Below are 288,358 nucleotides of genomic sequence, written 5' to 3'. Positions count from 1 at the left end.
CCTTCCTCCCACCCCTCCCTTCTTCCTGGGATCAACTTTATTCCTGAACTCTCTGCCTCCTTCCCACGGTGGTGGAGGGGGACGGGAATGGGGCCGTGGTCAGTTCATCATACGCTGTCTCTGCTGCTCCTTCCTCCTCAGGGGGAAGCTCCCCACACTCTTCCCCTGCTCTGGTGTGGGGTCCTTCATATGGGAAGTCCTCCATGAACTTCTCCAATGTCACTGCTTCCCGTGGGCTGCAGTTCTTCATGAACTGTTCCAGCGTGGGTCCCTTCCACAGGGTGCAGTCTGGCCAGCAAACCTGCTCCAGCCTGGGCTCCTCTCTCCATGGGGCCACAGGTCCTGCCAGGAGCCTGCTCCAGCATGGGCTTCTGACAGGGTCACAGTCACCTCCTTTGGGCATCCACCTGCTCTGGTGTGGAGTTCTTCACAGGCTGCAGGTGGATATCTGCTCCACTGTGGACCTCCATGGGCTGAGGGGCACAGCCTGACTCACCATGGTCTTTGCCACGGGCTGCAGGGAGATCTCTGCTCCAGCTCCTGGAGCCCCTCCTGCCTCCTTCTGCACTGACCCTGGTGTCTGCAGACAGTTGCTGCTCTCACATAGTCTCACGTCCCTCGCCAGCTGCAGTTGGTCATGCAGTCTTTTTCCCCTTCTTAAATATGCTATCCCAGAGGTGCTGCCACTGCTGCTGATGGGCTCGGCCTTGGCCAGTGGTGGGTCCATCTGGGAGCCGGCTGGCATTGGCTCTATCAAACACAAGGGAAGCTTCTGGAAGCTTCTCACAGAAGCCACCCCTGTAGCCCCCCACTACCAAGACCTTTCCATGCAAACCCAGTACCTGAATGAGAAACTGATGATAGTCTTTTTATACTTAAGTATCTAAAAATCTTTAAAAATCTGATTACTTCTTTAAAGCATAAAAACTAGGTGACAGCATCACAAACCACCCTAGAGTAGAGAGAGAGAAATACAGTGGGAAAATCCTGCTAAATTGTTACCGGATTGTTGTCACAGCAATGATGGACCAAGGATAAAGTGAGGCACAATATTAGATCAAATTTTATTGTTGGGAAGAACCAAACTAAATTTCAGGTACACGAGCTCTCCCACAGATGACCCGAAAGCTTGTCAAAAATCTTCTAGATAAATCTTCTCATTTCATAAAGCTTGTTGTTACATCTGCCTTCAAGTCTGCTTCTCCTCTCCAACTTCACAGTCAAAGTGTTAACCAACGTGTCAAAGAAGTCAGCAAAGCACGAGGTATTAGCCCAGACAGCAGTAGCCACCTGTTCTTTTATCAGGCTCACGCTGCTGAACACTGCAGTAAATATGTATAATTCTGTAGATGGTTTAGTGATGGCCTTGGAAGTCTTGGGTTAACAGCTGGACTTGACGATCTCAAAGGTCTTTCAGACCCTAATTGATTCTATGAGATTCTATGACATCAATTAGCACCCTTGTAAATTAAGGCCTTTTACTGTTAAAGAACAAAGCAAGCAAGCAAGCTGACTGGGTAACAGTCTTCTACCCCTTTCGCACTCGCATATTCCTCTGCCTCACACAACCAGATGACAACAGATGTTGACATCTTTGAAAAAGCAGTTTCAGACAACTACCATTGACACATTTGATTTTGCACCTAGATTTTTACTTTACACAGTTGTATTTTAAGCTATGCGTAGGCTTTTGGTTGAACTTTTACATTTGCATCACTGCAATATTAAATATAAAAGCACATAAACTTAAACTTTTTGTGATTAATCTAACCTGCTCTAGTAAGCCTTCTGTCAAGTCTCAACTAAAACAATCCCAGGACTTCTACACACCTCTCAATTTAACAAGCAATCACATCTTTTCTCCCCAGTGAACTCAGAGTTGCATTTACCCTGGGTAAAAAGCAGATCATTACATGTATAATCACCTAGTTCACTTAGTTATGCAAGTAGCAAATCTCCTAATCTGTGCCCCTCAGGAGGTCTGATTCTCTCCTGCTCACAATATTGTGCTACCATCTAACTTCACACAGCCAGGAGAGCTTTGTATCTTCAATTAGTTGGAGAGAACTGTTCGTTGGTCAAAACCTTTCTTTCTTAAACGTTGTTTAAAGATGATGCTTCCGATAGTGGTACCCTTGTCGGTCTGTATACACAAGTCTGGCAATAATAACGATGTCAGCAGTAAGACAGCATACACAGATGTAACTCTAAATTGGAAACCTGCTTTATACTCCACTATAAACTAGCACTGACCAAACTTTGTAAAAGATGTCATATTATGCTCCCAAGACTAAACACAGGGAAAGTACATTAGCCAGCCAGAAGCCTTAGAAGTAAATGTTTTGGTTGTTCAAAATTTTGGATGCTTATTCAATTTCTCAAACCTTGAGACTCAACCAAGGCATATTATTAGACAGGTATGTTAACAGAAGTTCAAGTTCTTCCAGGTAGTGCCTGCATTGGAATTATGCTGAGGAGTTTTCTTTTATGTTTACAAGCTTCCTTCCACTCCTTTTGGAATAAACTAATTAAAATCCTGGGTAGGACAGATGAATGAGTAGCAAGCACATCCAGCAGAGGAAAAGATATTAAGCATTTCCCAGCCTGAGGCTGGCACTAGCAGAAGCAGAATCTGGCACAGGCTCTTATGAACCAGCAGGGATAATAACTGGATGGACAGAGCAGTGATGCAGCAAGTTCCAGCCATTAGAGAGAAAAAAAGAGGTGCTGTCACTTCTTTCTGCTGAATCTGTGCCACTCCAGAGAATAGGGTTCAAGACTTAGTTGGCCAAAACCAGAAAGCAAGGCAGGTCTTTAAGCTATTTATTATGGCACTGGTTTAGCAAACAGGAGCCCTGTGCTCTGGCTCCTTCGCCAACCACTGTTTCTGTCTTTTGTTCAATAACTACTTAAACCACATAGTCTGAAGGCCTGGGCTCAGGTGCTCTCCCTGCCTCCCAAGGAACCTCCCGTTGCCTCACCTACAGAAGCATATATTTGTTGTTTCTCCAACATAGGACCAGTGGGGTGGTTTTGCAGATTGCCATTGTTCGGACAGCAACCAACACTGGCCCTGAGAACTCATTTTAATCTTGTTGAGTGGGCAGGCCCCAAAAGAGAGGGGGCCTGGCCACCTCTGAAACTCAGGAGGAAATTGGCCACACATCCTTAAATCCCAGGGGAGTTGCTCTGGAAAACAGATTATTATTCAGCACAGGAGGGAGGCACACTACATGGTAACACAGGACCATAGATGCTGCTGGTGCTGCATATTGCATGGAGCTGCACCCAGCAAGGTCATCCAGAGCATGCTCACCTGAGCCCCTGCGCTGGGGAGACCCTGGTACAGGGTCCTGGCTGGGCTTAGGTAAGAAAGGGTTGCCAAATTTGAGACCTTGACAAACACAGAAACGGTTTGAGGACCATGGGAAGGATGGATGTGCTGCAGCACAAACAAACTATCAGGCTGCAACAAGGCTTTTACTTTTTACAGTCATATCCTACTGTCCATACTGTTACTCCTTCCTCCAGAAGTCTGACCACACTACTCCTCCTCCACCATCATCCTGTAACCCTCAGGGCTATTTAACCACTTCTTGGGAACGAGCTGCAGCTGCACATGGTCCATGTCAATCAACCCACTGCCTTCGCAGCAAGGCCACAGCTGTATGTTATCAATGCTGATCAAGGCACTGCCTTCATTCCTCTACATGGATGTTGCGTTCAGGGGGTGGGGGTGGGGAAGCTTAAGCTACCCAGGGGTGAGTCTACTTACGTGAGTCCCCAAAAACAGGGGATCCAGTTCAATCTAGCTGATTAGAAACAATGAGCTGATGGTAGCAACTAATCCCCACTCCAGCACCTACACATCAGGAATAGGATCATCCAAACATAGAGAGCTGAGCCATTTGGGCCAAGCTCTTCTTTAAGGTTCATGACGAGAAAGCAGCAATACGGACAGGGGATTCACCTGATCTGCTAAGGATAACTGAAAAGCACCCGTTTATTCTGCTGATTATAAAAGGAGTCTGTGGTGAGTAGCTCACATAGAGGCATTAACAGTTTGCTAAACCGATACTGTGCAGCTGCTTAGATGAGCACGGGTCACCTATTTTAGAACAAGGACTGTGGTGCTGCATTTGCATGATGTCCCACCACTCAAGTAGGGCACGTATCTACTTTCCTACCTACTATCAAAGAGGACCCAGATCAGGCCACCCAGGGTGGCCCAGGCACTGTGCTGCCTGGTTTCTGGTCTCATGTGGGAATACAGCCCCAGCAAATTCAGAGCAGGGTGCCTGTGTGGAAGTTTGAGGAAGCTTCCAGCAAAAAAAAGGCCAATAGGAAGGTGAACACAACACCCATATAGGATAGGAGACATTTGTGGGTGTCATGGGAGCACTTGTTGGTTTGAGAGCCATCTATTGGCACACACTCATTAGATGCACATTGGAGGCACCCACGGCAGTGTGTAGGTGGGTTCAGAACTGAATCACACCAGCATTTGGAGTAGATCTTCAGCTTTATTTCCTCCAAAAGTAAATGAGGTCTGGTGCGCAACAATTGCTGTGGGAAACCAATTACATGTAGTAAATGGAGATGGTTTGCTTCAAAACCGCACTATTTCTCCAAATTGCTATTTTAGATTTAGACAATGAGGAGCATGATCCAAAGGTAGTAAAAGTGATACTCAAACTAAAAGGCACCTAAGGTCATGTTTTTATTTCCCAGATTGACTCTGTGAAAACATGAGCTTATTGAAGCTGTTATTGGGTGAGTTTATGTTAGGCAGAAGCTCGGAGCAGACCACCCTAACTATTCCTTTAAATACGGGGAAATTTGGATTATGCTTTACTCCAAGACTTGAGTCAGGTTATCCAGACTATGCTACTGTTAACTTCAGTAGCAGCTTCTGACTGTTAAATTTCTTAAATTATTAACAGAGAGCCCACAGAGGTGGAAGAGAGAGACTAGCTTTCCAGGAGCACTCCTGAAACATGGAATGTTGTCTACACCGCAGGCAAAGCTGGTTTTCTAGGCTCTGATCCAAATCTGTGAGAGCATCTTACCAGGAGTCCTATAAGGTGACCAATTTCCTCAGCTAAACTAGGATGTTACAAGCAGAGAAAATATTTCATATACAAACAAATCATCAAAGTGTAAAGATTCAAGTACACAGTTTTAGCAAGATGAAAGTTTAACAGACATTATTCTAGCAGTAGGCCAGCAAGGTCAAACCAGGATGTTAGATCCCGCAATCCATAAGGAATTTTAAGGAACAAGGAACCAGACAGTCCTGAAGATGGCTCCCGAAGATAGGAATAAAGAACAACAGAACTGGTCCACCTCTGTGGTCCATGAAAAGTTAATTCACATTAAAAAACATACATAGCTTAAAAATAAAAACTAAAAATTAAAAAAAAAAAAAAAGAAGCTTACATTTAAAAGCAAGAGGATCAACCAGAGATTGGAAAATCAGCATTTCTGGAATTGCTATTCAGAATGAACTTGCAACTGAAGCAACATAGACATTTTCTTTGGACATCTAATAGATGCTTAAGTAAATATTCTGAGTCATTTTAGGGAAATTACACAAATATGAACCTCCTACACAGTAGAAAATACATAGATTCTTTTCGTATCTTATTTTAGATGAGTCCTTAATTCATTTCATCGTGTCAGCACATGGTAGTTAACAATTCAGATACAGCTGAATACCTGAAAAATCTACAGTACTGAGAACCCGTTATAGAAAGAAATATCTGAGACATGAAGTTAATTGCCATCAAAAATATAAAGGCTGCTAAATGGGAAAATGAGTGATTTCCTTGAACAAAGCACTGATCACGTCAGCCATGAACTGACGAAGTTCATGGGACAGGGTGAACTGGCAAGAGGAAGGGTTTGTCTGGACCAGTTACACAGAGCTAACAGCTACCAATTCACTATGCTAGCAGGGAAAAACTAAGCACTATGTAGGATAAAATACTGAGGCACAGAAATACGACCTTCATGCAGATGCCCAAGTGAAGGGGTCTCCTCCTGCTTGTGTGCAAGGATAAGGTGTTATTCAGTCCTAGGTACAGAAAGGATTATATTGTTTGTTTGCTTGTCGGTACATTTAGATCAGCTATTAGGAAGGAATTCTTTACTGTGAGGGTGGTGAGGCACTAGAACAGGTTGCCCGGAGAAGCTGTGGATGCCCCATCCCTGGAAGTGTTCAACGTCAGGTTAGATGGGGCTTGGAGCAACCTGGTCCAGTGGAAGGTGCCCCTGCCCATGGCGGGGGTGTTGGAACTAGGTGATCTTTTAAGGTCCCTTCCAACCCAAACCACGCTGTGATTCTATGAGTCCCTGGCATGTTGCAGTGAGTGAGTTTCCCCAGGATGCTGGAGGAGGCCACGTGCTATCCCAAGGGCAGTATTATTCTGATTCCCTCCTTGATCCACCTTACTCCCTTTCTCAGCAAATTTTAGTCACGTCACATATACAGACAGTGAATGTGGGGGGAAATGAGCTTCAGACAGCCCCTGTTCACTTCCACGCTGATCTGGCTTCACTGCCAGCTGTAGCCAAGCTGACTCAGAAGTCATCTGTGCTGTAATTACATTCCTTACTGTCCCTAAGACACACATAGAGTTTGGGGAGAACCTTTCATTTGCATTGCTATGGCAACTGCAACATAGCTCCCATGAGGAGGTTAGCTCAGGTTGGTAAGTCATCTGTTGCTTGATCCTCCCGTAACCTCTTCCGCACCCATCTGGGCAGCCAGCCCATGCCATTGCGGTCATTGCCAATCTGCCTTTTCTTTACTGAACACTTCCTTTCGCTCGGGGCTGCAGTTCCTCCTAACGCAGGTTCTTGCAGAGAACTCAGCCTCTGCTTTCAGGCTGTTGTCAAAACCTCCAGTGTCTTCCTGGCAAGCTAGGGCTTAGATGCATGCAGAGGAATTTAGGAGAACCATGCCTGAGTTCCATGAATCCCAGGTGACAGTAAGACCTTTGGCACCACCCTATAACCAACAAAGTCACATTTTATGTGACACAAATGTGGCATCACCTCAGTGGCGTCAGAAAAACAGCAAGCTAGTGCAGGACATGGCCCACCCTTCCACAAGTACTCCCTAATGAGAGTCTGGTAAGCCAAGCAAACCCTCCTCAGTGTCTCAGGAAAACTTAAGATACATGACTCAGAATGTGGCCCCCTTCTTTGGAGGTGAGTTTCACAGAATCACAGAATAATTAAGGTTGGCAGGGACCTCTGGAGATTGTCCAGTTCCACCAGTGGCTGAGAGCAGGGCCAGCTACAGCAATTTTTTCAGGGCTGTGCACGGTTGGGTTTTCAGCATCTCCAGTGAAGAGACTCCATCACTTTTCTGGGCAACCTCTTCCAGTGTTCAAGCACCTGCACCATAAAAAAGTTCTCTCTTACCTTTAAGTAGAATTTCCTGTGTTTCAGTTCCTTCCCAGTGCCCCTTCTGTCAGTAGGCACCGCTGAGAAGAGTCTGGCTCTGTCTTCTTTAATCCTCTCACATCAGCTATTAATAAACATCGATAAGAGCCCCCTTGAGCCGTTTCTTCTCCAGACTAAACACCACTACGTCTCTCAGCCTTTCACCATATGATGGATGCTCTATCTCCATGGTCCTTCACTGGACTCACTCCAGTATACCCATGAAAGCTTAGCTGTACGGAAGCAACTCAACCACTGTAGCTGGGTTCAAAAGAGACTACTGCCCCTGCCCTAATTTACTATTACAAACACAGTCCTTGAACCTAAGCAACAGCCATCTGAGCTAACGCAGGATGGAAAATACAGATTTCATATCTTGCTGTGCTCCAAATATATGCTATGCTAAAGAGGAGTTGTAACCAGTGGTACTGTCCTAGACAGTTTAATACGTTAGGCTACCCGCTCAGCAGTTCACGCTTCCCACGGAGGACAAATGAGTCCAAGTCTACCACGACATGATCATTCAACATATAGATGCAGATCAATGATGTGAGAGTAAACACATCTTTCTTTCTGTATCTTTTTCACTACATACCCAGTTTTTGAATGGAAACCCACAACTGCTTTATTTCATTGTTATCCCTCACAAGAATCCAAATTCCATTATTCACACGCGAATGAAAAACATACAAGCAAGCTCACTTTGTTTAAAATTTGGCGTGTATTTCTGTATTAGCAGGCAGCCTTTCTTGTCCTGCCACAGCCCCAACAAAATACTGCTCTCTGCTAGATTGCTGTGTCAGGTGTAAATATAAAAATGGAAATGAATAGATTTCCACTGAAGGTCCTTACTCGAACAGGATGAGAGGTCCGAAATAATGCAAAAGCATGCTTCCAAACATTTTGTTTCAGAAGGCTGAGTCAACCTTGCAACTTTGCCCTCTGTCCATGCTTAGGAATTATGTCTTCAGATTTTAGACAGTGTATGTAAGTTTGGCTTTTTCACATCCTCCTCTCTCGTCAGTGAGACAAGCCTAGCCACAAGCCAAGGTTGCTTGTGCCAATCATGCTTTGTTTCACAGAATGGTTGAGGTTGGAATGGACCTCTGTATGTCACCTGGTCCAGCCCCTGCTGCTCAAGCAGGCCCACTTAGAGCCAGTTGCCCAGGACCATTATTCAGGCAGCTTTTGAGTATCTCCAAGGACGGAGACTCCACAGCTTCCCTGAGCAAGCTGTGCTAGTGCACGGCCACCCTCACAGCGGGAAAAGATTTTCCTGGTGTTCAGATGGAGCCTCCTGTGTTTCAGTTTGTGCCCACTACCTCTGCTCCAGTCACTGGGCACCTCTGAGAAGAGCCTGGCTCCATCCAGTTTGTACTCTCCCTTCAGCTATTTATACACATGGATGAGATTTCCCCCGTCCCCCCTCGAGCCTTCTCTTCTCTAGGCTGAACAGGCCCAGCTCTGGCAGGCAGCTGTTCCGCCATTTCCGGGAAAGCAGGGCTTCGTCACATGTAACTGCGGCTTGGGAAGACAAATGCCGTATCTCCAAACATCCCCCTCTTCCTCCTTCTTCCCCAGGCTTTTGTTGCTGAGCATGATGCCATACGGTATGGAATATCCCTTTAGTCAGTCGGTGTCAGCTGTGCCCGCTGTGCCCCCTCCCAGCTCCCTGTGCACCCCCAGCCTGCTCGCTGGTGCGGTGGGGTGAGGGGCAGAAAAGTCCTTGGCTCTGTGTAAGATGTGTATCAATGCTGTTTTCAGCACAAATCCAAAATGTAGCCCCATACGAGCTACTATGAAGAAAAATAACTCTATTCCAGCCCAAAACGGTACACTCTCAGCCTTTCCTCACAGGAGGGATGCTCCAGTCCTCTAATCACTTTAGTGGCCCTTCACTGCACTCCCTCCAGTATGCCTATGTCTCTGTTGTACTGGGCAGCCCAGAGCTGGACACAGCACTCCAGGGGTGGCCTCAGCAGGACTGAACAGAGGAGAAGGATCACCTCAGCCCGCTGCCAACGCTCCTAACGCAGCCCAGGATTTGGCTGGAAAAGGCTTGTTTTCTGCCTTCCATTTTGGAAAGGGCATGCTGCTGCTTCTGTCAGCTCAAATAGCAGATGGATCCCTTGTGGCAGTGGTGTTTGTCCCCAGGATACTGCTTTGTATAGCACAATTAGCAGAAAGAGGACTGGTAAGGGTGCTGGGAGGTTAAGGTGCTGTTTCCAGCTTCACTCCAGGTTGTATGTCTTTTTGTCCCCCCATTTTTGGGGGCAAATCACAGCATCTCACCCACGGTACAACTGGGACATGACTAAATGAAAAATTCCTTCGTTGACCCCACAGTTCACAACTGGCATTCTTTAACACAGCATCTACACATTTCTGACAATTTAATATATTTGAAAACACACTTGTACATTACAGACAATCTTGAGAAATGCTTCACCCCTCACAAACCAGTGGCCAGTGTCTCTCATTGGGGAAAACATACAGTGACACTGACTCTGTCAATACCTGCTGTTTGAGGCACACATTTGCAAACCACTCTAGAAAAACACTGCCATAGGAATACATTTTATTTGTCATTACCATTAAAGCTTCTTTTACTGAAGAGATCAATTGGCTGTGTAACCTGAGATTTTCTAAAGCAATGTAAAGCTCTCAAACTTAGTTTTACAAAGCTGTAATAAGGGACACAGTGCTTTTTATTTTTGTACATTTTTTTACAAATTTGAACAGATATTTACCTTTTGATGAATTAAAAAAGTCACTTTGCCCAAAACAAAAAAAAAAACCAACCCAAAGCTCAAAATTCGGAAGATTTCTTTATAGGAAAGGGTGCCCCAGGCATGTGGAGCCCATCAGTTACATGGTGCAGGTCCAACTTCTGTGACAGGTCTGGTGATGCCACATTGCTAAAGGGATCCAGCCTTATACACAGTACAGGACCCCTCGCCTTCCCCTTCCGTCTCAGCGATGCAAGCTGCATTCCTGGCTTTGCAGGGCTGCCTCAATTGTCATGCACTGGAATAACTTGTGATTCATAATTTAAAATATAACTTTCTACACTATTGCGAAAAAGAGTGCCATGACCGTGGATTGGTCACTGGATAAAGGAAAACAAGGGTGAACCTTAATTCACCTTTGTACTCATTTACTGAAATTAACTGAGTGTTGCATGGCTGGAGCGCAGATAATGCTCCAGATTTATTACTGGTTCTTCTACAACTTTTATACAGGTGTTAAATTACATTTTAACATGTAAGCGTATTTCCTCACTCTCTTACAAAATACAAATACAAAACCACCTTCTAATATCACTTCTGTAATTTTGTAGGTCAGAATTACGTTCAGTATTACCAGACTTTCAGGAGAAATAGAGCAAATAAATTTGAAGTTTTGTAAAAGTGAAATCACTTATAAAAGCAAAGTGAAAAGATGTGCATTAAACATCAATTATTATAATCACAAAGAGTTGAAATACAGCAACAATTTCTCATTTGTACATATTGAACAGCAAAAAAGTAAAAATAAAATAAAATACAACAAGCTTCATAGGGAAACAGACCTGAAACAGTTCTCTGCTGCTCATGGATAAGACAACTTTACCTTAAATTCTTTAGTGCATTCCCTCTCATTCACAAGAACTAATGATTATATCTTCCTGTTCTAAGACAAATCGAAAACAATCAAATCTTCCTTCAAATCAAGAACAGCTGTGAACTGGTGAATTAATACATATTCACTTGAGATCACTCTGAAATGTAAGACAAGGTCAATCATGATAAACAGCTAAGGTGCACAACCATTCCGCCATTTTTAAGAGGAAACACCATTTACACAGAACAGTTTTTGCTACAGAACAGTAAAACTGCCACCTGTAAAGAGCATTACTGAAAACAGTATAGGAGCAGACACTGTGAGGACTGTAAGCAGCTTACGCTTCTTTCTTCTATTCAGTATTGTTCTGTTCCTGACTTTCTGTAACATAAAAAGAGGGAGGGGAAGGAAGAATAAATGGGAAAAAAATATTAAAAATACTTCTTCTGTAACTCAGTTTTTTTCATGCTTATGTCAGTTTCTCTCAAACCCGTTGACTGACTTCAAAGTAGTTTTATGGTAAATACTACAAGCAGATGCATTTCATTTAGGTCAAGCAGCATAAAGCAAAACCACAAAGCTAAATATAGCCTACATGTGTATCCAGCTCTGATTAATGGGCAGAATTAACCCTGAGATAAAATAAATGAGCCAGTACTTCTATCTTCCTTTTCTATCTGGAATTAGTTATCTAATCCATTCTAGAGTCATTCTGTTGAATACAATTGGTATCCGCTAGTGACACGTCCAAACAAAATCAGCTTGACTGCCGGGAACTACTTCAAAGCACCACAAAAGTCCACTCATGCAAGCACTGAAACAGTTACATCCGCAATGGTAAATAGAATCACCGTTCATAAATGTCATTGAGGAAAGCAAGGCCAAGCTAAAGGGGCTGTCCTGTACTATGTGTTGGTCTCAAGAAACAGAGCCATAGTGATGTTTCCAAGTGTGAAGGCTCCAGGCGAGACTGAAAAGGAATATTGTGGTCACTCTAGGACATGCATCAGTACTGTATCTGCATGCACCAGATCATTAAATCATTTAACATTCTGTTCTCCACTCACATGACTTGGGGGTGTATTATTATCTTTAAAGTGGTACATGAGAAGGAAAAAGAAATTTATTAGAAATCACAGAAGAAACGCATGCTGCAGCTAAGGACTAAACTCCTTCTAGCGTCTCATGCCAGTATTTTTATCAGGAGACCATCAGGCAGAAATGCATCATTCATATGCACAGCTGCTTTGTGAGTACAGCATGTGAAAGGAATAAAATCGGAGGGGAAAGTTGTGTCCTGCTTACAGAATTGCTCAGAAATACTGGAAAGCATGAATTTACACATGTATCAGAGTACCATACCAGCTGCAACTCTGACAAATCAGTGTAGGGAAAATGAAGTGAGACTAAGATTCAGACCCAGATCTGCAGAGATCAGGTGTCTCAGGAAATACAACCTCCAAATTGAAAGGAAATCTATGGCTACCATGTTTACAGGTGAAAAAACAACAATCCAACATCTCTTTGGCAAAGCCTAAGGCAAACAAATATTAACGCAAAATAAAAAGTCATGTCAACATAGTGTACTCGAAGTGATCCAACCTTGCAAACAGAAGTAACCAAAAAATCTCGACATAATTTTAAAATGTATTTTTATTGTATCTTCCAACACTAAACTCGATTTTGTACAGCATCCTACATGTAAGCTGTGCCCAAAACACTTAGCAGACTTTAATAAATTGCAGAGTTAGGCAGCAGAAGAGGAAAACAATTAAGTGCTGCAGGCAAGGAAGAAAATAGAAGCTCTCAGATGGGATTTGAAACAAAAGGGAGAATCCAGATAACTTTGTCTCCTGTTTTAAGTCTAGAAGAAATAAATGTCATAAAGCAACATCAAAATTATTTACCTTAATAGCATCATCCGTTTCTGTGCTCTCACACAATCATTTCAGCCTGTTTCTGAATCAGGAAACTCTTTTTCTGGAGAGCTGTCATCACTGAGGTCACTATAGCTGTCACTATTAGAAGCAATGCACAGTCAGAAGGATCTAAACCAAATACTTTATTCAAACCCTCCAACCCAGACGATGCATATGACCAACACTTTCCTCAAATGCAACCCATTTCCAGAAAACTACTTTAAGCCCATGCTCAATTTTAGTATTTTAGAACACCTTCCTCTACAGAAATGGGTTTAAGTTTGAGCCTAAGATCTGATGAGAAAAAATATCCTACCTGATAAACAGTATGTTCAATTTCTTTTTGCTTGGCCCCTGTACCTTCATTCTACAGTTTGCTGGTGCTGTGTGCCTATTACTGCGATTAACAACATGGAGTGTAACAGCTATTCAGAGCAAGACTAAAAGGAATTTCTCCTTTGTGATAAAGAAAATTATTGTTTTAACCAAAGAGAAAATTAGGACAACTTCATTTACTCAGAATGCTACAATTTATACTTAAATTACAATTCTTGCTCTTCGAGTCAGAACACAAATCACCTTCAGTGCACCAAGCAATATCCTGACTTTTTTCCTGAGGTTTTATCCCCTTCTGCAGTTTCCCAAGAGAAGCAGACTGGTTTTCACTGAACAAACTGCCATGCAAATGATGGTTCTATAAAGTGGCCAGAACAAGGAAACAGTGAAGAACAGGAATCACCACTGTGACCGAGAGAAAGAAGTGCCCACAAATCACATTTTCAGTCAGCTGTGATCTCTACTGGGTCTCCAGTTTTATCTTAACTCTAAATACACCTCTTCAGAAGAACCTCCAGCCTTAACCTCCCCCTACTACACTTCACTTCTACAGTCTGATTTCTGGATGCTTGAATTTCCCCAAGATCAGAAACCAGCAAAGGAAGCGCAGGGAACTGACTAGTGCATTTCAGCAGCAATAATTCTGGTCAGTTCCGTGATACTTCGGAGCACAGGTTACGGTTAACATGGTGGGGGATCTCAGACCTCGTTTATGCGAGTACAGCAGCGTCAGCCTTGGGTACCAACTCTACTCCAGCCACTGTACACGTCACATCTCGCTCTTACCACATACACCTTCACCCTCCAGCCAACAGGACCCCAGTCACGTCACACTCCCCACCTCTGGCCATGATCCCTTACTGAGACATCAAGCGCATAACCAGCCCATGACCCACCTAGACACAGCTTTACCAGCTGACCCACAGTGACTGCCTGCTGTGTGATGATTTAAGGGGAACTATGTAACCCCGCAGCTGGAGATCTTTCATCTAGACTGCAATGTGGAACAGTGAACAAACTGCACTCTGCTATATTGGTGCTTCTTACTGAGCACTGCTTCGTAGCCTGATTTTCACCCTCTCTTCTTTGCAAAAATAAAATAGTAATCAAAGATTAGATATAAACACAGTCATTTTAATAGAGTTGGACAGGAGGAATGGCACCAACAGTCGTCTCGTTTAATTTCTACCTCTGACTGTTAGGAAAGCCTCCCACAGTTCCAGAAAATCACTGTACCAAATTCTTTACAAAACCAGCTTAGATATTCCGACTGTTCTAACATTCAGACTTTGCCTACAGCATGTTGTTGATGCAGTTCTTGCAAAGACTGTGTCATATTGGGCTAGTGAGAAATGCTCAATTTGATCATTTCACCAGCTGGCAAACAATTACACAGTTCAAGTGAGGAAAGTATTGTTAACAGTATGATCAAGCATGCCAGATGCACACAGACAAACACATCACCAACATTGTACTTACTTCTTTCTGAAAGTACCCATGGAAACATGGAATAAAAATTCAGTATTATTAAAACAGTTTTGCATATTCACATCACAGCAAAATAGCACAAACTGTCCACAGAACAGAGGGTAAAACTGTGATGGCAGAGAGCTGCATAATCTTATGATAGTCCTGGTTTAAATCCAACATCTTCAGAGAACTTTCTTTTTCTTTTTTTTTTTAATAGGCTCTGCTGCCCAGTGGCAGTCACAGCCAAAAAACATATGCCAGAGCATCGTTTACAACACAGTATGGGAGACAGATGCTTAAGTAAAAATGCTCAGTGACCAATGAGGTGAGAGAACTGCCCAGCTTCATCTCTTGAGGAACAGTTAGGTGCTGATCCCCACCCAGCACTCTCATAATAGGTCCTCCCTCACTCAACGGGTCTCAAAAGCTGTAACAATCATTCGTTTCAAACAGCCACAGCCTGTACTAACGTAAGTACATTTGTCTTTCATTTGCATTGAGGAAGAAATGCACTTAGCTTGGCTCCTGCCTTTGCAGGGAATAGCATTACTGTAACAACTGTTTAAATTGCATACATTTCTGGAAAAGGACCTTTTTGTCAATTATATGTTAAAAAAGGATGAAAAAAAAAAACCCTCTGAAACTGTGTCAAACACTTCATTTCTAAAGAATGTTGATCTGAATTTTCCAAACGAAACCAACAGAACATTCAAGGAACACCCATTTTAGAGTTGCCTATATTTCTTAATAAAAACATTAAAAGCAGGTGTTTTGGTCCTTTTGAATGGCTGTTTGAGAAACACAGTTTAAAATTGGTCTGCAGTCTTAATTCCAATGATTATACAACTGAGATTGGCTGCTGAGGTGGTGCATTGCAACTTCATGCCGTGTTTCCCCAGCTATCGGCTGCATTCCACACCATACCGATAGAGAACCTTCGCAGCTTGCCTCCTTTTGTGCTTTAGACAAATATAGCAGAGTTATGATGATGTCTCTGTCAGCAGAACAGAGACATCTGAAACTGGCATGAATTTGGTAATAATGGAGCACATGCAAGGGGGAAGATCTTTTCATTACTTACATCTTGAGAAAACAGGGATCTGAAGATGACTGGACAATAAAGCAAAACAAAATCCCATAATGTGATTTCTTAACAGAGGATGTTTTCCTTGCTCCCGAAAATGTGTTGCAGTTCATTGCAAAGTGAAACGCCAGACAGGTGCTGTTAGATTCAGGTTGCAGCTAACTGCGAAGTGAAATACCAGGTACTGGTTGATATTTCACTTTGCAGTGAGCATATTTCCATTAACTACAGGTAGATTAGATGCAAGGATCAAAGTGACCAAAATTCTTTATCTTGCAGACTGAAGTGACTGCCCAGATGCAGTGACACTGCATACTCTGAGTTTAGTCCTGCTTTTATCTTGGCCACATCTTTATACTCCAGCTACCATGAAAAAAAAAAGATGGAACAGAACTGCTGTGGTGGCCTTGGATTTGCTCACTAGCTCCTTTTTGTTGGAGTCCATGTTGTAAGAATCATTACAAACAAGATTAAGTGGGTGTCAGGTTCTTGCCTTATTCTTATTTATCCCCACCCCCAAAAAAAGGTGGACGATTGAAATTATTATAGTCATTAAGAAAATATTTAAAATAAATATTTTATTTCTTGTGCAGTGGTTATAACTGCAGTCACTCATACTTCTCAATGTATATTTTTATGATTTTTATAATAAAAATGATCATATACCATTTATTATGATCGCCATCATTACATGATCCTACGCTTCCTTGAAACATCATTTCATTAAAGAATCCTTCAGCACGTACCCAAGACTCCCCAAGTCCAAGCTGCCAGACTTTTGCACTCACATAAGTGGACCTAGGGTAACAGTTTTATTAGGAGCCAGCATTACAAAAAACACAACCAAGATGGCAGAACATATCTGGGTGTTACAAAAACTCTCTGCCAAGTCTCATGCATGGGATTCAATTAATTCAGCTTTGACATCTTCATCTGAGACAGCTGGCATCAGCTTCTTGCAATCAATGGAGAGAAACAGGCACTTGTAGGGTACAATGCTTCTGACCCACTTAACCACTATCATGAGCTGTCTGGCTCCCTTAAAGTGCATATTCACTTAGCAACTACAGAAAAAGACTTGGGGTGATTAGCTCAGAAGTGTCTTCACTGTAAACATCTAACATTAAAATATCAAAGTAACTGTCATAACAACCATTACTCAGTTCACTACTAAATACCACTAATGGTTGAGAAAGGATTTCCTTTAAAACTTTTTCTATAGTTTTCTGTAAGAGCTCTGAGGGTACCAACAAGTCTTAGCTGCCCTGGCCATCCTCACCTGGGGCCTCCACTGATGGAGCCAGGAGCCTTGGCTCCCAATCCTTGCCTGCGCTATGTTGCAGACATGCCTGTACCCATCTCTGAGTTCTGTAGTCACCTGCTGACTGGACTACCTGGATTGACCTCAGACCTAACTCATCACTTTGAGCTTCTGCACTGGACTGTCTGTAAGACACAGTAACTGTCACTGCAGCCAGCCTGCTTGCCACCTTTGGCAACAGCGGTACCGACTCCTGCTGGTGAGGACACTACCCCTACCAGTACAGATGCCACCCCTGGCTCCTGGATTGTTTTCTTTGGTGGAGCAGCCCCTACCTCTCTTGCCACTGCCTTGACGGTTTTCGAATCTGAAGACCACCTTCACTTTCCTCTGAAATGTCTGGATTTGGCCAATGGCAGAAATATGATGCTGTGCCAGACGTGTTTTGGTTGGAGACAATGTACAGGGGATATCAGAGATAGCCCTGATCATACCTTCTTTGTCCCTCATACATCAGAACATCTTTCATAGGCTGTTTCCTGTTCTGCTTATAGGTGCTTGCCCAAGTCTTCCTACAAGGCTGATTTGGGAGATAGCTGGACCATGTTAGTGCAGTAAGCACCCTATGGGCAAAACTCCTGAGATTTTTTTTCTTTATGCACAACTCCTCCTGTCCTCTGGCCATTCTTTTTCCTTGTCTCTGAATGCAACTCATAAGTCATCTGCTATTAATAATCTGCCCAGAACTTAACATAGTACTCTGTGATTAGATGGCATTGGATTAGTGCCTCACATCAGCATATTCACTAACACTTTGCAAAAATATCTTTTGGCAGTAGTCCTAGTTACCCACACTTTCTCACCTATGAACATCTCTCACTTCCTACATTTCCTCCCATCTACTGGACATTTCTGTTTATTTATGTTTAGCTTGTGACCTTTAGTTTCCTCAAAAAAACCCACAACCAAACCAACGCACAGTCACAGAATGGTTTGGGTTGGAAGGGACCTTAAAGATCACTTAGTTTCACCCCCCCCTATCATGGGCAAGGACACCTTCCACTAGACCAGGTTGCAGATCTCATTTTCAGCACAGGTTTCTCAATTGCCTATATATTTTCACGTTATTTCTTTGTTCTGAATAGTGCTTTCAGCTCTTATTTAAATGACATTACTTGCAAATATCATTAATGCACTGTGACCGACTCTTGCAGGCTATTAATAAAGATGTTAACTGAGGGAAAGAAGAAATAAAACCTGCTGATGCTAAACTTGCTATGGGGAAAAAAGAAACCAGCAACATGGCTTTATGGTACATCAGTGGTTTTGCAATCCATATGACACTGTTCCCAAAAATAAGCCAGTTTTTATTGCTTTTCCCAAATGAAACTGTAAGACTCTGTCAAAGGCAACAACATTACATGTGAAGTTCCCCTCTTCATCCACTAGTTTTCTATTAAACAATTTTGTTTTCTTTCAAAAAGCAGTGTATTTGTGGGTATTGTACACTTTCTGAGAGTCTTCGGTGGTTCTGGTTTTCTCTGTCCTTTAAAATGAGACATTTAAACAGGCAGCTTCTCACCTTCCTCAGCTCTGTGTGAAATGGTAACCTCAGTATTTCCAAGGAAAGATTTAGAAAAAATCACGATTTAAAAGCATTCACAAGGACGTGCATCACTTTGTCTGATGGTTAGGCACTCATGCCATAAAGCACGAGAGGCTGAAACCACAAGGGCAATTTAGATGCCCAAGTACCACTTCAGGTAACTAAGTAATGATTCATCAGTGAGTTACTCTCATCCTTTGCTCAGTTCTTGACTGTTTCTGTACGCATCAAAGCTTCTGGAAACTAAGTTTACCCCAGAGGATGCATTTCAGTCTCAAGCTGGGTATGCTCCTGTCTATGTGTAAGCATTCTCAGACTGTCTATCATACTATGCCTCACAAAAATTTAAGGGAAGTTTATTCACTTTGATTTATTTAAAGCACTCTCCTGGGAGGTGTGATACATCTTTAAATTTACTATTTGTTCTGCTTAGAAGCTAGGGCTTCTGCCCAGATACCAGATGTTCTAAAATCACATTGTAATTTACGGGGCTGTTAAATGTTCTGTGGTAATAATTTCCTGTTAAGAATCTCATACTGAAATATGTATTTCCTTTTGTCTCAGAACTTCAACATTAACTCTCTTTTTAGTGTTTTTAACAGCCTAGTTTAGGTAATCTGCTCAACTTGCTGGCCTCCACAAATTCTCTTTCAGGCTACATCTTTGTTCTAGTCAACAGTATGGCTACAATTCATAGAATCAAGAATGGGGGGGTTGGAAGGGACCTTAAAGATCATCTCATTCCAACCCCTTTGCCACAGGCAACTTCCACTAGACCAGGTTGCTCAAAGCCCCTTCCAGCCTGGCCTTGAACACTTCAAACATTTTCAGGGATTTATGTGGGCAGTGTTGGATGAGGTGTGCAGAAAATCCTACTCTCAGATTTTTTTCAGTGTTGTTATGACATGCCTTAGCTTTACTACTCAATGAAATCATTAGCATTCTGGGGTTTAAAGGTTTAAATTGGAAATCCTTTCCACTCAGCAGGTGGATACGTTAATATGAGTACGTGTGCTGTAATTAGCACTGAAATTCCCTCCTGAACGTTCTTCCCTGAAAAGTGTTCCTCTTTTAGTCTCCAAATGTTTTTCTGTTCCAATGTTCTTTCCCAAGACAGAGGGGTTTGCTTGATCGCTGTGTAACTAGGTAAATGGTAAAATTTTTATTTTTCTATATAAAGTTTTGGGGTATGAACTTTTGCCTTTGCTAAATGTTTAAGGTGTTGATTGCAGTTTACTGTATAAACATGAAGAAAAAGAGTTGGGTATACTATTTTATTGATTATTTCAAGTAAGTAAGTGTGGCACATTCAATTAATTGCTGAAACTTAAAGTCAGGGTTAGAAAACATATTTGCTATAATGCTAAGGGATTAAAATTTAAATCAGCAGAAGACATGCAGATCACTCATTCAAAAAAAGTATTTTTTCTTTATCTCAGAGAGAAGAGTATGTATATTTATGGGAGGAAACAGTAAAAGAAAGGATATTGGGATCTGGGAAACAGGATGAACTGTGAGGCAGAGTGCCCACAAGAGGAAAAGACTGAAGATCACTGTGCCTGAAGACTCCCTCCTGCCAAGCACCACAAAAGTCTGGCTTGTGTAATGCACTGGCACAAATTTTAAAAGGTAGATAATGTTATGACCACTAATAACAGTGACAGGTTAAGGTAGTAGGAGTATTTCAATCAAGCTATACTAGTTCACAGATCAGAAAGATATTCTCTCTGCATGTACACCATTGCACATTTGGCCAGGGTGAGCAAAGATGAAGAACATTTATGAAAAATAACTGATAACCATAAGGAGCAGGGTACCAAAACAGACTGATCTGGTCTGGCTTGGCTATTTTCCATTACTAATGAAACCTGAATAAAATTTCTACTTCTCGCTTAAGAAAAGGAATTTTAATAGAAAGAAATGCTAAAAAAAAAAAGGAAAAACACAACAACCAAAAAGCCCTAAAACCCCCACAAAATTAGTAAGTTTGGTGCCTTGTTTAGAGGAAAAGCCAGTAAGCCAGAGTTGGATCTGTTCTGTGTTACTATTCAGCCATTCTGTGATTTATTTTTTTAAAATTATTTTTGTTATTGTACCCTAGGCTTCCCTCTGACCTCTTTATGACTGCTATTGTAATGAAATTGTAACTGTTGTTAATATCATTGAAATAAACAAGAATGAGTTAACACCAGCTAAAAAACTGTTGCTACATTCAATAAACCGAAAACTCTGTGTCCAAGGGAACTGGTACAAGATTTTGGTTTGGCCAAACCATCCAGTTTTGATCTAGATCCAAACCCTTCCGTAAGTCTAAAGATACCCCAAAATGTTTTGTTTCAGGCCTGCCTCTGCTAGATGGTATTAATTAGTTACTGCAAAATAAAATCAGTGTTTTCTTTTTTCTTGATCCTCTAAGTAAATTTCTTTCCCTGTGAAACTACTGTTAATGAATGAATGTTAACACAGGAGACCACTGACTTAACGTGAATTTGCTAAAGGTTTTTTGCTTCTTTCTGGTTATAATGTATGGATTTGGCTTTAGCCTTAACAGCCTCTGAAAATGAGGAAGTCAGGAACTGTGCTTACGGCTTACAAATACTTTTACACCAGGGTTTATGTCAGGCATGCACAGGAACAAGTAAATCAATCCATGAAGAACTCTTCCTCTTCTGGACTTCTGAATTGAAGGACAGGATAGTCCCTCCAAAAATGTGACTGTTAAACTGCAGGCAAGCAAGAAAGAAAGGTTACCTTGGAGACAATTTACATCCACGTTGCAGGTATGCACTGAGTGTCCCAGTTGCTGCTAGCAACAGTCCAAGGTATGGAGGTGAAGGTTTCATAGGTCTTGAGGAAAACTCTGGGTGGAATTGAACTCCCACAAAATATGGGTGATCTGTAAGATAGATATCAAAGAAAACTGTAAGATGTAGGAAGGAGATAGTAGAAAAACTGTTAGGAAATAAGTTTATTGAAGATTTTGCATAGGAGTCCAGAAGTCAGATCAGCTTGTGTGAATTTAAGGGCGAGGCAGCAGGAACCTTAACTTTTTCCATGAAGAGCAATTGACAACAGAGGCAGAAGGTTAGTAAGGCAAATTAAGGAAAAATCACCCTGTGATTCAACCTTAACGTGTACAATGATGTAATTAAAAGCTGAATAATAAACCTGTGCTGACATGTGAGGTGGGGGGAACAACCACGAAGTCTGCATTTATCATGTTATTTTCATAGTATTTTGGTTTCCCATATATATATATATGCACATATATTCAGAACATGCACCTTAACATATCTGAGGGAGAAATAAAACAGTTCCTAAAAGACCAAGCATTACCATACAGCAACTATTTACACACTAAGATAGATATGAAAGCAACATCCAGAGAAAATGGGGGAAAACAAGCTTCAAATAATTGGGCATGGAAGGGATCTCCTGCAACATTAAGTCCAGTCTCCTGTTACTGAATGCAGCTACATCGTGTAGTCTCATGCACAAAGGGTCAAGGGTCTGCTGTAACACTACTTAGGGTGATTTGCTCCCACTAGAAAGCTCTTTTGATACTCCCTCCTTTTGCTTAGAAACCTTTTCCTATCACAGGCCATCTTCATTACAACCAATTTACATCTATTTCTTGTGGTGCTCTTCTTTCCTGATGTTTGGCCTGTGTGATTAAGGATGACAACATCGCCATCATTCAACTCTGCCTGCTAAGCTAAACAAGCCATGCTGCTTCACCTTCTCTTAAATCTTCAGTGCCCTGTTTCTCAATCAAAGCACCTCTTAACTACTGCTTTTGCTTCCCTTCTGTCTTCTTTGAAAGGATAAGGAAGGAAAAATGTTTTCATACTCTTCCATACTGTGCACCAGTTCCTTCTCTGAACATTGTTTTAAAGGAGCTAACATTAACCATTTCTAGTACCAGGACACTGGACAAAATTAACCACAGATCTCTTCTGGTTTGACAATTTCCACAATAATCCAAAACATTCAAGGAATATCTCTGCAGTACAGAGTAAGTGATAAGAAAACTGGGGTTTTCTTCTGTGGAGATAAACTACATGATATAGTCTACTGCTCTTCTCTCTGCTGCTGTCTTAAAGAGAACCTCGATCCTAAATTTATGCCGTAATTTCTTTCTCTTTATTATGCAATTTAGTTCTTTTAAAGCTTTAAAATAAAACAATGACAAAGCATCAAAAATTTCCTGTGGGGATATTTTGCTTAAAAGCTTAGCCTAAGCTATCTGGTTTACTGTTATTTCTATGCTTCTACTCCAATCCATCGTCCTCCCTATGATGACTGTTTTTCTTTAGTAATCAAGAGTCTCCTTGCAGCTCACTGTGAAAGAATTCCAGGTTTTACTGCTGCTTTTATTCTTTTCACAGTAACATGCAATTTTAAAATTCCACCTGATTTATTTCACAATGCTCTCTATAGAAGTTGTTTCATGCAGGGCAGACAAAATAGCATTCCAACACCAGCACGCATAACAGAGGTAATCTATCAGGAACAAACTATGCAAAGAACACTATGACAACTAGTACTTTATGAATTCACATGTATCTTTGGCTCTCAGATTACTCTCTATGGTGCAGTTGCTTGACATTATAAGTACCATGGAGTATATAAAATCAATTCTCCGGAGCATCATGTCACAAGTAGCACTCCATAGGATGATAATGGATTCTTAGGATAAATTTCTGTTTCTATGCATGCAGTTTATCTTAATCAATGTCAACTAGGGGCCACAGAAAGGAAAAGAAATTAAAAGAAACAAAATGAAATGAAAAAAAATATCTTGTAAGGTAGCCTGCATCTTCAGGTGCCTGACACTCATCTAGCCAACAGTGACTTAACAGCAAGGAGTCAATCAAAGAATCAAGCAAAATCAAAGGGATTGTTTCCAAGAGCTACTCTGTATAGCATTCAACAAAAATGCAGTGTATCTCCTTTTTATTTCAGAACCTTTTAGAAAAGACATCAAGTCTTACTTGGTAAAGTAGTCCAAATCTACCAGATTTCCACAATATGAAACCCTCATCTATCTGAATCACTTCTGTGAAAGGAAGGAGCTTGCTTTCTATTTGATTTTTATACTTTTTTCTATGATTCTAAACGTAAGGTAACTCAAAGAAACACAGATTGGAAGGCACCTTGGGAGGTCTCCAGTCCCACCTCCTGCTCAAAGCAGGGTCAAGTTCAAAGCTAAATCAGGTTGCTGACAGCTTTGTTTAGTCAAGTTTTGAAGGTCTCTACCTGCAAGGATGAAGATTTCACAGCCTCTCTAGGTAACATATTCCAGTGATGTTTTACGCTTTAGCTATATTGCATGTATATGTATTTCATATACTCAAGCAAACTGAACCTGTATTAATTATTGGGACATGACTAAGAATATTTCGTGGTGTTAGGGAGCAGGCCAATGTCATGAAGCTGGATTTTATCTTTCAAAGCCCAAGGCTACCATGAGAGGTCCCTGATGACTGGAAAAAGGCAGCCACCATGCCCTTCTTCAAGACAAAAAGAATACAAGGAAGCACAGGACAGTCAGCCTAACCTCAGTTTATGGCAAGATTATGAAACAAATCCTCCTCCAAGGCATTTCCAGACACATGAAGGACAGGAAGGCAATTGGGCACAACAAACTTGGGAACAATCAGTCCTTGGAAGCAGGGAGAGCAGTAGCCTTCCTTTATCCTGACTTTGGTTTCCTAGCATTCAAGTTGGGAGCTATGGACTATGGGAAGACTACAAGGTGTGTTAAAAAATGGCTGGACTGCTGGGTTCAAAGAGTAATGGTGAGTGGTTTGAAGTCCAACCAAGAGCATACAGAGAGGTACTCAAAACCTGACTGACATGGGTCTCAACAACCTGATCTATATTTGAAGGCAGTTCTGTGTTGAGGTCAGACTAGATAAAATCCCAAATCACTCTATGATTCTACATAGCCAAATCCCACTGAGCTAGAATTATGACCTTTAGGAAAAGGAGCATGTCTTCTCCTGATAATCAAATACATGCACAACCCTTGAGACATCTAAGACTTCTCCTAGCATCCTCTGAATCTTCACCCGCTGTAATACACAGGTGGAGTCAGCAGTATCCCCCAACATGATCTTGGCTATTATGACAGCTAAATATTGTGCCATTTAACTACATGTCATTTAACAACCTATAATTTACACGGGTTTAATAGATGCGGAAAGTACTACAGACAAGTAAGACACTCACTCTCCAGTTCAATAATTTCCATTCTGTTCCCTTCCGTATCATGGCCAACAAATTTCAAACCTTTCTCTTCAAAGCAGTGAGTCAATTCTGGGTTCACCTGAAATATTGAAAGTAATAATAATTGTAGTTCTATTTATTTTTTTAACAAACAGTAGTGGTTAATTATAATGTTTTTAGTATACATACAGGAAAGAAAGGAATTGAGAAAACAGTTGGGAACTTTTGCTTTCTTAACAACTCTCTGGTATAAATTTGTAAAAATGGGCATGCTTATTTAGTAAGAGATGAGTCAGTAATTTTAAAACTTACTACATAGCATTCAAAAGATTAAAGCCAGGGTCCCTTCTGCTTACTGCCCTCCTCATTGTGAGCAGCTTGCATTCCTTGTTTCTCAAACAGCACATTACAGCAGGTACAGACCGACCTTTTCTCTTTGAACACTGCATTTCAGTGGTTATGACACGAACTCTGGTTCAGCTCCTCCTTCAGACTGAGTTGCTCTGCAGTGAGTTGTTTCATTTCCTTGGTGATGTTCTAACCACTCAGTTAATATTCAAACTCTGAGCACTTTTACCACCACTACATTCTCCATCCAGCTTCTGAAGGAAACCTAACATTGTCTGAATCAGTTTGTAGCATGCACACATCTCACAGCCTGGGCCCCTCTGGAGATACTGATGGAGTCAGGTCCCTTCTGAACTATTTTAGAGAGAACTCTAGGAGTCCAGCTCTTGCCTGTCTCCTTGAATGATGGTATTTTGAATGTACACAGGCACTTTTGCTCAGATGTTCTCAAACAGAGGAGTGGAACTATACAAGGAGCATACAGAGTTGCATGTGGAAAGCAAGTGATCTTAATTAGCCTCCAAGTTGTAGATGCCTGAAGTCTGCCCATATTTACATTATGAAAGAACACGCACTGCCTGAACATAATCTAAGCCTTTAAATAAACCAAATCGGCCAAGGAGTGATGCACTTAAGGATTGTAAGCCTTTACCTTTCAAATACTTCACAGGAAGTGGAAGTCAGGTGATCTCTGACATCACTCTCCAAGATCCTTTGGCTAAGACACTGCACCTTCTCTACCACAGAAACAGTACACTACATTGTTGCCCTCTGTTGAACACTTGTAAGAACACCTCTGTGATACTGTGTCTAGTTTCAGGCCCCTAAGTACAAGAAAGACTGACAAAATGTTGCAAGTCCATAGGAAGTCCAACCAGGGTGGTTAGGAGGTTGGACCACATGCAACACAGGAGGAGAAAGCAGATTTGTTCAGCCTGGAGAAGAGAAGGAAACTATCTAATGGGATGGTATAAAGAAGACTCAGCCAGACCTTACTCAGAAATGTACAGCACAAGACTGAGAGATGAAAGACAAACTGCCCAAGGAGATCCCCTATTAGATATAAGGGAAAAGGAATCAGCAATGAAGTGGTTAAGCACTGGAACAGATTCGAAAGATGTGGAATCTTTCTCTTCAGAAAGATTCAAAACTAGATGGGACAAAATCCTGAGCGGTCTGCTCTGACTTTGAAGTTGGCTCAGCTCCAAACAGGGAGTTTGACCAGACACTTACAGAGGTCCCTTTCAATCTAAATTATACTATCTAACCATTACTAAATTTTGGGTTATGTTTATGTAAGAATTCTCCCATTGGCTTTAAAAAGAATTGTGCCTAGCAAGAGAAACACAGTTTGCCTAAGCTTTAACTTCTGAGCACAAAGTACATTAGCAGTGCTTACCTCATATCGATGCCTGTGTCGCTCCTCTACAAACATTTCATCACCATAAAGTTTCCCTGAATATTCAACAAAAGAGAAATTATTGTTAATGTGTTGCTTTAATAGTTGTTGCAACTATTTCTTGTAATTTAAACCTCAAAAAAGTTTCACATGTAAAACGTAACAGGACACTATTCATCTCACTCCAGCTTTCTGTTTTTCTGAGTGATGACTAGTTTCTTTTAATTTACTGTTACCTGAGTTTATTCAGGATTCATATTTGACATTCCTTGACCAGAAATAGCTTAAGTAGACTACAGTCTATAGGCCATGCTTAAACTAATTTAAATTTTAAAGCCCAAAATAAAATAAAAAAATGTTTGAGTGAACAAGCAACATAAAATCCCTTCAGGGTTTTACAACAGTTATATGCAAAAGGTGCAGCGAAGGAAGCCTGTTAGTAGCATCTGTTCCATTTTAATAGAATAGAATATGCATGGCAGCTAGCATAAGGCCTCCAATGGCAAAGAGATGATATTGTTTTTTTCTGTTTTCCTGATCTCATTACCCAAACGACTCTTTCAGTCCTCTGAACCTAATATGGAACACTCGACATTCCAGAGCAACAAGGAATAAGTTAGAGGTATGCAGGTAAGCCAGAATTTAATCATATCTCTAACTTACAGTCACAGGTCAAACTTTGCTCTCAATTTATCCTAGTGTCATTAGAATTACTATCTCGCTTAAAGGTTGCTACAAGAACTAGACTGCCCAGAAGATCTCCTAAAATTGTAGAATGACAGTACTGCAATTTTACAGAAAGTGGTATACATGTTAATCTTAAGGTACCACCTTTTCAAAACAATTATTTTCCTTCAAGTTGTAAAGCATCAGAAATAGGAATCAGATTTCCTGAGTAAACTACATCAGCTTTCTATGTGTCTTTGATAAATATGGTCATCTAAACAACTCATAATATTGGTCAAGAATTACAACACATGTTAATTGTTATTAACTTAAGTGTTTAGGTCACAGAAATACTTGTACATTTTTATATGCATACCTATATCACACCTAGGCAAAGCATCACCCAGATCAGTGAGATCACTAGCACAGGCATTCTCTAGAAAGGCAGATTTTTCATTAAATATGCATATGTATCACACTTTGATCTCCTGCTGAAGTAGATGTAATTTTTAAAGGATCAGAAGGGTACATTCCGCAAGTTCAACATAGCTAAATATAGTAATAGCTCAATGTCAGTGGCAGAGCAATATAAGAAATATGCCCATATTTAACCGATGGGCAAGAAAGCAGTTTTTACACATTTACAGCATCACTTTATTACTACTGTATAATAGGAGGCAAGTATTACTTCAATTTTAAAATACATATTGATCAAATTGAGTCATTTGTTCTATATTCTGGTTGCTTTTGTTTTGCATTCTGAAGCATCTTGTTATAGCAAATCACTTTCCTTTCCTGCAACAAATAATTTGCTTTCTCAAAACAAGACTGTTTCCAGGGCCGAGCCAGGCATTGCTGGATCAGAGACCGGAGTTAAGCAGGGCCTGGCTTATTAGGATACAAACAACGTGAGGACTAAGGCAGTGAGGCCAGGTGACGTTTAAGGCGGAGGTGTACAGGCAACTCTAGGGAATGACAACCAGCGTTTAGGTCAGGCAAGAGCACAAAGGGTAGGAGTTCGGGTTAGTTCTACCAAAAAGCTTCAAGGGTAGGACAAGAAGCCCTGGTTCACACATCCTGTCAAGTCAGAAAGAAAACAGGAAGAAAACTCTCTGATATTCCCAAGAAAATAATGAATTAAACTACTATAAGATGCATTTCAATTATCTTAACAGTCATTGTTTATTTAAAGCCTTGGACTCTAATTGACCTTTTCACTGCAACTTTCAGATGTCTCTCATTTCTTTCTTTACGTTCCAATCCTGGGTAAATGTATATGGGAACAGGATCAGAGTGAATGAACTCGGGGAAACTGTCACCCAACTGCTTGCCTGAGGTTACAGTCCTTTAACAAAACATGCTCTGGCATTTTTGCTTTGCCATGTACAGAGTTCCTATCCAAAAGGCAAGTCATAAGAGCAGAAGTGTAACTTACTTAAAACAGAATTCTGTGTTTTGAAAACAGTCCTCCTCTTCCCCAGTCTCATTGTTCCACCCATATCTCCAGGATTGTGTTCTGGCATGTCAATAACCTGTACAGAAAAATTGTTCAAATACTGTTTCATACAACAAAGAAAAGAAAGAAGAAAGCAACAACTGCATAACAGGCTGAATTGATTTATAAACGGTAACATTATTTTTCCTCCAAGCATTGCCAATTATCACTTCTCTTTAGTTTTTCTAATGCTTTGTTCTCAGTATTGAGACTGTAATAGACTGAGGATATTAACTAACTGGTACAAGTTTTTTTCATTTAATGTTAAGATCAACAACAATTTACTAATTCCTTAATTTAATTTTTTGGGTGGAAAAAACTTTTCTTTTAAAAAAAAGATACCAAACATTAGCAATAGGGTAATTCTGCCAAAAGCTATTCTTGGTCCTATAAGAGTACACAGATTTTAAAAAAACTGATGAATGCCTAAAAAAATATAATAATCTACCAAGTGATAAAGACACCACCTCTGAAAAAGCAAGTCCTTGAACAGAGAGTGACAGAGGTTGAAAGATTACCCTAGGCAAATATTCCTGTACACTAGGCCCTTTCTTATACTGTTCTGTATACACGATACTCTTTCTTATGCTAAGAGGCAGAAACAGCTGTCTTAGCAAGACAGCCAAAGTCCTCTTTTTTTGGAAGTGGGAAGAAGAGGAGAGCATGGAGCAGCAGAGTGAAAAGAGGGCACCTGCAACAAGACTATATGCTAATGTTGTAAAAGCAGAGTACTGTAAGAGGTGACTCCAACGTCTGTGTGCTATTTCAGATCCTACACGTAACTAACTTATCACAGGGAGAAAATGGAACAACAGTCCCCCCTAATTCACCTTTACTACAGGGTTTCTCAGGTTGCCTAAGAACCCACAAAATACCGTGTTTCCTCACATGAAGAATATGCTATTTAACGTAATATTTAAAGAAAAGAATATACAAATACCGGGTCTGAGGACTGAAGTGGAGGGGGTCAAATGGCTGCTATCTAAGTCAAGTGGAATCCAGGATGGTGGGATTTAAGGAATGTGAGAAACCACAATTTAGTGGAAGGAGTGCATTTTGTTTTGCTCAGTTTGAAAAATCCTGCTGGGTCTCACAATTGAGTTTAGAAGAAGTCTGTCTCAGAGAGGTAAACCAGTACAAATTTGTAGAAACACACGAGCTGAAATGATGACCTACATACCTGTATTCACATATATACAGTCTGTGAGGAATGTAATTGACAAAGAAAGGTCCTAAATATACAAATATTCACACATATGGGTAATCTGGAATTGGATTTTTATTAACCTTAATTTGGCCTCTGGGAATAATGAAAACAATTTCTGATGATATACTTCATAAAGTGAAGTTATTCAATTTAGAAGGGATGGTGGAAAGTGCTTAGCCTTTGGCCTTGTGCCAATGCATTTCAGCTGTGTAATTATCTCTGTATAACCTTATACCTTCAAAATGTTATTCATAAGCTATATACTCACTAGAAAATGTCACGAGCAGGAGTTGTGATCAAACCAGTCGGATAATACAAATCCTCTAATGACCCCTCAAATCACGAAGGTGAGGACTACGCAGCACGTTCAGCTAAAAAAACCCCACATACTTAAAAAGAAGCTATTAATTGAATCCTTATTACTTCAAGAAACATGAGATTGTCTGCTTTTCCTTTATTTCCTTCCATTTACTTTTACTTTTTTTCCTGAAGTAGTGGCCACAAAAAACAAGGGACATCAGAAGCAATTAGAACATACACAGCAGACTGTGTGTATGCGTCAAACACGCTGACCCTCTGAAATCAAGCCCAAGTTGTCCATGAGGTGTTACTGTACTTGCCTACACCCATACTACAGCTAACCTTAAAGTTGTGCTCATGACTCTTGTTGAAGGGGGACAAAGTGGTAACTAGCAGCTATCAAGTACTTCAAGTACATGCTGCTCTTCCAACTATAAAAAAATCACTTTATTAGCTGTTTAACGAATATATGCAGCTGATAAGAAAAAGAATGCACCTAATCTCAGCTTTAGATCTTTCTTCCTAAAAATTTGGGGCAGGACGTTTTGGTCTAACTTTGCTAACTGAATCACGGTAATACCCATATTTTCTGCCAACGTGACAGCTGTATTGCGTATCAACATCAAGAGTTTACTGCATGTGTTCATGTTTTGTTATTGATTACGTGCATTATAAACCAGGTCTCCATCTTCCCCAAGATTTTTAGGTTTATGATAGTAAGAAAATAGACAAGGCTTCAAACGTTAACTTTTGTAGTCAGCTGAGGAAAGGAGCTACTTATGAAGTAATACCTCGGAGCTACTTTGACTCTGGATCTTCCTTTTTGACATGGCTTGTAGCTCTGATCAACTTCAGCAACTATCACAGCACAACCCTCGACGTTTAGATAAGACATGAGTTTCTCTGCAACAAAGTTTGTGCAAGAAACTTTCAAAAGCAAAGTGGCACTGCTGCCCTACAGCTCGAGGACAGTAGTAAGCATCGGAAAAGTAACTCATATTATGGAACATTTTGATATATTTTACATAATTTATTTGATCAGATAAAAGATGAACCTTCAAATGGTGGTTATTTTGAACAACTGTGCAACTGAATAGATTCTTCAAAGAGCTTATGCTTCCTGCCATAGAATAAATCAGCTCTTACTATGCATTAGTTCCTTGAAAAGCAGAGAACAGCACAGAACAACAGGCACCACAAGCAACAAAAAAGCATCAGTTGGCAGGGTCCAAGAAGAGATAAGGCATTAATTAGCTCTTTCTTACCCAGATCTCTGAAAACTCCCAACAGTACAGAGATTTTACAGAGATCACATACTGCACATCAGACAACCAACATGAAATAAATAATGGATCACTCTGCCATAACACAAAGCACATTCAATAGATAAAGCAGTCTGATCAGTATTAAATCACGCTACTGATGAACAGGGACTTCAACTACCCATGAACTGCAATCTTCTTTCAGAAATCTACTACCTGGATCATTTCATCGTACTTAGGAAACATATAAAAGCTAATGAAAAAACCTCTCAAGCCCTAATGCTAAGCATAGACCAGGGGTCCTCAAACTTAACCAGGGGGCCAGCGCGCGGATGCAGTGGCAGGCCGTCATCTGTGGCTGCTTGGTTTCCCCCCCAACCCCCGGTGGGGGGGTCTGTAAATACCAGGGGCCGGACTGAGGACCCTGGGGGGCCGTATCTGGCCCACGGGCCATAGTTTGAGGACCCCTGGCATAGAGCAACCACAGCCCTGAAAACCCGACATCCATCATTTTAGTAATCGCCCCAGGACCATTACGTTTTGTCTTTGCTTTGCCTCATGTCAGGCAATGCCATTTGACAAATACATCTACCGTGGTTACCTTTGGGGGGTGCTGGTGGGGTGTGAGGTGTGTCTGTTTGGGTTTTGTTTGGGGGTTTGTTCTTTTGTGGGGAGAGAGGGAAAGGAACATTATTTGAACAACTCATTGGTAAGTCAGCTTTGGAAGGAGGTTTTTAGGTTTTTTGCCTTTTTATCCTGTCCTTGTCTGGTGAGCAAATGATTTCTCACTGCTGAAATAAATTGCTATACATGTAAGTGCTGATCAAAGCATCAGAAGAAGCCCAGATCCTAAAGACTAATTGAACACTGAAAAGAGGCTCTAAGACACTCAGCACACAAGATCTGCAGAGGGAAAGCTGACAGAAGCAGGGAATAGTGACAAGTACTGATCAATATTAATCCCTGCTGAACACAGCTATGAAAAAAAACAACCCAAACATCAACACAAACTGACAACGACTCAACCCAAACTAGAGGAACCCATTCTTTTATTGACTCTTTCATAATTTCTCTGCAGGACTAGTTAATACTTGCTAGATTCGATCTGATCCGTTTCAGTCATGTGGCATGAATAAACAGACCCAGCCACCTACAAACTATTGTTTAGAAACAATAGTACAAACATCTTAAAGAAAAAATAGGCACATGCAACACTAAGAATGGTACTGACAGCTTCCAACTTGGCAAAGAAACCAAAGAGACACTATTCCCCATTCATTCAAAACCAGGTTTTATTTCAATTACTGAAAGAGGGTGCAAGGATCATGTATCTGCCAGAATCCCTTCCTCCCTTGTCCCCCAAAGATATCCTAGTTCCAAGCACACCCCACCATTGCCCATCCATCTAAAGCACTCAGCCCTCCACGATGGAACTAGTTCCATAAAGCCACTTGCAGATTTCAGACTACTCAGTGCTCCATTACTCTGACCGAAGTAACATTTGCCTTCATAAAGATGCCCATCATCATATGTAAGATCAAAGCAGAAATTATCCACAGCTAATTCATGCAGCTACATAGTCATAGGAGTAACCAGCTTGAAAAATCCTGTCCTTTCTTCACTAAACTATAGCACATTATCCAAATATTCCAACAAATATCAGCTTAAATTTCCTAAATTCTTAAAAGTCCCATAACATCTTACTGTCAACCATTTCCCAGTTTGGGCAATCCACTTTTCCAGAGATCTGTTGTTTCCTATTTTAGAATTAAGTAATTGCCTTAAAGCATTTATTTAATTAAGGCCTAAAAGCTCTCTAAGGATTCTTCCTGAATATGCAGAAATTCTGGTACAGAAGGTTTTGTAACATTTTCTTCAGAAAAAGTCATAAAGGGTGTAGCTTCTTTAATTTTAAACAGTGCTTACTCATAAGCATAGTGCAGTGAACTGAGAAAGTCAATGGAGCTGCTGATATGCAAAGCCCATACAGATATTGCTTAACAGCATTTCAGAACTCATTCTAGTTATTCCAACCACATGTCCCAGAGTCAGCTTAAAGGCTTAATCAAGCAGAAATTTTCAGACTGTTAGTGTTAGCAGAAGTAACAGGGTCAAAAAGTGCTGGCTATAGAAATACACTGGAGTGCCAGTCATGCCATGCCAGAAGTGCAGGATTTACCACAGACTTGAATAACCAAAAGAAAATGTAAGAGTGTTTTCAGGCTTTGGGCTGGTCCATCTTGCATTACAGTTAATGACCAAATACTCATTAATTTAATTTCAGAAAGATCAGCATGTCTGTAGCTAAGAGAAATCCTTCCCTTCCTACCACATACATCTATTAAAAAATCAGAACTCTGTCAGTGCCTTTGAGAGGGACTTTTCCAGCTGAAACTGCTAGTACTAGGTGAAATTTTGCCATTACCAAATTCACTGAAATCCACGTGAGGTACCAGCAGGAGGAAGGCATGAAACAAGTCTGTGTCTGAGCATTCTAAAGCAGAGGGAAGAACCTAGAGAGGGAGACAGAGCCTGGTGCTCCCTTCATCAAACACCCCAGCCACAAAGATGAGACAGAGATAATCAAACACTTACAGCCTGAGATTGTTTAAGCAGTAGTATGCTTGATGGCTGCTGACTCAGAGCAGGATTATATCCTACAGGCAACTGCCAAGGAAGACTTGGCCATAGACAAGCCCCACATGCTAAGCTATGCAAAGCAGCCAAGGAGACATGAAATTGTCCTTAGCAGAGACAAAACACAGCACGTTTTACCCTCAAAACTCTCCACCATATTCTGTATTTCCTCTACCCTGAGTTATCACACACGAGCAAGCATTCATTCCGCTTATTTCTCATTCATTAACAAGGTAACTTGTGTTAGAATCACTTCATTATCAGTTATCTCTGCCTTCAGCAAGCAAGGCAGAAGGAAAATTGCTTACTTCAAGGAAAGTAAGGCAGGAGGATTGCCTACTTCAGGTGCTCACTACTCCAGACATTCGCTGAGGAGAATTTTTGTTATCAGTTTCCAGGCAATGCTCAGTACCAAGACCTGTGCTACCTTAGTATTATTTGAAGAAATTCCATTCATGCCATAAAATCAATATCCTCATAGGGAAGACAAGGAGAACTAACAACTGTTTTCCATCCCATTTCCCTAACATAATCAGACCACTTTCAGACCTGTGAGTGAGTAAGACTGCGTGGACTCCAACCACTGACCCTTCTCACGGAACGGTATCACCAATCATCCTGATATCCTGCCCATCTTCCACATCTGCCTGGTGGTGATTTGGTACTTGATGATCAGGGATGCAAAAATTGAGTCATTTCTTTTAGAAAGGAAGTGAGTGGGCAGCAAGCAGAAAATCATAGATTGCCCTGGTTTAATTTTTATTCTTGTTGGAAGGTACTTTTGTTGTGGTGCTTCCCTGCTAACTTCATTGCTGAGAAAAAATCCCTGGAAAGGTCCTGGATCAGTTGAAAGATTTCCTCTGAGTAACTGCTCTCAAATGCTAATCAGAACAGCAAGCCACAGCCATTTATTTCTAATTATTTTTTGTAAGCTCTCCTCCTTTTTCAGGCCTGCCAAGACAGATATGGAGGCACGTCTGCCACAAATTTATTGAAATTTATTCACTGTGCACATGCTAAAATGTAACAGTTGTTGCAATTGAAAATAAATTTATTTTATAAAATAAAAATATCAATTATAAAATACATGTGGACTATTTCTTTCATTTATTGGAGATGGAAAAGCATTCTATCGAAAGGATAGCTATTTGAATAGGAAAAGAAGTAAGGTAATGGTCTAATACTGTACTCTGAAATTGAAAAAGAGACTAGAAGTAAGAGTTCTACTCCCAGAAGAAAGAAATGTAAACACTATCTAGAGCTTGAAATCTATGTCAGTTATGAAAACATAAACCTAAACATAGCTGTACTTGTTGTGGTTTAACTTGTGTTTTAAGAGAAATGGCTTTATTCTGTCTGCGATTCAGCCTGATAAATCATTTTTACATGATCTGACAGCACATGCGTGACTAAGATTAACAACTTCATGCAGTTTAAAATGTTTTCACCAACTAGATTTAGCTACTGTACATTTGATTAGTATATCATTAAACTGAAGTTTTAAACAGAAGGAAAAACAATATACTACCACATTGCTTGATATGGCCACACGAAAATGGCTTACTTAGAATCTGGAGTAAATGAATGAAACAGAAATAAAGGATTCCAGCTCCATAAGGTTTTCTGTGTTACAGGTATGTAGGAAGCAGCCCAGTACCACTCTTTCCAATTAGAATAACATGCTTCATATCATGGCCAAAGATCAGTAGCAGACCATGAGCTTTAACAATTGATTGATCACCCTTTGAAACAGACACTAGAATTTGAAACCTGACATTTCTACATCAAAAAGAAAATACTAGCTGAGCTAAATTAGTATCTGATAGTTGGACATTGTATGAAAATCAGCCGAACAGAAAAGAATACACTTACTCAGAAAAAATTCCATAATGTTTAACTCTTAACTTCTAAGAACAAAAAAATACAATACGATCCAAAATCCCAAGTAAATGTAAAGTAGTGACAGAGTATCTTAAAATGTTTTAAAGACACTCCTAAGCAAACATGTTAAACTTCTACAAGGTATTTGGCAGGTTGTATATCTTTGCAAAAAAAATCCCACTAAAGTTGTCGACAACTGCAGGCAGGTGTGAAAGTAAATGTTACTCTATTCCCAGTGCCAAAATCTTGCGCCAACCTAATTCATTTAACAAGCAGCTCAGCTGAGTCCACTCTGCAAAACCACACAAAACCAGCTCATGCCAACCACTGTAACTTTTAATTGAAGCAATTAGTTCTGATGAGCAAGTCTATTTTCTTTTTGACTCTTCTTTTACATTTAAGCTGAAACTTTTTGGAAATGAAGGTAGATGTAGATAATGAAGAAATGTAGATAATGAAAGCTAGAGTAGTTCTCATACTAATTTAGAGTAGTTATGCTTCTTCCTACCTTCTATCCCCTTGTTTTCATTTCTGCATTTTGAAATGGCATCTCACAAAGGATCACAACCAGGACCAACACTGTGCAAGCTAAAGTAACTGTTTTTGGAATGCAAGCAGGATCATTTTTACTGTTTAAACAGAGATTCACATCTACTGTGTAAATATCTTGAAATATTTTATATGTGGTTTTGTATTGCCCTCCTCCTCTTTTCCTCTTAGGAAGCTTCTGGTTTGGTTTAACTCCTGTTTAAATGTTATGCCAGTTCCCCCGCCTCTACTCCCTGGTAACATGCTGCTCCCCATAACAAAAGCATACACAATGAAAGGACCTATAGAACTGAAGTTGGCCACCCCACTACTTAGTGGTCCTCCCACTTAATTTACTAAAGACATTCTAGTAATGATCATCTTATAGACTAATAGCAGAACAGACATATAACAGGGAAATTCTAGGCAGAAAGCCTCTGGTACAATCACTGTAATTTTAGCTACTATTGTCCTCCACGGCATGCCCAAGATACCTTGGCCTATCTAGTCTTTCATGCCTGTAACTCTTCCTAAACTACAGAGAATAATCTGAATGCTGGATATCTCATTAGGCATACAGAATGGACATCTAGTCCTCTGGAAAGCTCTCCAGCAATGAATAATTGGATTTTCTTTCCCCCACAAAGTCAATAGTAGTAGTGGAGATTACTTCCACAAGTTGTTAGCCCCCTCCCACACATACATCATAGCATTTCTCATTCCAGCTGGAAAACTGGGAGAACTAAAGCAAGTGCTGGATATCACATAACGGTAATCAAGGCACTGACTTTTAATTCTAGGATTTCCTAAGAATACTGTAAACGATATTAGAACAAAAAAGGAAGACAGCATAAGGAGATAATTACAATCATACAACTTTAACCACTTAAGATTATCTTGCAAAAAAGTACCATGGCATCTTCATTACTGTCTATCCAATAACAGTACACATCTCATCAGCTTCAGAAAACAAAAAGGAATGATATATATTAATATCATAGGAGAGATTAATTACCTTAATCACCTCTGCCAGCCATTTCAGGGATGCTTTGAGTCATAAGCTCTACATTACATTTAATAGTTTCCTGTTTCCTTTCAGCAAAGCTTCAGCTGGCCAAAGATCATCTTGCCAGGAAGAATCTGAATTCTGGTAGAAGACTTATGATCTACAATCCAAATCTTTTTTATTTCACGCAGAAACCATGATGTCTTCCTTCTGAGCAGGATCTTTCCTGTCTTGCTTTGTCTGTTATGCCTCCTTCAAAAAACTGATAAACGTCACTGTCCAGATCCTGATTTAATTTTGCATTCCTTGTGATTCACCCCTACCTACCACATTAACTCTATCCCCTTCAACATCAAATGACAAGGATTCTTTGGAATTTGCTTTCCTTAATTGTGCTTATAAAGGTATCAGGGGTCAAGTTCAGACTGTGTTTAAAAAGACAAGTGGCTTGACCACTTGCATCCATGTCACCTACATCAGCAGAACTCAAACATTAATCACCTCCTCCCCCAACACGGCACCCGTGAGCACCACTAGGATGCTTGGATTCAACTGCAAGGTCCAGAGTTAACATGACAGTATACAGACATACCTGTGCAGTTCTTGTTTGCTAATGGATCATAAAACCAGACTTGCAAGACTACATATTCATTTTTAGAGATTAATATGTAGACGCTTTTAAAACATAATCAGATAGGAAGAGACGTGTCTGAGGAAGTAAGAACAGAGACACAGAGAAGATGTGTATATGCCTGTGGAGGACCATTAGCAAAAAGGCCAGAGAGGAGCAGAAACGGATCTTCAGATCATTTCTTACTTGGCAACAAGACAGTGAAATCCTACAGGAAATATTTTACCAGTATTGTTTCTAAGAAAGTAACATTTATAGAATAACGTCACCTTTATACTAACACAAATCAAGTAGCCATTTAATTAGCATGACATCAGATGAGCACACCCAGCATAATTCAGACATCTTCTGTGAAAAGTGTGGGTGGCCAGGCACAGATCAATTCAACAGATAATGCAATGATCCACTCAAATGCTACAAATGTTTACCAAGCAACCAGCAAAAGATATTGCAACACAGCACAAGTTCTAGTCTCTGTCACCAGCCAGCACAGTATCACACAACATGCAGCCAGCACAGCAGCGAGCTCTCATACGAATCAACACAGAACAGTGACAACCTTGCAAAGTAATCAGTTATTTAATGGTGCACATACAAAAATCATTTTTATCCTTTACCTGCACCTCTAATAGTTTATGTCAATGGCAGAACGAGAAGTCAGCATAAGAAACAATTTTTAGCTAAAAGGCACATGTCTACAGTGAATCACTGTTGAATACATTGCAAATGCAGTTCTGCTGTTCAACATCTAACTTCACAGTATGGAATATCTTATCACCAAATACAAGTCAAGGATAGGAGGCAAATAAATACAGAATTAAGAAAATAGAAAACCTCATTTAATAAAAAAGTATTCCTTTTGGGGAAACCTTTGTATTATTCGTCTACCTCACTTTCAACAGACAATTTAATAGGAGGGCTGAATGTATATTAAAAATAAAATTTTGGCTAATTGTTTTTCTTTGGTTTTAATTAAATTACATAGCTCAGAACATAATGAACAAGCCTCTCACAGCTCATTAAATACAGCCCCCAATACAGCTGTGCAACTGATCCGAATTCCTCAGGTTTTTCTGGCCCATGCACACTTGGCCACACACTCAATTCCAGTTCTCGCTCCTGACTGTCTACAGGGCTGTTGTGAAAAAGGTTGAAGTCCTCAACTGCTGCACAGATGTTTCCTTTGCAGGTATCAAGCCACTTTACAAAGGTAAGTGTGTTTCATTACCTCCATTTGGTATGAGAAAAATAAGGCAGATTAAGTGATCTAGTTGACCTAGCAGAACCAGGACTTCTGTGATACTTAATCTTATTCCTACACTTTAGAAACAAGGCAGCTAACAATACAGAAACTCACACATTCCCAGGTGAGCATCTAACAAGGAGAGTGTCTTAATGTGACTTCGTCAGTTATCTAGGTACAAGAAACTTCTATGGAAGTGGCATTCAGAATATTGGAGGTGATTTCATGTAGCTTTCAACATGTGAACTGCAGTATACAGATAATCTATCTCATGTTTCCTAATTTTTATATTTTTTTTAATACATAACTTCTGCAAGCTTGTTTGTGTGGGTGTATTTTTGGGGCCAGGGGGGTAGAAGATGTGTTTGAGAGGTGTTATATTCAGTGATATCATCACAATATTAAGGGATCTGGACAACCTCTTTCCACATCTGCTTTATTTCATTGATCAGTACTGCATTTTTAAGTTGCCAAACAGGACACCTGTGAGGAACCAGTTTACCACAGCACTTCCGCGTTAGTTCCTGTGTGTGGGACTCACCTCACATAACTTTGGCTGCATAACTTTCAGATAGATAATTCAAGGGAGCCACCTAAGCGCTTCTCTCTGGGGGGGGGGCAGAGGACATCCACAGGCCAATACATTCCAGCTGGAGAATCACTGCAAAGCATGTGGCAACCTGAAATCTTCATCCAAGCCATAAAGCAAGCAGTGCTGCTCTGCCCTAACACATACAACCTGCTTGCACATAACGGTTTTGTAAATGGCCTCTTCCACTTCCATACTTTGTCAACACTATATACACCACCCCAGAGCATCCACAGTCCATACTGAAGTGACACACTATTCAAATAGATTGTAGCACTACCAAGACAGACTTGGGCATACAGTCTTCCACAAAAGAAATGTTCTCTGCTTGTTGAATCAGCCACTGATAGCTACTCACCTATGCCCACTTCAGCCCAAAAATTGTTTTGTACATAGCATAAATATCCCTATTTGCTTTACAATCTGTTACACATCATTCCTTATGTAAGTACTGAGAAGGTCAAAGACTTTCTGAAAATGCAACATGCAACTATATTTAGGAAAATCCTTCTTATGAAGAAAACCTTAGGAAAGGAAGAAAGTTAACAGCAAGAAGGCATCCTTCACAAAAACTAAATCTATGTCCAAATGCAGATAAAGAAACACAAATATTTTTAAGTTAAATATATAAATACCAAATCATTATTCCCCCCCAAAAAATCATGAAGCAACTAGTAAGAGATACCGATAACTAAGAGTAAATTATATCCATTCATTTCTATCTAAGAATAAAAGTCTTCCTGTAAAGCTAATCAATTATCAGAATTTAAAAAAATAAAATAAAACTCATGCTTAAAGAAGTTAGGACCATGGCATTAAAAAAGTCAGCATTTTGCTTGTGTGCACTGTCAAAGAGTTTGAAGGACATTCTCACACTAAAAACCTTAATAGGAGACTGATGTGCCCATCTCAAATAGAAGTTAAAAGAAGTGGTTACAAAACTTCTTTTATATATATATATATAAAAAAAAATAAATGTTACAATAGACAAAATAGTAAGAAATCACTGGAACTGGATGGCACTCACTCAATTTTGAAGCAACTGAAGGGTGAAAAGCTGATCTAGTAACCGTGGTGAATAACCTTTCATCAGCCTTGTCAGCCTTGTCACCGAAAGACTCCAAACTGGCAAATGCTTCAGAGGAGATACAGAGATCTACAGTCTGAAACACCTGATGTCCATGTCAGGCAACCCAACAGAACCTTTAACAAAAATGTAGAAGTAGGCAGCATCTGAGCCGCTTTAACAGGTTGGGACACTGCCAACAAAGATTTTTGTAAAGAGAGGTTGTCTGTCTGTCACCTAGCTGTTGAAGTTCTTCAGAGGAAAAGTATGTGAATAAAGGAGATTTGGTTAATAATCAAAGTCCACTTTGATTTCTAACAGATATTAGAAAGATATGTAAGACATATCATCAAAAACTTATAAAAAACCTAAGCAGCTATGGGATTAACACACACACACAAAATACAGTTAAAAGTACAAGGGTAGAAGAAAACGCAACTTTTCACAGTGGAGGAAAGTCACTAGTAGAGTTGAACAAGGCTCTAGGAATAGTACATTCAACATAATTGATAAAAAGAAATAAGAACGAACAGTAGGTGACAGCCTGCTGATGATAGCTAATTCACTGAGGGTAATAGGGATGAAGTCTTACTACAAAGAATCGCAAAAGGTCCTTGTGAAATTTAGTGATCAAAATGCCAGGTTAAATTCAGCAGAATTAAATACAGTCACGCACAGGGGATAAAAGAAGCTTAATTTGACAGCACAGTTACAGGCTTTAAGCTTATCACGGCCCCTCAGGAGCAGGACCTTGAGACTACAATAGATAGTTTTATGAAGATGTCAGTTCCACACTCAGTAACAGTCAAAAGCTAGTCAATATTATAAGCAATTATGAAAGGAAGACAGACCACAACTGAGGAGATCATTGTAAAACTGATGTCTGTGCTGACCACAGTTTATACTGTGCAGTTTAGGCCTTCCAGTCTTCTCTGTCTTGAAAACATCTGAGCTGTAAGTTGTAGGAAACGAGAAAATATACTGGAGAAGCATCATTCTATACCTGTTCTACTATATTTTTCCACAGATTACTCATAGATGACAACGGTGACAGGTGATGGGCCAAATGGGCCTTTGGTCTAGATGGAGCTGTAGTCAACCCAGTATGCTTTTCTTCAGTAAAGCTGATACCATCAAATGCACTGGAGAACACTAAAACTCATTGCCTACCTGTGGTATAACCATAGGTGTGTGCAGCTCACAAATACATTGCATCAGTTCCATCTGGGTTCTATGAGGACTGCAGGGATCTTTCCTTTTAATTCATTATCTCCAACAAAGGTCCTCCCTGTGCTACTTGTCACTCAAACTTCAGGTTTTGCTGAGTTTGCAAGGATGTGGTAGAATGAAGAAATAAAATTCACTGATGAAAGAACTTTTAGAAACTTTTTCAGTTGTGTGCTTAAGTACTGGCTCTCTAAATGCCCCCAAGAAGACAGAGACAATTAAATGTGTCTTGTCACTTAAGTTGCAGCTCAGAAATCACAGGTAAAAAGCAGTTAAGTTGGGTGAGAAGTTGCCAATATAAATATATTCACCAAGTAATGGTGCTACCAATATTGAATTTCAAAAACAGTAATTTATTTGGTGTTACAGAATTCATATTGTTTCTGTATACCATCACTCACAATTCCACATTTGAAGTGAGAGAAACAGCAAGACAACACAGACCTTGCAAGAACTCTTAATTAGCTTACTTTAAATTAATTATTCTGAGAAAGTCTAGAATATTCTTTTACCCCAAGACAAAAAAGTTTTGCCCAAAGTCAAGCTGTGCAAGAAAGCAATGGTTGCTGATCTGTGTTGTTTGCAGACACAGCATGTCTGATGTGATTTGTCAAAACTTATTTTTCAGTTTACAGATTGAGCAATTCTGAGGCTTTGGTATTTTTCCAGGCTCTTGGGCAACTGTTGGGCTTCCTCCTCATAGTGAAGACCAATGTTAACAGTTTCATGGCAAGTTATCTCTGATCGCTACACAGGCTCTCTATAATTAACCAGGCCAAGCAATAATCCCAATGGAAGCCACAGCTAATTAAATCTATATTATCTTTTAACCACAATGCAAAAATCACCAAGTGTTTTTATACATATATCTTCATTATTTTAAAATGTATACTTCCAGATTCTTCATAGCTAGATATTAGGGCTTGTTAATCCTAGCCTGTGACGTACAACAGAAGGTGAATGTGCAGAGGTGATAGGCAAAACTCAACTTCAGTAATGTCTCAGAGGAAAACTGATGTTTCTTCTTTTTTGATGTTTTGACAGTTCTGACATACAAAGGACACATAGCATGCACAGGGGTCTTGGGGTGACACAGGTCTGCTTCAAACTGATGCTAGCTTTAAGGCTGAGCTCCACATGGCACCTGGCAGACAATCTTACAAGCCAAAGACACTTAAAACTTTCCTATAAAATCTTCTCCACTCTTGGTTCTAAGTCCTAAGAAACTTCTTAAAGCTGAATTTGTTAAAGCTTAGCTGTGAAGTTCTGTGTCTTACAAGAAAAAAAGAAAGAAATGAAAAGCCTTTCTGTGTTGAAGGCAAGATTAGTCACTAACCTAAAACAAATGAAACTGGCTCTAAGGTTGAATCTTAAATTAAACTTAATTGATAGTCAGGTTCCTCACTAGCACAACTAAGAAACAAGGTATGACTGACATGGATAATTTGTTAATTTTGGTTTATAACAAAATGCAAATCTACTTCTTTGAAGTTGGTTTTACAGTTGTTTTATAAACTGCTCGTTTGATTCATTAGTGTAAACTGAGACCTTCTAAACTACTACTGCTGTTACTTATTGAATTTGTTATAATTTGGGTTTGATTTAGTACTCACATTTGGTAATTAGAAAATCTAAAATTAAGCTAGGTACACAAGCACTACCTACTCTTTCTTGACTCCAGTTTTTGTTAAGTAGCAGTAAGTTCATTTCTTTCAGTAGGCCATAACCACATATAAAATATTTAGACAACTGATTATTACAGTTAGACAACGGTTACTTTTCTTGCAAGCCTGATTAGTTCCTTCTGATTTAATCTTTGGTTTTCCCTTATATTCCAAGGTAAGTCCTGACTTGGACAAACGACAGGGTGGGGGGAAGACTACTCTAGCAGCATTTTGCTTCCATCGTCCCATATTTTCATATCAGAGAGAACTGAAACGAAGTTGTTCATGGTAATTTTGACAGTCTTCATTTGGAAAGAATTTGGCAAATATCTGTTATATCTACAAATCAACACATCAAAGAGCTAACAGATGAGGGATTTGTACACCAAAGGCAAAGCCATTACTTCATAACATCACTTTTGTTATGTTTCACATTGATAATAAATTATATCCCAGAATACAACTAATAATCTGATTTTACATGGCATAGCATGCTTGCAGACTTCTGAGAATTAGCAACTGCTGGAGCTCAACCATCTCGCATAAGCACCTCCTTCTCTGACTCAAAAGGAGAGCTCCAAGGTGTTTACCGCTATGCTATTTATTTCTTTGCCTCCATATTTTGTGCTGCTGAGTCTGATCGGGCCAGCAAGGCTTTTTATAGACTGCTGAAGGTAAAAAAAATGAACAGAGAAATTCAGCGTTTGCTACCAAGGACGTCTTGCAAAATGACCTCCATGGCTTTCTCCCTAAGAGCACCTCTCATGGGTGCTGCTGGTTTCCCCAAACTCACCTGTTCCTGGAGGAAAGCAGGTGGTCATTAGCTAGCACAAACACCTTTGCTCATATTGTGGCACTGCCTCAATAATTCCCCACTACTTCAGCAGCAAGGCCAGCCCAGCTGCACCAGGGTCACAGTGACCTAGAGGGTCACTGCAGCACACTTCTGGTAAAAGACCTCCGTGCCTGATTTCTAGGGGTTGGAGCGTTGCAACTCTGCTGAGGGCCCACTGTCCCCACCCAGTGCACAGACATCCACACAACAGCCCACATTGGTCCATGTGGTCAAAAATTCAGAACGCTCATTCTCCCAGCTCCTGCTCTTTAATGGAAAAGGCAAAACTGTTTTAGACAGAGAAGCCAAAACCCAGGATTCCCCACCTTCCCCACATGCACACAAGGCAAATCAAGAGTATGCTATCATACCACAATACCATCTCAAGCTGTAGGCTTGCCTTAAAAGAGTCACTACCTCACATTGTATCAGGCCCCTTTCTATCAAATCATATTAAATAAATTGTAAGAATACATAGTAGATAGGCCTTCCCAGGATTAAGATGACCAGATGTGTCATTTCAGACTCACTAGCAGGATTATTACATTGACAGACAGTAGTGCTGGACTTGCACGAAAACAGATTATAGATATTTCTAGGCAAGAAAAACCTGGGCAAAGTAGTGTCTAACACGTATTTTCACACTGGGATTTAGGCATCTCAGTGCACAGTAATTCCTACATTATATGCTCATGTGGTTTATTAGGTGCACTTCTAGACCTCTTTTGAACAGTCTGTCAGGTTTGCATTGTTGAAAGCAGCAACAAAGCTTTGAAAATAAACAACAAAACCCAATTCTCTCTCTCTTCATCAGTTTTGTTTTCAGGATGAAGGGATCTTAGATAGAGCTGAGACATCTAGAGAGTCCAGGCACCTCCAGGGTCAGAGGACAGCAAAGAGAAGACTTAATCCTGCCACAGAAATAATGAACTTGCTAGTACCCCTTGTACATCATTACCTTACTTATACGTACTCTGCCCTACCTGAAACTCAGCAAACTGTCAGTCCTCCATAAATCCATATGTGCTTTGCTGGGATGGAGATTTATGCATTTTTGATCACTCTTAAGAATTCCCAAAATCAAATCCAAGTTTAGGAAGGAAAAAAAAGTTTTAGTGTTTTAGCAATTACACTAACTGTAAATTTCAACTGTGGCAGTAACAACCTTATTGCACTGTTGCGTGAGCCAATGTTCATATAGTGGAAGGATAAAATCTCTTCTTGAAACATATTCTCCCTCAAAACTGTCTCCTGTAACAGAGAATATCTACATCGGGGGAAGTTTCAGCAATATAATAGTTTGTCTGTCAGATGTGTACATATGACAGCAAAAGCTGACACATATAGCTACAATGAGTAACAACACATCACCAATTTAAAGCCGACTGCAAACAATGCATCATATTAAATCATTCATCCCTGTAGCAGCCGCACCCAGTCCTGTTTAAGAAGACACCTTCATCGTCTCATTAGGTGTATGTCACAAGGGAGGGCCTGGAAGAAACTCTTGTCAGGATAACCCATATAGTTCAAATTTAATTTCTGAGATGAGTCAACCCTTTTACACGTCACCACTGCAGGTTTTACAAACAGCAGCAATTTTAACATAAGGAATGCATCACCTGTGACACACAAAGGATTTTACAAGCCATCCTCACCTTCCATCTAACAGTTCCGTACCTCAAAGCAATGCCAGGTTCTCTACAATGGTGCAGTCTGCTGAACCTCTTACCCATAATTACTCGATCTTTTTCAGAAAATTTGTTAACTGATGTTCCTTCTCTCTCAGTCTGTCCTTTGTCTCCTCCTAGTCTGACCCATGACACTGAACCCATGGCACTTGCAACATTGAAACGTATCATAACTCCCTTATTTGCACTAGAAAGTTCCCATACCTGCCAACATACACCTTGAAAAAGGTCCCATGTAGTAGACTGACTATCAGTATCCCAACTTTAAAGCCTTTCCCTCTCTGCAGATGGTAAAGAATATCTGAAGATGACTGCACTTGCAGGACTGTTCTCTGCAGAACTCACCAGAACCCTTATAGCCAAAATGGACACACATCGTGGTAGCAGCAGACATCTGCATCTCTATGGCTTTCCTTTTATTATTTGCAAATTATCTACAATACAACTATTCCAAAAAATGTATTCCTACTGATCTATTACTGTGCAGATCCCATATTTAACTTCAGATGCAGCATGGGGATTGATAACTTACAACAGGCACAGGTACATGTACATACCTCATACTAGCATTACTTCTATATAAATACCGCTCTGCTTCTTTACTCAATAGGAAATCAAACTTGTTTGACACCTGTACAATATTTCTTTGCAAATCAGGTAAGGAATCATATACTCCAGATAGTCCCTAATCCTGCCCAATTTACCTACATTGTCCCATCATCTTTCTCCACTTCCACTTCAGAAAGTAACCAGAGTTAACAAAGGGCTCTGATCTAGTGACTGACGTCTGGAATCTAAATATGATGCACAAGCAGTATACACATACAAAAACGCGAATGAATGCTAGGCACAAAACCACCTCCTGCTCTTTCTTTCCAAATGCACAACATCCACACAAAATATACGTTCTCAATTACAGCCAACTCCACCTTGACAGCAGACATTCCTATACTGCAGTCAGGCTGTAACATAAGCCTCACAGAGATTCCTCAACTAGCTTTAAAGTAGTTCTAGCTTTAAAGTAGTTGGGCTCACATACAAGTAACAGTGGTGCTGCTACAATAAAATACACTGAAGATGATGGAAAACTACTGGAGGGTTAGGGTGTTAACCCATCAGCAGAGGATTAAACGGGATGACCGAGATAGCTGCTGCCCTCAGGTGACAGCCCCACCCTGTGGAAGGTGCCCTGTCCCTTCCAACAGCATCAGCGAATGGCACAGAAATCCATACATAGACCAACCCAATTTATAGTCCAGCACATTAAGGTAAACAAGGAGCACAGATCCACATACCATTCAGCCATCAATGGTGGCAGGAAGGATGTGACAAAGGCAAAAGAGATAGCACCTGAGTTACCATCCCACTTAATCCATCGCTAAACATGCACAGAGACCATGTGACCACGATGCCATAAGCCTCACCACTCCTACCAATAGCAGTGGTGCCCAAACTTTAGTCATCCTTGCAGCTTGTATTCTCTTATTCTCCATTGTAATTGGAATTGCTTGCACCAAATGCCAGAGAACCAGTTTGCTAGGGCAATACACAGAAATAGCCAATTTTGAGTGAATATTGAATCTGCAGAAACCACCACTGAAAGAAAATGACACACAAACATCACAGGGACATCTGTGTGATGTGCATTCCTAAAAAGACTTACACATAATCAACTTAGTTCTTTTTTTGCTAATGGGTTTGTATCTAAGCTACAATGAAAATGTCAATTCCAAAAGGATACAGTGCTTACTAACATGATTTCTTTAGCTCAGGGCAAACCCAACTGAATTATGTCATAAACTGCAGGAAGAATATATATTCACACATCCAAGAAAGAGCAGCAAAACACTGTAACCAAAGCTGGACTGTTGCTTCTACACTGGAAGTCAGACTGCACTGACATCAAAGCTTGGTAACAAGTGCTGTTCCTCAGCATAGATAAATGCTGCTATCTACTAGTTACACATCATCTAATAGTGGCAATATATTGTCTTTCCTTACTTTTGTTTAAACTCTTTGTCAGCGACCAGAATTCCTTACCCGTGGGTATCATTCTGCCATTGCTGGGTTGTGCTGGACAAACTGTACTTATTTTAGAATAGCACTTATGTCCTACAAAGGGGTCTTCTGGCAAAGACAATATACTGCAGCCTGTCAAACTGAGCTCTGTTGCTCACTGCAATAGAGTTCAGAGATGCCACACAAATTACTGGAGGAGGGCACTGTGGTCTAAATAAGAGAGGACAAAGAGCTAAGAAATCAAACAACAAATCCCAACTCTATCAGTCTCTCATTCAGATGGCCTCTTACAGATTACAGTGTCTTGTGAATAAAGCTGATCTGAGGAGACTGGATTCATCCCCAGATTTGGCATGCAGCCGTTGAGCAGGTCACCTAAATTTCTAGGCATTGGCCTCTCACTTCCATGGGAAGATGTTTCAGTAAAACTGGTTATGCTATTTTGCAATTAGGTGGTGTTCCTTAATGAACCCTTAACAAATTAATAAGGCTAATGTGCTGAATTCCTTGAGTTGCGATCCCTTGAAATGCAATTCTTCTTCCATACTACTAAACATCTTACTACTACATTTTCAAGAAAGAGAGGTGCCTTTGGTACAAGTAATTTGAATACTTAAAAAAATGTTTTAAAAATACTGTAATATGAACAATACACATCAGGCACAACAGCTTCCTGACACTGCTTCCAAAAGGTAGAAAGCAGTAAGTGTGGTGAGGCTACCATAGGAGGAGCTGTAGGCAAGAAGAATTAGCAGATGGAGAGCAGACACCTCAGCAGTTCACCTGGTCATGCACTACTACTAAAATCTCACTGTCTACCAAAGGTGGAAAACAGGATGGAAGCAGAAAGACACAGATGTTTGGTTTCATTTTATTTGCTGAAAGAAGAGGAAGAGAAAAGGACTTATTATCTTACTGCCATGAATGACCAGAATTCATGCCCCAGCTTGGTGTATGGGACTTGCCATAACCCACAGAATGCATCCTAGACCAGGACTTCCAAACTTGCTTGCAGTGCTACCACCATCTATTATAGCAGCCGTAGAGGTTCTGCTAGTGATCACAGTAGCCACTCTTGACTTTCTGTTGAGCCAAAAGCAAACACAGGGGAAAGCATGTTTCCAGCTTCATCCTCTCAGTTGGACTGGACAAAGATTTGGGGATGCTTGACCCCCTTTCTCTGACCCTCAAGCTAATGCCAAGCTTTTGTGCTGAATTTGAAATCAGTGTATTTGTCCTCCCCACAACAAGCTTGACATAAAGTGTTAAGAAACTTGACAAAGTCTTTCACTATTAAAGACCTGTAGCCTGCCACCTTCCTGTAAAATGACAAAGAGGTTCTCCTCATCACCCATGTGCTTCAGGCACTGTTCAAAACTGCAACACCATCAGCGCTCAGAGTGGTGAACTAGCTGTATAGCTTTGGACATCGTATCTCAAGCAAGATGGGAACCAACTGCAGAAAGTCAATAAAAGATGAGTAGATCCAAGAAGCAGGACTCCAAAAGGAAGACTAAACTGGCAAGGATTTCTGAACCAAAAAAAGGAAGACTGTGGATTTCTCCAATATGTTAAAGACCATTTTAAGAAGGAAGATGCTAGGTCTGTTACCAGTGTCTGTGGAGACAAGAGAAGGGCTTAAGTGCAGCAAGGAATGTGGACATCTAGTAATACTGTCTTATAGTGAGATAAGAAACCACAAGGAATGGACCAGGTAAGGAGATTGTGGAGCCACCATTACTTAAGAGACTTAAGAAAACATTAAGCAGACATTCAACATAAATACCAGTGATCCCATTCCAGGGCAAAGGGAAGAATTAATTACATGATCACTGAAGGACTCTTCTAATACTCCTCTCCCTGACACTTTGGGAAGTCAGTATAAGCACATGCAAGCAGGCTGCTAATGCAAGGTGTATATCTACATGATACATCTAGCAAAGCTTGCCTTGTCTTCTCAGGAAACTTCCTGCTTCCCTGTCATGGAACCGTAGACCCATACACCTGCAGTTCCAAAAACACCCTTTCCAATCCATCCATCTCCTACAGACTCACAAAGCTCTTGGCTCAGTTATAAGTGATGCAATGATGATTGAATCTCAGTAAGTGATGCACAGGGTGGAAGATCTAGTAAGTGATTCTGGAACTAAGCATCAAAAACCTGACAACAGCAGACATCAGACAGATTAGAAACCACATATAGAAACCACAGCCAGAGCCAGCAACACAGCAGATACAAAACGAGCAGTGCTGGGTCATGAAGCATCAACCACACTCAAAAATGCCCCACAGATCATGAACAGAACATGATTTCAGAACCTGCAGAACACAACACTCAGTTATGAAGGTGTTCCCAAGAAGGAAAGTTTTTTCAGAACCTTAGGTTCATCTTTCCCATTTAGAATGCTTCAGTCTTCTTCCATTCACATCATGGAATGTCTTAATTCTTTATAGTAGCAACCAGAATTTTATCCCAGAGGAAATTCATCAGTCTCCTGTGCTAAGAAATAGCAAAATTTGGAGAAGTGGCTTTGGCATTGGTGATTACCAACTCACACAAAGAGCAAGTAGCTTCTTCATATTTTATTTACTTAGCTCCATCTTTTTAAAACAAATCTGTATTTACCATTTTCAAAAAGTCCATTATAATAGAAAATGCGATATATATCCCCACAAGAGCCTTTTTCAGGCTTCTTCAGGTGTGGTACATCTTGAAGTATAACATACACAAATTTAAGAAAGAAAACCTCTCCAGGATGGCCTATGAAGAACATGTAAACCTAGATCAATACTGGAAACACAACAAAACTAGCACACCGACTCAATGACAAATGCTAGTTTCATAATTAGGGTGGAGCATGCAAGCCACTATAAAGGTTGCCTCAATCTGAGACTCTCACTTCTGCTGGATACATTTGAAAGCTCCAAATTTTGAGTGAGGTAAGCATAACCTATAAACGTATTGGGTGTTTCAAATCTTTGAACCTAACTTAGATTATTTTTTTTTTTCTTGGGACAGTTGATCTAGTTTTACAGAAAAAAGAAAAAAACCCAAATCTTTTCATCTAGCTTAAGCATTAATCATGCTGCATGGTTAGTAAAGCAATGAACAGGGTGTCAGACATATTTCAAAATTCTGATGTACAGAATTGTTATTGTCTGCTTGGTTTGCAGTTATTCATCAAGACAACATCTGAGAAACATGGAACATTTACTCAATGATAACCTTCTGAAGTATTTTACCCAGTATGCTTTAATGGAGGGCAGCACCAGTGCACTGTCCATTGGTGGGCTGAAAAATCTACTTCAGAATCAATTTGCACAGTACCTGAAGGTAAGTTTCACTCTTATTATATTCACTGTGAATATTGCTATGAATGTATAGGAAAACGTAAATAAACGTAACTATGTTGCAAGGCAGATTATTGTGCTCAGGTGGTTTCACTGACTCCATAAACCACCCTTGAATAAGGGTTGGCTTATAAACTTCATTCACATTAATGAAAAGTAGCTCCAAACAGATATCTGAGCAGGGAGTTTATTACAAAGCCTTGTGAAATAAAATGCAAAAGTCTAAGAAACTCTTTTGTTTGGGATTTTTTATGTAATCCAAATTTCACCTAGATTATTGCATCTGAGTCTTATATTCTTTGTTTCAGTCTAAATAATAAGTCTTGAATCTAGAAATTATATAGAAAAATCTTTAAACCAAGTAAATTGGTAGAACAAATTTAAAAGTAAGAGATACGAGCCAACTTCTATCTAGATTAAGTTCCCATCACTACAAAATAAAAGAAGGTTTTCCAGAAAGATGCCAAGTAAAGAGATTCCATCAAGCTAGAGAGAGAAATACCCATTTCCTATAGCTGGAAAAAAATCTAGGTTCTGATTTCAGATATATATTCTCCGTCAGACCTTTCCTGAACTGCATTGATTCTTTTGCTAGACAAATCCTTAAATACTGTATTTTGGATAGCTGACAAAAGCAATTTTTGCTAAAGGTCTGAAAGAAGTTGCACCTCAATAGAAAAATCCAGTATTTTGAAAACTACAGTAATCCAATTTAGTCATTTCATTATGAAATCATGTGACTGAACATGACACATGAAGTGGCTAATTACAAACAAACAAACTAATAAAACACAAAGGTTTTTTCTTTTTAAAAACTTGTGTAGAAATTAATTGCAAAAAATGAGTAAGAAATGTGATGGCAAATCCAAAAATGTAATGCTTTTTATATTAGCTGTACACAATTTAGCACCATACCCATTTTCTCAGACATATGGAAATAGAAGTGTCCAGGAAAAACAATACTGATGTTTTCTGTCTGGACATCAGACATTTTCAAGCACCTAGTCTGTTTGCAGAAATATATGGCACTATAATAAACCAACATAAAAGCAAGACAGGACATTGAAAAACATGTATAGGCACAAAATATGAAGAAATACAATATTTGAAAATCTGAATTGTAAATCAAACCCAGGTTTATATTACTTAACTAGTCTGATCAGGGATGTTATCAGAATACTCACTGCATTTGGGGTTTTAGATGCACTCTTACCAGACACAACAAATAAAAGGAGCTAATAATCTAAACTAGATTTAATTCATTAGCAAGAATTTTTCAATAGTGAATACGGTATTCCTAGCAAAGAGAGGAAAAGGGGAGGGAAAGAGACTCTTAAGTCCTAGTCCAAAGTCTAATGAAAGGAGCAACATGTTTTCAAATAGAGTATTCACAGCCTAGATTAGTATCTAATTAAGCAGTAGGTGGTATGTATATTAATTTTTACTGGTGACTATGTATATGCTGCAGCTATTCCACCTGCTCCATTTCCTAAATTCCAAGTTTACCTACAAGACTGAACTAATCTGTCTCAGCAAAACTTGATACTTCTGAAATGGTTATCATATCTATCTTAACATTTTTGGCAGGTGACAGCAGGCACTGTATTTCTAGTTTAACCAGTAAAACTGGTAAATACATCACTACCAGTAACACCTTCAAGTAACACCAGCTGTTGACTGCATCATTTCTTGCCAATAATCCTCAGAGGAAAACAGTTGTGGCAATCTATTAATTTCATTCTCTCTTTTTTTTTTTTTAATTTTTTCCCTATAAAAACAGGATTCATTCTCACTTGATAACATAATTAAATCGTTGGACAAAAATAATGATGGAAGTATCAGCTTTGATGAGTTTGTGATGCTTATAAAAAAGATAACTGGTACAGGACAGTAGAGGCATCTGCAATAATGAATATCACCGCTTTGAAGGAGAAGAGCTTGGCATTTGCATACACTATATGTACACCTAAACCCACAGATGTTATGATTTTAAAACATACAGAATAAAGATTTGACATATAACAAAGTTCATCTTGTATTGTGTTTCCTGCATATTCACTAGCCACACTTTCCAGCTAAGCTGCCTCACAATTAGTTCAGAACTACCTGTTTCTATTTCACACTACATTTAGAAAGCGGTGTTTAACAAACCCTGCTTTACTACAGCTATTATTTGGGCCTCTAGAGCAATTCAAACGAAATGGTTTCTAAAACACACAAAAGGAAACAATGTAGCATTCCATTTGAAGAGTGTCTCCTAGTGCACACTATCCAATACTTCTCCCGGTTCAGTTTCTTCATTCACATAAGAGGATGCTTCCATATGGTAAACAGTTGAAATTTTTAAAACACAAAGTACTTATTTACAATAACAATGTAACAATAGTAAGTATGACGACTGTAACATTACATGTTCATTTTCAATTATATTTACCCAAGTTTTTGGGGTTTTTTTGTCATGACTTGTAAACAGAAATACATAAGTATATATAGGAACTGAGTGATTGCTGTGGCCGTTAAAACATTCATTGTATTTATTTGGTGCAGTTTTAACCTCTTCATTGCATGATCCCCTGTGACATGTATTTTCACATATGTAATTCATGAGCATTATTATTTACTTTAAGAGGAAATTAGTGAAAAAGAAGATAAATGAGAAGAATGGAAATTTTGAAGACAAGTAATTCAGTAGATTAAGCACTAATCCTACTAGAGAATTTGGAATTTTAGACTGAATTTTAACACCAACATCATCCATTATCCTGATAAATCAGTTACATTTCAGTTACTTAAGGACTTAAAGACTCAACTTAATTGCAAAGCCTATCAAGTGCTTTTAAGATCCTATACTACAGTGGTTCCTATTCCTGAATTTCCCCTCCATGAAATGAGGAATAAAGTACTCCACACCAGTGATGCATAAATAGAAGCCTCAAAAATTATGATATTTAAACATTATATGAATGTTCTAACAGGCTCCTGGGCCATTCTTTTACACAAACCCTTCAGCTGTTAAAATGTGTTATGCTTCTTGGAAGAAAATAAAAGCATAATATTTATTATTTTTTCTGGCTTATAAAAAAAATATTATTGTAAATTAACAATAAGCTTTGATTTCAAAATTAAATATACCATACACGCATTTGCTTACCAAGCTACATTAGCTACTTTACATGCATAAGTAAAATCACAGAATTTTAAGAGGTGCATTTGCACGAGTGGGGCATACATTCCTTTTCATCTCTTAGACAACCTGAAAAATTTTTTAATTCAATCAGGCTACTGACATCCTGAATAGGAAAATCGGGCATCAAGAAACAAACATGTTACACGAGTGTCACCTACTGGCAAAATCTATTTCTGCACAATTTCTTGAGTTTATAGAAAATACACTTATTTTACCCAGTCCAATATTTGAAGTTGCATGCTCCTACACAAGATGCAATAGGTCATGAAGAACAACAGTCACAATTAAAATTAGCTTTTTTAAATTTAAAATTAAAAAAAGCATTAGAAATATTTCTGGGGGCTTTTTTCCCCCTAGAACAGTATTAGAGGTAGTTGCAATTAAATTAACAAAGGACATAATTAAAAGCCTCATCCCCCCAAAAAATCTACGTTTAATAGTAGAGGAAGAAGAGAGAAATGGAATAGAACAGTGACAGTTTTGCCACCCAGTGAATCCAGTTCATTAGCAGTTCACAGACTATACCATTTCCCTTTAAAGGGGTTCATTTTAAAATTATAATTTGCAACAGAAAACTCATATGAAGCATACTCTCAAGCAAATGCATTACTTTTCTGAACAGCTATCTTCCTGCAAAGAAAAACAGTAATTTACCCATCATTATTATCCAAAAGGCTAAAAAGTAAAGCAGCTTAAGTATATATAATGGGAACATGACCTTCAAATAATCAACCAAGATGAGATCAAGAACTTAAGGGACTGTGATCAGTGCTCGTGTACCTTCCTCATTTTCCCTACTGAAATGAAACGTGTTAAAGAGGAATTGAAAAGAAAACCTTAAGGTGGTATTTTGATACTGTAAATGGTATGGTCTAGTGAACACAGGTAATTGCCATATCAGAGCTTTTGGGGTTTTTTTCTTCAGTTTACATTTTTAATTTAAGCCTAAATGAAAATATCTAATAGCAACTTCAACTATCTCAAACACAGCTCATAAATCACAGCTTATTCATATTTTCAATTTCTAGGTCTCATTTCCTTTAAGTTTTCATCACACAGATATTAAACTTGGGGATTATCCTTTTCCCCCTAGCCTATTTTAAAAACACAATTTTAGCTGTTTCACATTATTAAGTCATTAACTTCTATATTTTGTATGCAGAGACTACCATTTTTTTCAAGGTATTTGAATTCTTAATTCTACAATACTTGCAGTCATTTACACACCAATATAATTTATATCAATATTCCCCAAAACAAGCAATACAGAGTTATACAGCGTTTCCCTCCTACATAATGTTACTCATGGGTGCTTCTGCAGAACCCAGGTTAAGCAGTATTGTTGTAATGATAGTCAGTAGAAATAGATGAACAGCTAAAAGGAAACAAATATTCAGCATTGCAGGCAATTCTCAATTTGCACATTTAGTTGTAAATTTGTTATTGCTCAAAACAGAACAAGTCACAATTGCCTCATCACATACAAACACTTTTTTATGATGCTCAAAACTCTTTAGTCATGCAAGCAATGCTCTTCTAATAGTACAATAACTTATGTTACTTTGAGAGTTGCCAGTAATATTATTTCTCATTATTTCAGACACTTATTTTTCCATTGAAAGCCTAACTCTGAGTTACACAATTACATGACAATCTGTTTTTCTTTCTAATAAAAAAGGTTCAAATTTCCATAGATGCAGACAAAAGGGAAGCAAAGTAGACCATGATACTTTGTATGTACTTCAGAAGAAACTATCAGCTTTGGTGAGTACAGTTCTGAGTATCTGAATGCTTAACAAATTAAGAAGGGATGTAAGTAGCTGCATATTTTACAGTTGCCCCCGAGCTCCCCTGCTGAACTACATATTTGACCCTCTGTCTTTTTTCCCTTTTCTTAAAAATAAAAGGAAATCAAACGACTGCCTCATCAGTGCCTTTCTTCACCCTCTCCCATTTCCAAAGGATCAGGTACACTGTTTACACAAAAGAAAAGTACACTGCTTTGGTCCTACCTTAGCACTCAGCTGAATCACAGTGGCATCACAAGATATTATCAGTGCTGATACTGTGTTTCCAATTAACTGTCTTGGATAATGAAACATCTACATCAGTTTGGTAATTCACAAGCTTCGCTAACCTGCTTCTCTTCCAATCATTTTTATTGATTTGTTATTATACAGAATATATAAGCAGGTTTTAGCACAAGATGGACTCTGCTAAGACAAATTATTTAACAGTTATAATTATTGATAGTGCAAATTTCCCCCTTGGAATGATTTACATCTCTTTCTTGCCTAGAACTGAGATGTCAAAGATCAGATTAAGATGCTGAAATATGACTGGTAACAACCAATTTCAGAACCTTAATGTAGCTTAGAAAAAAAAGAATATCCATTTATGTACTGAGGCATACTGCTTCAATTGTAAACACTGTATTAATCCTCTATGACACTTAACATTCACTCCATTATTTTCTTATGTCCACATAATTTTCTCTTTAACATATATACCTTACTTGCCCTTGAATACAAACTGCAAATCACTCAGTTTCTTGTGGGATAAAATTTTATCCTAGATATATTATACTAATACACAGTACAATTTCTGTCCTGGGAGAAACTGCCTGTACAGCTGCAGCAGACAAGCATCTGTGCTTCTGACTTCATCTAAGTGTGGAGCTCTGCATCTGGGCCAGCTACTGTGAACAACCCTTTGCATAACAGAAAGAAACCAACCGTTCCAAAGGGTGACTCACCCCCTCCTGATGATCTGACTGCATCCTGAAAAGGTACACGAGGTGACTAGCTGAAGTGCAGTCATGAGAAGTTATATAAAACTGGCACTAAAAAGCCCTAGAAACAGATGCCCCAGAATCAGTCTTCCATACTATCCCTCTTGCTTCCCAAAAAATCTACAGTAAGCTTCCAACATCTTCCACATTCTACAATACGCTGGTATTATGAAATTGACCCCTCCAGTTAAGGGTATGTCTTCGCATACACTCAAAGAAGGGTGAAGAAAAAATCCTCTTACAATGACAAGCCCACAAATTTGATGCCAAATGCAACATTTAACTTTGTTCACCTGAGGACATTTCCAAACGCCAACAAGTTTTAGCAGCAAGTCTCACAGTGAGAGACTACAGAGGTTGTCTCTCACTTACCTTCAAAAGTTCAGAGTAGATTCTCTCTCCTATGTATATAAACAACCTTGACAAACAGGTCAAATGCTTTAAAAACCTATTTGTATGTTTCAGACTAAGCAGATGTGGAAAAAAATGTATTTTACTTAAAAATCCTAACAAAACTCTTTCGAAGGAAATTGATAGAGATACAGTAAGTCACTATGAGCAATGCACTTAATTCATCACTAGAACAGATGTTTACATTTTACACCAAGATGCTATTTTTTTCTCACATGTATCTCTGTTCCTTTTTGTCTTTAAAAAAAAACTCTCTTACTGATCATTTTTAAGTTTTACTTTTATGACAATGTGATACCATACTCTCCCGAAGTAGGAAGCACTCCACTCTAAAATTCTACCATTGGCATATAATAATACAGAGCGTCCTGTGGTATCTACAGCACTGAAATTTTTCTCAAAAGGAGGACTGGTGAGGGGGGATGTCTAGTGGTTATTTTTATTATTTATATACAGGAAAGAGAAGAATTTTTCAATAACTTTCCATACAATCTTTATCTTTTTATATAAATTTATATTTTTATAATAGCTTTGTGCTACACTTTCCAGCTTCCCTTCATATTTTACTCTCTAGTAAAGTCAACCTAATCATTACTGTCTACTCCCAGCATCAGTCTACAGCCAAGGAAACAATCAGAAAAATTACAAAAATAAAGCTAAAGCAAATCACAGAAGCAAGCAGGTGAAGGTAAGGGACTATTAAAAGAAAATACCTTTTTAAATAATACTGAATAGGGACAGCAGACAACTCTTCATGTCCTACCATGTAAAAATATAGACAGATCTTAACTTACACAGAGGTAACTCCCTTTTTAGTAAAAGATGTATGTTCCCAAAACATATGCAGGAAAAAAAATCAGTACTTACTACAGGGGTTTTTGTGTCTGGGTCAAATTCTGTAGAATTTGCATCTGGAACAGAAGTTCAAAACAAACACAGTACATACCTGTTGTTCTACATGTACTACAAACTCGTAACTGTTTTGTGGCATTTTGGGGTTTGTCTGCATTTAAGCTACAATCTCACATGTTGAAATACATACTGCACCCTTTTGAAGCAACCACAGGAAACATATAGCCTGTTACACACACTACCTTTCCTACTTCCCAAAACTTTTTCCTTTCAGCTGTTGGTGGTAGAAATTCATCGGTGGTTTCCTGACTGACTGGATATCAAGCAAAAATGAATTCCAAATCAAATGTAAGAATAAATGCAGTTTATTATATTACAATATAGTACAGGAAAATAGCATGCAATATGATAAAAGGAAACAGTACTAGTTATTATGCACAATGTGATAAAAAACCAATAGGGGCAAAACATCGAATCATTACTGCAAACTGTTACAGAGACTACATCGCCAATTACCACCTTAACATCATCCAGGCCCACACTTTGGCTGGGAAGCCCCATTGCAGCCGGTGCCAGGAGTCTCTCAAAAAGTGGGAAAATTTCTATGTAGTGCATCCACCTGTAGGTGAGGCTTCTGGGCCAGTCCCAGAGCCTGCCCACCTTTATACTCAGTGAAAAACAAAAATAGTGTACATACTTAGTGTATGTAAACTTCTAAGTTTACACAAAGTGCAGGCGTGCACTGTCTCATGGTTCATAAGGTTCACACACGCCAGGGACATTGGCCAGAGTGTGGTGGAGTTACCATCATGACAGAAGTGCACACAGTATTTTTTGTCTGGATGGTCCTGCTCATATCTTGCTTGTTTAGGGGGCTCAGGACAAACACCACCTGCTCATTAAAGTTGTCCTTGCACTCCCTGAGCTCACTGTCCAAGTTAAATAATTCCTAATTAAGACAAAGACTTTTTCATAAGCAGTAATCAATTTAATAAATTTTCATCACAATCAGTGAACTAAATCTCTTCATACTACTATGGCTATGGCTACAGTTTGGCTACTGCAACTAATGAAAGCAAGTGAGAAGACCACTTCTCATTATCTGCTCCTCACCATCTGTACACTCCAGAAAGAGACTACAGGGGTGAACTACAAGCACACTTTCTCCTACACTTGTTAGATCAAGAAGCCGGTTTCAAGCAATCTGCATAATAAGAGTTCCTACTGCCTTGCACAGAAAGGTAGCACAGGGTGCTTAGCTGAAAATGATCATGTTGGAAGAGCTAAGTACCTAACAATCATAGGATCTATATAATAGTTCTAATAATAGATACATGTTGCACATTTAGAAAAAAATTTCTGCTAAGCAAATCAAATTCACACGAACATACTGAGCTCACCTTTCCAATTCAAACAGTTTCTTGCAAATTCCACAACTGCCAATTGCATTCCCAGGCAAACTCCTAGAAGAGAAAACAAAAACCTCAGAATTCAACAGCACAAAGAGAGGACTGACAAAGTACTCACTGTTCTGTCTTGACTGCTTCGAAATCTTGGTACCCAGTTGCATACATACAGACTTATAAAAAAGCTAAAACAAAAATGGATGCTCAGCATAAAACTCACTCTTCAAACTTGGCACACTGTAAATACACATGACACAATTATGTGCTTTAAGCCCTTTCAAAAAATTTTTTTTTCTTTCCGTAATTTTATCAATAATTACTGTAAAGACAAACAGAAGCTGAAAGTCTGGGTATATCCAGATTCAAATTTTGCTTTGGCAACTAGTCAAAGTAGTCACTTACAAAATTCTAAGAAATGTGGAGTAGGAACCAAAGTTTCAGAGGCACTTACACAAAACAGCACTTATGTTATAGGCCAGATGGCATCTTTAGACTTTTCCATAATAAAATACACCAGTAAATCAACAAAAATTATTTAATATAGCAAATGTGTACAAAGACACCTAAGTTTTCTGCACACTGATTAGTATCTATAAGATGCTAAGCAAAGATGGAGAACAAAGACTCCCCACTTAACGTGAATATAGCAAATAAAACCTTTGAAGTAGGGACAGTCTTCTCGTTCCTTCCTTATACACTAGATGTACTATGTGACTATGACCCTGACATTATTTACAAGACAAATACAACAGCACAAATACTTCCCTAAGACATGATCCTTCTATGGCAGGGATCCTCAAACTACGGCCCGCGGGCAGGATACGGCCCCCCAGGGTCCTCAGTCCGGCCCCCGGTATTTACAGACCCCCCCGCCGGGGGCTGGGGGGGGAAACCAAGCAGCCGCAGATGACGGCCTGCCACTGCATCCGCGCGCCGGCACCCTGGTTAAACAGTTTGAGGACCCGTGTTCTATAGTATATGTTTGTCTGGGGTTTTTTAAATCAAATCAATTAGCTTGCTATACACCTTCAAAACACAGTAATTTCTGACTCTAATGATCTTACCAAGAAAAGGCTTTTTCTTTGTTCTTGCCCAGGAGATAGCTTGGAGTTTGCCTTCTGTTCCCCTAATTCCAAACCCTCCTGGGACCAGAATGCCACTGTAATGACAGCCATATATAAAGAAACCAACATGTAGAATCAAGCCAGCAAAGGAAGCCCATACAAACTGAAGAAAGACTTCTGAAGTTATAACAATGCAAGCACAATGCACAAAAGGCATGTTTTGTATGACATGTATTCAGAATACACAGAATTTAACTCTAAATTTGGAGATTTGTCTCATCCATCCACCCCAATTCTCATCTGACCAACCTCATGCTTCAGAGTGAAGATCCCACTGCTTAAATACATATTACTTAAACTAGCTACACATTCACTACTCTAGGACCCTAACACCAAAACTTTATGCCTACTAAGTAATACTGAAGAAACAAAATGCATTTTGAAAACAAACAACATCCCATTACAAACACAGATTGAAATCCCAACAATGATTCTTAACACAGATATTTGCAGTGTCACCAGCATTTACTAAGCTTTTATCTAACTACCTTTCACGAAGATGCACGTTGAAAAGAAAAATCTTTGACAACTGACCTGCACTGTAAAGAAAGTCCAGCTATAAAAAAAACCACCACCCCTCAAAAAAGCCCAACCAAACATCTGCAACTTGTCTAAAGAGATTAAAGCAGAGTTTGAGCATATAAGTTGATAGTATAATTTTCTATATCTGAAGCTAGTCACCAACCACACACATCTATCCCTTTATGTAAGTAACAGAAGTTTGGATGCAGTGAGAAATGCTTTACTGAAGAATTTTTCATTACATGAAATAAATATCATGGTCTGAATTTGGGATACAGAATACCCAATGCCACTTACTCTGCTTTGCACAGTTTGTGCCATGCCTGGTGATATTTCACTGAGTTCTCCGCTTCTGTAGAACGTTCGAGTTCTGTTGAATCTATGTACTAATAAAGAAAAATACGCAATTAAATAGTCTTTTCTTCCACAGGAAGAGCAGCACACACTGTATAAGCAACTTTTCAATAGCATTACGTCAAACTATTAGTTTCAAGTGAATTTCCCAATAAAACTCTAAGAACTTTACTGAAGACCCAGTATTTGCTCTTGTTCCAGCAACCCATGTCCCCTTCTTTGCCCATAGCTCCAAAGTTCTGCATGCCTTCAGTCCTCATTTTGCTATCCTCCAGGTAAGCAGACTTCCTAGAATGTTTCATAACTGTGTACCCAGGTTTTCTTCCTGTGGAAATCAGGGCACCAGTCAAGGGGTGGTGCTGACCTTATCCTGACATCCAAATGAGATGTGGCCAGGGTGTTCACTTCCTTAGCTTTTGGGTGCCACAGTTTACCTCATCTTATCATAAGACTGGATAAACCTGCATTGTCTAGAGTGTGAGAAAGGCACTCCTGGGGACTGTTGTGAAAACATCAACTGTAGAGAGGGAGGCAGACCCATGATCGATGTCCTACTAGAAATACTGCATTAGAATCTCTACTGCATGGCTCCTGAGGTACCACTAGAGCAAGTGAGTGCAGTGGCTACGCACTGTACTGGGGACATAAAACGTCAGAGTTTGATTCTTGTTTTTTTCAGTCTTTTCCACAGAATAACATAATTAATAGCACCCCGCTCTAGAGTCCATCCCCCATGAAAACGAGATCACCTGAAATGACAGAACTTATCTGTGTGCAGACAAATGAAACCAACAGGAAGACTTCTGCAAATTTTCCAGATTGGATTGCCTTCTAGCAAACATTTTCTACTTTTTCCACACTCCAGAAGGCATCAAAAATACAACAGAAAAATAACTACTTACGAATGCTGTTATTCCATACTAGTAGAACACTATAGGATCAACTAAAAGTACACTTTACCATGCTAGGAGGTTGGAAAAAGAAACGAATTACAATTTAAGTTAATCATGGTTTCCTTGCCAAACATTTTGAGCCAGCACATTTAGCACTTCAAGTAGCATCAACATTTCATCATTCAGGCATGTGGATGCTAGGTTATGAGCTGGACGCCACACGCAATATTAAGCAGTTCATTCAGAACACAGGATTATACAGACAGCCTTTGGACAAAACCACTAAAAAGGAGGTTAGCACATGCAGGCAATTACAGTAAGAGCACTTGTCTGTTAAGATTTCAACACCACACTGGAGTTCCAGCCATCATCGATTCACATGCTTCTTAATGCAAAAGCCCCACCAAACTTAAGACCAGCTGCACACAAAGCTAACCATGCATTTTCAGACTTGGTACTTTTCACTTTTTTGCTAAAAGTAGAGTTATTTTACTTATCATAAAAACATCCCACTACGCAGCTGTTGGTAGAAAAGACTACAGTGACAGAATCACATAGACCAGAAAGGGCCTTTGGAGGTCTCTAGCCCAATCCCCTGCTCAAAGCAGGTCAAATTAGAGCAGGCTGCTCAGGGCCATTTCCAGACAAAATCTGAAAATCTCCAGAGATTATTTCTGGCTGTTCCCACTTTCTTTTTCTCCATGCACCCAGAAACAACTTTTTGGAGTGTTTCCTCCATAATCTTCCCAGGGAATGAGGCGAGGCTGACCACCTGCCATGTCCACAGATTGTCCTTTCTGCTTTTTTTGAGGACTGGTGCAACACTTCCCTTCTCTAGTCATAGAATCATAGAAGCATTTCAGTTGGAAAAGACCTTCAAGATCATTGAGTGCAACCATTAACGCAGCACTGCCAAGTCCACCACTAAACCACATCTACACATCTGTGAAATACCTCCAGGGATGGTGACTCACCCACCTCCCTGGGCAGCCTGTTCCAGTGCCTGACCACCCTTTCAGTGAATAAATTTTTTCCAATCTAATCTAAACCTCCAACGGTGCAACTTGAGGCTATTTCCTCTAGTCCTATCACTTGTTACTTGGGAAAAGAGACTGGCACCCACCTCACTACAACCTCCTTCTAAGTAGTTGTAGAGCGAGGTGGTCTCCCCTCTTTCCACCTTCAAATATAGTTTAAAGCTCTTTCAATGAGCCCTGCCAACTCCTGTGCAAAGACCCTTTTCCCCCTTTGAGACAGGTGTACTCCGCCTGTTGCCAGCGGGGCTGCTGCCGTGCAAACTGACCCAGGATCAAACAACACAAAATTCTGCCCGCGACACCAGGCTCGCAGCCAGGTGTGGATCTGCTGGCTCTTCCTGCGGCTTCCCTCATGGCTCCCTGCACCTGGAAGGATCCAGGAGAGCACTGCTCGTGCTCCTGATCCCTTAACCAGTCGTCCCAAGGCCCTGGAGTGTCCCTTGGTTGCCCTCGGACTTCTTGTTGCAACTTCATCGCTGCCTACCTGAAAAACCAGCAATGGGTAATAACCCGAGGGCCGTACCGGGGCGGGCAGCTTTCTCCTCACGTCTTTAACCCAGGCCCCAGGGAGGCAGCACCTTCCCTAAGGAGTGGGTCCGCTCTGCGTGTCAGGCCTTCTGTTCCCCTCAGGAGAGAGTCTCCTATGACAATGACCCATCTTTTTTTATGGAAGGTTTTGATACAGGGCATAGGCCGACTTAACCTTGGTAACACCTCTAAGCTAGACAAACCAACACCCTAATTATTGTCTGGTTCCACTTGCAGAGCCTCATCCCTGTTAGGCAAAGGCAGCTGGGAAGGCAGGGTAGTCACAGAGGTGACCTGCCTGCTGCGGCCATGTCCCAATTTCATCTGGAATAGACTGGTACAGTGCTGCGTTTTGGGTTTGGTGTGAGAACAATGGTTAATAAAGCATTGATGGTTTTAGTTGTTGCTAAGTAATGGTTACGTGAAGTCAAGGACCTTTCAGTTTCTCAGCCCCTGCCAGCCAGAGGGCTGGAGGGGCACAAGAAAGTGGGAGGGGACACAGCTGGGACAGCTGACCTGAACTAGGCAGAGGGGTATTCCATACCACAGAACATCATGCTCGTTACAGGGGGGAGCTGGCCCGGGCCTGCTGGTCACTGCTGGGGGACTGGCCGGGCATCAGTCAGCAGGTGGTGAGCAGTTGTATTGTGCATCACTTGGGGGTTATTTTTTCCCCCTCCCTTTGGCTTTTATTAGTCTCCCCTTTCTCTCTCCTTTTCATTACAATTGTTGGGGTTTTTTTGTTTGAGTTATTAAAGTGTTCTTCTCTCAACCCCCAAGTTTTACCTCTTTGCCCATTCTCTTCCCCATGCCTCTGGGGGGTGGGGGAGTGAGCGAGCAGCTGCCCAGTACTTAGCTGCCAGCTAGGGCTAAACCACAACAGCCGGGCAGGAGCTGGCCACCGCTGCCCCTGTCCCTTGAGTCACTGTGTTCAGCCAGGCAGAGAGAGGAGAGGGAATCGCCCTGTCTGCCTGTCGGGCCCGTCTCACGGAAGGCAGCATGCGATTCCAGCAGTCAGCCTCTCTCTCTCTCTCGCACTCCCCAATACTCCTTAACCTACTCACCTCCCCACACAGCTCTGCCATTAAGCAGAGTCGTCCCTCTGTCTGGGTAAACCTCCCACAGGAGCACTCACTGCCACCGTCTACCCAGTACTGGTACAAACCGGGCACAGCCTGCAGCCTGGCACCTGGGTGGCAGCGTGTACCCACCAGAGCTGTGTCTGGGCAGCTGCATCCATCGTGGTGGGTGCAAAGTTTAAGAGAGGCCATGGCTTTCTGCCAGGTGGATACCATTGCTCCCTGGTCAAGCTGGCAGGGCTTCAGCACCCACCCTGCTGCACGAACTGCCGCACCACACCTGGTTGTCATGCCCCTGGTCTCTGGTGCTCTCAGGGGCTTCTTCTATAGGTAGGGGTGGGCTCAGCCAAGTCCCACCACGTGGTGTAAGCTGGGGTCTCCCTGTAGCTCCCTCTGCTCCCCCAGAGGTTCCTCTGGTTCAGGAAACCACCCTGCACACAATGCTGGAGCGCTCTGCTACAGATCCTGCCAGCAGCAGAGCCGAGGTGCTCACCTTGGGGGAAGTTCTCTCAGTTGCCAGTTGCCATGACCCTTCAAAGCTAATGGGAGAGTAGCATGACAATGACACCAGCCAGCTCCCTCAGCACTCTGGGATGCATTCTGTCTGGTCCCATGGACTTGCACATGTCCAGCTGGTGTGAGGTCTTCCCAACTATATGTGTATGTATATTGTGGAACAAAACTTATGCTGGAGGAAAGCTTATCTATTTCCTACAAATACAGTGATTTTACTTTTTTACTTCCACAATACATCTTTCACTTTCTCTTCAAGAAAAGGGGACAGCTTAAGCCTTAAAACATAAGCTATTTCTTCCCTAAGCCTAGTTTCTGGTAGAGTTTTTGATTTGGGTGGGTTTTTTGTATTTTCCATGATATCTACCAACTGGCTTCTTAGTGACACGAACATATAACATTTACTTGAATTCTGCTTAGTCCTTATAATTCCAGAGATGCTTTTCAGTGGTGAACGTTATGCGTAAGTTCCTTACTATGTAAAAAATATTTCCTCTTATTAAACACGAAGTTATTTTCTTTTCTGGAGTGGCTCCCTAGCTGTATTACATGATAGGTAGCAAGCAGTTCTCTGTCTCTATACTATTCAACGTTCAGGATACTTTACAGAGGACAAGTAGAAGGACACTAAGATAAGCAGTTTCTGGAGATTTTTTCCTTTTCTCTTAATAGGAAGGGCCTCTTCCCCCTCCCCAGAAAATAAACCAACCCACTTGTCTCAGTAAAGAAGTCCTACAGAAAAAATAGTTCAGATTTGCTTTTGTTTGTGCATCTCTGCATCCCTCCCCTTACTTGAAAAGGTTCTGGGATGACATCAACAATGAGAAGCAAAAGATGGAAGGATTTGCAGCCGATTGATGTGCCTGACAAGCAGCACACTGATACTGTGAAAGAACAACAGGATGATTTCAGAGCTCGCAACAGCACAAGCCACAGTGAAGTGAAAAGTAAATTCTATATCATCACAAGTTGCTGCAACTACTTCACCATCTGATTAACAGTCCATCAGAACCAAGCAGTGATGGGAGGGTACAAAACATAATCGGTTGTCTTGGTACAGGGCTAGTCACCTTCTCCACCAAGTCACTGAAAAGAAAACACCTCGGGTGATACGTTCCTGGTGAGTTCTCCAAGCATACAGAAGTATGTTGCCAGGTTTCTGATATGAGAAACTCTTTCTTTAGTACTCGGTGTTCATGGTTTAGGGCACTTCTCCCCAAAAGACTCTGGAACTATCACTGTAAACAGGACTCCCATGTATTCATTACTCTGTGCTTCATTAAAGTACATACGCAACCCCATTTGTTGTAGGTGCTCTCATAGCTTCCTTCTGGGGTACATGGACAGAGACAACAGAATAGCCTTTGGCCTTCTGCCTTTAGCAACCCGTTAAGCCATCCTGGATATTAATGACCTCCATTGTCAAAAAGTGGTTACCTTCCAGTAAGAAACTTTCTAGAGCCAAGTGGAAACATCCTGCTTTCCTTGCACGAACAACCATGAATAGCTTTTGACCACCCTGAAACTTTCACTCTTAATGTCTTCTAGTTTTTATGCCATGAAAAAGGGAATGATTAACAAAGGTCACAGGGTTCAGGAATTTTCAGCAGTTACCGAAGTGCATACACACACAAACCTGCTTCCATCAGAGACAGGCAGAGACCAAAACCTACTGAGTGCAATACAGCCTTCAACGGCCCACTGTGATCAGTTTATCTCTTATCATTTAATGACTCACTATAAAGTAGCGTGTCATTGGTGACACTTTGCAACCATTTATTACTATTTTGCTACTGCAAGTTGCTAAAATGTCCTCTGTACCCATTAAGTGAAAATAATACACACTTCCACGCTGCTTCTCTGCCCCAGACTTGTCAACCCTAGCAACAAAACTCAGCAATGGAAACTAATAGTTCCACCAGTGAGAAAGCTGATAACAGTTTTTCCCTGTGTAGTTCAACTTTGTATTATCATTAAAATGAGACAAATTAGATACCTAAATAGTCCTTTATTTGAGGAACTACTATCTTGAAGAAACTAAGTTTATGTCTCAATTCTGGTATCATCAGAATTCTGAAGATATAATGAATGGCCCTCAGAATATTAACTGAAATGAAGAGCAACAGCTCCTGGAACCCAATTTTGAAAAAGAAACTAAACAGCTTTCCAATTTACCCACCTTCTCCTGTCTTTAAGCTAATCTCATTAACATGATAAACAGTCTCATGAGAACAAGTGAAAACTACCTTTGACAGTAAATATAAATTTGCAGGTAAAGTCTGCTTTTTCATCAGATCCAGTCCAGGGTAATTGCAGTGTTGATTTTAGGTAAGTTTATTTCCAAATAAAATAATCAAATCTGTAAACACTTCTTAAAAAAAAAAAAAAAAGAGAGAGAGATGTTTGGCCAGTCTGTATTCACCTGCACGATCCATTTTCTAATTTCCACATGAATTTAAACTGCCTCACATGATGGGAACTAGTAGAGCACATACAAAGTATTCCTGAAAACAAAATCCAGAAATATCCTCACCATTAAATCCAGTTTGTGATTAATTGCCAGCGCAGAGTGTTCCAGAGCCTTGAAAACAGATGCATAGCAATCACTTAGTTTTGTGTACTTGCCAACGAGAGCTATGGAACACACCTTCAGCAGTCTTTCGTACCTGACAAAAACAAGTTTTTCAGTTGTTACACCAATTTTCACAGAGAAAACATTTTAACAGTGTTTTCTTTTTCTTTAACTTCACAAAACATCATCTAAAAATCTCAAAACTGATGAAGTTTTTAAACCAGACCATTCACAGGTGCTGATCAGCAGCATGCTACTGACCCCAGCCCAGCAGCTAAAAACCTAACTTGAACTAGAACACTTCTAGAAAAAGCAGCAGGAGTTAGAATACCTGTCAGCCATTTTCTTCCATTTCATTAGAAGATCACTTGGTTGGTCATCAATAGGTAAATTTAACCTCTGTTTAAAATACTTAATGATGCCTTGCTCCTCCAACAGGATTGGTACTCGGTAAGTGGAAGAAACATCATGGATAAATATCACCTAACAAAAACAAGCATAACATAAAACTTATCTAAAAAAATTTCATTGAAAACATACATTCTATTTTTTATATACTACATGTGCTGTCCTGGTGGACACCAAGTTGAATATGAGTCAACCAACAGTATCATGGATTGCATTAGGAGAAGTGTTGCCAGTAGGTCAAGAGTGGCAATCCTTCCCCTCCACCCAGCACTGGTGAGGCCACATCTGGAGTACTGGGTCCAGTTCTGGGCTCCCCAGTAAAAGAGAGACATGGACATAAAGGAAAGAGTTCATGGCCCAAAGTCCCATAAAGGTGATTAAGGGAGTGGAACACCTCTCCTAAGAGGAAAGGCTGAGCAAGCTGGGACTGCTCAGCCTGGAAAAGAAAAGGCTTGGGGGTTGGGGGTGGAAAATCTCCTCTCAGGTATTTCCGTACATTGATAAGGATGCAAAGAAGATAGTGCCCAGCTCTCTTCAGTGGTGCCCTGTAACAGGACAAGAGGCAATGAGCACAAACAGAAACACAGAAGGTTCCCTCTGAACATGTAGAAACACTTTTTCACTGTGAGAGTGACCAAGCCCTGGCACACATTGCCCAAGGTTGTTGTGGAGTCTCCATCCTTGGAGATAGTCAAAAGCTGTTTGAATAATGGTCCTGGGCAACTGGCTGCAGGTGGCCCTGCTTGAGCAGGGGAGTTGGACCTCCCTTCCAATCTCAACTACTCAGTGATTCTACAACAGCAAATAAACGGGAAAGGTGTACTGAAAAGACTGATTCCCTTGAGATTGTAAACCACTGATCTAGACACAAAATAACCGTAGCTTCTTCTCTAATGGCATTGCACATAGCTCCAGGAAAAAGCCTGATGATGCATCTAATTCTTCAGTTCACAAGAAACCGAGGATTATTCTAGGGATTACATTGACATGTGACCAGTGAGATCTAGAAGTGATTCATTAATTTTAAGACATACAGGGGAAATTAAGAATGGCTTTGCAGAATTCTGACGAATACAGTTATGAAAAGTAAAAAAAAAAAAAAAAAAAAAAAGGATAAAGAAAAAAATAAGGCTGCTACATACAATGGCACCTAGCAGCACCCCAGTTCAGTCCACTGGATCTAACTACCAGGGACACACCTATACTACACATTCCAGTGCAGTGGATGGACATCTGAGCTAGTCAGAACAGCGCAAGAAGAGTGCAGCACTCTGCCTGGGATCATACACTCAGCTTCTCATGAAAGCTGTGACTGGTACAACTACTCAGCTTCTACCCTAAAAGGCAGAACTTTGGGGAAAAACAACAGTGCCATGAAGACAGGTCCCTCCCTGCCAGGGAGCTCTTATGGAAGTGCAGTTACACATGGGACTCTTGGTCCAGGTAGACTGGTGGTGTAACTGCAGTTGGAATCTGAGTATGTATATGCTTACATAAAAAGCACACACCATTTCTGTTCGATTAAACTGCCAGTTGCTTCTCTCTGGCTGGAGAACCAGAAAGGCATTTCTGAAGGATCTTCCAGATGCTAACTCAAGGATCTTGTCTTCCAGAGACAGTAAGATGAAAGGGGCCAGGTGGGGGGGGAGGGTGGCGGGGGGAGGAGGGAGTAATGGCCACACTGCCCTCTCTGTCCTTATCTGGACTTATACTCAGAAAAAGCTTTTTCTTACACACATGCAGAGAGAGAAGTCAACACTGATACATATTTGAAATCTATTATCCCTTTAATATTATCCATTACATAGAAAAGTCAAATGCTCTCACATGCAAAAATATTTAAGAGTATTTGATTTACCAAAATAACTATTTGAACACCAGTTAATCACAAACTATTAAGGCCAAAATCATCACACTTTAATTATAAAGGGATATATAACTACACAGTAGAGTTTTAAGCATGTTAAAGGACATGAATAACCTATTACATATTATCACAGTAAGAGTGTTCATCATGTGGCTGTGATGACTTATGGACATAAGCAAAACCCCTAGCTTTAACCACATTTTGTTCATCCATTACTATGTTTATAATAATAATAAATAACAATAATAATAATAATAAAATAATGATGAATAAAATATTAATGTACTGACCTGCTCAGGCTCCACATGGCAAAACATGGAAATCTTTTCCTTCACTGCCATTTCTATAGGTTTTGCACTTCTGCAAACAATCTGTCATAACAGAAGGAAAATCTTAAATATTTACTAGGCAAACCAATAGAATATCCTCAATACCGTTCATGGATAAATCTCCTTTGGAAGCACAGCACAAACAAACGTGCCTTTTTTTCCTTGTCCCCTCTTTTGGAGTTCTACAATATATCATAGCTCACAAAGATCTGCTGCCAAGGCAGAAGTGAATCAGTCATCTGCCCATACTGACTCACTTTTATTAATCTTTCTTTGGCATTTTCTGTAAACCTGCTTCCTCATGTTCTCCTTTCTTGTAGCTACTATTGGATACTGTTTGAAGATAAAATTCATAGACTTTGACAGTATAAGCACATGATTAAACCCACTTTGAAATCTATCATCCATCTGGCTGAGACAAATTTAAAGTTAATGCAGTCACAGAAATCAAAAAGATCAGAATCAGCATGAAAATATAAAAGTACAGTAACAGTGGCAGAGATGCATCTCAAAGAAATATAATACAAAGAGGAGGAACATTTCAAGTGAATAGGCAAGTGTATAATCAGTTTTCAAAATGCTGTAAACACAGTCCATTATATCTGCAGATACAGCGTATTCATTAAGCACTTAGCACAGCCCATGGAGAATAGAAAGGCTCCTTTTACATCAACAGCTGAGACTGGCCCAGCATGCTACCTCAGGGAAGCCTGGGACAGACAGTGGGGTATCAGGTATTAAGAACAGGTCTAGCCAAGTTTAGATCAGGCAGCCTGGCAGCACAGTTTATAAAGGACGCCCTCCTGACTGCTGTTATAGGAGCTTCCCCATGTACTGTCTTGGCCTTGGGCTCCTGCCCAAGAGAACAACCATTTAAAGATTTCTTGAAGCAGTACCCAAGCAACTTTGTAACAGCGCCAAGAGGCTGCGCTCAGAGTGTAATCTCTATGTTTTAGTGGTCAACAGCAGGCATTTGAAAAAAACCCATATATATATATACTGGCTTCTGGCAGTCCTGGAACTGCCCCAGACAAGAACTCAAGATGTGAGAAAGTGACTAGATTAGTCGGTTCTCTTTTTACTACATACACAATTAACAGGCTTTTAAAAATGAATGTGGGGGCCCAGGGAAGGGGGTAGGCAGCAGGGCACGTGTCAGGCACTGGCAATTATCTTAAGGGCCTTCCAAATTTAGGCCCTGAAGCTTGGAATATACAGCAACATTGCATTAAGTCTTTCCGTCCACAAGCTGATTACAGTTACCAGGTCACAACAATCTGAAGCTACCTAACACATTCTTCACATATCCCATTTATAAAGGCATTGGTTTTGTAGTTATAAACATCCTTTTTGATAAATGTAAAAAAAAAAAAGTTTAAAAAAAGTCAGAAAGAAGCACAACACAAAATTTAGTTATGTGACTATCCTTTTAAGAATAACTTTTCCTTTTTGAGGATATAACTATTATACAGAAGCTGTGACTATTCTTCTACTTTTTCATTTCTGAGAAAGGCTAAGAAGCTTTTTCTGCCAGTGGACTTTATGGGAATGGAAAGTGCTCAACAACTTCCAGAATCAAGTAAGAAAAATATTCTTTGACTTAACAAGCAGCCTCACACCAAAGAGCAAAAATGTCCTTTTCTGTTCCTGAAGCAGACCTGAAAACAGAGTGTGTCTACAGCAGCACCAGCTTCCTAAGCTCAGGAAGATACAAGCATAAGTTTGAATTGGGGCTGTACTGGCATCTGAAGCTGTGCTGCCCTGGTTTCACTGCTATCAACGCTTGACCAAGCAGATTAACATCAACGGCAGCCAGGTATCACAACAGGGAGCTGCAATCTGCTCATGTGCTCCCAAGTATCAGGGAGGCAAACACTGCGTCCAGAGAATACGCACATACCATTACTAGAGCACTGGGGAGAAAGAACAGGAGAAGTTGAGCATTTGTCATCATTTGCCAACCAGCATGAGGCAAAACTTGTTGGCTTTATGTTCACTATAGTATGTGGTGCAAGAAGGAGTTGAGAGCAGTCCAGCAGAGAAGGACTTGAAAGTTCTGGTGGAATAAAAGCTCAACATGACCCAGCACTGTAGCAAGCATAGCCAGCAGGTCAAGGGGGGTGATTCTGCCCCTCTGCTCCACTCTGGTGAGACCCCACCTGCAGTGCTGTGTTCAGCTCTGGGGTCCTCAGCACAGCAAAGACATGGACCTGTTGGAGCAGGTCCTAAGGAGGCCACAAAAACAATCAGAGGGCTGGAGCAGCTCTCCTGTGAAGAAAGACTGAGGGAGTTGGGGTTTGTTCAGACTGGAGAAGAGAAGGCTCCAGGCAGACTTTATCATGGCCTTTCAGTACTTAAAGGGGCTTTATAAAAAAGATGGAGAAAAACTTTTTAGTAAGGCCTGTTGTGATAGGACAAGGTGTAATAGTTTTGAAGTAAAAGAAGGTAGATTCAGACTAGATGTAAGGGGAGGAAATTTTTTACCAGGAGGGTGGTGAAACACTGGAGCAGGTTGCCCAGAGAGGTGGTAGATGCCCCAGGCCCTGGGAACATTCAAGGTCAGGCTGGATGGGGCTCTAAGCATCCTGATCTAGTTGAAGATGTCCCTGTTTGTTGCAGAGGGGTTGGGCTGGATGACCTTTAAAGGTTCCTTCCAACCCAAACTATTCTATGATTCCACGAAAGAAACTGAGGAACCTTCCTTGGAAGATTCATCCACGTTTCATATTTCCAAGCAGGAATATTTTTAAAGGTACTTCAAAGGTAGGACTGCTTCTTCTCAATCATGCATAAAGAAATTTGTGACAATGTTAGAATCTAAAAGCATTCTAGGTTTTCCCACAAATTGAACTGAAACTTTATTTTTAGCAGCGCAGAATGATTTTTATGTAAAGATCCGTTTAGAAGAACACCACAGCTACAGAACATATTGCAAGGAGTTAGCTGAATTCTGTTGACTTAAGAATGAATTTGAGTATTTTGATTTCCTGGGGCTTTAATGGAGCAGTGCAGCATGTATTTTGCATTTCTTCTAAAATTCTTGTTGCTCATGGGGGACTAAGGCTTACTCTTTGAACACAGGTTATGCAAGGACACTTCTAGATGTCCCATAAATAAAAATCTGTATTTATTGACTCACCAAATCTGGAGACAAGCCTAGACCCCTCAGAGCTCGAACACTGTTCTGTGTTGGTTTTGTCTTCTGCTCGCCAGTGGCATTAGGCTGGAAAGACATATTTTGAAAGCTCAAATAGCAATTAACATCTACTAACAGAACAGTTACAGGTTAAAAGAGAAAAGTTACTGCAAGTAATAATACTTGCAGGAAGTAAACACTGAAACAGAGCCATAATATGCCAGAAACAGAAATAGTACCACTGTTACTATGTATGCAAGAAATTCTGTCAAAAAACCACATGGCCCTAATTCAGGTCAGGTTTATTTTAGGATTTTGGGGCTGGTGGTTTTTTTTTTTTTTTGGTTTGGAGGTTTTTTCTACCCTTAGAGAAGAAGTTTCAATATAATTGACTCAGGTAGAAAAATAGTATTCTAAAAGTTGCATTTTGCTAATACATAGAGAATGTCCAACATAACACAAAGCCTTCAGTGACTGTCCTTGGAAATAATCAGATGTAGTAAATAATTCTGTTCTCAAATACACAGAATCAATCCTACCGATTGCTGATCAATCCCCTAATCCATAGCTGCAGTGGTTAATAATTCTCTTTTTATTTGTACAAGGTGCAATCGTATCATCATTGCCAACCTTTGCTTATGAAAATCTCCCCAGTGAATACTTACCTCTTAAAACAGTAAGAAAACCTATTTGTAAAGTAAAACACAGATTTCAAATGGAAACATGCTTTCATCCCTGCACAAAAAGTTGTAGTGGTCTTGACTGGAAGACCATTGTACATTGAAGAGTTGATGGTCCTCATCAGAGATCACCTGAGAAAGCCCAGGCCTGTGCGGCACAAATCTCTTGGCCACAGGACAAACTCAGCCAGCTGGTTGTAACAGAGGTGCCTGGAGGCAGCTCCCACCCAGCACCCCCAATCACATCAGCTGCCTGGCCTTGCCTTTATCTAGGGATGCAGCAAGAAGTTCTGTTGAGAACATCCTTTCTGTTTGACAGTAAAAAATGACACAGTTGTTTCCTTGTAAGAAAATGATCTATTAGCTCAAATGATCGAAAGGGGAGAATCTCTTCTAAAGACGTGGTCTGCCCAGCATGCTGCACATCAGGACCATTCAATGCTACTCCACCTGAGGTTCCCATACCTAAAGCAATGTAAGGTCATTTATACTGGGTTTTCTGTAAGTGTTTGCTCTAACAAATTTAATTTTAAACAATACCTAGAGAGTCTGAGTGCCTTTCTTACAGGGTTCATAATGTACCAGCACCTTCACATAAAAAGCAAAACTATATTTACCACTCTAGATATATTAGTGTTGATAACAGAGGTTTTTTAGTAACTTAGAACATTAAAACAGATTTTTACATCAATACAAGTAATTATCAAGGCTTATATTTACCACCACGTGGGGTAAATCTTCCCGCATGAAAGGGTTAGTGGGGGAAGTAAACAAATCTAAAGCCCAATACAGAGCAAAATCTATTTCATTAACTTTAATAACTTACCTGTGGTACTAGACTAACATGTATATTACAGAAGTTCTCCCTTTTTGCTTTGAACTGAAACTGTCTAAATGCTTCAACAAATGGCATTCCTTCAATATCTCCAATGGTTCCACCCAGCTGAAAAAGAAAGCCTGGATATGTCAGAGTGGCAGAAAGCAAAAACAAAAGGGAAAACAAAAAAGTCTACCTCTTAGAGACTCAACAGCTTTTCTGAAATTCTTATCTTAAAAAAAACCCTGACAATTGAAACTTGCAGGCATACTCTGCAAAGAACCCTCACCTATTCTGCACATTTTACGCCCTGTGGAAAACAAAATAATTTTCCAGTTTTGTTATATTCACTTTGCACCAAACACATAAGCTTCCCACGGGAAGATATGTGTTGCTACTGCATAACACATGCTTTCATGCTGCCTTCAAAGTGGTGAACAAGTAACCAACAGTTAAGCTGATATAAAGGTTTTTGTACAGAAAAACTCTATTTTCCTGCCTGTAACAGTTGTGACCAAAAAGATACAGGCATCTAACAATATTATCACAGGTTTCCAACATCAATAAACGTCATATGGACAATAGGAAATAGTATTTACAATTATAAATGACTTGAAATACTTATTACCAAACCAAAACCCAAAACAAAGTCCATCACAAAACTTATTTGTAAGACAGAAGTTAGGTGTCTTTCAATGACAGAGCTGTAGTAGACTAAGCACCGAATAAAGCAGTGTTTAGCACATAGTCTTTTGTAGTTGTATTTCAGAATGATCTTTCTGTGCCACCAAGTGGCTTTTGACAAAATTGCATACTTGTGTTCACCCAGTACCAGAAAAACTTCTGAAAACTACATTTTTACATGACACACATATTCAGTTTAACGGCTTCAGGATTTTGTCATGAAAAAACATTACAATTATTCTTAGTCCTAAAGAAAAATATTTTTGTCAGGCTGGAGCTGTAGCAAGAAAAAAACCCAAACTCCTCCAAAAACACCCCCACACCTTACATGGAGGTGTAAGAGAAAATTAAGCTTGAAGTTAAAGGACTGATAAGCCCATCACTTATTAATGTCCTTGTGCAACTTCTATATTTAATATTTTTACAGTTGTTTTAATTTAAATGTTTGACTCTTACAGCACACATGATAAAAAAAATCTACAGCTATATCAATAAGTCTGTTTTAATCCAGGCAAATTCTTCTGCATAAGAAATATTAAGCAATCTGCAGCCTAGATCACAAAGTTTATCACACTACTGATTATGGTGGTCACTTCTGGCATTAAATCTATGTCATGTTCTGTCAAATTCTCGGCTACAATCTTTTCCTGTATTTTCCACTGTAACAGCAATACTAGCAGTTACTGACTGCCTTTCCTCCAGTTGTCTCAATGCCCTACTGAGGATGAGTAAAACTCATTGTTTTCATTCTGCAGAACATCAGCAGGTTAAGTGATTAACAAAGTTACCTACAAAGATCTTAAAAATAGCACCAGAAAGTGGGAAACTAACTTACACAGTGTTTAGATATATTCCTTTAAACATAACCACAAGGAACAAGATGAACATTTGAAGTCATATGAAAAGCTAGAATGTTATAGGCCCTCCTACTGACCATAGGAGATTTCAAGCAGTACACAAGTTTTCTTCAAGTCTGTAGCTTGGAATATATGCTTCATATTACAGTAATTGGCTGTATTAATAAACCCTACAGCAGCTCAGTTTCAGCAGTATTCTAGAAGGGATTTAGCCAAGTAAACAGAAGCTGTAGGGATAAAACCACACCTATCATTCTCAGAACAAACCAAAGAATATAAAACTTCTGTCTTTGCATTGCTACTCTCCATAAAACTTCAATCTGACCTTTTTACAGTAAGTAGCAAAGAGAAAGCAAGCTAGTTCTTTGCAGTCACTGCAGATACATATCCTAAAAGGTTCCATACTTGCCTCAATTACACAAATTTGTGGCTCTTTTCTGTCATCATCCACCGGAACTTTTGCCTGATTCATTACCCATTCCTGAACTGCATCAGTGATGTGTGGAACAACTACAAGACAAAAACAAAAGTGGCAAGCATATCTTACTTTAGGCCCATATACCAGTTTTTGCATGCAAAAGGAGGAATATGAGCAGAAAGTCAAAACAGAACTACTAGCTCCTTTTTCTATTCCTCCTTTACTTGAAGCCAGAAGCCCAGCGTTATGGGAATATGCCCATATCTCTTGGGAAGGAGAAAGGAATAAGGTGACACAGCCAGGAGCTGATCACTCTTTTGTGAAGACTGAATGGAATAGTATCCTACAGAATTAAAAATATCACCTTGAACAGTTTTTCCCAGGTAATCACCATGTCTTTCTTTATTAATTACATGCTGATATATCTTTCCAGTGGTGATGTTGTTATCTTTATAGAGACTGATGTCCAAAAATCTCTCATAATTTCCTAAGTCTAAGTCAACTTCCCCACCATCATTCAATACAAAAACTTCACCTGAAAAAAATTAAGTGAAAAGACAGAAAAGCAATAAAACAATCAGAAATTATTAAGCACACAGCAAGAATACCACAAACTTATCTTAGAACTGAAGAAATGTTTTTTAAAATGACATATTACAACAACATATCGATAAAGCACACGCTGCAACTCAATCTGCATTGTCATTCTGTGTGACAATATCAGTCATTACTTTCACATTAAGTATCTATCCCTCAATCATGTATAGTTTTGCAAATAAATTTAAGTTATACTGCCAAAATATTTAACCAACTTAAATTTATTTAACCAGCATTTCAACAGCATGCTACAATCCTTGATTAGAAGAAAACAATCTCCAGAAATCATAAATCAGCAACAAATAAAATATTAATTTACATGTGGGAGCCAAAACCTGTGCTTTTATAAGCATGAGTTAGTACACATGTTCAAAGTGTTCCACTATAAATTCTTGTTGTTTGGATCTATTTTAATGATTAGGGCTTGGATCAGGAGTAAAGTTATGATGCTTCTTCAAACATGACCATTGTTTCTTATTCAGTTGTTTCATCTTGTATATTTGGTTCACTATGTCCCCAGCTAGGGTTACTTCTGACCCTGAAAAATCTAATTAAAATATTCTTCAGGTTCAGACCTTTCTTAGACCTCTAAAGAGTCTCTACTAAAGTTGCTAGATCTTGAGGTAAAGCTGGAAAGCTCTTCAGAAAAAACATAAAATATTTTGCTATGACCCAATGAATTATAGGACTAATGCACAAAAGAAAAAAAAAAAAAAAAAAAAGAAGCAATTCTCCTGAAGGAACAGTGTGGTCTACAGAAATATGTATCCCGCCAAGATACAACACTCCATTTCAAAGAACAGTTTAAACAAAACCACCACAATATGTACAACACAGTGGAAGATTTATGCCTGACCCTGTGAGGCCTGAGTACCTCCTCTGTACTAAGAGATCATTTAAGCCAACAGACAAGAGTGGAACCAATATCTCTCATAAACACGCCTTGGACATATTATTAAAAAAACAAACTCTTTAGTTAACTGGAAATCACTAAATTAATCACATTTCTGCCAAACCATTAACAAAAGAGGCTTGCTATTACCCAGTAAGGCAATGTTTCTTAACAATCAATGAGAAACTCTTAAGTGAACAGAGAAGAAAACAAAAAATAATCATTTGGGAATTACATGCCATAGTGTCGCCTCTCCTCTGTACCTGATCCAGGGGAGGAATATATCCTCACAATCTTAAGTCATCACATGAGTCTTACCATCCAAGGAAGACAGAACTTTCCCAGTCAACTGCCTTATTAGCACCAGATGCACACCTGAAAGTGCAGGGCTACTGGATTGGGGAAACTTGGCTTGTTGAGAAAGGTCTTAAAGTGCTGTGCTCTTCCTCCACTTAAAAAGCAAAGTGATCTTTTTTCAGTTCAGGAGATAAACACATTCATCTCTATATCCAAGAGTTTTGGTCTAGACTAAAAGCAAGCCGACAAAATCTGACAAGTAAAAAGAATTTGAAATGTCTACTGGCTGAAGGTACTTTGGAACTCTGAAAGCCATGCTTTTTTAATAAATGTATGAGTAACAAGCCTGACAGCTGAAGGAACATTCAACATTATAAACACGTCAGACTGTCTTACAGCTCATCAGCAATGCAGTCAATACAACCAACGTGGCTTAGAGAACTAACCAACAAAACTAAGTATCTAGTTTAAAATGGTATCATTAGTTGGCTCTCTAAGCTTCACTGATGGTTTTGACTAGATGCTCATTGACTAAAATGAGCACTTAATCTAACTCACGTGAAGACACACTAGAAAGCACTGACACCTGACATCCAGATAACAGCATACATTCACTAACTATCGAGGACTTCAGTTTCAAATAAATTTTATAGTACTATTCCAATTTTTATTTTTTTAAATAAAGTTGAACTGAAGATAGCAGTAACTGAACAAGGTCTACAGCTAGGATTTTCCCAACAAAGTGGTATTTTAAGCATCTACTCATATAAGTGTCTTCAACAAACAAGCTTCTCCTCTCTTTACTTAAAAGCAGGCAATGCCCTTAAGAACGCATAGTAAGGAAAACATACAAAAATAGATTGCAAAATAGATTGCAAAATAGATCATAAAATGACTAATAACTACCATACTATTGGATTTATAAAAAAAACCCAAAAAAAACAACCCAACCAAAACACCACAGTACTGTGAACAAAAATATTTATGCAAAAAGGAACAGCACTGCCCTTCATACCATGTTCATATGGTGAAAAGGTTCCAGCATCTATGTTTATGTAAGGATCAATTTTGATTGCAGTGACACGTAGACCACATGATTTCAGGATGGTGCCAATGCTGCTTGCAATGATTCCTTTGCCGATGCCTGAGATGACACCACCAGTTACCAGGATGTACTTCATTGGCAAATCAGCACAAGCACACAGATACCAAGCTGGAAACCTAAAATGACAAAAGACATACATCTGACAAATGTAAAATCACGTCAGGGAAGAACAGCTTCAGTATGCAAAGAATCTAAGTTTAAATAACCTTCAGAAACTCGCAAAAAAATTACCATTTTTTAATCTGGAGTAGGATTCATCTCTCCCTGTTTATACACCAATACATAAGTACCTAATCCCCACAGACAGTGGAAAAACAGATGCCGTTTTGACATACTGCCCTGTATACCTGAGGCAGAGTTCATACAACATATTCCTCCCCCATGACGGAAAAAGCCAACTAACTTTCAGAACTGTAAATTAGGCAAGATGGATCTCACCCTGGATTCTGTCTAAATTAAAGTGGTTAATAATTTCACATGTAAATGTTTTAAGTTTCAGATTTAGAGAAACACCTTAGAGCACTCATTACTATCACGCATTCAGAACAGCAACCCTGGACAGAGTACCTCTGAGATCCCTGCCATGGCCAACCTGCCAGTCTCTGCTACCCTGTCTAGACTGCAAAATAAATGATTCTTCGCAAAACTATGAGCACTCACAAACACTATACCGTGAAGATAGAAACATGATAATTAATGCATATTATGGTGCTGAAGCCTTGATAAGATACAACACCGTATTTCACAGTGCTCTACAACACTACTAGCAGAAGCAAAAACAACTATTCAGACACAGAAACTTCCTCTCTTAAAAATTCGGTTCTTTATAAGAAGTCCAGATAATTAAAACTGAAAAAAAAAGGACATGCTATGAACTAAAAGATCCAAATACCATACTAGGTAAATCGTATGATTGGGGGGAAGGGGGGATAATCTAATAGATGCTAACATGTCTCTGCCACCTTGCACTGTGTATGAGTACGAATGGTAAGGGAACCAGAATCACTAAAAAAAGATTATGAGACCACCCCATACAAATTCAGATAATTACTACTCACTAAAAATTCTTCATCACCCTTTTTGTTGTTACAGTGTGCTGTTCTCGTTGACTACAGGATGATGATGTGTGTATCTCATCCGTAACCGTATTCGCATTACATTCAGGCAGCTGTGGAGGCTAATCACTGGAATAACTTTTGAATAATGACAGCATGGCTCACCCCAGAGCAAAAATTCTAGGGTCAAGAAAATCTTTCCTTATTTAAGTACCTAATTAATCCAAAACAACATGCAACAGTACATAATCAAACTGCACTCAGTATAAACCAAAGCAGTATGGTTCTTCAGCTGCTGGTATTAAGCAGCAACTAGCAATCGAACATTGTAATTCTTCCTTTTATGACACTGAAGTAACATAAATAAGGCCTGGATCTTCAGGAGACAAGTTCAAGAATGTAACAACGCTTATTATCAATGCACTTATATTTCTTGGTAATAGGAATTAATAAATCATTATTTCTTTGTCAATACAGCCAAAAGGAAGGGCACAGCCACGAAAAGTATTTAACTCAGAAGAAAAGGATCATTGGGGATTAACTTCTCCCTGCCATTTGATTTTAATACGCAAATTTTTTAATACCATAGATTTTAAAATTTTGAGCCTACCTCTTGTTTGAGACTCTTCCTTAATAAATCAGCTAATGTAATGTCAACATTTCATAATCATCAAAGCTACTTTCAGGAAAAGGAAGGAGGGAGAAATTATTTCAACAGGTATAAATCTTAAGTATGTGCCACTGCAAAAATCTTAAACTCTATCACCTCGCTCACAGGAACCAAAGTGAAAAGCTCGCTGTGGTTTTTGGCAAGAACAGCGATTTCCCAGCAGCTGAAGGAAACACAAAGTTTACTTGCAAAAGACATAAAGACTTCCACGTGGGAAGTCACTTGTAAGAGGAGAAGGAAATAGTGAAGGGCAAGCAAAAAGAGAACACTGGCAGGAAACATTTTGCCGGGAACTGGAAACCGGCACAAGCAGGACGCGAATCGCTCCGTTTCGTGCGACGGAGCCCCGTGCCAACAGGGCTCGCTGCGCTCAGCGGGGACTGCGGAGCCTCCGCGCCGGCCGTGCCGCGCACCAGCCGCAGCCGAGCCGGGGAGCGGGGCCGCCCCCGCCCCGCCGCAGCAGCCGGGCCGGCCGTTACCTCAGGGCGGCGGCGGGCGGCCCAGGTGCGGGCGGGAAGGGCGGCGGAGGGCGGCCGCCAAGCGCGGGCCGGGGGCCGGGCGGCGCAGAGCGCGGCGGGCCGCCCCCCCCCGAGCGAGCGCCAGCCGCCGGCCGGTGACTTACCGCCCCGCGCCGCCGGCCCGGTTCTAAGGGCGGGCACCCCCGCCCGCAGCCCCACAGCGAAGGCGAGGCGCGGCCGCTGCCCAGTACCGGCTGCGGGGGCACCCCCGGGGGGAGCGGGCGGCGCCCCCCGGCCGCGGGCGGAACGCGGGCAAGCCCAGCCCGCCGCCCCCCCTCAGGGTGCGACAAGCCGGGGGGAGCCGCCCCGGCGCGGGCAGAGCAGCCGGGCGGGCGCGGGCGCTCGGCGGCGGCCCCGCGAGCCAGGAGCGCCAGGCCCCGCGCGCCTCCCGCCCCGCCGCCGGCGGCGCTCTCCCCACCTCGCGCGCCACCTCCGCCGCCCCGCCTGCCCCGCCCCCGGCGGCCGCGCGAGAGGGAGGCGAGCGGAGGGCACCGCCCTTCCCCGCGCCGGGCGGAAGTGGCGTATGCGGAAGTAGCGGGGCGCCCCGGCTTCCGCGTACGGAGCCGCCGGCCCTTCGGCGCTGGGAGTGCCCGCTAACGGCCGAGCGCGGCTCCCGCCGCTCCTGCGCCATGTTACGCGGTCTGGGCAGCTGGTTGGGGCTGGAGCGGGCGGGCGAGGAGAGGCTGCTGCCGCCCGAGGAGAGGAGCAGCTCGGCCGAAGAGGAGGAGGAGGCGGAGGCGGGCGCGGAGCCGGCCGTGCAGGGCTCGGAGCAGGCGGAGCTGCAGGTGGACTCGGAGGCGCTGCTCAGCCAGGCCAAGGGGCTCGGCAGTGAGTGTCCCGCCGGGAGCGCGGAGCGGGGGCGGCCCGGCACCCTCAGCCCCGGGGCAGCCGCAAGTAGCGCAGGGCAGCGACGGGGGAGGGGGGACTGGCTCGGCTAACGCACGTTTGGAGGTCAGAGTAGTTGCTAGTGCTTATCGCTGGCGCTTAAACCGAAGCTGTAGTTGAGCTAAACAGTTACGGGTAAGTTGTAGGATGAGTTAAGCGTGTTTATTCCCAGTTCAACGGACGCAAAAGAAAACCCGCTTTTTATCTAGATGGCAGCAGCTCCGATGTGGCTCGTACAATGATGCAAAATGGGGAACACAAGTTTATGAGGTGACCTAAGACTTTAAAAAAAGAAAAAAACCCAAACCTGACGCGTATCTTTTCAGATGTAAACGATAATTCAGGTTAGGTTAGCTGCTACAAAAGATTATCTCAGTGAAAAGTTTTAAAAGTTAGTGTTTCCTACCCTTTTCTGTTTTCACATGTCTTTGTTTTGCATCTCTTTTAAATCTTGTCTGTTAACTGCAGGCTATGGCATGCATAACTGCTGTGTATTTCACAAGATGGAGATCTTCATACAGATTGCACAGTCTTTTCCCCAGTTCTGAAACAATCCTACACAACTGATAAAGCTGGAGTTTTGGAAGTGACCTAATTCTCTAATTTCATCTTCGTTTCTCTGCAATTCACCGATTCGTTTTAAATAGCAGTTACTGGCAATGAGAAATGTTTGCTCAAGCTGCCAACAATTCTGTGTACTATTAAAGCATATTGCCTCACTGGAAATCAAAAAACATTTTAGAAGAACTTGGGAGTATAAAATATGAACCAACCAAATAGCTGAAAAGTGTTTCTTTCCGTTATCATCTTTTTCAGAATTATTACTAAAGGATCACCATTCCTTTGAGTATTTGTTTGGTTGTCACGGTGGGAGAAGTGATGTGTACATTTAGAGTAAGGTACTTCATGAATTGCTGTGGGGTTTCTGTGATTTTTTTTTTTCATAGGAAGGTAATGGGGTTTGATTTTTGCTGAGCTCCTCTGTAATGAGGCAAGGCTGTAATTTGCTGTAGGTGAAAATTCATTCTGGTTTACTTTAGTGAAATCTTAGATAAGAATTAATCCAAAGTACAGCTCCGTACTAGTTGCTAGTGTTGTTTTTGGTTTTGTTTTATTTTACTGATGCTCTGAAATACTGGACCAATATCATCTGAAAGGTTATTCTGAGATGGTTCTTTACTATGGTTTGCCTTAGGCTATCCAGGCTGCAGCAGTTTATGTGTGTAGTTTCCTCAAATGTATGGTTGTTGTAAATAGATCCTAATCTGGTAGTCACTTTGATTGTTGAGGAGGGAAAAAGGACTTTGAATTTCAGGGGGAGAATAAGTATTGACTGTTACAGATGTAAAGGTCAATCCCATAATTTGCTCTGGAAATGAGAATTTGGTTTAGTGATCCATGGATTCATTGTCTGTGACACCAGAGAAGATAGTGGTGGAAAGGCTTTTTTAATAAGGATTTGGACATCACTGTTTTAACACATGATAACTCTAGAAACATCTGCATGACTAGCAACCAGGGTGGCTGTGTGGAAAGACTTCCCTAGCACGTAAAAAAGATTACTGGTAAAAATGAAGCCTGATATAATGTTATTTTTTGCTCATTATCAAATTATTACAAAGTTCAGGAAAGTTTTTCATTGTGAACTACTAACAGAAGTATTGCTAGATACATATTCTTAATACAGGCATAGATTTGTAAGAGAGGAAAAATTCCTTGGTCATTTGAAAGTGGAAGTGTTGTTTTCCACCACTATTTTTCTAAGGCTAAGTACCACCTCTTACTGAGGTTTTGTAAGTACCTTAGTTTGGAAGAATATTTGCCTGTGATGGGAATGAAAAGCATTTTTCTCTTCAGAGTGGTTACAGGACTGTCCAAAACCACTTTGCTTAACAATACCAAAATGCTGCTGGGCAGCAAATGTTTTGGCACCTTTTGCACTTAAAACAATTGCATATGAGAAAGTTTCTGGGGATACATAAAATGACCAATAAAAGCTGGTAGGGAGGAAACAATCCAGTAGACTACTGCTTCGCCTACTGTCATAAGGGGGACAGTGTATGTGTCTATAGTTAAAGTGTAAAAGATCAGCATTTTTTTATTCAATGTGAAGCATGTGGTGGGTTGTAAAACCTGATAACAAATGAAAGATACTAACAAGTACTTGAAGAAAGTTTCATTGCCACTGTTCTGTGGCTTATACATGGAAGTTACATATAAACTGGCTCGCTTAAGGGCTGGCTAGACCTCTGCATATTTTGGTACTGATTTAGTGATACCATAAAGAGGACGGTCGGTTTTCCAAAAGGTTACATGAGTGTTCCAGTGTAACTCATTCTACCAGTGACTAGCAACTGCGTGTTAAAACACTAACTTTTTTTGGTTTTGCTTGCTAAGGTTATTTCTTACATGTCTAACCCATAAGGAAACTGGAATTTTTGTGAGATGTTGAGAATGAAAGCAGGTTTTTGTTTGTTTGAAACAGAAGTTCTGGGTTTTATTGAAACTCCCTTGTATAAAAGTCAGTTGATTTTTCTGGAATAACTGAAATATTCTTACCATCCCATATGCTTTGCATTCTTTCTAATGCCTCAAATATATCTTTGATAGTTACTATGCAGTTTAGATTCGCCATTACTACTTCTAACCCTAGAATTAAAATGGACTGTTTCAGTTGTGTGGGTCCTATAGGGGTCATCAAGTCCAGCTGCCTGACCACTTCAGGGCTGACCAAAAGTTAAAGCATGTTGTTAACAGACTAATGCCGCATAAACACTTGACAGGCACAGGGCATTGACCACCTCTCTAGGAAGCCTGTGCCAGGGTTTGACCACCCTCTCAATACAGAAACATTTCCTAATGTCCAGTCTAAACCTCCCCTGGGGCAGCTATGAGCCATTCCCACATGTCCTACCACTGGATATCAGGGAGAAGAGGTTGCTTCTCAGCCTCCTTTTCTCCAAACTAGACAAGCCCAAATTCCTTAGCCACTTCTCACAGGACATGCTTTCCAGCCCTTTCACCAGCTTTGTTGTCTTCCTCTGGATGATTTGGGGACCTTTACATCATTCATAAATTGTAGGGCCCAGAATACCCAAGGTGAGGCCGCACCAACACTGAATACATCTGGATAATCACCTCTTTTGACGAGCTAGTTATGCTGTGTTTGATGTACCCCAGGGTGTGGTTTGCTCTCTTGGCTGGCGGGACACGCTGCTGACTCATATTGAGCCTTGCTGTTGACCAGCAACCCCAGATCCCTTTCTGTAGGGCTACTGTCCAGTCACTCCTCTCCTAATTTATACTTCTGTCCAGCATTATGCTCTCCCTGGAGCAGAATCTGGCATTTATTCTTGTTAAATTTCATGCCATTGATGATTGCCCAATGCTCCCATCTATGTAGATGCCTCTGCAGTTAATATTATTCTATTTACTATGGCACTTAGCAACATTTTATCGTTGTGTATACTGTAACTGATATTACAGTCATAATACAACTGTTCAAGTGTATTAAAGTGCTTGTGACATCATATCATCTGAGAAATAAACAATCCCAATGTTGTTTTAAGATCCTTTGTCAATAAAGTGATACTTGATATTTCTAAAGGTTTGTGATATACATCTAAGATTGTTCTCCTTAATTAAAAATGAACAGCATGGTGCAACTGCCCATGCTACATGGGTTTTTTTGCCTTGGCCACCTTTCTTCACTTCAGCACTGTTAATATAAAAAAATGCTAGTTAGTCTTTAGAAATACTTGTTACTGCTGGTCTGATACTGAACATATTCATAAAAATAAGCAATTGGGCCACAGTGCTTCTTATGGAGCTAAAAAAACCCACAATGCAAAATAGAACAGGACAAACATCACGAGCAAGCTTCTATCTTAAGACTATTGAAGGATTCTCAAATGTTACTTGCCTGAAATTTTTCACGTGCTTGCACCTTACTTCATGAGGCCTTATTGTGCATGTTGGTTTTCTTAAAAAAAAAAAAAAAGTTCTGTTTTAATACTGTTGCTAAAGTTACTTTCTTGCTTAATGTCTCAAAAATACTTAAATTAGGAAAGACACATTGCTTCAGAAAATTCATTGGAAAGCAATATTTCAAGGACCATTAGGAACGTTTAGTTTAGTAAACAAGGTTTGTGTATAGGTTTGAATTACAGAAAGTTGTGATCAAACATACAGTTTGATCACCATCACTAAAGAATATGAACTAGAAAGAGATAAATAGGATTTTAGGAGTTCTTTTTACGCCAGAAGCTGTGTTAAATGATTTTGAAGACAGCTTTCAAGTAGGTATGCAAATCTCTGAAGAGAAAGGAAAATAGATCTAGTAAGAGAACTGGATGTAAAGAGATCTTTTTTCTCTTCTGATCTGTGAAAGGTTACCTCTTCAATTTTGCCACTGCTGCCACAAAAAAGATATCGGAATCCGTTGCCGAAACAGCACAGACGATAAAGAAATCCGTAGAAGAAGGAAAAATTGACAGTATCATTGATAAGGTATTTTATTTCTAGATACTTCATCTGAAAGATCTGTTTGCTTACTGTTGTTGCAGTGTGGCAAATCTGGCATATAACATTTCTTTAAGCTGGATTTAGGAATTGCATATTTCAAGAGAAGGTATCTCCTGTCACGATAAATGATGTGACTGAAATGTTTATTCATGGTAGACACGCCAAAAAATGGTCACTCTGCTTTAGTCAGTACTGCACCTGTCTTCTGTTCCTTCATGATGTAGATACATGGGAGAAAAGCCAGAAGAGAGTATGAAGAGTGCTGGCGTAGGAGTAAAGGCTGGAAAGATTACTAGAGACGGGCAGTTGGGGGATGCTGGGAGATGTGCGGGTTGAGTTTTTCCCCCAGTTTATTTAGGTGGAAAGAGGAATGCTATAGTTTGCATCTTACATGCATCTCTAAAGCAAGATTCAGGATTAGGTCAGCTTTGTAGATATTATGTACTAAGACCCTGAAAGCTATACAGGTACGGTTTCATAAGAGCAGGTGAGTTAATGGAACTGCATACTACTGTGCTGCTCTTTCCCTCACCCTGACCCTGCCTCTTGTCCTCCCTGTTGCTGGCTGCCAGCTCCAGTTGAATAACTTCTGGAACAAGTGTTATTCCGGTGTTTTAAGTCACGAACTTGGCAGAAAATAAAAATTAAAAAAAAAAAAAAGGGCAGCAATAAGTGCTATGTAGTGTTCTGTGTCTGTTGGCAAGCATAGCTTGGAAGGGGAAGGGAAAGGGAACTGGCCAAAACCAACCCAGCTGTAGTGGGCCTGTGCATCCAGGAGCATCAGCCATGGGAGATGCAGCCAGACCCCTCTTCTTGCTTCTGTCTCTCAGACACCTTCAGGGGAGCTAGTGTTGCCTTTTTTTGTTCGTTTTAATACAATGAGATTCAATTTCTTGATATACTTAAATGTTCATGTTGTCTGCCAAATTAATCGTCAAATGGCACTTCCAAGTTTTTGTTATGATCAAATTTTCTCTCCAGATTTCATTAACTTTTTAGTGACAACTATCTATATATAATAGCAGAGTTGCATCTCCTACAGTATATTAAAGCCTAATATAATTTTGATCCACATCAAAAAGCAAAAATCAAGAAAGAAGGTTATTTGGTATATTAAAGCTTTTTTCTTACACCATATGACTGACTTTATACCATAAATACTGAAATTCATATAACTTACAACCAGGAGGAACCACAATGATCTCTTTGTATAACAGGCACTACAGTAGTTCTCTCACTGATGTTCATCTTAAACTGAAAAAGTGGCTTGTTGACGGAAAAATAATGATCAGGAATTTATTAGGATTTAGCTTGAAGACTTGAATGCTTTTTGTTAACTTGTTAAGCCATAGACCTCACTGCTGTAACTGGTTTAAGTATTCATTTCTAGCTTCATGGGGTTTTGCCTCTGCTTTCGACTGCAGAACATTTGCCATTGTTACTTCTAGATTATGGCATGCCAACTTCCGAGGCAGTTCTCAATTTGTCAATTCTAAATTCAATACAGGATCTTTCTGAACATAATTTTTGATGAAATTTTGTCAACAAAATAAATGGCAAAATTATTTCAGCTAAGTAGACATTCTGAATCATGCTTAAAAATTTGACAAATCCAGTTTACTGCAATGGATATATTTCTTGGGCTACTCTTGAAACATATTGTACAGCCAAGGGTATCTTTAAGCATTCAATGCTGTAAGAAGTGTTTAAATAAGTCTATAAACAGTCAGTGTTGTCTGTATTTGATATGGTAAGGTGATAAGTGTATATGCATGGTAAGCTGATGATCAAATTATCAGCTAGGATTTTCCTTTTTTCTTTTTTTTTGGTCCCCTGAACTTGATAAAACTATAAATATAATTTTGAAAGTGTACACAATAGTTTAAACTTTTAAGGCAAAATCAAATGCTTCAGTAAAGGAAAAATGTGTGATTTACATTAAATGTCTTTAATTAACTTACAGAAAGGGCCACCAGGGCTATAAGAATATGATTCCACAGTGTATTTGAAAGCATTTTCTGAGTGAACATGAAACAGTAAGAGTGAATTTTTGTTTATTGTGGTTCCCTAATTTTTATTTTAGACAATTATCGGAGATTTTCAGAAGGAACAGAAAAAATTTGTCCAAGAGCAGCAAACAAAAAAATCAGGTAATGTATGCTCTTTTTTTTGACAGCGCATACACTGCATAAGCTGAAACTTCCGGGAACCTGGAAACTGAGCTGTATCTAAACCTAATCTTTCAATAGTCTGTTTAATGAAACACATTATGGAAAAAATTAACATGTATTGTGGAACAGGAAGATGGTATTTTTAAGTGAGGTTAGTGTTACATTATCTAGTTGGTTTAGATTTGGTTTTTTTAACCAAATTCAGCTTTATGAAATTAACTCAAAGGTCACAGTGCTAGCAAAGCTGATCTCTTATTGTCGTTTTGAATCTTAAGTCTGTATATATATTGGAAACAGGCATGCTGATTTTTTCTGAGCTTTAGCAATTGTCACATTTTTGTAATGAAATGAAAAATGTGGGTTAGTGTTTGCACTATAGTATTTAATTAGTTGCTGTAGGAGTTGCTCTACTTACATTAGAGGCATAATTGCTCTTTTGCTTTCCCATAAATCATTTGCTTTGTAATTATCTCTGATATAACTTTGAGTTCTCCACCCATGTGCTATTGACATCAGTGGATCTGTTTAGGACTTGAAAATAATCACTTGGTTTTTTTATGTTGCCTTTCATGATTGGCTTTTATTTCTTTTAATGTGTTGCCTGAATGCAGTAATTTCTGACAGTGAATAATGAGTGGCTCTATTGTTAATCTTGAAAATTAGCTGGTTTTAAATGGATCATGATGAAATTTTTCGTACTCTCTGCAGTTAGTATGTTAGTCTGGTTTCTTCTTGCAAGACTGCTGATGTGATCGCATTGTCTGTATTTCTGTCTTTATTTCTCTGTTAGTAAACTTTGGCATCTGTTAAGTATATTTGTACAAGTTTCATGAAAATAGGTAGCTAGATTGAAGAAAGAAGTAACAGATGGCCCATTAGCATCAGATGTGAATCCATGTTAGTGAAAGATCCTGCTGATGTCAGGTGGATAGGCAAATAAGCATTGTTTGTTAGAGTGCACAAGAATTATTTGTTAACTGTTACAGACGCAGCATAATGTCTCTGTAGGCTGAATTTGCATTGGCGGTGAAGAGATTAATAGATTTCTATACATCAGCAATATTTCATTTTCCTCTATGTACAGCCTATGGAACTATTTTGGAAGTATTTGTAAATATATAAATCAGCTGAACTTAAGTATGCTTATTCAGTGTATAATGTCTTGTAATTTATAATAAATTTATAACTTATTTTTCTCCTCATTAAAGAATTAGTGCCTTCAGGGTGTTAGAAAATTAACACATTAGTAAATTATTTTGAAAACTTAATTTAGACAAAGTTTACATGTTTAAAGTGAATCTAGAATTTTCTATTTGCAGGCAGCTTAACCAGTTATACAGCATTACTTCAGTAACTAAACTAAGAGGCATGACATTTTGACTGGTGCAAAGAAAAAACTGCAAAGAAATCCCCACACGTTTAGTTTTACAATAACAGAGATCAGCAACTTTTTTTTTTTTGTTAAAACCTCTGATAAACAAACATCCACTCCTAGAGTTTCTCTCTTATGCCATGAGCTTAGTTTAGGGAAAAGGAACAATAGGTTTACTGATGTAAGTCTGCTTATTTCTATGACATTATATGATACTTTATGTAAGGTGTTCATTGTTGGGGTTTTTTATAAAAAAAACCTAATATGCATGCAATTATTTTCCTCCTTTCAATAACAGAATTAGCAGTGCCTCCCTGGGTAGACAGCAATGAAGAAGAGACAATTCAGCAACAAATACTGGCCTTATCAGCAGTAAGCATTTAGTTTCTTGTAGATTTGAATTTTTTCTGTTGGAGATGTTAAAATTTCCTTTTTTTCCCCCAAAGTAAGTTTGGCTGGCATTATTATATATTTTCAATATACTTTTTTAGTGTGCCTGTCACTGCACTGATCCTGTGCAAAAGTAGCTCTTCCATTATCAACTTGAGCCAAAATAGATCCCCAATACCTTTTTTTCTTTTTATAAAGGCTTTACAGCTTTGTGGTATGATAGAGATATGTGGGAGGTGGAATTGTCTTGCTGGTCTTGTGTGTGAAATAAGATATCTTTTTTCCATAAATGTGTTCTTCAAAGGATAAACGAAATTTTCTGCGGGATCCTCCAGCAGGTGTGCAGTTTAATTTTGACTTTGATCAAATGTACCCTGTTGCAATGGTGATGTTACAAGAAGATGAACTTCTTAATAGGATGAGGTTTGATCTTGTTCCCAAACAGTAAGTAATTTCTGCAGGTAACTTATGTATCATTGTACTTTCAATATATCTGTAAATATTTGTAAATCACTCCTTTTTCTTTCTCATCCGTCAATTCCTTTATATACTCCTCTGTATGTATTTTTTACCTGCTAATTTCGAGTGCATGAAATGTGGCATGTGCATTGCAGTTTAGCAGTTGGAAGAGAGAACAGCAGTAGATGTTAGACATTCAGAACTAGTAAGGACCCGTTGACTTAAGTATGGGAAAGGCCTTACATTTTTCCATGTCCAGCATGCTAAATTACTTGAAAATCTTTTTCCCAAACAAAGGTAAATGCAGCAACAAAAATGTTCAGAGTTGTTGGTGTAACTGACACCTCAAAAAGGTTATTGGAGATGGTCAGAGCCCACCACTTCCCCCACCCCCTGGAGAAACGGTAAAAGAATGCATCATGAAACAGCAATGATGCAAGCAAGAAAAACTGATTTTGGACAGGCAATGGGAAAAGCTCTTGTGTTGTGACTGCCTTCCTTCTAGTGGACCTAATTAAAAGGTCCATAAGGTCTTTGTCCCAGCAGTTATGGCCTGTTCCAGCATGGCTTCTTGATCCCAGCTTTATTCCAGTGCTATTCTCCTTTGTTGTCCAGTCCCCAGACTCTGCTCCTAAAGCTTAAGATTCTCATTAAGTAGGAGGTCCCAAATTAGTCCTCCTTTTCTACGCATGGAAACAAGAAAGAAAACATCTTTCTTGGTGATTTTTTTCTCTCTCAAATTTCCTCCTTTTATTAATGTTCCCAGCTCCTCATTTTATTTACCCTCTTTCATGCTGTTCTTTGCTGCTGTCAGTCCTAAAGCTTTGTGTGTATTCTACATCTTCATCAGATCTGTCTCTGATGCTCTGTCTTCAGCCTTTGGTCACGCTGTCCTTGCCTGTTGTACCACATTGCTTAATAGGGTTGGGGTTTTTTCCTGTTCCTGGTCTCAGTAGTCACTGTTTTGCCTGAAGGGGCAAGAAGGTAACTTCACTCTCTTACTTTGTTCCTTCCGTCTTGACCTATACACCCTCCTTCTCATGGGTCTTGCCATTTCTGGCTTCTGTTACCTCTGGGTTAAAGTTGGGTCTTTTCTTGTGTGCTGGGGAATTACCAGGGGGAAATGCTACCTAAGAAATGGAATAGTCTCCCGCTTATAAAAGCTGGTTGTTTCCAAAATGGCAGTTTATAGTTACTAAAGGTCTTGTAGACATGCTGAAAGGTGTGTGCGGATAGTGAAACAGTTCTGCTGTAATCTGCCTATAGATCAAAGATGTTCCATTTCCACCTTGAGGTCTAGGGAAGATGTAGATGAATGTAGTTTGACAATGATAGACTGTTGGGTTTAGAGAGGAAGTGAACAGGGTTATTTGGCTTGTTTGGTTTGTTTACGTGATTTGGCAAGAGAGATGGAACAGCATAATACTTTTCCAAGTTATGTATTGCTGCATGCTGTCAAGCTTTTTCTAAAGTCACAATATTATTATTATATATTCAGGTCTATTATAACTGTCTTGTAATAGATCAAGAACTTCTACAATGATGGATTTTTTTAAACTGTCGCAGATTTCTTTTTAAGTTTTTACGTAAATGGCAGCTATGTTTACTCCTTCCCTCTGCATATTTAATTTCACTTCATTGCTAGATGGTAAAAGGAACCATATTTCCAAATGTAGTAATCAAAATCTGTTCTCTCTAGCATAAAAGAGGAGGTGTTCTGGAGAAATTATTTCTACAGGGTGTCCCTAATTAAACAGTCTGCACAGCTCACCGCACTTGCAGCTCAACAGCAAGCAGTAGGAAAAGAAGAGAACAAAGGCAGAGAAGAGGATAGTCAACTGAAAGGTATGGAAAGGATTTGTTTTAGCACAGCTCATGAAGTTAGTGTCATACATACTGACTGTATACATCAGATTACATCAAATTTTCATCCTGGATTTCCTATTAAATCAGGGCTTCTCTCACCACACTTGGTGTTTGACCAGGTTGGGGAAGAGGAGGCTCCTAGTGTTTTTAAGCCATTTTCCAATTCCTGCCAACTTTGTCAGAAGAGTGGAGATCTCAAGAGATGATATTTTTTACTTGGGTTTATAACAACTCAAGATCCCTGGTTGCCTCTGGTGTGCTTTTTTGACTTGTCAGAAAGAAGTAGGAGGTACCTTTCGTTAACCTGATAAGACAACAGGTACTAGCCAGCCCACCCAGCTGGCATATGGTTTGCTCTTGCTTTTGCTTAGGCCTCAGACCAAACGGAAGTCGGTGAGTGATATGGGGGTAGAATTACTGTAGTGGTGGAGGCACACACACATGCAGGACATGGAAAGGCCCTTGATGTGTTATAGAAATGGAGGAAGATGGGGACCAGGAGACTACTTGGGATTCAACTTTGAGATGGAAAAACTGCTTCAATGTAGGTACCTTCAGTTGTATTTATCAGTTTATATAGATGGTTCTTGCTGACCCTCTTAGCAATCATGAGTGTCTTTATCTGCATGGAAACAAATTCTGCAAGCAGGAATTTATGCAGCTTAGAGTATAAAGCAGTTACTGGCAAAGACACAGAAGATAACTAGTAGCTCATTAAATCTTAGTTTAAGCTAGGTACACTCACCAACCCCTGGTAAGACACCTGAAGAATCTTGGCAGGCTGGGTACACATTAGACAGAAGGAGAAAGCTTTTGCTGCACCTGGGAACAGATTCTCATACCCCCAGCACCAATAAGTTGTCATCATCTATGAAATCCATTAATGCTCATGTCCTGTTGACACTGCTGGCCTGACTGACAACCAACTGATCACTGCCAAGCTAGCTGCTTTTTCCACCCTTCAAATATAATATCTTTCCATACTGGTATTTTTCCTCTTGAGTCCTTGCACTGCTAGTGATCCCATCTTTCTAATCCTACCTCAGTTTCTACTTTCACCTTTCTTATCTTTTTACAGACTTTCTCACAAGTCTCTTGCGCAATTTGGTAACTTTCTGCACAGTCTAAGCTAAAGTTACTCAGCTGGACCTTGGCTTGTTGAACACAGGCAGCTGATCCTTGGGGTGAAGGGGAAGTTACAAAGGGAATTAGAGAGCCAGGCTTGCATGTTGCATAGAAGTTACCTTTTCACAAGGACTGTAGTAGTTTTGTGGGTATTTTTTTTTTTGCATGTGCCTTTGCTGTCAGTTTGTCTCATACAGAGCACACGTGTGTTAGCGTGGGCAAGGTCCCCATCTAGAATGAGCAAAGTAGTTTTCTCTGAGTTAAAAACCCAAGGAATGCTGACAGGACAGGTCACTACAGAATGTACTGCAGAACAAGAGGCACCAATTCTGATATCTTTTATCCAGGACAGTTGTCTGCTGTCCCAATGGGCTATATAAAAGTCAAACGCTGCAGCATGTCCTCGTGTTGAAGAGCATGATGTCAATCATAGAAACACTACTCATGCTATTTCAGGCTTTATAAACTTAAAAAAAATTTAAAAATCAAGGCCTCATTTGAGGATATGATGTGGAGCACAGAGGAGATCTAGGCCAAATCTATGCAAAATGACCACAGGCCACATGTACTCCAGAGGATGCTAGCCTCTGAGGAGAGTAACTACTGCCAGCACACACCTGTGGACTCTAGGGAGCGAGGTTCCCTCCCTGGGAAGAATGACAATGACAGTATGGAAATAGTCCCATGTGTTTACTGTAAGGATGTAATTCTTTTGCTCATAGTGTAAAATATGTGGAGGTTAAAAATGACAGTTTTGAGAACTACATGATAGAGCATCTTTCTACTGTATTTGTAGTTTTGTAAGCATGTTCTTTTCTCTCCATAGAAACAGAAAAGCAATAAAGAATGTTGATTATATGAGGAAACTGATTGGTTCTGTGGAAACTGAGACTTAATTGGGTTTTTTCTTATATGAAAAAGCTACTCTTAAATGCCCTGCACTAACTGTTTCATCATAACAGAAAGCTTTTATCTGTACCTTTCAGTATAGACTGTATTTAGTCTCATTTCCCACTTACCTGTTCATGTCATATCACTTCTACACTCCCACCATATTCAGCTCCCATTTTTGTCATTTTCTGTGAGCAGGTTGTTTACTGTTACCCTGTGCAGGTGCCATCAACTCAGGAACACACGAGATTTTCATAATTTCATAAACTTTTGCACCTAACTGGCATCTAAATGGCATTTATCTCATTTTATTTATTTATTTATTGTTGTGATTTTTTTAATCATTCTTGGATTTCTGGATTATTATTTTTTTTAATTACACCAACTGATAGGATTTTATTATAGACTATTACAAGCAGGGACTGTCTTCTCTGGTTTTCTGTAGTGGCTCACAATAGAACTTTGAGTATTGGATCCTTTCATTTGCTACTGCATTTAGTCCTTTGTATAGAGGAAAAGGTTGCATTTGGAAAGATTAAAAATATACATTTTGCCAAAAGATATTTTCTTCACTGTTGTTTATAAGCATAATTTCTGAGAAGTCTGTTTACAATCAGTATGCTTCCCCTTTCCACTGAACTTTTTATTTGATTTCTGTTTCTGCACTTCATTGCTTCAGTAAACCAATTTCAGAAAAAAAAGAAAGCTGCTGCTGTTGTGGCTGACTGGCTAGTCAAATAGAAGTTACTCTATCATTAATTACAGTGCTGAAGGTTTCCTTTATGCAAGCTAAACATGTAGTTAAATAGGCAGTCTTAAACTGTAAGTTCCTAGAGCAACCTCCTTTTTTTTTTTTTTTTTCCCTAACAGTAGAGTACTCACATTTTCGAAACTGTGGCTGTTTGAATTGAAGTGTCTCAATGCTACAGGTGGCAGCTGACCCTTTTTAACACCAAACCTATTATCTTTGAGTCATCCAAACCCTTGAAAATTGCAGAAGAGAAACTTGCTGTGTAATACCCAAAGAGTTATTCTAGTAGAATTACCATTCTGACTGAAAACAAAACATGTTTTAATTTAATAAACAAAAACAAAACAAAAAAGCAGCATTCTCTTTAGATGTGTTATGGATCTCAGACAATTCAGAAGACCAGTATAGGTTATGCAGGTAGATTTACTTCCTAATGACTGTGTATTTTGTAACAGCAAAGATACATTTACCTAACTGTAGACAATACGGTTTTTGTTTGATTTGAAAATGGCATAGATTGGGAAGCTTTGGATCGTCTGTGTTATTTTTTATTTAAATAACCTTTTTGAAGGTTGGATTCCCTAATTGGAAGTGAAAACAGGAAGTAATTGCCTGTTGGTTACTCTTCATAATGTCCAGAGTTTCTTCTTAAAGCTGACTATCTATAAAACAGAATTAATTACCTTCCATTTTTATCTCTCTGTCTCCTCCTTTTCTGTTTCAGAATGTTAGTGTGTTTGATGTTGTGTTAAAGGGAATGGAGTAATTTAGCAGAAAATACGCCCACCCCCCACCTTCCAGCTGTCCTCACCAATGTGGGAGGTTGTGTGCAGCTAGCTTTAAATTGTAGGTGATGTCCAATTTACCACTATCAGTCCAGTCGCATTTAATATGTATATTAAACTACCACAGGTCTGGATACACCGATGGCAGTCGGCACTGCCAGGCCAGCCATGCTAATGAGCTAGCATGGCCACACTCTAGGGCAGGGGTCCTCAAACTGTTTAACCAGGGGGCCGGCGCGCGGATGCAGTGGCAGGCCGTCATCTGCGGCTGCTTGGTTTCCCCCCCCAGCCCCCGGTGGGGGGGTCTGTAAATACCGGGGGCCGGATTGAGGACCCTGGGGGGCCGTATCCTGCCCGCGGGCCGTAGTTTGAGGACCCCTGCTCTAGGGTTTGGTCGCATTCAATGAGAAACTGCGGTGACCAGCTGCTTAACGGTGCAGTTTTATTTGTGCAACAGATATACAGGTTCTTGGATTGCAGGTGATGGTGACTGTTTGCAAAAAGGCACATGCAAAGAAAATGTTATAAAGTGTAAAACCTGTGGAAAAGTTAAAAGCAATATAGCCTGGCTACAAATATTAAAAAGTAACTCTCTAGAGAGATTTCTAAGTCTCCCGAAGAAGTATTTAGTTTAAGTCTCACCCAAGGTGTCCGGGGCGGGGGAAGAAAGGCTCAGCCCGTCAGCTGGTCCCAGGAGTCTGTCTCGGTGGTGTCTTCCCCACTTGTCGCCTCATTCATTCACTTTTTATACTTCTCTTTACTCCCAGGTGGAGCTTGAGTGACTCTAATCATACATTCCTTTATTATGATTGGTGTAAAGTTCTCTCGCTTTCATTTAAAGATACAGTTAATTTTAAATTCACTACGCATGCTCCCCAAGCGGGGGATCCGCTCTTTTCGGGGGGGCCATTTGAGTAGGAGGTCACGATCTCCCACTACCACAATTATTTTACCCTGGCATCCTTGAGCTTTATCTCTTCAGCAGTTTGTTTTCTTTTAGCAGTTAGCATGTCCTTGCCCGAAGGCTTTGAAGCGCTGAGCGGGCCTAGTTCCCAACCTCCTCTCACAGATAATGAGGCTCTTGCTTGGTCTTCGCCACAGTTGTTGACCCAGCAACAGGCATCTTCTCGTATATCTTCCATTTAGCAGCTGCTATGCAGCTTATCAGCTGTGTGGTGCCATCAAGTTCCCATTCCTGCAGGGAGCACAACAGAGCCTGGCCATGGGGTCTCCACTCCACCCTCCACTGCTCCTCCAGGATAGCGGGTTGTGTGGCTTAGGGAGCTGTGGTGATGCAGATTCTGTGCATGCCAACCGTCCTGAAGGTGATAGCTGTGTTTTACCCTGAAAAGCTTTCTGTAATACTACGCTTCTGTTAGGACCCAATTTTTCTCTTAATTACCCACCCCCCCACCCCCCCCACCCCACCCCCAAGGTGATTTTCCCACAGATGTGAAAGGAAAAAAGGAACAAATGGAAAACATTCCATGTTAGAGTGTAGAGATTGTATAAGATCTATAACAAAACGCCAAATTCTAGTCCTCTTCAAGGTATTAGTAGCTATTTACTTGGGAATTAAGTTACCTCGGGGGCAGAGAGCACACTAGCAGTAGAGGAGATGATGCCAGGCTAGATCCAGAACAGTGCTTATGGCATGCTGGTCACCTCAGACTGGTGCACGGCCCAGTGCAGAGCTGCAATGCTGCTTCTGCATGACAGCAGCAGATGGAGCTTGAGGCACCTCTGTTGCGTGGTGCTTTGGGCGCTCAGTGCTGAGCAGCAAAGAGTCAGTGCTATGTTCTACAGCCTTCCAGAGCAGGGAGGGAGTGCTGGAGCCTCTGGCTGTGGTGCTGGGTGTAGTAACAGATCCTCTGAAGATCGGGAAGGGGAAGGAAGAGAGATGGGACAGAGCAGTAAGCATTGAGTAGATAAGCTGTATAAGCAGTGACAGCTACCCGTTAGGGAATTCTTTTAATTGGAACTGATCTTAATTTTAAAAAATTAAACCTGAAAAAATTCCCCTTCCAGAAATTGCTGAGTAAGCAGGAGAGGTCCACCTGGGCGTACTGCAGTAAGCAGAGCTGCAAGCTCAGAGCTGCTTTGCATGTTTGAACAAATAGAACTGCTAAGCAAGCACTCCGTCACTACCACAACATGCCCTGTATATTAATTGTTCTTGCAGCCACCTGGCTTTTCATTGTGACTCTTCAACCCTGCTAGCTGGACGAGGAAGAAAGCTGAGCTATTCCTTTACCTGCCAAGGAAAAGATCTGTCCTTGCTTGTAAACAATTGTCTTCCTAGCACCATGCTACTAAATACAGAATGCACAGTGATTTTTCTTCAGAAGTTGAGAACAGCTTCTAGGGTTTTATGTTATTCAGTGACTTCCTTTGCCTGTGTGAAAGAAGCTGCGAAGCACTTCTTGGGTGTGTTTAGGGGTGTGTGTACAGGTGTAGTCTGATATACCAAAGAGGTAACTAGTGGCAATGTCAGTAGTAGTTGGGTACAACCAGGGAAATCTGGAACTTCTGTGATAGGTAGTAACTAGATTTCATGACCCAAGTCTACACTTCTGTAACCTTAAAGATCTTGTGACATGCTGCAATCTGTAAGTGTTTTATAGAAGACGTTCTTTCAGATATCAAGCTGTTCCTATTTACATAGTTCTTTGGATCGTTTTGAGGGGCAGAGGTGTTCTTGTGATTTAACTTTGGAGTCATAATGAGGAAATTATTTGCTAGATTTACCTTACTTAAGAATAGAAAATTGTTTCTCTTCTGTTTTGTTGTTGCAAATGCTTTACTGTGGCTGAATTGAGCCTTTAACTACCAGACTCCTTAAAATATAATACTTCCTTCTACATGTAATAGCTATGCAGATTGAGACCTTTATGTATTTAAATGTAACCTAACTCTTTTTTCCTTCTTGATAGAAACAGTACGGCCAAAAACACCACCTGTTACAATAAAGCCTCAAATAAAATCTCAAGAGGTAAAAACGCTGTTATATTTTATCTGGTATTTAGTATGTGAAACTTTTACTTACAGAGGTAGTTGTGTATCCTTTTGCGTTGTGCTATGAAACCATAATAATATAATAACTGACAGTCCTAACCTGCTGCTCTACTGCTGTGATATTAATTTTCAGTGCATACACTTTAAACTCATTTTCAGTAGAAGAAACAGTAGTTTATCTGAAGAATACTTTCAGTAGTATCCTGCACATTATCAGAAAACGTTTTTACTCTGAGGAGTGACATTTCCAAAATGTTTGGAGTAGAAGGTTTGCATTGTATTTAGATACGAGGGTTACCCTCATAAAAAAATATTCATGTGCCATGTTCTGTCCAACTCTTCAGCAATTGACAGGATTAAGTATAGGAACTCTAAATGATGCATTGCAATAGCAACGTTATTTTATTGCAACGGCAAGAAGAATTCTCCTTGATACTGTAAAAACCTGTAACTTAGACACATGATGACCCTTGTTCGTTTCTGGATTGTGAAATCAGTGCCAGAGAACACTCTTGGCAGACGCAGAGCTGTGCATTTATTTGCCAGTAGCAGTGGAGCAAAGCTAGAAAGACTTCCAAAGAACAGTCCTCTTTTAATCTCATTTGTGTGTAGAAAACTGTTACTGAATTGCGGTCAAAATTTAATATTAGTCTCAGGTACTGTTCTAAACTACTTAGGAGTTTATTATTGTTTCTGAAGATTACAAAAACAGAATTAAAGTTTTTAAGAGAACACAAAAAGGAGCTAGGATGAAAAGCAGGTCATTTTTCAGCACAACTATCTTAACAATTTTGTCTGTAGAAAAATTGTCTTAAAGAAAAATAACCCATAAAGAAAAGTAATTGTCAGAGTAATGCATTTGGTTTGGGGTTTTGCTGACTATTTAAAAGGCAGGCAGTCACATGAGTGGAAGTGGTGGCATTTTTTTCCCCCTTTTTGGATATGCTTATACAAAACTGTCTTACTGCAGGATGAGGAAGAGATTTCCACAAGTCCAGGTGTATCAGAATTTGTGAGTGATGCTTTTGATGCCTGTAATCTGAATCAGGAAGACCTAAGGAAAGAAATGGAACAACTGGTGCTAGACAAAAAGAAAGAAGAGACTTCAGTAGCAGAAGGTAAAGCTATTATTACTGTGTCTTAAATACAGCAATTCTAAGATAGGTTGATTGAAAAAAAAAATTAATTCAATTTAGGAAAGTAGATTTGTGATTGTTTTACAAAGTGTATGAAGTGACCTGCAATGAAACGCTGCAGAAGTTAATGATAATTCTCATCACAGTAAAACACATCTTGTACACGATGGTAGCTATGAGGAGTTTAAATCCAAAGAACCTAACAGTTTTTAGGTGGCTCTCACTCTCTTATGAAACTGACAGTGGAGTATTTTTTTTCTACCTCCTCCTTTCCCTGCCTTCTCTTTCATAGTTCTTTATGTGTACAAATTTTTCTTTGTTTAATTGAAAAGTACATTATTTGAAAGTCAGGCTACATTTTCTTTTTGTGACACCAGCTAGAAAGGCAGTATTCGCATCAGACTCTGAGCTTCCAAATGCCTCTGCTGTAAAAAGTTTATAAAAATTTAACAAATAGCTTTGAGGATGATGAGAAGAATTAAAGTGGGGCTTACACTTAAAATAATTCAAAAGAACTAATACCAGTGTAAAAAGCATAAAAACAATCTGTGATGATGTGACTCTGGCTATACACAATGAACAATTTACTGTGAAGCCACTTGTATATGCAGGTGCTTCTCATAATTTATTTTACAATGTGTTTTGCATGTTGCTGAATCCTTGTTTTCTGAAATTGTTACTGTTTTTCCAATACATAGCCAAACTTGAGGAATTCTAATATATAATATCAGTTCTTTGCATCTAGCTTTTTGATAGAAGTGTTTCAGTAAGTCATTAACGTGTAATTTGTTCAGAAAAATCTCAGCTGGCCTTAGTGACTTGGACTATGGAATTACATCTTCATATCCAGGCTGAAGTGCTAACCAACATGTAACACATCAAACACCCGTCTCCTCCCACATACTCTTGCATATGATAGGTAGAGCTAATTAAAACAGAGATTAACACAGGAATGCCTTCTGACTAATTCTTTGCCCTGAAGCATGAAATATGATTGCCTTTAACACTGATTAAATGAGCTTGCCTAGATAGAAATGTCAGTGAGGAGAATACCTGCTGCTTTTTTTAAATTATCCATGGTATTTGGTCTTGATATCTCCCCACCCACCCCAGTATAACCAACAAACTTATGAACTTCATATTTTTCCAGAAATCTAAAAGTAAAAAGGGAGATTCAGTTGATTGTAGATGGAAAGACTGCAGGAAATGAGCTTGCAAAGTGATACTTGTTACAACTAAGCTGCATATTTGCTTTTTATATTGTAGTACACACATAAGATTATAGTCATATATTAATTCCTATCTGTGGTCAACAAGAATGTGAATTCTGATCCTGAAGTTTCTTTAGTGTTTAAGGAGAATCGTCCATAAAGTTTTGGGGATATAAGAGAGATTCTGTGCAAATTCATCTAGTTTTATAACAATACGCAACATTCTACATTACTAAGTTTGTTCCTACACACTATCATTTATCTTTTGTAGAAGAAACTGCTGATTGGGAAAAGGAATTACAACAAGAGCTTCAAGAGTATGAGGTGGTGACAGAGTCAGAAAAACGTGATGAAAACTGGGATAAAGAAATAGAAGAAATGCTGCAGGAAGAAAATTAAGCATTTTCAAAATCACTATAACCCTGAGTTTTTTCTGAGGACTGACATGGATTTCTGCTTTCATATTTTGCTTACAAAAGATCTTCAAAAGACATTAAAAAAATCTAAAATCATTATAATTCCATATCGGGATACAACCAGTATTTCTGTTCTTTATATGAGCAGTTTCTGAACTTATACATTCTTCAAAAGAAGAAAAAAAAAAAAAAAGACAGACACTGCAGTTTATATATCATAATTAAAAGTGATAACATTATTATATGAAGCAGCAGTTTAGTTTGAGGCTTTTTTGGATGGTCAAGAAGCTCTACAAAGAGATTCTAAATCTAAAATCTCAGTTTGTATTGTCTACAACTTTGGGATGTAAAAATGGATGTTGTAAGTAACTTAGTCCTTGAAAATAACTCATCACATTTGCACTCTGATCCCTGTATAATCTGTAAATGTGTACTATTAAGGTACTTGTAGCTAGTATCTTTCATGTGTATTTAATTTCCTTAATGTATGTAGCCAAAGAATTTTTAGAAACCCCTATTGAATAACTGATAATTTGTTAAAAAAATAGTAAATCAGACTTCAAAAGAATTACTGATTAATTATTGATCAGATATGATTAACTGACAAACATTAAAACATTTAAATAAGAGCAGTTATTAACTGTTTGAATTAAAGTGTTGGTTTTGTTAAATCATCAAGATGCTGCCTTTCCGTTTAATTTTGCTGAGTAAGAGTAAATTAAAAGTTTCTCTTTCCTTTAAGTGCTGAAACATTTATGTAAAATCTTTGACTAGTTTGGTTATCTTTATTAAATACTGTAGATATGTATAAAACTGGCTCATTTATTTGGCAGGAGGGCAGAGTGAGGGGCAAACATATTTCAGACTTACACAGATTTCTGAAATACACTTTGTCATTGTGCTTAAGACATGGAATTTAAATAAAAGTTTTCTTTAAATTTTTTTTTTATTCTTATGCATCTGGATGTTTCCTGTAGTTCTAGCATTAAGTCAGTATCCTTATGTATATAAATGAAAATTTGATGTTCTGTTTGTCATCTATTTCATAAACTTCTGTGACAAAACACATGAAATTCCAAATACGAAGGAAAACTGGTAAAATGAAGTAGGTAGGAGCCATTAAGCACAATTGTATTATAGGCATGTTACATACAGTAAGATCTGTCTTAATGACATAATTTTGCAGAAGACTTTTGTAAGGAGACTGAAAAGATTATAGCTGTAATTACTGAGTCAGTGTTCATCCTGTAGGAACTGAAAAGAAGTAAGTAGTTTTAACTGCTGTTACTGTAAGAAAGGACTATTTAAAATTGTCTCTACTAGGAACTTGGACAGAAAACCCTCCTGTATTTCTCATAATGAAAAATTAATTGTTTTAAACCTGCATAAATTTGGCTTCTCAAATTAGTTTATTACCATACATTTTTCTCAACTACAAATCTTCTTAAGCACGATTTGTATTGTTACAGTGTTTTTCACTATTAGTTAACAGATGGAAGATAAGTCGTGGTTAAATGAGGTACTTTAGGAGCTTTTTGTATCTGGGATTAATTAAAGGCCACAAAAGTTAAATCTGTTACACTCATAAAAATCAGACTATTGAAAACTTAATGTTTACTCTTGACAAATACAATTGCTCACAGATTTAATCTGGAGATACTAGGATCTGTCTACTGTAAAGTTTGACACGACACCTTCTAAACAGACAGGTGGTTCTATTCTGATAGTAGCAAATCTTCCCTGGGTGACTAAGAGCTCAAAATCACTGTTAAATGTCCACTTTCTTAAAATCCAGCCTGATCATTCCTCATGTTTTCAGATACATGAGGGCTAATTTGCATGGGCTTTGCACATCAGGCCTCATGTTTCTTTTCATGTAAGTGTAGTCTGAATAATGGTTATAGATACTAAACTCCATCTCATAAAAAACTGCTCCTACATATAAAACCTTAGTTTTCCAAGTCTCATGAAAAGCAAGTATGTAAAAAAAAAAAAAAACAACCCACAACCCATTATCTAAATTTGCATTTAAAAAGGCAGTGATCTAGCAAGCTGAATCTGATTTGGAGCTCTGGTATTTAAAGTCTCTTATAAAAAATCATGCTAATATTTTCAAATCTGCATAGCTGGTTTTAACCTGGAAAACTGAAATAAGTTTTCTCTAATCCTGCAGTTTTCAGGACTGGCCCATGCTTTTCATTTAGGTTAGTGCTACAAGTGCCCAGCAGTTTTTATTGTGTGTGCTAAGGTCTGCGTTCCACTTGCCACCCGAGGTGAGGTAGACCTCTTCGCATTCATGGTGAATTTTCTAGACCTTTGTAGCCCAAATGTGTCTTAATAATATATTTCATAAGTGTTTTTTTTTAACATTATTGCAAGCACTGGGATGGCGCAGACGCTAAAATCCAGCAAAACACCACTTGTACATCAATGACAAAACCAAACCAAACCCAAATGGATGCAAATAATACCAAGCAGCGGAGACAATGTAACAGAAAACATAGTTGCTTAAAACAGAGGACAAGCAAAGAAAAAGATTAACAGCTTTCCTTAGAAGAAGCTAAACTTGCAGATTTTTGAATTAACCTTTGAGAAACTGGGAACAGATTGCCCAGGAATCATTTAGGTTAGCTTCGAACAGTGATACAGCTTGCTTGCTTCTGAGATAGTGACATCTTCAGAAGTATCCTCTTCAACTATTAGGTTACTAGTCCAGAAGTATTAGTTAGTTTACAGTCTTTCCTCTTCCTCCAAACAAGTTACTGTGTATGGAATTTTTTGACTCAGTAACTTGTTTGGAGGAAGAGGGAAGACTGTAAAATCCTGGAATTAAAAAAAGGTAGAATGTTCCCCTGTATTTTTATTCTGTCATTTACAGCAGTTCTCTAAACAAAGTTAACCAAAGCTTTCAGTTTCCTAAATTGCTTCGGTAAACTTTGGATTTCATTAGTTTGTCACTTCAGTTGGGCTATCAAACTTTTTTTTTTTTTTCTTATTGCAGTTTGGTTATCTTGGTGTTTGTTTAGTGGGGTTATGCATGCAGTACTGGAGTGCAGGGTATCAATTTTAACCTCACGCATTTGAAGAACAACCCGATGTACAGGAGCGTTCCACCTGGCTATGAGCTGCATCCTTGAACTGTTGGCAACTCGCCTATTATTGACTTTTCCTTTGCAATAGCTATTACATAAAAGGGAACGAAGTGTGTCTGGTTACTGATCAGTGCACTGCCAAGCAACAGCAGCCACATCAGGCTGTCAGTCCATGTGCTGTATCTAGAGCCTAGTTGTATGATTACAGTGTCAAGAACCACACTGGTAATGGAATGCGTTTCAAATCACCAGAAGTGCAGAAGATGTATTGTCTGGCTCTTACTACAAGAAAGACGTTGAGGTGCTGGAGCGTTGTAAGAGTCAGTCTAAAGAGAACGATATTGTCTCAACATTGCTAACAGAGATCTGGAGATGGAATGTGGTCCTCATGGACACCGAGACCCAGTGACCCTGAAGGAGAACTGCATGGTACGAGGAGTACTATGCTGCTCCCTGATACCCAGCACTGGAAGGAACAACTACGATAAGGCCACATAACAGCTGTCCAGAAGATGAATCACAACCATTGTCGTAACAACAAACCAGAACATGCGTGATAACCTTGCTTGAGAAGGCAGAGACTGACAACATTCCATGGGCCAGAGGAGGAGCAACGTGTGTTGCTCAGCATAAAAGATGGCTCCTTAGCAACCAAATTTGGGAGATCTTCCCCACCAAGGATCACGACGATCGGAAGGACCAGCGGGACACTGCCTGGACCTGGACCATAAGGACACCTTGGACCCGTGGTGGTAGCTATAATCCTCTTTCTTTTTCTTTTTACTTTATCTTTTCTTCACTTTCTGTCATTCTACCCATCACACGCCACTTTACGGGCAAACAATAAAATTGTGCTCTTTGATTAAAGCATAATGCCTTGATTTTTGCGCTTCAAGATCATAGTAAATGAACCATCACGAGTCCACTGAGTGGACCGTGACAAGCGTGTCCAAAGAACAGCAACAGAGCTGGTGAAGGGTCTGGAGCACAAGTCCTGTGAGGAGCAGCTGAGGGAACTGGAGCTATTTAGCCTGGAGAAAAGGAGGCTGAGGGGAGACCACCTCCCTCTTTGCAACTACCTGAAAGAAGGTTGTAGCGAGGTGGGTGTTGGTCTCTTCTCCCAAGTCACAGGCAATAGGACAAGAGGAAATGGCCTTAGGTTGTACCAGAGAAGGTTTAGACTGGATATGAGGAAACATTTCTTCACCAAAAGGGTTGTCAAGCATTGGAACAGGCTGCCCAGGGAAGTGGTTGAGACACCATCCCTGAAGGTACTTGAAAGATGTGTAGATGTGGCACTTAGGGACATGGTTTAGTGGTGGACTTGGCAGTGCCAGGTTAGCAGCTGAACTCGATTATCTTAAAGGTCTTTTCCAACCTAAATGCTTCTGTGATTCTCTATGTCTCGGCAAGTGCTGACTGATACATCTGTAACAACGGTACAGTAACCTAGCCTTAGATAGTTATCCATTAGTAGATTTTTGTTCCAAACTACTCATTTTCGACGCTCTTTTCCTTTGTTTTAAACGTTAGGGAGTTCGGGGGCTTTTTTAGATCAGTGTTCCAATTTTTTAAATTAAATGGTGAGTAAATGAATTTCTTGTTATATTTTCTTTGTATTATATTGAAGTTAACTATTTCAGAAAACAACAGTTCCTACGAAGACATCAGAAGATTTGCACGGCTTCATTTTCTTCTTAGTCCAGTATTGGCTCTATATATATACACATGGAGACCATGCATAATGGTCTTCATTATGCATGCACCATATAAATGCAAAACCACATCTATTAGTGTGTCTAAATATATTCAAAAAATCATAATGTACTCTTCAGCTGTTACTTTTAACTAGATACCACTGCAAGAGGAGGAGCAACCAAAATAATTATCATTAGTTTGTCACTCTATCATTTTTAATGAGACAGTGCTCTGTACAAATTATCTTGAAGAATGAATCACTTGCTTCGTTTCTTAAAAGCCTGGTTTTCATTATGGCACAGAACATTTTTCTTTGCTAATTCAGGGATTCATGAAGCTATGACAAACCTCTCCAGATACACTTGGGAGGTATGCTTAATTCAAAACTACATGGGCAGAAAGGTTATTTTATCTCAGTGTGATTTTGAAAAAGTAGGGAAAGACAAAAATGCAGTTAGTTAACAGTTATATACAAAATACAAAAGAATAAGGATTTGATGCCTGCTTTGATGTATGATGCCTTAAGAAAACCCATGGTTAGTGTGAGGTTTTTTACTTGTACGCATATAACAAAACCTTAATTCTGCAGTTGATTTTATTTATTTGTTCTGTTAGCTATGGTTTCCACAGTCAAATGTGAAGGATTCAGAGTCAGGTAAAGCTGCTGCTTCTGTGCATTCCCTGTCCTTCCAAAGGAGAAATGAGTCCAACTTACCTCACAGACAAATAATGGCTACAGAATAGATTGATTACACCCAGCTTCTTGTCCCACTTACTTCAGAAATGTTTTAATGCTGGCCTTGTGCCCTTTCGTGATTTTGATGCCTGCAATTTAAACATCTGTATCATCACCACCTTGCATCCTGTATCACATATAACAAGACTTTCAAGCCCATCGTGTGTTGGGTGGATGAAAAGTGCTGCTGTAAGAGCATTACTGGGGTGGAGAGGAGCCTCCGCAGACATTTAGTGCGGATGTGGAAACAACAGTCTCTCTCAGTGGGATGTGGTGTCAAAGAATTAGTGGGCATGTGAATGAAAAAGCGGAAACCATTGCCTAAGCAGTCAAAAATACTGGTGCACAGGATCTTTCAGGTGGAGGAACGTTGTTACAAGACACATTTCAGGTCTCTCTGGCTATGGATATACTAGTCAACTGACATGTCTGAGCACGTGTTGAAAGCTGAACACCTAGAAAGACCCCTACAAATGTTTGCCCTGAGCCACCAGTGGAGCTGGTGAGCAGCCCAGCTTTGGAGGCCAAGCACCAAGGGGTGCAGTAGAGAACAGTCTGCATCCCTTTGGTCTGGGTGCTGGAGGACAACCAGCGGCAGATTGAACTCACAACTGCAAGCATAGCCTCTGGTGGCTTGGGTGTCCTGCCCCCAGCCCTGGCTGGTGTAAACAAGGACAGGAGCAGTGTGAGGGTAAGCAGCGCCGGGTTTCGGATTCCCAGGCCGACCCACTGCCTCGTCAGGGCGAGGCAAGGCTTGCCTGCAGGTGCTGGTGGCTGGCAGCTGAATTCTCTTCCCAAGTACATTTGCATGAACCTCTAACTGGTTATCATTCTTATCCATACAAATGTCCCGTTCCTTTTCTAATCTAGTTCGTTACTTGATTGGTATTGTGGGGTATTTAATTTCTTAATGTGTGAGGGCGGGAAATATTTTTATTGGTTTTGGATGCACTACCTTTGTAATTTAGCTGAACGGCGTGTGACACAGGAAAACAGAAGAACCTGACTTTGCCCTCTTCTTATGTCCCACATATTGCTTTCCTGAGCCAAGCAAGCAATTTCAGACTTTTCAATCTTGTCATATTTTCATGGGGGCATTTTTCCATATACCCAATAATTTGTGACAGCTTTCCTTACAGCTCATTTACTTTTGGAGTTCATTTTCTGGGAGGAAGGTGTGACGTGCAACAAGCAAGTAGAACGCACCACCCAGCTGACACATGCTGGTTTCATTTTCTGTATTACTCCCCGTCCCATTCCATGTATACCCTGACAGCTTGTTTGGTTTTATTTATAGTCTGTTCAGCCAGTACATTTGCAATATTGTCCACATTAGGCCCCAGGCAATTTCCCTAGTAGCCTTCACTGAATTTTAGCATTCTGTGAAGTAGACGAGTGGTGATTTAGGTTGTTTGTTTTTTTGGTTTGTTTTTATTTTTTCTGTTTCCTTCCTGCCTTCATTTTAATTTCTGTGAAAAGTAAATTGGAAGAATTACAGTTCCTACTCAGTACCGGGGGGGAAGTGTTCCAAGAACAATTCTGGTAGTCCAGAGCTTCTTGAAAATTTCAGTGAGAGCAATTATCATACTAATCATAAGAAAAGGACAAAATTAAATTTTGTGCTGTATTTCAATAGCTTCCTGACTGCATTGCATGTTGTAACAATGCTGTAAGAAAATAAATACTATCTTGATTCCATTTTCTCAAATGTAATTGTTTAGTTTTACACATCTTGTTCTAGTTGTCACCCTAGTGATGTTTTAAAAAACAATGAAGCAACTAATTTTTCACCAAGTTTCCTAGCAGTCCCCACCCCAATGGGAGCAGTGAAATACTCAAGAGAACTGTCAAACTGGCTGCTCACATGTACAGCATTCATGAAGTTACACTACTCTTAGGTAAGGTAATAACCACGTAACTTGGATGTTTGTAAAATTAGGTTACTCTGAAAATTTATAAAAGAGTTGATGACTTAAAGATTTTTACCAATGGGTGCTTAGTTATATCCTAAATAATAATAACAACAAAAGAGCTAAACGCTTCAGGTTCTTGCCTGTCAAAACATGAGACAACTACTTTTGGTGCCCAATAATTAAGCAGTTTCTTGGCAACAGCCATTTGGGCGGAACATCTACTTGACCGCACTTAACACGTAGTCCATGACTGTTCCGCCCTCGCATGAGCAACCTCCAGAGAGGTCATTAATAGGGCACAACTGCAAATACATTCTTACCCTCCTGTCAATACGTGTATTTACTTGCAGCAGTAGAATATGAATTTCCAGTCCTGTTGACATGTACGTTGCTGGTAAGTGGATTTTTTGAGGGAACACGGTTCACAGAAACACACAAAGAGACATAGGGAGAGAACCATAAATGTAATTGAAAATACTTTTTTTTTCTTTCATTCAGTTTTACATTTGTGTTCTTCAGAGGACAGTACCACAGTGAGTAATCTGTATCAGAGATTGGTGACTGAGTTTGGAAGCTGATGGTACCTCTCTCACTATGCCCACATCAACTACCCTCAAAACCCCCCTAAACTCCTGTAAAAACACCCTTATTAGGAAGCAGGACCTTCACAAAACAGTTATAATTGATCTGTGTCACTGTTTCAGCAGAAAAAAACCTGCCAGTTCAGGAGTGCAAAGAATTACTGCTGGAAATATATTCTCTAAGATCTGGTAGTTTTTGAAGAAATCTTTGTCCCCCTTGACAGAATGTCCTCATGCCGGCTTCTGCTGTAATATATGTGCTAACCTCTCTGGCACCCAAATTCACCAGAATAGGCCTTGCAATGAATTTTCTTACAGTAAAGGCCTACAGCTAGCAAGAACTCTGTGGTTCTTTACTCCATCCTCTCTGAAAGTAGCTCATGTCTGTAATTAATTTTCCTTCTACTACAAAAAGTGCCTCTCTGAGGGAGGGAAAGGAGGGTGCAAGAATAACTTGTTTTCTGCCATATACATACTTTCAAATAATGCTTGGGGGAAATGAAAAGTAATCTTAAAGCCCTATGTAAGGATTGCACGAGCCATCCTGGGATCAACCAGAGCATATTTGCATGGGTCTCTTGCTACTCTCAAACAGAAACGATGCGTGGGAAAAATCCTAAAGCACCAAAATTCTGCTGGAGTAAAGGAGAGGCTCTTTTTCTTTTCCCAAGAATTATACCAGTATTATATGAGTTTGTAAAAGAACAAGTGTTATTTTTGGGGGAGAAAAACTCCATCTGAAGACTGAAAAATGTAAAATTATTTTTCATCTTGAAATCAGCAGTTGAATAGTTCTGTCAGTACAGTTTTGGATGTAAGGACAAAATCATTTAGGCAAGTACTGCCTCACAGAAACTACTTTATTCAACACAAACATCCAGTCCACCTACTCTGAGATACTAAGTGGAGGCCTAGAGTGATTAGGTTTATTCAGTAACTCTATAAAAGACTGTAAAGGTTCCACTCGTATTATGAAGAGGTTAAGTTTATGCCTCTGGAAAGGAGGAATGTATGTATTTCCAGGATATTTGCCTGCATCGGTTTTAAGTTATTCTAGAGCAGTTCACCAGAAGACCAAGACCCACACGTGCATGCAAATCCGATGTGGGTTCAGAGGACTGCGGGTGCATCTCAGCAGCTTCATTCTTTCCTCTGGCAGGTGCTGTCATCCTTTTTTCCCCACAGAAGCAATCCTTAAACCCACAGCAACCTTCCCACTAGCAGGAGCCACATGCCGAGCAGGTGGCCTCGGCCCAGGTGAGGGCTGCCACACGTTGCTGCCTTGACAAGGGCTTACACGGCCTCCGGAGGTGCTCTGACTGCAGCCCTGGCCTCGGCTACACCTGCAGCACTGCGACTCCAGGCAAAACCTGCCTTGCACAACTCCGTTTCCCGACAGACGCCCGACTTTTCCCTCAAGAGCTGCAGCCCCACCGCCCACAGCAGCCGCCGGGGGGGCGGGCGGGGCCGCCGCTGGGCCGGCCGCGTCTTCGCAGCCGTGACAAACGCCATAATCGCAACAAGGAAGGCCTAAAGCTGGAGGCAGGCAGGGGCCGAAGCCTCCCTCGCTGCCCGGCCGTCAGTACCGCCCTGTGCCGCCGCGCCCCAGGCCGCGGCCCGCGCCGCCGGGACTGCAGCTCCCGGCACGCCGCGACAGCCAGGACTGCCGCTCCCGGCATGCCCTGCTGCAGCCGGGGCGCGGGGGCTCCGCGCAGCGCATGGCGCGGCCGGGCAGTGCGTCTCCGCGCGGAGCACGCCGGGAAGCGCAGTCCGCCGCCCGCCGGGGTGCCCGCCACTGCCTCTGCCGGCCCGCCCGCCCCGGTGGTGCCCGGGGGAGCGGCGGGGGGGGGGGGGCGCGCATCGCCCACGTGGGACGGAGAGCCGCGCGGCGATTGGCTGTCGTCGGGAGAAGGGGCGTGCCCGCGGGGAGCGCTTCCGGTGTCCCTCGGTTCGGCAGCTTGTTTGGATGCTGCCGTCACATCATGGCGACGCGCGGAGCGGAGGCAGCGCGCGGCGGCGGCAGCAGCGGCGGCGCGGCGGGACGCAGCCGGCGCCAGAGCCAGAACGGCGAGGCGGCGGCACCGAGCGGCAGCCCGGAGGTGAGGCGGCGCGCGGTCGGGCCCGGGGGCAGGGCGCTCCCCTTCCCCGCCCTGCCGGCGTGCGGCGCCTCGTTCCCCGCCTCCCCCGTCCCCATGCGGCCTCCGCGCCCCGCGGCCGGCCGGCCGGCCCGGGCGCTCGGGGCCGGGGCGAGCGCTGCCCCCGCCGCCTCCCCGTCGCTTTCGGCAGCCTGCGCGGGGCGGGCCGGGCTCCGCTCCGCTCCCCGCGGCACCGGACCCGTCGCTGCAGCCGCGAGTGCGTGTCGGGAGGCTCCCGGCGTCGCCCCCGGGAGCGGTACCCGCCTCGTGGGGGCTGGTGGCTCCCCCCCCCTCCCCCCCTCCCGCCGAGGGGCGGGCCGTGCCTCGCGCGCGCGGCGGGCCGCTGGGGGCGGCGGCACGTGGCGAGGGGCGAGCGCCCGCCGCGCGGTCCGGGGCCCTGGCGCCTCCGCGGGGGCCGTGCCTGTCCCCGTCCCCACCCCGGCGGGGGGCCCGGCGCCCTTGGGCGGCGGGGGCGGCGGGAGCGCGGCCGTGCCCCGCGGGGTCGGTGCAGGTGGCCTGCCCTCTCCTTTCTCTTCCTCTGCCGAAGCGATGCCGCAGCCACCGGTGGCCTCGGTGACTTTACAATAATCTCGGGCCGCGTGGCCGTGTAGGAAAAGGCCGAACCGTGTGTACTTGGGCACCGAGCAGCAGAGACTTCAAACGTGCCGTTAATTCAGCTACAGTATGTATTGTCACCTGCACGGTGCTGTGTGTGACAGAGCTGCCGTGGGGAGCTCGTGGGCTGCTTTGGTATCTCATCCTGTCACCTTACATAAATTCAAGTGGCTTTTTGGTGATAACTTTTTCCTGTGGTACATAGGGTAAAATCATTCCAGAAAAAGTAACTTTGTGATGGTCGTTGTTTAGTTTGAGTGTTGGAGAGAGATTTTTGAAGCTATGGAGCTAGTTTCCCTCAATGAAAAAAAAAAACCTCTTCTGCTGCGTGTTTTCTGAAGTTTTTTGTTAGGAAGTGGCCTGTAAGTAACTTCAGTGTCTGCTATAAAGGCAGATGATGGTGTGGGTAAAAAACAATAAAACAATCCTGAACCCACACACACTCCCAAAACTGAACCCCCCCTGAAAAACCACTATCTCCATATTATTTCATATACCCACAGTCAAATGGAATTTAATTTTTTTTTAAAAGTGAAATGAGGCAGGGAGTATCAGGCAAATTTTACTTTGAACTTCTTTTGTGAATTAAAAATCCTTCAGCAGTTTTGCAGTTTTCCCTCCCCCTGCCTTCACACACAGGAGCTTCTTTATTTTTAGGTTTCGTGTGACCTGTTTGCATTGGGAATTCAGAACTTGTCTACCCTGCTTTTTCCAGAAATGTACAGTGGATGACTAGAAGACTATTAGCTTTATAGTAAAGAGGAAGTGAAACTTCATTGGCGGAAGTGATTCACGCTATATTAAATGTTTTCTTAATTAGCACCTGTCTCAGATGGTTGAATTTAAAAAGGACTGCTGAAATGTGCAGCACTTTGCCCTGCATGTAAGTGCACTGAAAGTTTCCATTTAAGCTTTGGGTTCCTCCAGTGAAATTTTTGCTAGAATCACAGGAAGTGTTTTTAATGCCTTAAACTAAAGCAGGGAAGAGATGCTTATAACTTTTTCTCAGAGCACAGAGAAGAAAAATGATAAAAACCCAACCTCTTAGGTTTTTTTTTTTTTATTTACCTCAAACACAACATATAAAAAAAAGAAAGGATTTTAAAAAGCAGGAATGTCTTGTGTTGTGAGGCCACTGAAAGAGAGAGACACGGGGAAAGGGTAACAGAAAAAAGTAAGGACCATAAGAGGGGTCATGTGAGAATGTAAGTGTCTGAACCACTATTAAAAGACCACATCTTGAATGTAAGGTCAGCAGTATTAATAGTGGAATTCTATGTAGACTCTGTATTGACTTTTATAAAGAGAAAATACAAATTTCTGAAGTAGATCTGTCTTAATTGTCCTGCTGTGTTGGGACTTCTGATTTGCAATGCTTTGAAACTAATGAGCAGCAATACTCTAGGTGCCTCAGTCCAGTAGATAAATGAATGCATAGAACACAATTTTTAGTGTAATGACAGAACAGGGTGAAATGTTTGTTTGAATGACTGTCCGTTCTCACAGCTAAGATCTTAGTTCAGTGGGGAAGCCACCTCAGAGGCCATGAGGTTTTCAGAAAGGTATAATTAGACTGTGTGATCATTCAGGTCAGTGAGCACAGTATAGAGAAGTATTGCATGGAGAAATAACCTTAATAAGCTAGTCTTGTGGTCACAAGCACCTGCATTACTGTGTCTAGGCCAGTGGATGAAGGTACACCTGCTATGAAATTCAAACCCAATTTTTGTGCCATCCCAGAATGTTAGTTTTTATGGAGAAGTCATGAATAAAATTACTACTGAGAATGACTGATTTTTCTGCACAATACAATTATGTTAGATGAAGTTTTGAGTATCTGCACTGAGGAAGGGTACATTATACACATTTTCAAAGGATGTTTTCCAGTGTTAGCTGGTAAAAACAAATTGTGGGTTGCAGGAAGCCTAAAATTTGTTACAAACCATAAACATTTATGACATACCTTTTGCCATAGTATTTTTTTAATGTGATTGGTCGGGATAAGGCTTTTATGTCCAGTTGCACGTGCAGTAAGTTTGAAAATGGTAGTCATCTGAATGATGTCATTCAAATGGTGTTTTCTGGAGCCTGATGCTGAGCAAATGATTATGTATTTGCTCATATATTTAGGTTATCTTACAGTTGTGAAAATCTGTTTTCTGTACGTGTGTTTGTTTTAAGGCTTCCAGGATATTTTTTGAAAGTATTAGCAATTCTGAAGACTAAGGTTGTAAGTCTTTTCACAGTATAGGCCAGCTTGCTACTGCGGGAAATGTAGTAGGTGTTTTGATAGATTAATGACAGTGCCTTTTTTTAGGGTAATTTGCTAACATATAGCAGAAAAAGTATGTTGGTGTAGCTACTAGTTATGATTTCTTTTAATAAGAGGTACAGTTGGTGTAGCTACTAGTTACGATTTCTTTTAATAAGAGGTACAGAGAGGTGTTCTCGGGTGTTTTAGGGAAAGATTGAATATGTGTATGCACAAGAGTGTAAAATGCAGGTACTTCAGTACACATGGTATCAATGTTAAGTGCGGTATATTTTAGGTAGCGCTGCATGTTACAGACTTTCATAGGTACTGGAACAAAAAAGTGTTCACAATACATTTTGACATGGTAGAATAAGTTCTGCCTAGGTATGTGTTTTGTCCTTATGTGCAGCACGTTACTGAAGCATACTGGCATACTGTTTGAAGTAAAGTTGGCTCTGGCTCTTGTCATCATAGCCAGTTTTGTAAATGGGATACATGTCCAGTGCTCTTTTAGGTATGAAATAAGAGTTTTCCTGGTGTGCACCATTTTTGATCAAGGTACAAGTTGAGAGAACAGAGCAGAAGACTGAATGAAAACTTTGGGTTGAGCAGGACCGATGTTACCTGCAGTTTTCCAGCAGGCATCCTCAAATTGTTTGGCCTGTACTCTGTCTTGAGTAGCTTGCAGATTATATGCTTATTCAGAAATGTCAGCATCTTGTAATAGCCAGTTTCACAGCTAGGTAGGTGGCAAGTATTACATTTTTTAATGGTAGAGTTTTGAGTAGTAATTTTGTGATCTTAGGAAGTCGCACATTATCCGTGCAACATATGCAGTATACTGTCTTTGTCTCTCACTGAAAATCTTTCTAGGTATGTAGCAGTCTAATTCTGGTCCATCCAATAATAAGCCGTTCATCATTAAAGCTGGTTAGAAGCTGGAGGTTTGAAACTAGCTGGAAGCTGAGAGAGCATGGTAGCAGCTAGAAAAGGTAGCGGTGATTGCAGTAGAAGGTCTTTTTGGTGGGGTGGTTTTGTTTTTACTCAGTCAGTACTGAATCAGCGCTATTATACAATGTGCTGTTGGAAGTGCTGTGTTCTGGCTGGAATGTTAAACGGAGAAGTTCACTAGTCTGATGAGCACGGATTTGAAAAGATAGAGGTAATAGCTGGGGTTCTGACTGTTGTCTTAGTAAGGGGGAGGCAGGGGGCAGTTTCAGTGATACTAATATGATTTAGTACATAACATTCTCAGTGTGATATTTATGATTGCTATACACCAACTTGAAGCTTGATACAGATCAAATCTGAAACTATCTGTAGCTGAAGTGTTTTAAGAATAGCACGGAGTGTAAGAAGGCTGTTTAGACGTTTGGTTGTGTTTTTAATATCTCAAATGACAGCTAATGTAGAAAATTGTGTTAGTCATAATCAGGAAGTCATCTAGCTATTAGTGTTTGTGGCCCCTGTCAGGCAATAGCAGACATCTCTGTTTAGAAAGTGTTTGGGTTTAATTTTAATCTAGGCTAAATACATTAGGCTTTTAGTATGTTGTGCCACTACTGTCGGTTTTGCTAGAACATACAGACTAACTTGACAGAACTTAACTAGATTTTTTTGCTTATTGTTTGTATGTTACCAGGTTGTTCTAGCTGCTTAGAACACTAAGAACCACTTATTTAAATACGGTATTCTTTGGCCTGTGGTCACCATTATTTTTTTTAATTCTATTTAAGCAAAGAAAATTGGGTATTATTACAATAACTGTCTACTGCTGTGCTGAGCTTTGGTTTGGTGGGGAGCATGCTTGCTTGTCAGTAAGCTTGGATTTGTTCCGTGTTCACTGGAAAACAAAAGAAGGTTGACAAGGTCTGCGTGTTTTTCACCATTGCTGTTACCTTCAAATATATTTGAGATGTACAGGACACTTGTACCCAAACCTTTTTCCTCAATTCAGTATTCTCTGGTAGGTTATTTCTACCGTCTCTGTTAAGACTTAAGAGAATGAGTCTGAAATTGGGGTTTTTTTGACAAAGGATAGAGAATACTCAGTTGAGAAATCATTATTGTCAGTAAAGAATTGGACTGACACCTAATATGACTTTTACAAAAGCCTCTGCTGAATTAATGAGGTGGTGGTATTCACTCTGTGAAACTTCCAGATGCTTTGGAATATGCATGCTAATTGCCAACTCTGAATTGACAGGTGTTTAGGTTACTGTGGTTGCTTGTTAGTTGTGAAATGCCCACCTCTACTTACTGGTCAGTCACATGTATGACTCTGCCACTAGCTGTTCTTTCCCCCCCCAAAAATGGCAGAATTTTCTCACATGACAACCATTGTAAATTTCTGGATTGTCTGAATTTGAAGCAGTGCTTGTCATGAATGTTGTCGTGCTGGTGGTGTTCCAGTATCTCAGTGTTAACTATAGACCTGTGGTTGAGGATAAGGTATTTTTTTAGTTCCTTATGCTCTGGCTGGGATTAGATTTTTATTTTTTTTTAGTGACTCTCGTGCTTTGGCTTCTTTCCAACCATCATGCTAGCACTTCTGCTTGGCAGGATTGCCTGTTGTGCAGTGAACTGGATTGAGGTACTGATCTGGCTATAAATTGTGTTAGAACAAGTTGCATGAAATGTTGCTGCTAGTGCAACAAAGGTGGGCATGAAAAAGCAGAATGAAACGCTAGCAGGAGAGCTGTTTGGGCAGTGCTGCTCTTCAGTGTGTAACCACAGCCAGTCAGGCCTTCTCAGCTGCTTGTTGGAGTTCCTGGCAATTTTGTGCTCTGCTTTCAAAAGGAAAATTTGGGAGTCTGTTTATGGATTTCAAAAGGTCTGGAAATACCATGCCAAACCAGAAACTTGGACTTTCTGAGCAGACTTTTCCTACCTTTTGCCAGGCTTCTTAGGCATATTATCTTAATCAGAACTTCACATTCTACGCAATGGAAAAACTGCAGGTTTCAGCTGTTGTGTTCATAGTGCAGTTCTACTCTGGTATGTGTTCAGATACTTCTGATCTTTCCTGTCTTGTCGATGTAACGTGACACAGTATCATCAGTTTCTGTATGAATCGTGGTTTTTAGAGAAGATCTGTGTCTTGTTTTCCATCATTGGTACCTAGAAAAGGGTTAAGTTAGCTCTGCTGCTTACACATCTCTTCTTTTTCTAAGAAGCATTTTGTTTGTTAGCTGACCCTAAACTCAGAGGGGTAAACCTTTCCCATCCTAATGGAAGCCCCACAGTTTTAAGACAATCTAAGAAAAAAATACGCTTTTTACAGTCTGTAAAGTCAACTATTAAATATTGGGGTTGGTTGTTTCTTACAGCAATTCTATTGCTGCATTACCTTTGCAGGCATTTATTGTGCATGTTGCCGGATGTGATAGAAGAGTGATAAAATGGCAGTGCGTTTATATTTGTCCATAAATAGTGTGCATCTTTTCCACACTTGTAAAGAGTAGTGCAAAGTGAGTCTTCCTTGATAAGTCAAAGTCACTCCTTAATGTCTATACATATTACGTGCAGTTCAAAAGCTTACTGTCCTTCATGACAGGTATTGTATGAATTTTGTCTTCTCAAAAATGAATCTGCCTTGAGATGAGGTGTAAAGCAAGGGACTTGCTCTAAGTATAGATAACTACTAAGCTGTTACATGTTTTTGACAATATTAATACGTATTTGCTGAATGTTTTTTAAATAACTCTTCCAAGCATCCTGAACGGATAGGGAGTTGAAATATCTCACGTATATTATTAGTATTGGCTAGGTTTCTTTGATGTTGGCTAATTCCTTTTGAAAAGGAAAATGGTCCATCAGTGCAGAGTATAAAACCCAGTGCAAACTCCTTAGCACATTTTTAATACTAAAATGTAAGATAATCTGAAATTAATTTGTGCTTAAACAGTATAATTCTGCATATAAACAAGCCCGCTTTTTATAGTTTCTATATTTTATATCCTAAATCTAAGAAAATTTACTTGCAGTTCACTGAAAATAAAACAATGAGAACAAACACTTGGGCAGTAAAGTGAGTTCAGCTCTGCTTATCATACTTTTTAACTCGTAGTTAAAAGTACAGGTTGTACAGCAGGATTGCAAATGGACAGTAGAAAAATACCAAATCACCTCCAAGTATTGTCCTGATTCCCAGCCTCCATAGTGTAACAAAACAAAAAAAACATCCAGCAAAACACCCTTGAAGTTCTCATCAGCCTTAAATGTTTCTAGAAATTGAAAATGTTGTTCTGGTGATTGAGAGAGGAGTCTGGTAGCTGCTTAATAAGCTGTAGGGTGGTATCATCAGGTGTTCTGCTCCAAAACTGACATACTGATGTGGTGTTAAAACAAGTGGCGATGTGTAACTTTTTGGTTAAATGATTAAATGTCTTGGGGTTTAAGAAATCTGTTGAGAAAGTTCTGTGTAATTGAGCAGCAATAATGTATTGTTAAAAATCGTAGGTAGTAGGACTCTAAATCTGAAGCCAGTTAATACTCACTTTTTTTGATTTCATAGATAGGAAATTTAACTTTTTCAAAAACAGATATACTCCTGGTCCTGTTGATCATTCTTGTTTATAGCAGCAGATTTTCTCCAGTCATGAGCCAACAACCTTACTTGATATTCTGATTGAAGTAGTTTAAACTCTCATCCTATGTATGTTATGGACACGATGGATTTCTGTGGATTTCTTTAAACTTCCCTTTAGAAGGGAGTAGACTTCCCCCCATTTCTTGCAGTATGTCTTTTGACTGACTTGAAAACTGGAAGATACCAGTTTTCTGAAACAGATACGTAATACAGTCAGTTTTAATAAGGTTCAGAAATCAAGACAGGAGGACACCATTATTTTTCAAATAACAGTACATAAAGCTAGTCAAACTGCTGCTGAGTTTTAGATTTAGTATACTTGGGGTTGATTTCTGAGATCTATGAGGGGGAAGTGTTTTCATTTAAGATTGTATGCTTTAACAGCTGAGACAATAACCAGTTACTTTTGGAGCTGGAGAGTAGTTTCCATGTGAGCTTTTAATTTTTAAAGTATAAACTTTTTTGCAATGACAAGGTATCAAAGTTGTTTCATATTAGAGTAACTGATATTTTGGGCTGTTGTGTGCTGCTTTCTTCATGACTCTTTAGGCTATTCTGTGTATAGTTATTTACATACCTGTCAACAGTGAATATCAACTGGAATAACGGTGGAATTTTACTCTTGTTAGTCCATGCAAAAGAAAAGTGGAAGCTTTCCTTTTGAATATAGTTGCTTGACTATTTACTTTTACTTAACTACTTTTCCTTCTGAAGTTGGCTGGTGGTGCGATGGAAGAAGCTTGGTCTCAGGATATGGGAACGAATAACCGGGATCAGCTGGTGAACAGCAAGTGCAGTGAATTGTCTGATACAGCGTTGCAGCATGCGCAGTCCAACTGTTACAGCCTGGAAAGCATGGGCACACTGGAAGAAGCTGAGTATATCACAAAGAACAGAAAGCACCCAGGGTCCACGTGCTGCTCTCGAGAGTCTTGTGAGGAGACTCCTGGGAGAGAAGAAGTGCGTACTGATCCACCTGATGGGCAACAAGATCCAGAGACTGAAAAACACAAAGAGAAAACTTTGGGTATGTTCTTTTCAGCATTTTGGTTTGTAAATGGCTGTAATATTTTTGTAAAATAGCTGTGCAATTTGCTCTGTTCCAAGTTTACTCTGTAGCCAAAACTTGTCGTCTTTAACAGGATACTCTGAGAAAATGTGCACTTCTGCTTAGGAAAAGACAGTTCTTAATGCATATGTAAGAATCCTTCAGCTGGTAATGCTTTTTTTACAGGAACCTTAACAATAATAATAGTATAGCAATTACTAATCAGCTCTTTAACTTTCCAGTTGTTGGATTAACTTTTAATTTTGGGATTGTGGTGTTCAATGCTACCAAAGCACTGTTCATATTTAAACTCCAAAGGCTTATTAAAAACACCTGTGTGAATATCCTTTATTAGCAAAACTTAACCTTTTAAATGTCACTTTCAGATTTCTTTTTAGCTGTGCTATTATAAATTATAAAACAAAAGTATTTTTGTGGCTTTAAGATTAAAGTAACTTCTGCTGTTCAAGTTGTGTAATAGCACATAGGCAAGACATTTATTCTTACTGTGATTACTTCCCATTTGTCATCCGTTAGGATTATGCAGCTATCAAACCAGAGAACAATTTAACTCACACTAATTTCTCATGGATCTATATTTTACTCCTAAAGACAGGCAGATTTTTCTGGTATGGTTTTTTTTTTCCCCTCAATATGGTTGTCTTTCATCCACATCATAGGAAAAGAAGTGCTATTATTAATGCAAGCCTTGAACACACTTTCTACTCCAGAGGAAAAACTGGCAGCTTTGTGCAAGAAATACGCTGATCTGGTAAGTATTTCCTAAGATAGCAGGAGTTATTCATGTAATTAATATTAACTGTGGAATGCAAGAACTTTTAATACAGGAAAGTTAATGATTTTGAATATTTCACAGTGTTGGTAGGAGAGAAAAAAAAAAAAAGAAAAGAAAAACCAACCCAAAACAGTCAGGCTTATTGGCTTATTATGAGTATTGCTGCAACCAAACTTTGATGTACTCATTTCACTTCTACATGACTGCCTAAATCCAAAGAAAAAATAGGTTATGATAACTTGGTGTTGAAGCCTAACACTAGGATTAACAGAAAAGCTAAGAGTTTCTTTTGGGAGTAACTATTTTCTTAGTTTTTGTCTGTTGATAATGCTCTTGTGCTAGCATTTTATAGTTTATACTTTTGAGGATAGGGGGAAGGAACATACTGTGATACAGAGATTTGGAAAGAGAAAAGTTGTTATACATAAATTGGTAGGGGAAGTTGGAAAGATCTTGGTTTAATTTTGCTTTCTGATCATGGTATGGAAAGAAAAGTATGTGTTTCTTCAGTAACAAAACCCCCAAAATGTTAGCAGTAATTGATCATAAAGTGCATTCCCACCCCAAGCTGGAGAAATGATAACTTATTCTCTAAAGAAATTCATTGCAAAATCAGGGTGGAGAGGGAAGTCTCATAAGTTCACTTCTGAGAGTGTTCCTGGAGATGAATGACTTGTTCATCTTGAGGCAGATACAGACAAGAATGGAAATAGCTGTGTGTATATGTTTTACCACCATATTTGTAGTTATAAAGTGAATGCAAAACTGAAGAGGTGACTGAATAGCTTGACAAAAGCGTAAGATTTTCCTTCTGTAGATGTCAAGTGTATTATATATGAAAATGTTTCTGAAAAATGGCTGCACAACATGGCATAACTCTTCTGAAATTTTTTTTTTCCTTTGAGATTGTTATTGTCTCCAGAGCTTTGAAGATGAGCTAGCAGGTAGTCGTTATACTCGGAGGCCATACTAACTACTTTAAGAACAGACTTAGTTTAGTTCTCTTTAGGAAATCCTGAGTCCTCCTTGGAGGTCTCTGTTATGTTTTTGCTTTGTTTTCCTTGCTTGCTCCCATGAGAGAATCTCCTTCAAAACCAGCAGCTTCTCTAAGAAGTCACTTTCATTTAAATGAGAAACAATTAATACTTCCATAGTGCAACTCAAGGGTGGGAAACCCAAGTGAAAATAAGCTTTGATATTGTGAGAGAAAAATGCAGTAAATGAGTTAGTTCTTATGAGCAATTGCTTGTGCACGTGGTGCCTTTTCTGTTTGACCAAACAGCTCCCATGTCAGATCACAGTGGTGATGGTGGCCTGCACAAGGAGTTAGGTTGGCATGAATTCCTCACTTGTGCAGAAAGAAGACAGTCTGCACCATCTTCACTTTGAGTTTTCTTGTTGAAGGAAAGATCTCAAAACAATTAGGGAACAGCTAGACCAGGTCGATGTATTTTGCTTCAAGAAGCTTGGCAATCGGGAGAGATACGTTCACGTTATGTTTTTTCCCCTCCCAGGAGAGGACCCATAGGCCTGTAGGTGATGTAAGCATTCACAGTTCGTTGTTGGTCACCATCCTAGAAAACCAGTTGCTTTCGCCATGATACTCAGAACTGCTGGAAAGTTGGGTGGGAGCTCATCCAGGTGTAACAGTAGCTCTGATTTTAACTGAATGAGTTTTACAAATACTTTATTCCCCTTAAAAAGTTTAGGTTGGATCTGGTTGTGTTCCTTTTCAGATGCATTCTTTTCTTCATGGTAGTGGTGGTGAACCACTGGCATAGGTGTCAGCTTTAATGCCAGCAGAGGTTTGAACTGTTTATGACAGTGCACCTACAATGCTTTTTTTCTTTTTTTAAAGATTCATCATCTTTAAAGCTCACTGTCAGGTTTTTCAGTGGTGTCTCATGAAAAGGACTGTACAATAAAGGTAGGAATGCCTTTCTCCTGGCAAAAGATCTTCCACAATTTTTTTTTTTCCTCCTAATTTGGAATCTATCAGGAGATCGATTTGTGATGCAGGAAGGTTTGCATCCTTGGTGATGTGTCTCATGCTGGCATACTTTTAAAGGCCTGAAGTTTCATAGGTATGCAAACAGCACAGCCAATTGAAGTGTTTTTTCTGGCCACCCAAGAAAAGGGCTTTTTGTGTTTGGATATCAGAATATTCCCTTAACGTTCCTTTTCTCTAAACTAGGTTAAATACACTGTTTAGATTAAATTTACTGTTGTCATGGAGGTCCTTTATTCTTTCTTCTGTGCTTCAGAATTATTTTGAGCTCTTTCAGAAAACCAACATTGTAGTCTTCTGTCACGGTGATGTTCCTCACTGCCAGCCACCTTTTTCTGTGGTGTCCTGAGGCTGAGGCACTATCTAATAAGGAGCAGTGTTAAGCTTAACATTGTTATCTTCTTTACAATAGAACAAACTCTAAATATTATGGTTTCTCAGGGAGCCCAAAAATCATGTGTAAGGGAACTTAATGCTAACTAGATATGAATGCAAGAAACTTCTATTCACTGTGTATTCAGAGTAGATTTTGAAGTCAGCACTGTATACAAAGTTTAATGCTGTTATCTACCATCTAAACAGCCTAAAGGAAATAGAACAAAAATTTTGCTTCAAATGGTTGAGACTACAGATCTCTTAAATCGTCAAAGTCTGGGCTGTGCAGCTTTAATAGTATTTGACTGGATTTGTCAGGGCTGCTAGTTGTATCTGTTCCTTTCTGAAATACCTTCGCATTTTACAAACTTGTATTAATTACTGCTTGGTAGGAGCTCCTGCTGGAAGAAAGAACTCTGTACACAGTCCTGTGGGTTTTTCTTCTTGATAGTAAAACCAAGACCTGTTGGATAAACAGCTGCATGTACCTTACACATAAGAGTGGAAGAAGTTGTGACTTGTTGAAAAGCCAGTCTCAGCTGGCTTTTGATTGTTTCTGCTGCATCCTCCTTTCCCAGGACTAGTCCTACCCCTGTAGCTGATTGCAAGCTGATAGCCTGGGGTCAACAGGTCCATGGTCCCTGTTCCTCAAAGACAAATGATTTTTTAAAGTTGGAATTTGTATATTTTCACATTCTGTCCTTACACATTTACAATTGTCTGTAGGATGGTGAGAGTTTCTTTTTATGATGAACTTGGGGGGGGCTTAATGAAATTGACTTTCTTACTTTCATCTGAAGTGTTTAAAAGTTTGTTCAGTCTGCTCTTTTAGATGCATGAAAATACCTTCACGTATGTTTATTTAATAAAATACACTCTCTAATGTTAGTTGGAGGAGAGCCGGAATGTTCAAAAGCAAATGAAGATACTGCAGAAGAAGCAAGCACAAGTTGTGAAGGAGAAAGTCCACTTGCAGAGTGAGCATAGCAAGGCCATTCTGGCACGTAGCAAGCTGGAATCTCTCTGTCGGGAGCTTCAGCGTCATAACAAGACTTTGAAGGTTAGTTTATTTACATAAATTACAGTACAAGTGGTGGTGGAAATTTTACTTCTTGATAACTGCTTAAAATAAAGACTGATAAAATTACTTACCGCTTTGCCCATGCCCTGTACCTGCAGAATGTGAGTGGTATGTGGTGTAAGTGCACCTGATTTTAAGGTAAAGAATATGGGGCTGGTTCAACTTGCTGATTTTTTTTTTTTTTTTTTTTTTTCTGCTCAGACTGCTTCATATTACTTGCAGTCTGTGATCTTGCCATATTTGTTTCGGGGAGCAATGCTGATGACTGCTGGAAAAAATAGCACAAATGAAATAACAGCAGCATGAAATGGCAGGGTATCAAAAAAGGCTTAACACTGTTGGAATATAATGGATGGGAGTGAAATGGAAGAGAGCCAAGAGATTCTTATCTATGATCACTGTAGGAAATCTCATTATAGTATCAATGCTGTTTTTAACATCTGGGTAATTCTTACGCTTGCAAATACAAAGTATTCATGTAGCATCTTACAATACCAGCCTTTGAGTAATGTTGGTAGTGGTAAGGACAAGATTCTCTAAAAGGACTGAAATTTCTGGATTCTTTGTTCCGTGCACTTCATATGGGTAGTCAGCATAGCATATAATGATTCTGACTTATATTAGCTCTAGCACTTTAGAACTTCAAACTGTACAGAAGTGAATTATTACCATTGTTTCTGACTCAAAAATATAAAAAAAGTGCATGGTTTGGCTTGAATACATTAATATTCTCTCATAAAAGGAAGAAAACATGCAGCAAGCTCGTGAAGAAGAAGAAAGACGGAAAGAAGCAACTGCACACTTCCAGATTACACTGAATGAAATTCAGTCTCAACTGGAACAGCATGATATACATAATGCCAAGCTCCGTCAGGAAAATATTGAACTGGGGGAAAAACTGAAGAAACTCATTGAGCAGTATGCATTGCGAGAAGAGGTGCTTGCATTATGCTTCTAATGGAATTCTATTTGTTCCTTGACTGTAAGGATCAGATAATTATTTAAGGGGGAGAAAAATCCCTAAAATTTTACAGCCAACATACTTCTTAAAAATTTTTCTTTTTATTTCACTACTGTGAAAAATCAAGTAGCTGTTTGGCTCACTATCTGCCTTTCCTGTCTAGTTTTGCATATCTAAATGCAAGAGGCATTGAAAAAATCTTTCCTAGTGAAAGCAGCTGAATAGAAATAAGTTGTCCAGAAATTGTGAAATCTCTGTATTGGAGGCATTCAGAACTCAGCTGGGCAAGGTGTGAGCAGCCGGATCAGACATTGAAGTTGATGCTGGTTTGATGGTATAATTCATATTTGAAGTTCTTCTAGATTATAATTTCACATTACAGTGGGAGGGGGGGGATACACAAGGTAGTCTGTCTTAATTGTTTTGGTTCTTTAAGGTTGGGGGTGTTTAGGAAGCTCCTTTGTTTATGTAGCTGCTCTGCTGGCATAAATCAAAGCTTACTGTCATGCTTCAAGAATATATTTGGACTGGTGTCATGTGTTACAGGGCTAACTGAACCAGCTTCACTTGGCACCAGTACATGAGCTAGCCAGTCTAAGCTACTGTAGTGGAAAACAGCCATTTCTCCTTGTCAGAGAGAGAACTGAGCTTCAAGTTCTACAGCTAAGATTAGTTTTCTAGTTCTTAGTTGACACAGGTCTGGAATACAGTTTCTCAGCTGTTGGGGTTTTGTTGTTATTGTGTTTGTGTTTGGTAGGTTTTTTGTTTTGTAGGGATTTTTTTCAAATCTGGATCAACCAGAAAACACTCTGTAGACTAGTTCCCTACTTCTTGAATCATGGAGTATCTGTATCTTCCATGAGATAATTTGAGGAGGAGAAAAGGTAGGAAGCTGTCTTGTGCTGCCTCACAGATGGAAGTAAGACTGCAAAATTCAACAATCTGTGGAATTTCATCAGTTAAACTAGTATTGCAAACTTTGCTCATTTTGAACTTTTTAAATTATGAGGGCTAGAGCTTTTAGAAGTAACAAGCACAATAAGGATTAGAGGTAAAAAACACCAGCCAAGAAAGGATGTAGACTACTTGTTAGAGGATTTTTGAAATAAATGTCTGGTGTGAAGTGACTGACGGTATTTGTACTGATTTAATAAAATATGCATCCGGCTTCTGTGAAAGACAAAAAAAAGTGTAGTTACAATGTATGGGGATAAAGAGAGAAAAAAAATGCATGTAAAACAGTCTTGCCACTTTTGCATGAAACTTCTAAACAATATGCATCTCCCCATACATGTACACTTACCTTAATTAACCACTGGTCTCTTTATATTTGACTAATATGATTTTCTTCCTTTAGCATATTGATAAAGTGTTTAAACATAAGGAACTGCAGCAGCAACTTGTGGATGCCAAACTTCAGCAAACTACCCAACTTATTAAAGAAGCAGAGGAAAAACATCAGCGAGAAAGGGAGTTTGTAAGTGAATTCTATGTATGTTAAGAGAAAGTAAAAAAAAAAAAAAACCAAACCAAAAAACCCCACAAACCAACCAAACACCAAAACGACAAACCACGTTTTTCATGATTTAAAGCAAATGCAACAAATTGAGGGGACTGGTTTCTGAAAGTTAGAATCAATATCCACAGTGAGGCTGAGATTTTAAGTTTTGTGTATGTATGATGCCTACAGTATCGATGTCTGTATTTACGGGCAACTAATGTACTGTTTGCATTTTTTCAGCAAATCTGCTGGATATCATTTAGATTTTTCTTAGACTGGGTAATGTCTTGAGCTGAAACATCAAAGGTACTTTCTTGCGGTCAGGAGTTTTAACTTCTGGTTTTATGCTGTAAGAAATAACAAATGCAGAATAAAGCATGTGCTCTTTTGAACTGCCTGACCCCAAAACTATGCCTGATATCTTATTTGTATGTTGATAATCAGCAATTTAGTTACAGTCTTCTAAGAAGCCTGCTTTCATTTAAAAAAAAGAATACTTGAGTGAGGTGTTTTTTTGTTTTTGTTTTTATGCTCCTTATGTATCTGTAACTCCTAGGGAAGAGACTTGTTTGTCCTGTACAATCTCAAAATGATCATCTAGTATTCAATTGTTCCGTATTTTTAAAATGTGATTTTGGAGTCATAGGCTAATGAGAATATCTTCAAAGTGAACCTACAAAATTGTGTCAAGTTGAAGCAAAATTGATTTGAACTACTCTGTAAAGGTAATATTAGTGATTGGAGAGATGGGAGGCGCAAAATAAATTAGGTTGCAAAACAGTTACAAATTACATATGGTTCATTAATGATCTACTTAAACATTTAGCAGTTCAAACTTGTTACAGAAATAGAACCATTTGCTCGTGTCATGCTACCAGTTAGAGAAATGTCTCAATAGAAATTTCTGCATGTTGGCACGTGCTTTAGACTGTATATGTGAACGTATAGTAATAAAAATCCTGTGTGAAAAATCATGGTTGAATGGCCCTTGGGTGATGTTAGTGTGTGTTCATTTTTGTCATAGATCAAGATAAGCCATTCTTAGGAGTGCTTTCTTAACTGTGTTTTTTTGCATTGTTTTTTAGCTGCTAAAAGAAGCTACTGAGTCCAGACACAAATGCGAACAGATGAAGCAACAGGAAGCTCAGCTGAAGCAGCAGGTATCTTTGTTTTAATGGAGTGGTCTTCGATAACAGTTGTTCTGAAAAGGGAACGCAAAGAGATTTGTGATTGTAGTGAATCTAATGCAACATACAAAGAATCTACATGTTATCATTCATCAGATGCAATACACGCTACTTGTGAAAAGTACTTCATATATTTTAAACTGTCTTAAATGTAATTTCCAGTAGGGAAATGTGACATAAATCATAAAGACTTGATGTTTTGTACTCGCTGTAATACATCTGGAGAGTACTGTTACTGGAAGGTGCTAAACGTTGAATTGCTGGAGTTAGTATTCTTTTGATAGTGTTAGTATTACAAAGACTAGGATATGTGAAAGCTTAAGAATCTATTTGTTGTGGCTACTTCACTATTCCTTGGCTTCTCTGAAACTGTTGTTCTCTCTTCAAAAGGTATTTGTATCGGGGGGTGGGGGTTATAGCTGTTCAGGACCAGAGAGGCCTTTGTGACTATGAAGAGTTGGGTGGGGATTTTTACCTAGGCAGGTTTTAGAATTTGTTCTACTATTTCAATCTCTTCCTGTTGTGACGCTGCTTGCTCCCAATTCTCCACGTTTCTCCATGTGGTTATTCAGATTTAGTAACCTGAGCATGTCTGTCCACAACAAGCTGCTATATTCAAATTGTTTTCTTGCTGTAAATGCTACAGCAAAATCCTTTCTGAGAGTGGAGAGATGGTCTCCAGTTTTTGCGCTGTGGTTCTGGATCACCTGCAGTCATTGGCCACTTGTGAGCTCAGCACATAAGGCAAAGGGAAATGGTAGGTTCAGCTATAAAATCATAGCATCTGAGAAGCAGTAGCTATTCCTTCTATTGTGTACATCTTATTGCTTCAGTTTTGTGAAGTTTTGTATTCAGTCTTCTTGCAAGCTCTGTTTCGTGCCTTTTTTCACATTCATTGTACCTAATTCTTTTCCAGGCTTTTCCAACAGTTGTATTTAAAGTGTATCTATATGTGTAGTTAAACGTAATCATACACTCAGATCTTTATTGGACTTGAATTCATTAATATCCAGATTTTCCCAGATATTTTTTTGCTGCGCTTAGTCTTCTATAATTTTTTTCAAATTGGTTACCTTTATTTAAAATCCCACTGCCTTTTTGTTATGCTTTTTAATAATAACAATGTGTATAGTTTGTGGTTTCCTGGGGCTGACAGATTTTTTTGTAGAATAAGATGAGTTAGAAAGTTCAGTCACAATAATGGCAAAGAGTCACGATGTGCTGTTGACAAGCTGGGCTAATTCCTGTTATGAAATTTCCTCTACTGCTAGTGCGAAATACAATATTCCTGAATTGTATTGTCCTGCAACCCCCAATGTAGAAATTGAAAGAACTGAGTACTTTTCAGTTGGAGTAAGAAGTTGCTAGTAAATAGTCACGTATCACACACTGATAGTGGAAGTTATTAAAATAAGAACAATAACCTTTTTAAAAAACTATGTTAGTTAACATATTTTGGAGCACCTTCTTGATGATTGACCTTGTGATGCAGGGCAAGATAATTTTCTGTCATCGAATGTTAATGCTCTTCATTTGTTAAAATGTAATGCTTTTTACTATGAAATTAATTCCTTGTCAATATTCACTTTCCATGATTTTTGCTCATGGGGTAGACTTCGTAGGTTGTGAATGTGTATTTTCGTTTCTGGAGTCAATCGTGTATTTTGTCCCAGCCTTGGTTGTTCGCTTTGGCTGGTTAAGGTGAAAAGGTAGGTCTTCTCTACACTTAATTTCGTTAACAGTGTGCTGAATTTCCTGTATATGTCCACAGATAATTTTTTTTTTTTCAGTGGGGAAGCAAAACTGAGATGGTGATGAACTGTGGTGTCTTCCAACATTTTATTAAACATTGTATCCTTTTAACTTCAGAATATATTGCTGTTCTATAAACACAGAACTACCCTTTATATGTAATTTGAAAGCATGTTTTCAGACAAGTTCTGCATGCTTCTTAAATGGGAATTGTAGGATAGTATAAAAAAATGAAGTTAATCCTCCACTATTTTAATTTTGCCTTGTACCGTAATATTTTTGTATTTGTATATAGCTGTTCAGATTAATGTTCCCACCTCTTTTCCAACAGCTTTCTCTTTACATGGACAAGTTTGAAGAATTCCAGACCACCATGGCAAAAAGTAATGAACTCTTTACAACCTTCAGACAAGAAATGGAGAAGGTACTTACAGGATTGCTTGGTTTCGTAGAAAGTAAAATATAAAAATGCATGCTGCTAGCAGGATGCATTTTAGATTCGATAACAGTGGTTGGCTTGTGAAAATACATGGGAGTATTTTGACATTTGATTTGGATCATGAGATACGGCATAAGAATTTGTCATATTATGGAAGAGGAACAATTTTTTCTGTTTTTTGACATAGTTGCATAGTATCTAAATCCTAATTTCAGTGTCTTATCAAAGGCATACAGTGCTTCTCAGTCTTTTTGGTTCTGCTTATGTTTTCAAACTTGAGCTTTTTATTGATTTACTTGAAGGCTGCTAGTTATTTAAGAATCAGTCTTGTTTTCTTTGGATGCAGAATTTGTGTTTGTGGGGTTGATTTTGTGCTAGAAGGACTCTTCCATGAAATAATTTGTTCAAACTGGACTTGGAAGGTAACACTAAGTCATCAAATCACTCGTGTAAACCTACCCACATTGCAACACAAGCCACCAAATTATCTCTTTAATTTATCTTTTGTAGATGACGAAGAAGATTAAGAAACTGGAAAAGGAAACTATAGTGTGGCGTACAAAATGGGAAAACAACAACAAGGCTCTTCTGCAAATGGCTGAAGAGGTAATTATCTTTTAAGCAGCAGTATGGCTAAACTAGAGTCTGTGTCCTGGAGAACTTCATAGAATTTTTCAGTTTTAGAGAACTGAAAATAATACACAGTAGCCTCTTCTTGGATTTTCTGTCTTATGTTTTCTGTTCTCCTTGGATAGGGAAAATAAAAAGCTACTATATAAATCTAAACGCATGACACGAAAGCAAATTCAGCCTCATCTTTCTTTGCTTACCGTTTAATTGGTGGGATAACGTGTATGAAATCATACAAGCTGAATGCAATGACTGTATTTTAATATGCTGAGCAAAATTGAATCAGTGCTGCAATAGAAATGTATCGTAAGTATATGAGACTGACATGAAGGCAATAACTCATGTGTGAGGGATCAGTTACTTCCTGCACTGATGCAGCTTTTGAGGTCGTGAGGTGCCCTTACTGCGCTGCAGTCCCGCAAGAGAGGAGCTAAACCACTTTTCATACAGGCCATAGGCACACGGTTCTGCCTACGCTGTCTAAGGTCTAGTTCAAGTGTATTAGGTGTGACCTTGCTGAACCTATATGACCTAGCACGGTTTTGCTATAGCACTGCTTATCTTTCGCTGTTCTTTTAAGGAGTTGGTTAGGACAGCCATGGGTATGGCACCTTCTGACCTGGATTCTGCTGTGGGATTGCAGATTTCCCACTCCTCTGCCCTTCTGTCCCTAGTAGTTGCCATTATTTGGATGTAATTGACTGCTTTGTGGGACTTCATGTCAGCATCCTTGCTGACACTCAGCCCTCACGCAGAATTAGCATAACATAGTTATATAGCTTTCATTGCTTGTTTCTAAAGGTCTCTGTTGCCACTGCAGCTTCAACAAACCAACTGAAGTGTTGTGGTCAAATGTTCTGAGGAAATTTGCTTTAGTGCAACTGGCATTTGACCTACTGGATCAATTAAGATTTAATATGCAGGATTAAATAGTGATGATTCTTTCAATTTAAGAAAAAATATTAGTTGGATCACAGAGCTTTTATTTTCTTTTGTCCTTCAGAAAACAGTAAGAGATAAAGAATACAAGGGCTTTCAAATAAAACTGGAGCGTCTGGAGAAGCTATGCAGGGCTCTTCAGACAGAAAGAAACGAGCTGAATGAGAAGGTGGAAGTCCTTAAGGAGCAGGTTTCTCTCAGAGAAGCAGATGTGGATCTAGCTGTGCAGGTGTTGGAGTCCTGTACACTCAATTCCCATGAGGAGCTGGGAACTCCCACTGACACGGAACCAGGAATCCAACCTGATGTGGAATCGTGTGTGGCAGATAGCGGTGAAAAGACTGTCTCAACAAGTCCTGTTCCTGGCACTGAATCTGTAGACTAAAATGAAGTGTAAACACTGTATTGAGAGATATATTTTGTGTATAACTTTCTCTGTTGGTGGTAACTATTTGGTTTTGTGGTGAAAATTTTCTTACTTTTTCTACCATATCTGTATTTTCTTAGAACTACTGGACTTATGTGGTACAGGAAGCTGCATAGCAGCTTTAAATAGCTTAAACTATAAATTTTCCACAACTGTGTTGCACATCTGCCTCATTTTTTAAAAGAAAATATTTTTCCATAAAAGGATGCATGTGCGTTTCCTCCCCACAACACAAATCACTGTCATGGAAGACTGTGTACAGATACGACATTGTGCCGGGGAAAATAGTGACAGCGGGTCACTCTTTTGGTTTAAAGAACAGCATTCTGGTTTGGTTGATTTGCCACTCGGTATACTGAAGATTACCAATTTTCCCAGTAAATTTATCTACATAAGGGTGTCTATGTATGGCCAGTAAAAGATGTCAGTTTTCCCCTCTAGTTAATGTTTTCATACATACGAAAGAAAAAGTACAGATCCAGAATATAGTTAAGAGGTATGTTTAAAGGGGTTTATGTACTTTGTGGTATGAAAAAGCAGCTTTGAAATACATTAATTTGCAGCTGGTGAAACAGGGTGTACAACTTTTTTCAGACTTCTCAGGGTTGTGTTTTAAAGGTTAGTTTGGACTATTTGCCCTACCTGTGAACATGTTAAATATAAATGCGTGAGAAAATGTACAGCAATGTTAGAGTGGAGTTTTGCAGTTGTGTAGCCTATTGCACAGGTGTTGGTCATGTTCTTCCCTCTTAGCTGCAGTGTGCCCATCACGTGGTTACCCTGACAAGAGAAAACCATTCCTGTCTCGGTGAATCCCTGGATTATCAGAAGGGCTGGAAACAGACATTTTACTGCTGGAGGTATGGAAGACATGAGTCTGTGGCATATAGGCTTTCTCTAATAGCCTTGTATGCAATGTATTTAAGTGTTAGTTAAGCATGTACTGGTTATAATTAATTGAACCTGTAGATACAAATACTTTTCCTGAAGTACAACATGGAATTCCTTGCACACTCAACCTCAAAGCTGTACCAGTTGGTGGAGTGCCTTCCCAGTTAGGCTGTCTGGTAAAGATGGTACTTCAAATTCTTACGCTAACATACCACAAGCAAAGCTCTTAACCTTAAACCATATAGTCTTTTCCTAGAAAATTTGATATCCACATTTTGACTTCTTTTCCTGAAAGAAACTAGGACCAACGTTTATTCTTGGCAAGGCAATGTGTGAAATAAATACAAGCTACCCTTAAACTTTAGTTCCCATGTATTTACTTTCTAGTTTTGGTTGCTGTCATTTTAAGGAATATGAACATGTGTAGCTTTTTCTGGTACTTAAAAGTTCTTTGCACTTACTTGGGAGGGGATTTCTGAGTCGAGCACATCTCTCAATGAGCTTCCCACCCTCACTGCCCTTGACAGTTTAGTGGCTAAATTACTTGAATGTTCAGGCTGCGCTGAGCTCCTGATCCTTTTCCTGTAGTAGTGTACATGGAAATAATGTAGCTGTCTCTGAAAGAGAGAAAGGTTATACAAGGCCTAATAAATGTGTTTTAGCTCATACCACTAAGAGGAACTGTGCCAAACTGACATTTCTTAAATGGTGGAGCAAATGGGAAGCTGGCCGTCGTCATAGATTTGTGTGGGTTTTGTATTTGTGGTCCAAGCACAATGCAGGAATGAAAAGAAGGTAGCAATGACCAGTCAGTCAAGTTAGACCCAGAGCTTATTAATTAATTAATCCTGCTAACCATGTGGCATAAAAAACTCTGGAAAGAAGTATTTCAGACTTGCTTTTCAAATTACTTGCTTTATAGAATCAGTCTGTTCAAAAAATAGTTGTTGCAAGAACTGGTTTTCAGCTAACACTAAGCATTAAGTAATTTTCCTGAGGAAAAGTGAAAAACTTTGTATCTGATGCATCATACCCTTGGCAAGGTAGGACATGCAGTTTTCTATTTTTACAATTTATTATTTGGACATTTGTATCTTTAACAGTTCTTTGTATAGTGCTTGTTCTATATGGAGGTGAGAGTGAATTTTTGGACCCTGCTGCGAGAATATTTTAAAGGGCTTTTTAGAGACATGACAGATGTATAGAACAGCAATACAAATATATTTGTTACTGACTTAATGTGTAAATGAAGCAGAATGTCCCAAGTGGAAGGCTTTTGAAGTGGGGGATACCTTTTCTCTTTCCTACCCTTAACGTACCCATGTCCTGTCAACTTACCTGGCCACGATGAGCTATACTTTGCTTCCTGAAACCAGTCAATACAGTTTCATGCATTGCTTAAAGAGTGTTTAAAAAACAACAACAAACAAAACAAAAAACCAACCAACAAATTCGCATAAGGGATAAGCTGAGCACTAACTGATCTGCCATACAGCAGGCTATTGCACTGCCAGTCTGCAGCCAAATTGGCTCCAGTAGGGTTTTTAAGTGAACTTGTATTAATGCCTTTCTCCTGCTACCAGAACTGTTTAACCTGGGCTGTAAACTGACGTAGCCTGACGTAAGTATATCTAATTGTCAAAACTCTGGGGCCTGATTGGCAGTTTCACCATGATTAAGCTGCAAAAAGCTAAATTTATATGTGATTCAAGACCCAAACATGTGTATACGTACACAAGTAAGTTAGGGGTGTATCTCTAATGTTTCGTCCTTCCTTTCATTACACCTGGTTACGTTACAGTTCAATTCTCAGGTGTTGCAGAAAATCTACCTCTTTGGACTGTAGATGGAAATAACTGTGAAAAAAAGTGATGCAGAAATCTAGTTTGTGCTAAACACACTGCTTTATTTTTACAACCCATGTCTGCTTTCATGAGGATAAATGATAAAATGAACAGGCAGTCTTTGTTTTGCTTTTCAAAAACATTTTGTAGAGATTTTTCACTAATGTGAATCTGAAATTTTATCTACTCGATTCTGTATAGATTAAGTAAATAAGTATGCTTAATATATTGGACTCTGAGTTTTTCTTTAACATCATATTCATGTCTTCTAACCGGATCTACTGAACTTGTATTTGTTTGAAAGTCAAGAGTGAAATTGAAGAGATGTGTGAAATTTGAGTTCTAGCGTATTATGCCCGAAGGAGGGCGCTGTTACAGGGTCATGTTGACGACTTGCATCATACTGGTTGGTGGTGGCCAGTACAAGCCGCACAGGCAGCGTACGGTAAGTAAAGCGCTGTACCTGCCACGCTTGCCCAGCGGTGGGCTTGTTGGGAGCCTCACAAGGTGGAGGGCAGGAGCTTTGGCTGAACGTGTGGCTGCCTGCTTTGAATTTGGCTTGTGCCTTGTCTCCAAAAATTTATCTACTGTGTTTAAGTTGGGTGCAGTTTGAAAAAATATGGGGGTTTAGGTTAAAAACCAGGTTGTCTAATAACTTCATCAGCACTCCCTGTTCTGTCATACAATGTGGGGTCATCTGTTACTAATGTACAGTTCCCTCCCAGTTCCTTTATAACGCTGAGGGTTTTATTTGCCTCTTCTGGCATATTACCTGACATTTGGCAACTTACCGAACTGAGGAGAGCTGGTCTCGAGTTCAGCTTTCCTTTATGTATCCTTTTTCCTGGGTAGCATGTAGAATTGTTTTACAAAAATACACTATTGTGCTCTGTGACTCTTTGAAGACAGTATTTCTTTAAAGTTGTTCATTTGTTTTGAAGTTGCCAGTTTTATAGAAGCTGAGCAGTTCAGGTCTTACCCCTGAGCCTCTTCTAGAGCTGTGTCAAGTATTTTGGAAATCCAAGTACATTGCCTGGTCTCAGTTGCTGTCCTTGCTGTACTTGTTTGCTCCTTCAGAGTATTCCCTATGCCTGACTGAGACTTGTCTCTGCAAAAGGTGCTGCTTCTGCCCCTATATTGGCATCTATTATTTCTGTCCTTTCCTATAGTGCGCAATGATACAGAAGTCAAATCTGCCGTTAGTAGTTTCTTGGATCTCCCTAGTCACCAAATTTCATATAGAAAACTGTCAGATTTGCAAGCTTTTGATGGAGATAAATGTGGTTATACATTACAGTTGATAGTTGGGGGGATTTTGCCCTTTTTTATTAAGTGCTAACTATTAACATGTGCACGTGCACATACACATTTGAGCTGTACTTGACTCTTGTCTGAGGACTTACTTCATCAGCTGCATTCTGAGCCCTTCAGCCCAGCTGCTAGGGCTTCATCTCCCTGGCAGACAGGCAAGTGTGTATGATGTACCTGAAAAGGATACTTCCTTTTGGGCCTTTAGTAAGTTACTCCTCACAAGTACTTTTTGTTCCTTTCTGAAAGTGAATCTAAATGAAAAAAAAACCAAACCAAAACCCACGTATCCACCTTTTTCCTCTTGTTTAGACATGTCTTCTTGAAAGAATGATGTGTTTTCTTCTAACAGCCTGTCATGGTTTAACCCCAGCTGGCAACCAAGCCCCACGCAGCTGCTCACTCATTCCCCCTCACCCGGAGGGATGTAAAACTCGAGGGTTGAGACAAGAACAATTTAATAGGTAAAGCAAAAGCAAAGCTCTGAAAGCAAAGCAAGGAATTAATTCACCACTTCCCAGGGGTAGGGAGGTGTTCAGCCACCCCCAGGAAGACAAACGCCGTAATGCCAGATGTCCCCCCCTTCTTCTTCCCCCAGTTTACATACTCTGCATGATGACATTTGGTATGGAATGTCCCTTTGGCTAGCTTGGGTCCCAGCTTCCCGTGTCCCTCCAGCCCTCTGGCTGGCAGGGCCCAAGGAACCGAAGTCCTTGATTTAGTATAAACATCACCCAACAACAACCAAAAACATCAGCGTGCTGTCAGCATTGTTCTCACAACAGAGCCAAAACACAGCACTGTGCTAGCTACTAAGAAGAAAGTTAACTCCATCCCAGCTGAAGCCAGGACACAGCCCAACTCGGTCTCATCTAACCATGCCAGCTTTTATTGAACTTGCTGACTGGCACCCAGCTAGCCTGAGCTTTTAAGTAATTTCAGAATGTTGTGCTGCCTGTAAAGACTAATTTCCTTTTAAATTGCTTGTTATATGCTAGCTTTGAGGTTGCACATTACTTTGGATTTCTTGCTCAGACAAGGATCTGGGGTGTGCCTAGCCTATGGACTGTGACAGCCCAGTCCTGAAGCAGGGCTTCTCTGTAATTCAAGACTATACCAAGAATACTGATCCTAAAGCTCTACTTCAAGAAAGTAATTTCTTACAGCATCTAAAAATTTAAATACCCTGTTAGATCTTGTGGTATCTGCTCAAATTCATCTTCTTAGCTTAAGTCCCTTATTTTAACCTTATTCTAACTACAGCCATATAACACATACTCCATACAGATGTAGTTCATTATGACTTCCACCATATTTATGTCCTGGTGCCAAGAGTAAAAGTAACTACTATGGTTCTGCCAAGTCCAAGATATGTTACCGGTATTTAATCCATGTAATTTTGGGGGTTGGTTGGTTGTTTTTTTCCCCTCATGACCAGTGTGCTTCTGTTGTTTCCTGCCAGTAAGTTTCTGACCCTCCTAACCCTCTTCTCTGGGATGCGTGTTTTATGTAGGCCCGATATTCAAAGCAGAGAATCATTGCCTTTTAAAGGGGAAGAACAGCTACACAGGCACCACGTTACCCTTTGGTATGTGTGTTTGGCCATGCCTGGACGCTGGGGGAAGCTCTGGGTTTGAATTCACAGGACAGAAGCTGATGCTGAATTAAGAAGAATCTACCACATTGGACTTCCCCGTGGCTAAAAAGCAAAAGGTCAAACCAGTTGTTGACCAAGTACTTCTCATTCTTCGTAGGGTGTTCACACAGTGAGCAAGTTTACTTTGCCCAGCTATTTCAGCGCTGGAGTCAAAAGGCACAGTGTACGCACCAGTAATAAAAAAGTATAGCATGGAAAAGGGTATAAACTACATGGCTGTGTATTAAAAAATACCTGGTATCAAACAGTTGACACTCTTAAGGGTCTTGCATGCTCCAATAAAAGCAAATACAATTCTTCATACACAGTAAAGGAAAAACCCTGAAATTTGCTCTTTGTCTCACTGAAGCAAAATGCAGGAATGTTACGCACTCTGTTTTGTCATTGTATGGGTATCAGTCTTCTGCAATAATTCAGCATCAGTTACGCTTAACCACTTACAACTCCTCACGGAGATATTTCTGGTTTTCAAATTTATGTTCAGGCTGTTGGTGTTGCGCTGTCAGGTTGTTAGAGAAGAAAACAGTGGGAACAAAAATACGTGATGCATGCTAATAATGTGTCTTGGCTTTATTAGTAATAAACCACCACTACATGGTGGTGCTGCCAGCGTGCGAGAGTGCTGCGCTCCAGCTACCGAGCGCTCTCCTGAAGTGCTCAAGGGGTCTGATGAGATAGAGTGGCTCAAGATTTTATCATTCAGCTTCTGGAAAGGCAGAAATAAAGTAGCAGGTTTAAAATGTAGTTTATAGTTTCACTGTCATTCATGCTGTATTTCAGTACAAAGATGAAAGAATATTTCCTTGGTGTGAGCTGAAAACCTTAAGATACCCTTTATGCTGAAAAATTGCATCAAATGCGTAGGTGTTGAGAACAAATGAGGAAATCACACTAAATTGGCAATTTTTCACTTACAATTACCTTCTGTAGTTTTTTTTATGCCTGCACTGCTGGAAACAGTTTATGCAAAAAGGTAGGTGTCAAAACTCCATACACAGTTCCTTTGAAAAGAAAGGTCAGTGGATGGAAAGCTTGCTGGTTTTTCCTCTCCCCAGCATGTACCAACCTGCAAGAATAACCCACTGAGTTAAGTACACTCCGTAAGTACTGCATAAGTACACCTAAAGTAACTGCTGTTCAATGCACCAAAGAAGTATCTTGCTGTAGCCATTGTTCAGGTTGACTACTTTGTAAGGTTTTTTTTTTATTATTTTAAAGCTTCAAATTCCATTATATTTACTACTAACAGCAGTACCTAAGCAGTATCTGCTTCCTGTGGAAGTCACCAGTTTTTAAAATCAAAACCTTAAAGCACTCAGACAAATAGGCTTAAATACGGTCACCTTCCAAGGTTTCACAAACATTCTACTCAGGCCATTAAAAAATACATTTTATAAAAATGACTTGCAAATTAAAAATCATAATGGTAACGGTCCCAGCAGCACGTTCTCACTCAGTAATGACAAGGTTTAAGTCAACAAGACACAGGCTAATTCTTAAATTAAATACTGGCCCTGCGACCAAGCTGTCCTAGAGCTACCTAAAAGGCTCGTGCAGGGTTGCCACCATCAAAGGAAGCTCTGTGTGTGGACACACAATGTTGTGAGCGAAAATTAAGCCGTACACAGGCTGCATTTACCACAGCACTTTGAACTACAAGTACATTAAGGATAACAAAACTGTGCTCTCTTTTTGTTCCGTAACAAATTATCCCATCCTGCGGCCTTTCAGCTGTACAAGAGTAGGTACCGCCTGCATCCGTACGCCCCGGCTAGCTGGCCCTTCAGTGCTCTGCAGGGAACCAGCAGGGCTTTGTGGGACACTGAAGGCATCCACCAGTGAGCAGCAACCTGCAGAGCTCCAGCTTGGAGCACATGGCATTTCAGTAATGGACATCAGGAATGCTGACAACCAGTTATTTTTCAGAGGTAGACGGGTCTGTGCAATAGCATTGTATCCACTGTAAAATTTCTCTTGGCAGCATGCTGCTAATCAGCTAGGTGTGCTTTTGCAAAAACGTAACTTTATCCGGTTAACTGGGATGCAAAACAAGGTAATTAAAAAAAGAATGGCTTTAGGCTTTTATGAGTGAACGCGTTGCTATCTGTCTGGGTCTTTCCTTCTGCAGGAGACCCCGTTTCAAACAGGTATGAGCTCAGAGAAGCTTAAGTTACAGGGACAGTATCATGAGGGCCTCTAACACCTGGGTCACCAGCCACCGGCTTCCTGAAGGGGCCCCAAGATGCTTCTGGAGCTGGTCGGCAAGTTGGACAGCCAAGGACGCAAACTGCTGGCACGGCGGCTGCACCGGCTGCCTCAGCTCCCTTCAGCAGCAGCCCCCTGCCCCTCCACCGCATACCTGTTAGTCAAATCAAAACCATGCTTACAGAATGCGTTCACCTCCACTCCCCAAACATGTTCGTGTTTTTACACCCGTGAACACCAGCCAGCCCGCAGCATGGTTAATCAGGGCTGCCTCGCTGTCCTTCCCTAGCTGTCCTTCAGCGCCTTTGACCTTTCATGCTCTTTAGCACATCCCCTCCAGCTGCCACCTACCTGCTGAACTCCAACAGCACCTCAGCCTTCTGGGGGAATATTCAAGTGCTTTTGCACCTACCTGCATCACTTTTAGAAGAACCACTCTGGAAAAAGGTGTGGAAGAAGACGTGTCTATGCATGATGACCCAGTGCCTACAAAGCAGGAGGGTCCTGGTAGCAGCAGGCAGGGAATTAAGAACAAGTAGCCTAAGAGCGGCAATGAGAAGAGAGCTGCAGTCAGTAGTTCACCCCTCCTTCCCACCCCCATTAAGTTAGGCACTAAGAAGACTTCAGTGAACAGCCCCAACCACGAGGGACACACAAAGCTGAAATCACTAATTACAGGGATGAACAGCACCATGCATGCTGGTGCCAAGCATCCAGGTCTCCTGAAAGTAAACACTGAAGAGCAACAGCAGCAGGAGAGGTCACGTAAGAGCCCACAGATGTATCTGTGCCTGGAAGAGCCACCACCATGCTCTCTGGGAAGCACTTTTGTTTCTTCCAGTGATAGTCAGGCCATTGACCTCTTAATTTCCTACTTTTCAAGAGCTCTGTATCTCAGAATGAACATCAAAAGGAAGTAGAACCTGACCAAAAACCTTCTCAGTGCGTTTAATGCTTCTCATTTGCCATCACTTGCAAATTAAGTTGGCATCCAGAGCAGCCACAGTTGCCCTCAGGTATCGTTGTGGAGCCCTCCCTGTCAGGCAAGGAAAGCTGCTGGCCTGCTTACACGTACCGAGCCTGTGCCGATGGGCACCGACTCTTCCGGCTGAACGGCCGTTAGTCAAACGGTGAACAGGAAAGTTAGCAATACCCTTGCTCTACAGCTTCGTTGCCATTCCCTCACAGCACCAGCCTAGGGAGAATGTGCTGCAGCCGGTGACCAGAGGGTGCACGCTGGAAGGAAGCCCGTCCTCTCAGTGACACACGGGTGAGCTCCTTCCTGAGGAACAAAATGCTGGACCACAGGTGTCTAGAGTCAAGTTCCGGCTTAAAACTGCCACCACTGTCCTGGAAAGGGCTAACTTCAGCCGGACGTTAATCAATACTACAGCACGAGTACCCACTTGTCTCAGGAAAATTAATTAGCACCCTTGTCAAAACCATCTCCCGTTCATTCCTTCCCCACTCCCAAGTATCAGTGCTCCTGGGAATGGGATGTAACATTACGCTGTTCTACTAGGCACAGGAAGTGCCTAGCTTACCAAATTCCCAACAGAACACAAAAGGAGCTAAATGAAAACTCTTCTCCATCTTTAAGGAGTCAGAGTTGAATGGATATATTTACCTCAAAGAGCAGCTTTCCATCTGTGACTAGCAGAGTGGTGGGCTGACCTGGGCCAGCAGCTAAGCGCCCATGCAGCCACTGGCTCACACACACCCCTCAGCAGGGCAGGGGAGAGAACAGGAAGAAGAAAAATTTTGTAATTATAAAAGACAGCTTAATAGGTGGGTGAGAGGAGGAAAATAAAAAAGTAGAATGGCTTGCCCCCTCCCAGAAGCAGGGCCGATGCCCTGCCAGCCTCCAAGCAATGGCCACCATGAAAGGCCCCCTTCCTCCTCTGCCCTGGTTTTATTGCCGAGCACGGCACGGTCAGCGATACGCTCCTCTGGCCGTTCAGGTCAGCTGTCCTGGCTGTGTCCCCACCTCACACCCACCCCAGCCTACGTGGTGTGCAAGCACTGCCTAGCAACAGTCAAAACACAGGTGCATTACCTGCAAGGTTCTAACTGTAAATCCAAAACACGGCGCCGTATCTGGTTTGGGGATGGAAATGAACTCCATCCCCGCCAGACCCAGTACAGGTAGCTTAAGACATGCAGCAGTTTGAGCCCAGTGGCCCACTAACTTAGTAAAATTCAAGACAAGAGCCAGATATGCATCAAGGGAAGCAACGTTTTCAACATCAAGAATCACATTTTCCATATCTAAGTCTTCTATTATTTTCAGCTTGAGCAGAAAGATCAGGACAGCCCGATCTTAATTCATTTAATTAAGGCCTGTCTTAAGTAACTATAAGAATTCATTTAAACTCAAGTTAGACACCGACTTAAGATTTGTCTGACTGACAGCTCCCAAGATAATCCATAACTTGTCTACAGAACTATAAATAGGGAGATATTTTACTTCCTTCATGGTCCAAACTCTACAGCTTTTCAGTCAGCTCAAGGTTTAGAAGCAAACTGTATGTTTGTATTTGTTCAGCTATTAATGTATTTTACACACCTGTGTGATTGTCTCACATCATTTTAATCAAAAAAAAGCTTCAGGAGGGCTCCAACTGAACACAGGCGATACCAATTCACTGAGATTGTGCTGCCATCTTAGCACCTGAGACAAGAAAATGTCAAAGGACAGTGCTGCCACCACCACTCAAAAAAACCCAAAACAACCCAAACCCCAACCTCAAACAAAGAACCACCCAAACCCAACTACCCAACTCAAACTATTGTTACTTGAGCCTGCTCAAGATTTATACTTAACTTTACAGGAGTCTGAGTAGTCATTCCCACATATTCCTCAAACCTCTTTCTATACCCATTATGTTTACAAAGGACCCAAGTTACCTATTCCAAGTTTTTGGCATCAAGAAAACTCTCATATCCCCAGACCTTTAACTGTGGGTAGGTTATAAAATAAGAACTACACATCTTTATTACCATGCAGAAATTAAATTATTTTCAGGCAAGATAGCAATGGACATTAAACACACCAGACTTATTTTACTTAATAAATTTTATTTATGCAAAGCCAATCCAAAAGTGTTGTGTAAAAGTGAAAAGTTCTTTTTACTTAATTTTTTTCTTTGCACCCTTCTGAGTGGGAAGAGTGACGATTTTACTTTTATTTACAGGAACCCACAAAGTTTATGTAAAAATATAGACATAGGTATTAAGTCATTCTTATTTTCCCTAAAAGTTAATTGCTGTACAGTACACAACAGCAAAAAGTGCCCAAATAACCAACAGTATCCCACGACAACTTGGCTATACAAGGTTTTCATGCCTGAATAAGTGTATTTTTATGTAATGCTTTTGCCCAGTGCTTGTTTTTGGTTTTGGGTTGTTTGGTTTTTTTGTTGTTTGGTTGGTTTTTTTTTGGGGGGGGGGGGGTGGGGGGGGGGGTGTTAGCTTTTTTGGTTTTTTCTTAGATGTATACAGTAGTCAAATTATATTACTATGTCACACCCAGGATTTCCTTAAGGAAGAAAAGTTACATTCCTTGACCCTCCAGTTCAGCTGCTGCTATATCTGGTTCTTCATCATTGTAAATGTTTTCTGCCTAAAGACACAACATATTACAAATAGTAGACACAGTGATTTTTAAACAACATTCTTCAAGAAAAAACTTGATAATATCAAGGCAGCACAGACATCATCCCCTTCTTAAAGGGACCTGCTCCCTACCTTTTCTTAAAGGGCAACCAAATCTAGGAATGTGCACACAGTGGCTAGACTTCAGCAGCTGTCTTCTCACAGCATAAGCATTTCATCATTAGCCTTACCATGAATATTGTATTTGGACTTGTTTTGTGTGTTCAGACTGAAGTTGAAATAAGTTGAAGAACAGGTATAAAAACCCAGAAGCCTGACCTGTGACACATACTCAAGTCCGTTACTTTTTAACTCAGTTTTCCCAGGTTGCTTTATTCCACATTTATAAGATAACTGATCAAATTCCTCTAACATAAAATAATATGGTTAAAAGGCATCTTGCTTCACAGTCAACACACGGGGGAAGAGGGGAAGAGGAGGTCTTGGCTAGTATTGGATGTAAGTTTGTAACTGCCACATTCAAGTCAAGAATTAGCTAGCTGTTGCATTTATTCAGATTGTTTTAGACTTTTCTTTTGGAAGTCTTACTCTCTAATCAGTGTCACAAGTACACGGGATAGACTACTTTCAGTCACTGAGGACACAAGCTGCCCTAAGAAGAACAAGCCATTTGTGTTTCATTTACGCAACTTCAGAGTAAGTCAAGAGCTGTTGTGACACTCACCATTTGCCATATCTGCATTATGTTGTCCTCCGATACAGAACAGATCACCCAAGGCTCATTAGGATTCCAACTGAAGTCTGAAATTTTGGCAGTGTGTCCTCCATGAATAAACTGTTAAAAAAATCCACAAGTTTCAGTAAGCCACTTCATCTCTAGAGAGAAATCTGTTAACACCTGAGATTTAGAAGTTAAATTCATCATGCTGATGACTACACAAAGAAGAAAAACTTGCTACTAGAGTCACAAGTGCATGTGAAACAGCGCATTCCATTCACTGCTTATGGACACAGATGAAATTGCCAAAACAGCGTTTAAGATGACAGTTCCTACTGTTATTGGCAACAACCAACTGACATCCTCAAAATGGTGCTACTTCACACAAGGTTGGGCTATGAAATCCATCTATATTTCATATTCATTACCTCATCTAATTATATGAGCACTTATACACAGGAAAACCAAACTATAAGCATTTTTGTTTGGTTCCTAAGGAAGCAAACCAAAACATAAGCCTTTGTACCTTCTCCATCAGTAAGGTTAGCTGTATGGGACCTATCAGTCTAATGCAAGATAAACAATTTGAGGCCCTGGCTTTACACGCACGTAGTTATAGAAAAGTACCAACAAGCATATGGCTAAATTTTAAATATGTTCAACAACAAAGATGTGTAAATCACGTCCAGGACAGCTTTGAAAAAAATCACTACCTTTAGATTTGAACAGAGGAAGACTACTGCAAGTTAGAGCAATGTATTGAAAATTGGGGAGGTAAAAAGATTTATGAACTGCTGCAGCTTTAGTAGCACAGTCACAAGGCATCATACTGCCATATAGCACGTCAACAGACTGAAACCTGAACAGAAATATACCAGTAGCTCAGGAGGCCCATCTTCTGCATCTTCTGCGGACTGCTCTTCTCCAATTTTACTGTAAGAAAGTAGTTTATATGTTTTATTAATAATGAAAATTGCATCCTGTATCAGCTTAACAGTTCTTAGCCTTCATTTCCAGTATTTGCTTTTGCTATGTTTTTTTCTCCCCGTCAAATAACTATAAACCTCAGGTATAAAACATCAACTGTTTGGCATTACCATTACTGAAATAGCATCTAACTTGTGAAGCAGTTAGAAATCACTTACTACTAAAGGCAACAGAAAAAAATTCTATTAGCAAGAAATCCTCACATAGAAGTAACCTTAGAAGTACCATACTGCTTCTACTGTATACCCAGAAGACCAGGTCCAAAATAAGCAAGCAAGGAGGGCTAAAGAGCAGCACAAAACGTTTTCCAAATAAAGCACATCTGCAGCCCTTTTTTTTTTTTTAACCATCTGTTGATATATACACTAAAAGAAAGGAACCACTCTTCACCTTAGATCCCATACATTAAGCCGACGATCAGTACCACTTGAAGCAAGAATTGTTTCATTATGAGGAGACCAGTGAACCTATTGAAAGAAGACAACTTGACTGGAGCAGTTACTGATTCCTAAAGCATATCCTGAATAACCGTTACCAGCACCTGGCCACTAATTTTCAACAGCTTACAAAGTTTCTTCCAGCACAAAGGATATTCTATAGCTCAAATGGAGTGCTTTAAAGCCTCATGATTTCTCAAATCAAACAGCCAACATTATTTCACTGTTGCGGATCTACCACACCATGAAACTCATCTAAAATTCACTGTTACTTGCACTTATAAACAGGTAGAGTTCACAATACTAATTTGACCTTAAGTCCTCTCTACAGCAAGACATTTTAAGGAACCCTTCTACCTGTACTGAAGGTACTTGCAAACTCCCAGTATCTTTTTAGCAATAAGTTATTGACTACTTCCTTCAAGGTCAAGTGGGGAAAGGCAGAGAGAAACTATTTGGTACTGTGTCGCAGCACTAGCAAAACTATCAAACTGGACCAAGGTCTTTTACCATCTCATACCAACACACTCTTCATTGCCAGTCCCTCTGCTGCCTTCTCCTAGTCTCACCTCACGCAGGGCACTTGATCTCTCTCCTCTCTGCTTCTTCCTCCTCTCTCCCTCAGCTGCTCTCTCTTCATTGGCTGCCCAACCTCTTAACAGCACCAGCCATAGCTGCACCTTATCTACATCGGCCAATCCACAGTTGTATATTATCAATGCTAATTAACCCAGCTTCATTCCTCTACAATTCCCCCTTTTTTCTTTTTTTTTTCTTTTTAACAATTCATACCTCATGTTTTTACCAATCATCACAACCTTTTTACAAATAAACTTTTCATACAGTCCTCTATAATCCCTCTACAATTCCCCCTTTTTCTTTTCCTTTTTAACATTTCATACCTTATGTTTTTAACAATCATCACAACCTTTTTACAAACAAACTTTTCATACCAGCATACTCTTCATGCCAGTCCCTCTGCTGCCTAGTCGCTCCTCACCCAGGATGCACTCACTCTCTCCACTCTCTACAGTACTGTCCGTATGTGTTGAACCAAAATTCACTGTTTAATGTTTAACAGACTTCTTTATTGTGGTTGGTCACCGCATGAAAATCTACATCTTCTTGTCCAAGTCAGTACTCTTCTAGCTTTTTCTACAGCTTGTGAGAAAAGTTTACCCACCTGAAAAATTTCATCTTTATGAGACTCAAAAGAATGGAGTTTCAATTTTAAGTTTCGAAGATCCCATAGGGCCACCGTCTGGGGGAAGTAACAAGAAATTGTTTTTACTATAATGGCTATGTAACTATAATCTAGAATACTTAAGAATTTAAAGTATACACAAGTAAAAACCTTGTCAGCAGAACCAGTTGCTAGAATGAACTCGCTGTAAGGATTGAAGGACAGACAGTTGACCTCAGCTGTATGAGCATCTACAGAATGACTTGGCTTGGATGTGGTATTAGATCTTGTGTCCCAACTGTTGCAACAAAGGGTTTGGGGAAGTGCGAGAGGCAGGGAGGAGAGAAAAAGAGCAAACAAATGTTACATTTTCATAGGAGGTTCTTTTTCACTAGACTACACATTAGTTTAAGAGACTACATTACTACTAAATCTAAGTCTGAAGCTATAGTTTTTATTCCAGAACCCTGCAGTATTTTGTCTACTTTACATGAGCAGTTTGCACCAGGAAGCCGACATACATACTAATCACATCTTATTTTCAGATGATGCGAACACATTAAATGACATGCAGACTTCTGTGATTCTGCAGCATTGCTGTAGTTGATTGCACTGAAGAGCTACATGAGATCCTTTCAGAATTCGGATTTTTTACCCAAGCGTTCTGGACTGGTTCACTAACAGCACACAGCAGGCACGAGCCAGAAACTGCTCTAACCCCAACTTACATCATCAGCTTCTGATCATCCGCCACTGATCCAAACAGAGATTCATGGAGCAGATGCCATGCCACATCTTCTACCACTGCAGAGTGCCCAGTAAAGATTGCTTTCGCATCAACAACGTTGCCTTCTTTTGGTCCAGCACTTATATCCCATAAACACACAGTCTGTAAGTAAGAGTCATATTCTATTGTTATATGGACTCGGACTGTATTATCTTTCAAATAAATAATCAATCACATTCTACATATAAACAGAGAGATGACACTCCTGAAACAGTTCTTGGTTTTTGAAAAGGAACACTTATATAGCAGAAGCGAGCTAAGTTATCAATCAGTTTTCTGCAAATTCAAGGCACAAGTATTATTTATAAAGTCACAAAAGCAATTTACACTTTCGAAGCCCACAAAGAAGTTTATAAGCTGTTAGTTCAACTGTCTTTGAGAGTCTTACTAATTTATGGTCTCAGACCCAAGCCAATCTAAAGGGCTGTTAGACGAGAGTTTCTTCCAGCAGAAAACTACACAAACATTCTGCTGTTAGTTCATCAAGAACATTACACAGAACTGGTTGTTGATTATAGCCTGACATCAACTGACAGCCTTTAGAAATGTAACTACAATATGTGATAGCTTCCCCCATAACAACATACAGCTACACTAAGTCAGGTTTTCCCTAACTATCTATTACACCATAAATTAGGAGGGGCTGTTTGACTGGGTTTTTTTAAATAGGGGAAAGGATTTGGTTTTTTACGTGATCATCTGATGCACTGAGAAGATGTCCACTCAAATTTGAGTTCCATGATAAGCCATAGCCTTCCTTCTGGTGCCCTCTTAATCTAAGGTCAGGATTACACTCTCCACTTGGGTCTGAAAGAGAATAAATTCCTTCCATTTAGCTTCACCTTGCACATCAATCCATAAGAGCATCATTATCAACCAAGAACTTTGTTTCTGTTGCAACAACCCCATTTTATAAATCAGCCTTTTAGGACAGTGCTGCTTCTATTAAGATTCTCTTACTATACTGCACATAACCAGGCGATTAAAAGTCACCAAAGATATGGGCCTTCTCATCTGTATTGCAGAGCCCATCACCTCTCCTCCCAATTACAGTCAAATACTAGTTTACTTCTCAATGACAAGAGGCATTTAGCTTAACTTCAAGGAGAGTGACCCACCTGGTTTTGGAAGATGTTTAGTGTAGTCAAATACCAACACATCAGCAGATGGTGTTTTTGTAGCAATGATGCAGGGATTCTGTGGCATATAACGAGCACGGTTTACTTCACCTTCATGGTTAATTTTAATCTCCGTTTCAATTTTTCCAGTCACAGATCCAAAGCCACCAAACTCTACATTTATCAGAAAAAAGTCAGTTCATCACACCAACTATTTTGAATGGGTGAAACAGTATTTCATGCTATCTCCCCCCATTCCAAGGAACGGTAGTAAGTATCTTACCATAACACAATAAAGCCTATGAAAGACTAGCACCACATGACCAACAGCATTAACACTTTAGATATTTTGTATCCTCTATGATACAAACTCTTCCAGAGCTTTAGTCTCTGTTTGAGATAGATATCACCTATCAGTTTTCACCACAACTGACAGAGCTGGTAGAAATGCTAGTAAGGATTGTATATCATAACATTACCCAAATTCTTCTGAAATAAAAAGTTTCCTCTTTTTAGACACAATTAATGATCCAGAATGAGCGTGAACTGGTAAGTATATGCCAGCTTTAGTATTTAACAGAAAGTTAGAATATTATTAGACAGAACACTTAGTAATTATTGCTAAAACATAATCTAAGAATGCACGCATGTCTACCTCCTTTCTCACTGTCATGCTGCGAAGCATCAAACTGATCATCATTGGGAATCTGGACTCTTGCAACAACCAGGTGGTTCTGTTCATCAGATGTGTGTGTTCCCAAAACCAGCCAGTGTAGAGCATAATCCTTTCCTTCTGGCCTGTTTAGAATAATAAATGCATGGAATAAAGTTATGTGCTTAGTACCAGAAGTTTGATAGCTAACGTCAATAACACTCAAGATCCAAACTTCTTCAGGAAGCTAGAAAAAGAGAGACTCATGTAAGAGATCCTTTCCTTTGTCACAAAAGGCTTGTGCAATCAAGTGAACTAGACTGATATAAGGAAGCCGAAGATACAGCCAGCAAGGCTACAGTGACAATACAAGTCAGTAAACATTGCTACTATGGCTTGAAAGGGACGATTACAATTTGCACAGTAGTTAAATGTGACACTAATACCTATAGATTCTGTCTTTTTTCCCCCCTAACAGTGACATAGTATTGATTTAAAAGCACTCAATACTACTGCCTATAAAACACAAATACTGAGGACAAGTGCCAACCTATTCTAGTTATCTCTTTTAGAAGCTTTTACCAGTTATTATTTAATTTCAGAAGGTAATTTTTAAACACTGTACAAATCCTAGCCAAACAGAATAGAATTTCTCTTCTGGTACTTAAATGCAATATGCAGTAATAAGCGCAAGTCTGGATGGGCAGTGCCATGGATCTCTGAAAGGAAAAATGTGAACAGTCAGAACCAAGTAACTTCTGCATTCTTGAAAGAACAAGCTAATTACACTGTCTGAATCCAAGCAAACAGGAATCATTTGGGCAATCATAAACCACCACAGGTATTACTACACCATTTCCAAGGAATCAAAATGCATTTTGAGGGGACAAGAAAAATAAGAAACAAAACAAAAAACACACAATGCACATGCACTTACTTGCATCAGGAACAGGTGTCCCATCATGTCAGGTGCCATACAAAGAGACAGTCCTTGCCTTAAATGGCTTATATATTTTGACACTGGATAATTGGAAATACCAGGTTTTAAATTGAATATTAAGTCAATCTGCAAAATACGAGGCAAGCAGAAGTGTTCCTCATAAGGGCTCCACACCCTCAAATCCCCGCTTCATTTTCTCCATGCCACGACTAGTTAGCTCACATCTCTCAACATCTTCCCCAAACATTCTGGTATACAAAATTAAGTGATCATCTAACCACCAAGTATAACATTACATATATAAGGTGGATTTTTAGAGAAAAGACACCATCCTGTTATTATTGCACAAGCTTTACACGTTATCATATCTTGTAAACTGGATACAGCTAGGTTTTAACACCACAAGGGACCCAGTCCTTGCCCACTACATCAATGGAGCCCTGAGCAGTTACCATGCAATTTGAATTCTACAGCAGCTGGCACATGAACAGATCTTCTTCCTATCTTAAAAATTCTTTAAGAGATTAACCAGTGAGCCCACAGTTTTTCAGGGGGAGGTAAAAGAATGGGAAAATTAAAATACATGAAGTCAACAGTGTGCCAAGGACGGAACTAGGACATGAACCAGTCTTTGAACAATATTCTCTTAAATAAGTCCAGAATTAAAACAAACAAAAAAAAAAGAGGTAGATACTATAGCTCCTACAAAACAGTAATCTGTAATGCACGAGGGAAAAAAAAAAAAAGTCCTCAAGAAAAAAGGGATGTACATTTAGTACATAGATTTCTGTAGTACATAGAAATCATTTAGTACATAGATTTCCCTGATCAGAATTAACCACAGAAGAGTGTTAGGTCTCCTGTGCCATTAAATTGAGAAAGATTTCTCTCCTCATACCTCACAACATCTTCTGCTCAGCTAAGTTAGAGTTCTATAAAGCACCAAATTGAGCCTTTTTTCCCTCAAAGCTTCTGCATACCCCAAGGGGTTTTTTAATCATAAGCAAAATAAAGTGTTACAAGCTCACAAAGAGACCCGAATTATTCTCACTTTGCATGGTTTCTACCCTCAAGTTACTTGGCAGACATGGTTGACAGAGGGAGAAAGAGCAGCGAAGCAAGCAATTGCACAGAGCCTCAGCTCCTGCTCTGCAAACTAAGTAAATGAGCAGCTGAGCCCTGTGCCTCCCCGGCTTCTCTTCCCTGCTCTCACCTGGTCACATCAGGCAACCACTGCACGGTGAGGCTGGGCCACTCCAGGGCATGTGTCATCACCAGGTCGTACAAGAAGGGGGTGTTTTTCTTCCAGATCTTGTACTCCTCGCTGATGACGCGCTCCTCCACCGTGTCCTCCAGCGCTGCCGGAAGGGAAGAGCTGAAGCAGGCGGCCAGCCGGGCCCGGGGGGGGGGCGCCTCGGCCCGGGGCTATGCCAGGGAGGGGGCGGGGGAGGAGAGGGGGTCCCGAAGCGCTCTCAGGGGCGGCCGGACAACCGCAACCGCCCCACCCCCGCTACCACCCCGTCGGCAGCTCCCCGGAGAGGACGCCCGGAGCGCCTCGGCCCCGCCACGCCACCCACATCCCCTCAGGCACTCGCGTCCCCACCCCTCCGCCCCGCCGGGGAGAGGGACAAGGCGGGTCTCCTACCGTCCTTGCTCGCCATTTTGGGTGCCCGCACAGGCGAGGGACAGCGCGGGCGGCGGCTAGCGGCAGCCGGGCGGGGGAGAGCGGGCCCCGCCGCCCAGGGCCCCACCGGCTCTAACCCGCGCCTCGTACCACCGCGCGTGCGCGGCCGGCGGGCCCGCGGCACCACCGCGGCCAATGGGGTGGGCGGAAGGGCTGCGGGGGCGGGCGGCGGGGCGCGCGGGGCGGGAGGGGCGCTCCAATCAGGCGCTGGCGCGCGTTGAGCCCACGCGGGGCGGGGCGGGGCGGGGCCGCCCTAACGGGCGGGAGCGCGCGGGGTCCGCCCGGAAGGGCCGGTGGGCGGGGCCGCGGGGGCGGCGGTGCCGCAGGGGTGCCCGGCCGCGGCCCCGCGGGGGCTGACGCTGCGGCGGTGCGCTGGCCCCGGGATAGCGGGGCGGCGGAGGGGGCGGGGCGGCGGAGGGGGCGGGGCCGGGCGGGGCCAGGCGGCCGCAGGCGCGCAGGGTTTGCGGGCTGGGGAAGGCCCGGCCGCGCCTCGGCCGCGAGGTGGGGCTGTAGGTAAAGCAGCTCCGCCGAGGGGCCTGTGTTCGGTGTGTCTGGGCTAATAAACCCTGAATTACAGGAACACCTCCGACAATACTCCCACTTTTCAACCAGAAGTCTGCCCGTGAAAGTGGCTTCAGGGGCCAAAGCTGAGCAGTCACTGTTTTTCAGCAATGGTGCTGCAGAGAACGTCGCTTAATTTCCTCGGAGAAATGCATGTCTGAACTACTTGTTAGTTGCAGTTACAGCGTGGGAGACGCTGAACTGCGTTACTGACTCCTCAGCCACTCGGTATCAGTCTTACGAGAGGTTTACATTCTGTTGCTGACTGCTGTGGCGTGTGACACAGCCATGCACAAACAAGCATACAGCTTTGCCACCAGTGCCGCCCAGCCCGGCTGTTCTCTCAGCCCAGCCGTCACTAACCAAAGGACCGTCCGGTCCGACTGCTCTCTTTTCGGCCTGAAAGACCCATGTGCGCCACAGGTAACAGCCTTAACCAGGGCAGGTCCTTCTGGCAGCTGATAACACTTCCCAGCGGAACAACGGAAACAGGCAGTTGGGAAGCAGGCCAGATTCTCCCAAATCCTGCTGAAGAGTCAAGGGACTTTTTTGCTGCCAAAGTGCGTGGGTTGTCTTGCCATGTTGTGACACAATGTAAAGATGAATTGCCGCTTTAGTATTAAACTCGGAGATGAATCCTGCATCAGCCAAGGCTCACATGCCTTGGGTCCCAGAAGTGGGGGCAACGAGCTTTGTGGTGGAGCTGGCTGTGCTCAGCTAGAGGTGGTGGCTGGAGAGAGGGGAACACGCAGCCAAATGAGAGCTGACATGTTTTAATTTCCTTCTATGAGGACACCCTGTGTGGGCTGAGCCTTCTATGGTCTGGACTCCAGTATTTCAAGCACGGAATCCAATTATGGAAACTGTCTGTGTCTAGGGGAGGCTGGAGAGTCGGAGGCTGGTAATAGCAGCCAAAGGCTGCAGCATGGGAATCAGGGAAGAGGGCTGAGGTCGACAGCTAGCTCCTCAAACGGGGAGTCTTCCCCAATGAACTGTTGCTTTTTTGGCCACTGCTGAAAAACAGAAATCTTTTGGTGAAGTTAAATGACTATGTGTTAATATTCTCCTTAAACCTGCACAAACTGGAATTAAGGCAACACATGGCTTGCTTATTAAAAATGAGAATCTTGTGAAATTAATTGGAAGCCGCAACATAATCCGCTACATAGGAGTGCACGGGTGACTGTTAACACACAAAGCCTTGATCATACAAAAGGGGTTACCAGTTCGCCTTTGGCAATGCTTACTATTTGTTTTGGTATTTGCTGCCAAGTATGTGTCTACCCAAACAAAGTGCTGAGGCCTTCCTAAAATGTTGGAGAGTGAAGACCGAACCTTTCAGAGTCTGCCTGTTGTTACAGAGCGTTGATCACTTAAACCTCAGGTACGGCATAAAGGAAATCTCTTGTCAGGCTTCCTGGCTTTACGTGACCTCTGTCAGCTGTCACTGAAGGGTGATTGCACAACCCCTTGAAAGATCAAGCCTGTATGAGCATTTGGGTGGAGTGCTGCTTGTGCCTTTTGCTGTAAGAAACAGTATTTGTTGCCACAGCTCACCTGGAACATGGTTGGGAAAATGTGAGTTAGTTTTAGAAAATGATAAACAAAATTGTCCTTCAATGATGTCATGTAGGGCTTGGCTGACCTACAAGTGAAGAGAGGAATTGCTCCCTGACCCTCCACGAAGTTTTGCAGACTCTGTTTAGGATCTGCAAAGCTTTGGTGAACAAAACCTGTCACACCTATGTATCAAAACAGTTGGTAAGTGACCAGCACAGTTGTCTTCTCCTTGTTAGCAAGTAGTTGCACACATTTTCTTTTAATTTAAATCCACACACCAAAAATCCTTTGAAGTGCTTTTCTCCCATTGAGATTGTCATGGAAAGACAATTTATAAACAGTACAGCTATCAAAGAAGGCACATCATGGACTTTCAGGCTGGTTATTTGCAATTCATCAGCATGGTCATACCTGTGACCACACATCTAAAACATATCCTTTGATTCCCACACTTTGTAAGGAAAGTAATTATCCAAGGCCATTGTTCATCTCTTGCAGTATGTGTAAAATGTACAATAAATTAGTTTTGAAGTAAAAGAGTGACTAGAATCATAAGCTTTATTTTATTAAGCTATACTTCTTTCAAACTAAGCACCAAGTATTGCATTTTCTTTTCAGTAGAAAAAAAAATCTGCCCCTTGCATCCTCAATCGTATGCGCTGCATCGTGCTTCAGATTGCCAGATATACTTATGAAGAATTATATGCACTTGCTAATTTTCAGCTTGAAGACATATATGCTGATTTGTTAGTCTGCGAAGAATTAGCTGGCTTCCTGATGCTTGTGTGTCTTACAGATTATGCAGAGCTGATGGATGGCCATAGAACAACCCAGCATGACCATCTCAGTCAGAAAATTGTTTAAAGAAAATCAAATTTGTGCAAAACCTCAAAATTGCCCATCGGAAAAGTAAAGTAGCAGCCTCAGCATTTATTATTCTCTAATGTATTTGCTGTCGTTACATCGTCTCAGTAGCCTGTTTGGAATAAAGCATGATTTTCATCAAACATGCAGATAAGAAAAGCACACCTCAGTTTAATTGATGCAAAGATGCATTCAGAATTTCTTGAAATCTGACCGTGTTTGTTTTCTCCACTGCTGACCCAGTATTTCTTTGTATTTAGCTAGCAATTATTATCTCCCCAGTATAAATCACACCTAACCAATGCCCTGCTGTAACAGAAAATCTTGAGCTATAGCAGCGTGGCACTGTCTTGGACTTTCCTGTTCCCAGTGACATGCAGTTTGGGATTTGTCTGATGACAGCATGTCTCTGGCAGTTCACTTCTAAATAGGCTGGGCTCTGTTTCATCCTGATATGCAACATATGTATGCTGCACAGACATGTGCAAATGATAGCTTTTGCTTTGCAATGAATAAAGTACATTTGTAGGGATGTCAGTACTTAGGGAAAGGCATGACTCACTTGGATTGTATCCAGCACTGTAGACAAATACTCCTCTTGCACCTTCTAGGCGGGACTGTTCCCACTATTGGGATGCTGTAGTGGGAACTCACAATCCGCATGTTTTAGATAACTAGCACTGTTTGTCACACTTTCAGCTAACTGTTGTAAATTGTACTGAACTTCACACTGCAAATGAGAAGCAATCCTACGACAGTCTTGCGCATTCCTTTGGTATTCAGGATTTTACAGTGTGTTACCTTTGATGTACAATATGTTTATGTTGGAATGTACAAACTAAGCTTGTTCTCATGTAACAAGCCCATCCTTCCCCTCCTGAAATAGAATTGACATTGCAGTAAGCCCAGACTAATACATCCAACCCTGCTGAACACTTTTTTGTTGCTTGCAATGGATATGGCAGCATTCCCTTGACACCTAGGCTTGCTGGGCTATTTCTGTGCTCTGTGGCATTTGCTTGGCATTTTCTATGCATTTCTTTAACAATTCCATACAGAATGGCAGGTAAATTATTTGAGAAATAGATATCAGCATTACATAGCTGGCTTGGAACTGGTGGAATTACTGAGGAGCTGGGGAGTACGTAGTTTTTAACAGGTCATCTTATGAAACAGTGCTGCAATATGTGCTGGTTTGCATGCTATACATTTCCAAGAGGATGTCAGATGTGCTTTCATTGTATAGTCCGCTATAGTTCTGCAGCCTACTGGCCTGGACAGATTGTTGCCGATATGTGGAGTCTGCAGACCTGTAGGGATATTTAAAGAAATGGCAGAGAATATTTTGTTCGGCAGAAAATACTTTGGCTTTTAGATAGAAGTTACAGACGTGCAAATTTGTACAACAATTTATTTTCATAAATGTATAAATGCTTAAATGAATGCTAACAGGCAGATTTTCAATAAAATGGAAGGAGACATCTGACTTCTGAAGCTTCCTGCATTTGGTTCAGTGGAGTTCCTTATTGCTTGTATCCCTTGGAGTCCCTGGCCTCCCTCCTTGTGATCTCAGAGGAACTTGGGGAGCAGGAATGGGGTAGTTCAAAGCCTGTGCCTGGGACACAAGTATCAGAGGAGACTGTAATCCAGAAGCTGCTGTTTTCAGTTATATGGCAAAAAGTCAAGGCAAACTGCCACTCTCAGCAATGTGCTGAAGCATCGTGAACCACAGGAAAGTCTAAGCCTTCTGTGCCAAAGAAGGTGAAAGGGTGATGTTTATCATAATCCGTTTCCTCTTCACCTTCCACTCTAGGGGTTAAAAGCCTCTGCCAGTGTTCAGTGAAGGGAAGTGATCTCTGCTCTTGCCTTCTGATCTTTGGGAATGCCTCTCCCCACCTGAGCTGCCTGGTCTTCTTTTTTAGAGACTCCTCTGAGGTCACCATATGGTTTCTTTCTTTGTTCTTCACTCTTACTCTTTTGAGACTTGATGCAATTAATAACGACATTATCTTCAAGGTTCTGAATATCTGAGAGGTGAATCCACTGAGACAGGAACTACACCAAGCTGTTTTACCTCACTGATCTTTTTCTGCGGTAATGAAGATTTTTGTTTGTTCTGTTTGATTTACTCAGTTGTTACAGCAGAACACCCTCAGGTGCAGTCTTTGGAAGCTCTAGAGATCTTGAACTTTATATACACTCTTCTTTCCAAGCGTTTTGAATACTGAGAACCACAGTACCGCACAGAGTATGTAGTAACAGGTAGGTGTTATGTCAGATGACTGTACAGCTTTTTACTTTGGGAGGCAGAGGCTGGGGCCAGATTAGCTGTGGATTCACAGTGTGTTAGGGCCATCATATAAGGGGAGAAGGAACAGGCAGGTAGAAGTTCTGCTGAGGCCAGGTTGGTGCCTGTTTACATTTCTGCGGTCAGTTCTAAAACTGGTGGGTACCCAAGCGTCTTAGGAGTACCCAGCAAATAAACTGTGCTGACGTTTATGCTTGTTACTCCCAGTGGTGTCTGCAGCTAACGTGGCATAGATGCCTGTTCAAAAATCGGAGAAAAGGAAAATAGCAGCACTGCCCTGTCAGGTCAGAATGCTACTTGAACATGTTCTGCAGTTAGCAGTCTGTCTTCTGTTCCCTGCGGGCCAGTTTAAAGTTCATCATGCTGTTAATGCCATTTTGCAATACGTTTCAGGATATGTTTTTATGAACAGCTCAAGCAAGTCTAAGACCATAATAATGCTAAGAAGAGTAGACCTGATCTCCCCTCTTGCTGGCCACTCTTCTGCCCCTGCCCTTGTGTCAGTGCCAACATTCACGTGGTCAAGGGGGAGCTGATTCAGGTCCCCAGTCTAGCTGATTTATTTTTTTTAGCAGAGTTGGTTTTCAGTCGGGTGATCAGGGTGAGCATACTCGCTACGAGTCTTCCTGGTCTTAAACCTGGCACAGAGGGGAGCACATGGCCAAGGGCAAGAGCAGGGATGGCTCCACTCAGGCTCTGGTTTCAGATTAGTTTGCACCGCTTGTGAGATTGCACCACAGGCCATGCAAGTCAATAGTGTTAGCACTTTACTGCTAGTTCACTGCCGTGTCTGGAGTGTTCAGCTCCCTAAACAGCCAGGTAGCAGTGTTGTCTCTCTGCCCCTTGCCTGTCCTCTGTAGAGAAAGAAGGTGAAAACTCCATTCACATGCTTTCATATCATGGTGTGGGAGGAAAGCTTTAAAATTTCTAGTTACTGGTATAAACTAAATCTAGTATATAACTGGTATAAAATCTAGTTACTGGGATATGTAACTAGGACTTCAGTGGGAGACAACTGAGCTAAATACGAGTACAGGGATTCCCAGGATCATGGGACACCATTGAGACCTTACTTGGCATGCATTTAAAATATTCTTCAAAGAGATTTTGTAAAGGAAAAAGGTTTTAACAAAATTGCTGCTTTGCTGAGAGGCAGCACAACTGGATCAAATTAAATAAAACCTGAATTTTAAAAGCATCTTGTGATTTGAGATACTTCAGAGAGCCTCTTAAAAAGGTGTTTGAGACTGAACATCCATCAACTGAGGAAATCCCTAACGCCAGAGAGTTTAGAAAAATCTAAGCTTTCATGTTTGAACTATTTCTCCATGCAGCTGGAAATCTAATGTAAACAGGGCCTAAGCAACTTGGCCAAAGTAATTTTGGGAATCAGAACTGCTGGCTGCTAATCCTAGCTCAGGTTTCTAGCCACATGCCCAGAATGCTAACGTTTGGCTTTATTATTTTGTGGTTTTCCTGTAGTCTCTGCTGTGAGGTACATTGGGGGAACAGTAGAGCAGTGACGACTGTTAGCATAACACCTCTGCCCTCTTTCTTAAGAAGGACCTGTTTTTTGCTGAAGCTTAGGAGGACAAGTACAGACTACATGATAACATATTTCTGTGTGAGAAATCATTTTTGGCTCTCTCTCACTTTAAAAAAACATTGCACATAGGAGGTTAAAGAGAGTGTGAATAACCTGTTTCCTTTTTGGAAGAGTGATGCCGATGCAGTACATTGGATGCCAGGATGGCTTTGTTATTAGTTATGTGTTATCACTACATCCGCATATCACAGTCACAGGTCAGCACCTGATTCTGTCAGCACTCTACAGACACCATAGGAAGATGTCAATTATTGACCTGAAGATTTGTCTTACTCTTAGATTTTGAGAATAAGACAATTGGATACTAGAAGATGGAACTGTGCAACGTGACAATTATTGGTGAGCAAAAAAAGCAGTTCTCATGAAGACATAATATAGAAAGAGAATTTGGAAGAAACCAAAGTAGCTTTGTGAATGCTTATGGGAGAGCTGTGCCCAGGTGAAACAAGGGATAGATAACTTTTCAGATAATGCCTTTTTATTTTTTTTTTTTCTTTAGGTTAGCTCCCAAAAGAGTTGCTCTAGAACCTTGGCTGTAAGTCTTCTGGGGTTAACATTAACATTTTAATTTGGACCAGGAGTGAACTTTTGAAGCAAACCTTCTGACTGACCCCACTTAGTGCACACTGGTTTACATGACAGACTGGTCACAGAGCACATGCACTGGAGTCTTTTTGAGTGAAACTAAATTAGAAATACGTTCCATCTGCCAATGAGGGGGTCAGACGTACAGAACCAGACAAGAGATAATCCAAAGCAATTTTTAAAAATCCCACAAACGTATTTAACGTGGAGTCAAGATCCTCAAAATCAATTGCTTTACAGATCCACTCCTATTGCATGGTACTACTTGCTAGTATAGACATACATTTTCTTGTTTCTTTTATATTTTTTGTGGAAAGGAATGGAGCTTTTTGATAGACTTTCAAGAGCTCTTTGCTTATGTTTCTTAAGTATGCTGGTATCCAATCACCTGTAACATCTCAGTGGCATTTGCTCAGGTAGCATCAAATATTTTGCTTAGTATTTGCAGTGAAATTGTACCTATTTCAGGACAAAGTTTCTAGATTCACAGGAAGCATTTTGTAAGCTAAAATGGCATATATTGAAGGTAAATCTGAAATGCCTTCTCAGCATTTTGGCAGTGGCACATATGGATACAAACAGCTAAAGATAGTGAGGGTCAGAAATTCTGTCTCAGGATTTTGGCTTGAAAAGTGAGAATTTTAAAATATATGTTACAGATTTTCACAGAATATTTGGAAATACTTTTCCCTCTTTCCCATGTGTGGCCATAGAGTCATTTGCCAGTCTCTCCTTTGCCAGTCTCTCCTCCCCACGTACTTGGCTCTGCAATCGAAATACCTAGGGGCAGTATACTGTTGATCTTGTTTGTGTTTTATTAAAGGCCAGCACACTTTCAGGTCCTACAGAAGAGGTCAGAAGAGAAATATCCTGGTAACACATGGAACATAAAGAGATGAGGTGGTGGGCAGAAATGTGGAAACATTCCTCTGTCTCCATACACTTAGGGAGAGAGAAGGGAAGAGTTTACCACAAGTTGTTAAGGGGTAATGTAGCAGACTCTCACAATCAACCACAGGGAAAAGGAGGGCCCAGAGGAGTGAAACCTGCTTCTTCCCTCAGACTTTACTTGGACTGGTACAGCTGCCCACAGCCTCTCCTATAGTGCTGCAACTTACGCCTTACATAGGTACGAGGTGGTGGTCAGAGAAGGTGGTCACAGAAGAATCCCAATTTCATTGGGGCTGAACTGCAAGAATTAAGGACGATAAATTTCACCACCTGTCACCACAAATCCCAGGCACATTTATTCAACAAAGCCTTTGTAATACAATACAAATAAGTAACAACATAGGCACTTAACAACAGGAGGAAAAAAAAAATCATGCTAAAATCAAAAGCACAGAACTCTCCTTCTAAGAAGGGATAAAAGACGACTAAACTGCTTGTTACAGGTGTCAGGTCACCCTTGTAATTCATTCTTAAAAGGACTTAAAAAATGTGCTACAAAGACAATAAAACTATTTTAATAGAATAGAATCCTCAAAATACATTAGATTTGAGTAGTATTTTTCTAAGCAACTGATAACGCTGTAAAGTGTGTTGTTCACATAACAATGCAAAATTAAGTCTTTGTAAAGACCTGTTCTGAGTGGGTGTGGGGTAGGGCCACAGTGGCAATATGCCATGATGCCGGGTTTTTTTCAGACATCAGCTTGCCCCTCTTTTTCTGGGAGAGCAGCAGCTTGCAGGAAGCCTCAGAAGTGCCATAGTAGCTAATGTCTCAGAGCAAAGCAAGCAATCAGCTGCTGCCACTGAAATCTTGCAAGTGCTGGGCAGCAAGTTGGTTTGGGAGTTGGTGCCATGCAGGAAGGCACTATGCTATTCAGGATTCTAATTTCTGTTTAGGATGCAGAAGGACCTTGATCTTTCTGCATAAGACATAGAATTCCAATGGGTCTTGGACCAGACCTCTGCTAACAGGGTCATGTTTGATCACTTCAGAAATTCTAAGTAGCAGAGAGAATTTGTGTTAAAGAGAAAAAAAACCAAAGCCTTTTTGGCACAGTTTTTGCTGCTGAGCTAAGAGAAAAGAAATAGAGGAGCCTACTTAAAAATGTTAGTGAATATGCTGCATAGCAACTAATGTTTGGTTTATTGCATAGAGTAGTGCTGAAATACACATAGGGGTTACAGCATGCTGCAACTAATTTTCTCATGGGAAAATGACACTGAAAGCACTCAGAGTATATCTGAGCCTGCAGCTGGGTGAAGATGTATCCAACTAAACCTCACACCAGCAAATGCTATGAAATTGTGTGGAAGTGGGCAATTGGCTATATTTCTATATTTTTTAAAAGACATTAAGTATCTGGGATTGTGTGTGTGTGTGTGTGTGTGTGTGTGCATGTATTGCTTTCCACTGATATTGCCCATTTCTCCCCCAAAAGAAGCAGATGTGGAAAGAATAAGTAAAGGAATGTAGAAGAAACACAGCTCCCATAGCTAAAAGATGCCATTTCTTGTGATGTCCTCAGTTGCAGTTTGTTTGCTGAAGGTGAACTGTGAGAGAATTTCTGGGCCATTTTGCTCAAGAAAAAGACAAACCCGTTAAATTTAAGTCCATAACAGAATATTACACAAGATAGCAATGCTTCCTACCAGCATTAGATCAGTAAGCAGAGGGAAGAAAGCAGTGTAGCAGAAAGACGAGGCAAGAGGCTGATGTAATCACTGTGTTTTTCCCAGGCATCTTGTTGAGCATCTTTCAGGCCAGCAAAGGTTATCCTCTTTATGATGGATCCTGCAACAGGGACTAACAGTACTGGAAGTCTGATGTTAAAGCAAATGATACCCACTGCAGGTGGCATCTGTCAGGTTGTCAACAACTGATATAGTTAGTTCATTTTCTCTTGGTCTTCTCTTCTTCTCTACATCCCTTTCAGTAATGACTCTTCCCTCTCTGGTTCTGGCAGGGGTTTTCAGGTACATCCAGGGACTCTGTATCCTTCAGCACTTTTAATTAGATGTTAAGGGGTGTTCTTTTACTTAGGGATAAAGTTAGCCCTTGTTTTGACAGAGCAAAGACAAGTTAAATGAAGAATTGTCTTTAAAATGTGAAATTTCTACTTCCCATGAGCTAAATCAGGTGTAATCTTTTCATCCGAAATACAGACTGTCATGGCAATGTTATCATATTATATTCTGGCTTAAATATAGACTATCATCAGTATCACCAGGATCAGCACTGTGACAGTGTCATCTCTGCCCATTCTGGCCCACTGAGTGACACAAAGGGGCTCTACCTTCTCTAACCAAACTTCCCTGTGCATTACTTTACTGCATATTGCTTTAAGTTCCCATTCACGCAAGAATGGTCATCTCTAGCTGTACTGGAACTTTTAACTCAAGTGGCTTGACCTAGCAGAAAGCAAAGCATAAAGCTCACAGAAATTCATGTCCTCAGCTATTTGTACAGCCATTTTGCCATAGAGCTATATGGTAATATCACCCAAACCGGTCATAGCAATTCAGGATATTGATTTACAAAGGACCAGCAGAGTTACCAGAGCCAGTTCTTACTGTGCATAAGCGATCGTGCCATACATTTCCATCCAAATTTATCAGATTTCACTTTCAAAAGCATTAACTAAGTTTGTCGTGCTATTTGTATTGGACAACCTCCATTTGCCCACAACTACCTGAACGTGAAATTGCTGAACAAAGCGTTGTGAGAACAGAAACAGAATTTCTGAGCCATTCTGCTCAAGAGAACAGCAAACCCATGAAATTCGTAACAGTTACACAACAGGAGGTATGCAGTTCTTTTAAGTTGTTAGTGCAACAAAAGACAATACAAGGTGTTAAGTAGGCAGATCATGATTTTAATTTACAATCCACTAAGTAAGTTGATTCTGCCCATTCACACTTTTGTGCCCACATACTTGCAAGCTCTAAGACAACGGGCATGCCTGAGCAATTTTGCTAGGATCACCTGTATGTTGTACAGGTGGCAACAGCAAACAGCTTTCAGGTCCTCACTACGTCTCTTGAGTTCCTCTTCATCGGTGCCAATAAATTTGGTTTGGACAGGTTTTTATATTCTTTAGGAGTCAATAGTTATAATGGGATAATCTTTTTTGCCTCACAACCTTGTTTATTTTATCTTCCATGAATCTTCAACAAGGTTGCTGCCTATTCTGCTTGCTTCCTCATTTCACATATCTTTATGATTATGGTCTATCTTAATGCTGAGATAATAGGAAGAGGAGTTGCTCTTCCACTGTGATAGAGGTTTGCTGCTTTGATCCATTGTTTCTCCTGGTGCTTTTGTATGCACATTTCCATCCAGACCAATTCTAGTGTTTCTGTTACAGAGCTTTATACACTGTAATAGCAAAAAAGTTCTTCCACGATTCACTGTAAAGAAACTCACAGTGCATCTCAGCTTACTAGAATACTGAGAATCTGGAGATATGGCCCCAGAAATCTTTGTGCTGCATGTCAGAGTTGCTCCCAAGTGCATTAACTCAAGGGACACCATTTAAGCATAAATAATTATTGCTCTGCAATGAAGTCAACTGAAGTTTTTTCACATGCCTGGATACTTGCCTTTGATCCAAGGTAACTACTTCGAACCAGTATTCCTCTTAATGTCACAATGAAGAAGGTGGGGAAATGCCTTGCAGCTTATGTGAAGATACAAAGCTTGTATGAAGAAGTATATACTTTTTATTAGCATAACTGGGGGAAAAAATAGACAAGCACTCAAACTCAAAATTCTTTCAACAGGCCACTTACAGCACAAAACCACTTTAATGGGGACTAACATAAGCCTTGCAAATGCGTATTCCAAGCTGTTTCTTCTTGCTACCTATGTTCAGGGGTGAAGATGTACTATGTCAGGTCAGCTGAAGAATAAAATGAAACCTTTCAGAACTTTTTCCAAGTTGTCCATTTTTAGTGTGTGCAAAGAAATTTTGATAATGACCTTTTAAAATCTATGCTTCATTATTTTCTGGTATCATTAAGCACACTGGGGTTTAATGCTTTTTCAGTTATTACAGGCTATTGACCAGCTCATTATCTCTGAAAAGAAAGACTATTCCATTGACATTCCAATAAATTTTAGTTACAAGGCGGGAGTTGCCAATATGAAAGAGATCTATCTCTGAAAGATAATACTTTTTATTTATTTATTTAATTGCCTGATGAAAAATATTTTGTCATCTGGAGTATGGAATTTGTCATCCTGGCTTGAATCAGTCTAGCGGAGCTCTGTCTTCAGCAAATGACATCTAGCCAAGTAATGAAGGACTGCGGAGCCAAAGGGAGTGATTTTTCTTTTATGACTCTTACAAATGATTGGTTTATTTGATTAGATTTATTAAAGTGGCTTGCAACCACTTAGTAGTCACCAAAATTACATGGCACTTACAAAAATGTTGGTGCAGTAAGTAACTCAATGACCAGCTGCAGAATTTAACTCTGCATTTATTCCCTTTGGTTTCGCAGAATTGTAGTTTAGGTCTTAGATACACATTCAGTAAAGAAGTAGATGCAACAATGTAAATTGTTCTTTAACATCTCTTTGGTTTTGTCCTTCTGCCAGAGGTGAATACAACCACATTTTCCACATCCTTTCCTATTGAATCAGTAGAGCAAAATGGTCCTTCAACCAGTTTGATGTGAAATCTGGTAGTCTAGTAACACAACCCAAATTACTGTGAGAGGCAGTTGATGCTGAGCTTCCAGATTTCATATGATATCAGTTTTTAAACACTTAAACATTGCTTGTAAGAGGTTTGGAAAAGATAACGGGCTGAGTAGGGAGTGGAGTAAGGATTTGCAACATCTTAAATCACTGCAACTGTTTCTTAAATGAAAAAGCACACAAGCCTTGGAATTCTGCTCTGCCATCACAGTAATTACTGTACCACAGCTTTCTGTCCTTTACAAACCACTTGGAAATGCTGATAAAAGTGTTCAGAATAGACAGGCTTCTGACTTACATCCGTTCCAGAAGTATGGCCATTAGTCACTCAGAAGACAGTTGATTTTTGCCTTGAAAAATAGATTTCAAAATGTTGAGTTAGAAAATCTGTGTGAAGAATGCAAGGCTAGAAGTTCACTGATTCCAAAATTTAACAGGTGCTATTTTTTTGACACATAAATTGTCATTTATTCTCAATAAGTGGGAAAAGAAAAAGCTTTTTTTTTTTTTTTACCCATAAATTGTCAATTGTTCCCAATAAGAGGTAAAAGAAAGTGTAAAAGCCTCCCTAGGATTTAATAAATTGTAATTGAGAGCATGCTAAGTCCATGAAACACTTTCACAGAAATGTGGCTAGGAGCAAAAGCATTCACCAACAAAAAGACACCAGACAAAAGAAGTTTTGAGCTTAAGTGAAAAAAGAGGTGCTACACTTCCCATTCAGCACTATATATGCACAACATAAAATCCACAGAAAACTGAGAAGGAAAATTCTCCCCCAAAAAACAGCAGTTATCTTCCACTGTATTTTTAGCATGGGAACATTGCCAGACAGCATCACTCAGCAGCCTCCCATAGTGTTCTTTGCTTCAACCAGACAATCTGAAAACCTGGGGAATGACTTTGCACACATGCTTGAGCCAAGGAAGCTGCAGGAAGTTTTCCATCCTTGCTTAGCGCAGTCAGGGGTACTAAGAGCCGTATTTGTCAACAGCATTGCACTGCTCTCAGTATCATGTCAGTTATCCTTACTCCTGAGGTTTCTGCTGGCAGCGCTGTCCATGCCAATGCTGCTAACAACACTGCGGCTGAACCACTGTGAGCAAAATTCTTTATAGTGCACCAAACTTGAGCTGACTTAAAATAGCAGTGATGCACTGTCATCAGAAAGCGTCTGCAAGCAGAAGAGCTATCATTAAAGCTGGCCAAAAGCTGCCCATTGTGAACAGCTACGCTTCTTGTTCTCTAGTTCTCTTTCCAACCCAATAGCTTTGACTAGAAGGCTGAATTTATTTGGAATGTGCACAAGTACACACCATCAAGGGTGGAAATGGGAAAAAATATTCAGTGGGAGATTTTTAGTGGCACTACAGTATTCACCTTTCCTTCACTGGCTGTGGGAGCGTGGTCAGGTCACGTAGCTCATGGCAGCTCTACCCTGAAGGCAAAAGTCATAAGTACAACTTACATAGATATACTGAAGCTAGCTAGAGAGGCTATGGAAGGTGTTGCCACATAGGTCACTAGAGGCAGCAAAGCCCATTTAGAGAATCCAGGTAAATGTTTGTAGCTGGCCACACCAAGCTGCTGCAAGATCTTTCTCCAAATCATCTGCCCAGATATTCACTCCAGACTATCCCTGCAAGCTGCAGGCACATACTGATTGCAGTACGGGTACATACTCTGTTTTAGTAAGTACTTTCAGTGGTCAAGCTCTCTATCCATTCATAAGAGTTGGCTGTCAATCAGAAACTGTTCATGCATCCTCTCCCCAGGGGACTCCATTGACACAGGATTATTCTCAAATGATGTGTGGAATAAGAGTGCCTTTTTCTGCATTAGTATATTCAGCTTTGCTGCTGAGTAATACAACTTCAGCAAGACATTCATCATTCTGTAGGAGTCATTATCCACACATGGAATTCCTCTGAACAACTAGTCTGCAGATTCTCACCCCTGATTTACTCCAGACTTGTTTGCAGGTTCCCTGGTTTGAAGGAGGTAGCTCACTATTACTTCTCATCCAGCTCCCCAGAACTTTTTCTTTTCCTCATAAATGCCTTGATATAGATTCCTCCATGCATTTCCCTCTTGGCAGACCCCAACTGAAGGGTTGTGCATCTTCTGCCAGCAATTCAGGACCTTTCTTTGCTGTAGGGCCCTGTCCCAGCTTTTCTGTATGTGCAATTTATTAAATACATCATTTGCTACCCGAATAAGACATTTGCCTGCTCCCTTATGCCTGCCAGCAGTAACATTTCTGTGCTAGATGAGCTTTAGGGGCTTGCTTGAGAGCTGAAACGTGTTTCTGGGTCCAAGCAGGCAGGTATTTTGGATGAGAGCAGCAGGTTTTTATCTCATTTCAGATCCCTGCAGCCTTCTTCCACCTCCAGGGAAAGACCCCGTGCTTCCATCCTCATCCTGTGCTAGCCAGAGCCAGATTAGCACTACTGCTCTGCAGCAATTAACCAAAGCAGCGTCTCTCTTAATGCTGCCAGTGAGACAGCAAGGAAGATGGTAAATGCCTGCAGTTTATACTCTGCCTCGGGGTACGGAGGGGAACAAAAATGCCAAAGATCTGCCTGGATCCTAATAAAACCCTGCTCAGGCAGGTGCTGGCAACCCACAGCTCCGGAGCTGCAGCACCCCAGGGCACCAGCCCTGCTGAGCCAGCTCTGGGGGCAGCCCCAGGCTACCGACAATGCCACCCCAGGCACCCCTTAGTGGCGCTCAGGGGGGTGTCCAGCACCACCTCCTACTAAAAAATGGATAAAACACCTTGTACACTGCAGTATGTGGTTTTAGCCATTTGTGTAAACACACATAATCTGTTCTTTTTTGCTGCCATAAGCATTTGTAATCTTACATACCTGCCAAAGTTTTTTCCTTTGCATTACTTTTCAGAGTATTGAACCCAAGTGTTTTTTATGCTGAAGTGATGTAAAGGGTAATGACAAACAAAAAATTGCAAAATGATACCGACATTAATTTCCACCTTGCCACCAACCGTCATTATCTGGGGTCTCAAGTGGAAACAACTTTGCCTTCCTCCCAAACCCCTCTCACTGCTCATGACAGGAGGCAATTTTATTTAATGAAGACATCCATACTTCAGTATAAAGGTGTCAAGTGAATTATTCATGAGCTCCCTTATCTCCAAAGCGTTCCAGCTGCTTTATCTCATTGTAAAATTATAAAAGAAAATTAAAGTTTTTTGTGGAAGTGCAGCTGTTGCTTTGAAAAGCATCTGTTTACCAGCTAATATTGGGAGACAGTAACATCCTCAGCTTTTGCTGTCAAGTGGCAGAAGTAAAGGACCAACAGAACTGGGCAAACAGATACGCTGGAGGGAAATGAGCATAACTGATAACATCAGCACTGTGAGGAAATCAATATTCAGATATTTTTAGGTGCCTCATTTTCTGCAATTAATGTCTTGAACAGTATTGAAAAAAATGGAGCAGCTGAACTTTTTTCCGCCTCTATTCCCCTTTCTTCAACATATGACTGTTCTTCACTGCGTGGTATTTCATTACAAACTGGCCCTGTCATTAGCACAGTATGTTGATAGGTATTTTTACACATGAGGAAACTGATATAGTCAGCAGGGCTGTAGAATCTGCTGCAGCAACTGTGGGCCTTATTCTTACTTTACTGCCTACAGTTACTTAAATTTGCACAGATGTGCAAAAGCAGTGCAAGAGAAAAGATATTTTTTTTTTTCTTGCTGGTATTTTAGTATGGTGGAAGTACAAGTAAGCTGCATGTAGAAATATGGTTAAAAAATCACCATACCCTTATAGAAGTCAGACCAGACTACATATAAGCAGTTTGCTGAACTTATTATAGCACTCTAGAGGTCTGCGAGAGCCAGGGCACTGCAGGCTTTTGCCCTTTATTTCACCAACTACATCCTTCGACCTTGTGGAGAGAGTTCTGGTTTAAAAGACAAGTTATGATTTATACTTTCACCTCTTCTTCTTTACAATCTTATTGTTAAGAATTTTCTCATAATCATATACTCAGAGAAGGTGCACCTCTGTGCCTGTGCATACTTTTACAGCATAAGGTCGCTTCTACCAAATAGCAAATAATCTACATTTGATCACTATTTAGCTTATATAGCTGACTATTAAAGAATTCATTTTCACCTTTCATTTATCAGCCTTTGTGCCCATAAGAGGGCAGAAATAACATCACGTAGGCTATCTTACTTGTGACATTTTCTTATTTTGGGGCAGATTTTTTAATCTCAATATTTATTTTTGTGCAAGATATTTTATTTAGAACAGTACCAACACAATGGCATCTATCCTCAGATACCATCTTCAGTTATCAAACCAAAGTAACATTTAAAAATTTGATCATAATCTTAAAGGCTCAAACATAAAGATAAGAAAATACATAATCATAAAAAAAAATCACTCTCTTCAGTGCAGAAGTAGATTGCAATTACTCCTAATTAATTCTGGTGCTGTTGAGATTGGTATCTGGTTTAATATAGCTGCCTTGCCAACTGGATGCTAATTTCTTCCTCCTGAGTATGAAGACTTTTCTCAGTTTTAATTTAACTGATAACATAGGATTTGGCTAATAGCTGCCATGGAAGCCATAGTGCTTTTTCTCCCTGTTACATATGATGCCAAATTTCACAGATGATCAGGAGAAGCTACAGGCACGTACTTCTTGAATTTGAGCAATACCCGTCTGCCCAGCTTGTAGGACAGAACTTCAGGAGAGGAAAGAGGGATCAATAGGCTGATTCTTTTCCATCAGTAATCACTGGACCGCAGAAAGCAAGAAAAAGTTGATGGATCTACCAAAGAAAAAAACAACAACACGTTTCCGTAATGATGTTATGAGGTTGCTGCGCACTAGCTTGAGTGACTGCACCAAGTAAAAGGTAATGGCAATGCCTTCAGGTCTTCAGAGAAGAACAACCTTTTTGACTAAGGTTTTCTGCCAGTGTTGTGGAGGTAGAGACAGACCAAAATAGTGCTCTCACTGGGGACAGTCTGTGGTCTTCCTTCAGTTCCTCGTGGGCACCCAAGTATCCGGACAAGAGAGAAATGTGGGAAAACCACTCTTCAGAAATTCTGCTTCTCACATTTTTTTATTATTTTTTTTTAGATTAGGAATGCTGATACTGAAATTATTTTCCATTTGCATACACCTGCTTAGTTTTCTCAGGATAAGATATTAGGATTCTTCTGAATCTATAGGATCATCAAGAATTACCACAGCTGACATTAAAAAAATCCACAAAAGAGAATCTGTCCTTGCAAACATCAGCAGGTATAACATCCCTCATATGGTTTCAATTTGTAAGTACTCCAAGCAGCAGAATGCCTCTGAACATCTGTTCACTGAATGTCCCGGAGAGACTGGTTTTGTACTGCAAATTTCAAGCATCTCTGGTATTACCATGCAATACCAGCATCTTTGCTCTCCTTGCTGAAATGTTTTTAATGTGGATAATTTAGAATAGATCTGTCTGAAAGCTGATAAATGCCTGCGTACCTTTAAAATTTCTACATATTATTTAAATTTTGAAGGATTTTGTAGAACTCATACACAGTCATCCTGCTTAGCTATTCTTTTTAGCTTTCTCTTTTCTTTGTATTTAATTTTCTTTCCATGGCATTTCTCATAACTGGAAAAGTTTGACTTTTTAGATGATGACTTTTCATTCCAATACCTGCTCAGGATGCATTCTTCCATTAAAGCTTCAACGACAATTCACTAAAATAGAAAATTATATTTTGACATTTGCGATCAGGCCTCATCTGGCACAATCATTTATTGCAAGCCTTTACAATACTATCTTACAATAAATTTTTAGGCCATTATCCTGCACAGGCTTAACTTCGCAACTGTGTGTAACCCTGTGTAAATTCAGCGTCCTTTCATGGATGGTAGAGGTAAGTATGTACAAAGAGATCTGGCCCTCAGGGTACAGGATTACCTCACTGTGTTTGTGTAGCAAGAGTTAGCACAAGAAAGACTCCAGTTACGCTACAAGGCATAGTAAAATTACCCCCAAAACTCAGTATAGCCATACTCTGGTTTTGACTGTAGATCTTCATACTTTATAAACTTTTTCATACTGTTTTATCTCAGTATTGCAGGTTAATAAATACGACATTGTTTGTCACAGCACTCTCCAAACTATCAAGCTGGAACAAGGTCTTTTGCCATCTCATACCAACACGCTCTTCATACCAGTCCCTCTGCTGCCTTCTCCTCACTCATCCAGGGTGCTTGTTCTCTCTCTTGCTTCTTCCTCTCTCTGCCTCTCCCTTCATTGGCTCTCAACCACTGAACAGCACCAGCCACAGCTGCACCTTATCTACATCAGCCAACCCGCCGCCCCTGAAGCCAGCCCACAGTTGTATATTATCCGTGCTAATTAACCCAGCTTCATTCCTCTACAATTGATAGCGTACAGTTTTCCAAACATGAATACACTCTTCTATAACTGCATTAGGGTATAGACTACATAAAAATAGATCTTGTTTACCTTGAATGACCAAAAGAAAAACAAATTAGCAACCAAAACAAAGAAAAAAACCCCAGGATATCTCTGAGCAATTCTTACTCCTTCAAATCAACTACACTTGCAAGTAAGTGTGCTCATTAAATTATAACCAATACAACTGGAAATGTTCCTCCCATAAAACTAGCCATAGTTTTAGGGAAGGCAAGACTTGCCAAACATATATTATTTAAACTATGGAAAGTACAACAGTGTTCAAAAATACAACTGTTCAAAAATGCTTGCCTGCTTTCTAAAAAGAAAGGGTGCATACTCCCCATAAACCCAGGATTCTAGTCACGAGGCCTTCGCTTTTGAGCCATCCTACTTTGAAACGTTTTTTCTGTGGCTTCATCAGACCCCTTTACTGCTCCCACAAAGCTACAAGACATGGACACTGTTTAATTCGTTCATATGAAAAAGCAAAAGCACCAGACATCCCTAGAAGTTTTAATTTAGAATGGCAACCTTTTGTAAACCCTTTTGTCTCTAGTTGTGCTTTTTTGGGACAGACTAATCCTGAGTTTCACTGCAGTGTTCTTGCACCCGAACGGGGTGTGTGTGTGTGTGTGGTGTGTGTGTCACAATATTGGTTATGAGCAGAACTGGGGTGGTGTAGGAAATATTTGTAAAACATCTAACTGACCAAGCACAAGAGAGTAGCTACACATCCTGTGGCCCGGCTCTGATTGTTTTTCTAATATTAGGGTCCAGAGAAGTTGATGTACCACACCCAGAGCAGTAAACAGGAAAGGGTGCATCCATGGCTTTGTTCTGCAGCACTGTGTGACAAGGGGAGACATGGGATACGTCAGACAGATGCATTCAGGCAGGCATGAGCTCTACATGCTTCCAGCATGCTTCCAGCTCACAACTGCCTTGTATCCCGCTAAGCTGGGGGAAAGGCAGAGAGCTTAAACTCTGCCTGCACCTCTGTGCATAGATACTCTTTCAGACAGACCTTTCCTTCTTCCTTCCTTTCCTTCTATTTCTTCCTTCTGTCTTCCCTTCCCTCTCTCCTTTCTCCTATCCTTTCCTGCCCCAGCTGGTCTCCAGTGTTACAAATTTGCTGCAATTTAGAGCTGAATATTCAAAGGTGTCATCAGCCATAGATTCCAAATCATGCACTGAGGTGCAGAATAAGGATTTTCTAATCTGAGGGGCTGCATCCTCTGATGGAAGTAGAGTGAAGAGAGTCCTCTAACACTTGCAAAGAGAGGGAAAAGGAGGGAAGGTGCCTTGTGGGGACAGGTCCAGCAAAGGAAGATAAGGAACACAGTCGTAAGTCACTGGCAAGGAAGATCAGAGAGGGGTGACAGGAAAGGTCCCAGGTCACCCACATCCAGGGTGGGGAACAGCAGGATCACTCAAAGGATGGAGATGAAATAGGGCAAGTACAGTTTGGTAGATTGCTTTTTACTTCTTTTATTTGAAAGATGCTTTTTTAGATCTCTGCTTTTCACTGTGCCGCTGACCATTCTTCCACCTAGGGCTCTCCTTGTAGGTATTGTGTTCCCGTGCTTCTCCATGGGAAATTTCTCCCATCTGCAAACTACTCCTGATGCGTGTCCATGTGACACAGCTCAGCAACACTGGAAAACCCATAGCTAGCACCAATGTCAGCCCAGCCCAGCCCCGTGCTGCTCACAGGTGGTAGTTTGGAATCCAGAAGGGTAACTCAGCTATCAGCCTTCAACTAAGCTTGCCAGCTGAGGCATGGGCAGCCGTACCACTTTGATGTGCAAGCTAGTGGGTCCGGCTCCTGCATGGGATCTCTGAACTTAACTGTATTGTGGTGCCTGGTTGTCTGCACAGAGAACTGAAATAACTTCTGAACCATGTAATCAAATCCTGCATTTCACCTGCTTATTTCCTATTAGCCACTGTCATCACACCTGAAGTTGCTCCAAAGCCAGTCAGGAATAGTCTCCTGACTGCTAGTCCTACACTGAGTTTATCTGCTCCCCATTACCCTTTCAGAGCATCTGAATGCCCCAAAATTGCCTATATCTCACAAGACTGCTGCACAATTTAAAAATACCTTCTTTGTGCTACTAACAAAGAATGTCTGCAGGGTTGCACGGCAAATGTAGCAAAGGTAGGAGCAGTACCAGTTTTTTTCTGAGTCTTACTAAGATACACTTCTCAGGCACAAGACTGTGATTTATCTTCCTTACACACACCTTCCTTCTTCACCATGATGAGATTTAATATCTAATCTCTATACTGAATAATAATATGACAGCTGTCAACTGCCTGGAATTCTTACACCAGGGGAAAAAATGAAGAGCATATATAAATGGCAAAGCAAACAGTATTCTAACAATATTTAGTCTTTGCCAGTCAATACTGGCAGTAACACATGTGACTAAAAATATAAGATTTTCTATAATAATGGACATTATGTTGGCTCAATAACATAAAGTGTACAGACTAGCCTTTATTTTAGGCCTAATCCTCTTCCCATTTTCAAGTGTGGATTTAGATACCTCAACAGCAAATCTATAAAGGACCTTAAGTACACTGAGTTGCAAAGCATACAAGCCATTTCTTTTCTCACACCGCTGTAAATGAATAACTTTGGTGAAGCTGCTGTGGGACCAGCAAAGGCCAGTGAGCGAGGACGCCAGCCAGCAGCACTCTGTGAGGAGGTGGTCCCTCCTGAAGCCTGTACGCAGGAAACACAGCTGAAGAGGGGTCTGGAAAGAGCATCTTGCTCTACACTGCAAGAGGCTCCAAGGTGAGGACAGTTCCTGGGGACACGCCGCAAGCCACCTTGTGGTCTGTCTTTACTGTAGCCCAGTTCAAGCTGTCTAATCCATGTGGACTCTTCTGTTCAGCTCTGCAGCTCTGTCTTCTGCATGAGAGAGGAGCAATAAGTTACCTTTGTGGTACCTTCCTCTGCTTGCTGGTGTGCTGACCATGGACAGGCTAGTGCTGTTTGGGCTAGCAGCGATAGACCACAGAGGCCAGCTGTGGTCTGTGTTATTTTTCCTGTGCAGTCTCCTGTTTGTGGTTTCAGGAGCTCTGACAGAGGGTGTCCCTGCTATAGGAGGCCTTTACCAGAAAAAGAGAAGACCATCTCCTGGGCTGCTGAGAAATGATGCCCGATCCAAACTAACACCGCTCAGGTGTCTCAGGGTTTTTGAAAGAGAGATCCCAAGTATCTGTTGTGAGCTTGGGGGGGCATGGGAGAAGGGAAAGGAGTTTCCCACATGATTGTGTTGTGGCTGTGCAACCAGGCTGCAGCTGGTGCATCTCTAAGCCGTGCCACCCAGCCCATCACCCTGTGCCTGGCGTGGCTGCCCAGCTCCAGACAAACCCTTCCTTGGGAGAGAGGTCACAAAGAGGTAGAGAGGCCACGGCATGGTGCTGCGGATGAGGGAGATGCCGCTCTGGCTGCTGGGGAATATGAGCCAGCTGTGTGTCTCCCCAGCTCTGCATGTGGGATCTGAGGGCTGGAGGGCGTTATCACATTGCAGGCCAGGCTGCAGTTACAGCGGCTTTTGCATAATGAGCAATGCAGTGAAAGTACAGCCCTTCTCAAACTGGTGCTGAAGAAGAGCTTCACCACGTGCAGGTTACAAGCTTTACAGCACGGTGTGTGTTCCTGCAGAAAATGCCTCCATGATACTTTCTGCAATTGCAGTGATGTTGCTGTAGCTGTATTTGGTCTGGGAAAATCAGTCGTAAATGGAATTTATTGTTGGTGTATATCCACTGTCTGTGCTAACAGCAGAAGCCGTAGCACACTGCAGCCGGTTTGTTTGTGGTTTGTATGGAGTTCATGAATTAACTAGAGGACACAGTGGACCATTTATTTGCCCTGTTAAAATGTAGCTAGGAAGACAGAATAAGGCATACTATTTGCCTTAAAGGGAACTTACTTAGGTCAAAACTGCATGCGAATAATGAGACTGCAGTAGCAGCATTGAAAGCCCTTCTTGGTCAACAGGTTATCTCATAACCGAACACTTCTTAGAATTGTTTTCCAAGTCTGAGGGCAAAATTTTTGAGAGGTAAATTAGCTGAAGGACACACAGAAAAATGAATGCAGAGTGATTTTTTACTTAATTGTTATTTCTTCAAATGGAAAATATACATTTTGCTTTGCTTTAATGGCTTCATTGTAATGATTAACGTCTCTGTGCCTCTTTGTGATAATTTTTCACTTAAGAGTGTGGTTGCCAGTAACAGTTTGCCAACAGAAACAAGGGATGGAACATTATCTGCCTCACCAAGCACTAAGAAATCTTCTTTAATCTATGCTCTTGTAAGAGCCCTTTCTGCTTAATGTGATTTCCCTCCTTGTCCATGAGAATACAGTTAATTTTCAGGATATATTGTAAGAGCTATCTTTTAACTTGTGTCTGTCGGAGAAGACAACCATAGGTCGAGTCCGTCCCCATCCTGTCCCGTCCCGTCCCATCCCATCCCTCATCTATCTATCTATCTATCTATCTATCTATCTATTTTAAAAATTTTATTTTTTCTGCATATGGCTGCCAGCATCATGTAGATCTTTCTCCTGGCAGCATTCCTCGGTTCAGGCTTTCAAGTGTGCTGATGATAGGACCTTTTGGAGCTATTGCCCTGCAATACAGTAAGGTTGGGCATATTCTGGCTGAAGCCGGGTGTTTGGATAGTTGCTGAAGGCTTTGTGAAATTCCTAAGTTAAAGCACAAACGATAAAGGAACCACATTTTCTAATGCTTCATTTATTGAGTGTCCTTTTGCACCTATGGAATTTGAAGTGGATAATTTTTAAAACTAAAACTGAAAAAATAGCAAATATGCACCTAATGTTTGGGGTTTTTTTTCAATTCCACGTGAAGCCATTATTTTAAAAGAAATAAACTGCCAGGTGTTTTGATGGAAATTAATGGAAATGTAGGCTGTACTTCCCTGGAAAGTTACCTAAAAAGCAGTATACTCTTTTTGGGCTTGCTCTTATAAAGATGTGTGAATGGGCTTAGCCTTATGCCACTAAAGCTTGAACTACATGCATAGATCTTTGTAAAAGGACTTTGTAAAAAGACTCTTCTAAACACAACTAGTTGTGATGTCACTATAAGTTACAAAACTTCCCTGGAACTATACATACGAGTAAATCAAAACAATTCAAGTATTTATTGTTTGCTAGAAAAAATAATGCCAGTTATGTAAACTGGATTGAAACTTGACTTACGAAAGTATGCTTTAGATCTGTGTGTGGTCCTACTTCCCTTCTTCCCTCCCCACCCAAAGAATGAATATATGGATATTTGTCAAATATTTTATGACACCAACTATTACTCTCTATTATGTACTCGGTTGCTTACAGAAAAAAACTGTGAGGAACTGCATCTGCCACAGTCTGCTCAGAGAAGGAAATCTGCACCTACGATGCCATCTAATTCCTGAAACAATTAATTGGTCAGAGCTAGGAAACAACTACTACTTCTGAGGGTTTTTTCATGCATTACAGGTATTAACAAGCTGGAAAACAGGGAATCAAATTTTACAGTTCATTAACCATTTCTCCTGTATTTCTTAGAGATGGAACATCTTCATGCAAGCAACAATGCAAAGAATAATAAGAGTATTTGCACACTGAATCAATACATGAAACTACAAGCTTGTCAGTTATATCTGCCCCACCAGTTCTTGTCATCAAAGTTTTCTTTCATTTTGCAAAGAGAGTAAATAAAAAGGATTGTTATTAAGAACAATGGGTGAGATTCACTTGAACTGATTTGGAAAAAAGCTAAATCACAGTTTTCCAGCCAATCATTTCATTTGTTTCTGAAGCTCCGTTTGGTGATATGTGGCATGTTTTCGCTGTCAATGGGAAGCTGGCAGCCAGATCTCATGCCTTCTGGGCCAGGGCAAGTTTAACAGGATCTAAACTCTAAGACTAGGGAAATAACATACTAATTTGAGTGACAGGTCTTTGGTTGTACTGCTCAAATAAAAATAGTTTCCAGGATCCTGTAAATACTAAAATATTGGGAGGGATTCTTTTACTGCTGATTATGTATTACATGTCATATTCTACATGACAATTAATACCAACTATTTCATCCCGAAGGAAAATATACCCATCATACATATTACTACTATTCCTACTAGCACATCTTTGGAAGTACCATTTCTTTTTATTTTTTACTATGACTTTGGTCTCCCTTCCACACGTGATCACACAATTGTTGGCAGGACTGCTGCTGGCTGGGTTTAGAGTAAGTCATTGCATTCATAGTTGGGTGGGGAGGGAAGGAAGAAAGGAGGACCTCACACAGATCTAAACCATACTTTGATAAGTCTGATTTCAATCCAGTTAACATTACTGACTTTATTTTTTTCCAGCAAACGATAAATACTTAGACTGTTTCGATTTACTGATATTTAGCATTTCTTAGTTATAGGGAAGTTTTGTAACTTGTAATGACATCACAACTTCCCTGTAAACAGGAAGGTTGAATCTCTTTTCCTAGGACACTTGTACGGCTTCTGCTATCGTGAAGTGCCTCTCAGTCTGAACTATTGCACCCTCACAAGAACTTCAGAGTTCAGGCTCACTGGACTGTATAGGAAGTGGCTCTGGCACCCAGGAAGGATTAAAGCTCCCTGTGAGTGTTGGATTGAGCAGAGTAAGCCAGTGCAGTTGTGTGTTGGATTGAGCAGAGTAAGCCAGTGCAGTTGGCACTGCTAAGTGCTGAAGGACACCAGCAGCTCAGAGGTGACAGATTGACACCTGAGCAACCCCTCAGTCCCCAAAGGTGTGCTTATGCCCGTGGGGTGTTCAGCTCACACCCGTTACACCTGTAAGCTCACACTTATTTTGCAGAAATAAAAGACATGGATTTCCCTGCTTCCTTCCTTGGCTTGTGGGAGTTCACTTCTTTAGTGGCCTGGGGATGACACGTTGAAGATTATAATATTGGGGTAGACTGTTTTTGGACACTGCCACCGTGTCGTTTCTGATGAGAGTGGGATGTGTGGAGAGAGGAACGCAAGTCTTACAGGTTGAGGAAGAAGACAAAGCTGTCCCAACAGGGTGTGGGGGGGGAAGGGGCGGGGGGGAGAGGGAAGCAGCTGTGGTGGTTTGCAATTAGAGGTGTGGCTGGTAAAAGAGACTATTGTGTGCTGCGACAGTGGGTGTTTCCAATATCTTCCTGCCATGGGCCACCTCAGAAAAACAGAAAAACTGAGGCCAACACATCAACAAAGGTCAAACGGTGTCTGCTGGGGTGTTGGAGAAGGGAGTATTTGTTATGAAGAGACATTAGCATCACAAGCATTGAGCTGGTCCATTATCAACAAGCATCTTCAGGCGCAGGAAAATGCACAATTAGCACAAATTGTTGACAGTATTTTCCTTTGCTTGTCAGCATCTCAATATCTCTTTGTTCAAGTTCAGCTGTAAGACAGCTGTTCTTCCATAAGCTGGCTGGAAGATATCATGAGAGTCATATAATTAAATCTGGCAATAGTTAGGTAAAGCCCTACGTCATCTCCGCATGGCTGGCACCATCTCCTCTGACTTGTACCTGACTGAAGATACAGAAAAAGGTCGGAGACATTTTAGGATGCTCCAGGTGAAGAACCTAGCATTTGAGGGGTTGTTTGCTCTCTGCTCTGCTGAGCCGTTTCAAGAGGACTCAGAATTTTTCTGAACTACTACAGGTCTTTGCCACTTTAAGTTGGGCTACAAGATTCAGTTTCTAAAGTAGACTTGCCCTTCTTTGAAACAGTATGTTTTAAAATGAGAAAATACCGTGGCAATCTACTGTCCCTAAAGAAACAAAGATTTCTCCATAACACTCCATTCTTAAACGCAGTCATGAATTATTCACCCGCCAGTAACTGCAACTCCCAACCCATTCAGCGTTCCACACATTGAGAAGACAGGCACAGATCTTCATTTCAAAGTAGAGGAATTAAAAGCTTGCATGTTTTGTGCAGGTGGGAAGGAGGCTCAGATATGTGGTGTGGAGAGGATATAGTAGTTTTTAAAAAGATTTTAAGAAGAGAGAACAGGTCTTTGTTAATAAGGACAGAGGTGATGAGCTAGTAAATTTTTTTTCTGCTTGACAGACCATAAATTAGACTAATAGTGATTTTAACTGAAGTAACACTAACCCAGTATTTTCTAGTAAAAACATTATGTAAAGTTATTATATTTGGATTTTGTATTTTGCCAGAATTAATACTGGACAAGCATATAGATCATTAAACCACGCTGACATCCTAAATGTTTTGTGTTTAGGGATGTGGCTGGCAGCATGGGCCACATGCTGCTCATGGCACAGCACTGCGAGCAAAACCGAAGCTGCCGCGACAACCGTTGACTCTTCTGCGGGTCACGGGCATTCACAAGGATCCGCTCCAGCTCAGGTACCCCATTCCTTGAAATGCCCCGAGGAACTGCTGGGAGGCAAAGGCTCCTACAACCAGCGAGGGACCCACAGACACGCTCCTGGGTGGGATGTGCCACCCGGCCAGCCGGCTGTGAAGGGGATGCTCGGCCTGCAAGGGGAACGCGTACGGTGTCACTGCTGACAGGGGAGTCACACGAAGGGGACTCGTGTCTGTAAACTAGGGGCGCTCTGCCCTTCACGTTAAAGCAAAAAACTACAGCGCGCGCGGCGAGATAGTGCCCGGCCAAGCGGCCCGTCGGGGGTCGCTCGGGGTCCGCATCCCCGCCTGCGCCGCGGCGCCCCCCGCCGCTCCCGGCACCGCGCTCGAACGGCTGCCGGGGGCCCGAGGTGTCGGGGGGCGCGGGGAGCCCCCCAGCACAGCCCCGCGGCGGGTGGGGGCACGGCTGGGGCGGGGGGCACGCTGGCAGCCCGGGGGGCTTTGCCGCCTGTGCACCCGGCCGGCCGCGGCGCTGGGCCCCGGTGCCCGCCCTGTGGCGCAGCGACGGGGCTGCCCCTGGGGCACCCACCGCCCGCGGCGGGTGGCAGCGCAGGCGGCCGGTACTTGGGATTGACCCAAAACCGACTGAAAAAAATATGTAAGAAAAGAAACAGGCGCCTGGCGAGGGCCGGGCCGGCGGCGGCGGAGCCGTGAGGGGACGCCAGCGCCACGCGGGGCCGCGGCCGGCGGGTCCCCACGCAGGGCCGCTGGCTGCGGGGCGGGGCGGAGCGGCGGGGCGAGGCGGGGCCGGGAGCGGCTCCCGGCGGCGGCGGGGGCACTGCGGGGCCGGCGCGGAGCCCTCACCGGGCGGGGGCGGGGACTCACCTTCCCCGCCGCAGCGCGGCGCCGCCTCCCGCCCGCCACACCTCCCCCCTCCGGCGGCGCGGCACCCGCTGCCCCGCCGCGCCGCTCTGCCTGCGCCGCCCCGCCATGGAGCAGGGGCCGGCGGGGGGGGCCGCCGCCGCCGGCGGTACCGGGGGTCTGCTCCTGCCGCTGAGCGAGAGCGAGCAGCAGCGCTACTCCGAGCTCTTCTCGCGGTGCTGCCCGCCCCCCGAGGCGGCCGCCGGGGGCAGCAGCGTGGGCGAGCTGTTCCGGGCCTCCCAGCTACCCCCGGACACGCTGCACCAGGTGGGTCGCCCCGAAGTTGCGGGGACGTGGCGGGACGCGCTCCCCCGGCCCGGCGGGAGAGGGGCTGGCGCTGCCTCCGCCGGGAAGTTCGGGGCTGCGCGGCGGGCCGGTGCCCCGACGCCCTTGCCCTGCCCGCGGGGCCGGGACGAGCGGCGGCGGCTGGGGCGGGCGCGGAGCGCGGGGGAGCGGGGCAGGGCTGCCCGCCGCAGCGGCGGGGACGGCGGTGCCCGCGGCCGCTGTGTACCCGCTGGCTTTTCTTCAGGTGAGCCGCTGGTGCCGCCAGTTTTCGGCAGTCGCGATCCTTATTGCCGCCAGGTGTGTGGGTGCCGGGGGGGCGGCGTGCCGGTGCCGGTGGGCGGTGTGCCGCCGGTCCGTGCGGCGGTGGCGCGCAGCCCTGGGGCGGTGCTTGCGGGCCGGGCATGGCCCCCGCGTCCTCCGAAGGGCCCCCGCGCACCGTAAAGACAGTTGTGTTCGCAGGGCTGTAAAGGGCGTGCGATGTGTTTAGTTCCTGGCTTTGCGCTGGTTTTTTTTTTTTTTTTATTTATTTTCCAAGTGTTGTGTTAGTGAAAAAGATCTGTAGGTGGGATGGTGTTTGCAGGTCTGTTCTTGAGAACAAATACATTTAGGTGCCAGGTAAGGGGCTCTTGCACGGTCCGAGCAGGAGGGTCCCGGGAAAGGTCCCCGCAGAGCTGCCAGGTGGGACCCTCCCGTAGTTTCGAGGAAGAGCTCGGTCGGGGAGTGAGGAGGCTTGTGCCATCCGCCGCCGGCGATGGGCAGAAGGAACCCAACCGCTCCTGTGGTCTTCTCCACCTGTGGATTAGTGACTTGACCAGTGCACTGCAGTTACCCTATTTCTGTTTGGTTTATTGCCAGAAGTATTGGGCATTTCCGTGTTTTTTTTTTTTTATTATTATTATTTTTATTTACAGGAGTTCTGTTCTTCAGTAGCTTTTATTTATGAAGCAGAAAAAAAGTTATGCTGAGTTAAGCTGAAGTACAGTTGTGCCTCGGCACTGCCTGAGGGTACTGACCTCTTCCTGCGGCTTTCCTCATAGCTGTCAGGTCATCTTATAATGACTTAACACAAATTCATATTGCACGGGTGATTCTGAACAAAAGTGATGATATTTTGAGGATATTTTCTTTGCTTACTTGTGCTATTTACCAGATCTGTAAAACAGAAATGTTACCGAGCACTGTAGTTACCGCTTAATTTTGAGCCATGTTGTGGCCTTGGTCTTCCAGGTGAATTGGATGGTGAACATAGGGATTTCACATAGATCGAGCACCAAGAGTAGGCCTTTGCATTGCAAAGAGGAAGACGAAGGTGTTTTATTTCAAATAAGAAGGCACATTTAAGAAACTTTTTAAAACCCTATTAGTAAATTTATATGACTTTGATATGAGTCACTTCATTTTCCAAAGTAGTACAGAAAAACCCTCTTATTTTTACTGTGCAGTTCCTTACCCTATCATTTAAATAAAATTTATTATCATATTATTTTCATAGTCTGTTTTGGGAGTCATTTTGATAGTAATGTGTGACATAAGCCTGGAAATGCTTGTGTTTTGGGTTTTTTTTTAATGTTCTTGTTTTTTACTATTAGATTATTTCCAGGTATATTTATGCTATGGAGAGTATGTTACTGGGAAACAAGCCTGTAATTGGCTTAAGGAATATTTGGATAATAAGGCCTGTGGGATCTGGAGCTGTTTCTCTTCCTCCTTCCTCCCCGGTCCCTTGTTTATATGGTATTAATTACAGTTATGCTCTGCTCCGTGGCTGGAACGCCTGTCCTTAGAATCCACTGCTGTCAGGTATTCTTACTAACATTTACCGGGACTTAAGAAAAAAATGAATTAACGTAATGTGTTTAAAAAAAAAAAAAAAAGTTGGAAATGAGAATGTTTTAATAGGGAAAACCACACAACATTGTTTGAGATATTTGCTGATACTTTGTCTTTTATCGTCCTCCAAAAATGCAATCTAATAGTTTCTGTTTAAAAAACCTTATCATTCTAACAATTATGGGAACGATGCACAGAGGTTCATGGTATATGTTTTCTGCTAGTACAGGGAACACCCATTTTAGGCAGAGGCAGCTCATTTTTTGAGTTAAGATAACATGTTTTCTTTGAAATAAATGTTGACCATGAAAGCTTTTTTTTTTTTTTTTAAATGCTTTTAAAAATCCCCATCTGTCACAATTAGTGCTTAGTGTGCAGGCATCCCTACTGACCAACTGAGAAATGGTCGTGCTGAGTTTTGCCGTGTCAGAAACGGGGAGAGTTGAATCGGAAACCAGTTCTGGATTTCTATGAAGCAGAGCCTGCACATTCTGCAAGATTGTTAACACCATTCCCTGGCCCTTGTGTGGGCTATGACAAGGGATGGCCATGGACCATTTTGTAAGCAATGTACAGTTTACAGCATTTTATTCTCAAGGTATTCCTTGAGGAGCAGTTTTACAGATCAGTATGCTTCCAGAACTGGCATCTTGTGCCATGGCAAAGTCCTGAACCTGTGCTCTTGTCTTCAGGCATTTGTACTTGTGTAGTAAGTGGGTTAAACCTTTGAGAAAGGAGCCTTTCCTTATACAGTCTTTGGTTGGGATTTCTTGTTGATCAGGAGGATGCTCACAAGCCTCATGGGGAAATCTCCTTCCACCTTCCTTAACTCTAATGGCAGGGCATGCGATCTAGACAAAAACCATGTGGGTGCATCCCAGCTGGAGCAGTGCTGTTGAATATGTCAGTTCCTGTAGGAAAAGCAGTGATGTGCGCTCCCAAACAGCGGACAGGCAAGGGTTTTGTTTAGTTTAAATGTTAGTTGGCTTGATCCAAGAGTTTTATTTAGAAGAAAGAGGCTAGGTAACGGAGAGCAGGTAGGGAATGTGCGAGCATGTGCCAGAAGAGGAAATGCTGGAATGAGTGGAAAAAATCCAAGAGCAGCGGGTCAGTAGGAACAGATGGTGTGCACCCGAGAGTCCCAGGGCTTGCTACGAGTGAAGCGATTGAACACAGGTTCGTTACACCCAGGCTCACCAAAGCCAGCTCTTGTGCTGGGCAGTAGGGTACAGCAGAGGCTGTACCTATTTAACTTTCCTTAAAGAAGGGACTGAAGAATGAACTTGGCAAGTGATCTTAGTTCTGGAAAAATGGTTAAAGTTAGCACTGAAATGAAAAATTTCAGACACTTTACAGGATGGAGAAGGGCATGACAGGGACAGGACAGCGTGGTTTTTGCAGACTGTGTAATCATACCTCCCCCGTGTACTGAAAGTAACCGCACTATATGGCTAGTCGCAGAAAGGCAGAACCATTAAGATTTTATTTAGACTTGCGCAAAGCCTGTGGCCAATTCTTCGCCAGGGGCTTTTAAAGTAACTCTGTAAAATGTCTGTAATCTCTTGCCTGAAAGATCTGTGCTAGGACTGTTATTATTTTTTACAGTATTTATGTCAAAGGAGGAAGAAGCAGACTAGTCACGTGCCATGTGGTTGTGTAGACTGTCAGAAATAGAAGAAATGTAATAGCATCAGCTGGATTTATATTTACCCGTGTTGGTCAAGTTGAAAATGGTGTTCCCTATGCTTTGGCTCATAATAAACAGAAAAAGAACTGAATTTGTGCAAAGAAAAAAGAGTGTTTTGAAGTCACTGTTGCTGAAGCAAAGGTGGTCCCACAGTGTACTTTGCTACATCAATTTTGATAACACTTCTTAAGAGGGAAGAAGGCAGGCAGAGGTATGCTAGCAGTTAGGAGGAATGAAGAAGTGACTGCATCTCGGGGCAGGAGGCATCACTGATGGCCATCAGTAGATGACAGCAACAGGTTTGTGTGCCTGCCCACAAGGGCAAACTCTGGGGTTTCTGGCCTTTTTAGAGAAATCGGTTTGGTTGTGCTCCCTCACTGTTCGGAATGTCAATACTCCATGCTAACCACTGTGCCACAAGTGTTGACGGTGGATGGGGTGCCTTGTCTCATTTTGGGCAAGCCATTTTTGACCCTGTTTTGAAGCTGGCTGCCAGCGAGTACAGCCTCCGCTCCTTGGGTCTGGGACACCAAAGTGCATTTGTTACAGGTGCCGAGTGCTGGTGGGCTGATGTCTGCATCGCTTCCAGATAAAATAGTGCTTTGTAGAGTCATTGCCCCCTGATCAGCAAAGGTGAGGTACCTGTGCTAGTTCTACTGTTTGTTGGTGTTACTGTGGTCTCTGAAGATTTTGGCCTAAGAAATTAGGGAGCAGGGTTAGACTCAAGATTTACAGTAAAATGCTTATCTCTTTTTATTAGCTTGGGACTTACTTGATTCATTCTCACTTGGTTGTCTGATGGTGTCTTTAATTCCCAGTTTTATAAACCTTAATCCTATTTGTGGACTTGCGCTGTCAGCACAGAGATCCAGTTTTCTTAAGAAAATGCAGTCTTTCCTCTGCAAATGAACACACTGCCTTATTTTGAGCTCCAAGGATGACAAGTATTAATTGTGTGATGCGGGAGTGCACAGACGCTGCATTTTTTTTAGCTGGGACTCTCGTTCCAGCTCTGTGTGAGTAGGAGCACAGACCAACGATCTTGCCTTTCTTCCACAGGCTTTGTGAGTTAATCTGTATTTATCATGACTTGTCTCTATTGTTGTAACTCTACAGTTTAACTGTATTTTTGTGTTCAAAAAGCAGAAGTGTGAATAGAATAAAAAAAAAAGTTGCTAAGTCGGTCTTTCTTTGGAAAGATGCCCATGAGGGTTGGCTTTTCTGTAATGTGTTTTTTTAAATTCCATAAGCATAAATTACTACCTGCACGATAGCTGGGGTGGGATTAACTGTCTGCTTCAAACAGGCGGAAAAGAACAACAACTGTGGCAGTTAAAAAATGAGCTTTTTGAGTGAGGAAAGTCTGGACTTACTGTTACTTTAAAAAAGATAAAATTCACTCTGTTGTACCCCTTGACAGAATTTGGCATTATGCTAGTGGTGGCATTGGGATTTAACTGACTGACTAACAGCGGGTCCATCAAAAGGTGATGTAACAGAGAAGTTAACATCCTACTGACATCTTTGAGTAAGGAAGAAATAAAAGAAAAAAAAAAAAGAAATACAACTTTATGTAAGCGGTACAACAAGAAAAAGAAAGGAAAACTGACATTTTGATATCAGTACTTCTGTCCACGGTCCCCGAATTGTCATTGGCTTTCTAGAGTCACAAGCAAACTTGTTTTTGCATAAGTAGGAACATGCAAAATCCAGATGTAAAAACCACAGTAGCAGTATTATAACAAGGTAAAGGGTAAAACTTCACCTGGATGTATCTTGATGATATATTCCATTAAAAAAAAAATCAGGTCTTTGTACATCTTTAAACTATTGCGTATCATTTAAACTATCATTTAGTAGTCACTACCTAAAAGATCAGTAGTTTTTGAGTGCCTTGGTGTCAACATACACAGTGGAAGATACATAGAAGCTGTTCCTTCCCAAGTGTGTTTCAAATCACGCTGTAAAACCAGAGACTCCCAGACCTGCTTGGGATGGTCAGAATCAGTCTGATCAAGGCCTGCAGCTTTCAGTAATTAACCCTCATAACAACCAAGTATGAATTAATTATTTTATTTTCCAATAAAATAATGCTTTGCTGTGCCAGTGATTTAAAATAACTACAAGGATCCATTGGGATGAAAGCAGCTCTCTTTAAGAGAGGATGCTGCAGTATGAAGCAGGGATGAGATGAAGACGACTGGTGGGGTTTTTTTTATATATATTTTTTTCTTTTTTAAATAAGTTGTTTTGTCACAGTACTTAGGCAAGTGCAGTGGGTTCAGCAAACAGTTGAGTATAACCTCTTTTACTTGTGCATTTATCAGTCAGTCTGTATATAAATATCGCAACAATATGATAGCAATATGCTATCAGTGTTGTGATATTTATATACAGATTGATTGATACTGTCCACAATCTGTTTTGCAAAGGAGGTGTTATACGCAGAGTTCAGTTACCTCAGTGGGTGAATCTAGCACAGACACCCCCCACAAAAAAAGTGTTGATCTAAACTCTGAAAACATGAATTTAGCTGAGCTGAAAAACTTAGCCAGGATAGATTCATGAAAGATGTAACAAGTATTTCTGTGACGAGGGATCAGGATAAATAACCTATTTAAATTTACAATATTATGAATTGAGCAATACATTTGATATAATACTTGTAAAGCAATATTCTTTGATGTATTAGCATCTAAACATGCCAGCAGTATGGTAAAATAAAACATTAATGAGCAATATGTGGTAGTTCAACTTTTGAAGGCAGTCAGACAGCTCAACATCTGAGTTAGTGGATAATTAACTAGAAGAGGGTGCTGCAGTAGAAAACCAACTGTGGAGAAATAGTAATCCCCTCTTCCTGAACAGAGGGAATATTTTCTTTTTCAAGTGTGTTCAGGAGCGTTATTTGGTGACCACTGAATAAAATGGAGAAAATTGAGAACTCTGTTGGGAAGGGCTTCTCCCCCCCTGGCTGCCCTTTGCAGTTTAGCTACAGTGATGAGGTGGAAAGATGTGGTGGGATGAGACCCGTTAGTTCTGTGATCTGGTAGGACACAGTGACCGGAAATAATCAGCTAAATAACTAACTGCAAATTATAGTTTATTTACTAAAGTGTTTAAAAGAGAAAAGGTGTTTTTGTAAACTTCCAGATGTTTGTGTACATAAGAAATGTGTGGGTTTCATTTTCTAGACGATGGTCTGTATATTTTTAAATTAATTTGTTTTCATCAAAACTTACTTTGCATATATCACATGTACCTACACAAGTAAATCTTATTTAATATCTTAAAAAATAAGAATTTAAGATCTATCTTAAGCTATGTGCTTGTTTAAATATGTTTTAAAATATTAGTTGCTGGTAAAAACAGAAATGTTACCATATTTGTTTAGAAAAAAACTACAAACCCTTGTTTTGATGATGGCGAGGCAGATCTTTATCTAGAAAAATATCAAATTAGGGTCTTATCTCTTTAGACTTAAATAATGTTTTAAATAGCTTATTTCTCCCACGAACCTGCCTTGTAAACGTGAAGGTTGAGATGCTTTGTGCTGCCAGTTGCCCTAGACACCGGGTGGTACGTGTGGAGAGCAGCGCTGAAGGAGCCCTCTGTGACGAGCGTCCCCGCAGCAGGCTGTCCCTCCGTGCGGAGCACGCCTGCGCTGGGCTGGTGGGCTTGCTCCGGCTGGGACTAGGCCGGTTTGAAAGGACCCCAAGGTTGCGTGCTGCCTGTTAAATCCTCTCTTGTACCTGGATGAGTCATTCAGAGGCCTTCCTAACCAACAGGAGTTGCTGAGCGCCCCACTTACAGCAGCATGGTTGGCAGATGTCTGTAACAACAACAGAAGGTTTTGAGAAACTTCAGGTAGCCTGACAACCAAAGCACGTCTTCAGCTTTTTCTTCTGCTTCTTTATTTTTGATTGCTTTGTTTGTTTTGTTTTCTGTCCTGAGCAGTCTTCCCCCATCCAAGAAGGCTGCAAATGGTTCTTCTGTTCTCTTACCCTTGCATCTGCATAGTCCTGCAATCTCAGCGTGCACCTCGGTTGATGTTCTTCTCTGACAGGAGGTGGTGGGGAGCTACTCCTTTGAGTAGGGCCATACTTGAAACCCTGGATTCAGACCTTGTAATTACCACTGGCTTGGTAGCACTGAAAATTTAGAGTTGGCTAATGGGAAACACTTGGCTCAGTTTGAATTTAAGCTGTTTGAACGTGGCCCATGGTGTCTGCTTGCTCACTACAGTATGAGTCATGAAGCTGAATTCTACTGTCAATAGTAAATGTCTGTGCCATTACTTTATTATTGTTATTATAAATTTCAAGTCTTTTTTTGGCATGAGCCTTTCAAATCAGTTTACTTTTTTTTTTTTTAAATCCTTTTTCTTTTTAAAGTCTTTTTCCACACCAAGAAACATTAGATCTGCTTTGGCATAGGTAACATTTCACATTTCATGCATTATTTACTTCTGGCATAATTTACACAATGATGTCCTATGGAATCCAAGATGATGGTCTTTCAGAATAAAACAATGTGTCTATAATCATTTGCAAAACTGGATGAATGCTATGGGCTGACAAACACTGTCAGAATTAATTTGTTACCAACAGTAACAGCAGTGGAGCAGTAAAAGGTGAAGTACTGGGAGGTTTCAAATGCCAGAAATGAAAATAAATGGAGAGGGTGGAAAAATGAACCCAGTGTGATATATGTATTTATTTAATTTTATATTTTTACTTTCCTTCCTCCTCTGAATAATTGCTGCTTTTATAAGAACATCTTTGTTTTAATAGCCGTAGGCTACTTTTAGTATGTACAGACAGAAATGCAAATACAAGTCATGATATAAAATGTGCTATAAAATGCTGGCATACTGTGCATGGGCACTGGAGATGATGTTGTCTTTGACTGTCTGATGTTGCTGTTTTGAAGTCCTGTGTTCTTTAGCTGAATTGAGGACGAATGCTTGGTTTAGATGCAAACAAGTAGGTTATCACTGACTGAATGACGCATTTCAACACATAAGGTGCAAGCATAATTTTAGGGTTTTGTTTAGTGATGTGGAAGAGAAAATTTTAAGCTGCTTTTCTAAGTGATGTGTTGATTCAAACTAGAGGTAAATGGAGTGTAAGATCAGGGAAGGGCAGGTCCTTTACACACAGCATACACAGTGGTCTTTTGATAGCTCTTCAGTCTTAAAAATAATTCGTAACTCAAGAAGGATTTTTAATTTGTGATACTGATTAAGATAACTGCACGATTGTAGAAGATAATGTTTTGAGTGTTTTCTGCGTTGCCTTTAAAAGTACCTGCTGTAGTTGTGAGTGCTAGGGAAATGAACTTAGGAAATGTGTGAAATGTGATAAAATAGGATGGGTATAGCGAGCATCAACTTTTTTTACGGGGTAGCTAGTCTAGAAAATCACAGCACAGTAACTACTGAAGAAAGAAGCTCATTTTAGAAAAAAATTCCTTTGAAATGAGGGATAATTCTGTAAGAGATTTCTGTTTGTGGCAAAAACACATCTTGTGTCACAGTCTCTGTTTTCTTCTGTTTTTAGTAGGGTCTCAGTTTGTCTGCAAAGTGGAACAATGTCCAGAATTACATTTTTATGGGAAATAACCAGAAGTACTTCTGGTCTTCTAAGGCAAAGTTAACTGTCAGAAATGTTCACCAGAGAAATTGCTTTGAAAATGTTTCAAAACCTATCATTTATTGAGCTACATCAAAACACTTCTTCTTTTGATCTGTTTAGGTGTTAAAGCACTATGGCATCTTAAATGAATTTTGGGAAAGACGTTGTTGGTGTACACCATCCCTTGTTCCTTTCTGTTCATTAGACTAATTCTGCTGTTACGCAGTGATGGTGGCCAGGCAGCTTGTTCAGGAGGGAGGCTGTGGTGCCTCAGAAATGTCATCTGCTGAGGAAATGCAGGGGTGTGAAACATCAAAACCACAACTTCCACAAAACTCTGTGGTACCTTTGTATTAAGGCACCCTGGAACAAAATACTCAGTTTCCTGGCAGAAATTTGAAAGGCTCGTTGGAATATGAATGTTTGTGTTTTTTCAGGAAAAAACCTCAAGGTTTTGCACTATTTTCAGTTAGTCTAGTTCAGGATGACTAAATCTGGTGGCTGCCAGCTAGCTGGGGAGGATTTGTCAGGGCTTCCGTGTGTGGTGTTTGTCACTTCTTGGGTACTAACTGGTGAGTTTTACTAGCTTGAAGCACTTTTTGCCACTGCTTTCAGAATGAGGACTGGGAGACACCAAGGGTCAGATCTGCCATGCAGAGCTGTCCATAATTGATTCTCATTCTGAGAAGATGTTTATATTTCTGAAGAATGAGTTTTTCTATCATTGTTGGAAGTTATGGAAGACCTAGATAATTGTGGCTGCTAGAAATGTTCTCCTGTTTAGCTATGTGGACATATCCCCTATGTCCTGCCTGTCTATTCTTCTCTTCCATAAACTCTGAATTCAGTATTAATGGTAAAAAGAGGTCCTGAAAATTTTCCTTTGGACCCAAACCACAGTAATTCCCTTCTTACACAGAGTAAGAGGAAGAAACTGAATACAAGGCCGTTCCAAAGTGCTGGTACGGTTCTGTAGGTCGTTGTGGGCTAACTTCAAGGTCACTGGCCGGGTTCCTTTCTTGGGTTTGGTAGCTGCAACATTTGTGCCTCCCAGCAGCTTTTTGTGCTTCTGGTACTTACATGGGTTCCTTTATGGTTCTAATAGGAAGCATAAAGAACAGATAGGCTAAAACTGTTCTCCTATTACGAGAACGTAAGACAAGTAGAGACCTTACCAGAGGATGAGGGAGCTGGGAGGTAGCAGAAGCAGGACAGCAGTGACTCTCATTACAAGCAGTGGTTGCGAAAGAGGTTGGAGAAGCTTGAAAGAGTCAGCCAGGTGGTCAGTGTGTGTATTGGAGGATGTCTGGTTTGGGAGAAGATCAGAAGGCAAAAATAAATAAATCCCAATTATGTCATTAACTGCTGTTCTCTGTTGTTGAATAATAAAAGACAGGAACCAGGAAGCTGCTTGTTTCTGTTTTTTATTATTGCTCTAGATACCATAGTGTTTAGCAGGTTATAGATACAAATGTCTGCTGCACGTAGAAGGTGAAACAGGCTAGAACCTGGTAACCTTTAAAAAGGGATAGTGTAAGGTTTAAAGTTAGGCTGATGTCTGATGCTTCCTACAGAGTCCTTGAATAGTTTCAATGAAAAGCCTGTCAATAGCAAAAAAACCCCAAACAAACAACCCAAAACAAACCACCCTGAAAATGTCCCCAAAATAAAACACACAAAAAAAATACTACAGAGCAAAGATCGTAACTGGTTTTTATGTTGAGTTTTGCATGAGATGCCACCAAAGTTGGAAATGAGGAGAGCCTCAGCGCTCTTTTTTCTGCACCTGGTGTGTGATGGAGGTGTACCACTGTAGCATAGTATGCTTGGGGGTTTTTGCACTTACGTTGTAATCTACTGCTACCCTCACTTAACTGTGGGCTTTTTTAAAAACATCATTAAAATATTATTCTGGGGATACAGTATACTTATAATACAGCTGTGAAGTGGTGCCTGTCAAAACATGTTTTGGGTGTTGTGAGAGGAAGGAACCAGGATGGGGAGCCTGGGGGTGATGGTGTTACTGCACCTGGTACCTCACAGCATGACAGGTCCAGGGTTCACTGGCCAGAGCAAATACTGTTTCAGGAAAAGAATGAGCAGTACTGGGCAGTGCTGAGGTCAGCAGGAAAATAATTCTTAATGTTATTTACACTGAGTTATCTGTCCCTTATTTTTTCTCTCTCTCCCCCTGCTGTCATGTTTCTCCCCCCCCCCCCCCCCCCCCCCCGCTATATTGTAGTAATTATATCTTATTTGATCTAACCTAAATCAGGACTGTCCTTGAGGAGGATATTCTCCAAAGGAATATTTTTCCTTAGGAAATACTCATTAGCTGTTTTTAGACTGTGTTGTTTACCATGCATATATTTGATGTCAGGGAAGTGTGCAAGAGGTAGGAGCTTTAAGTTAAGTCTAACAAGGAGCTTCATTTTAGTGTAACTGCTGAATTTAAGCCGTGCAACAGAACAGGGCACTCTGGAACTGGAGTGAAGGCCCTCTGTTCAGATCCTGAAGGACAGATCTTAAAGTAAATATGTCTGAATAGGGAAAACATCCAAAAGGGCAAAAGTAGAGGGTAAGTTTGTGAATCTTTTATTCTCACTATATAGCTTAAATTATTTGGCAATATCGAAATGCAGATACTAGTAACAACCGAATTAATACTTAGACACTTGGGTTGTCCTTCTAGTAACTTGTTCATTCAGGGTAAGTTAAATTTCAAAATAGGAGTGTTAGGTGACATGTTGATAAAGGGGAGCAATGTGTTGAGGGCTGTAGATGTGCAGTCCATTTAAGAAGTGGATGACTAGTGGTATCTACTTGTCCATGTTCCCGATTCCCTTCCGTGTGGAGAATTCTGGTAACTTAGAGTGCCTTAGATAGTTGCAGGACTATCCTATGGTCAAACTGGCATTTACTCAGAACAGCATTTCTACAGCATCCACAGCAGTCTATGTGACTCTAGAGAGCACAGAGAAGAGCTTGGTTTGTTTGGAGCAGTGAAATTATTTGCGCAAACTCCAAATACTTGAAATTTTGCTTTGCTTCCTGATGGCTATTGTAAGACAATACATTTTGCAAGCAACCTTGTACAGCAATTTTCATTTGTAGAAGAGCATTAAGCCATTTCGAAACCAATTTGTCATTGCTGTAAGATGGCCAGCGCTATATTTTGTAATTGAAAGAAGTGTACTGGCGTTGTGTAGTTCCAAGCAAAGGTGGGTTTGAACTGTAAGCTAATACACGTCGTCGTGACAAACTACTTCCCCAACTTAATGCTTAAGATTTTTTAACCTAAAATAACTTTTCAGTCCTGGGAAATACAAAATGTTTGTTTTGGTTTACTGCTGATGTTTCAATTCTGTTAGAAGTTTGCGTGCCATGCTTTTGGTACCTTGTTATGATATGCTTGCTCTCTGTTGCGTTAGCCTTTCCATGGGTCTGGGAGAACCGCTGCAAGTGTAATGCCAGAAGTACTCATTTGCAATAGAAATGCTCAGTTTACCCCTCCATGGCAGCAGTAGCTCATTTATGATTAAGGTTGCAAGCAGAATATTAAAGCTAGTTACACCTTTGTGTGAACACTCGTCAGTCTTATTAACCATTAAGCAGTCAAATGGCTGAGGACACTTGTGAGTTTCTGCATGTGTAATGTACGCTGCAGGAAGGCATCCTCCCTCTGGTTCCCCATTAGGGGCTTGCTTGACATACCACTCTGCTCTTTATGCAGTGCAAGGTTTTGTCTCCTGCTGGGAGTCACCTACCAACTAATGATCTTTTTGTTATCGTTCTATGGCTAACCACAAGTTCATGTTCCTGAAAGGTCTTGCCATTTCCTACATGACTGTGTTGTTTCAGCACACAAATGAGATGGTCTCCTTTACTACTGCTTATTCCACTTTGTCGTTCTTAATGTAATCTAAACTTTGCCAGTTTTCCATGTCATGGGTTGGCGGTTTTTTTTGCCTGGTTTTCGAAAGAAATGAGGCTTGTGCAATGATGCTGTTAATTCAGCCGGGTAATAAGTTCTGAATTTAACTACTGAAATAAAATTTCAAGAAAATTGAGAGACTTTGAAGAGTTCCTAAGAGTTATCTGAAGGACCTAAGTCATGGGGTAAAAGAAAACCCTATTAATTTTCCTGCTGAGAGAAAGGTCCCTAAGTGAATTCAGCCCATGTTAAAAATGACAAAATCCATAGAGGAATGTCACCTTAAGGCAAGTGTCCAGAGAAAATTGGGATTTGTCGGTTTTGCTGCTCAGAGGCAACTTCTTAGAAGCAATGTGAGCTGCCTAGGGAAGTGGTTGAGTCACTATCCCTGGAGGTATTTAAAAGATGTGTATATGCCTTGCTCAGGGACATGATTTAGTGGTGGACTTGGCAATGCCCAGTTAACAGCTGGACTCAGTGATCTTAAAGGTCTTTTCTAACCAAAACGATTCTATGGTTCCAAATAGTGGTGTGGGCATGAGATACAAGATGGCTGCACAATAGTATTTTAAATATTACTGTGACAGTAAGCAGAGAGGAGCAAAAAGAGAGAGTGAGTTTCTCCGTATCTGCTCAGTGTCACTATTTTTGTGCTCCTCTTTGCCCCCCCATCTTCCCCCTGCTCTCTTCCCACGCGGCTCCACCTGCGTGGCTCTTTGTTCCCCTTGTTTCCAGCTGGCAACTTCCACCAGCCAAGACAGCTGCTGGTTCAGCACTTCTCTGCATCTGCCAGGAAATAAATAAATAGTGGGAAGAGAAACGGAAGGGATGTGTTCTTGCTCTTTTTGTGAGCTCTACTTGAGACTTTTTTTTTTAATTGTACATCTTGCAGAAAATGTATTGCTGTGAGAAAATGTCCTTGAAACTAGAGCTGAATCCTGTTGCTTCCTTGGTTTCCTTAGTTTTCTGGCATTAAGAAAAATGCAAGTGCTTCAATATTGATGCATTGGAGATGGATTCTCATTTATATGGCTAGTAAATATGCCGTTGCCATTGAGAGGTTTAATGTAGTCTCTTAAGGGTTTGCTAGGCATTTTGTTTGCATGTACTCCTTGCGCATGCAGTGCTTTGCAAGGTGGCCTGTACCTGCACACCTGCAGGTAGCTGCAGCCCAAATTTGATTGCTGCAACGCTTTGGGGGCTGCCTGTGTCTGTCCAATAAATTCCCTCTAACTCCCCGGGAAGCTGAAGACAATGTGCCAGCACTGGTTTTGCTCCTTTTGTGCCAGTACTTTCTCCTACTGTTTCCAACCTTTGTGACTGGTGTCTGCCTGGGAGCTGGATAGAACATGCCTGTTCCTTTTTTTTTTTCTTTTCTTACATTGTACTTAGGCTTAGGTTCCTTGTGACCCCCAGTGATGTCTCGTGTTGGGGATTCAGATGAATAGATGAATTATACATGGCATAACAAGCAGGTGAGCTCCTCACGTACAATGTGCCAGCTCAGCATGTTGTAGTTGATAGCTGCTTCTAAATTAAATACCCAACTTCATTGCTCATTGTGAAAGGAAGCATTAATTTCTTCAGCCATGTCTAACAAATCTAGATCATTAGGAGTGCTTTCTCTTCAGGCAGTTTCACTGCTGGTGGTGCAGGAGCTGCCCTCATTGCGCTGGCGTGCAGGAGGTTCTCCTGCCTGCCTGATTCTCCTTTACAGCAAGGTTATGTCTTAACACAAATTATTTTTCTTGCCGTGGATATATTTCATTAATTATCTCCATATCTTTTTCATTCTTAAATAAAGAGGGTCATGTAACCTTTTGAAAGTGTTTACAGGTTTCTATGAATATTTATCTTTACAAAATTCAGTGGTCTTTATTATGAGAAAAAATGAATAATACAGTTTCCTTATTTCTTACTATGTCTCTGCTGTCTGTTTTGCTCAGTTTGGAAGGAAAATGTGCCCTATTTTCAAACTTTCATTAGAGAAATGTTTAAGTGTAAACATTGCAAGGAAAGACCTTCTTGTACAAAAACTGTGCAGCTATTTACAGTGGAATTTAAAAATAACAAACACCACCATTCATCTCATTGCAGAAGTCTTTCTGCTGATATTAAATCTTGGAAAAAATTATGTAATGTTATCTAATCATGAGTCAAACTTTGCTTGACCATGTACCTTTTGACTTTGTAAATGTGTTTGGGGGCTTAAGCTACACAAAATGTGACACTGTTTGTTTGAAAGACAATTTGAAATGCAAAATAATTTCACAGGATGTGAAATCCTGTGTACTTGTGTTAAACAGTCTTGCCCGGTCTAGAGAGAGCTTCATGCATGTTATGAAAACACTAGGGCAGAGCTTCTGCTGAGAAGCAGGACACAAGCAATAGGCCATACATACCTTCATCCCTGTAGCCCTGGTCAGCTAGGTCTGGACATTTCTGTGCTCTTTGCTTTGCTACTGATTCCGCTGCTTGCAGAGCACGAAACTGGTGGGGAGGAGCACCAGTCTGGAGTGATCATGGACCCCTTTAATATCCAAAAGGAACACAGTTTGATCATCGTCAAGAGAGGCTGCACAGTGAAATGGGACATTGTTATTTTTACTCTACAAGGAGTGGTAGGGAATAAAAGAAAGGATAATCAGCAAAGCAGGTAAGCATGTCTGAGATTTTTGTATCTATTGGGTGCCACTCAAAATTAATGATGTTTCTGTAGTTTTCCCATGAAACGGCAACCGAGGTATGGACCAGTGGACACGGTCTTGTCTTAGGGTAGTTAAGACCCTTGTCCTAAGAGCTGCCTGAGTGCTGCCGTCCCTGCCTCACTCCTGGCCTTGCACACTGCCTTTTTCATAAAAAAAAAAAAAAAAAAAAAAAAAAGCAAGTGGCAGCGTGAGCACTGCGTAGCACTTTTCATGGTCCACTGGTAGCATAAACATTAACTGGTTCAGAAAAAACCCATGCCCTGACTAGCTACCTGGTAGCTGAGTCAGCACGGAGAAGTGATTGAGCCACGTCAGCAGTACTGGTAGGACCCGTTAAAATCAGAGGCTGAGAAATGCATTTCACTGACACCTCTGCCCTTCTTTTAAACCAAATGGACAACAAAGCTAATGGGCTATGAAAAGTATTGGGGAGAGGGTTTGATGTGGTGTGATCACATCAGCCTCATCTTTATAGGAGGCTGGATTGTTTACAGGCATGGAAAGGACCTTGGACCATCCGTAGATACCATGTCCTGGCTACAGCAAAATCCCATTTTTATGGTATTGGGCAATTTGTTAATCCCTGGTGGTAACTCTGTAACTTCTATAGGCAACGTACTCCAGTGCTGCCTTATCTTTAGATTTAAGAAAGTTGCTTTTAAGCCTTAGGTTGTTTACGGCCTGTCTACAAGGGATAGGACTGGGAGAAGATCAGGTTCAAGACCATCTAAGGAACCTGAAGGTGCACAAGTCCATGGGACCTGATGAGATGCATCTGCAGGTCCTGAGGGAAATGGCAGATGAAGTGGCTAAGCCATTATCCATCGTATTTGAGAAGTTGTGGCAGCCCTGGAAGGAGGGAAACATAGCCCCATTTGTGAAAAGGGTAATAAGGAAAACCTGGGTAACTGCAGGCAAATCAGTCTCACCTCTGTGTCCAGCAAGATCATGGAGCAGATCCTGTGCTAAGGCCCATGGAAAATAAGGAGGTGATACTGGTGACAGCCAGCATGGCTTCATTAAGGGCAAATCGTGCCTCACAAATTTGGTGGCCTTCTACAACTGAGTTGCAGCGTTGGTGGTTAAGGGAAGAGCATCACCTACCTGGACTTGTGCAAAGCATTTAACACTGCCCTGCACAACATCCTTGTCTCTGGAGAGACATGGATTTGATGGATGGACCACTTCATGGATAAGGAATTGGCTGGATGGTCACACTCAAAGAGTTGCCGTCGATGGCTCAATGTCAAAGTGGAGGCGGGTGATGAGTGGCGTTCCTCGGGGATCCGTGTTGGGACCGGCACTGTTTAACGTCTTTGTCAGTGACAGAGACAGCGGGATCGAGTGCACCTCAGCACGTCTGCCAGCGACACCAAGCTGTGTGGTGTGGTGTGGTCAACACGCTGGAGGGAAGGGATGCCATCCAGAGGAACCCTGACAGGCTTGAAAGGTGGTGCCATGCAGACCTCATGAAGTTCAACAAGTGCAAGGTCCTGCACGAGGGTCGGGGCCATCCCAAGCACAAATACAGGCTGGGCGCAGAGCGGATTGAGAGCAGCCCTGAGAAGAAAGACCTGCGGGTGCTGGCAAACAAAAAGCTCAGCACAGCCCAACAATGTGCGCCTGCAGCCCAGAAAGCCAACCGCATCTTGGTCTGCACCAAAGGAAGCCTGACCAGCAGGTCAAGGGAGGAGGTTCTCCCCCTCTACTCCACTCTGGCGAGACCCAACCTGGAGCACTGCGTTCAGCTCTGGAGCTCCCAACATACAGAGGACATGGACCTGTTGGAGTGAGTTCAGAGGAGGGCCACGAAGATGATCAGAGGGCTGGAGCACGTCTGCTATGAAGACAGGCTGAGAGAGCTGGGCTTGTTCAGCCTGGAGAAGACAAGGCTCTGGGGAGTCCTTCTAGCAGCTTTCCAGGACCTGAGGGGTGCCTACGAGAAAGCTGGAGAGAGACTTTTTACGAGGGCATATAGCAACAGGACAAGAGGGAAGGGCTTTAAGCTGAAAGAGGATGGATTTAGATTGGTTTTAAGAAGAAATTATTTCCTGTGAGAGTAGCAAGACACTGGAACAGGCTGCCCAGAGGACCTGTGGATGCTTCCTCCCTGGAAGTGTTCAGGCAGGGCCAGGCTGGATGGGGCTTTGAGCAGCCTGGTCTAGTGGAAGGTGTCCCTGCCCGTGGCAGGGGCTTGGAAAGAGATGATCCCTTCCAACCCAAACTATTCTATGATAGGAACAACAGGTTATTCCTCTCCCTTTTCAAGCCAGCTGTTACTGTACCTGCTTTTAGTGTAACGTTGCAAACGCCTTTACATGTTCGGGCATTGTTGCAGTGAGTCTTGGAAAAATGAAACAAAATTGTTCTTACCCTGAGGTAGCATTTGCTTGTAAGATAGGTAGCGGTACAAACAGTTGTACCAGACATAACAATAAAAGCCATATGTGCTGATTCTTAAGGGGGAATTTCACTGTGGCTTTCCTTTGGGTTCTGAGCAGGGACTTCCGTGTGCATGAGGCATGCTGGTATGTTTTTGAACTGGGAAACTGTGGTGCCAGGAGAAGTCTTCCTTATGGACCGGTCACGGGCCTGGGTGGTGCCACTGACCAGAACCCCCAATACCAAAACGCTCTGACCAGCTGCAGGATCTTTACCGTCCATCAGTGGATTGTGTCCAGGGTCGTTGCTTGCCCTGAGACCCCTTTGTCCCAGTGGGCTAATCCGTAAACAATTAATGAAGATTTTGTTGTTCATAAAGACGTCGTCATTTCCACCAAGGCAGGCTGAAAGTTATAGTTCCTATAGATGTGTTGAAATGGTGGAGTGCATTGCATGGTGTGTTTGCCCGTGGTTTTTCTTTTTGCCTTTCCTTTAAATTTTAGTTTTAAAAACATGGTTCCTACTGCTAGTGGCTTCCTCTTTTAGTCACGTATGCACATTGCCCCTGAAACCAGCCTTGGCTGTGGACCAAAGAAGGCCTCTTACCAGAGGCCAGTTTTCAAAGGACCATCATTGGAAATATTGGTACCACTCTGTAAAAATACAAACCCAACTAAAATAAAAACTAACCCCACCACCAAAAAAAAATAAAGGCACTACCCCCCGCAAATGTATCTCCTTTCCAAGGGAATGAATTCACAGTACACACCTTGTTGAGTAGGAAATGTTTCTTATTCATTCCTTGAAAAATGAGCCATATATGAAGCTCACGGGGGCAAGATGAGTTGGATGGTTGCCATCTTATATGTCTGTCAAGACTCTTAGAAGATCGGCAACTGCCATGAAAAGAATTTAATTACAGAACACTTAGTAAGGAGACTTAGAAAAAATGTTAAACTCTTGAATTGTTTGTTTTGTTACCTTCCATTCTGCTCGTCTGGGACTTCTCAAAGTTTCATTCAATGCCAGCTTACTCAGTGTGTTGGGTTTTTATATGCTGCCCTCTCATCTGTGGGCTGCGTTGTAGGTTTGGACCTAAATGGACTGTAAATATCTTGTGCAGGAATCCAAGTAAAATCCTTTCCAAAGTTTTTGTAGAAAATCAATTTCCTGTGGGTAGTGTCAAGATTTTTAAGGTTAATACTCCGTGGAAATGCTGCCAGCTTTTTTAGCAAGCTGGAAAAAATAAATAAATCTCTATTCTTATGCAGCTCAAATTAAACTTGTACTCTTGATGTGCAATAAGTACAATTATAGATGTCATTAAAATTTCTTATTATAAAGGGATAACAGGTTTTGTATTCTTTCAGTTTGAATTAATTCCTTTTGATATTGGAGTATGGCCCAAAGATTTTCTGTGTTATAAGAATTACTATTATGAAAGCAGTTCTGAGGGACTTAAAAACAGGGAGAGCCAAGGGTATGGAGCCCAAACATTGTGACATTAAAAAGAAAGGTACAGAATACAAATATATTCCATTATGAACTGTAGTTTATTGGATCATTTTTGCATGACTTGTGAAAAAAATGCAGAAAAATTGCAACTATTGCAAATGTTCCATTAAACAGCAAAATCATGCAAAATACCACAGAAACAATATGAACAACTTGGGAACAACATTTAAAACATTATTTTTGAAAAAATTACTCTGCTTAAAAAAAAGCCATGACCTTTTAGAAAATTACTTGTTTACGTGTACCTTTCATTCTTCCAGATTCAGAAATATGAAAAACATTTGCAATTGTTGCAATTTTTCTGTGATTGTTTGCATAGGAAGATACAAATAAACAGTGAATTTATATATTTCTCACTGTTAATTTGTCATCTTTTTCTCCCAAATAATGCTATCATTTTTCAGAATTAAAATCATCCTGGTTTTGTATGTACCTCAAGATTGCCTGAATCTGCAGGCATACAGTTCTTTAAAGCTGTATTTTTTACTCAGTAGTAAATGCCTTCTTTATGCTAGTGAAGTACATACGGTGCAGGGGTTCAGAATCGTGACACCAATCCCAAACACGGTTTTGAAACCGTAGTAAGTTTATGCAGTGTGTCTGCCATACATGTTGAGAAGAGGCTTCTTCTCCCTCCCCCGAAATTGTAAGATTTTGTACTCACCAGAAACTCTCCAGAGAATTAGGAACTTTACATTTTTAAATTGTGTAACACACAGTGCTGTATTTAATTTTCTTGTTACTAGTTAGAGTGGGCAAGTTGTTTTAATTCAGAACTAGCATTGTAGCATAGAGTATTTGAAAAATCATTTCACCTTGATGTAGCATTTTCTAGAAAATCTCAGAGCCTTTCAGATACACAGTGTTACAAAATACATACAGACTGGTTTGTTTTCAAAAGAAAAAGTACTTGTGGGTAAAAGTGTTGAGCTTCTGCTTGAACACTTGTTTTCTGGAGGCTGAAAGTGCTTTGTACGTGTGTTACAGAACCATTTTATTAGACAGTGTGGTAAGGAGTTGAAGGGCAGAACTCCCATTGATACTTAGCAGTGAGCGCACAGCTGTGGTGAGAAGCAGGTCGCTGATGGAGGTACTCTTTTGGTTACTTGGTGGGTGGGTCATACAGGAGAGGAGATATAAAACTGGCATTTCTTCCCTGCCTCTACGCAAGCCTCAGCAACTTGTAAAACAAACAAAAAAAAAGCAGTATCTTAGCTCCGCTCTTCTTCCCTCCCCTTAGCCTACCCCCAAATCCAGTGAAGAAATGCAGTCTAAATTTATTTTGAATATTCACGCGTGTGGAATAAAGCACTCCTGCTTTTTGACTGAAGACCTAGTTTCATTAGCAAAATAAAACTCAGCCACAGTCAAAAGATTTCAAATGGAGAAATGCAGCAATAATGTGTTTTCTGTTTTATTTAAATATTTTTCTGTTCTATATAAACTAGCTTTCCATAACCTGCCAATAATAAGAACATCTGAAACTTAACTTCCTACTGTAAAATAAACTTGAGACATCCCAAGTTGATGGCACATTCTGTTGCAGCACTTTTGCCGGGCAGCAGCCAGGTAGGTAGGGCAGTATTTGTTAGGTGGGACTGGAGTGAAGGGGAGTCTTGGGAATAAGACTTTCCTTGTTATCTTGCTTCTCATGCTTAACAAAGTGGTTGTTGTAAGTCTACTAAGCCAACAGATTCCTGTGCAAAAGCACTGAGGGAATTAAAAGCTTAAGTGGTTTCTGCGCTCTTAGGAGTTTAAATAGTTTAGGCAAGGAAAATAGGGGAAAGAGTATATATTTGTGAAGTACTAATGCTTTTGCTTGTTCTCAGTTAGGCTCCAAACTAACAAAGCAGTTAAAGAAACTCAGGGGTTTTCAGCCCATGAGCTTTCCTAGTGAATTTGTATGGGACTGTTAATGTGAATCTGAGAGAGAGAAATCTTTTGGATTGTACAGCTCTTGAAGAAGAAAAGAATTTCAAGCTCGGTTATACAGAGTATGTGCTTACTAGAACATCCACTTACTAAAAGTTCTCTGTGGATTTGCTCTTCTTAAAACTGCTGCACTTTGTCCCCCTTTTGTGAATGTGTTGCAGGGTTTAATTGCACAATAAACTCTTCGCTCTGCAGGACTCCTGTTTCATTTAGTGCAGAAATTGTGCAAAGCGTAAGGCAGAGGGTTAGGGGGAGGAAGAGAGGCAGCTGCCTTTAAGACAGGAGTTGGCATGCAACACAAGCTCCATTTTTGGTACCCAGCTTTCATTTACGTTAAGCAGTAATTTGCCTAAAGACTTCTGCCTAAATATAAAACTTCCTAATGTTAAAGAACAAGAAAGAAAATGAAGCAACTGAAAAGGAAAATGATTGCTAAGTAGTTCATTCACTGCATTGGTGCACAGGCCTAATTTTCAATATTGAAGCAAAGTAATGCTAAAAATGGACAGATATTTAGAAAAGCTGCACACAACAAAGTTTTGCAAATCCTGTTTAATTTGAGTATGTAGTAATGTGTACAGATGTATTTTTGTTTTTCTAGATTAACTCCAGAAGGTCCTGCGAAAGAGTCATAAAAGCATTGCAGCTAATATTTTTAAATGCCTTGCTTGCTGTGTGTTTTGTCCTAATAATGAAGGTATATTAAAGCAAGCATGTTATTAGTTGTGCGTTAAGACCAAGGAATTGAGAAACCGAAGAATTTAATGTTTCCAGTACGTCGTGAGCTCCTCTTGCCCATGTCACTGTGCCAACAACTGGAGAAGGTGTTTCAGCAACAGCCGTGGGTGGAACTGGTACATGGCCACTCTTTCCCGGTGCATATCTGCTGAGCAACTTTTCCTTGAATGATGGACCAATGCAAAATAGTTGCTTAATATATTCATTATTAGAGCAGATTGTAAATACTTAGTTTGCAGCAGAACAGGCTTTGTGAAGAGAAGCACAGAGCTGTCTTCCTAACGCAAATGCAGATTTATCGCCCTGTTTTCGGTTATTATCCAAACGCGGGTGATGCTTGGTTTGTGAATTGTGCCGTTTGATTGCAGGAGGATTTCTTGCAGGCTTAAAGATAAGCGCTAGCTTATGTACCTTGTGTGAAATAAGACCTGGATTATAAATAGCTATGCTCATATCCTTATAAAATTGGCCTCTGGAAATGAAAGGCAGGGATAGAAGCCTTCATTTGTGTAGTGCAAAAATGGCAAAATGTTGCTTGTGAATGTGTAGGAGGAGGGAGTGCAGACATAGGGATTATTTTTTGAAACAGTGGTAGTGTTTTGTGTAGAAAAGGGTGCAAAATCTTAAAATCATTGTGTGAGATTTGCACTACTAGAAGAAAATCGCTAAGGTTTTATTGGACATTTCCTTCTTGCTTTGCAGATAGTGGTGTATGTCTCCGGCAGTGATCATTAGTGCCTTTTGGAGATCTGAAATCAGCATGCAATCGCAAGCACGGATCACTCTCTGTTTTACCCATCTCTTCAGAGTCAAATAAATCAGCAGTCTTTTCGCTGCCCAGTGCGTTAAGTTGTCCCTTACTTATTTGCTCTTTTGAGCCATAAATGTTTGTTGAAAGTTGTGCCAAGAGTTTAGAAATTAAATGGGGATTTGCATACCTATTGCAAATCTGAGCCATTGGGTTGCTCCCCTCAGCTGTGCGAGCCTGTGCAGTTCCCTGGTGTGGCGCAGCAGGTACCCGGTGTGGGGAAAGGGCTGTTACAAGGATACTTTTGGTATTTGATTGAAGTCTTAGAAGTCCAAAGCAATTTTTGACAGTCTCTTGCAAGCATACATTATGCTATTGTTCTCTTTATCTGAGGATGGGAGAGAAAGGTTGAACAGAAATCACTGTGGCAGTGATGCGTGATGGATCACGCAGCATCTGTGATAGCTGAGAAATAGGGTGCGCCATTAGTGGCTTTTGTCTTTCCAGAGTGAGCCAGCCTCAGCTGTTCCACACAAATTGCCTTCGACCTGGTGGTTAGAAAATCCTTTTACAGAATTTCACTCCAGACTTACCTCTCTGTCAGCGGATCATGTCCATTTCAGTTGAGTGCAGCGCTCCTAATAACATGTCAATTAATTTTAAATTGCACAAATCTTCACTCTGCTACCAAGACTTGGAAAACAAGCTTCATCAATTGCTCCCTCTGGGACTTTGGAAAAGATAATTTAAAGCATTCTGTATGACTTTTGGTCTCCTTTTATAATGTCCAGAATTTGATTTTTAGGAGTGGTTTTGGGTTAAGAAAAATTAGCAAAACTACTCTGTTTTGCTGAATAGTTTGCTGAACCTTTAAACCCATGTTACTAAAAGTTAGTCCTGGATACTAATCTCTGTGTAGTGCTATGGAAGATTTTTGCAAGAGAGCTGTGATTCTTAAGTGGTGCATTATTTGCATATCATGGTATTTGGGTCTTACGGTTGTTTTAAGCATTAATTAAAGATTGGAGAGGAAAGGCTAATGGAAGCAAGCGTAAAGGTGTTGCTGAAGCGCTCATCTGTATTGCACTGGCCAGAGTTAAAAAATCTGGTGGTAAAAGGTGGATGGTATAAATCGTATGTTAGACATCAATGTATAAGAAAAGCTTTATTCTTATTTTTCTTTACTGGAACCAAGACCCATTGAAAACAAATAGATCCAGAGGGATTAACTTGAGTTTTGTCTTGTAGAAAAATTATTCTGGGAACAGTCTTGTATGGGAGAGGCCATCCTGCTTTGATCCACGTGCCAGGCTTTCTGCAGTGAAATCCAGAAACCTGTAGCTAATAACTTTGCTGCTATATTTTTCCAGCCAGCTCTGCTACAGATCAGTCACAGGTTGGGTTTGGGTCGCTGTATTTTGGTGAGGTCTGGGAATGTTTCCCAGGTGCGTGCCCTGGGAATGCCCTGTGTGTGGAAGCGCTGGGAGGTGCTCCAGGAGCCTGTCCGTCCCCCTGCCCTGGCATGGAGCTGCCCACCTTCCCTGGGAACCAGCCAGGGCAGCGCCAACTGGGTTTTTAGCAGGGTGGCCGGGGATCCCGTGGGTAGCCGGAGCTAATGGCAGTCATGCAACCTACGCACACAGCTCAGCGTGGCAGCAGAAAAGTCACGTTTCAGCCCAGTGTAGGATCAGCAGCTCTGCTTGTTTTTAAAGATTCCTTCAGCGGTGAGTGGAAGACTTCTTCCACAGTTACCTTGCCTGCGGTTGGAAGGGCTTATCCCAAAAATCACGGGAAAGCTGAGCCAAGCTCAGAGCAAAGCTTGAGCAATGTTTGCTTTAGCCCTGTGCCTCCAAGTGAGGGGCTTTCCCGACTGCGCTGAAAAGCCTCACGAGGGGACGAGGGGACATGTGCCTGTGGAGGGGGGAGGTCTGCACGGGCAGGTGCTTTCAGGTGCTGCCCTGCCACTTGTCGCCTGCGCTGCCGGGGGCGTTGCGGCAGGGCTGCAGTGCTGGCGGTGCGGGAAGGAGAAGCGGGTGTCTCTTGAGTTTTGGACGTGAATTTTTCTAAGGGTCTGTGGGAGGAAACGTTAAGGGATGGCTCAACGTGATTGCTGTCAGCGGTGCTACTGCTGCCCATGGCCAGAAGAGCTTGGCCAACATGAGGTAAAATACTGGTGAAGGCTGAGAGGAGAGTTTTGGTCACTGCCTGTCCCAGCGGCTGGAGTGACCGTGTCTGACCCATCGCTGTCTGTGGCTTTTTGGTTTCCCAGACCTCATTATTTGGTGTAAAAGCCTGTGTACTAGATCTCAAACAGCAGAAATTAATGTTTACGTAGAAACTTCAAAGCCAGAAGAGTCTGAACTTCCTCATAGGCCTTGTACTGTCATGGTGTGAGCTGTCACTGAAACGTAAAAATATCAACGTTAGATGTTTTTCTATAATCTTTCTAGTCAGCTTTATGTATTGTCTGTTTGATCTCGTCATCTACAATCAATTTCATCCCACAGATGTACTGAGTTAAATCGTGGCCTGTGGGGCTCAGCATCCGAGTGTCGTGTCCCCGTGCAGAGGGAAGGCGAGCGAGGTGCCATGTTTGATTGTGATCCGAGATGAAGAATTTATTTACATCTAATTGGGCTGATGTGTGTGACTGGTGCACCAGGACTGCGATGGTGGCTGGAGGAGTTGCGTCCCATCAACAAGTAGAAGTGCACTTGATGAGGAGAAAATACTGTTTGCTTTCCAAAATAAGTAAATAAACGTTTTTGCCTGGATGCGTAAAGATAACAGTAATTGTCATGAGGTTTGCTGTTGGTTGCTCTTGGTATGCTTTCAGCTGTGAAAATGCCTGCAAATGGAACAGATTGTAAAGTTATCCTGGCATAGCATCTGAGAGTGAAACTCCTGAAGTATTTCCTTGTAGTTGCAAAGAAATGTGGAAATAATAAGGCAGCTGTTGGTAGAGGCAGCAGAAGCATACTGGGGTACCGTCTGCAGGCAGTCCTGTAGACCTCTCGATGGTGGTGGCAAATTAAAACAGCTTTGTTTTCCGGGATTCACCCCTAGCAGTGTTTGGACAGAATTAAGTTTTTTAAACATGAAAAAAGAAAGATTTGACTGAAAAGGTCCATATTTTGCGTAGCTTTGGCTGTGGAAGTATCGGAAGAGACTTCTGACAGCAGTTAATTTTTATACGTTTGTAAGGGAGATTAGACATCTTTCTGCCCATTTTCCTTTTTGTAGTTTGACTTTAGCATTTATGTAGCAGTTGTTTCTGTTGTTTTTCCTTATGTGCTAAAAGAGTCTCTTTGAGAAGATGCTTTGATTGTCTATTCATAAAACGTTGTGGTGTCCACAGTAGATGTTATCTCCTCACTGTGAAGCATAAAGCCTGTGGCTTTCAGCTGTTTCAAGTTACTTTTTTGCACCTTAGGTGAGATAGGCAAGCTGCTTTATGGGTGATGGGGAGGTGTTTTCACCAACTATGTTACTTCTACCGAAGATTTTTTGTGACCGTATTTTAACATGAGAAGAAAACAGACTTGTACTGCTGAGCTTCATAAGCTAGCTTATTTACTGAAGTCTCAACAAAGAATTCTTCAAATTCAACAAATTCTTCAAATTCAACAAAGCTTCTTCAGATAATAAGGTAAATCCTGTCTAACAACATGGTGTATAAAAATGAAGTGGAATTTTGTGTGAGTAATACTCAAACTGAATTTTGACTTCAACAAACAAAATCACTTCAACCCAAGTCAGTGGGGATTTTTTTTTTTCCAAAACAAGCACTGGTTTCTCAATGTGTAGCATGCTGCTGAGAGACTGAAATTTGACAAAAGGTGGGGTAAGGATTCTTAGTATGAGTAACAAACTGTAAGATTCAGTCACATGTTTTTAAGCAGGCTTGAGGAGTCATGCATTATAAATGGCTTCATGCTCCATTATAAAATTTCAGTGTTTTCATTTATTAGATTGGTTTTTTTTTAAACTCAGGGTATGTGTTTTAGTCTGTATCTGGACTGCAGCAATGGAGAGACTGTTCATCCTTTTATAAAAAAGGCTTGGACAGATTGCAGAAACCTTTTCTACAAAGGTTTGATTATTACGTCTGAGCTTCTAGTTACATTTAATTTCAGTTTTGTGTGTGTATATATATACACACAGTGTTTTGAATAGGTTTAAAAAAAATAAGCATATTGAAATACATTGGAGTTCATAGTAAGTGTAGTAACGTACTCTCAAGATGAAAATATGCTAAAGGATGTGCTGCTTGTGTAAAGTATTCCTTGAAATAATTAACAGCTTTGTTGCTGAAGTGGTCTAAAATGCTAAAAAAAACAAGGATATGTACGCTACCTTTCTCTAAAATCTGTCCTTGATAAAAATAGTGTTGTCCTTTCATGTTCTTGTAATCATCCTGTATTTTCATTCTCACAGGGTGCTGGTGCAGCTTTTGTGCAAAACGCAGCATTTCCACTTGAACTAAAGAGGAGCTCTCCATTCACTCCCAGTAGTAGTAGTAAGGTTTAGATACTGTTTTCAGTTCAGCCTCTAGAAGATGAAAGTTTTAGGAACAGATGTGTAGTTCGCCTGGCCCAGTGCCAGCCCTGGCCAAATTCCAGTGTGGATAGTTATATCCTGCCTCCATCAAGCGCCTCCTGCAGTGTCAATTGCTATGTGGGTAAGGGGGTTCAGGATAATGTTTCCACTGAATGGGCAAGAGTTGGAGGGTCTGGGTTCTCTTCTGTCACATCCTGGACCTTCTCTGTGTTATGTCCCTAGATATCTTCTTGGAAGAGGCGAGGTGAGCAGCAAAGTGAACAGAAATCCTTGGAATAACTAATGCCTTTAAAGAACTGTATTTGCAACGTATAAAATGCATAGTATTAACCATCTGTGGGATGGGCTTTATGAAACTCATGTCTCATGTCCAGGAGAATGAAATGCTCTTGGCAGGGACTTGCATCAGCAAAATTCAGATAAGCCCTGTGGAAGCTCTGTGCAATCTACTTGTTTGGATGGAGTGGTGTGACAGCTCTTTACTTGCCATTTTACTTGGGACGTTATACTTACTCCCTTGTTTCTACAGTAAGATTTGAAAAGCAGATTAAACATCCATAATGCAATTCTGTGTACTCTGCAGGTTTCCATGGGATTTCAGGTCTTAATAGTGATTTTGGCAAGGCTGTGTGTGCAGCATTTCAGAGAGTGACCTGCTGAATATCTGTGTTTCCATATCCAGATGCTGAGAAACTGATTACCCACAAAGAATGTGAAGCAGTTTGGTGAATAAGTGGACTCGTACTTCTAGAAAAATCTGTACTGCTTGTTGGTCTCCTTATGCAGTGTTCTTAAATCTGGAGTCTTTTCAGGCTTTTTATTTTTGTGTTCCAAGTGTTAACTTGGAGCTTTACTAAAATTTCATGCATAATCTTATACAAATTTATTGGCACAAGCTTTATTTATTGACCTGGATAATTTTTTTACGAGAGTTTGATACAAGTTTAGGTGGATGAACACTGTTCTCAGAGAATTCATTTTCCAAATAGTGAGAAGAAAAAGGCAAGAAGGTTTTGAAAATAAGTTGCTTCATCTTTTTCACCCCTGCAAGTTTTTTATGCATTTCTAAAGGCATGTGTTTACTGAAAATGATGTTAGGTTTTTCTTTCAAAGGGAAGATGGAATGAAGTATCAGCAAATGTATATAACAACCTGTGACCTAATTCTGTAGTCAGTGCTGCTGTGAATGGAGCAATTGGCATGGAGGCTGTCAAATATTTCTCAGGAATGGTGGTTCTTAAACCTCCCAAGAAGATTGACATTAGATGAAAGTGTCCACCTTTTCTGTGCCACATGCAGATAAAAGATTCATCAGCGTTTGTATATTAAAGACAAAAGGTTTAGCATAGGAGATGAGATTTCTTTCAGGTATACTTCAGTGCTTATAAATATTGGCATGCATCAGCAGCCTTTATTCCCTGGCAGAATGCTTCTACCCAACACTCCTTAATAATTGAAATATTTTGATTAACAATGCTGACGCACATGTCCTGGTAGCTGTGCAATTCAGATCGATATTTTTTGTAACTTGTGGTATGTTGGCATTGCCAGTCTTCCTGCTTGAAGAGAAGTGCTGCGTGATTCGCATGCTTGCGTTTCCGTAGGCATCTGCAGCTGGCTCTGTTGTACAGAAGAGAGGGCTCAGCCGAGCCTTGCACTGCTCCTGCCCTGCTTGTGCACAAGGCTCTTCGCTGATTGAAAACGATTGTGTTGGTGTGTTGTTTCTTTTAAGCTCTGCTCAGGAACTGACGTTTTCTAGTATATTAAAGACTTCTGCCGTTAAGCTTTAATGTGAGACTTAGAGTTGTTTGAAAATTGGTTTAGTGTTTATTTCATGTGATTCTATCCGTGGCCATGTGTGCATGTGCGTGGAAGCACGCACTGAATCACAAGCCTTGTAGTTCTTGGTGTTGGGATAAAATCTTCTGCTTGGAGCTGCTGGCATAGCGTTTACTTCTCTTTGTGGTGAATGCTTTCCCCCTAGATGCACAGAGGTGTGATGACATGTGGAGCACCGGTGCACTCGTGAGTGGTTCTGGGTCGTGCCAGGAGGCAGTTTGATGAAACCCTGATGATGCTATTGACAGGTTTTTGCCTAACAGATGCGGTTGCTCTCTGCTGCTTTTACTGCTGTGTCAACTGAGGTTGCTAAGCTTTGGCAGTTTATTAGTAGCTTGTCTTGCAAGTTAAGATTATGGTGTTCTTTATTATGAAGCAATGATCATACGGCGCTTACACTGTGAGAATATTTTGTAGTTAGGTCTTTAAAAATATACTATGTATATTCCTGTTCCATAAACTAAGCTGTTCTGAATTCCTTTTGGTTTATAGATGTCAGTACCCTGCTTGCTCAAAATAGCTAGATTTTAGTAAGCATCTCAAGTGATGTTTAAAAAAGTAAAAAGCGGGTAAAACACCTGTTTTTAAAAGACAGGATGACAGGATAAAATGAAGTTACACGAATACCACTGATATGAAGGAGCTGAGCTAAGGAACCTAAGCCGTAGGAGAGCCTCTTCCTCTGTACAGCTGGGCACGTAACATTCCTCTTCCTGTTGCCTTCCCAGGCAGTAATCCTCCTGGATCCAGGGTGTGTTACTACTTTGCTTTAAATAATGAAGAAATAGCCCCAGGCTCCAGGTAGTGTTACAGATATCTGAACAATGATCTGTTCACAAAGAAATACCTGTTTAAGAATGTAGCAAAACTTGTCTGTAACAAACAGATCAAAGGCTCTGTAAACACAAATTTAAAAAAAAAAAAAAGGTGAAGTGGGTCAGATACCTGACACAATTTTGCGATAAGCTGTTGATAAGCTGCTGCTGCAAATATTTGTCTTTGAAACTGTTACAAGAGGGTGGTTGATCCAAAAGGGAGCCTGGGGTTGCTCTGTGGTTGAGGACCAAGCTGTGGGATCACGGCTGGCTGTCCTCCAGAGAGCATTGGCCAAGGTGTGCATCGGCTCACGGCAGGAGCTTTTCCAATTGTTCCTTAAAACACAGAGGCAGTTGATGAACTGGAAAATCTTTCTACCTACCTCATTGTAGCTTGAGGAAGGACAAGTAGAAAAACTGTGCTTTCTGGGGCTGGGCTGAGATGGAAAGTGCAGTGAGAAAGTTTGCTTTAACATTGGAGTCAGTGATGCTCGTTTTCTTTTGCTTTCTGAATGAGTTGAATATGCATTCAGCTTATACGTGTTCCTCACAGAGTCTCACAACCCACACAGAGGTTTGAGCACCTTTGGGCTGGGTTTGCCCACAGATGCCAAGCAGTGACCATCTACGTGGCAGGTAGGAATAGGAGGGCAGAACAGACAAAAACTGTGTGCCAGCTGGATATAGGGGATGCTGTAGCAGCATTGATGGCTGAATGAAAAAGCGAAACTCCCAGCTTTACCTTTGCCTTACAGCTGTTAACCTTTCCCTTTAGGCTGCAGGATGGTCATTTCAGCCTGTCTGTAGGATTATGGAGTAGATGGTGTCTGATTTTATCTCTTTTCCTACTTACGGAAAAGAAACTTCAGCTCTAGGCTCATGTTCAGTTCCTGAAGTTTAGCTTTTGCAATCTGCATTAGACCTGCCCAGGGTGTTTGCAAGGTCAGTGCTCTTGGATACTGCAGTGGAAACTTGTTTGGAGAGAACTGGGGAGAGCTGGAACAATGTCAGATTGTGCTGGGAGAAGCTGCTTCATGTGGGATGATTTCAAGGAGCAATTACAAAAGTAACACTCACTGTCAGCTGATAGAGCAGAGCAGTGAGTGGATAATAAATACAAAAATCTGTTTTGTGTTCCAGCATCTCAAGATGTAAAGATTTTCCATTAGAAGTTTGCATGGAGAATGGTGACTTAAAACAGCCAGTCTTCCAAACAGCTTGTAGCTACATTTTAGATTTTAATGTTGATGAGTTGGAAATTATTTTGCAGTTTTTTTGTTGGGTTTTCCACACCCTCCACCTCCCAAAATGTTGCATATTTTTACAACCATAGAAAAACTTCTGGCATGTCAGAAGGGTGTGCAGGCATCTAGATCTTGCACTTTCTCCCCTTCTTCTGGCTGCTTGATAGGGAAGGTGGTGCAATTTGTGTACAGAATGTGTGTTTCAAGGCTACCTGCTGCAGTCCCATTGAACTGGGAGATGCTGTTGCAGGACTGACTGAGAACAAACACGAGATTAGACACTACAGCTTTACATCCTGCTCTGAGAAATTTTGTTTTCACATGTTGTACAAAATCAACATTTTTCCTTAATTGGCAAATGACCTGTGAAATTGTTTCATATAAGCAGTTACATCTTGCAGTACATGTAAACTCAGTTTTAGTTCGCTTAGCATCATACTCTTGCCTCATAAACCGTTGAATAGATCAGTTTTTGACTAATTCCGTTTGTCATCCTGAGGTTAGATTTGGCAAGCAGCACCTGTAACCTGCCACGGTGAAAAATTATTTCCAACATGTTCTTCATTAAACCTCTCTTCAATATTTGGCTGTTACTGGAGGGTTACAGTTTTCTGCTGAAGAATATTTAAAAAGAATGCAATGAAAATTGATTACCAATAGTTTTGTATTAAACTCCCTTGAAATGTCAAGGTATGCAAGTTGTTTTGATTTACATGTGTGTCTGTTTAGCAGTGCATGAGTAGAAATTACCTGTTCTTGCCTTGCTAGATTGCTGAAAAGAATGCAACCCAAACTGACAACAGGAAAGGACAGAAAGAACTTGGTTTTAAATATCAGTTTAATGAAAGCAGAATTGATGTTTCCCCTGTATTTCAGGGAATATTTTCACATATCTTAGTTCCAAAGTGCTCTCTGCTTTATTAGAGCCTAGTTTCAGCTTGAATGTGATACGATATTTTTTTCATATACAATGCCTTTAATTCAGATGAATCTTGGAGAGTCTTAATAGTACATCACACAGACTAGCTCGATTTCAGTATTGCGTATCACTAAATGTAATCTGCCCATCAAGAGGCTATATGCACTGACCCTGAAAAAGGTGAAACAGGGTAACAAAAAAATAATGCAGTATTCAGTTTAAGCTGCTGTGGAAATTTGAGCAGACAGCATGTTCTGAGGAATTAATTTTGGATAAAAGCTAATCTGCCACCTACCTCTGTGGTTGCTGGAGAGAGGGGCTGCACCTGTTAGCAGCTCTAATCAGGGTCCTGATGTAGATAGTATGAAATGCTGTCTGGAAGGAACCCAGTACCTGCTCCTTTAACTGTACAAGGAACCTGGTAAGCCTAAATGCCTGTACCTGCAATTAATCTATATGAATACCCACAATTAATTGTGTAAAAAAAAATTTGGCTGCTTTGTCAGCTTGCATCTTTTGCTCTGAACCATTAACAAAGAGATCAGGATTTAGTTGCACAAATAACAGAGAGAAGCTTGTGCCTACAAAATATATTTCTGTCGTTACCGTCAAAGAGCAAAATTACAAAGAGACAGTTTCAGGTTGGTTGGCTGTTAGTATACTTTAGGAATAACACCATATTTTTGAGAGGTGGTGTATCCTTGCTAGAAATTTTTCATCTGCTAGATCAGAGTAAAATGTTCATGTTTTCCGTATGAGGAGCAAGCAGAACATTTACAACATTCAGTGACCTTAATATTTCAAAGTATAGAAAAGATATGGAAAATTAACTCTCAGTATCTTTTCAGGAAGATGATAGCATCTCAAATCCCTATGTGAAAGTCCCAGTTGCTCGGTGTTTCCTCCTTCCAGCAGCTGGTGAGAGGGAAACGCAGAGCATGGTAATACTGTTGCTCTGTGCTAGCAAGCGCAGGGTGCTGGGGCAGGAGGGGAGCGCTCATACACCCCGGGATTTTACACCCAGGGATTTTACGTGCTGTTTTTGCACCACAGCACCTGCCATCGCAGGCACTGGCTGTGGGTCACGCAGGGGGTTATCACCTGCACCCCCCCATGGCAGGACCTGTGTGCCGGCAGATGTCTGGATTTTGCAAACTGCCTTATTTAGCACTGCCCTTTTTTAAAAAAAAAAAACCAACCAACTCTCCCATAGCAAACCGGGGCTGTGCACCCAGATTGAATTTCAGCTTGGTTGTGGCCCTTCTCCATCTTCTCCCCAGGTTGTTAATTTTGTGTGCCTGGGACGTGCAGTAAGCCCCCAGCTGATGGCTTCCTTGCCTACCTGCCACAGCAGCATTGTCCCCTCTGCTGTCCGGGTCTGGTGTGCACGGGTGGTTGTGCCCGTGGGGAGCCAGCTTGGCCACAGCCGTGGTGCATGGCTGCATGTGCTGCATCAAACCCCACCGCCTGTGCTCTGCGCTGCTGCATCGGGCAGAGCTGGGGCTGCTGGCAGGGCAGGAGCGTGCAGGAGTGGGAGGTGTGGGCAGCAGGACCGAGTGAATTAGGAGCATCCAGCGACAAGGGGAAGGAACCTGCTTTGGAGTTCAGAAGTGGTACCGATTCCCTCCCCAGCCTCCTAAAGCTGTGCTGGCACAGTGATGGGCTGCCGCGGCAGCACGCCCCTGCCACAGGCAGGCAGCCAGGCGCTGCTCCCACAGCACGGCGGGCACCCACCTGCCATGGCAGCTCCTGCCACAGCACCCTGGTAGACTGCTGTTGGGGCACCTGCTGGGGCAGTGGGACCCCTACGGTGGACGGTGTTGCCCCCTATGGCAGTGGGGAGACCCCTGCCACACTATGCATGCATAGTGCCATCCACTGACTTGTATTTGGTGCCTTCTCATGTCCTGGATGGAGCGCGGCTCTCTTCCAAGGAGTTCCCCTACACCTGTTCCTCCCTCTCCAGCGTGCTCCCATTCCTAATCATGCTTTGGCACCGTCCATCTCAGGCACATTCCAGTGGAAATACAGAGCACTTGGTAAATGAAAGAAGTAAGACCAGTGATAGGGCAGGGGGGATAAAAAAAAAAAAAAAAAAAAAAAAAAAAAAAAAAAAAAAGGGCAGAGTGACTTCAGAAAAAAAGGATGATGTAGAAGATAGGAACTGACAAATGCTGCTGGCTAATTGAAGCTGTCCTCATACACAGAATCATCTCCCTTTTCATCAAGCAGTAAGAGAAAAGCAAGCTGCTTGACATGTCTTGTGGTCAAGAAATTAAGCCATGTATCTCTAGAATTTGCAGGAAGAGAAGGGAGCCAGACCTCATTCGCTCAAAGCAGAAGCCATATCCAGAGAAGAAAAAGTTTGCGTGAAGATAATTGTCTTTGATTTGTAGGAATTACTGTTCCAAAACATTGGTCTCTTCAGTAACAGTTTCAGCTGACATTTTGCCAATCTGTGTGTGTATGTGTGTATATATACATATAAAAATGTATTAGAAAAAATAGAATATTCATTTGCGCTATTTGTTCATACATGACATCGAAACAGTTTCCATCATGCTGTTGTAGCGTGGGAGCGATCCACAGACATGGTTTTCCAGAGAGCAGCTCTTGCCCATGAAGAACTGACACAGCTCTGGGGTCATCCTGGACACGGGTGGTGTACCTCGCCAGCCAGGAGATATTGCTCATCTAGGTGTATTTTTCAGGAAGACAATCTGTGGCTTCCCTTTATGTCCAGAGTGAATAGGGTTTTGTTCTAACCTCAGTGCTCGGCTGAGGTTTGTTTGTGAACATCTGGGAACTCCAGGGATGGGAAAGTTGGCGCCTGTGCTTAAAACCTGCAGACAGCTGTTGTTTGTTTAGCTGTTGTCTGAGCATGGGAATGTGGAGCTGTTTGCTTCATAGAGGTGGCTGAATGAAGCAAACAGTGAAGTATGTATAGAAATCAAGCTTCGGTAGGACAGTGTCAATTTTTCACAACAGTGTTTGGCTCAAGCGGTGTGATGGGGTATTTCTTGTGTTTGTTACAGTAATTGTCTGAACTGTTGTTGTAGGGTTAATATTAAAGTACAGTTTTCTGTGAATACCATAGCTTCTGCAGTGGAAATGTTTTACTGGACAGTGACCTTAATAAGTTATCATTTCACCTGCTGTTAAAACCATATGTAGTATGAAAACCCCAAAGTTGTTTTAGGATAGCAGTGTTAACCAGCAATGCTTCTGAAAAGCTTAGCAGCTACCTACCTATCTCTGACATGCTAAGGGGAGTGTGATCAGACAGCAATGTCCAGAATTGAAACAAATATGCTTAATAGAAATTTAAATACAACAAAAAGCATTTTGCATTTCTAAAGAATTTTTCTTTGTCTATGTAGAGATGTTTACATTCTCTGGAAGAGCGAAATGCATTTAACCAACAACCCGTCTCTTCTCTTAGATTACAGAAGTTTGTGGAGCCAAGCGTGTGGGTTATTTTGGTCCTGCTCAATTTTATATTGCTTTGAAGTTAATTGCAGCAGCACAGTCAGGGTTCCCAGTACGGATTGAAAGCATTAAGAATGGTAAGTAGCAAATTTTCCTTGCAGCACTATGCACTTGTTTCTCACTTTCTTTAGTGCTTGTCAGCTCTCTGTGCTGGTAAACTTTTTCTCCTAATGTGTCTGTTAAACGATTGTGTTTTGAGGAGCAGAGAGTAGAAGGTAATGTTACATTCTCTAAGTCTAAGTCTCTAAGGTAGAAAATTGCAGTGAATTACACATATGGCAAAGCTGAGATGACATCCCCCTCTGGAAAGGCATTACCAAAGGAATGGCACAAATGACAGCTGATCAGTACTGGGGATGCATTTCTCTCTCACCTTCAGCCGCTAGTCTTGACAGCTGTCCGGAGTGGGGGGTGATAGCTGCTCTGGGTGGAGGCATGTTGCGGGGAACGTGGGCAGATCAGGGGTCCCTCTGTGCAGGGCAGCTTGCAACACTCATCTGTTTTAGCAAATAATCCTGCTGAAGTAAATGCATAATGGTGACAAAACCCTAATGCTTCCTATCAGTAGGTGTGAAAATGTGTAGATGTAATTTAAAACAGCTTTGTTCTTCCCAGTGAATTGACAGTAAGATTAAATGTACCGTTTTTGATGGCAAAAAATGCTCCTTAAAGAGGCTTATCAAACTAAAGTGGTGAAGAGAGGAAGCAGGTCCCTTTTAGCTGTGAAACCTTGATAGTGAGTAAATGGAAGGGCCTCTGTTCTTGCCTTGGTGATGCATGCTTTTCCTCAGCAGGGCTTAGGCTTCAAAACACATGGCTTTTCACTAGGGCTTGAGGCTGACCAGGTTTCAACCCTTGGCCCCCATATCCCAGGTGGGCGTTGGAACCACGCCGTGAGGCTGTGCTGTGGGCAGGAGTACTTGCCACCATCCTGCTGAAGGCAGCGATGCAACTGGCCACGAGATCAGGGAGGGGGCAGGACGTACCCATAACCTCGCGATCAGGTCACTGGTCCCAGCACAGCTTCTGCTCTGCTGTCCCTGCTAAGGGCAATGGAATGTGAACACTCACCTATATTAGAGGGCGGGGGGGGGGGTGGGGTGGTGGTGTCCCAGGTCTGCCCCATCCCGAGGTGGGGAGCCATGCTGGCGAGCGTGTGCAGACCTGTGTGAGCTGAGCTCCCACGGTGCAGAGCTCCCAACCAAGTGGAGAGGATCAGGTGCAGCTGGCACGGTTTGGTTCAGTGCCTTGCTGGAAGGGGAATTTAAACCAGGGGTGAAGCAAGGCAGCCTGGATTTGTCTGTTTTCCTTACAGACAGCTGGTGCGCTGTCTCTTGCATTGTCGTCCTTTTTAAGGATGTTAATTTGGGGAGAAAAAAACCAACCCCCACCCCCAAACAAAATCCAACAAACTAATTTAGAAACCTGAAATAAGTGAGATTTACTGTGTATGTTTTACAAGTCCAGCATCTGCAAAAAATCCATGAATCTGAATGATGAAGGGTACTTGCAGTCCTTGTATTTATATCATACTTCTGAAACGCTTCCAGTGCTAATTACATTTTCTCTTGAAATGTATGAGTACCTTTAGAGTGAGGCGAGTAATATGTACCAAACTCCAGCTGATTTCTTTTTCTTCCTGGTAGTAGCTATAGGTGTAACTGATATACCAAGGCGATGTATGGCTTTGCTGGGTTTTCAGCTTTCTGTTAATTTTAATTAATTTCAGGGTGACTGCACAAAAATAAATGGTGTTTCTTCAAAATAATTGTGAATTGTCTTAGCGTGACGAAGTGTCGCTCTTCTGCTCTGCAGAGCAGACATGACATGGGACTTCTTGAGGCAGTTGTCCCACCAGGCCTTGGTGTGGTGTCTGAACCCTCCCATTTGTAATTTGTTCCCTTTATGATGGCAGCATCGAGGATGAAGTGATCCTGATTAATTCATCAGTTCCACAGTTTCTGTGGGAAGCTATTCTTTTCATTATGGACAACGTCTTGACAGGAAATGAGTTTGCCGCTTTCTTTAGCAACGTGCACAAGGCTTATTTTTTTGCGTGGGGAGATTGTGTATGAAGCTAGTGAATGCAGCTTTGTCTAACAGTCACATTTTTATTAAGACATAAAATAATCACAGGAGTCCCACAACTATAAACACTACAAAATACAAATAGTAGTCTTTTAAATAAATAAACTTTTCATTGGTTTTACAAGACGATACTGCTTAAAGTACTTTTAATGTTCTGTAGCCTCAACTGAATTTTTCTCTCTTTTAATGAAGAATTGCCTCTGCCACGGTTTATGGCGCTGAAAAATGACAGTGAAGTACGTTACGGAACTCCAGCAGAACTCCATGGAGTTAAATTTCAGGTTCCACATGCAACTGTGGAAAAAAATTCCTACAAAAGAACAGATGAAGGGGACAAACAGGTAACAGGCTTGTCTCCTTCAGGCCAGTATGTTGTTATGCATCCTCCTTTTGGGTCCATTCCTGTAAATGATTACACTCACATGGGCTTACTCAGTTTTGCAGTACTAGACAGGAGATGAACTCCTGGCATGCAGATACTCCCCACTGGGGCTGTGCTCTGATTTTGATGCATCCCAGTTGCATCCCTGAAGGGAATTTCTTTATATGAGCTTGTATAAATCTGTCAGCCCTGTAATATTTGGTACAAGTTCTTTCGGTGTTGTCCTCCTACACAGTCCAGCACTGTTTCTTGGAGAGGACTAGGAGAGAGGTGGCAAATAGAACAGGAAAGCAAGCGATTTCTCATGGCCGGAATGATCCTTAGTCACTACAGGAATATTCAGTTGGAGAAAAGGTGTTGAATCACAAGTCAGTATTTCTGGGTAGGGTAAGGCCACCAGTTTTTTGTTTTTTTCCATTCTAATCTTCCGCAGGAGTAGTCCAGAAGAGATCTGCTTTTCTTCCGTCCTCAGTGAAACATTGTCCCAGCATCCGTTGTTTTGAGTTGATGATTTAGTAAATCTGTCTGAGAGATTTGCATCACCTGTGTTTAGGAGAGTTGGGAGCACCTACCCAGATACAACCAGCTTCACAGCTCAGCCTTCATTTGCATTATTTTCCCCAGGCCTGACACCTTCTCCTCTGGTACTGTATCAGTCATGCTGTAAGTGCCTGGTGGCAGGTTCTTTATCTTCCCCTAACGCATGCACACGTGTATCATGTATCGCACCACGGTGCTGTCATGAGTAACCACATTCCCAGCCTGAGGTCAGCCAGCAGGAGTGAGCTGATGACAAGATACACAGGTGGAATTGCAGGATGGGGAAGGGCAGCATGTCTGCCTGTGTGTACTGACACTAAAGCGGAATGCTGCCCTCAAACCCCTGGCTCAGTCTAGGTTACCTGTGTTGTGCGGTATTTTCCTTTTCATTCAGTAAACTGTTTCGGGATCACATCCTCCTCTTAAACTATCTCTGTAAGTCAAGGCAAAGAGAAAGCTTTAGGTTACCCAGTAACACCTACAGATCCACAGAGTGCTTAAAATACTGATTCAGAGATTTATTTTAAAAGTTTTTTTTTAATAGGAAAAATGCTCTCCCACAAAATGCACTCACACTAAATGTGTTAAGTAAATTCATAGATACCCACTCACATTAAGCCTTCTACATATGCTTCTTCAGGCATCTTTGGAAGTAAAATATTTTACACTGTTCATTGTAAAGCTTTGCAATGGCGTTGCTATGCTTTACCCCTAGAAGGCTCTGTGCCAAATTCTGTCTTTTGTTTTTTTTAAGGAGCCTTTTCCTGGAAATAAAGGGCCTGAGGGAGCTGCAGTGTTTGCTGCCTCTTTACCTGTTGTGCTGTATTCGTTCGGATCACTGTGCAGGATTACTTGGTGTTTTTTTTGTCTCAGAGTTGCATTTTGTGTTTGTGTGTTTTTGAAATAGGAGCCCAAGTCTCCTCCAATGTCTCCTATCTGCTCACCTCCTGCTTCTCCATCTACTTACCAGAGAATACCCCCAAGTTATGGATATGGTAAATCAAGAAGTGGGCTGGAGCAGCAGCATGGAGGTAAGATAAAAATTGGGATATGCACATTATATTAAATTCTTTTATTTTTCCTTTCTCAGAAGCATCCATATTTCAAATGCAATTGGCAATCAGCCTAATGATTTTAAAACTTAATTAGACCTGTGTTTTAGAAAATGACTCAATCAACTTATTTTGATTGTTCAGGCCTATCTTCCTGTTTGCTTTCTGGTAAATTAGTTAGATTTGTATGTCACTGCTCACAGATAAATGCAAATACCTAATCTCTGACAAGACTATGTGCAGTATGTCCTAGTGGCAGGTGTTTGTGAGTGTTTTCAGAGTACGTGATGCTTTTGGTTTCATTAGAGGCAAAGAAAAGCCCGCTTCTGATTTCAGTAGCTGCTCTATTAATTTTCAGATCAGCAGTGAACCTTCCTTTGCAGGAAAGAATAATGATCTCTCTGGTTTTGTAACAGAGATGACAATGGGACATGAATATAAAAACAGTCCGACAATGTAACTTAAGCAAAACAGGCAAAAATAAGGCCCTGCATAGATGCTCTCACCTTGACATCTGTGGTATTAGAGTAGGTGGCAAAACATTCTAATTTTAGTAAGTGGGTAGTGGGGCAGAAACCTGTTTTATTAAGGCTTTACAAGCTCCTGTTAATAGTAAGGTGTCTGTGCTCTCCTAATTGCAACATCTGGTGACCAGGATGATGGCAATGGTAGGCGTTGGTATGTACCATCCCTCCATCATCCCTCCTGCTTTCAGCTAGTGTGTTTACAGTGAGTGAGGAGTGGACTGTGCTAGTCCTTTAGCTGTTGTCCTTGTTTACAAATGAGTGAAAAAACAGAGCTATTATGACATTTTGAAACAGTACAGCCATAATAAGAATGTGTTCAACACTGTAAAGTGGTCTCTGTGTGAAAATTGTGCCAGTACTGAGTCACGGGCATTCATTTGCTGGTTAGGTAAACTGCTGTTTGTTCAGCGATGGGATTTTTTTTTTTTTTTTCCCACCCCACCTTTGGCATAACTGATCAAAACAGTGATGGTTGACTTCTGAAAGAAATAACACTGGCAAAGTTGTCTTCTGCTACAACATGTGTTCTGCTCCAGTGAGGAAGACGTGTGGCAGATAGCCTACACCCTGGAGAGCCAGGCAGGAGGCATCCATCAGGAGCAGCTGACCGTGTTATCTGTCGTGCACTCTGCTGTTTTCTGGGACCCAGTCCCAGATCTGTCAATGTTATGGGGCAGGTATTTTGGGTGTTGTTTTTGTTTTGTGTGTTGGGTGGGGGGTTTTTTCCCCTCTGAATGTGGTTGCATACATAACTTCAGTGAAATTTCTCATGAAGTTAGCAGCTGTGCAAAGTGAGTAGAGGCAGCAGTGTCCGATCCAGCTGTTAACTTTTTCTAAAATGAGTTACTCAACTGCTTGAATTTTTAAGGTGTTAAAATCCTAGAGGTATAGAACACTATGGTTATTTTCTGGAAAGGGAATTTCTCCTATTTTCCAGGAAAGGATTTTCTCCTAATCTAATCCCACTGGTTATTCAGCTGAATGTGTTCTCAGCGGCTGAAGCGGGTAACGTTTTCTGGCCCATGCCGTACCGAGTGCCAGGCTAGGTGACCTACTGGTTCTCCCTGGCCTTTAGAATTAGGACCCTTCCAGTTTTCTGAAGAGGACTGGAAAGGTTAGGTCTGAAAGCCATTGTGTTAGTGTATGTGCAAGAGGTGCTGGTGACACGGTGCTGGGCTGGGTGGGCTGTTCTGTGCTGCCAGGCCGACCCTGAAACTGGGCATTGTGTCTTCAAGGGCAGTGCTTTGCACTGCAGCAGTGACTATGTACTGCTTTTCTTGATAGTTTTAGAAGATATTTGTTCCTAGCAAACACACAGCAGTGTGGCCTTGTACTTAAATCTCTCTAAGGGCGTTCGTGTTTTTTCCCCCTGAAATTGGAGGTTACTTGTACAGACATAAAAATAAATACTAATACAGGATTAGATCACTTAAGAAAGCAAGGGGGTTAGGAGTATAATTTTTAAGGTCTTCCTGAGCTCAAAATTTTTATGTTTCTTGGTCTCATTTTTTGTCAAAAGTCTTTTAAGTTCTGTCTTTGTAATGGTAAATTTGAAATCGCCTGGCAGCAGAAGTTCTCAGCTCTGTAAGGGTCTGCGAGTTGCCTTTTGTTTGCATGTTTGACCTATTTTTAAAACATTGTTTCTAAAGGTGCTGTTATGTCACTGCTAGCTATGTTTGCTGGAGTGGAACATAAGTGACTGACTTTAGCAGAAAAAGAAGTAATTGTTACTTTTCTTTACTAACTTTACTCCAAATAATGCAAAGTGGTGAGTCATATATTTTGAAAACTGGGGAAGGGGGAAGAAGAGTATATGGAAAGTTAGTGTTTTACTATTGGATAGATTGTCAAAGCATATTTTTTGCAGCTCAGTTGAATTATTTCTTCTTGTTTATAATGCATTCATGTGCTATATATGACTAAGTATATAAAATGTATAAACATATAAACAGGCTATATAAATATATATTTCAACATGATGAACAATGATTTCTGTTACCTAGTAATATATAACTGACAGTTTCTATCTACTGATATGACTATCAGTAATGTCTGAAGAATGATGTGAGAGACAAGTATGTGACTGAAATTTTGTTGCAGAAGACAAAATGGACATTGATACTGTGATACTAGGTTCACAAGCTAGATTCTTGACCCTTGTGGTATTTAATGATTTCCTTTAGCCTAGTAGAAACTCTTTGATTATCCTTCCATTTATATGCTTTATTTTAAATGCCTGTAGCTCCTTATGAAGTCAGACACTCAACTCACCAGCAAGATGGACCATCATCAGGGAATTATGGAGCCAAACCTGCACTGACCTGTTCAACTCCTAATCGGGTAACGCATTGCATGTTTTTCTTCGGTAGTACTACTAAGAAAATAATAGACATTAAAAAAAAGGGTGGGTGGGGAAGGAAGAAGAATTCTCACTTCAAAAATAGGGTTCTCCATGGTGTTTTTAGATTAGAGGCTGAAGCATGCATTTTTAGCGTATGTAAAAGAAAAAAAAAAGCTGATGGGAAGGAAATATTAAAACAAATAATACAATTAATTAAATTTCTCAATCTAATAGCATAGATAGCAAAACTAGACTGATAATCTTCAGTTTGAAAGTAAAAAAAATAAAATAAGTATTCAGGTTACCCTAGTAAAACATTTTTATTTTAAAATATATGAGGTTTCACAGGGATTCTTGCTTGATTTAGAATGCTGTCGATAACACATGTACAGAATTAGTGGCCTAATATTCTGTGTATTTTTTTTCACCCCAATTGGTTAAATTGCATCTCAAACAGAATGAATGAATTTCTGGGCATTTGTTTGCTTTTGTGTGACGGGTCCTATGTTTTCCTGCTGGTTTGCAAAAGCAGATCTTTCCTATGTTCCAGTATGCCTGCTGTGTATTTATTATGCAAACAAGTAGTTTGCCCTAAGGAAGGGCAAAGCTCTCCTAAGGGAGAGCTTTTGCTAAATAAGTAAGAATCGGAGACTCTACCTTTTCCTGAGTGCTTAGCAACCACACACATAACAAAATGCCACCTGAGCCTCAGGAAAACATCTACAGGTAGTGTCACATAATTTGTGCTAACTTGAAATGAAATGGGTTGCATTTATGCAGCACTTTGAAATGAACATCAATTTACAGCCTTATGATGTTACCTGTTCTGGGGATCTTTTGATGTATTTCAGAACCACTGTTTTGCATTTGATTCTTAGGAAGTGTAAAGTTATGTCAGAGAAAGGGTTTCAGAGCTGGCTGGAGCCTGGTTTGCTGTTCATTCTTGCTCTCTCTCTTTAAGAGTGCTGTCATCCAGGCCTAAATCTTGATTACTAAGTCATTCCAGTTTGACAAAAACACTAATTGTGCTGACACCCGCCCCCACCCCCCCCCCCCACCCCCCCCCCCCCCCCCCCCCACCTGTGGAACGTACAGACCTCCCTTAAACAAGTCCGTCAGAAAGCAAAGACATAAATTGATAAAATGTCCTTCTCTTCAAGAATACTCTTTTTCCCAAAGTAGGATTTTTACCTAAGCTGTAGGAAGTGACAGAAGGTTGAGAAGGTCTCCAGGGGTTTGTATGTCTCCCTGGCTTGGCATAGTGTGTGCTGTTACCTGGGTGAGCGGAGGGTCCAGAAGTGGTGTAACTCTGTAGTTAACAGCACCACTCCTAGACTAAGCATGTAGTTTCTTAGCAGTGCTGAATTTTCATGCACGGTACTGCATAAATACAGCTGTTGGTCCTTTGTTGGTTCCATCCCTTTCAGGTGTGCAGTATGCAGTTCAGGGTTGTAATGCATGACAGGCAAAACGAACCCCCAGAATGAATCCAGAGGTGATAAAATACGACTTGGACTTTCCTTTTCGCAGTCAGCAGTAGTAAGATTTCCTTTTAGCTTTGCTCCTGTAAAACTTCCTTTAATTGCCTGGGTGAAGGCACCTAGTACTAGCCTGAGCTTTAACAGATAAGTAGTGGGATGGTAATCAGTGTGGCCGTTACTGCTTCTTGTATTTTTAAAGTATGTGTCTGCTAATAGAAGAGAGTGAATCTGGTTTCTTGAGCTTGCCAGTGCCTTTCTGGGCCCCCGCTGCGGCTGGTGCCACTGTCCCTCTCTTCAGTCTCTTTCAGCAGAGCGGGAGCAGCAGGACAGCGGCACCCGCTACTCGGATGACCCTTGGAGAATAACAGAGGAGCAACGAGACTACTACATCAACCAGTTCAGGTCCCTGCAGCCTGACCTGAACTCCTTTATTTCAGGTAATTTTTACCAAACACCATGCATCTTGGGTAGAGGGACCAGGCTGAGGGTTCAGAAATGTTGAGTAGATAAACTAACTCATTTTTTCTCTCTGGAGTGAATTTATGAGAAAGAGTTGATTGTGATTTCATTTTAAAGGCAGAAAACTCAAAGAGCAAACCAATACTATGTCCGTTATGCTTTTTTCTATATTTTTTCTATATTTTCCTAAATACTCTGATTTTAGAAAAATAATTACATCTGAGGAAGAAGTGTTGGTGATTCAGTAAGACTTAAAATGGGTGCTGTGTATTTGACCAGCAGTATTTGTGGATCACACACCTGCAGTGTATATTGAGCTGAAAAAAACTTTAGGCGTTGTGTTTGCTTTCCCAGCAGAAATGTGGCAGTGTACATATGATGAAAGTGAAGCATTCAGTTAACTGTCCTCTGTGGTCAAGCCTGAGTGCTTATGGCTCTGAGACACTGAGATTCTGATCTTTAGGCGATTAAAAGCAAATCCTGGAGAGCACGCGCATGATCAAAGTATTATTAACAGCGTATTGAGGTTGCATTTCCATCCTGAATAGGAGAATCAGGCTGCTCATGGGAGGAGTCACTGCAGGTACACACAGTTGGGCTGGCATGGAAAACATCACAAATTTTAAACTGGGGTTGTTTCACTAAGCCCTGCTATATTACTGGGGCTCAGGAGGCTTGGATCCAGCCACTTTAAATGAATTGCCTGCTGCTGAAGGAAATTAGTGCTTCACCAGTTCTTTGCCTCAGTTAAGTCTCCTTTATATAATTTGCTTGAAAGAGAAAGTGGTTGTTCAACAACATTTTATTTCCTCATGGACTTATACATGTCTGTAACTGTGCATGCATATATATACACGTACACAGCCTCTCGGGTAGTTATGCATTTTCCTTTATGTTGAACAAGGTTCTCAGGCAGTCCTTGCATATCCAGAATTAATATTTATAAATGTTAAATTTGAGCTTCCACAACATCCTAAAATAATTAAGCTGTAGAAATCCTTGCTGCAGGCCGATACAGATGCTAGAGGTTTGTCCAGGTTAAGAAGTTATTTGAGAAATGTGTGACTGAAAAATCTGTTGGAAGTTACTGAACATTTAAGTGCTACCGTTGGGTTGAGAAAGTTCCTGAATCGCAGGTGGTCAGAAGTTGGGGGTACTCTGGAGTTACATTGTTATTACGTGGCTTTGTCATGGTCACATGCTCCTTCTTGGCATGTAGTGTTGGACAGGACATGCTGCACTAGGTGAGTCTTGGATCTGCCCCAGTGACAGTGGCAGGGGGTGAGTGTGGATGTCTGTAGCAGGAGAACAGCTACGTGCTATCTGAATCTCCAGGTTGGTGGGGGTTTTTTTGTGGGGTTTTTTTTTTTTTGTTTCTTCTTTTTTTTCCCATAAAATTTGAGTCACTGCAGGGAAACGTCATGGTTAAAGCAACATCTTGGGAGAGCAGCCAGATACATGGCTTCTGGGTGAAGCAGAGCCTATTGTGTCTGTTAATTCATCATTGGTGATGTACTCGTTATGCTGCTTAGAGTTACTAGTACTAAAGTGTGTTTTCCTTAATTTATTTTTCCCGTATGGAGGGAATGGGGAAATGGGATCTACAGCTCTGTCTGCTTTTGTCACTTACTCAGCAAAAGACAAATGGTCCAACAGCTATATCAGAATCCAGTTAATCTGAGCATCTCTTGGACGCAGAGTAACCAGCTGTTTCTGGCATGGCAGCCCTGGCCAAAGGTAAATAATTGGAGAATTTATTTCCAAAAGTTGATAAGGCACGGTTTCCCAACAGGTTCTGTGGCAAAGAATTTCTTCACAAAATCAAAGCTGCCCATCCCAGAGCTTTCTCACATCTGGTAAGTACTGTAATAGTGTTGGGGATGTGTATCCTGTTTTTTTAAAAGATGCTTAATTCAAGAGTTCTTGTTAAATTTTGAAAACTGTTTTCAATTATAATTATTGCTCTTACTGCCAGGATCACTTCCAGGCCTGAGCGGCAGGGTGCTCATTGATCTTCGTGACACACTTGTTTTCTGGAGAGACGTTCACCTACTCAGCAGGGCTGGGAAGGCTTGAACAGCGATATACTGAGAGCTTTCTTCAGTATGTTGTAAGCAGCGTTATTACTAGGTCAACGAACTGACATTTTTCATGAAATGACACAGAAGAGAAGCACCTCTGGAATGTTTTAGATGTGTCGTTGGTTATATGTTTTTGGCTGTGTTTTGTCAGAGGAGACCTAACTAATGCCTAATTTTTAGTAAGTACAACTACATAATTGATCAGTGCTTTTCTGATGAGCCAGTACACTTACTTTTAATGAGCTTATTTAGAAATGTTTATGGATGGAACTGTACGTGGTAAAATCTGACGAGGATTCTATTATATTTTCATAAATGATGTGGTGTTTTGTAATTCAGTGTCTTCCTTGCATCTCAGACAGGAAGAACAAAGAGTTTTTAAAATGTTTATCAGAAATGATGATAGAGATTTTACTTTATATATGCTTTCATGAAGAGAGATTAAAAGAAGAAGCTTGCAAGAGCCTAAACATCTGTCAGGGTCAAAGAATATGTCCGGAATCTTTTCAGAGTGGATTGTCAGTTGTGAAAATAAAAAAAAAAAACACCACCAAAAATGAAGAAGCATAGTGTTGGCGGAAGTGAATATTGGAATTGAAGATTACTTAAGAAGAATGGATTAACCCAATATGTTAACACATTTTATTTCTATTGATGATACAAGTTGTTCTCTGAGCAAAACTTGAAGTATTCCTTTCAGATAATTATAATTTTGTGATGATACAATTTATCAAGTTGTGTTGCTGTGTTAAATGCACGGGATGTTTCAGTCTTTGTCACTATAACCTCAAAAGCTTGAAAAATGCTCATTACTTTCAAAGAGTAGGAGGTTATATGTTCATTTGTTCTAGTCCGTGTGCTGGTGATAAAATACTACTCAATTCTTACAAAGAGTTAATTTATAAAATGGAATTTTTTAATTTCTGAGGTCCAAGTTTAGTGTTTGAGAAGCATCCTAGAATTAAAACAGCATTAGTGAAGTTACTAATAACATTGAAACTGGTCAAGAGCATTAATTTAGCTCTTTTCTTGAGATATTTGATGGGGCTATGTAACTGTTGCTGAAGTCCATTTTTAACTCTGTCTGCTTGAACTGGTTTAAGATCCTGCATGGACTGGCCAAAAGTGTTTCCAACCATCGGAAAGTTAATTTCCCCCTTGGAAGTATGGGATATGTATTTCATGTTGTAATACATGCATACCATTGTGGCGTATGGTATGATGTATTAACAAAAAGTGTACTTTATTAGAAAGAAAATGGAAAGTCAGTATTGGAAAAGCAGCTTACTACATCTTCCTCGAGACAAATGTACAAGTTAGGATTGAGTGCAAGTGAGAGGTGCTTGTCTTGTGTTAAAATATCCCTTACCACAGTTGCATTTCTGTCTCCTCCGTGATGGCACACCTATGTTTCCCTGAGGTAATGGCTTGGAAAACACGTGCCTGTTGTACTTGCAGGGAGCTGAGTGATGTGGATTGTGACGGGGCGCTGACACTCGCGGAGTTTTGTGCTGCTTTCCACCTTGTGGTTGCGAGGAAGAATGGTTACCAGCTGCCTGAGACACTGCCAGAGACACTGCTGCCCGAGTACCTTCAGACAGGTAATGTCCCTGCGGCCGGTCGTGTTCCTGTAGCCACCACAGGAACCCAGCGTGGGTGTAAGAACGGTTTCATTTCTCCATCCTGCAGGTAGGATGGGGTTCTACACTGTGTAATGGCTCTCCAGTTGCTTTTTAATGTCCGCATTTTTAATTGTGCTTACGAGGCAATTGCTGAAGAAGGAATGTAGAAAAGCACAAAATAGCGATGCAAAGTGGAAGGGTTACCTGCCTCAATGTCTGCCTCTGCTCTAGTGTGCTTCAGGTGTCGCCATAGCTAAAGCGGTAGACAATTACCTGTAGCAAAGATAATCCAACAAGATTTGCATGGCTTTCAACAATTTTGATGATTTTTTTCCCCTCAAATATCTGTCTCTTGAAGATGTGTTGAAAATACTACTGGCCTGCTTTAGAACTTACTATGGTTATATATTTGTTTCAAAGGTTAAATTTTTTGTAATTAATTTTGTGTAATCCACAGATTCTTCTGTAAGTAATTTGCAGTAATCGTAGGGGGATTACAACAGTTTGTGTAGCACAAGGGTGAATTAATACAAAATATAACATACCTCAGTAACAATGTGCAGTGAGCGACCCGCCTTTTCATTTGTCCTCTTCAATTATGTCTCTCTTAATTATAAATGAACACTGAAAAATATACTGTTCCATCTAAAAAATGTGCATGACTTTCTAGGGCAAGAAGGATTAATCACAGATGATAATTACAGTGCTAAGGGATAATATTTAAGACCTAATAAAATCTCCATTAAATTTGATGACACTGAATATATTAAGAGACAGGAAAAGAGCAAATCAAGCTGCAGTTAGGAAAATTAAATGTTCACCCTGTAGGATGGTGATGACTCTGATGGAGTCATGTTCCTTATAATCCACTGTCTTCATATCCAAAGCGAAAAGCTACTGTAAAACCTGCGCTTCCAAGTCTTTATCACTTCTAGTCTCTCTAATTACTTCCCTTGTCATAATTACAACTACCCTTTTCCCTCCAGGACCACCACTTTTTTTTGCTACTCTCAGTCCTGTTCTCATGATAAATTAGCTTGTAAGCTCCTCCATGCAGGTTCTTGTTGGTTTATCATCACGTTAAGCCTTTTTGGGTAAAATGGCAATGGAAATAACTATCTAGTAGTAGGGAATCATTGTGTCAACGGGAGGAAGAGCACGCTAAGCTGTAGTTGTTCCCTGGTAGTCCTTTGTTTCCCTGACTTGTCCCTTTCAGCACTAGGGTCTGTACCATTTTCATAGATTATTATTGCTTCATGGTGTTGCACGCAACCAAGCATTTCAAGCTGATCTATGTGCAGAAGGTGAAAGGAGTAATTGTTCATTATGGGCATTCTAAATACTTCGGCTAATATGGTAATTCTGATTAGCTTGAGGGTCTGAAAATGTCTCCTGCTCATTCTGCCACCTAGTCAGGATTCAGAAATCTTTTGAAAGACTTGCATGAATAAAAGGCAGAACATCTCATTGTAACACTGTGAATCACAAGAAAGCATAGAGCCCTGATTGTATCAACTTCTGAAACAAGCATTGATAAGTAAGCAAGTGCCTCATACATTTACCTAAAATGGCAAAAGAAATTTTCAAGAGAAACTTCTTGTTTTCATGTTTTCATAATTTGATTTCTGTGCAACTTAGATTATTTTTTTTTTTTGGGGGGGGGGGGGAGGGTGGGGGTGAGATTGTTAGTAACCTGGTGAAGAATACTGGAAACTGGTTTTCATTGGGTTGTTATATTAGTTTCAGAATGAGGCAGAATCTGGTTCAAGTGAAATATTTGCATTTGATAAGAGTGTTAAAGCTTCAAATAAAGTGACTTGGAGCATAAGACAGACCATTTAAGAATGAATTAACTTTGCTGGTTTTATGGCTTTTTCTGTAAACTACAAGTGCAGGTTCAAATCCTGTCCTGGCACAGCTCCATTGACAGTTTGACCCACCACCTTCTCTTCTGAAAGTTATTATTAAAACTGATTTACAGAATCTGTAAAGCTATTTGCCCTGTATGTAACCCACTGTATTGTAAATTAAGACAGATTTGCCACAGCTTAATTTATACAGATAAACTAGATGCTAGCCAGAAACTAGGAATTTGATGTGAAAGCTGTTGTTCTGGCCTTTCAATATATGGATCTTCAAGAAAAGCTGTTTTCCAGCTATTAAGACAGATTTATCTCGGAGGAACTAATGCCAGAGTTGTATCAGCAGAAGGACCTTAGCTTGTGGAGTAGAAATGAGGTTCTTGTGAATATTCTGTGAGAAGTTAGAGCTGAATTTTTTTTTCCTTTCCTTTCTGCCCCATCCCCCTGCTGCTGCTACCCCCCACACCCCCCATCCCCAGCTCTCAATGCTGTTTAACTACAGATGGTATATACTGTAGCATCTACTGTGCTTGTTCAGTGTCCTGGCTTTTTTCTGCCTTTCAATTTCAGTGTATAATGGTAGATTCTACTATACTTTTAGTATTCAAAATGCCAAAAATTGGAGTTGAAGGTTTGGTAAGTACCTTCAACCTTCCTAAGACGGTAAGATATAAGCTATAAGGCCAACTAAGTTCATACTGGACTGTGGGGAGTAAAAATGCAGATAAATGGTGGTTGGTTGGCAGTTAATGTTTACTAAGAATAACTTCTCCCAAATTTCACAATTATTTCTACAACAAAAATTAAACATAGTATCCTTTTCATGACATTGACTTATTCAGCATACGAGATTGAAAGATTTTTGTTATGATGTTTGTCATCCATGGCTTACAGATCAGTCCTGATAGGTCGAAGTGAAGAACAAAGTGATGCTGGAACAGGTTTTTAAGAATTACTTATTAATCATAAGACTTTGCATGTGTCTTTTTTTGTTTTGGGTTTTTTCCCCTTTCTCTCTTTCCCCTACAGCTTCTTTGAAGCCCATGCATGACTGCACACTGTTTGATTCGTATTCTGAGCCATTGCCAGGTGGTCAGCAGACTCGGGACTTCAATCGGACGGAGGTGAGAAGGTGTAAGCGGGGAGGGCAGTCACCTTGCAGGGTGCAGAGGAACAGGGCAGCTTCACAGTGACTGTGGGATGTGCAGCAGCAGAACTGCGAGTCTCTGAGAGGACATTATGAGTCTCTAAGCTTCCTGTTAAGCCATCTCAGACCCCTCTCTCAGCAGTTTCTTCGGTGTGTGGAAAGGGCTGACAGGCTTCTCAAAAGATATTCCCACATAACAGAGCTCACAGTAGTCCTCGAGGGACTCGAGCCTTGTGTGATGTTGGGAGTCCACAGAGAAATGCATCTTACCTGTTCATGTCCTGCAGGGCTGTGCGTGACCCTCTGGCACTGGGAGCCAGGGATGAGGGCAGAGCCCGGGCTGCAGGAGGGGCACTGTGGGACAAGGACAGCGCTCGGGTGAAAAACCTCCTGAATCTGAATTGGTTGAAAATGTGAGGCTTCAGGCGCAGACTTTGTTCTAGTCAGGCACTCCTGATCACATAGTTCTTGAGTGTTTCTTCCATTTACAGTGCTCCATTTCCACACTCACTCCCCAGTTTTGATGATGAGAAGAAAAATGTCTTGGCTTGTCCTGATTCCTTGTACTTCGCTTCTTTGCAGGCTGAAACCATCCTATTTTTTTACAGTATGGACATTCATAGTTCTGTTCTAAATGATTTCAGTCTCCCTTTTAATATCCATCATTTTCATAGTGAAGGAACTACTATATAAGGGTCTACGTAGTAATTGTAAGGAGTGGGGAAGAGTAAGGGAAGAATGGAGATCCCTTGTAGCAATATCACAACAGATACCAGCCTTCTAATGGAAGACTGTTGCAAGCAAAACTAAATTAAGAGTTCATCACTGAGGTTAAAAACTTAAATTTTAAAGTTGCTGTCAAGCTGAGCTAACCACAGCCACTGATTTGTGCCTGGACGTTGCAGCTCTGAATATATATATACACTGTGGTATTTAAGGGTTTAGTATCCAAGGTAATGAATCAAATGGCAGGCTACCTGTAAGAACAGGCCCTTCTGACACTGCTTCAAAGTTGAAAGGTAATGGTGTGTCATGGCAGCTCAGCAAGGCTCTTCTCCAGTTATTTCCTCCCTATGCCTTGCTCTGGGGAGCTGCTGGGTCAGAACCCAGCTGTTCCCTCCTCAAATTCAGCTTGGTCGTGGTACCACCAGACTCTTCTAAGCTGCAATGTTCAATTTGGGCAATGTTGGAGCCAGTGCTTTGAGTATCCAGTTTATCTCAAACATATGAAGTCTCCCTGGGTAGTACAGCAGCTTGGCTAAAGTGCAGCAGTCATGCTGGATTTTGAAGCCAGTGCTGCTATTCTGGTAGTGTGGGCTGCTGGTACATTGACAGTGTAGGCAGCTCCTTTACCATGGTAGAACAGCCTTGTCCCTTGCATGTGACCTTATTTTGGGAGGGTGGTTTGCAGGGGGCCACGAAATTGTACCACGGGCCACACGGCGCTAGCACTTACACACTGTGCAGTTGTGTGGCAAAGCTCAACAGTTCCTTGAGTGTGCTTCGTTAGCATATATGAGTATTGGTTTACAATTTAAACAAGCATAAGAAGCAAAATTCAAGGTGATTTGCATTGAAAACTCATTTGCTGATCTCAGCGTGTGTGTATGTATATACATAACTCCATTTCCAGACTGCAGTAAATCAACTGAGTGTTTGAGTTACCTCACTGTGTCAGTGTAAGATACTTGCTTTTTAGAGAGAATTACTTGTCTTCTGCTTAAAAACTTTCATATCCCTGTTCAGATTTTTTTTGTTGGTAAGCAAAACCCCTGAGTAGCAACTTCTCTTTCTCACTTGCATAGTTTCATGTGCATATACAGAAACACATACATAGATACATATACAATACATTATATTAAATATAAATATTTATATAATTATATATCTTTTATACACATAATTAAAAAGCTTCAGTTTATGTAGCTTCTTGACTTCAGGATCTACTTCAGTATCCCTGTGGCCTAGGGAGTCCTCATTTTTGTTAGGGTACTGGCTTCACAAGTGATTACTCAGAGGTGCAGAGTGGTCTTTGATTATTGCAGAGTTGTGAGGAAGTTTGCTCTGAAGTAGCACAGTCTTTGGGACTGTGGGTTAGAGTGTATATTTCAGAAAGCTCTGAAAGCAAGATTTCTAAGTCATCTTGTGTTTCTTAGAAATAAAACGTCATTTTATTTACCTAACCAGTACAATTTTATAATCTAACTGTCTGGTTTTTAGGCTCTTCTTGTTTGTGGTCCTTGAATGTATGTGCAGAGTAAGGATAAATCTAGGAGGTGATTTCCTAAGCAATTAAATTCTGTGGGTTTTTTTTTTTTTCTTTTTAGATTTTTCTGCTGTGGTGGATATGATAATAGTAGGAATATTATAATAATAATTAAATAACTATAGTAGGTATACAGCATGAAATGTAAAAACCAAATCCCCCATTTTAAGTTTAATTTGAATGTCAGCAGTTAAGCTTTCAGACCTCCTTTGCCTTATCTCTACGCTCTCCTCTTGAGATGTTCTCACCATAACTGCCAATAACCTGGAGGTTATTGTGCTGCCTTTGTAGTCGGATAATGTTCTTGGGGAAACAGCTGGATCTTCTGCTCCATTCCTAGGCTCTGCAAGGTGGCAGAACGTTCTGCAGAATCAGGGTTTTTTATGGCTAGCTTGAAAACAAAGAAGAATCTGTAGCATGATTGCCTGCTGGCTAAGCACAGATATTATTTCCTGACTATATCACAATAATTTGACTGGGTTTGCTCCATTTCTTCACTGGGTCCTAGACATGCAGGGCAAAGCTCTTGGTTTATTTCAAGGCCTTGTTATTTTGATTCTTTGTTATCCAAGATTAAAGGACTATAAAATTTCTTCTCGAAACTGATTTGGGAATGATTTTGACTTGACTTTTTTGTTTGTTCAACTGGTGCTTTTATGTTCGGAATTAATACACTGAATGAGTATCATTTGAAAGGTCAGTAATTAATCTCCCATTCTTCTGCCTCTGTGGGAAGTGCAGTAACTCACTGTTGCAATTTAATTTGTAGCTTGGCTACTTGAGGAAATGTAGTTTAGATACTTGCTCGCTACACTAAAAATACTGTATTATCAATGCAATCAGTTACGCATTATCTCCATGTCTTCGTTGCTTTCCACCTATCATCCATTCTGGCTGTTTAATTTCATTGCAGAAGACCATTTTTACTGTGACTGACTGCTGAACTACAGTACTGCAGTATAATGGAAACAGTTCTTGATTGCATCCCCAAAGAAAATAATGGCAAGAGACAGGTCACCGGAATGCTAGGCTTTGGTGAACTTGCAAAACACATAAGGACTGTTCATGTTGTGCTCAAATGACAAGGATGACTGCTTTTTGTTAACCGAGGATATTTTGTCTTTCCTTTTGTTTTCCTCAAGTTTGTCACCTGTGCTGGTTCTGGTCTCCCCCTCCACACACACACTTCCTTAGGCTTTTTTCCACAAGGTTTCTCATTGCCAAAAGCGAAAAGATAAAATACAAGATTTCACACAAGATTTTGCACTAAATGTGTAATATGACTGGCTGGGTTGCTCTAAACTCCCGCAGAAATGTCATGCTCACAGCTCATTGAAATCGATAAGAGTCATTCCATTGATTCAGGCATGCACTGAATTAGATCTTTAGTCTGATGCTCTACTTCGGAGTGTCACGTAGGGCTGCTCATGAGTGTGAAGTATTTTGTTCACACGTTTTTAGAGTCCTCAAGCCATGCTTTTGCTGTGGTGCTTCCCCAGAAGCATTAGGGATCCCTTGGGCATCTGCATAAAACAGATCTTGCAGACCTTTACTCTAGGCTTGGTGTTCTTGAATTACTGACTTGAGATAATTTTTTTAAGTGTTTACAGAATCTTTTTTTCTCAATTGATAATTTTTTTTTAGGCCCAATGTATTTCAGGCCATTTTTCAGTCCAACCTCTTCTATGCTCACTGGGAAGAAAACAGTATCACTTAATATTTAGAGAAATTTGGGGTTTCTGACATTTGCTTTATTGTTCTTTTGGTTGGACAGTGTATCCTTGTTCTTGCAGATAATGGAGGTAGAACTTGTTCCTGGTTCCTTCTTTTGAGCTACATAGCAGAAGCTGCAAGAACAATAAATGTCTGTTAAGTCACTGCTGAAATAAAGGAAAGTTAAGGAGTAAGATTAGGGAGACGTTCCCTGTTTTCCTATCAGAGGCCTGAATAGGCCTCCAACAGACAGGCTAATGAAGTTTGTTTTTCACATCTCAATGACTACATGTTGAAAGGAAAGAGTCATTCAAGGAGCAGCCACCTCAGCAGGAAGACTTTAAATGCAGAACTACTGGGCTCTGCTGCACAACTGGAGTTTTGGCTAGAGAGATTGTTCGGAGAATGGATGTTGTGAAGGGGCTGGAGAAGGTTTCCTCAATCCAAACGCAGGTGTTAGAAAGAGAAGAGAGCATACAGAATGACATGGCACTATTCTGAGAAGTCTCTCCTTGCATATAGTTCTTAGCTCCTTGTGATTTACTGTTAAGCTGCTTCTTTTAACTAATTTCACGTGTGGAACTGCTGTACCTTGAAAAGCAGAGTTAGATCATCTTTCTGTAGGTCCTCTATGCTTCTTTATCTGACAAAACAAATTGCAGTGCAAGAGGGAATATCACCTTTATTTGTGTTGATATGTGTTCTTAAATATTTGACTGTGGAAATGTGTGAGCTGTACCGATCAGTATAATAAATGAATCCTCTTTCTTCAAGAAAACATCAGCTGAAGATGTACCTGATAACTCTGCCCTGTTACAAGATGGAAAGAAAGATGACAAACAAGGTATTGAAATAATTAACTTTCCCCTTGCCTAATTATGGGTTAAAATCTGTGTGGTTTTAATAATCCTATATATTTGATGACAGAAGCAATGGTGTATTTAATTTCTAAGCTGGGTATGTGTTGCTCTAAGTTTATAGACAATTCATTGACAGCAGCTGAGTTGAAGACAAGTAAGTGGATAGGTTTCCTTCAAAATTAGTTTTATCATATGTGAATGATATGAAATCCATTTTCTAAAATACATCTAGTCCTGAGGCAATTAATATTGCACTTATTTTAAATAAAGCTGTAATTATTGTTATCAGGAATTTTGTAAGAGTAAAGACTATATTGTGCCAAATTTTGGATTTCCCTTCTTGCAGGAAATAGCAACACTTCAAAATTGGCTTTCTTGAAAAACGAGAATTCCCTACATTTTCTTGCAAAACAAAAGTTTTGGACAAACTGGATTGAAAATACTTGATCCATTTATTTAACTTGAAATCCATCAGCAACAAGTCGTGTGAAATTGAAGTGATCTTTCTCTTTTTCCATTCAGTAACTTCTAGAGCTTCCAGAATAGGCACTGGTTCATCACACAGTCATTCATTCTCTTGGTTGTGGAAACAAAACAGTTGTGGGTATTTTGTTGCCTGATTCTCAGAGCTGTGGATTATACATTAATTAAAAAAAAAAAATGACCTCCCAGCTGGCCACATGTTACAGTTGCATCAGAGCTGTGAGACCAGGTAGTCCATGTTCCTGAATCACCTTCCACAGGCAGGTGTGACTGTGTTTGGCAGTTTGCCGGTGACCCTGATTCAAAGAAAGGTTGTCAGAGGTGATGGGTGTTTCTAAAACGTTTTGATGACTCGATGTATTCCAAGAAATTAATGTTTTGTTGACAAGATTTTTTTTATTGTAAAATTCATAATGAACCAAAGCAGGACTTGAACCTTGAAGGTTATTGCTTTGAAATGTCTAGGAAAGATTTACCTTTTACTAAGAGATTTTTTTTTTTTCGTACCTGTTTAGATGAAGAACTTGTGCTTTGTTTTTTGTAGCTGACAGTAAGTCAGATGGGAGCCTGCTTTGGTACATACAGTCCTTCAGGGCAGAATATTTGCTGTATTTATGACATAAATTCCTGTCTTTTCAGTTCAAAAAACGAATGCTCTTGTTCTACCATTTATTGCTGTTCTGACAAATATAAGAGTGGATTGCTCTTCGGACTGAAATCTCCCCAGAAGCCAAGAACCTGTAGTTCAGGACTACAGAAGCAAATTTTTCTGCATTTTCAAAACTATACAAGTAAATCTGTCAGATTGTAATGCAGTTAAATGTGGAACATAATGTAAATAGAACTGGATCACGAGAACCAGACCTTTCCCACACTTTATTTGATAAAGGCAGATGGAGATAAGAGACTTCATTCCAAGCCATCATTTATAATACTGTATATTACAGTATATGAAAATATGCTGTAGTGCATTAAGAACACCTTAAGAAAGTAATTAATAAAGGATGCATGTAGGCATCGGTGGAAGTGGAATAAGCCCAAAAACTGGAATTTCCTAAATGTTAATCCCTGCTCTGTCGGTGCCATATGACGTTCCCTGGGGCAGGCTGGTGAGTTCTGAGTTGACAGAAGCAGCCAGTGTCTCATGTGTCCTGGCTTTCCAGATTTGTAACTTGGGAGAGATGAGTCCCAGCTCTGCCAAGTGTCGCCAGCTGCTGTCTGTGTGGGAGTGCTACATCTCTGAAGTAGAAGTCATCCGTGGTTTTAGGCACTCCAACCCCCAAATTCTCAGAATTTAAGATTATTTGACAACTTGGGCATAGGCCTTTCTGTCCTTGACTTTTGTGCTCTTAGAAATTGTTGCTTGTTTTGAGTGCTTGGGTGTTCTGAGAGTATTCGGCTACTTTTCCTTAAGTATGTTTGGCGTTACTAGACGTTCTAATACCGGTTTAGATGCTCCTTTCCCTGAGCTGATATGTGTAGATTTTACCTGCATGTACTCAAAGTAATTCTCATTGTTTTGGTTTTTTTATCAAGCTCTTAAAGTAAGCACTGTGCTCAAAACAATACCAAAGGAATTTCAGCACTTGACTGTGAAAGGTGAGAAGAAAAAAATTTCATGTGTTGTTTCTGTAAGAATTTTGATCAAATATTTTATAGCACAATAAGCCTAGATTTGTGTAATTTGATTAATTTTTAAAGATCCTTTTGCTCTTATACTGTTTTGCTACTGAATTTAGCTTTTACCTCGTAATGACTACTACTTGCAAGATAAAACCTTTTGACAATCTAAAGTAGTAATTAATATTTCTTGCTTTCTTTCCCTCATGGTTAGTGTATGATCTTCACGTGCGGGGAACGTTTTTAACATAGCATTTTTTTAAGGAGTCTGAAGTTTTTCTGTGCTACAAACAAGATGAAAGAGCATGAATATTGTACCTCTTGGTAAAATCTCTCCCTAAAGTACGGAGTAACTGTGTAACATTTCGGTAACTAGTCTGAAGTGGCCCGTTTCTTTGTGAAAACTGAGCTTTCATATTTTCTGTCAAGGAGTTAAAGGATAGATATTGGAAACACAGACCTTGAGGCAGTTACAGCAATGACGCAAGCTTTTGTTTCGGGGGTGTTTCTTTGTTGAAACCACCCCTGATTTTTCTGTCTCCAACTCCAACATACACTCCTTGTTCCTGTCATAATGGAAAATGTTATTTCTGGAACAGCATATGTCAAAATTACCTAGTTGCTCCAGAAACTTGCCATGCATTCTGTTCAGTTCATCAGACCTCCCTTGCATTCCTCTGTGTTAATCTCTTCCCTGGAGTGGTAAGAGCATTTGCAAGTCCTCCCTGGTCCCAGCCAAGCTAAAATCTGGAGTTGCTTTCTTTTCCTTTTGCATAAATGTTTTAACTAGTGAAGATATCCTTGATTAAGAAAACTGACCCCACATGTCTGTCACAGCAGTTTTGCCTTATAGCTTGTTTTATTCATGGCTGCTCAACAGCTGCATGCCTCAGTTCCCACCTCTCTTTTTCCTGGCTTCTTCCCAAACACTTGGCAGCTGCCAGATTTCCTATCTTGAGCTCCTATTCTCAAATGATTGCTGCTTCTCCTTCTCTCTGTCACACAGACACACACAGACACACTCTCTTACACTTCCCTCTCAGGGGGAGAGGAGATTGGTTGCACGATTTTCAGTTATGTTCTCCTTCCCCCTAGTTTTGCCCAGGAGTGCCCTGGGGAGTTTTGTTTTCAGTTCAGTAATTCCACTTTTGGTATGCTTAGGAAAAACCCTACTGTCACCTGCACATCTCCTTTGCCATTGACATCTTTTCCCTATGTTGTTCATCTCTTAGTCAGGGAGGTCTTCCCAGTGCTGCTGTGCTCCTCCAGCAGTGGTGTTTGTATACCAGGGGAGGCAATGGCAGAGTTTCACCCCATCGTGATGACTCCTGTCATTGTAGGGGTTTCACCCATGCTGTCCTGCTCATTAAAGGCTCGAGCGAGCACATTCTCAGGTTGCATGATACAATTGATGTTAGGAGTAAAAATATTTATCCAGGGGGCTAGATACAGCACTGTAATGGAGTGGTTATTTCAGTATTGGTCAGCAATCCTGAAAGGTCATTGTAATCATTAACCTCAGGATGAAAACTCAGCTGGGATGATTCTTTAGCCACATGGCATACTTGCACCTTCTGTGGTACAATTTTCCACCCAGTCTTCAGCTGTAAGGCAAGGAGTCATCAGCTGAATGTAAGATGGAGTGTTAAAATGAAATTGTATTGGAAGAGGGCATGGGAGCAGTTAAACATCGAAAACAGGAACCTTCACACTCTCCTGTGAATGAGCAAATACAAGAGTTTGTGATCGTTTGACTTTAATTAGCGCAGACCAAGCTGTTGAGTTCATCAGGCCTTACTACTCCGGAACCATACAGACTTTAAAATAATGAATGTATTAGTTTAGTCAACAGCTTTAAGTTTTTATTAAATTTTTTTTATTTTATTTCATGTAAGTTAGGCTTATTTATCCATAGCAATAGAAATATGGCAAACTCGTGAACTGAATACATAGTTTTTAATAGTCTTGAATGATTGTGTCATGTATGTGTATAAACTTGTGCCTCAAACACAAAGTATGCACAGACTGAGCATACCAAAATAACTACACATTTTGTGGGAATCCTGCCACAATTATTTGTATGTCCCAATAATGAACTACCTGCTTTATAATTACTTTTAAAAAAAAATACTATACTACTTCTTTTGAGGGGTAAAGCTGAGTCTGAGTATTGTGTAATTGTAACCTTGAATTTCCTGATTTTTCAAAAGCTTAAAAGAAAATCCTTGGCAGCAGTATTCTATTGCTATCATTTTTTTATTAATAGTCATTTCGGGATTCTCTCTTCTTTATGTGCTTTCCTATTTACCTCAACAAGATGTCCTTGGAGAATTTGAATGTCAGTTTTACCTGCAGGTTTTTAGATGAAAGGTTTTCTAAAAGAAGTACGAACAGAATTATGGCCTCAATAAAAGAAGGAAAATTTGAAAGTTCTTAAACATGGCTTAGCTTGGAAAGGATTTATACTTCCTATTTGTAAGTGGCATATATTTAATAACTGTGCATGTAATTTAATGATCAGCAATTGCAGCATTGGAAAAATTGGGTCATATGGCTGTAGGGAAGCAGTGTCTGAAGTTGTATTCTCTGGGAGTTCGACACGGAGAGAGAGAGGAGGATTATCACCACTGCATGTTTTAATAATAATTGCCTCTCCCTCCCTTAGTTGCTAGGAAGAGTTTGTTGCAAAGAAATTTGGAATGACTGTGAGCTGGTTTGGTGGTGACAATAACCTACTAGAACTTGGGTTACAAGCGGTCACTTGTGTCACTGCCAGCTGCATTTGGGTTTATTCCATCCAAAGCACCAACTAGCACTATGTGACCCTGAAAGCGGTTTCTTTTATGAAGTATGTGGCTATATGTGCCATATGCTTCTGTGAGCCTAAAGCATCCTATGGAGGTTCTATGCGGCAGCCATTAAAAAGTCAGCATTTGCCATCTGCCGCCACAGATAGCTCCTGCTCTGCGTTTTGGAGGTTCTGTTGTATTCTCAGGTAGTGCTGTGTAGTAGCTGGTGATAAATGTCTGACTTGAAAGTAGGCATATATCTGAAGGAAGTGAGAAACTGAGAATTATTTTCCCCCACCCCTCCCTCCAGTCTGCTTGCTTCTCTTAAGCATTGTACCTTGATTAGTAGAATAATGGAAAAAGTACAAGGATTCACTTTGCATGTGTGTTGGGATCATTCATGCTGCTGTGATACCTTGAGGATATCTCAGTGGGCTGAGTCTGAAAGCAATCGCATAGATATGTTTTCTCAAAATTATCAGATGTTAGTAAGGAGAGTAACAGAAAAGCCACAAAAGGACTGTGTAAACCAAGGAACAGCCTCAAGGAATTACCCAGAGAAGATAAGTCAGCACGGTTGTTTTCCTATCACATACAGCCTGCATGTAGCAGGATATTTGGAATTCATCCAAACAAAAGAAACAGATTTTTTACATTGATAGAAACGTGTTTGATCAACACTTAGCCTGTGAAGCTTTCTACCTTCAAATATTTTTCCTTCCCAAATGCAAGTAGTCTCAACCTGAAGTGTTGATTTTTTCTACGGATGGTAAGAAGATGTTCTTTTATAGTAATTAGTTAAAGTATTTAGGAAGGACACAAACCTTCGTGCTTTGGGAGGCAGGACAGCTAATAGATATCTGGGCTAGGAGTAAGATGTTTTCTGTGGCAAGTTTATCCTATTCCTTGTGCTACTCTGTCACAACTACATCCAGGAGTGCAGGGCAGAGCTGTCAGGCCTATTGCTTTTCCTGCATTCTGGTAACCAAATTAAAAGGTGAAGGTCTGACTACATGTGGGTGTTTGAATTCTTAGGACATTCACACACTACAAAAACCAAGGGGAAGGAGAAGTGAAAATCAATCCCTGTTGCTCATGTGGGATGGGCGCACTCACATCCACATTTGCAACACACATTTTAATGAAGACTGATTCTGCAGCTAAAGGCATTTATTTAAAATATGATGGTTTAGTGGTTCTTTTTTCTTTTCTGTTCCAGTTGCTCAGGAATCTAATGCACTTAAGGCCAGACCACGATCCAGGTACTGCTTTCATTTCTATTTCGAGAGAAGACATGCTTTCCTCTGGTGTTAGACAGAAGGTGTAAGAACTGGTGTTGCATTTGTAATTATTTTTTTTTTAATTGGCATTGTGTTGGAGGTACAGCTCAGGTAAGACAGATTTACCAGGAGGGATCTGTAAGCTACAGACCCTACATAAGTACTGCCTGAGGGCCTTGTGATCCCTGATCATGAGACACAGGGACTTTAGCCTGTCTGGCCAGCCCTGCTGCCTTGTCAGGAGGTGACTGCCTCCAGCACAGCCCCACGAGTGTCCTGGTGGGACGGCGGGGACCCATCCCATTGCGGGGACCATTCTCAGCAATTTTGTGCTGTTGGAACCTGCACAGTGGTTATGTATGGAGACACTGCACGCTACCACAGAAACAGCAATAGTAGCTCAGTTCTCGGATGTGGGTGAGTGAATCGAATCGTTTCAATGGCATGCATGTACTTGACTGCAGCTGGTTGGTCTGTGATGGAAAAAATTAATGGACTTAGTGTCATGCACTAGAAATGACACCTGCTGAATTTGGATGTTTGAAAGAAAAGGGAAGCCTGTGCCAGAAAATATAATTTATAAATGGATTATCTGTTTGAGTTTGACTGTTCACCTTTCTGGTGTATAGCTGTGTCATGTATTCACCTTCAAACTTTTTTTTTTTGTGCTAGTTAGAGGGCTTCGTTTTAGCTTTTTTGTGTCTTGGGTAATGAGAGTATAATCAGGAGTTCCCTCCTTCCTTAGAAGCTTGTCAGAGCCTGCTAATAAGAGAGGATCAGCTATAAGCATGATAAATGAAGATTGAAATCCTCTGTTCTTAGGGCCTACATCCAGGAAGGCAAAACTGCCTTACATGCTATTTTTCTGCTGCTAACCAAGGCTTTTTAGTTGTCATACCATTTTAGATTTTCTTGCTATGTTACTGAATCATAAACTGCAAATATACAAAACATGTAAAAAGTATTTTGTGTCAAAATGCATAAAACAGCAAGTGTTTAAACAAAAAGTCCCTTGAATGTGACTGTTGTGTCACATATGACTGTCTTGCACCTGACTGTATGTCACTACTTCAATGCAGAAGTTGACTGAAGATTCCTGAGTGCATCCTTGAACTCAGACCTTCTGCTGTGCTTCTCCTTTGTAGCCTGGAGGGCTCTGTAACCTCGAGGGTCTCTGTCCTTAGGCGTGCTTGACCACCAGAGGCTATGATTCAAGTCTGTTACAGCTTTTGGCTCTGCGGTGTGGCTTTCTAGCCTAATTGGTGCAGATTCTTAGCTGTGGACTCTTACCTGACTTTAGGTGCCAGGTCTGCCTGCTGCTAGCAATGATTCACTGTCATAGAGCTCTGTGTTAGCACTGCTGGGACAGGCATATTTTTGCCTGGCAGCTTCTATCTTACTCCATCTTTAAAAAAACGTATTTGAAAATCTTGAACTGTTCGGTTGTACAATTTTAATACAAGTGAAATATACAATGCACAATATGGAGAGTAAAAGTATAAAACCTTAAGATCCTGATTCAAAGCTCTTACATCTATTTCAGGGAGTAGGGTTAGGTCTGATACGATAAGGCTATGGAATTCAAAACTCCACCAAGACAAAAAAATTCAGCATCAGTGGAGGTTTTTCTGTCACATGTAAATTTTGAAACAATTACGGCTCTCACTCCTGTATTTATTAGAGTTTACATCAGAAACATAGGATCAGCGTTGCCAAATGTCTGTCCTGCTAAAGAGCTGTTTTCTAACAGCAGCCTGTTTGGCAAAAAAATGATCCGTTTCCCATTAGTGGGAGTTATTTCTGTTCTACTTGAATGTGTTTTTGGTCTTGCCTGTCATGCATAATGTGTTACAGTAAGTGTAACATCTCACATTGTCAATGCTCATTTTGAACAAAGCTCTCGCTCTTGCAGAAAAGCTGGTAACTATAACAGCTGAAAAATATTGGACACTATTCAGCAAAATCAAAATTCTTAGCAAATGTGCTGCATTGGGATTTATGTGATGTGGAAGAGCCGAAAAAGATGTACTGAGCCATGTATTTGACCAGTTTTGGTCACTTTGGAGCCACTTAATTATTCTGGATTTTCCGGAATTCAATGACTGTTTGCTATGAAAAAATTACTCTAATAGTTAGGGTATTGTAGCTTACAAAATGTGTACTTGGCAAGAGATAGGTTGAAGCTGTACCTATATAAACACTACCCTCACGGCTGGGAAAGGTGACAGAAGCTGTAAGGGGCATGGGGGGTGGAATTTTACTCAGGTTTATTCAAAACAGTTATCCTCTTGATGGTTAGTTACATAAGAAGGCCTGAAGCTGTGATATAAAATGCTTTAAAAAATACTAGCCCTGTAAGCATGATGTGTTCCTTTCTGCAGATGTATAGGTTCCTCTGCTGCCAAAGAAATCTGTCTTGTTATAATGGGGAACATTTAGTTATTAGGGCAAGGAATTTCCACCATGAATCTGAGTTCTGGTCAGCGTGGTTTTAGGTACTATATGCTGTAGTTGTTTAAAGTTACTTTCTACCTTTCCCCCCTCCCCTTTTTTCCTTAGGTCCTATTCTAGCACATCAATAGAAGATGCAATGAAAAAGGGAGAAGAGCCCCCTACTCCACCTCCAAGGCCACAGAAATCACATTCCAGAGCTTCCTCTTTGGATCTGAACAAAATATTTCAACAAAACACACAAGGTAAAGTTTGCTTTCTTTCCCCCTTTTGAGACCATTTAGGTTAGTTGCATACTTGGCAACTTGATCTGTTTGCACAAATGCTTGACAATATGTGCACATGCTCGCCTTTGCTATAAACGGTAATACACTGCAGAACAGAAGTAGCTGCACTTTTGCATTACGTTGCCACGGAGGGGAAAAATCGCTGTTGCTATAATTAAGGTGATCATAATGTTTTCTGGCGTGATAATGGGAAGCTTAACATATGGCAGTCTGTCATCACTGACTGTTTATAACTAGTCTGGCTGTTTAGACAACTCTCATCAGTAACTACAATATATTTGATTTTTATTACTATTTACTTTTTGTAGTTCAGAAGCAGGAGGAAAACCCTTAATGTTTAAATTGGGAGAAAGCGAGCAAACATTTTTGATGTTAAAGTCTACCGTAAGCATGGAGGCAATCAGAAACCGTTCTTTGAATAAAAAGAAAGGGCCATTTCTTTTGCCATGGGTGCGTGTTGAGGGGAGAGAAAGAAAATGTCGAATAGCAGCCAGAGTGAACTGGAAGAAAATGGCTGACCAGCACATCAGTGTGTGTGTTCCTCTTGCCTCGCACAGTGAGCGGTGGAGAGAGGAGCTGTTTCTTCAGGGCAGCAGTCACCTAGCATTGCTGTGCTTTAGCAGTGTCCTTGAAACAGATGAGAGCTTTGTGTGGTGCACACCAATCATCTGACTCAAGGACTAGGTTAAACATGGTCATGTTTATGCTTCAGAAGAAAGCCAAGGTTTGACTGTGTCAAGGAATGTTTTAATTGGGCTCTCTAATGTGGTTGTTGGAGTAGAAAAGAAAGGGTTTCACCTCTTGCCGTATGGGACTGTGCAAACACCAGAGAGAATTCAAGAAGCCTGCTGTGTGTGCTGAACCCTAAAACTCAACAGGAATAAACATTTGTGGGTTTTTTTCCCTTACACAGAGAAGCAATTCCTGATCTTCGACTGTGGTTCCTGTTTAGAGATCTCTTGCCTCCAATTTCGATATCATTATACATCAAAATAAAAACCCAAACACAGCCAAGCACACATGTTCCAAGGCAGCAAACCCTCTCAGAAACCTGATAAAAAATATAACTGGAAGGAAATTAACTTGGATTTAAGTTTCTTTTGGAACACAAACGAAAGGAGAATGCAAATTCTCAAAGAAGTCATTCTGTGAATGAAAATTAACATCTTGCTTTTGAAATGGATAGTTTTGAAAGTCACCATTCCTTTTGAAGTAACATAATGATTTCTTCTGGACAACTTAACAAACTGACAGTGTTACAGTGAGTGCAGGAAAGGGTAACTTGTCCTATCAATACTTTTTGGAGGGTTTCCTCACCAGAAGTGGGGCAATTAAGTAAGGGTAGGCAGTTGATTGCTTGCAAAAAAAGAAAGTGCTTTGCTCACCCTTCAACTGTTAACCATATTCAGTTCAAATTTATGGCTATTTATAGTTGGAACAAAAAGTGGCTCTACGTTGACAAATCCTGAAGTATAGTCTGCTACCAAATTGCAGAAATGCGAAAGGTCTTCCAGAGGTTCACCTTCCACCTGTACCTGCAGGATGTTTGCCTGTAATTTTTTGCTTTCTTGAATGTCCCCTGGTGGCAGTGCTCAATATTCATGGTGGTTGTCTTCCTTTAACAGAGCTGTTAGATTTTGTATCAAAAATGTAAATATTCATTGTGAAAGAATAAGGAGCAATTCGTAGCCTGGGAGGGTTTAAGGAAGAACTTGTTAAACAATTTGTAGCCCACCCCAAAGAAGAGTTTCAATTAAAATAAATCTGCATCATCAGAAGGAGGGGTTTAAATCAACCCATCCCAGTGCATCCAAGTACCATGGTGCATTTACCTTGCTCTACTTTGAAATAAAATGCCAGCACTGGAAGTCATATTTTCAGAAACATGTGCACGCTTTTTCCAATCATTAAGCCCTGAATACTTGTATTCATAATGTGACTTAAAATCATAGAATGGTTTGGGTTGGAACAGACCTTAAAGATTGTCTGCTTCCAGCCCCCTGGCCATGGTCAGGGACACCTTCCACTAGACCAGGCTGCTCAAAGCCCCATCCAGCCTGGCCCTGCCTGAACACTTCCAGGGAGGAAGCATCCACAGGTCCTCTGGGCAGCCTGTTCCAGTGTCTTGCTACTCTCACAGGAAATAATTTCTTCTTAAAACCAATCTAAATCCATCCTCTTTCAGCTTAAAGCCCTTCCCTCTTGTCCTGTTGCTATATGCCCTCGTAAAAAGTCTCTCTCCAGCTTTCTCGTAGGCACCCCTTAGGTCCTGGAAAGCTGCTAGAAGGACTCCCCAGAGCCTTGTCTTCTCCAGGCTGAACAAGCCCAGCTCTCTCAGCCTGTCTTCATAGCAGACGTGCTCCAGCCCTCTGATCATCTTCGTGGCCCTCCTCTGAACTCACTCCAACAGGTCCATGTCCTCTGTATGTTGGGAGCTCCCGAGCTGAACGCAGTGCTCCAGGTTGGGTCTCGCCAGAGTGGAGTAGAGGGGGAGAACCTCCTCCCTTGACCTGCTGGTCAGGCTTCCTTTGGTGCAGACCAAGATGCGGTTGGCTTTCTGGGCTGCAGGCGCACATTGTTGGGCTGTGCTGAGCTTTTTGTTTGCCAGCACCCGCAGGTCTTTCTTCTCAGGGCTGCTCTCAATCCGCTCTGCACCCAGCCTGTATTTGTGCTTGGGATGGCCCCGACCCTCGTGCAGGACCTTGCACTTGTTGAACTTCATGAGGTCTGCATGGCACCACCTTTCAAGCCTGTCAGGGTTCCTCTGGATGGCATCCCTTCCCTCCAGCGTGTTGACCACACCACACCACACAGCTTGGTGTCGCTGGCAGACGTGCTGAGGTGCACTCGATCCCGCTGTCTGTGTCACTGACAAAGATGTTAAACAGTGCCGGTCCCAACACGGATCCCCGAGGAACGCCACTCATCACCCGCCTCCACTTTGACATTGAGCCATCGACGGCAACTCTTTGAGTGTGACCATCCAGCCAATTCCTTATCCATGAAGTGGTCCATCCATCAAATCCATGTCTCTCCAGAGACAAGGATGTTGTGCAGGGCAGTGTTAAATGCTTTGCACAAGTCCAGGTAGATGATGCTCTTCCCTTAATCACCAACGCTGCAACTCAGTTGTAGAAGGCCACCAAATTTGTGAGGCACGATTTGCCCTTAATGAAGCCATGCTGGCTGTCACCAGTATCACCTCCTTATTTTCCATGGGCCTTAGCACAGGATCTGCTCCATGATCTTGCTGGACACAGAGGTGAGACTGATTTGCCTGCAGTTACCCAGGTTTTCCTTATTACCCTTTTCACAAATGGGGCTATGTTTCCCTCCTTCCAGGGCTGCCACAACTTCTCAAATACGATGGATAATGGCTTAGCCACTTCATCTGCCATTTCCCTCAGGACCTGCAGATGCATCTCATCAGGTCGCATGGACTTGTGCACCTTCAGGTTCCTTAGATGGTCTTGAACCTGATCTTCTCCAACAGTGGGTGGTTCTTCATTCTCCCAGTCACTGTTGTTGTCTTCTGCGGCTTGGGTGGTGTGGCTGGATTTTTTACAGCTGCTTTTTTCCCTGCTTCTCTTGTTTTGATCACTTTCATCCCTTTTTTTCATTCTTTTCCCTATTGATCTTGCTTTTCAGTAAAAGTTCTAGCCTCATCATTTTTGGATACCTTTTTCATCTAGACACAGTTCTTCCTGAGCAAATGGTCATTGTTTTGAAGCCAGACTCTTCCAAGGTGCACTTTTCACTTTCTATAACGGTAGTTTGTAGGAAGGCAGAGGCATTGAACACTGTTATCTTAAACCAAAGAGCCTTGCCCAAAAAATGTGTGTGTGTTTGTGTGAAGTAAATTATACACAGTTGTATAACAAGAAGCTGTATTCTTATTTCTGCTGATAGTTTAAAAAATGAAGTTAGGATAATTTCCGTCTGCCATCAGAAAAGATACAGTTACGTTTTTACAAACAGATGACGTGGTGGCAATATACTATTTAGGTTTCTTGGTTATTGGGATAATACATCCTGACATAAATATCAAACCTGATGTGTTTCTATCCACAGGTCGGTTGATTACTTTCTGTCCTAATGTACTTTTGACAGAATTTTTCCTAAAGCAAAGGTTTTCGTTCTGCCTTTCTTACTAGGTTTTAAAAAATAGTCCCATTGTCACAGCTGAACCACTAAAATTAGCTGGAAGGACCACCCCTTCTAGCACCACCATATTGCCTAGTGTCAGTACAGAAAACCAGACTGTAAAAACCAACCATTTTAATAGCTTTCAGGGTATATCCAACATGATTAGAATAATCCCATTTTGGTACATTATGTTTTGTTCTACTAATTCTTGTTCAGAAATAATTCTGCTTTTGGGAGTTTGGTGGATAATCTACTCCCATGCCTGCAAAGGAGTGCTCAGTAGTGAGTGAGTTTTATTTTCAGTTCCTTGTTGGTCACGTTGATCTATAGGTATCACTTCTTTAATTGTAAAGCCATGAGTGGTTTGGAGCATTTCTTTGTTTATTTCATATTCAAAGGACAGAAAAAGAAAAATGTCTCTTCAAGTAAATTCAGCCAAAGACTGTGGCAGATCTTTGTTGTGAGCACTGTTTTTTGGGGGGCTATTTTTGTTTTTCATTTACTACTGATATATCACGTTTGCTGCCATTGATTGCCCCTCTCCTGGCAAGTATACACAGAAAGCATTTATCTGTGATGGCTGGGATGTCCAGCAATGCATTAACCACGGAAACTGTGCTTTAGAATTGTAATTGGGACATAACTGCACTTGAAGGAGGCACCTTCATTCATACTATGATGCAGCACTCTTCTGGGACGCTGTAACTAGTGATACTCAGGAAAGACGTAAGAAACCAAGAGAACTTACTGAAAGGCTCCACCTTCTGAAATGTCCATACGTGAATTTCTGTTAAGAGACAAGTCTCTTCTTTCTTTTTTTTTTTTTTAAAAAAAATCATGTAATCTTTATATTGGCATCTGAAAAGAATTTAGTACTGCTAGATTCTCAATGTATTTATTTTTGTTGAATATATAACCTCTGGCATTTTGCCTGCGTACATATTAAGTAAATACTTGTCTAGGTTGTATGTGTTCCTGGAAAGACAGCAGCAGGTTTTAAGTAGAAACAAAATTGTCAGTTTAAATGTGTACCTCACCTAGTTTACATCTTCATTTCTTCTCTAGCCCACTGTCTGGTCAGGTACAAGTCAAGAGCTCCCCGGGTAAGCCCGCAAAGCTTTCCTGCAGTGTTCGCCCAGGCTGTTGGCAGAATTAGTTGCTCTCTGGGGTTCCTTGTGCTCCCTTCTCTCTGTCTTGTGACCTGGGTGAGTGAGCAGGTATTGAGGGGGCCAAAAGTGGTGCAGCTGGAGCCCAGGGTCCTGCAGCAAGGCCCCCCGCCACCTTTTATCCTCAGCAGTAGCAGTAAGCTAGGGTCTGACTTGGGGTAACTCAGGGACTGGGGCAAGTCTCAGCTTAAGTATGGAAACGCAAATACGTATACTTTGTATTCTAGCGTTTTGCTCCGTTATATTTTCTGCCCAAGACAACCACTAAAGAATTTACTTCTGGGCAATTATAGGCAGCGGCAGATACAGATGCCTCTGAAATACATTTTACTTCCCATTTAGTTTCATTTCTGGATTGCATAACTTCTTTTAATTAACATTTCTGTTGAACAGAGGATACTTGTTTGGAAAAGAGAATTTGCTTTGAAGAAACAACAAAAAAAATGTCATAAACAGTGTACTTTCATGTTGATATGGAAGAAGATCTAACATCTCTGTGTAATTCACCAAAACAGCCATATAACTATTTACAAATGAATTTTTGACTGAAGGTTTTCAGTGCTTATTTGCTTTTGAAACTCGCCTTCTGCTGCGGCTGTGCCTGCAGCGAAGAATGCTTGGAATGCAGGCACCATTTCTTATGTTGGCTTGTAAGCCAATACTCACTGTAACCTGGATTCACTCCTTTGGGGGTGCTGCTTTCAGCCAACAACATGGGGCTAGTATTTTTGGGGGTTTCTCCTTCTTGAGATGGGAGGTGTTAAGTACCAGACTTAACACAGCTCAGCATTTTATTGTAAGTGCAGTGTTTTCTGTTACAGATGATGTTTTATTAACTACAGTCAGATCTGTAACCTCTGCTTACCTCTGCTGAGCTAGTGGTGGCTGCCAATCAAGACAGTGTTCCCTGTGCTCTTAAGTGTAGTATTCAAAGAAAAGGAAGAAGGGAACAGATGTATTGGTGTACGTCAGCATTCCTGTAAGTGATATGTGCGGGCACACTTATTGCTTATGTATTCCTTCATATACATGTTTCCCACACAGTTTAAAGTGGTACTTTTATCATAAGATTCTGTCAGTACAGACTTCTTTCTGCACGCTTCAGTTTTGTTAGTGCTAGAGGAAGACTGGTGTTCAGCATCACATTTTATCCTCTTTTTTTCATACCTTTAAAGAAAACTCTTCATTATTATTTCCTTTACTTCATCAAATCTTCATTCAATTAGCACAACCTTTCCTAGAACGTACAGACCTGGTGGGTTTTATTTGCCAAGTGTGGAGATTTCTGAACAGTAAGCGTGTGTTGAGATGTCTTTGGTTTTTCGTTTTTGCCCAACCACAACCAAATTTTATATATTTCTAAATGTTTTCAGTCCACGTTATCAAAATGCTTTCGTAATTGTATGGGAAAGAAGATTTGGAGAATTTAAATGATTGTTGCTCCATTGTCATACACATTTTGATCACACCTTGTCATACACAGGTCCAAATAGTTACTATAATACTGTTTCCAGCTGTTTTCAGCTACATCGTATTTTTAGCTTAGTGAGCCCAATGCAGGTAACTTTCCCTTTTGGGGACATGGAACTGGGTACTAAAAATCCTGCCAAACTTAACCTAGGTAAGTATGATTACTGCATTATCTTCTGTATTCTTTTATGCTTAACTATTTGCTAGCAAATATTTCTATCTATTGAGGTTAGCTGTCTGCAGGTCTCTAAAGGCAGGCTTTTAAGGGGTTATGCAGGGGGTTGTGTTTTTTGTGTTACCATAAATACAGGTTTCTCACTAACGTTTTGCTTGAAAGCTGAAGTGACAAAGGGAACCTAGAATAGTAATGTCCTTTTTTATGCTGGATTTAGATCACAGTCAATTTAATTAGGTAATTAATTTTCAGGACCACTTCCTCTCATTGCTCTTGTATTGGTCTTGATTTAGTAAAATCCAACTACTTTCTTGGGTAATAGAACTGGATTTCACTCATGCTGTAGCACTATGCTATCTTGCGTATTACTGCGTTGAGTTGATTAATCAGAACAAAACATTAAATTAGGAGAATGGTAGTTTTGAAGGACCTTTATTTTAGAATAGTGATAAAGGCAAATACCATCAGCAAAATATGCCGTTTCACTGAATATCATTTGCACAGTACAGAAGAGTTTTAATGTTGCCAGCTTCATTAAGAGTGTAGAGTCAAGTTAATACCTTCGGTTATAACAACCTTTGGTTGTAACAGCGATTGTAATTTAAATTAAAAATGTCTTTTATGCATAAACCATAGAGAACACAAAATTGAGCTGCTGTTCATACTCTGCTCCAACACTGTATCCCTGCAATGAAAATAATGTGACATGCTTTCTTAACATAAATGTTGCAAAAACATTTTTTTTTAAACGTGGAATGGATTTTATTTTTTTCTCTTGGGACTTAGCTCCTGATCTGTTACTGGAGCTGCTGTTTTCTTCTAGCCCTGTTCCGCTTTACAATCTGTATGTGATCATTGAACTGAGCTTATTCTGAATAAAATATGAATGCCTTCCCTCTGATTTGAACAGAAGAGTTTTACGCCTCCCAGCCTTTTAGAACTTTTTAATGAAGGATTTGTGTGTTTACAACTATGTAACTTATTTCTTTGCCCAACTGGACAAGGACATAATTAAGGTTGAATAGGCTGGAGAAAAAAACAGGGAGCTTATAAATGGATGAATGGTGATTACATTATAGGAATCTGATGGGGTAACTTATTTCTGCGGTTTTAGATTTTAAGTGTTTATGTCTATCCCGAAGGGCTCAGTCCAAAGAGTACTTGTATGCAGACTGGGGTAAATCTTGCCAGCATTTCAAGTGAAACTGTTTCTTGACAGTTTGTGTAAATGAAACTTCTTCTAAATGATTTTTTTTTCTCCATTTTTCTAATCTTAGTTCTTTCTGGAATTGAGGAATGGTTTACAGTTTGTTTCCATTCTGTTGCAGGTTGTTAAAAATGAAATTTTAATGCAAAATCTCTTTTCTACTGAAAATAGTTAAGCTTGAAATGTTCTCGACTGGCCCTACCAGCCCCACTGACCTATTTTCATGATCCCATGTGGGTTACTCTGTTCCATGCAAAAAACGTTAGTCAGTCATAGAACAGCTTTACAGGTTAAACAAGAGAGCGTCTGCTATTGCTCATCTGGAACGGGGGGGTGGGGGGTCGGGTCAGAGGGGGCAAGTTGTCTCCCTTGTGGGGGAGACCCCAGAGATGCAGATGTCGTGAAGTGACTGAGCCGCAGTGGGACTGAAGGGGTGGTGTGTGGTAGCCCACTGCTCTTCCCCGGTCCCATGTGCCTGCTCTGAGGTGTTCGTGTTGGAAGTGGTCACAGGTGGCATGTACTGGAGCACTCCAGCACTCCCAGTGGCATCTCCAGGGGGTATGAAGCTCTGGCAACGTGGATCTGAGAGAAGTAGGTGGAGGGACTGTGCCTCCCTGTGGGTGGAGTGAAGCTAAACATGAAGCCAGAGGGTGCAAAATCGTGAATATTTTTGTTTAACGGGGGAGGGAGAAGGCAGAAACAATTGCCAGATAGAAACACAGAAACAATTGCCAGATAGAAACACACAGAAAAGGAAGGGGTAGAGAAAACAGTAACTAGAAAATGAAATGGTTTAGGGAAAACGAGGGACAGAAAGCTGAAAATACAGATGTAGATGTGTGGTGCAAAACAGAAAATAGGAGTTTTTAAAAAAGTCTGTTTTACAGGTTTTACTTAAAACATGCTGAGTTTTATGGATAGGGCATTAAAAAAGGCATCATAAAACACACCTCTAACGGTGTCCTGCTTGTTTGATATGAAAGTGACCCATCAAATATGTAAGTACACCAGGGTCCTAAGTGAAGTCACACCTGCAAATTCACGGTGCAGAAGCATTAATTGCTTAAGGTCTGGCTATATTTCTTTCTAATTACTTGGCAAGTACTTGCATAATTTTCCACACAACTGAGGTATGAATGATGTTCTGTATGACTGGCACGTGAAGCACACCTGTAACAAGAGTGTGCCTGTGATATCCAGGGGTGTGTATCACCTGCTGTGATGCATGAAGCTTTCCTCTGAGCAGGTTCCCAAAACTAACTGTGAGAAGAAAGGTTACTCTGTCACTAGTGATGCTTTCTGCAGTCTTTCTACAAACCTGGTAACAAAATTAATATTGGGAGTCTAAATTTTTTTTTTTTGCATTAATAAGAATTATTGAAACAGCTGTCTCGGTAAATAGGTATTTCACAACTACCTTACTAGAATCCTTCATTAAATTTACATTCTTGGCTACAGCTTTGAATTTTTTTTTCTTGCTGCAACTTTTTGCAGACATAGTAGTGTGAATTAATAAATCAGATCTCTTGAAAAACAATTGTTTCACAATCCCCGTGCTAATGGTGAATGTAAATAAATGGAGTGCAGGGAACGGTATCAGTATTATGGAATATCCAAGTACCAATTTCAGTGAACAAGAAGGGAGGTTTTGTAAGACAAATGTAAACAGAAACCAGCGTAGACACAGAACTTTTCTGCGGTCTGCCTTTGGCAACAGAAGCAGGGAAAGTATCTAAAAACTTCTCCAAAGTAGTGTCAGAGTGGAAGGGTGAAAATGCCAGCTTTCCAAAATACATAAGGAACCGAAGCCTTATGTCCTTTGGGGAACTGAAGAATAATTTGTTCTGTTGGCTTTTTTGAACTGTTTTCAGTATTGCAGATCATTTGCTTCCTGATAAAACAAACTGGTTGGTCTTTTGTTAAACCGGATCTTGGAGCTGAGCACTCTGAAGCAGCATAAACGGGTGTAAATCTGCCATGCAACAAGCTTCTCCCTTAATCCAACAGTGCTGTAGCTTTTACTTGAAAACTACCAAACACTTCAGCCAGACTCTTAAGGAACCCAGTCAGAGTTTTCTCCCAATTTAAGACCCTGGGTGGTCCCCACCCAGTTGCAGAAGAGGGGGGTGGGCTGGTGGTGGGGAAGCAAGAACCTGGGTTTAGGTCACCTGGATCCAGGTCAGCCTGGATTTAGGCTGGGTTTGCTTGGGGCTGTACCCTCTGTGTGAGCTGAGAAATAAGAGGAGCGACCAAACTGGGTGCCCTTTTGATCATGGGGTGAAAGGTGTGCAGGGTTTTGATGTGAGATGAGGTCAGGCTCCTTTGCTAGGTGGTATCTAGTTTCACTTTGGCTAGCAAGGTACAAAATGGCCCTTGACCTGGGGAAACCACCCTTCTTTCAGGACACTACTCGTGTACGTATTCAGTTCAGATGAGAAAAAGGAGTACGTTTTTTTTTTTCATGCAAAGCTTTAACTTGTCTGAGGTGATACCCAGGGTAATGTGATAGATGTACAACTGAGAAGGAAGACAACTGCAAAGAATGGAAATAAAATGAATATCTGACATGGAAGTGTTTCAGGAAGTACGATATTGTATGCTGCTGTTCCAGTATTAATAATTTTAAAAAAACAGCGTGCATCCAGAAGCTCCATGTATTATGGCAGTTTTCTTCAATACCAAGGAACAAGAGGGCAAGTGACTGTCATTGAGGGAGACAGATGCAGCACGATGCTCTTAAAGCACCCCCCAAGAACCCACGTTTGTTCTACCCTAATTTTGGTGTCCTCTGCTGCTGTGCCTGGTGAGCTAAAGACCTACTTCCTATAGGTTTGACTGGACTACGATAACTTTGTTTTTCCGTGGTCTCTTCTTCCTAGCTCTATTAAGTCCAGTAAAGGGGCTGTCTGGATGGTTGCCATGATTGGTATTTTTCACTGCCACGGGTAATGAAAATGCTGAGGGTTGGTGTTGTCTGCTAGGGAGGCTGGAGGCAGTGGTGTGGCCAGATAGGGTGGCATGGCCTGTTCCCAGAGTGCACAGTTATGGCCTGGTGTTTGTTTTAAAATATTAATCTAGCTTCAGATTGGGAAATCTGGCGGGGGGTATCTAGTGTGGTGTCCCATTAGTGCTGTCAGACCTTTGTGATTGCCGAAATAGGGCAGAAAAATGGTCCTGGAAGCTTCTCATGCAGATAACCTGCCTTAAAGTGTAAACATGCTAAGTAGAGAGCCATGATTTTTTAACTGAAAGCCTTATTGCTATCTTTGTGGGAGTAACTAGTGTGTGAAAATGCTATCGTTTACAGGAATACATGTGACATGAATACTGGATATACTTAAATCTCTTTTACTGGTACCTATATGGCCTTTCCACAGTCTATCTCTGAGATTTGCTCTACATGTCTCACTTAGGTTTGAATGCCAGGAAGCTGCTTAGTAACTGGGCGACCTGTGTGGGGTCCATCCTGCTCCCTCAGCTCCCTCTGCTTTTGTACAGGGCGTGAAGACTTGTTTTCAAAGAGCAATGCTGTGCAGCTTATCCAGGCTCTGAGGTGTGCACCTAGAAATACATTTCTCTGTTCACCGCTCAGTCCTGGGGTACTTGCTTTCATTTTGGAAGCAGAACTCCCCCTCTCTCTGTGTTGGCTTTCTGAGCTAACATAACAATGCCATCTCTTAACAGCAGGAACTGATCTTTGCGGGGCAGTCTCCCAGGGAAGGAGGGTATTCTGGAATAGCCTAATAGTACAAGTCACCTGCTGATACACATAAAAAAACTATGAGTATCTGTTAATAGTGTCCTCTTTTAGGGTAGTGACACTAGAAAAGGCTGAAGCATGCAGCATCTGTCATTAAATTTTTTTTCATTGCCCTGTGGGGAAAAAGAAGTGAGGTTTTTTTTTGTAAGTTGTTACGAGTCCTCGAAAGTCAACTAACTTTTGTCTAGCAATTGTGCTTACATAAGCATGATTTCCTTCCAACAACAGGCCAAAGATGTTCTGCAACAGCAGGAATTTTATGAATATTTCATGAGTAGCTTAAGTTAGAATTTTCAGGATTAAAAAGAGGAAACTGGGTCAAATGCACATGGTGTAAGCATCTAACTACTTCAATGCTAAATTCATTTATGTCATATTTTGAAAGCTGAGGAAGCAGGGGTTTTTGGAGATGATGTTTTGGTGTGGTGGTATTTTATTCTTTTTTTATTTGACCAACTTGCTAGAAAATAATTTTTCCCTTTGGAATTTTTGGGCCAAATCCAAGGAGACTTGTGGAGTTTCACAGTGTGTGCAACCACTTCAAGAGATACTTTTCCCACAAGCCCAGCACCTTTCTCTATAAAGACTACACTGCTGCTTTCCTAGGTGTGTATCGCTGGGTTTGAAGAATCAGGGAACAAGGGCTGTATCCCCAACAACTGAAGTTGAGGCGAGTTCTCAATGGATGCAGCTTTTGCAGTAAATCTTTTGAGAGCCTACCAGAGTGTAAACCAGCAAATACAAAACTGATGGGCCCTGGCGAGGGCTCCATATATTGGGAAGGGCTGAGTGAGCTGCTGGGGCTGGTGCCTGCCCGCAGCACCACTACCCCTGGCTCCGTGTGCCCCTTCCCAGGGACCCCCATGCTCACGGCAGCAGTGCATGCCCTAGCTTCATGTTTGGGCTACCAGGGGCTTGCTAAGGAGAGTGCATGACTCGTGCTCCCCCGTGACCTGAGAGCAGAGGTGATACCCTTGCGGTGACAGTCACTGGTGGTGGTGGGAAGGTGAGGTGCACACAGGTGTTTTCCATGGAGCGTTGCACACAGCTCCCACAAGGTTTCCTGAAGATAAACGTGTCATGCTGAGCGTACATACTAGTCTGCTATTACAGGATACAGCTGATGGACCTTCAGAGTGCAGTGGGTTTGAGTTAGATGGTGGTTTCAAATACTGGTTTTGGCAACTACAGTTGCCAAAGCCACTGCTGGTGCTCAGATACATGAATTAATAACCTGAAGTTCAGACTAAAGGAAAGGAAGGTTTTTTACTCCACTGTTCCTTTCTAAAGATCAATTGTGCAGAAGAGATGGAGAATGTAGTGACGATATCATGCAGGTATTGCACTGGTCTTATAAACAGAACTAAACACAAGTAAAGGGATTCTAATGACCATGTTTTTTCAAATCTTTTACACCTGTAGGTGTGTTAGTGGCTCCTTTGCTTCACTTAAGTTGTTTTTTAATTCTTCAGCCTTTCTCTTTGACCTTGTCTGGAGTGATATTAAGCTTCATTTTGATTCAAGAGATGATGATGATACAGAAGGTGGAAAAAAAACCCCAATGTATTATAAGCCTCTTTATAGCTCTGTGTAGTCAATACGACTGTTCTCAATGTCTTCACCCACACATTTTTTACTCTCATGTCACTGTTGTCCTTAATGGTTAGTATCTTTTGCCTTTGTATTTTCAACCACATAGACATTTTTAGACTTGGTGTATAAAATATGTAAACAGCTAAGCTGTAACAAGGCTCGTAATGGTCTTTGTGGCTTTTTAAAATATGCATGGAAATAAAAAGTGTATAAATGTAATTGCTTGCTTAGCATTATTGTGGTAAAAGGCATTTCTAAGTTTAATATTGTTGGGGGTTTTTTGCTATACAAATAACCACCAGTGCAGTGCAAGATGGACTGACTTGTATCTTTGCCAGTGAAGTGCTGAGCCTTCATTGGAACAGGAGCTTGGGGAGGGCAACCCACCTAAGGACTCCCACCAGTCCTGTTGGTGTCTCTGTGGTAGCCTAGCCCTCCTAGTCCTCTTCTCTGCAGCTGCCTTTGGAAGCCATCATCTGTCCTGTAGTTCTGTCCCATGAGGGATTTTGGGTATTTTAAGGAAATTGAGAAGTACAATGGCTGGACCTACATGATTGTTCCCCCTCTCTCCCTTTGTGCTGGCTCAGACTAAAAGCTGACATAGTGTTATGTTAAAGGGGCCTGAACTAACCATTAGGATTTGTCTTCTTCCCCTTATTCTTCTTCTCCCTCTGAAGTACCTCCAATGAGTAATAACATGCAAATACAAAACATAAAGCCAAAGGAATGGATTTCTTTTTGGTTTGTTTAGGCTTTTGTCCTATTAATTCTGTGGGAGATGTTTTCTTTTCAAGGCTGCGCTCCATCACATAGTGTGTTTTATCTGGAGTGAATGCTGATGTCTGCATTGGTTGCTAAAGCATTGCTTTTAAAAAAGGCAATAATGTTAATGACAAAGCGCAAAGTCCCAAGGACAAGTAGACCCTGTCTCTGGGGTTCTGTAACTAGAAGTGGATTGCTTTAGCTCCAGCTTTTGTGGCTGACTGGCTTCCATCTCTGCTTTTTATCATAACATTATGGGGTTTTACAGCAATTAAATCACTGCTCATTCACTACTCATGAAGTTCTTTCAAACAAGGTTTTGCTCAATAAAGATCAAGTTTAGTTTCTGTTATTACAATGTTGAATACTGCCTCTTCACTAGGAATTATAATGGAAATTAATTCTGGTTATATTTGGAATTAATATAACATGGTTTTATTTGTTTTGTTTTGGGTTTTGATCTTCTTTTCTCACTCTTCAGCTGTGAGGTCTGCCTGGCTGCCCCCACCACCACCTGCGCTGCCTCCTCGACCTTCTGTATCTCAGGTATGGACAAGGGTTTAGCACTTCGCTGTGTATTATTCTCTTATTCATGTTACAGTTGCAGTGGTTAGTGCAAGTTGACTTGGACATGGCAGTTGTTCTTGCTTCCAAGATAATACAAATCTGCAGTTTGCTCTGCAGTTCCGCACATGGTCCTTCTTCATTGGTCTGTCTAGCTGGTGTGTTGCACTGTGAAATTACAGACTAATTAAATCTCCTTGTAGTGGAGCTGACATGCACCCACTAGGCAAAACTGTAAATTAAAGGCTAGTAAGGCTAGTCTGCTAATAAGTGTTTCATGCCAGAAAGGCATGGGCTTGATGCCCGCTATTTGCTTCTCAAGCTTCAAATGCTCAGAGGGCATCTGCTAAGGGAACCGCAGCGTGTAAAAGTATATTTCACCTGTAGGTTTAAAAATATAACACTGAAAGGAAGCAAAGCCGTGTCAGTTGTGTTACTAAGTTTCAAACCATTCGTTGGTGTGCTTTTGTTTTGCTTTTGGGATGAGGGGGGTTTTGTTTGTTTTTAGAGCATCACACAACCATGACACAGTGCAAATTGACTAAGCCATGTGTATCTGCATCCAGATACTTCTTCATGTTGTAGGAAATGATGGAAGATCAGCATCCTGTTCTTTTTATGTTGTCGGCTCCATTAAGTCTTAGGCAGTATGCTTCATATATTACTCCTTTACATGAAGCGTATAAATAGAAAACAAGTCCCCAGGGGAGCTAACAGCCCATTACATAAAAAAGACTTGGTGAGACACCTTCCTTGAGCCAGAAACAGTCATCACTTGAGTTTTGGATCTACTCTTAGTGTCTGTTGAACACTTTCTACTGCACAGTGCTTGTGATAGACATGATAAAAGGCTTGTTGCCACCCCCACTTCCACCAGCCACTTGTTGCTCTCTTCCTCTTCCTTTTTAGCATCTGAGTGCATCTGGTTTCTACCTTGAGGACTGTAGAGCATTCTGGTTTGAGCTTGCGTGCTTCCCCTGAGTCAGCAAGGCATTAGCCGTACAGCTACCACCAGATGCTCCTTAGTGTACCCATCACGTTCCTGCTTTGTCTAACGCTCCCCAGAGAGCAGTGTTTCCCTCTGGCTTCCCCTGATCCCATGGCACAGCTCCTTGCCTTGTGCCTGCAGCAGCTGTTGTTGCAGTCCACGCCAGCTCTCCTGTCACTGCTCGGACTTGCCACAGCACGCCAGCTCCATGCAGTGCAGGCCTCGCTGCCATTGGGAAAAGCAGTGAATATAACACATTCTGTTCTTAGGGAAAAATTCCATTGTTTTCAAGCAAGGTTCTGCTAATTTTTCGTTCTCTTGTTCTCTGATAGATTGGCGTTTCCTTAGCAGGGCAGTGAGGAGAGATGTTGCATGTCCTTACCACTTCACAAATACTGAACCAACTGCTCATCCTATACCAGGCCATGCAGAATATAGGACCTTTCTGAAATGATAAACACAAAAAGATTCACATGTGAAATTCTTGATCCACTCCTCTCCGATACAAAAGTCTGGTTTCTGAAAGAAAAAAGTGCTTCTGTATCTACTGAGTAATGAATATATAGCTGATACTTCGCTTACATGCATCATTTACATTTACTTGATTTATTTCTTACGATTTAAAAAAAATATTTAATTAAATATCTCAAAAAACTATTACTGTTCTAACATCTACCAAAAATGTACATAAAACTGGTTCTTGAGGACATAATGAATTTCACACTTGTCACATTGTTTATTTTATCTCCAAGCATGCCTTTCTGTGATAAAGGTAACAGACAGTAGAGAAGTATGTGTGATGGGGTTATAATTCGGCTGGGCTGACCCTTACGAATAGCATGTAAGCCATAGTAAGCATATGGATTACATTAGTCTGGTGGGGCCCTTGATTTAAAGAGCAAGAACAAGTTGGAGGGAGAGATCTGCTTTCAAAACTGAGTCAGGATCAAGAACGGAAGAAAAAACATGATGCTAAAATGACATTCAGCTTTTTCCTGTTTCAAGATTTACCAAACTCTCCTTAAATTTCTGTTAACTTATTTTTCAACAATGTTATTGAAAATCCTTTTTTATGGCCATAACATTTTGCTATATGTCTGCAGTTAAGCCCTGTGAATGACAAATGTAGCTTGGAAATGAAGCGAACCCTACATATTTCAGGTGGCTGTGCACCATATAACTATGCTTGTGGTATGATTATTTTGGCTCGGCTTTCAAAATCAGTTGATGGAGGAGGAGAGGAAAATAATTTCTTCTGAGGACTACACTTTTCTGTGGATGGCTGGGAAGCAGCCTGAACCAGTTGGCTCTTTAGAGTGAGATTAAAAGGCTCATGGGATGTAAAGGCCAAAGTGTGTAAAAGAGAGTTACCAAGGGGTGCGTGTTACATTTCAGTGGAGCAGAAGTCCTTCTGTGAGCTTAATCGAGAGCACTGTAGAAACGGCATCTTGACTTTGGTCCTGGGTTGCTGTTGGGTTTAGTAGCATTTGCTTCAGCCTTTAGGAAAACATTATTTTTCCTGTCAGAACCTCCAAGGTAATCAAGCTCGGTAAGTTACTGAAACACTGGTTATTCAGTGTGTGCCAAATGTCTCTAGTTATATCACAAATTTATTAAATTATGTGTGCATTTAACTCTGCCTCCGTAGTGCAGTCAGCTCGCTAACGAGGGAGAAGGTTTGTATCATTGGCTGAGCATAGCACAAGGTAAAACCTCGAGCTAATACTGCTGTAGCCTTGACTCCAGAGCTCAGTGGATGCACGGCTTACTATGGGAGGCTCAAGTCTTGGGGTGCTGAGAGGAGCTGGCTGGGTTTGGGGGAAATAGCAGCAGGGCTGGCTTCTCTGCTCTGGGTTGCTGCTGCCAGCCTGTGCTGTTCCACACCTCTGGTGGGTAGACAGCTTTACAGGTGCAGCTGCATCTCTTCTTGCCTTTACAATGTGTTTTAGAGTTAGTGGATTAACTCTGCATTTCTTTCTTCTTGATGGCCTCTAAAAGATGATGGTAGCTCAGTCTCCTTGGGATTTTTCTCCATTGCTAAAGTCAGTGTTGTATCAACTTTATCAGTCCACAAACTGTACCCAGGTTTTCCTGAGAGCTGTCACCAGACATTTTTGCAGTGTAGTGGTGCTTTCATCTGAAGGCCCTATGGTGACTGTAAATAAATTTAATACATGAAGATGGAAAAAAGGCAAGTTTACATAATGTGACTATACCATTATCTCTAGTTTATGGTCTTTTAACCCGAACTCCAGCCCATATCTTTCTACACTACAAGCAATTTGAATCAAGGTTTCTAGTAAGACATTGTGAAACACAGTGTGAAATGCTTTATTAGAATTGTCAGTTCAATGTTGCTTTCCTGTTAAAAAAAGAAAGTAATTCAAGTTTGCCTAAATTCTTTAAAGAAAGGAAAGATTATGTATGGAAACAGGCTTATAGAAGGACTAGGATGTTGTTTTGGATGATGTGTTATTTTGAAGTGTTTTCCTTTTACTGCTGTGTGTATATCCCTATGTGTAACTTCGCTGACACCTCCTGTAATCCCTAGTAGCACATCTCATGTTTAGCAAGTCTGCAATAGCTGCCTGGATTTAAGGATAACTTCATCTGTATCAGTTCCCCTATTTCTTCGGACCATAAATATTTAATATGCTACAAGCTATTGTACAGACTTAGGACACTCACTGACAACGCCTTACTTCTCTTGCTCACTTCCCATGACATGCTATAGTTACGGCTTTTCCACCCATTTATTTATTTTATTTTATTAAAAAAAAAAGAAATCTTAAGTTTTTAGGATTTTTTTTTTTCTGTCATCCCCATCATCATCCCCCCCACCCTGAGTGATGTTACATAGAAAGATAACCTGTAGCTTGTTGACCTACCTACTGTAGGGTTTTTTTCTGGGCTTGTAGAGGACTGGATTCAGTGCCTCAGGTAATTTTTCCTGATTCTGTGTTCCTAACTCAGCAGTAAACTTGACTGATTAAGGAGAAATGGCATAAAGGTGATGCCAGAACTTTTGTGTGGACCCAGGGCTGTAGGTAGAAAATTTGTGTACCTTGGAGGCAATAAGAATCATGACAGAAAGGCAGTAGTCGTGTAGTTGATTTGCAGTGACGCAGATTTCAGGCAGGAAATAACTTTGGGTGCTCATGAATAACAGTCCACTGGAACCAAATGTGTGTATGCACATCTCAAGTAAGCCTCTGTTGTTATTTTTTTAAATGGAAAACAAAATAAGACTTCATTACTGTTGGCTTTTAAGCTTATAGAAGTCATTTACCACAGCTGCTTACTGTGGGAGATTTAGTAACGTACTTATGTTAATAGGAATTACAGATGAACACTGAAGAGCAAATATAACTTCAGGATTTTATCCAACATCAGCTCACTATCTGCAACATTGCCCAATTAGATCAACATTCCTTTATTTCAATTCCTCTATTTCAGTACCTTCCTGTCCAGTAATGGAAGTGTATCTTCAATCCTGCCTGCCCTGCATAAGGGGATTTGAAAACTGTGGGACTGGAAGAAAACCCTGTATATCTTGGCTGAAAAAACTAATATTCCTAGTCTCTTTTCCCAGAGTCTAAATTTTAAGCCTGGTGGTTTTGTGAATTCACACTGGTTTGTGCTGGACTTTTTATTTCTGGAGGCCTTGGGACCTAGTTTTCCTGCTGGTTTCATGCTGGCAGTTTTGACAGGCAGTGAAAAAATTACGGGTGAAGGCAACATGTTCAGATGAACTGGAGCAGGTAGGCAGCTGTTAACATTATCAAATTGAAGTATCCTGGGTACAGTGCAGCTCTGAAGATTAAAACCCTGCTGTTATATGAGCTCAGAATTAGGCTGTCAGTTTAGCGGCCATCCTTACTGTTAGACGTTACTGGTGTGGTGAAATCATGGAAACAAAATGTGATGAGGGATGATGAGCGGCTCACCCTGCCTAGTCACAGACACCTGGTGGTGTTGGAAAGCAAAGGTATTATTCTTTTTAATATATCCAATGTTCCGTTCTCCAAATGTTACTTGATACTTCATAATTCCTTGAAGCTTTTTGACCGTTCACCATCCAGAATTGCAAATGAAAACTGGGACCCGGTTCAAGAAGTTGCCTCTTCTAACATGCCTCCAAGTTCTGCTGACTCCACAGAGAGCCTCAAGCCTGGAGTGCGCTCAGGCTGGGTCCATGACCGTCAGAGATGCGTGCCCACAGTCAGAGATGCGTGCCCACGCTGATCTGCGGAGGTGGGGAAGGGCTCCTGTCAGTCCCGCTGAGACCTCCTGGCCTCCTGAGTGGGATGGCCACGTGCAGGCTCCATGCTGGGAGCTGGTCGGGGCGTCCCCCAACTGCACACGTCTTTACCTAAAGCCGAGATACATCGAGGATGAGGTAGGGTTTGCTTATCTCTGTTACAAGGTTGTTGAGAGAAAATACTCGGCCAGTTCAGGCACTGCTTTACTCTCTAAAAATATGTGAGGAATTTCAAGTGCTGGCAGGACACCTGGAGTTTTACAGGAAGGAACTAACTCTTTTGTTACAGAAATAAAACTTTTTTAAAAAAAAGGTGAAGATTTTGCTTTTGGCAGCATATTATTTGTATATGTGATGGTATTCTTCCAGACAACCATTTTATATTAAACCAAAGGAATGCTTTTTTAGCTTGCATTTACAACCGCTGTGCAAGAAGAAGGTGGTTTTTTTGATCATCTCTACAGTTTTGGCTGCAAAATAACATATGTTGTTTAATCAGTGCAATAGGTACTGAAGAAGCATGTAACTGTAATAAAACTGAAAGTCCTCTGTAACATGAAAGATTTTGCCATCTGCTACTTTAATGTAATACAAATGGATTATCTTCCTCTCATGAAAATTATATATTAAATCTAAAATGGCCAGACAAAATAAATTGCGGTTTAAGAAGTGGTGGAAAGTAGCACAGTTAAAATTGAATTTGGGGAGTAGTTGATGGATGCCATAAAGTCCTTTCTAAAGAGGTTTCTGGGAGAGTGGAAGAAGGGCAAGTATCTTAATTAAAATATGTTGTAATAATTTTTTAATTTGGCTTCACATGTATCATAAAACCACCACCAACAACAACAACAAAAAAGAATCCAGTGCCTATATCTCTAGTGGTATGCGCATACCCATCTCTAGCTTACGTTAATCTGGTTTTGTGGAAGTGGAGTATTAAAACAGATTGTTAATGCTTCCATCTGGGTCCTATTCTTTCCTTGCAAATGGGCTGAACATTGCAGCAATTTGTTTGTATTTACAGCTTTTTTTTTCCTCAACCTTATCACCAGCCCTCAGATAGCTCAGGGAAAGAAAAAGCTTATCAAAACTTCAGGGCTGCGCAGCGCTGAGAAGGCAGGCAGCACACTAAGACCCTGGCAGCTTGTTGCATTTGCATCCCTTCGGGTTTTCTTTCTGTCTTGCCATTTTTAGTTTTTGTAACGAGCAATAAAAAGAATTGATGATTCAGTGTGGGATGCACAAGGCTCACAGAAACTGGAACTGAGACATCTTGACTGCTTAGAAATTACCATTAAGTGCAAAAATGTGAATGTTTAGAAAGGAGCAAAATACCTCTTTAATGAACTTATGTAGAGATGAGAGAAGATTGCAATGGGCACATACTGAGCATTAAGCACTTTTAGTATCCTACCTTTTCTTACAGATAAGCTGTTCTCAATAGTTTTTTGCAAAGCTAAGCAGTGACATGTAAAGGTAATGATTATGGGCATTCCAATGAATGCACAGAGATAATTCCATTTCTGTGAGTAGCGCCATTGACTCCAATAGGACTATTTCCATGTGTAAAGTTAGCATGGAGCATAAGTGTGGGTGAGATTGAACTGTGGGAAGGATTGAATATATACTTCACCTCTTGCAAAATGGCTCTAAGGTGACTGAAATATGAAAACTCCATGTAGACCTTCTTTTCTGGAAGATCAGTTATGGATTGTGTCAAAAAGTGGGTGTGAAATCTACATATACTCTAGTGTTGTGAAGTAAAAGAATTGGAAATGGAAGCGGAGAACCAGTTGTTAAGGTAGTGCGTTCTCTTACGCTTTGGAAAATCTTTCATCTGAGGCTTTTGAAGCACTTGGTGCTTAAGTGAGTGTTACATGTTCTTTTAGAAAGGTACTGTTAAGTATCATCACATGGAGCAGTGAGGAGATTATGAATGACTGGTCAAGGATCATGTGATGAAATAATAAGCATTTGTGATTCCTAATGCTCTCCTTAATGATGAGGAATTACCTGTCCTAATGCTCAATATTGGCCAGAGGCCACAGGCTGGTCTCTGGCTGTGGCTGTTGTACAGAAGCTTTGTTGGCCATTCTGTGTGGAAGAATGAGGAGGGTATGGCTATTCCTAGAAAATACGTGACTGTGCTGGGGAAGAAGGAGATACTGCCTGTTAACAACTGGGCTTTGGTTTTTGCAAAGAGGAGCTCTTCAGGAGATTTGGAATAGGACACTGTCCTGTTCTTTTCTGTGGTCACTTACACTTCGTAAAATGAAGGTACTCTTAGGCCTGGTCTGCAGCTCATTTGCACTGCTGGTAGTGCACATGAGCAGGATGCTCTTTGCCCGTCCGCTGTAACCCTGGATGTGGACCTGGTGGTGCCAGCACTTCCTATGTCAGCAGCTTGCTCCATTCTGTGCGTGTGAGTGAGACGCTTTTCATTGAAGAGTGCTTTACGCTACTATAACTGAATTTGCCTCTGGAAGACCGTATTGCATAATGTATAATCTTTCAGTTTTGTAAACCGGTGGTGAGGAATTTTAAACCCTAATACAATGGTGAGAAGTTTCTCAGATGTGACTAAATTTGAAGATGATGTGGTGATGGAGTGAGGCAGTTTATTGCTGTGTTTCCGAATCAGAAACGAGTTGCCCAAAGACTACTAAGTGTGGTATAAAAACAATGAAGAATTAAAGGGAACACACGTCAGCTGCTCCTTATGGATCACCTTTTCCTTACACTCTGCTGTGGGAGCTTGGAACTGGAGTATCCTTGAGCCAGGCCCACTCTGCCCATGACCAGAAGGCTGCAGAGGCTGGCTTTCACCCTATGTCCACATCAGTGAAGGGAAGGAAATCTGTGAAGAATCCATCTACCAAAAGAAAAAGCAAGTGTTAGTTACTTTTCCTTTAAAATCTATGTGGGGCCAGTGTGGGGAGACTCAGCTTGCAAATGTATTTGTAAAGCCTCTCAGGCCTTGGCTAGAGGACTTTGTTGGGTTGGTTGAATTAGCAGAACCTTCTTTGCATGGATGCATGTTGCAGTTAACAAAAGATTTTTTTGCTTGGGTTAAATGCTGTCTGTCCCTGAACAAAACCCCCTGTAACAGCATACTGATTTTGTTTTAATGCTTGGGCACTTGTCACGAGCCTGTTGCTCTGAGGAATGGAGGTGTTTGGTAGAGGAGAACTTGCAGCTGTAATGGCAGATCATTATGGGTAGGCCTGGCTTCTGCATGAGCGGGAAAGGAGACTCCTCAAAGAGCCGCAGCTTTACCGTGCCCAACCCGGCTGTCTGCCCAGCCTGTGGGGCAGGCTCAGAGGGCAGGCTCTGGTTAATGCCAACACAATTTTTTGGTACTCTCCTTCAAGCAGAGCACTCAGAAATGGCCTGTCCCACATGCCACTAGGTGGCACTTTAAGGACATGGCAGTCACTTGGTTTTATTCCTTACACGTGAGCTGCATCACTCCAACTAGTTCTATTTATTTTTTTAAATTATTTTTCTTTTTTTTTTTTTTTTTTGGCCAAATATAACTGTCCATTTATTTTTACCACCTGCCTGCTCCAGCCAGCCCCTGCCCCGCTGGCTGCTGAGCTTTGCCATCCTGGGGTCCTGGCAGCAGAGAGGGCTGGTCAGCCCGGTGGCCCAGACTCAGCCAGGGGTACCACAGCCCTGCAGCACAGCGGCTGTCACAGCTGTTAGGGTGACAGCCTCATCACAGTACCCGGCTAGGAAAAACTACCTTGCACCAGGAAGAGCTGTGATACCAAACTGTTGGAAATTCTGAAATCTTACCATTTTTGGCATCAGCACTCCAATTTATATTTGCTTCCACCAGAACACAAAGTTTACCCTTCTTTTCCCTTTTCGCTTCCCTTCAGTTTAAAACATTATTCTCCTGCAATGAGACCATTTAGAAAAAAAAAAGGGGGGTGGGATGGGTGTGTTTCTGCAAAAGTTTGGGGTTCCCCATTCCCCCCCCCCCCATCCTTTATCATACTGTAATTTTGTGATTTCAGTTTTCCTGCTTATTTGGAGTTGGCGTTGTAGAGTACTTCTATGCTGTTTAAACACATTGATTCTTGAAAAGCTGGATTTTTATCTATGCATAAAGAATATGGGGTTGGTCTTTTTCATTCTGTGGAATAAGTTAATATATTGCTTTTTATGGAAGGTTTAGCATAGACTCCAACAAGAATGTGAGTACCAGAAGGTGCCCGCCTGGCGAGGTTAGGGGACTTTCTAATGCTCCCTGTCCAAGAAGGGTCATTAAGAGCTGGCTCTCCTACACCTCTGTCATCTCTGTGTTGTGCAGCAAAGCTGTACCATGAGGAGTTTATAGTATGTGTATTACGTGGCTCTCTGCAAAACTGTATTTACTGTTGCTGTCCCTAAATGAATGATTTGCCAAAGTGATGTGGTTTGGGCCCGAATTTATCATGCAGTTCTGTGGAGTATTTGAGCTTTGCTATCCCCAAATCATTCATTAAAGCCTCATGGACTTTGCCAGGCTACTGTTACCAGTGCTTTGAGCCTTCTTTGCTTTCAAATACATAAAAAGTGGTTGTAGAAATCAGGGAGGTTGTGGGCTATTCAGCTTGCTGATAAAGAAACGCTGTGTTGCATTAAATAGACTTTTAAACATCTTTGATTTTTGTAGACAGAAAACGAGATTGCTTTTTTCATTTCACTTTTCCATTTGTACCAGAAGTCTACAGTTACAGACAGAAGGAGGAATTCAACCCATGAAAAGCCTTCTAGAATTCAAATGTTAGTATCCAATAGTTATTAAAATCCAAGTATTTGAGATACTGTTATTCAAATATGGGAAAATTACAGGGTGGGTTGTTTTTGGTTTTAAACATGAGGTTACGCTGCAGATGTAGCATACTTGGAAGAGGGGAGGAGAGGGATCTTGTCAGCCAAACACCTTTTCCTCCTCTCCTTAAGGGTTTCATGTGCGTTTTAAAAAAAAAAAAATCCCACATCTTCCTCCTCTGTGCACGTGTACAAGACATTATGGTTGGAGAACAGGAGTAGCCTGACAGAACCACATTTCCCCTGCAAGTTTGTGTACAGCTCTTATTATGTCTGTTACAGAAGACATGGAAGTGCTATGAAAAAGTTCCTCCTTTTTATACCAGGTTCTGTGCTTTCTCTCATTTTTTTTTAACTTGTGGTTAAGCAGTGGGAAACTTGTGACTGCTACAGAGCTTGATGGGCCTGTGCAGAAACCTCGTGGCAATAGCAAATTAGGTTCCTCAGTGTGTGACAAGTCACTGTTGCTACTGTTGTGGCTAAAATCCTGGCTCCTTGAAAGTTTGAGGTTTTGCATTGAACTTGATTTTAAATGCAAGCTTTCACCTGTGTGGAAACAAGCCTTTTTTCAGGAGGGAGCAGGATGGGAGGTTGCCTGCCCTGCCTGGGGGCCATTGTCAGCATTGTTCTAGCTTGGCAGAAGTGGGAAAGAGGAGAAGAGGCCATCTGCCAGTGCCCTCAACCTCCTGCTCCTGCCAGCCTTCTCCGTCTTGGAGAATCAAGCCCGTACCTTCCAGACAGAAAACAGCCGTGTTGTGTTTACACCATGTTTGCTGTCACGTGCCTGGGGACAGGCGGTTCCAAGTCCTGCCGCCCTTCCCTTGCTGATGTGCCATGCCCTGTCCTGGTGAAGCAAATTGAAAGATGCAGAAAGATTTCAGGAGAGGCAAAGCAACGGATTAGCCCTCTGTTTTAATTTGCTGCTTGGTCGGATATACTGGGTGGTGGGTGTTTTGGTTTGTTGAAGGGCAGACCTGTGTGGTGAGTGTTCAGCTCAGTTTCCGTTTGAAACATGAGACAGGAAGAGGGAAGACTTACTTGGCTTCTTTTATGACTTGTGTTTTCAGTAACTTTAGTGGAATTTGTGGTATAATTCAGATTTTCTCACTCCAACCTTACAAACTTCAAAGGCAGAGGCTTACTCCAATGAATTTTAATTGGCTTCAGGAGATAATAAGGTGATAGGGCGCATCAGAGATCTTTCTAGCTTTTATCCACCACCCCCCTTAGCCTTCCTCTGAGTATTTAGGCCAAAAGGGTAACTCTAGAAGAAATTCTGGGTACTATGTCATTTGCATTCAGAGACATGGTTCCTAACTCTTCACAGGAAAACTTTTCTCTTGTTTTCCTAGCACAATAAAATGCAAGAAAACTGTTTCATTAAAAATCTGGAAAAGACACATGTCATCCATTTAGCTGTCACTCTAGATGTCCATTTCCCCTACCGTTGAATTGTTAAAGTAACTTTTCTTTTGTGTATAACATTTCCTTTCATTGATTTTATTGTATGTGACTGGTAGTCGTTTTCTGGGTGTAGCAATGTCTGATTTGTTGTTGCAGACAGAGCAGCCATCTGAGGTTGAATTGCATCCTCAGATGAGTAGACCCCCATCACAGGCAGAAGAGAACAGTTCAGCAAAAAAGGTGAGACCTGCACACATTTGTACCATTGTGATTTGCCTTCATCAACAAATGCGGTTGTGTTAAGTTTTAAAGCAATTAAACAGGGGGTTAGGGTTACGTTTTTACATGTTTACCTTCTCTGGAGGTCAAGACGCTAGAGAGAACTGGGATTGCGTGTGACATCAGCTCAGATAAATCATTAAGAAAGGTCTTAGTATATACACATTGATGCATGTGCTTTGAGAGAGGCAGCTTGCCATTTGTTTCAAATCAATAGGGGCTTGTGGAGCCTTAGGGAAGACAAAAAAGAGCTTGATTGTACTCGACCCCTGTCTCATTGTAATTCTTCCAAATGGTGACGCACTTCTTGCTTCCAGTTACTGAGGATTCGGGTTTGATGTAAACACACCTGTTTGCTAGAGGTCGGGATCTGCCACTAAAGGCACATAGGCTGGGAAAGATCTGCTCAAGATTGTGCAGTTTCTAGTATTTTTTTTTGTATGAACATACCATTTGTATAAAGTAAGCACTAAAATTGCAGTGGCGCTTGTCAAAGGGCCTTGCTTAGGGATGGAGTGGCCTTAGTAGTGGCTGTGAGCATTTCCCCGCTCCTGATCATGCTCCCACTGCCTCCTTCCACCAGCCCCAGCCAGAACAGGTTTTGACAGGGGGGAAATGCAGATCCTTACCGCTCCAGTCCCTCCTGCAGCCAGGGAGCATCTGCAAGACCTTTGCTCAGCCCAGCCAAGAACTGTTGGCAGGTGCTGTATGTAGTATATACCTTGCCCAGGGAGCATCATCACACTTCTTACCCTAACAGGGAGCGCAAACAGATGTCCGGTGTCATTTGCTATATGTGATAGGTCTTTCTGAACAGTGTCCTTGCTCCGCTTGTGCTCATGACGTGCTGCATCTAGCCTGGCCCTGCTTCTTCCTCGCTCTGCTTTGCAGCCCTGCTGGGGAGATGAAATCCTTGTGGTCCACCTACTTCATGTTCACCCTTGTCCCACCTGGATCCCCAAAACGCATAGAAGCACCAGGCTATGGGGTGTGGTTGGTGCAGGCCAGGTGGTTGGTGCAGTGCTGACCCACCTTCCAAAGCCTGCTGCAACAGCAGCCAGCCAGAGAGCCCCTGCAGAGGGCTCTGCTTTTAGGTATTGGATCGTTTTTTCCAATATTGCATTTGAAATGGAAGAGGATTTCATAGGATTTTGGCACTTCGAGGTGCCAAGACTAGGATTGTGCATTTGTCATCCCACCAGTTTATAGTTGTACAAGGCACATGCCAGTTCCTCACTTGACCTACGTTGTGTGTTTGCAAAGAGCTGCACATAAGCGTAGGATTTCAGAGCATGGTATGATCTGAGAGCTGTGCAGCACTGATGTGCTGATATCCTGATCAAAAGATCTCATAATATGTTTAGATTATTCTTTTTTTCAGTAACGGCAGAACTGCTTTTTAGTGTTGAAACCTCTTGTTTCCTTATTATTTAAATTCCTCTAATAATTGTAATCCCTCTAATACTAAGCATTGGTGGTCTTAGTTGGTTTCATTCTGTGTCACTCATAATAGTCTCTTCTGCTGAGTTGCGCAGCTTACTACAGTGCTGGGTTTTTTGTTACGATTGCTGGGTCATTGAATGCTTCCTTATTTGTTTGGTGGTGGGTTTTTTTCTTATGTTATTGACATTTGGCCAAAATACAATCGGGAAGATAGTCTGGCCCAGTAAAACGGGCACTGTGCAAGTGATAATAAAATTTGGTCTCTGGTCTTGACTGTGACACTAAATGTATGACCTTTATCAATTCACTTCATCTTTTTGAGTTTTAACTTTCTCATTCATGAATAAGAGAGATCTAATAATAAAATACACTGAAAAGGATATATTTATATTTCAGATTTAAAACAGCTATAAGGCATTAAAACTACTTCTCATTGCAAAAGAAGGGATGTCTTAATTTAAAATAATGAAAACACTTCTTGCCACTGAAGTCATAAAAATCCAAGACATTCTTTTACCTACAAAACAGATTATTTCTTTCATGCAGCTTATCAAGAGAATTAACTGGCCTCCTACATTTCCAACATGTTCATTTTGCATGGATAGGTTTATACGTTTGTCTTTTTAACCTGTTTTCAGCGTTGGTTCATGTAAGGGAGGAGGGGAGAAGGGAGAGCCAGATGGGCGAGGGAGTAAGTTGGCATGCAAGTGATTGGTTATTGATTCTTACCAACTGAGCATAATTAAAAACAAATCTTGTTTTGGTTTTAATGCTTTTGGGTCAACCAGGGGCTAGTATATGTATTTATACCCCTCCGTCTGCACTCCCCCACCCCCCACAAATGCACACAGAGCTGTACAATCCAGTTCTGAGGAGCTTTTCATCCCGATGAAGGCAAACCACCAATATAATAATTTCATTCATTAAGGGGTTGCAGGAGTTATTGTTCCTTTTGTCAGAGTCAGAAACCTGAGAAGCTATTACCAAATCTGAATTCTGTACCTCTTTAAATTATGAAATCTTAGGCCAGCTGTCAGCAATTTCTATGTCACAAGTACTCCCCAGCCTAATGATGGGATGCATATGGCCTGACTTAATGTTGCTGTACTTCCCCCTTGCAGGAGGTTGTTCTCGCTCAGCCACCCTCCAAACCTGCTCGCAGGAAGCTCCGGACAGAGGCGCAGGGGCTGGAGACTCCCGAGCTTTCTCCCACTATAAATGTGACTTCTTCCCTGCCAGCAGTCAAGCCTCACCTCCCAGTCCAAAAGTAAAAACCTGTACCAAGCATACCAGGCTGCACCGTGAGATCTGGTGTGGCAGGGTTTGCTCTTTGTGTGACTTTGTGCTTAATAGTTCTGGTTTTGAGAATGCTTCACAAGATACAGGTCTCTGAAATCTACATCTGTCTTTTCAAATGCAGACTTAAGTCTGTAGTGACTGTGTAAGTTGGAAATACTTGATTGATAGCCTCTTCAAAGGTGTTCTGCCTCTGTGTCTGGTAGACATGTCTGAAGAGCGGGCCTAGCTGTTCAGCCAGCATCTGTAACACAACTCCTTTTAGATCCATGGGTGCATGCTTTTGCCTTGCACATATCTTCTGGAATTTTGCTCATTCATGTGGACAGATATGACCAGATAAAAATGTAGGAAATAGAGTCACAAGATGCTTGATGTTGCATCATCACAAGGCAGGTTGGAAATGATCTTGCCACTGGTATGATCTGAGCCATAGACCACTTGTGATAATCCAGTAACTGCCAAACCCAGGCTGTGGTGTTTGCTGTCAGAAATACAGCTGTTGAAACTGACAGCAGCAAAGGCTTGTAGAGATTTCACTATGTATTTATTTAGTGGCAGCGGAGAAGGGACTGTACAAATTGTAAGCAAAGGCACTTGGAGCCCTGTTGGGTCTATACATCTCCCTCCACTGAAACAGTGTGCCAACATTATAGCCCGCCTTCGCCCAAAGCCTTGCAAGGTTGTCTGATTCAGTCTGAAACAAAACCAAGCTGCCCAAATCAGTTGAGCAGTTCTTGGCAAACTGTTTATCAGTGGATTGAATCTGTGCTGCATAATTGGAGATTAGAATAAGTAGTGAGACTCCTAGGATGCTCTTAAAGTGCTATTTTTGTGCTTTGGGAGTACATATTCCATAGAGGTTCAAAGAAAGATAACAGCATTTGTTAGCATCTCAACTTAATACTGCCTTGTCTATATCTTTTCTAAAATGTTTACATGACCACAGAGGTATATCACCCTGCTTTTTAGTTTTTCCTATCGTTTGTTGCTTTATAGCCTATGGAGAGTACTTAGAAGCAAAATTGTGAAGCAGAAAACTGACAGTTCACTGGAAGATAACAGCATAAAGACCTGTCTGTGCTGCAAAACAGATTCTGTTGCAAAGATCAGTGCCATCAGCCCTGTAGAGAGAAGAGCTAATGGGGACTATGTACCACTGTGGACCTTCTTTAAATAGGGCATCTGGTTTAGATCAAATTTGTCATTAAAGAGCTCTTGATGCTTCACGTAAGACTTTAAAATAAGCTATTTGGAAAAAGGCTCGCGTATTCGGCCAGTATTTTCTGTATTTTATTTCCTTTTTCCTGTTGTTACCTGTTTCGCAGAATAGATTGGTCCTTATGTACAGAACTGTCTCTTTTTGTCACTGTTTGCCTAACTAATTTCCTCCAGATTAGCTACCATGGGCTATAGAGTAATAATAATAATAGGAGATAAATCTTTTATGTAAACAGCAAGAGAGATGAGGAAAGTCCATAAGGCATCTACCTCTTCCTGTTTGTGACATCAGATGGTTTTGGTGGAAATGACTGCTTTGAATGACAGAAAGATTACTTTTTGAAGTAAAGACACATCAGAATCAGCAGTGGCCCAAAAAATCTGAGATGGTATTTTCATGCAGATGTCCTTTCTCTCCACATAGAATGCTTTTTGTATTTTCTGTTAACCACTCCTGAATCTTTAAAACTCATTTACAAGTGTCTGAAAACAGCTAATGCAAAGATGCTGCAATAAGCACAGCTATGCAGGGATTATTCTTAAGCTGAATCAGAGTGCAGTGATTTTTAAATAATTGAGACAGCCTAAAATGTTTCTGTCATTTAGGTTAACAAGTCTGGCTGTTCTACTTTCAAATAGTCTACCCGATTCAGCCATCTCATTTCAGTGTTAGCTTTTTTTTTTTTTTCTTAACTGTAGTTTGTACCTTGTCTTTGAAGTGTAGTCCAGTGTGTACAGAGTACAGACGTGCAAAATGGATGGCTGATCTTCTGGCATCAGCCACTGTTGGGGCTCTTAATTGAAATGTTTTGTATTTTATCTGTCTGGCAGACAGTCTTCCAAGCAGAAAAGGGCTATTCAGACCGCTATACGAAAAAACAAAGAAGCCAATGCTGTGCTCGCCAGGTTGAACAGTGAGCTCCAGCAGCAGCTGAAGGTAAGGAGTGCATTGAAAATTAGTGACAAAGCTCCCTTCAATCGGTTATGTGTCACCGCCAGCAGAGAGTCTTGTTCATCCTCTCAGATGAGACCTACTGCATTAATTCCTGCTTTCTGGAAGGGAATAACTGTACTGTACATGTGGGTAGGATGAGGCTTTCTGGGAAAAGTGCTAACGAGTGGGCCTATGGCTCCACTGGCAGTTAGTCTAAACGGTGAACTTTGTCTTTCTGAAAAGTTTGGTAATACGGTGTCACCTAGTGCAGGAGAGCAACTCAAGCGTAACTTGTCTTCTGATCAGTTGTGCTACGTAACAGTCTCCTGGAGTCAGGCGTTTGGTATGCATGGACTGGCTAAACCATGCTTTGCACGAACATCTAACACTGATTCTTTATGTCTGCTGACTTGTCTTTTAACATGTTCTCAAGGAGCTGTTTTCTTACAAATACCAGTTCTCATTTTTCTGTTGTCTTAGTCCAAAGGTAGTACAGACTTCAGTTTTTCATCTGCTACAGCTTTTTTCTTCCTTGTATATTATGAATGCAGTTGTGTGGAAGGGGAGGTGAACCCCCAGTTGCACTTTTTCTCTAGTCAAGGTGAAAGTTTGATGGATGTTCAGTTTTGCTTGATGCAATTCTTAACTGCTTTTCAAGAGTCCCATGAGGGGGATGCAGGGTAGATGCTCTGCACTGGAATCATCAAAATGGAGGACAGCAGTTGAGATAAGCATGGAGATGGAAGCTTTTCATGACAGCACATTGCCATCATTCCTTAGCTCAGGTCTTACTTGCTTCCATGCGCGACCTTCAGCATGCTTAAACTCCCTGACCTTCACAAAGCAGGCCAGTACTGTTACCTGTATTTTACAGCAGGGTGAGAGAAGCACGGAAGGACAGGGATTTGCCTAAGTTCACACAGGAGCAGAAAACTGAACTTGTCCTTCAAGTCATATGCTGCCTAGAAGCTTTCTGATGGGAGCAGAGCTTTGCTGGTTTTATGGAGACCAGAAGACTTGAGGGGTACCCCTCAGGCACAGCTTTCACCGAGGCACAGGGAGTGTTCAAGTGCACTCCCGTGGCAGGGGGCTGAGCCTGCCTTCTAAATGGGGTACCAAAGCCTGGAGGAGTCGCAGGGCAGCCTGGCTCCCACACTGGCCAGGGAGCCCTTTGACGGGAGGTCAGCGAGACGGGGGCAGCCTCGAGACCAGGAAGGACTTTTCCAGAATCAGTGATCCCCAAAGCCCTCACAGTTAGCTTCCATCTGAGACTGGTAATCTTCCTGCCACAGCTGCCGAAGAGGTAGATTGCAAAGCCTGTGTCATCTTAGAAAGGCTAAGTGTTGTTCATTCCCAAAAGGAAAGAGGTTGGTTGTGTCAACCAAAATTTCTCAATAAGCAGTTTTGAGGGAAACGTGATTTCAAAATAACCTGATTTACTTTGGTAAAAATGGCTCCATTGCATCCCAGGCTGTTCCACTGGCCAGGGGATGACTCCTCTCCATGATCACCGAAGCAAGTGCTTGAGCCTCTATATTGCCTTGCTGTAAGGAGACAGTGGACAGCTGTGTGGGGTGGTCGTAGGGCATCGGTGGGATGTTTTGAGACCTCAAGGAGAGTTATTTAAACAGCAGAGCCCCGAGCCTCCAGTCGGTGCCAGTGGTCTGCCTGGCTGCTCTCCACCAGAGCAGGGTGGTGCATATGAGCATCCCAAAAGCTACAGCACATCTCTCCCTCCTGCAGGAGGTTCACAAGGAACGAATTGCCTTGGAAACACAGCTGGAGCAGCTACGTCCAGTCACCGTCTTGTGACTTCCCGCACCGCCGTGCAGCAGTGAGAGCGGAGCGCGGGTCCTGACAGCCATGCAAGGAGAGGAGCGCGGTGCAGCTGAGCAGGGGTTTGGCTGCGGTGGTGGGAAGGACCGGCTTGTTGGGTCTCCCTTCACCCTGCTGCACGCATTTGCCTTTTTGCAGGTGAAGGAGGTACAGAAAACAAATAGCTGACTGCTGGATATTTCTGCATGGGAGGATGCTTTGCCGCCTTTCCTCCCTCTTCCCAGGCTGATGTGTAAATGCAGTCTACCACTGAAATGAATAACCTGAGAGTGTTTTATTTATGTAAAGAATTCCTGATTTATATGTGTTCTGGCAGCACCTCCTGCCCCAATCATTAGGAGGTACAGAATTCCTGAATTCTTACTTAAATATAAACCTCATCTTCTGAGATGGCCTTCTGGATGTTACTGATTCCTGTAGGATTATATCACGGTGGAGTACCTGTGGGTTTAATGTATTACAGGAATAAAGCTCATTAGACATACAGAGTCTATCCGCAATCGCATGCCAGATAATTATTTTCTTAGTACTGTTTATTATGCAATCATGGATATATTTTAATCTTACAGAACTTGTATTTTATAAGTTCAAATAATAAGAAAGAACAGTAAAAAAATACTAAAATCTAATTATTTTGGAAATTACAAAAAAAGAAAATGGTTTTTGAGCTATACCTTTCATATCACCAGTGTTTGATCACTTGCTTGCAACTGCCAGTGTCTCTGCATACTTTTACTGTGTTTGAGATCACTGGTTTACAGCTTTTTTCCTTTAAACAACAGCGTATTTCTAACAAGAGGTTAAAAATGCTTTCAGGGCATTTTTATAAGAGCTGTTCTGTGTACATTTATATTAGTCTGCTTTGTTGTCTTAATAGCTGCTGATTTGTTGTAAGAAGGTGTACAAGAACTGTACTTCCAAAAGAAGAAAGATAGCAAAAGTGCTATATATGAGGTTATAAAACGTGTGATGGAAATAATTGCCTTCAACAGGCTTTCATTAAGGTTCCTTTGCACCTCACTGGAGACTGCTGCTGATAGGATAAAGCTGCTAATGCTCATCCATCTATTTTCTAAATGAAGAAACAAAGATTAGTTTTTAACCTGGGTCTGATCCAAGGCCAACTGGATCCTATAGGGATTTTTCTGTGGAAGCAGTGGTCGTTGGCTTCGGTCTCAGTTCTCACAATGGAAGCTTGCTAACTAATGTTGCTCTTTTTTCTTGGGCTAGTCTTCTTAGATTGGGCAACTTCAGACATAACGATGCCAGCCCTGCTCCCACCATGGATATGGTGTGTGCCTCACTGCAAGGGAGGGTCACCTGCCTGTTATCCATCTTAACCATGACGCTGCACGTGTTCATATCCTGTTGTTCACTGACCTAATTTGACTGTACGCGTTTGCCTTGCAGAAGTGGTGAAACAGTTTTTTTACTGTTGTTGGTGTGATGCTTTCTCCCTGTAGCTAGAGGGTGGCCCTGGGGCTGGGAGGAAGGAGAAGCAGATTTGAAGCAGCTGGGTAGCCTCCCTTCTGGGTGTATTATGGAGTGGCTGCAGTGAGATATCTGAGAATACCAGATCAGCCAAAAGTTTTGTTGAGAGATAAGGCAGACATCAATAGGAATGTTCAAAGTGATGAGGAAACGGGCCGCTTTTTCTGAAAGAGATACGGGTGTGGGACATGGATCCAGAAGTCTGAAGGTGACAATAAGTATTTGCAGAACTGTTACTACAAATCTGTTTTTGTAATGCATTGGGTTTGATTCAACTAAATCACTGTCACCAAGTAACAACCGTTTCTCTGGATTTGAGACTTCTTTTGTGTGACTGTTGCATAGTTGGGGTCAGGCGGTCATTCCAGGTCAGTGACAAAATGCAGCAACTGCAGACTTTTCTGGGAAGCTGCAAAAGAGCTGCTGCCTTCTTGCTAGTAGTGGAACTGTTCAGAAGTTACAATCATTTATTTCATATGTTCATAACACTTGAGTAATTCCTGAGATTTTAATGAGGTTAAGTGCTTGCTCTGTTTGCTTTTTAGTTCTTACATTGTCATTTGGTTAATAAGCCCCTACTATTCAATAGGAAATAATCATATGGCACATTTGCTTTTTATTTTATAGTGATTTTCCAAGGACAGTTTTTCAATGATGACAGAGGGGCATGCACATTTGCATTTTGAAGGCAGTGGAGAATTTTTTCATGTTTTATAGGAGCTTCCTTTAGAATAATCCCCCATTTGTTATTCATGGAACAGATGCTGTTCAAAAGAAGAGTGGAAAAGTCTGCTTTATGTCTTTTTCAAATGTCTCCCTTCTAACGTACAGGGAGGGGGTTTCATTCACTGGCAATTAGGATACTTGGTTAGCCAACAATGAAATACTTACTCAGTTGTTACTCTACCACTGGACTTAATAAATTAAAAATTTTAACCATCCCTGCATTTTCAGGGTTGCAATCAAATGCCCCACTGGGCTTCAAATGTCCCACTTCAAGGCCTGCACTGTGAGTTGATTTATATTCTGTTTGGTGAAATGTCAGCTATGATGATACACTACTGCACATAGAGAGTAAAGCGAAATATTCAAGGAGAAATGTCGGTGTGTTATACATATGATGCAGGAAGTTACTCTTCTGTATGTCTCAGTACTTAAGCATTCATGATAGCCCATGCAAAATGAAAAAATGTGTCTGATTTTGGGAGTCTGTTAGCATTTTCAGAGGGAGAGGAGAGGAGAGGGCATCGTGAAGCTATAGGCAGTGCTTCTGGCAATTGCTCCATGCAGCTATGCACATGAGTACTATCAACAGAACCTGGCTGGACAGAATTCACATCTAAATGCAGTATCACAAACTTTGTCAAAAAATAATTCTTCCTTTGGAAAAATGTGGGTACAGCAAAGTCGTCATTTCTTGCAGAAACCTTTACTTTCTGAAGCTTTGGATGGGAGATGCTCCTAGACCCAAGGCACACCAGCTGGTCAGAAGGGGAGAGCTCACAGGCAGTTTGCTCAGTGTTCAGGGCACTTTCTTGAGTGACAGGAGAGCAATCAACTTTAAGCCCCTGACATGCCTGACTGAGAACAGCAACTAGGATCTGCTTATCCCAGCTTACAGCCTGACCGAGGAGCTAGAGCAGCTTCCCATGCATGAGGTCTCGCTCTCCTCAGTGCATGGTTTCTTGTAGGTATTTATGCAGAGCAGAACATCCCCAGCAAGACAGGGTAACTGGGAACAGGAGCTGGAGCACAGCTTCCTTGCATGTGAGAGGATGCGCTGACCGTGAGCCTGATGCCCGTTGCTCAGTCTTCAATTTCCTGCAGCTATTCTGGTTTGGACAATTAAATACTTTTGTCTGCGGGCCAAGACTAGGCAGAGCAGATAAGAATCTTCCTCTGTGTCTGTGTGAGTGTGCACTCATGTGTCTTCCTTTTGATCATGCATTTCTCTATGGATCTGTTAATGTTCATATCACCTGATACCTTTGTTTGAAATACATGTTTCAGTACATGGTAATTCAGTGGTCGAAAAGAAGAATTCCCAGCTAAGTGTAGTGACTGGTTGCCTTTATAGATCAAGCCATTTTTATGTGAGCCTTTAAATATAAATAATGACCTGGTAATTATGCAAGGCAAACAGCTTCCATTCATTTCAGAGGCATTCCTCTAAACAAACTCTCTGGGAACAAACATTAATTCTTAATAATCAATGTCCTTCTTCTGGTTATTAATGTTATACTAGTATGCAGTGGAAACATTAGCACCTCTTTCCAGACAGTTCTCAGCTCTCTCTTCCAGACAGTTTTGGTGATGTAGCAAAAATGTCAGCGATGAGTAGATTCAGCCTTGTTATTGGTAAGTTGGTGAATATCCTTTTTAACTCAAAATACTATCTCCAAACTATTTTTACGTGCATGGCAGTAGTTTTGCTGGTGGATACAGAATTCCGAGATCAGGGAGAGGAACTTGTTTAGCTATCATTCACAGTCCCAGCTTGACACTGCCAGGGCTAACCAGCGTGGGGTGGTGACAGCTTGCATGGTAAAATGACCCCAAAGGCATGGTTGGGACATGGGAACCCTTCATGGTGAGCATTTAGGATGAGCATGACAAGAAAATTGCCTTTTGGTGGTGTATAAGCTGCTTTCTGCCAGCTGAGCTTCTAGATCAGGAGAAGGAGAGCTGGTAGAAGTTGCTAGCCAGGGAATGAGGGGTGTCTGCTCTCCAGCACCATCCCTTCAGCACACACGGTCCTTGACAAGAAAATACATGGGCTCATGAAGCCACATATTTTATTGACTAAAGAGTAAAAGTATTTTTTCAGGAAAAAAACCCCAGATCCTAAGTGGTATAGTATGTTTGAGAAGAGACGATGTATTTTGAAGCTTTTTTCAGTTATCTTCATGGTAATGTGCTGTGAACATATGCATTATGTTTTACTCTGTTAATGTTTCTTTGATATAAAAAAAATTGTATTGCAAGCATTATCATTGTTAATCTAAAAAAAAGTACCCTGAGGCTATTATATATTTGAATTTTAACTTTAAAAAGTAGATAGCCAGATTTAAGCAATTTGTTTTCACAGCTGCAGACTGTCCACGTGGTAAGCTGCAAAATGTATAGTGTTCTATACTATGCCCATCTAATTTTGGAAAATGTATGTGATATGGAGCTGGGTGCTGCATTAAAATAAAAGCGTCCAATAACTTCAAATTGCCTTGCTTTTGTGGTTTATTTAGGATGTCGATTGTGCAGATCTGCCAGGAGAGCAGAAACTGTGACTCGCTGTGGAAAAAAAACAGCGTTGAAATGGCTGACCTTCTGCCATGGAAGATGAAATCACTTAGGTTGGAGTTGTGTGTACGAGAGAGAGACAGAGACATGTAAAGTGAAATCATATTTCCTCAGGCTTCACTTAAGTCAGAACTTCATTTTTACTTTGTCAGGCCTCACTTTGACAGAATTCGGACTTAGCTCTGTGGTTAAGGCCGAGGAAGCTCACCCTTTTCTACCCTGGATGGCACCGCCATGAAGGGAGCGCCCTTTCCAGCCTCCAGCAGACCCTTGGTCGGAGGGTGCCCAGGCAGGAGCAGCAGGAGGACTCCAGCTGTTGCCCCCAGCACCCCCA

The 288,358-nt window shown here is 41.1% G+C and overlaps 5 protein-coding genes across 6 annotated transcripts; 3 read left to right on the top strand and 2 right to left on the bottom strand.

Annotated features, from left to right (window-relative positions):
• Positions 1-10,013: 10,013 nt before the first annotated feature.
• Positions 10,014-84,046, bottom strand: CTPS2 (CTP synthase 2). Of its 2 annotated transcripts, none has more exons than XM_055701123.1 (19): positions 84,025-84,046; positions 81,274-81,479; positions 78,837-79,007; positions 78,464-78,564; positions 76,523-76,639; positions 75,020-75,103; positions 71,842-71,922; positions 69,608-69,759; positions 69,238-69,370; positions 62,598-62,686; positions 61,719-61,813; positions 60,649-60,711; positions 59,264-59,307; positions 28,811-28,907; positions 26,710-26,765; positions 24,966-25,062; positions 21,483-21,627; positions 12,963-13,073; positions 10,014-11,436 (listed from the first exon to the last, which is right to left on the bottom strand). In XM_055701123.1, exons 2-18 carry the CDS (start codon positions 81,437-81,439, stop codon positions 13,004-13,006), a joined length of 1,761 nt encoding a protein of 586 aa, XP_055557098.1. In that variant the 5' UTR covers positions 81,440-81,479; positions 84,025-84,046; the 3' UTR covers positions 10,014-11,436; positions 12,963-13,003. The 2 variants fall into 2 exon arrangements, with proteins under 2 accessions (XP_055557098.1, XP_055557097.1); XM_055701122.1 differs by lacking the exon at positions 84,025-84,046 and adding an exon at positions 83,711-84,013.
• A 78-nt stretch (positions 84,047-84,124) lies between these two features.
• Positions 84,125-105,545, top strand: SYAP1 (synapse associated protein 1). The gene is made up of 9 exons (XM_055701121.1): positions 84,125-84,434; positions 88,882-89,000; positions 91,099-91,165; positions 92,857-92,930; positions 93,253-93,392; positions 95,107-95,252; positions 101,759-101,817; positions 102,811-102,958; positions 104,459-105,545. The coding sequence occupies exons 1-9, from the start codon at positions 84,236-84,238 to the stop codon at positions 104,584-104,586; spliced, it is 1,080 nt and encodes a 359-aa protein (XP_055557096.1). The 5' UTR covers positions 84,125-84,235; the 3' UTR covers positions 104,587-105,545.
• A 9,009-nt stretch (positions 105,546-114,554) lies between these two features.
• On the top strand, positions 114,555-138,323 carry TXLNG (taxilin gamma). Its single transcript, XM_055701955.1, has 10 exons — positions 114,555-114,722; positions 122,933-123,245; positions 123,947-124,038; positions 127,335-127,505; positions 128,269-128,463; positions 129,845-129,964; positions 131,074-131,148; positions 133,259-133,351; positions 133,877-133,972; positions 135,000-138,323. The coding sequence occupies exons 1-10, from the start codon at positions 114,606-114,608 to the stop codon at positions 135,318-135,320; spliced, it is 1,593 nt and encodes a 530-aa protein (XP_055557930.1). The 5' UTR covers positions 114,555-114,605; the 3' UTR covers positions 135,321-138,323.
• Positions 138,324-146,722: 8,399 nt separating this feature from the next.
• Positions 146,723-155,506, bottom strand: RBBP7 (RB binding protein 7, chromatin remodeling factor). Its single transcript, XM_055702846.1, has 12 exons — positions 155,350-155,506; positions 154,918-155,062; positions 152,768-152,910; positions 152,113-152,286; positions 151,686-151,801; positions 150,936-151,096; positions 150,379-150,505; positions 150,208-150,285; positions 148,978-149,054; positions 148,476-148,533; positions 147,607-147,717; positions 146,723-146,889 (listed from the first exon to the last, which is right to left on the bottom strand). Exons 1-12 carry the CDS (start codon positions 155,363-155,365, stop codon positions 146,821-146,823), a joined length of 1,275 nt encoding a protein of 424 aa, XP_055558821.1. The 5' UTR covers positions 155,366-155,506; the 3' UTR covers positions 146,723-146,820.
• A 28,795-nt stretch (positions 155,507-184,301) lies between these two features.
• Positions 184,302-287,943, top strand: REPS2 (RALBP1 associated Eps domain containing 2). Its single transcript, XM_055702050.1, has 19 exons — positions 184,302-184,585; positions 220,533-220,656; positions 222,860-223,008; positions 224,497-224,620; positions 227,411-227,508; positions 229,289-229,427; positions 231,242-231,305; positions 232,989-233,131; positions 236,044-236,138; positions 240,915-240,984; positions 243,020-243,082; positions 245,814-245,816; positions 247,112-247,154; positions 249,732-249,868; positions 264,671-264,735; positions 276,384-276,467; positions 279,071-279,216; positions 281,298-281,403; positions 283,144-287,943. Exons 1-19 carry the CDS (start codon positions 184,388-184,390, stop codon positions 283,210-283,212), a joined length of 1,920 nt encoding a protein of 639 aa, XP_055558025.1. The 5' UTR covers positions 184,302-184,387; the 3' UTR covers positions 283,213-287,943.
• The last annotated feature ends 415 nt before the right edge of the window (positions 287,944-288,358 follow it).

This window comes from Falco cherrug, chromosome 2, assembly GCF_023634085.1.
Source record: "Falco cherrug isolate bFalChe1 chromosome 2, bFalChe1.pri, whole genome shotgun sequence".
In the NCBI taxonomy this organism is placed as follows: Eukaryota; Metazoa; Chordata; class Aves; order Falconiformes; family Falconidae; genus Falco; species Falco cherrug.
The sequence above is the reverse complement of the archived record's forward strand: the minus strand, read 5'-3'. Positions and strand labels throughout refer to the sequence as shown.

What these genes read in the sequence shown, in the direction of transcription:
- CTPS2 (XM_055701123.1), bottom strand. Translation starts at nt 81,439, where the DNA reads ATGAAGTACATCCTGGTAACTGGTGGTGTCATCTCAGGCATCGGCAAA. An exon ending in ATGTTAGTCTAGTACCACAG is followed by an intron (nt 75,104 to 76,522) that starts GTAAGTTATTAA and finishes ATGTCTTTCCAG; the next exon opens with CCTAATGCCACTGGCGAGCA. An exon ending in GGATGTAAATTGTCTCCAAG is followed by an intron (nt 13,074 to 21,482) that starts GTAACCTTTCTT and finishes TGCTTCTAATAG; the next exon opens with TGACAGCTATAGTGACCTCA.
- SYAP1 (XM_055701121.1), top strand. Translation starts at nt 84,236, where the DNA reads ATGTTACGCGGTCTGGGCAGCTGGTTGGGGCTGGAGCGGGCGGGCGAG. An exon ending in CCAGGCCAAGGGGCTCGGCA is followed by an intron (nt 84,435 to 88,881) that starts GTGAGTGTCCCG and finishes GATCTGTGAAAG; the next exon opens with GTTACCTCTTCAATTTTGCC. An exon ending in AAATACTGGCCTTATCAGCA is followed by an intron (nt 92,931 to 93,252) that starts GTAAGCATTTAG and finishes TGTTCTTCAAAG; the next exon opens with GATAAACGAAATTTTCTGCG.
- TXLNG (XM_055701955.1), top strand. Translation starts at nt 114,606, where the DNA reads ATGGCGACGCGCGGAGCGGAGGCAGCGCGCGGCGGCGGCAGCAGCGGC. An exon ending in AAGCTCAGCTGAAGCAGCAG is followed by an intron (nt 131,149 to 133,258) that starts GTATCTTTGTTT and finishes CTTTTCCAACAG; the next exon opens with CTTTCTCTTTACATGGACAA. An exon ending in TTCTGCAAATGGCTGAAGAG is followed by an intron (nt 133,973 to 134,999) that starts GTAATTATCTTT and finishes TTTGTCCTTCAG; the next exon opens with AAAACAGTAAGAGATAAAGA.
- RBBP7 (XM_055702846.1), bottom strand. An exon ending in TGGTTGCCTGATGTGACCAG is followed by an intron (nt 152,911 to 154,917) that starts GTGAGAGCAGGG and finishes TATTCTAAACAG; the next exon opens with GCCAGAAGGAAAGGATTATG. An exon ending in GATGATCAGAAGCTGATGAT is followed by an intron (nt 150,506 to 150,935) that starts GTAAGTTGGGGT and finishes TTGTTGCAACAG; the next exon opens with TTGGGACACAAGATCTAATA.
- REPS2 (XM_055702050.1), top strand. Translation starts at nt 184,388, where the DNA reads ATGGAGCAGGGGCCGGCGGGGGGGGCCGCCGCCGCCGGCGGTACCGGG. An exon ending in GCTGGAGCAGCAGCATGGAG is followed by an intron (nt 224,621 to 227,410) that starts GTAAGATAAAAA and finishes AAATGCCTGTAG; the next exon opens with CTCCTTATGAAGTCAGACAC. An exon ending in CCTCACCTCCCAGTCCAAAA is followed by an intron (nt 279,217 to 281,297) that starts GTAAAAACCTGT and finishes TCTGTCTGGCAG; the next exon opens with ACAGTCTTCCAAGCAGAAAA.